General features: G+C 44.8%; 5 protein-coding genes, 2 long non-coding RNA genes and 1 pseudogene across 17 annotated transcripts; 3 read left to right on the top strand and 5 right to left on the bottom strand.

The window, feature by feature from the left end:
• Positions 1-29,440: 29,440 nt before the first annotated feature.
• Positions 29,441-53,563, bottom strand: Acad8 (acyl-CoA dehydrogenase family, member 8). Of its 4 annotated transcripts, NM_001398805.1 has the most exons (11): positions 53,413-53,563; positions 45,266-45,366; positions 44,321-44,490; positions 43,655-43,764; positions 43,216-43,292; positions 38,459-38,596; positions 33,720-33,855; positions 33,530-33,627; positions 32,387-32,539; positions 31,636-31,738; positions 29,441-30,310 (listed from the first exon to the last, which is right to left on the bottom strand). In NM_001398805.1, the coding sequence occupies exons 1-11, from the start codon at positions 53,507-53,509 to the stop codon at positions 30,258-30,260; spliced, it is 1,236 nt and encodes a 411-aa protein (NP_001385734.1). In that variant the 5' UTR covers positions 53,510-53,563; the 3' UTR covers positions 29,441-30,257. The 4 variants fall into 4 exon arrangements, with proteins under 4 accessions (NP_001385734.1, XP_038938216.1, XP_038938217.1 ...); XM_039082288.2 differs by lacking the exon at positions 44,321-44,490 and having other exon boundaries at positions 53,413-53,452; XM_039082289.2 differs by lacking the exons at positions 43,655-43,764; positions 44,321-44,490; positions 53,413-53,563 and having other exon boundaries at positions 45,266-45,345.
• A 71-nt stretch (positions 53,564-53,634) lies between these two features.
• Positions 53,635-62,614, top strand: Thyn1 (thymocyte nuclear protein 1). 4 transcript variants are annotated; one of them, XM_063265072.1, is made up of 8 exons: positions 53,697-53,801; positions 53,926-54,070; positions 58,685-58,866; positions 60,252-60,320; positions 60,664-60,756; positions 61,402-61,497; positions 62,084-62,234; positions 62,435-62,613. In XM_063265072.1, exons 2-8 carry the CDS (start codon positions 54,028-54,030, stop codon positions 62,479-62,481), a joined length of 681 nt encoding a protein of 226 aa, XP_063121142.1. In that variant the 5' UTR covers positions 53,697-53,801; positions 53,926-54,027; the 3' UTR covers positions 62,482-62,613. The 4 variants fall into 4 exon arrangements, with proteins under 4 accessions (XP_063121140.1, XP_063121141.1, XP_063121142.1 ...); NM_001007661.3 differs by having other exon boundaries at positions 53,732-53,771; positions 62,435-62,614; XM_063265070.1 differs by having other exon boundaries at positions 53,635-53,771; positions 62,084-62,613.
• Positions 62,615-63,045: 431 nt separating this feature from the next.
• On the bottom strand, positions 63,046-84,153 carry Vps26b (VPS26 retromer complex component B). The gene is made up of 6 exons (NM_001106809.1): positions 83,496-84,153; positions 74,138-74,294; positions 70,943-71,107; positions 67,770-67,945; positions 65,718-65,860; positions 63,046-65,322 (listed from the first exon to the last, which is right to left on the bottom strand). Exons 1-6 carry the CDS (start codon positions 83,716-83,718, stop codon positions 65,176-65,178), a joined length of 1,011 nt encoding a protein of 336 aa, NP_001100279.1. The 5' UTR covers positions 83,719-84,153; the 3' UTR covers positions 63,046-65,175.
• Positions 84,154-84,234: 81 nt separating this feature from the next.
• On the top strand, positions 84,235-153,541 carry Ncapd3 (non-SMC condensin II complex, subunit D3). 5 transcript variants are annotated; one of them, XM_006242736.4, is made up of 36 exons: positions 84,235-84,353; positions 84,793-84,908; positions 90,043-90,197; positions 94,307-94,469; positions 97,325-97,509; positions 97,871-98,044; positions 98,347-98,408; positions 98,719-98,806; positions 100,950-101,083; positions 103,164-103,236; positions 104,883-105,008; positions 105,142-105,394; positions 105,814-105,867; positions 106,095-106,166; positions 113,148-113,221; positions 113,682-113,816; positions 115,485-115,705; positions 121,464-121,655; positions 121,996-122,093; positions 122,203-122,318; positions 126,385-126,492; positions 127,388-127,502; positions 127,594-127,698; positions 129,632-129,870; positions 130,703-130,782; positions 140,367-140,504; positions 140,781-140,914; positions 141,128-141,324; positions 143,923-144,033; positions 145,366-145,548; positions 145,882-146,060; positions 146,261-146,394; positions 147,063-147,140; positions 152,653-152,727; positions 152,815-152,878; positions 152,954-153,541. In XM_006242736.4, the coding sequence occupies exons 2-36, from the start codon at positions 84,839-84,841 to the stop codon at positions 153,060-153,062; spliced, it is 4,494 nt and encodes a 1,497-aa protein (XP_006242798.1). In that variant the 5' UTR covers positions 84,235-84,353; positions 84,793-84,838; the 3' UTR covers positions 153,063-153,541. The 5 variants fall into 5 exon arrangements, with proteins under 5 accessions (XP_006242798.1, XP_006242797.1, NP_001029172.1 ...); XM_006242735.5 differs by having other exon boundaries at positions 84,290-84,462; positions 84,549-84,908; NM_001034000.1 differs by having other exon boundaries at positions 84,291-84,353; positions 84,726-84,908.
• LOC134480003 (uncharacterized) lies at positions 115,714-118,000 on the top strand. The gene is made up of 2 exons (XR_010054099.1): positions 115,714-116,180; positions 116,286-118,000. It is a non-coding gene; the product is annotated as an uncharacterized LOC134480003 (long non-coding RNA).
• A 2,085-nt stretch (positions 153,542-155,626) lies between the features above and the next one.
• Jam3 (junctional adhesion molecule 3) lies at positions 155,627-216,472 on the bottom strand. The gene is given in 9 exon segments (NM_001004269.1): positions 155,627-156,594; positions 156,885-156,939; positions 157,022-157,151; positions 158,281-158,380; positions 159,234-159,436; positions 159,861-160,013; positions 164,690-164,803; positions 165,506-165,571; positions 216,380-216,472. Coding segments are annotated over 9 exon segments (933 nt in total). The 5' UTR covers positions 216,456-216,472; the 3' UTR covers positions 155,627-156,558.
• Positions 216,473-259,456: 42,984 nt separating this feature from the next.
• LOC134480004 (uncharacterized) lies at positions 259,457-265,001 on the bottom strand. The gene is made up of 2 exons (XR_010054100.1): positions 264,851-265,001; positions 259,457-263,004 (listed from the first exon to the last, which is right to left on the bottom strand). It is a non-coding gene; the product is annotated as an uncharacterized LOC134480004 (long non-coding RNA).
• A 16,711-nt stretch (positions 265,002-281,712) lies between these two features.
• Positions 281,713-281,769, bottom strand: LOC120094447 (small nucleolar RNA SNORD113/SNORD114 family; annotated as a pseudogene).
• Between the last annotated feature and the right edge of the window lie 6,589 nt (positions 281,770-288,358).

Here is a 288,358-nt window from a genome sequence, read left to right on the forward strand (position 1 = left end):
AAATAGCTTCTCATCCCTCGAGTGCTGAAGCATGTAGATGCGTTGCTCCTAATGCCTACACCTGCCTCACGGTGCATCTTGTCTTTCTGTTTAATTAATAAACTCACTAAGTTTGCTTTTCTTTTCCTTATCCTGAAATTCTTTTCTACAGGGAGCATCAAGTTAAGGTGCTAACAACACTGAGTCGTAGTTCCTGCTGTCAACATCTCCAGCATAAAACTTTAATTTACACACACACACACACACACACACACACACACACACACATATTCACTACTTATTTATTTAGTGTGCATGTGTGTGAGAGAGAGCATGCATGGACGTCTAAGCATAGCTTCAAGAGTCAATGATCTTTTTCCACCCTATGGATCCCGGAGTTTAAACTCAGCTTGTCACTTTTGATGACAAGCATTCTTACCCACTGAGTCAGGGGAGAACGGGGATGGGGTTGGGGAGTGTAGAGACACAAAGACAGGCAGAGACAGAGACACTGGGTCTCAACGTGTGGCCCAGACTGATCCAGCGCTCACTTTGTACACAGAGTTCTTCCTCTGCCTCCAGTGTGCTGGGATTAAAGGCATGGGTCATCACTCCTATGATGCTGTCCAGTGTGCTGTCCAGTGTGTACTGTCTAGTGTGTGCTGTCCAGTGTGTGCTGTCCTGTGTGTGCTCCCCTGTGTGTGCTGTCCAGTGTGTGCTGTCCAGTGTGTGCTGTCCAGTGTGTGCTGTCCAGTGTGTGCTGGACACGTATGTACACACACACACACACACACACACACACACACACACACACACACAGGAGTCATGTGGAATAGTTTAGACAGATCGATACTCCATGAGTGTTCAAAGTACCTGTTCGGGATCAACCAAGGATTTAACCCAAAGCAAAGGTCAACAAATAGCACAGAGGTCTTAGGCTTTATCTTGATTTTAATCACCTGAGAACCCAAGGAGAGAATTAATTTTTAAAAAGAACATTACCCAAAGCCATTTCTAAATGCCTGTTATGAGATACAAATCACAGAACTTCTCATACCTATTACCTAGTGTTTCCCCAAGTGATAATTAACATCTTGCAAAACCAGAGGGGAATATTGCAGCCAGAAAACTTGACATTAACAAAACGAAGGTACAGAGCACACACTGTGACAAGCACTCCTCAGGGTGCAGTTTTATAATTAGACGGTGTCTCACCCCCTTCCCAAGATTGGGCAACCACTGATTTGTTTCCAGTCATATAATGCACTTTTGTCACTTGTAGAGCATTCTATGTGTATACCAAGGTAAGAAGAAAAAGAAGTTGTAACCCTGGTTTGAGATCATTGAAAATGCAGAGTACGGTGGTATACTCTTCTGATACCAGTACTTGAGAGGTAGAGGCAAAAGGATCGAAGTTCAAAGCCAGCCTTGGTGACTAGGATACCATCTCAAAACAAAAACAGAAACAAAACCAGAAGCAAACGAATAAATGAAAAGACCCAAGGTGAAATGAGGTGAAATGGACGTATCAACACTCTGAACGGATATGCCTGAACACTTTCTGGACGGGGCAAACTGCAATTTTGCTAGCTTCCTTGAACCATTTGTGAGGCCTCCCTGCTTTGCTTCAATCACTGACACCTTGTGATAACACTTACCCCTTTCTTAAGAAAAATAATTTAACTCAAATCGCTCATAAGTTCTGACCCACGAATTACACAACTGTCTTACCCTTTGTGATTGCAAGCTTTAAATATGTCCATCATCATAAAAGAAAAAAGAAAGCATGCTTGCAAGGTGGTTTTAAACTGTGTTTTTCCTAGATCCTAATCCTGGTTAATACAAATAGCCGTAATTCTTATTTGGACCTGGCTTGACTTTTATTCTCAGTGAGCACATAGAGCAATGCGCTATGACAAATTCCATTTGCTCTACTTTTTTATTATTTATTTTTCTGGTTTTAAAAACTTTTTACTGATTCTTTGTGAGTTTTACACAATGCACCCCAGTTCCACCCACCTCCCCACCCCCTCACATCTGCCCTCTACCCTTACAACCTCCCCCAAATAAAAGCAAACAAATAAGCAAACAAAACAAGACAAATCATAGAAAGCATCCTGTCGTGGAAGCTGTCGCATGTTACAGTGTGGGTCCCACAATATACCTCCCTGTCCACACAGCTTCACTTGCAAATGTTCATTGCAATGAGCCATTGGTCTGGTTTGAGGTCTCTGGCCTCTGTGACACCACCAATATTAGATCCTCACCAGGACTTCTCCTGGTTATCCTGCTGTTGCCCTGTGATGTGGAAATCCTACAGCTTTGGATGAGCAGGACCAGCCCTTTCACCTACACTTACAGTTCATAGATGATGTAGATGTTGGAGTGAGTCAACTCAGAGCCCTGGATCTGGGTCTAGGCGGTAGCTGAGCTGGTCAGCCCACCCCTCTCTTTTATCTGCACCAACAGGGCAAGCTCTCTACACTGTTCAGTCTAGGCCACCCAATGCCATCACAGGTAGAAAGCAGGGTCAGCTTCTGCTCTCATGCCCTTAGGGCTGGCTCATGGGCACCGACACCTCCAGAGCCCAGTTGAGGTGTAGGGCCCACTCTTCCAAGTGCTGCAGTCTATAAGGGGCTGGGCCAGCTCTCCCAACCTCACACCCTCAGAGCTGACTCACTTGTGCCTTTAGCTTTGGGCCATCTCTACTGTGTGGCCCAGGTCGGGTGCAGGACCTGTTTTCCTGACAGTGAGGGGCAGGACCAGCTCTCCTGACTACAGGTAGAAAGGGGCAAGTCGGGGTTATGGGGAGGGAGCGCATCATCCCCATGCCCACTCCACCTCACAGCAGACAAGTGGCAGGGCCAGCTCTCCTGCACTCACCCCCAGTGGACAAGCTCACCCCTGCCCCCTCCACCAGGGCCAGCTCTACCTACTATGCTGCCCAAACAAGATGCAGGGCCATCTCTTCCAGTAATACAGCCAGTGAGGGGCAAGGCCAGCTCTTCTGTTCTCACGCTTTTCATGACCCTGAGGCCAGCTCTCCCAACTTTCTCAGGTAGCAAGGTGGAAGCTCATCACCTCATGACAGAGGAGTGGTGGGGCCAGCTCCCTTGCTCTCACCCTTGGGTCTGGCTCACCTGTGCCCCTTTCACCAGGCCCAGCTCCACTATGCTGCCTGGGCAAGGTATAAATGCATAGCCAGTGAGGAACGGGGCTAGCCCCACACAGCCCCTGGACATCCACATGGTCTCTAGTGGTAATATGAAACACAGACAACAGCCCTCTCAGCAGCAACATGAGCAAGACTTGCCTATGGCCTCACAACAGTCTACTCCTCTCCTTTTTTATGTCTCCAGGTCCACCGCTCTTTACAAGACTCAAACTATTCTGCTTCTTTTCTCTTCCCTCTGTCTACTACCCGCTTGCACAAGGCTCTTGATACAGTCAGACCACTCGGCTGGTGGACCTCTGGGTGACCTCCTCTGTCCTCACCATGTGGCATAGAGGCCAGTGGGCCTCTGTGTGTCTACAGCCCACCATGCAATTGGTTAACTAGATCTCTGGTTGTCTCCTGGCATTACTTTTAACCTCCACGGCCATCAACACAGCCATGGGAGCCTGTGATGACCTCCTTGTTACTGACCTCGGTACGGCAGCCAGAAGTCCCACCCCAAGGCAAGTCAGATATTATTCTGTCTTAGGTGTTTGGGGGAAGTGCTAAGAGAGCCTTAGTAAACCCAATGGGTCACACCTGCTAGGTATGTGTTCTACCTTTGATTAAAATTCCAAGCCTTGTAAATTGTTTTACATTTAAATGTATGATCCATATTGTGTCCCGGCTCCTCTGCCTAAAGCCTACCCCAAACTATTATAGTCTTCTTCCTGTTTTCTTGTTAGGTAGCCCAGTGAGATGTTAGCAGGCTTACCGGTCACTAAGAATGGTTTCACCCATTCTGATAGTTAACTGTTTTCCAAAGGCAATAAGTAAAACTGGAGAAGCTGAATACTGGTACAAAATGTGGGATCTAAGCATATCTATGACCCTGGGTAGGGTCATGACTTTTTAAACTGTCCAAAATCATATATATCAAAATCAGTGGTGGGAATGACAAATAAGGTTTTCCCATGAAGCAAGGCATGTTGAGCCATGGCAGAGTGTGCCTCCTGCTAAGTAAGTGGCATCCTTGTTATAGACCAGGGAGAACTGGGGAGGGGAAGCACAAATCTGTTCATGGAAGCATTGTGGATGCCAATCTGAGTGTTCTAAACTTGGTTATTATAAAAAAGAGAACAGGAAAAAGGAAAGGATAATCCTGGCCTGGCAGATACTACTGTACCTTGTTGGTTGGGACCTAAAAGAGCTAGTAGAATCTGAAGGCTTCTTAATCTCTCTAAAGAAGATGATGTCTGCCAGTATGTTGCGAGAAAGCCCTTAAACAAAGAAGTAAGAAGCCCGGGACCAAAGCACCCAGCATTTACTGTCTTGTTACTCTGCGTGTCCTACACACAAATGCAGATGTGTTGCTCTGAAGAAACAATGCACTAAGAAGAACAAGGAGGCTGCAGATTATACTAAACTGTTGGTCAAGAGAATGAAGGAATCCAAAGAAAAGCTCCAGGAACAGATTGCCAAGAGATGAAAGCTGTCCTCGCTGACAGCTTCTACATCTAAGTCTGAGTCTATCTAGTCAAAAATAAGTCTCTAAGAGTAACAAATTATCATGTTTTGAAAATAAATAATTAAATAAATAAATAAACAAACAGGCTTTTGAACAATGTTTGGACATCTGTGGATAGTTACTAGAACTCATAATTGGGAATGAGGCCTACAGCCTTATTAAGAACTGAATGAAATGTGTGAAAGGTGGTAATGTGAGCTGAGTCCCACACATAGTGAGACCGTCTCAAAAGCAACACAAAACAAAACAACAGTAGAAATCAACAATGACCTTCCGAAAGTATTTATATACAGAATCTGAAATAAAACTTAATTTAATAATAGGTTTTGGGTTTTTATTGTTATGGGGTTCTTTTTGTTTGTTTTTTGTTTTTCTTTTTGTTTTTGTTTTTGTTTTTTTTTGAGACAAGTTTTCCCTGTGTAACCCTGGGAGTTCTGGAACTTGCTCAATAGAGCAGGCAGGCCTTGAACTCAAGTGCTGAGGTTAAAGGCATGTAGGCCAGCTAATTTTTTTTTTAAATAAAATGAAACAAGTTGTCAAAAGCATTTCTGTGATAGGTCAAACTGTACTTCCTCATTGGAACAAGAGTGAGAGAACAATTTGTACCCAGGTTTTCTCTCAGAAGTGAATTTGAGAATTGAAGGTGGGCATCAGGTCAAGAGAGACTAGAGTTCCCATGCTCTCCCACGCTCTGTAGTGCCCTAGGGGCACATGGCACAGAGAAAGCCACAACCTTTCTCTAGCATGTCTGAAAATCAGGCTTGCTGGTTTAACCTACAAATTTAATGTCTGGCCTGACATCTATAACCCTCACTCAGTGGAGCTAAGTCAGGTGTATATGTAGTTCAGAGATGCACCAAAAAAATGGTGGCACTGAGCTGGGTGTAGGGTCATGAGTTCCAGGATAAGTTTGGTTATATAATGAGGTATGTGACCAGCCTAGCATATCTAGCATATATGACAATGTCTTTTTAAAAAAGAGCTGGAAAGATGACTCATAGATTAAGAGCAATGGTTGTTCTTCCAGAGGCCCCAGGATCAATACCCAGGACCCATACGGCAGCTCACAACCATCTGTAACTTCAGTTCCAACACCACACTCCCCACCATGATGAGAATGACTAAACTTCTGAAACTGTACGTGAGCCCTAATTAAATGTTTTCCTTTGTAACAGTTGTTATAGTCACAGTATTTCTTCATAACAATAAGACCCTGACTAAAACAGCTGCCATGCTCCTCTGACTGGCTCCTTCCTTCAGGTTGGATCTGATCTTTGTCTTGAAGCAGAGCGGCTGGGCTGACTTGCATCAGATCTTCAAGAACAGAGGCTTATGAATATTCCCTCTTCTAAGATAGAAGGTCTTAAGACTCCTGCGATCTCATGAGGTCCCTCCCTCCTGGAAATTCTCACACCACCAAGTAGGAGGTTAAACAATTATGTGGCTTTGGTACCAGGATAATAGTGGCTTAATAAAAAGAATTTGAAGATATATCCACTCTTGAAATGAAGGCCTACTCCATGAATTGGAACCCCATACCTGATACTGCTAAAGTGACTAAGAAACAGAGACTAGCTAGGTCATGGACCTAAGGGAATATCCACTACGATCATTCTACTAAGTGAACATAAAAAGTGACTTCTGGTAGACCCAAAAGTCGGTGTTTCACTCAGTCCTCATCAAAGGAGCTTTTCCACAGCTGTACAGTGTGCAGAGAGTGAGAGACTTTGGAGTGATTATCCTTGAGAAGGAAACCCTCATCAAACCCCTCCCTTCATGGCTCAGGAATCTATGCAGAAGAGGAGGCACAAATATTTGAAGAGTCAGAGATGGTGGATAGCACTAAGAAAAAGCCTTTTCCTGATACAGCAGGGTTAAGACACGTCGTGTCAACTCAGAGGGTATATAAATCAAGCAAGATAAAAATTCAAGCACGGAGGAGGAAGAAGAGGAAAAGGAAGAAGAGGAAGAAGAGGAGGAGGAAAAGGAATAAGAGGAGAAAGTTGCACAAACTCCTACCCCTAATCAAGAAACCTTCAAGCTGCTAGGAGAGGGAAAAATAAGTTTTCTTCAATGGAGTTACACACTCCAGAGCAGGCGTCATTCTGGAGAGTAGGTGACCAACACAAAGCAGACTCCATGTTTTTGCTTGTTTGCCTAATCTTTAGTGATAAAAACTGGAAGGGATTTGTTCTTCAATGAAAGGAACCACATTTTAAGTTTCTTTGTGTTCTCAACCAGCTCCCTTCCCACATCAGAAGAGTGGAACACATTTCTTTCATATGCACAGTTCAACAAATGGTTATATATATATAACATAAAACATTGCTATACAACCCCACATTTCCACAGTCTAAGAGAAAAACAAGTGGTCTCCATGAAGGAATTCTTAAATCTAGTGACTAGCCCCTTCCCATCCTGAATCCAGCCCAGGGTCTCTTATCTAAAAATTCTCTTTTCAACCTCATCCTCACCACACCCATTTCTTTTCAGCCTCATCCTCACCACACCCATTTTTTCTTTCCCATCTCCGTGGCTTGTTATTTATTTTTGTTTTGTTCTGAGATAGAGCTTCTCGTAGCTAAGGATAACCTTACCTTGTGCTCCTGATCCTCCAGTCTCTAACTCCCAAGTCTTGAGATGATAGGTGTTTGAACCGCTCCAAGGTCTGCGCTTGCTGCTTTCATCAAAAAGGTTACCAAGATTCCAGAGAGTCTTACCTATTTGCTTTTAACAGCTTCTCTGACAAAGAGATGATATTTAGAGCAGTGTCCAGCAACTGGTACACCACAGGCTCTCTCATTTCATAGAGATGGAGCCCTCTTGAAGGAGGAGGAAAAAATAGCAAGCAGAACACACTTGGGACATGGAAAAGTACAGCTTTCAGGTCCCTGCACATAGCCACCAATGGCTCACTTTGGCAACAAAGGTGTCATTTAGAAAACTAAACTTTGAACCAATTCATCTTCCCTTAACCTGAAGCTATGCCTTACGTCTTAATAATACTGTTTAATAAGAAATATTAAAATTTAATATTTAATATAAAATTAAGAAGGTGGCCGAGACCCCCACCTTCGTCAAGAAACAGGAGGCCAAGTAGGTGGTGAATCCTTTGTTTGAGAAAAGACCCAAAAGAGATCTCATACGCTTCACCAAATGGCCCCGCTACATCAGGCTGCAGCGGCAAAGCGCCATCCTCTATAAGCATCTCAGTGTACCCCCTGCCATTAACCAGTTCCCACAGACCCTGGCCAGGCAAATAGCTCCTCAGCTGCTTAAGCTTGCCCACAAGTACAGGCCAGAGACAAAGCAAGAGAATAGGCAAAGGCTGCTGGCCCATGCTGAGAAGAAAGCTGCAGGCCAAGGGGACGTCCCAACTAAGGGACTGCCTGTCCTCCGAGCAGGGGTCAATGCAGTCACCACCTTGGTGATTGGTGGTGACTGCCGATGACGTAGACCCCATTGAGCTGATGGGTTTCCTACCTGCCCTATGTCGAAAGATGGGGGTGCCCTACTGCATCATCAAGGGAAAGGCCAGGTTGGGGTGCCTGGTCCACAGGAAGACATGCACCACTGATGCCTTCACACAGGTTAACTCAGAAGACAAGGGTGCTCTGGCTAAGTTGTTGGAAGCTATTAGGACCAATTATAATGACAGACGTGACGAGATCCACCGCAGCATACCATTGACACATACTCAGGGTTTCAATGGGCAACTGCTTTAAGTTCTGAAAAGTTTGATTATGTAATGACACACTTATTGGAAATAAGGGCAATTATGGGGATGCCTGCACCAATTAAAACTGACAAGGTTCTCCCTTATGTTATCTAACAAGATGAAGAAATTCTTTGTATATTGTAATATGAAGCACACGGTCTCACAGGACAGGCAGATATAGTAAGAGTCTTAAAAAAAAAAAAAGATGCTTACCCGCGGATCCCGGCCCGCAGCGACCCGCGGATCCCGGCCCACAGCAGCTCTCTGCTCCCAGACCCGGTGAGAGAGAGACCCAACCGCCTGGTCAGGTGGGCACTCCTGAGGCTGCAGAGCGGAAGAGACCACCAACACTGCTCACCCCTGCCCACATCCCTGGCCCAAGAGGAAACTGTATAAGGCCTCTGGGCTCCCGTGGGGGAGGGCCCAGGAGCGGCAGGACCCCTGCGCCTGAGACACCGCCGGAACCTGAAAGAAACAGACCGGATAAACAGTTCTCTGCACCCAAATCCCGTGGGAGGGAGAGCTAAACCTTCAGAGAGGCAGACAAGCCTGGGAAACCAGAAGAGACTGCTCCCTGCACACACATCTCGGACGCCAGAGGAAAAAGCCAAAGACCATCTGGAACCCTGGTGCACTGAAGCTCCCGGAAGGGGCGGCACAGGTCTTCCTGGTTGCTGCCGCTGCAGAGAGCCCCTGGGCAGCACCCCACGAGCGAACCTGAGCCTCGGGACCACAGGTAAGACCAAATTTTCTGCTGCAAGAAAGCTGCCTGGTGAACTCAAGACACAGGCCCACAGGAACAGCTGAAGACCTGTAGAGAGGAAAAACTACACGCCCGAAAGCAGAACACACTGTCCCCATAACTGACTGAAAGAGAGGAAAACAGGTCTACAGCACTCCTGACACACAGGCTTATAGGACAGTCTAGCCACTGTCAGAAATAGCAGAACAAAGTAACACTAGAGATAATCTGATGGAGAGAGGCAAGCGCAGGAACCCAAGCAACAGAAACCAAGACTACATGCCATCATCGGAGCCCAATTCTCCCACCAAAACAAACATGGAATATCCAAACACACCAGAAAAGCAAGATCTAGTTTCAAAATCATATTTGATCATGATGCTGGAGGACTTCAAGAAAGACATGAACACACTTAGGGAAACACAGGAAAACATTAATAAACAAGTAGAAGCCTACAGAGAGGAATCGCAAAAATCCCTGAAAGAATTCCAGGAAAACACAATCAAACAGTTGAAGGAATTAAAAATGGATATAGAAGCAATCAAGAAAGAACACATGGAAACGACCCTGGATATAGAAAACCAAAAGAAGAGACAAGCTTCACCAACAGAATACAAGAGATGGAAGAGAGAATCTCAGGAGCAGAAGTTTCCATAGAAATCATTGACTCAACTGTCAAAGATAATGTAAAGCGGAAAAAGTACTGGTCCAAAACATACAGGAAATCCAGGACTCAATGAGAAGATCAAACCTAAGGATAATAGGTATAGAAGAGAGTGAAGACTCCCAGCTCAAAGGACCAGTAAATATCTTCAACAAAATCATAGAAGAAAACTTCCCTAACCTAAAAAAAGAGATACCCATAGACATACAAGAAGCCTACAGAACTCCAAATAGATTGGACCAGAAAAGAAACACCTCCCGTCACATAATTGTCAAAACACCAAACGCACAAAATAAAGAAAGAATATTAAAAGCAGTAAGGGAAAAAGGTCAAGTAACATATAAAGGGAGACCTATCAGAATCACACCAGACTTCTCGCCAGAAACTATGAAGGCCAGAAGATCCTGGACTGATGTCATACAGACCCTAAGAGAACACAAATGCCAGCCCAGGTTACTGTATCCAGCAAAACTCTCAATTAACATTGATGGAGAAACCAAGATATTCCATGACAAAACCAAATTTACACAATATCTTTCTACAAATCCAGCACTACAAAGGATAATAAATGGTAAAGCCCAACATAAGGAGGCAAGCTATACCCTAGAAGAAGCAAGAAACTAATCGTCTTGGCAACAAAACAAAGAGAATGAAAGCACACAAACATAACCTCACTTCCAAATATGAATATAAAGGGAAACAATAATCACTATTCCTTAATATCTCTCAATATCAATGGCCTCAACTCCCCAATAAAAAGACATAGATTAACAAACTGGATACGCAACGAGGACCCTGCATTCTGCTGCCTACAGGAAACACACCTCAGAGACAAAGACAGACACTACCTCAGAGTGAAAGGCTGGAAAACAACTTTCCAAGCAAATGGTCAGAAGAAGCAAGCTGGAGTAGCCATTCTAATATCAAATAAAATCAATTTCCAACTAAAAGTCATCAAAAAAGATAAGGAAGGGGGCTGGAGAGATGGCTCAGCGGTTAAGAGCACCCGACTGCTCTTCCAGAGGTCATGAGTTCAATTCCCAGCAACCACATGGTGGCTCACAACCATCTGTAAAGAGATCTGATGCCCTCTTCTGGTGTATCTGAAGACAGCTACAGTGTACTTATATATAATAAATAAATAAATCTTAAAAAAAAAAGATAAGGAAGGACACTTCATATTCATCAAAGGAAAAATCCACCAAGATGAACTCTCAATCCTAAATATCTATGCCCCAAATACAAGGGCACCTACATACGTAAAAGAAACCTTACTAAAGCTCAAAACACACATTGCACCTCACACAATAATAGTGGGAGATTTCAACACCCCACTCTCATCAATGGACAGATCATGGAAACAGAAATTAAAGTGATGTCGACAGACTAAGAGAAGTCATGAGCCAAATGGACTTAACGGATATTTATAGAACATTCTATCCTAAAGCAAAAGGATATACCTTCTTCTCAGCTCCTCATGGTACTTTCTCCAAAATTGACCATATAATTGGTCAAAAACGGGCCTCAACAGGTACAGAAAGATAGAAATAATCCCATGCGTGCTATCGGACCACCACGGCCTAAAACTGGTCTTCAATAACAATAAGGGAAGAATGCCCACATATACGTGGAAATTGAACAATGCTCTACTCAACGATAACCTGGTCAAGGAAGAAATAAAGAAAGAAATTAAAAACTTTTTAGAATTTAATGAAAATGAAGATACAACATACTCAAACTTATGGGACACAATGAAAGCTGTGCTAAGAGGAAAACTCATAGCGCTGAGTGCCTGCAGAAAGAAACAGGAAAGAGCATATGTCAGCAGCTTGACAGCACACCTAAAAGCTCTAGAACAAAAAGAAGCAAATACACCCAGGAGGAGTAGAAGGCAGGAAATAATCAAACTCAGAGCTGAAATCAACCAAGTAGAAACAAAAAGGACCATAGAAAGAATCAACAGAACCAAAAGTTGGTTCTTTGAGAAAATCAACAAGATAGATAAACCCTTAGCCAGACTAACGAGAGGACACAGAGAGTGCGTCCAAATTAACAAAATCAGAAATGAAAAGGGAGACATAACTACAGATTCAGAGGAAATTCAAAAAATCATCAGATCTTACTATAAAAACCTATATTCAACAAAATTTGAAAATCTTCAGGAAATGGACAATTTCCTAGACAGATACCAGGTATTGAAGTTAAATCAGGAACAGATAAACCAGTTAAACAACCCCATAACTCCTAAGGAAATAGAAGCAGTCATTAAAGGTCTCCCAACCAAAAAGAGCCCAGGTCCAGACGGGTTTAGTGCAGAATTCTATCAAACCTTCATAGAAGACCTCATACCAATATTATCCAAACTATTCCACAAAATTGAAACAGATGGAGCCCTACCAAATTCCTTCTACGAAGCCACAATTACTCTTATACCTAAACCACACAAAGACACAACAAAGAAAGAGAACTTCAGACCAATTTCCCTTATGAATATCGACGCAAAAATACTCAATAAAATTCTGGCAAACCGAATTCAAGAGCACATCAAAACAATCATCCACCATGATCAAGTAGGCTTCATCCCAGGCATGCAGGGATGGTTTAATATACGGAAAACCATCAACGTGATCCATTATATAAACAAACTGAAAGAACAGAACCACATGATCATTTCATTAGATGCTGAGAAAGCATTTGACAAAATTCAACACCCCTTCATGATAAAAGTCCTGGAAAGAATAGGAATTCAAGGCCCATACCTAAACATGGTAAAAGCCATGTACAGCAAACCAGTTGCTAACATTAAACTAAATGGAGAGAAACTTGAAGCAATCCCACTAAAATCAGGGACTAGACAAGGCTGCCCACTCTCTCCCTACTTATTCAATATAGTTCTTGAAGTTCTAGCCAGAGCAATCAGACAACAAAAGGAGATCAAAGGGATACAGATCAGAAAAAGAAGAGGTCAAAATATCACTATTTGCAGATGACATGATAGTATATTTAAGTGATCCCAAAAGTTCCACCAGAGAACTACTAAAGCTGATAAACAACTTCAGCAAAGTGGCTGGGTATAAAATTAACTCAAATAAATCAGTTGCCTTCCTCTATACAAAAGAGAAACAAGCCGAGAAAGAAATTAGGGAAACGACACCCTTCATAATAGACCCAAATAATATAAAGTACCTCGGTGTGACTTTAACCAAGCAAGTAAAAGATCTGTACAATAAGAACTTCAAGACACTGAGGAAAGAAATTGAAGAAGACCTCAGAAGATGGAAAGATCTCCCATGCTCATGGATTGGCAGGATTAATATAGTAAAAATGGCCATTTTACCAAAAGCAATCTACAGATTCAATGCAATCCCCATCAAAATACCAATCCAATTCTTCAAAGAGTTAGACAGAACAATTTGCAAATTCATCTGGAATAACAAAAAACCCAGGATAGCTAAAGCTATCCTCAACAATAAAAGGACTTCAGGGGGAATCACTATCCCTGAACTCAAGCAGTATTACAGAGCAATAGTGATAAAAACTGCATGGTATTGGTACAGAGACAGACAGATAGACCAATGGAATAGAATTGAAGACCCAGAAATGAACCCACACACCTATGGTCACTTGAATTTTGACAAAGGAGCCAAAACCATCCAATGGAAAAAAGATAGCATTTTCAGCAAATGGTGCTGGTTCAACTGGAGGGCAACATGTAGAAGAATGCAGATCGATCCATGCTTATCACCCTGTACAAAGCTTAAGTCCAAGTGGATCAAGGACCTCCACATCAAACCAGACACACTCAAACTAATAGAAGAAAAACTAGGGAAGCATCTGGAACACATGGGCACTGGAAAAAATTTCCTGAACAAAACACCAATGGCTTATGCTCTAAGATCAAGAATCGACAAATGGGATCTCATAAAACTGCAAAGCTTCTGTAAGGCAAAGGACACTGTGGTTAGGACAAAACGGCAACCAACAGATTGGGAAAAGGTCTTTACCAATCCTACAACAGATAGAGGCCTTATATCCAAAATATACAAAGAACTCAAGAAGTTAGACCGCAGGGAAACAAATAACCCTATTAAAAAATGGGGTTCAGAGCTAAACAAAGAATTCACAGCTGAGGAATGCCAAATGGCTGAGAAACACCTAAAGAAATGTTCAACATCTTTAGTCATAAGGGAAATGCAAATCAAAACAACCCTGAGATTTCACCTCACACCAGTGTGATTGGCTAAGATCAAAAACTCAGGTGACAGCAGATGCTGGTGAGGATGTGGAGAAAGAGGAACACTCCTCCATTGTTGGTGGGATTGCAGACTGGTAAAACCATTCTGGAAATCAGTCTGGAGGTTCCTCAGAAAATTGGACATTGAACTGCCTAAGGATCCAGCTATACCTCTCTTGGGCATATACCCAAAAGATGCCTCAACATATAAAAGAGACATGTGCTCCACTATGTTCATCGCAGCCTTATTTATAATAGCCAGAAAATGGAAAGAACCCAGATGCCCTTCAACAGAGGAATGGATACAGAAAATGTGGTACATCTACACAATGGAATATTACTCAGCTATCAAAAACAACGAGTTTATGAAATTCGTAGGCAAGTGGTTGGAACTGGAAAATATCATCCTGAGTGAGCTAACCCAATCACAGAAAGACATACATGGTATGCACTCATTGATAAGTGGCTATTAGCCCAAATGCTTGAATTACCCTAGATCCCTAGAACAAACGAAACTCAAGACGGATGATCAAAATGTGAATGCTTCACTCCTTCTTTAAATGAGGAAAAAGAATACCCTTGGCAGGAAGGGAGAGGCAAAGATTAAAACAGAGACTTAAGGAACACCCATTCAGAGCCTGTCCCACATTTGGCCCATACATATACAGCCACCCAATTAGACAAGATGGATGAAGCAAAGAAGTGCAGACCGACAGGAGCCGGATGTAGATCGCTCCTGAGAGACACAGCCAGAATACAGCAAATACAGAGGCGAATGCCAGCAGCAAACCACTGAACTGAGAATAGGTCCCCTATTGAAGGAATCAGAGAAAGAACTGGAAGAGCTTGAAGGGGCTCGAGACCCCAAAAGTACAACAATGCCAAGCAACCAGAGCTTCCAGGAACTAAGCCACTACCTAAAGACTATACATGGACTGACCCTGGACTCTGACCCCATAGGTAGCAATGAATATCCTAGTAAGAGCACCAGTGGAAGGGGAAGCCCTGGGTCCTGCTAAGACTGAACCCCCAGTGAACTAGTCTATGGGGGGAGGGCGGCAATGGGGGGAGGGTTGGGAGGGGAACACCCATAAGGAAGGGGAGGGGGGAGGGGGATGTTTGCCCGGAAACCGGGAAAGGGAATAACACTCGAAATGTATATAAGAAATACTCAAGTTAATAAAAAAAAAAAAAGATGCTTATTAAACAAAAAAGGAAGAGTAAAAACCTCCAGGGACAGACTGAATAGTGCTTTGTTAACTCTGAATTTTCTTAATGTTGGTGAAAAAAAGAACCAGCAGCTGAGAGACACTGGGTTATCAAAACAACTGAGGAACTAGGCCAACCAATATATTATAAGGATGTGTTGACAGAATTGAAACCAGCAACAGTTTTAAGATGGGCACGTGGTCTTGATTATGTATCTACCGGGAATGAAAAAATATGGTTACCAACAAAACTTATAAAGATTAGATCACACCAGGGAAAAGCTCTAAACCACTGATCCTTGCCCAGTGTGTAAGGAAGTGGTTTTGACCACAGTTAAGAATACCTGACATGGGGACTGGGGATTTAGCTCAGTGGTAGAGCGCTTACCTAGGAAGCACAAGGCCCTGGGTTCGGTCCCCAGCTCCGAAAAAAAAAAAAAAAAAGAATACCTGTCATGGATACAAACAGAAGTATTTAGCAGGAAGTTTGATTACACATCTATTCATGAAAACATGAGTAGCAAATCCTCCCTAACCCTTTACCTCCCTAGAAGCAGATTCTGACAAGGCCACAGTCCCAGGCATGCATTCTCTCCTTGGAGCAGGTCTCAAATCTAATCAGAAATCAGCTGGCCACCCCCAAACAGTCATGTTGGTGCTGTGTGGATACAGGAACAGGTCCGTTTGTTCTGCTAATGAAAGAATTAAAAAGCAGGGGAAAAAGTGTTACTGGGAATCTTGAGGAATCCCTGATCGCGTGATACTAAGTAAATCAGGGTTTCCAGTCTCAATAACAAAGGAATTTAAGGCTGAACCCAAGGGCTGGAGCGATGGCTCTGCAGTTAAATGCACTGGCTGCTCTTGCAGAGGCCCTGAGTTTGTCTCCCAGCACCATCCATCTTAACTCTAGTTCCAGGGAATTTAACAGTCTTCCACAGGCATCCGGCACACGAGTGGTGCAGACCTGTATCCAGGCAAAACATCTGTGTGCAAGGAGTTAAAGAAAAAACAACAAAACAGACACAATGGAAGCTGAAGGATGAGAGAGATTCAACTGAAGCTTGGGAAAACCCCAGGACCTGTAAATCTCGAAGCTGCTCGGGTGGGGATGAAGAGAATAACCTGATATGGAGGCAAGGCACATGACTGCAGACAGCCGCGTGGGGGAGGGGAGCTTTTGAAAATAAAACGGAAATCTCAAGATTATGGACACACACACACACACACACACACACACACACACACACACACTTACCCCAAGGTTCTGTTCTATCCTCTACAAGTGTTTATTCCAACTTAAAAATCTAAAAATTCAAAACTACAAACCACATGCGAGAGAATATACTGTTTATGTGTCTTTGACCCTGGACCTAGATTATATAACTCAGCAGAGAATTTTGCAGTCCCACTTACAGATTTCATTATTCTTTAGTTCTGAATTCCAGTGGTGTGTGTGTGTGTGTGTGTGTGTGTGTGTGTGTGTGTGTGTGTGTCCCATTGTTACAATCTATTCCTCAGCTGATGGACAGCTAAACCGATTCAATAAAGACCCAAGAAACATGCATGTGCCAGTTTTCTCTGTCATAAATTATAGGGTCCTTCAGGTAAACGCCCAGGCGAAGTATAGCTGAGTTATTTTGTAATTGTATTTTTAGCTTTTTAAGAAATGTCTACACTGATTCTCACAGTGGTCACATAAATTTATCCTCCAACAGTAAGTAAAGGTTCGTCTTTCCCCACATCCTGGCCAGGATTTGCTGCCATTTGCTGTCTTTTTTAAAGAATAGTTTATTTTGTGTGTCGATGTATGTGGGGGCATGTGCATCATGGCATGTGTGTAAAGGTCAGAGGACAGTGAGTGACAGTTAGTTCTGTCTTCACTATGTGAATCCTATGGCTTCACAAGTGATTTTAATCACTGTGCCATCTTACTGGCCCCATTTTCTTTATGATAGCCATTGTGATGGAGACGGAACCTCAAAATATTTTACTTTGCATTTTCCTGATGGCCAATCCTATTGACCTCTTTTTGTATTCCTTATTTTGACAACTTTCTGATCCATAGTGCAAACTAACGCATACCTGTTTCATTTTATCCAAGTACAAATAACAACCACATCTGAACAAAGATTTCAGCCTTTGTTTTAGTCATTTGATACAGAAAAGCTTGTTCCAATGACAGATACCAGGTGGCTGTCATGTAAAAATAAAATAGAGAGGTGATTAAATCATTTCTGCTTTATCATATAGCAAAGATAACCCAGTTGGATTTCTCAATATATCTAACAGCAGTTTGTTCGAAATGATAATAGTTACTAAGTATTCAACAGCATACAGCGTTTTAACAATAATATTTTATTTAAAACATATTCTTATGAACTGACATATAAAATGCATGTCCTATGTTTTACTTATGTTTCTATTGCTCTGATAAAGACTGTTAACTGTCGCGTGCCTAATGTCCCGCCAGTAAGAACGACGCGCGGCAACAGGATTCTTCTGCGAGCAAGCCTTTACTGTGTTACAGCTCTTCTCAGTGTTACAGCTCTCTTAGTGTTACAGCTCTCTTGAACAGGGACTCCGAGCAGCAAAATCGCTCGGCTTATATAGACAACAGTATGCTAATTATCTCTCAGGGATTGGTGGGGCTTGGATCACCCCACTACTTGTCCTCCAGGGATTGGCGGAGAATGAATCACCTCATTAGCATATTAACGGTCAACTAACACCTGGTGCATAAACCGCACATGTGCAGTTCCGCTGTTCACCACTAGAGGGAGCCCTTGCAAGGGGACAAGCCTGCACATGCGCAGTAAGTCGTTTATATCCAGACAAGGCTGGATGTCGGCGCCATCTTTGTTTCGCCGCGCCGCTCTCTACAGTTAACAAAAGCAATTTGGGAAACAAAGGATCTACTCCATCGTAAACTTCTTGATAACAGTCCATCAACTAAGGAACATAAAGACAGGAACTCAATGCAGAAAACTAGAGGCAGGAACTGAGGCAGAAGCCATGGAAAATTGCTACTTACTGGCTTTCTTCTTGGGCTTACTTTGTTTGCTTTCTTACACATTCTAGACCACCTGCCCAGGGTGGTACAGTCCACAGTGGGCTAGGCCCTCCCACATCAATCATTAATCAAAATGCCCTACAAACTTGCCTCCGATGGAGGCATTTCTCTCAGTTGAGGTTCCTTTTCCCAAACAATTCTAGCTTATGTTAAATTGACATAAACAAAATAAACTAACAACAAAACAACAAACAGGATGTCTTAGTCAGAGTTTCTATTTCTGCACAAAATATTATGACCATGAAGCAAGTTGGGGAAGAAAGAGTTTATTCAGCTTACACTTTCACATTGCTGTTCATCACCAAAGGAAGTCAGGACAGGAACTCACACGGGGCAGGAACCTGAAGACAGGAGCTGTTGCAGAGGCCATGGAGGAATGCTACTTATTGGCTTGCTTCCCCTGGCTTGCTTAGATTGCTTTCTTTTAGAACCCAGAACTACTAGCCCAAGGATAGCACCATCTACAATGGGCCCTCCCACTCTTGCTCACTAATGCCTTAGAGCTGAACCTCATGGAGGCATTCCTCAAGGGAGAAGCCTTTCTCTGTGATATCTTCAGTTTGTATCAAGTTGACACACAAAACGAGCCAGTACAACTGACCCCTTGTCAACTTGACACACAAACACATCACTATTAAGCCTCAACTCTTACTTTCTTATTCATCCCCAAGATCTAAGTAACTTTAAAGTCCCAAATTCTTACATATTAAAATTTCAATCCCTTTAAAATATCCACTCTCTTTTGAAACTTAAAGTCTTTTTACAATTCAAAATCTCTTAACTGTGGGCTCCCCTAAAATACTTTCTTACTTCAAGAGGGAAAAAATATCAGGCCACAGTCACAATCAAAAGCAAAATCGAACTCTAACCGTCCAGTGTCTGGGATCCACTCACGATCTTCTGGGCTCCTCCAAGGGCTTGAGTCACTGCTCCAGCTGTGCTCTTTATAGCACACACCTTTTCTTCTAGGCTCCAGATGCCTGTACTCCACTGCTGCTGCTGCTGTTCTTGATGGTCATTTTATGGTACTGGCATCTCCAAAACACTGCTGTCTTCTGCTGCAACTGGACTGCACTTTCACAAATAGCCTGTCATAGGATCTTTTCATGGTGCAAAATCTCAACTTCTCTGCATGATTTCTTCAGCCCTGGGCCTTCAACTGCCACTGAGGCTACACCTTCACTAATGGCCTCTCCTGGCCTCTTACAGTGCCAGCATCAGCTGCTAGCCATGTTTCAAAACCAGTACCACCTAGGTGATTCTTATACATTACCAAGTCTGCTGCCAACACGAGGTACAACTGTAGCTGCCTCTGGAACACAGATTCACTGTGCTCTCAGAAAACACTTCCCAGAAGATTTCATCTCAGTGATGCTGGTCTCTTTTTAATCACCACTAATTTCTTAGCTCCAGCTGACCAGCATCAATTGTCCCAGTAATGCAAAGGTTTGTTTCGCTTTAGCAGTTCTGGTATCTTGTTAGTCACAGCTGATTCTTAACACCAGCTACCCAAAACCACAGAATCTTCACAATCAAAATCACAGTGGTCCTGATAAGAATTTTTAATCTTCCCTCTGAAATTTCACAACCCAGGCCTCCATAGTTTGCACTATTCTCAACATGATCTGCCAAGCTCCTAAAGAACATCCCACAGAGCTCTTAACACCCAACAGCTCTTCTAGCCCAAAGTTCCAAAGTCCTTCCATAGTCCTCCTCAAAACATGGTCAGGTTGTCACAGGAATACCCTACTATGCTGGTTCCAATCTGTCTTAGTTTGAACCCCACTCCCAGTACCAACTTCTGTTGTCAGGGTTCTCTAGAGTCACAGAACTTATGGAAAATCTCTCTATATTGAGGGAATTTATTGTGATGACTTATAGTCTATAGTCTATCTACCGCAACAATGGTCAGCCATGAATGGGAAGTCCAAGAATTAGTAGTTGCTCAGTCCCAGGAGACTAGTTGTTTCAGCTGGTCTTCTGAAGAAGTAGATTCCAACGGATGTGCTGGCAAGTAAATGCAAGTAGGTGAGGAAGAGAGAGGCTTCCTTTTTCCAATGTCCTTATGTAGGTCTCTAACAGAAGGTGTGGCCCAGATTAAAGGTTTATACCACCAAGCCTAGATCTGGGATTTGTATTGTCCTAGGCTGACCTTGAACTCAGAGATCTTGCCTTAGTCTTGCATTAGTGATCTTGCATTCACTACCTTGCCTGGGCCTATGCTTTTCATAGCCACTGTGCCTCAAAATCTGGATCACAGGTGAGCCCTTCAATTATGGATTTTAGTTCATTTCAGGTATAGTTAACCAGGAATAGCCATTACATAGAATATCACACAAATATATTCATTTTTTGGTTGTAGACATTTTAAAATTAAAATATAATTACATCATTTTCCCCCTTCCATTCCTCCCTCCACCTTCTCCCTTGTCACCCCCCATTCCCTTCCTTGCTCCCTCTTTCTTTGTTACACACATAAATATACACATGCACACACAGTTTGGGTGTTTTTTGTGGCAACAACTTTCTTTCCTCTTGAAGGCTGCCTCTTGACATGATTGGCTGCTTCTTCTGCTCCGTGGAAGCTTTTTAAGGTCATAGAGTTCTATTTGTCAATTGTTGGCTTTCCCAAGGGACTGTGACTAGACCCCTATTTAGAAAGCCTTTACCTATGCTTATGTCTTGTGTACTTCCTGGCTGGCTTGGAGCTTGACATGTAGACAAGGCTGGCTTCAAACTCAAAACAGACCACCTGCTTAGCCTCCCTAGGGTTGTGATTAAAAGTCTGCACCACTACCCTTAGCCTAAATACTTGATTTTGTTAAAGATCTTTTCCGCATCTATTGAGGTAAGTGTATGATTTCTAACTTTGAGTACACTTATGTATTGTATTACATTTATTAATTTATGTATGTTTAGCCTTCCCTGTATCCTCAGAATGAAGCCAACTTAATCACGGTAATGATCTTTCTTGTGTGTTTTTAAATTGATTTGCATGTGCTAAATTTTTGTTTTGTTTTGTTTTTCTGTACTCATTGGGATATTAGTCTATTTTTGGCTTTGTTCTTGTGTCTGTATGTGGTTTAGCTCCCTGTGTAATGCTGATTTCAGGATGGAAATGTCATTTCCTTTTCTACGTTACAGAAAAATTTGAGATGCTTTGATCTTTCTTTAAAGTTCTGATAGAATTATTCAGAGAATGCATCAGAACTGGGATTTTTTTAAATAGAAAGTTAATTTTATTACTGCTTTAATCCTGTTGCTTGTTAGAGTCTCGTTTAAATTATTTATCTCATCTTGGTTTAGTTTTGGCATGGATATCTAGAAATTTGTTTAGAGATTTTTTTTCCCAATTTTGTAGAATTGTTTTTTATGCTATGCCCTTATGGCCTGAGTGTCCTTGGTATCTGTTATAATGTTGTCTCCCTTCTTACCTCTAATCTTATTGAGTCTTCTATTTCTTTTGGTTAATTTGTATAAGGGTTGTCTGTTTTATTTATCTTCTCAACTAACCAACTTTTTTCATTAGTATGTTTCCTTTATTTGGGTGTATATTTATGTGTGAGGATACACATAGTGCACATATGCAGGTCAGAGGACAATCTGAAGGACTTGAGTCTTACCTTCCACACTTGTGTCCTGGGGGTTGAATTTAGGTTGTGGAGTCCGGAGGCCAGTGCCTTTACTCACTGAACCATTTCACCAACCCTCATTGACCCTTGTTGATTTTTATTCTTTTTCATTAATTTCTTCTTTGATCTTAATTATATCTTCCCATCTACTACACTTGGGTTTGATCTGCTCTTATTTTTCCCATAGCCTTAAGGTCCATACATCATTATTTATTTGAGATGTCTCATTTTGCAATGTTGGTACTTAGAATTACATACAAACTTAGCCTTTAAGACTGGATTGCCTTCATTATATCCTATGGGATTTTGTATGTTGTATTTGTTATTGAATCCTAGAAACTTTTACAGTTTTGTGGATTTCTTTAATGACCCAGTCATCATTCAATAGTGCACCCTTTAATTTCTGCAAGTTTGCTGGTTCCTTCACAGCTGATTTCTCGCTGGTCAGATAAAACACTAGTATTTCAACTTTCCTATATTTGTTGATACGTAGGATTTTTTTTCCTTGATATGACATATTTTAGAATAAATCTCACGGACTGCTTAGAAAAATGTGTATTATGTAGTGTTTGCAGAGTCTGCAAATGCATTTTAAATACTTAATCCATGATGCCATTTAATATCAACATCTCTTTTCATTTTTGGTCTGAGTGACTTATTAGCAAAACTGGGGTACTGACATCACCTACTACTGACTACTGTGGTGGTGGCAGTAGTAGTAGTGGTGGCAGTAGTAGCAGTAGTAGCAGTAGTAGGAGGAGTAGGAGTAGTAGTAGTAGCAGGAGGAGGAGGAGGAGGAGTAGCAGTAGTAGCAGTAGGAGTAGGAGTAGGAGTAGTAGCAGTAGGAGGAGGAGGAGGAGTAGCAGTAGTAGCAGTAGGAGGAGGAGGAGTAGCAGTAGTAGCAGTAGTAGTAGGAGTAGGAGTAGCAGTAGTAGCAGTAGGAGGAGGAGGAGGAGGAGTAGCAGTAGTAGCAGTAGGAGGAGGAGGAGTAGCAGTAGTAGCAGTAGGAGGAGGAGGAGTAGCAGTAGTAGCAGTAGGAGGAGGAGGAGTAGCAGGAGTAGCAGTAGTAGTAGGAGTAGGAGTAGTAGTAGTAGCAGTAGGAGGAGGAGGAGTAGCAGTAGTAGCAGTAGGAGGAGGAGGAGTAGCAGTAGTAACAGTAGGAGGAGGAGGAGTAGCAGTAGTAGCAGTAGTAGTAGTAGTAGGAGTAGTAGTAGTAGCAGTAGGAGGAGGAGGAGGAGTAGCAGTAGTAGCAGTAGGAGGAGGAGGAGTAGCAGTAGTAGCAGTAGGAGGAGGAGGAGTAGCAGTAGTAGCAGTAGGAGGAGGAGGAGTAGCAGTAGTAGCAGTAGTAGTAGGAGTAGGAGTAGTAGTAGCAGTAGGAGGAGGAGGAGGAGTAGCAGTAGTAGCAGTAGGAGGAGGAGGAGTAGCAGTAGTAGCAGTAGGAGGAGGAGGAGTAGCAGTAGTAGCAGTAGTAGTAGGAGTAGGAGTAGGAGTAGGAGTAGTAGCAGTAGGAGGAGGAGAAGTAGCAGTAGTAGCAGTAGGAGGAGGAGTAGCAGTAGTAGCAGTAGGAGGAGGAGTAGGAGTAGTAGTAGTAGCAGTAGGAGGAGGAGGAGCAGCAGTAGTAGCAGTAGGAGGAGGAGGAGTAGCAGTAGTAGCAGTAGGAGGAGGAGGAGTAGCAGTAGTAGCAGTAGGAGGAGGAGTAGCAGTAGTAGCAGTAGGAGGAGGAGGAGTAGCAGTAGTAGCAGTAGTAGTAGGAGTAGGAGTAGTAGCAGTAGGAGGAGGAGGAGTAGCAGTAGTAGCAGTAGGAGGAGGAGGAGTAGCAGTAGTAGCAGTAGGAGGAGGAGGAGTAGCAGTAGTAGCAGTAGGAGGAGGAGGAGGAGTAGCAGTAGTAGCAGTAGGAGGAGGAGGAGGAGTAGCAGTAGGAGGAGGAGGAGTAGCAGTAGTAGCAATAGGAGGAGGAGGAGTAGCAGTAGTAGCAGTAGGAGGAGGAGGAGTAGCAGTAGTAGCAGTAGTAGTCGTACTTGTTTTATGAAATTGGGAGCACCTGTGTGCAGTGACTGCACCCTTAGAATTCCAATGCCCCTTCATAAATTATTCCATCAATCATGATGAAGTAATCTTTATTTCTGCTGATTTAACTTGAAGCCTACTCTGTCAGATGTTAGAACAGTGGTGTGTGGCTGCTTGAATGTCCCATTTATTGAACATTTGAATGTGTGCTCGCAGTTGCTAGTGCTATTGGGGGCTTAGGCGGTGTGAGCTTGGTGGAGAAAGTGTATCACTGGAGGCAGGCTTTGAGAGTTTAGAGACTTACACCATCCCTAGTTCACTCTTTACACTAACTTCACACAGCTCAGGATGTGGGCCTTCAGCTACACTTCTCCCCTCTGCTCTGCCATCATCGGCTCTAAACCTCTGGAACTGTAAGCCTAAATAAACTTCTTTGTGGTATCAATTATCATGTTTTATCACAGAAACACAAAACTAATACATGGCAGCTGCTTGACTACTGGTTCCATTTATTTAAGTAGTATTGCACAGTTTTTCAACCTAAGGAAGTCTCTATCTTTGATAGTTAGGTGAGTTTTTCAAAGGAAGAAAAAAATAGAGATATTTTGTCATTTAATCTGTATGTCTCCTAGTTTGGAAACCAAATAAAAGACCAATAACATTCAAAATAGTACCAAAAGGTGTGACTTGTCTTTATTTTCTTACTGTCCTAACTTCTTCTTCTTCTCCTTCTTCTCCTTCTCCTCCCTCTCCCTCTCCTCCCTCTCCCTCTCCCTCTCCCTCTCCTTCCTTCTCCTTCTCCTTCTCCTTCTCCTTCTCCTTCTTCTTCTCCTTCTCCTTCTTCTTCTCCTTCTTCTCTTCCTTCTTCCTCCTTCTCCTTCTTGGATGTGTTTTTCCTTTTTAGTCCAAAGAGTTCCTTCCAGTATCCTCGGTGGAGCTGGTTTAGTGGCTATAAACTCTTCTTGCCTGCTCTTAACATAGTACATTTTTTCCCTTTCTCCCTCAAGGGTGGTAGTGTTCCTGGGAGTATTAGTTTAGGTTCATAGCTGCGGCCTTCAAAACCTTAGATGCATCATTCCAATTTGTTCCTGCCTTGCAAGTTTCTGTAGAGTAATCAGCTGTCATTTTGATGAGCGTGCCTTTACATAAAACTTAGTTTCTCTTTTGCAGGTTTCAATATACCTTTATTCAGTAAATCTAGTGTTTAAACTATAATATGGGTACAGCACACCCTCACTGGACCTGCCCAGCTCTCTGGATTCACCAATGACACACACACACACACGCACGCACACGTGCACTCACATGTTAATTTTACATATGCATTGACTACCTCAAAGGCTGGGCAGTTCTAATCCTCTGCATACATTGCCTTCTAGTACTCCTGCTCAACACCTTCTAAATCTGTTTTGTCTTTGCTGCTCTGTTACCTTCTGGGCAGCTTTCCCTTGCCACCTACATCTTGGATGAATTTTCTTCTGCAGCTCTCAATCTGATCTGTTTGCCTTCAAGACATGGCGATCTCTCTCCTTTCTTCTAGTTCCTAGCCCATGCAAATCTAAAGGTTCCGTCAGTCTACCTGCCCAGCCATTGGCTGTTGGCTCTTTATTGATCTATTGAAAACCAACTAGGGACAAGGACCTTCAGTGTTTAGACACACAGATTCCTGATTTGGGGTGCCAGATCAATTATAAACATTAGAATCAATCCCCAACAATGGTGAGAAGGGTTTTTATTGTGGGCCTGTTTATTTGGTGTTTTGTAAGCTGTTTGTGCCTGGTGGGGTTCTTTCTCTAGATTCGCAGAATTTTATTTTATAATTGTATTGAAAATATTGTCTACACCTTTGGTATGGAGGCCTAGTACTTCTATGCCCATATTTGTAGATTTGGCCTTTTCATGATATCCCAGAGATTTCACACTTAACAAACTTGTCTTAAACTCCTGGATTCTGTCCCCATATTCTAGTCCATTGAATGGGCTTTCCAACGAGCTATCCATTTCCTGAGATTTTCATCTCCAGTGTTTCCCCACTGTCATGAACTACCCATGTAAGTGGTTTCCTATCTTATAGAGTAAGTTTTTGACGCTCCCGTGTTGAATGCTTGGCTTGGGGCTTGTTCTTACCTCAGTTTACTTCTCTTGGCTACGCTGGGTGACATTCAGTCCTGGAGATAATTTTGAGTGGTGGGATCTGAAGTCATTCTGGCATGGCGGGGGTGGGGGGATGTCTCTGACCTCACTTTTTTTTTTCAAGAGAGAGGATTATGGATCCCTGACTGTCCCCACTACTGCTGCCTCCCAAGTACTGGGATTGAATGTGTATCACCACACCCGGCTGATTGCTGTAATTTTAAAGTAAATCATAAAAATTAAGACTTTCAACTTTAGACACTGATGAGATGGCTTAGTGGTTAGAAGTACTTGCTGCTCAGGTTGTTTCCAGCACCCACATGGTGGCTCCAGTTTCATGGGGTAGCCACCCTCTTCTGGCTTCCACAGGCACGAGGCAGGCATGTGGTACAGATCCACACAGGTAGGCAAAACACACATACACATAAAATGAAAATAAATCCTTTTAGAAAAGATCTTCAACTTTACTCTTTCACCTATGTATTTGAAATCAAACTGAATATTCCACAGTAAATTTTCAACGCTGAACATGTCTAGGCCCTTTGTATTTCTATACTTTTAGAATGAGTTTGTCATAGTCTATTTACAACAATCCCCTCCTCTACCACATACAAAATTTAATTTTGAACTGCAATGACTTTAGCGGAAATAAAAGGGCAAACTTTAACGTTAACATTGGTATTTTGTCTGTAATTTTTAAATTTTTGTAATAATATTAATAATGTTTAGCAGAGAGGCCCTGTAAAATTTTATATTTATACTTATATGTAAACCAGAGACTACTATATTTTAAATCTTTACTTCTCAATTCTTATTGTTAGTATTGGGAAATAATATACTGTGATTTATTAACCTATTTTGATGATGTGGAACCAAACACACCAGGCAAACACTGTACCACTGATCCATATCCTCAGCCCCTTTTTGCTTTTTAAGAAACCATTCAGTCACACTCCTTTCTAAGATTTTAATGAGGGTTATATTACTCGGCTCAGGATGCCATAACAAAATACCACAAGTCGAGTGGTGTCACCAACAAACTAAGCCAGAATATCACAAGCTTTGTGGTTTTTTGTTTGTTTTGTTTTTTGTTTTTGTCTGAGGGTTGTGAGGGACAATCCTGAGAGGACTGAGCCAGGCTGATTCCATGACAAGCTGTAAAATGCCAGCATAGGAGACTAGACTTAAGTTTCTGTTTTTCAGAACTAAGCAAACAGTTCCTGGGCGTAGGGGGATGGACACAGTTCACGGACAGCCAATCAGAATCTGCACTGCCATCTGCCCCGAGCCAAGAATAGTTAGTCAGCAACTTCTCAAAAGTCCCCTGGACCCCAGCAATAGTTTTGGAAGTCCCCAGAGCCCTGACCAATCTCAGAGCCACCCATAGCCTTAGAGATAGAGTCAACCAATCAGGATAAAGGTTACCTACCACTCCCTGGAATCCCCCTTATGGGCTTTAAATTGAGTCTGCAAGCTCAACTCCAGGTCACAGTTTTGATGAAAGGTAGACCCCTGCATACTGGATTTTTGCAGAATAAATGAACACTCTTTGCTTTTGCATACTGGGGTACCATTCTTCCAAAATTCGTGGATCCTTACAATTTGTTCCCTATTCTAGCTTCCTGTGACAGCTGACAATAACTGGTTGTTTGTCTTCAAATGGTGTCCTTGGTCCTAAGTCCTCACATGATTCTTAATAAGTAGTTACAGTTTTATAGGTTTACCATATGGTGCCATCACCTCATTTTAACTAATTATAACTGCCAAGTCAGATTTCGTGTGAAGACATCCAGAACTATCTTTTGGGGGACACAATTCAAACCATAGCATCACCTCAATTCCTTCAGTGATGCATTCTCCTACGCCTCTAACAAATGCTTTACCATATACCTGGCCTTATCAGAAGTTCCTCTCAAAGAATAGTGAATAGTGCTGTGCTGGTTTTGCTCTTATGATATACAACAACGATGGGGATTACTTAATAATAGTTCATTGATTGCTTGTGCCAGGTGACTGGGAACATGAAATCTTAGTAATATCTCAAGATGACAGTAAGAATTTTATTTCGATGCTAAAGGTAGAGAACCCTGGGGCCTTCTGCACGCCAGTTAAGTACTTTGCTACCGAGCTACTTTGTCAGCTCTGAAATAGGCTCGCTCATTCTGTATGTAGCCCAGGCTATCTTCGAAACTTGTGGCAATTATCCTGCTTTAGCCTTCTGAGTGCTGGGTTTACAGGACTAAACCATCAAACCTAGTCTGTATTTTTTAAATTTTATTTTTGCATTACTTTTAATCATGTGTATTTCGGGTATGTCTGTGTGAGGGTGTGAGTACTGGAAATCAAACTAGGGTGCTCGGGAAGAGCAGCAAGTGCTCTGAACTGCTGGGCCATCACCAGTCCTACAGTCTGTACCTCTCAGTAACCGTAACTTCAAAGGCACCACTATAGATGCTCTGAGAAGCTCAGGAGTTCCAGCAAAACAGCCTGGATCCTGGTTAATATTAAGAGCTCTAGGTTCCACAGAGGACAGACATCTTAAGCACTGTTCTACAATGTCTTTCCCTGCTCTTCCCTCTCTATTTCCAGGAGCTTGGAGTCTCTCACACTTTTGACAACTTTGAAAACCCACTGGTCTGTCTTTACACATTCATATTCATCCCAAGTATTCCAGAATATTCCTAAGACTGGATTAGTTTGGAATCAGTGAGATTCCTCAGTAGGTGGAAGTGCTTGCTGAACAAGCTTGATGACCTGTGTGATCCTCGGAACCCTGCATCGTGAGAGCAGAGAACTGATGCTCAAAAGTTTACCTGACTTTCACAGAAAGTGATGTGCACACATGGATGGACCTCACATACATGCTCCCACATACACATGGACAAAGAAATTGGTATTTTCTGTTTCATGCCAATACCATACCACAATGACCACAAATGTCAACACCTTCCAACACAGATCCTGTACCCCCTTCCCTTGACTTCTGTAAAGCAATTTCCCGTTAAGTATTAAGCATGTTCATAGAAGCTTCATCTGAATGTTTGCCTGCTCGGTAAGCCTTCCTTCCCATTCTTGCCAGGCTATTCTGTCTTGTCCAGACACTGTGACCCCACACTACTTCAAGGATCCGCTAATACCATTTTCAACATTGAACCCTACTTTGCTCCCATGCAGAAGACAATTCCAAAGACAGAGGATATGGAAGATGTCTGTCATAACTACAGACACAGACCCTTTTCTATAATCACTGACTTGTGGTTAACCAAATACCTCACAGATTTTTCTTTTCTAAACATCAAAAGACTGATTAAATAACCATCTGTAATAGGACTTTCCCCAAAGTCCTAATCATTGAATAATAGACATTCACATGTGACAAATAATACTTTGTTTATAAAATTATTAATAAAAGATTTCCTTTTAAAAAGACAAACTGCCTTAGGAGAAAATTCTAATTATTCCAAAATCCAATTAAATATTTAATCAAATACAAAATCTCAAATATAGTTTTAAGGTTTATAGTGGAAGGAGGCAGTAAAGACATAGATTTCGCTTACCAAGGGACTAATTAAATGCATTTACAAAAAGAAGGAGCCTCCAGAGGAAATAAATCCCATTAAAAATCCAAATATTCCAAAACAGTCTTAGCCCTTGACATTTATTTCATGGTTACAGGAGTTAAAGGTGCACCCTAATTCATCATGTAGCAGTAGATTCCCCAATATTTATTTCATCATGATCTGAGTTCAGGAGTACCGCCCTGAGATGACCCTAGTGCAGAACAGAAACCAGAAAGGGGAAGGTCTGTCCACTGCCCTTGCCTCCCCAGTCTTGACCTCTTTAATCAGGAAAAGCTTCATTGAGGCACCCAGACCCTAAGGATAAGAATCAACAAAACGCACAAACTGTGGATCCAAGCCACAGTCTTGATGCTTTGTCCTTCCAGAGTGAGGAAAGCAGTGTGCAGGTCTGCTTTTTGGCATGGCTCCTCGGAGCAGCCCTTCTAGCTCTGCTAAGAACACTGTTCCTGTCTCAGAGCCAGCACTGCAGCAGACAGCTCAGGTTTCTTTAGAAGAGCTCGGCCCTTCAGTCTGCTTCATGATTCATTTGCAACTGAAGAGCCAATATGAGCATTCAACACTGGTTACAGCTGCACTCGGAGCTCTAGGCTAGGCTCCAGTCAGGGAGCTAGTCCTGAAGCAGGCTCCGGGAGATCAGCATCCTCATCACTTCATTGCTACCTGCAAGAGCAACAATGACAGATTCAGTGGGAACAGAGCAGTCATGGATTTAAACAAAAATGGTTGTGTTAAGTGAAGATGTATAAGAAAATAGTATAACTCTAATTTTTAAACTTTAATTGTACATGTTAAAAGATAGGAAAACATCTGAAGAGTTTAACAAATAAAATATAAAAAAATATACATCCTGGATGAAAAAACACAATGAGTTTTACTTTTTAGATATTTTATATATTTTTCAATAATACACATTTCTTTTGATAATCAGAAAACTTAAGTATAAAATAAAACATTTCCCCTGAAGGAGGGAAATGATTGCTCATTTTATTTTTAATCATGGCCTTCAGTACATACAGAATACAAGTAAAGCCCTTGAAGAACCAATAATCACATGATCTCAAAGAAAGGCATGTCCAAACTTCCCTGTAAAACGGTATCATTTCCCACTCAAGAACTCTAGGAAGTCTGATTTCAGTATAAGGGACTGAGCCACATAAAGGTTAGTGTTTAAGTTTGGAAAGAAAGCAGATTATGATTCAGACATTGGGACAGTGGGCCTCAAATTTTTCCACACCAGCGACCACAGCCTTCACTTGGCCCAGTGGAGCAGAAACCGCCCATAACCTGTTTTAATGAGTCCTGCAGAAGATTATTGTACCCACTCAGCTGTGACATGACTCCTTTGAAGGTCTTCTGTGATCCCAATAAAATACCCTACACTGTTTCCCCAGAAAGCACACAGAGGCTCTGGCTCATGTGTCCCCAGACTGTGACAGCCCTGGCTGCTACATTAGCTACATCAGAAGTTACGTCTCTTCTAGATCATGAACTGATCACTGAGCGTAAGCCAAATTCTGTGCCTAACTAACAGCTCAGTCCCCTGACAGAATGTCTGCAGTTACAGAAGGAAGTCGCATGCTGACAAATTCCACTAAACAATATCCTAGCAACACTGACACAGGTAACATTTAGGTTAGGATCCGTGAGGACCACATCCTTTACGACAGTACAAAACTGTCCCCAATGTGCTTTTCTACAAGATTTCCCACATCAAGCTCGGTTTGAACTGTCTGAAATCTGCAAAAAGTGGAGTGGTCTGATGCCTCAATCATGAGGATAAGGCAGAGGCTTGGGGCTCCCAGCCTAGAGCACGTTCTAATGTAGCTACAGAGCACTGACAAAGCAGGGCTGAGGAGAGGAAGAATGGAGAGAAAGACCTGGCAGGATCCTGAGGGACAGGCAGCTCAGAAGGACTGACGTAGGCTTGGAAAAGCATAGATTTCCAACTGCTCCAAACCCAGGAGAGTAGCCCCTGCACATTTTACCTTCTAGGATTTGATGGACCCTGGAGTCCCGCATATACTGTTGAACAGCATAGTCCTTCAGGTAGCCGTAGCCCCCATGCATCTGCAAAGCCTGGTTGCAAATCTGTTGGGAGACAGGAGGACACAGATGTCTTTGATCCCAGGAGACTGTGTAGTTCTTAGCTTCCCCACGACACTCCAAACCTCAGCCTGGCAGCCTACTATAGATGAATGAGAGAAAGAACAGAGCCCAGAGAGGAGCTCCAGATTCTAGCGGTCAGACACAAAGGCAGCCAGCCCTCCTACTGGTCCAGTCAATTCCTGCCAGTCAGACAGTGCACAGACATTTGCTTTTCTCCTTTTATGCTGTCTTACAACCACGCTGACTGACTACAGGAAGTTCAGGTGCCACCTAGTGACAAAGAAGTCTCATGCAGAGACAGCTCTGTGTGTGAGGAAGTAAATATGGTGATTGGTGCTAAGTTTGGGTTAGTGTCACTGGGCTGTCTGAACCTTACAGAGATGTGCCTCATCTCCAACACTTCCGAAAGACAGAGCCATACTGATGCATTTGACAGCGTGGAGAAGGCTACGAGAGCAGCAGGAAGAGCTCCCATGCAGCCCTTTCACAAATTCATCTCATCCTTAATGCCCAAAGTGATTCCTTCAGTGCCTCAGGAGGATAGGGATCTCTAGATGAGTCATCTCTCTCAGGATCCCGTAGACAGCTGCTTCCTGTCTGTCTCAGGAAGGCAAAAGACCTATCACTTACAGTAAAGCATTCCTCTGTAACAAAGAGCTTGGCCATGGAACACAGGGCCACTGCATCTTCCCGCTCCTCCTGCAAAGCCACTGCTGCCGTGCGGATCATCAACCGGGAGGCAACCAGCTTGGTGGCCATGTCTGCCAACTGGAATTGCAGGTACTGCAGCCACAGGCAAGGATGGAACCGAAACAGAAACAAGGCTTTAGACAGGTCATCTGGGGGAATCCAGAACTACTGATAAGACATCTTGGGGCTGGAGAGATGGCTCAGGGGTTAAGAGCACTGGCTGTTCTTCCGGAGGTCCTGAGTTCAGTTCCCAGCAACCACATGGTGGCTCACAACCATCTGTAATAGGATCCGATGCCTTCTTCTGGCACACAGGTGTGCATGTAGATAGAACACTCAAATACATAAAATAAATTTAAAAAAATTTTTAAAAAAAGGTCTTGCTCTCTCCTCTTGCTCCTGTCCCCTCTCTGTCTCCCACGCCCCTCCCCTCTCTCTCCACATGCTCATGGCTGGTCTCTAGTCCTCTATCCCCCACCCCACCCCTGCCTTTCTCTGTCTCTACTACCCTCAACACCCCTACCCATGCCCTGAATAAACTCTATTCTACACTATTTTAAAAAAAAAAGAAAGACATCTTGAGTGGGCGAGCTGGTCAGCAGGCAGAGGCACTTATACACATAAAGATCAAACTGAGTTCCACCCCAGATGATCCATGGGCAGGAGAGGACCAACTCCTTGAAAGTTATCCTCTGACCTCTACATAGGCACTATGACATGCACTCGTGCATACACACACATACACATACTCTCTCTCTCTCTCTCTCTCTCTCTCTCTCTCTCTCACAAACACTCTCACTCACTCACAAAGACATCTCAAATTAGGTGCCTTTTCTAAGGACTTCAAAATTCTCTTGCCACTTCTAAAGAAGCCTGCTTTGCTTGCCTTGGTATTACTGCCTCCTGGGAAAAAAAAGGGGGGTGGGGCTGGTGCATGCAAAATATACATTCTGATGAAGATCGTGGCCAGTTCTTCATTGGATTTCATAGTCCTGCCATGCTCACCCCACCCCAACCAAGAATGTGGGCCCCAGGGAAGGCATGGACAGAACACAAATGAAATGCAGACCCTAGGTAACTTACCTGGCTTCTGGCTAGAGGTGCTCCGAACTGCTTCCTGACCTTGAGGTGCTCTTGGGTAAGGACAACAGAAGCATGTGCAGCTCCCAGAGAGCAGGATGCTGGAGGGCAAGAATCCAGACTTCAGCTGAGTCTGAATGACAGTTGCTAGCCTTGCCCTTGCCTTCCCTCCCCAACTCCTTTCTGGCCTCACCAACATTGATCCTTCCACCATTCAGTCCTTTCATGGCGATGAGAAAACCCTGCCCCTCAGTCCCAATCCTGTTGGCCACAGGGACAGCACAGTCTTCAAAGATCACTGCTCGGGTTGGCTGCGAGTTCCACCCCACCTGGCAAAAATCAGGGTCTTGGTGGCTGCCCTACGATTTCCCCAAGCAGGGTGGCCTTCCCTGTGGACAGAAGCTTGTAATAAATAGGTTCCAACTACCTGCCACTTAAACCCATAAGAACATAAAACAAAAGGAAAAAGTTCAGATGTACAGGTCTGTCAATACTTACAAAGATGCCTATTTCAGATAAGCAATGTCTTATTTATTTTTCAACAGGGTGTTAGTCTATAGGCCAGGCTGACTGCAGTATGCTCTTCCTGCCTCCCAAGTGCCAGGATTACAGCCCATGCCTGGCTAACACAGTGCAGCATATTACACAAGTCTATATTGTTTACTCTATCATTTCTTGTAGGCTCAGGACCAGATCCGTCCTTATTTTCAGTGTCCCTGAGTACAACTTCCATGAGAAATTGTTTGGAAAAGTTTACTTTTAAAGGCCCTGTGAACAATAACCACACCTTTCCTTTCATAAGATTTGTGTCCCTAAAAGGTGCTATTAGAGGGCTAATATATACAAAATACACAAAAAACTCAAAAAGTTAGACTCTAGAGAACCAAATAACCCCATTAAAAAATGGGGTACAGAACTAAACAAAACATTCTCAGCTAAGGAATATCAAATGGCTGAAAAGCACCTAAAGAAATGTTCAACATCCTTAGTCATCAGGGAAATGCAAATCAAAACAACCCTGAGATTCCACCTCACACCATTCAGAATGGCTAAGATAAAAAACTCAGGTGACAACAGATGCTGGCGAGGATGCGGAGAAAGAGACACACTCTTCCATTGTTGATGGGATGGCAGACTGGTACAACCACTATGGAAATCAGTCTGGAGGTTCCTCAGAAAACTGGACATAGTACTACCTGAGGACCTAGCTATATCTCTCTTGGGCATATACCCAAAAGATGCCCCAACATATAACAAAGACACATGCTCCACAATGTTCATAGCAGCCTTATTTATAATAGCCAGAACCTGGAAAGATCCCAGATGCCCTTCAACACAGGAATGGATTTAAAAAAAAATGTGGTACATCTACACAATGGAGTACTACTCAGCTATCAAAAACAATGACTTCATGAAATTCATAGGCAAATGGAATGAACTAGAAAATATCATCCTGAGTGAGGTAACCCAATCACAGAAAAACACACTTGGTATGCACTAATTGATAAGTGAATATTAGCCCAAAAGCTCAAATTACCCAAGATGCAATTCCCAGGTCACAGGAAGCTCAAGAAGGATGACCAAAATATGGATCTTCCCACTCTTTTTTGAAAGGGGAGGGGCTGGGGATTTAGCTCAGTGGTAGAGCACTTACCTAGGAAGCGCAAGGCCCTGGGTTCGGTCCCCAGCTCCGAAAAAAAAAAAGAACCAAAAAAAAAAAAAAAAAAAAAAAAAAAAAAAAAAAGAAAGGGGAAAAAATATCCATAGGAGGAAATATGGAAGCAAAGTTTAGAGCAGTGACTGAAGGAACGGCCATTCAGAGCCTGCCCCACATGTGGCCCATATATATACAGCCACCAAAACTAGATAAGTTTGATGAAGCTAAAAAGTGCATGCTGAAAGGGACCGGATATAGATTTCTCCTGAGAGACACATCCAGAGCATGTCCAATACAGAGGTCAACGCTAGCAGCAAACCACTGAACTGAGAACAGGACACCCTTTGAGGGAATCAGAGGAAGGATTGAAAGAGCTGAAGGGGCTTGCAACCCCATAAGAACAACAATGCCAACCAACCAGAGCTTCCAGGGACTAAACCACCACCCAAAGACTACACATGGACTGACTCGGCTCCCACTGCATATGTAGCAGAGGACAGACTTGTTGGGGCACCAGTGCAAGGGGAAGCCCTTGATCCTGCCAAGGTTGGACCCCCAGTGCAGGGGAATGTCGGGTGGGGGGTGGATAAGGGAGTTGGATGCAGGGAACACCCATATGGGGGAGGGGGTGGGACAGGAAACTGGGAAAGGGAATACCATTTGAAATGTAAGTAAAGAAATATATCTAATAAAAAGTTTTTTTTAAAAAGGTGCTATTATTAGCAAGATAAATGATACGCATTGTCCTGGAGAGCCCTAGTCTAACATTTAGTTGCAGGGAGACTCAGTACTGTGGTGTCAACTCATCAGAGCCCACTGTTTTTCCTAACTCAGCACTCTGTGATCTTCCAAAAGTGGTGTGAATCAGCCATGAATTGGTAATCACTACAAAGAGGAGTTTTTATTGTGCTTCTCCAAGAAAATTGAGTTACGAGAACATCATTGGATACGTCAGATTAAGCTCAGAGAAAAATTAGAACAGTTGAAATGAGCCTCTGCCATAGATCCTGGTTATAATGTTTTTTATCTTTGGACACATCACTTGACTTCTTTGTGCTTTTTTTCCCTTAGTTAGCTGGACTAGAAAGTTAGTGGAACCTGTTATCAAAGTCTCATTTGATGTTCCATATATAAATAGTTAAAACCCATCAGCTCCTCATTAAGGTACTCAGAAACTCAAAGGAACTTCACGTTCAACAAGGCAGTCCATGAAAACTGCAGCACATGTAATACGCGGGCTCCTTCCTACCTGGAAAACACTGCTTCTTACATCATTTCCTACTACAAACCTTCTAGCCAAGCATGGTAGTGCCTGCTTATAAGACTAGCACTGGAAACGCAGTGGCCGGAGTTCAAGGTGAGCATTCATTACAAAGTAAGTTTGAGGTCAGTCTGGGCTAAGGAGACCTAGTCTGAGAAAAACTGCAAACTTGCTCTTTCTATCAAGCATCTGAAACTTCCCAGGACTGCCCTGTAAGGTGGCTGCCTCTGCATTTCATTCAGTCAAACCAGATACAGACACTTGAAGCAAGAATCTATCTAAAATTCTGACCTTAAGAATGTCTAATCATGCTGGTGGTGGGGGTCTATGCCTTTAATCCTAGTACTAGGGAGGCAGAGGGCGGTGGAGCTCTGAGTTGTAGGTCAATCTGATCTCCAGAATGAGTTCCAGGGCAGCCAGAGCTACCCTGTCTAGAAAAATAAAAAAGTCCATTCATTAAAGAAACAAAGTACAAATTGTTGCTGCATCCTCACACTTGTGAAATCTTTATTGTAAAAAGCATGTATCTTCATGGTTCAGTGAGTAAGAAGGCCTGGCAGACAAACAAATGGGCCTCAGTTTACATCCCTAGTCCCAAATAGAAAGTCAGGTGTTATTGCACAGACATTTACAACTGCTGTGTGTGTGTGTGAGTGTGCATGTGTGTGTGTGTGTGTGCGTGTGTGTGTGTGTCCCAGGTAGGGCTAGTACTAGCAATCTTACTGCCCCTGATTTCAGAAGGCTGGATGTGCACACCACCGTGCCCAGCTGTAGAGATTTTATATAGATAGAGCTGTATGTGATTCTAAGTGCAAACAGGACTAGGAATGACTAAGCATTCTGCATCCTCCCAGAAGACAGCACACAGCTTTGAACCTGAGTCCTCTAGCAAATGCTTGTTGTGCTACAGAAGAGCAGAGGCACTAAGACCTATAACCTATTGGCAATGGTGAAGGGCCAGAAACTATCGTAAAGAACAATGTGGAAACCCTAGCAGATTTGGAGGAATTTAGGGGTCATTTAATACCTGACTTACCTCCAAAAGCCCTAATCTAAGGGTAACAACTGTACTCCTATTCTGATTACCTGTCCTAAAAAACCCTCCATGAGTCCTAAATTATCAGCAACTACCTTATCAGGTTCCCTATTCATGGCTTGCATGTAGGGTTTAATCCTAGAGCATCTTCCTTGGAAAGAGCACTGTGAAAACACTGTCCTTAGATAGTTCAGGCACCTACAGCCCTCCCTGTCAATGAGCTTTATTTTTGTTAGAGAAGTGGTGTCCTACATGCCTTTCATTCCTGAAACTTCTGACAAGCATCCGATCTTCACGTGTATCTCTTCTGGGGATAACAAAATATGGTAAAAGCTGGCTAAGAAATAGAGGACAAGGATTGGGGATATGGCTGTTGGTAAAATGCCTGCTTTGCATACACAAGGATCTGAGTTCAAGCTTCAGTACCCAGCTAGGTGTAGCTGACAAGGCGACAGGAGGATTCCTGAGATTTGCTGGTCAGTCAGACACTGAACAAGCAAGTTCCAGGTTCAATAGGAGATGCTGTCTGGTCAGGCATGACGTCAAAAGGAGGCAATCTCTGTGAGAGTGAGATTATCGTTGTCTACACAGTGAGAACAGCCAGGTCTGCAGAGTGAGGCCCTACCTTAAAACAGTAACAATAAATTAAAGGAGACCAAAAACAAAGGTGAACAACTGAGAAAGCTGCCCAGCATCAACTCCCCTCCTAAACACACAATAAACACATAGCACAGACACAGCAAGAGAAAAATAAATGCAGGACAAATAGACACAGACAAATAGGTGAATTTAAATAGGCAGCACCTTATGAACCAGCTGGCAAATCTGTCATTTCCCTAGGAGCCTGAGTCTTTAGCAATGACTTCTGCTTTGCTACATACCTGCTCATAAACCAATTCTGTGAAAAATGGCAGGAGCTGTTCTAACACATGGCGGAGACCCATAACTTGATCTCATTATAGCTGAAGAGATACTCACCTTCTTCTCCTTCTTGCCAAAGCTGAGGCCAGGGGTTCCTTTCTCAACAACTATGCAGGAGATACCTTTGGGGCCTGATCCACCAGTTCTGCACATGACCACATAGATGTCTGACTCACCTCCCCCACTGATGAAGGCCTAGGGGTGGAAAGAGGGTATGTAAGAGTCAGAACAAGCATGAGTTCTAAGCCTGACATATGGAGAAAACACTGGAACACTTCCACCAACAGAACAAAGGCATAATGCAAAGGGTGGGGTAAAGGGAACTTGCTCCAGCCATGCTTTACAGAATCAGGGCTTCAGTTGATAACAAGACCAAGGAGGGCACACCTCCCAGAAGACCAAGTAAGCTGTCTACCCAGACCTCTTCCACTCTATCTGTGCACCCTCCTGATGCTTTCTCCAATTTGCCATCCTCACTGCCACATCTCAGCCACCAACTCAGGTGGAGATTCCCTGCTGGATCTGAGGTCACACCAGCCCCCAGAACTCTGAATAGGCATCCTAAAGACTTCCTTCACTCTCTTGGTGCTCTCAGCCCAAACGCTATTCCCAATGTTCCCTCTAACTCCAGAGGAGACTCCCTCTTGATACAATAAGATGAGAGAAGAGAAGATAGGAGAATACTCAATGACTGCTAGGTCAAGACAGAAAAAGAAAAGAAATTAAAAGACGTCTTAGAATTCTATGAAAATGGATGCACAACATACCCAAACTTATGGGACACAATGAAAGCACTGCTAAGAGGAAAGTTTTTATCACTTTAGTAACTATGTAAACAACTTGGAGGAGCTAGACATGTGGCTTAGCGGTTAGGAGCACTGGCTGCTCTACCAGAGGAACTGAGTTCAATTCCCAGCACCCACATGGCAGCTCACAACCATATAGAATGGGATCTGATGCCATCTTCTGGGATACAGGTGTACACAGAGATAGAGTACTCATATACATAAAAATAAACAAATCTTAAAAAAAAAAATTGGAGGGCTGGAGAGATGGCTCAGAGTTTTAAGAGCACTGTCTGCTCTTCCAGAGGTCCTGAGTTCAATTCCCAGCACCCACATGGTGGCTTACAACCATCTATAATCAGGTCTGGTGCCCTCTTCTGGCCTGCAGGCATACATGCAGGCAGAAAGCTGTATGACGTATAAATAAATAAATGTTTAAAAAAAAAAAATACTAGCAACTTAACAACATACCTGAGAATTCTAAAACAAAAAGAAGCAAGTAAACCCAAGAGAAATAGAGGGCAGGAAATCAAACCAAGGGCTGAAATCAATACAATAAGAACAACATCAAAATAAACAGTTGGTTCTTTGAGAAAATCAATAAGACAGACAAACCCTTATTCAAACTAACTAAAAGAAGGACAGAGAAAATCCAGATTAACAAAATCAGAAATGAAAAGGGGGCGCAACAGACAGTAAGGAAAGTCAAATAATCATTAGGTAATACTTTAAAAACCTGTACTCTACAAAATTGAAAATTTTAAATAGATATCACTTACCAAAGTTAAACAAGATTAGATAAATAATTTAAACAGACTTACACTGCTTAGGAAATAGAAGCAGTCATTAAAAGTCTGCCAACCACAAAAAGCCTAGGGCCACAAGGTTTTTGTGTAGAATTTTACCAGACTTTCAAGAACTAACAGCAATACTCTTCAAATTATTCCACAAATAGAAAGAACACTGCCAAGTTCTTTTTATGAGGCTACAATCACCCTGATAGCCAAACCAAACAAAGAGTCAACAAAGAAAGAAAATTATAGACCAATTTCCCTTATAAACACTGACACAAAGTTACTCCAATAAAATACAAATGGAATCCAAGAATATATTAAAAAAAAAAAAAGATCATCCACTATGATCAAGTAGGCTTCATTCTAGATGCAGGGATGACTCAATATCAAAAATTAGTAAATGTAACCCACCATCAAAAGAAAGAAAAGCCCACTGATCATTTCATTACATGCTGCAAAAGGCCTATGGCAAGATCCAACAGCCCTTCATGATAAAGTCTTGGAAAGGTCAGAATACAATGAAGCCAACATCAAGTTAAATGGAAAGAAAGTCAAAGCAACTTCAGTTAAAATAAGGACTAACACAAGGCTGCCCACTCTCTGCATAGCTATTCAATATAGTACTTTAAGTCCTATATAAACTGATACAAATTAGAAAGGAATAAGTCAAAGTATTTATATTTGCAGATAATCTGATCAAAGGGACTCTGGCCAGCTCAACTGTGGCAAGCACAGATAGGGCAGGCCTTGACCTTCTCCCCTATTCCCTCTGCCTTGGTACAGATTACATTCTTAAAGGCTTAAAGGTAGCTACCAAGGTCTATTCCCTACTTCCTCTTGAGGCTGACTACAAAGACCCAGCCCAGGAATCAAAGCCCCTTGGTTCACCTAATAAAAATGAAAGACCTCATTTGTGGTAGTTTGAATAGGTATAGCCCCCACATCTTTGAATGCTTGGCCCATAGGGAGTAGCACTATTAGGAGGTGTGGCCTTACTGGAAGAGGTGTGGCCTAGGGTCACTGTGAAGGCAGACTTGGGTGTTGTCTATATAAGCTACACCCAGTATGACACACATTATCTCCCTGCTGCCTGCAGACATAGATGTAGAGCTCTCCGCTCCTCCTTCAGCACCTGGTCTGCCTTCTTCCCCTGTCCCTTTATAAACTGCCACTTTCTTATGTGCTGTGTCTCCTCTCTATCCAGAGGCAGTCCCCCGTCCTCTGGGACAAATGCTCCTCGTCACTCTCCCTTGTTCCCCTCCCCTTCTCCCTCATCCTCTATCTTATCTCTTGGTCTCTTATTCCCTGACCTCTATCCCTCTGGTACAAATAAATCTCCTTTGTGCTGAGAACTTGGTCCTGGAGTTCCTGGGCTTGTGTTTTTCCTAACACTGATAGTATACATAAGCAAGTCCAAAAATTCTACCAGAAAACCCGTATAGCTGATAAACCTTCAGCAAAGTGGTAGATAGAAGATTAACTCAGAACAAACGAAAAGTTCAGCAGCCCTCCTAGATACAAATACGAATGGATTGACGGAAAAAAAAAATAGAGAAAAAAAATGCCCTCACAATAGCCACAAACAATATAAAATATCATGGGGGTAACCTAACCAAGTAGGTGAAAAACTTATAAGACAAAAACTTCAAGTCTTTGAAGAAACTGAAGAAGATACCGGAAGATGGAAAGATCTCCTCTGCTCATGGATCAGTAGAATTAACCTAGTCACTGTCCTACCAAAAGCAATGTATAGACTAAAAGCAATCCCCATCAAGACTACAACGGATTCTTTATAGACTTTGGAAGAAGCATATTCAACCTCATCTAGAAAAACAAAAAACCTAGGATAGCTAAAATAAATCCTGAATAATAAAAGAACATCTGCAGGTATTACCATCCCTGATTGCAAGCTATACTACAGAGTTATAATAAAATGGATGAACCTAAAAAAAAAGAAACCACAGAAATCTGAGTTAGGTAACCCAAGCTCAGAAGACAAACATGGTATGTACTCATTTACAGTGGCTATTAACGGTTAAGTAAAAGATAATCAACCATACTTCAATCCACAGACCCAGAGAGGCTAAGGAAAAAGGGTCAAGCAGGAGGAGAGGATGCATGGATCTCCCCAGAAAGTGGAAATAGAATAGATTTTTGTGGGGGCAGGTTGAAATGGGAATCAGGGGGGTGGGACATGAAAACCTAGTGCAGGGGAAACTCCCGGGAATCTACAAGAGTGACCCTAGTGAGGACGCCTATTGATGGGGACTAAGGAGCCTGAGTGGTCTATCTTCTGTAACCAAGCAAGGCTTCCAAAGGTGGGACTGGAACACCAACCCAATGACAAATCTTTCAACCTACAAATCTGTCTCATCTGCCAAATATGCTGGGGTAATGGTGGCGCGGGACTTGTGGGAGCAAAAACAAAGTCAATGAAGAGATTCGTAAAGGTATTCTGCTATACCCATAGATCAGTGCCTAGTTCAATCATCATCAGAGGCTTCCTCTGGAGGCTGATGGGGAAGTACATGCAGAAACCCACAGGCATACACTAGGCAGATCTCAGTAAACCCCACTGAAGAGATGGAGGATGGACTATAGGAACCAAAGGTGTCGAGAACACCAGGAGAACATGGCATACAGAATCAAGTAAGCCAGGCTCATAGGGGCTCACATTGCCAGTCACAAAGTCTATATGATCTATGCTTCGTCCTCTGCCAATATGTCATAGTTATTTAGCTTGGGGGTTTTGTAGGATTCCTAACAGTAGGGGTGAGGGTGGCTCTGACTTTTCAACTGCTCTTGGGACCCTTTCCTCCTATTGAGTTCCCTCATCCAGCCTTGATATGAGGGCTTGTACCTACTCTTTGCATCTTGTTGTATATGCTGTTGATAACCTGGGAGGCCTGCTCGTTTCTGAAGGGAAAAAAGAAGGGGATTTAGGGGAGAGGGGAGAGAGGAGACAGCAGTGGTTTGGGTGAAAGGATGGGATAGTACTGGGAGGAGAGGAAGGAGAGGAGGAATGTGGTCCAGATACATGTATGAAAGAATAAAAAAATATATAAACAAGACAAAAGTCCATGCAATTATATAGAACCAGATCGTAAAAGGTAAGAGAGGCCCTTCCCAATGTAAACTTCTACAATGTAAACTTCACAAGTTAGACTCAAGGAACCGAGGGTGGTTAGGAGGCGTGAGAATAGCCTTCAGTTGCTCAGAGAACGCATACTCTTACCTTGGAGCCGTTGAGGATGTAATGATCTCCTTGTCGCTTAGCTGAGGTCAGGAGAGATGCAGCATCACTCCCACTTCCTGAGACACGGGTCAAAGGGGAGCAGATGGAAGGAGGTCAGTGATGTTAGTCACAGGAGCTCGGCACAGTCCCACATCCAAGCAGGTCTTCCTAAGAGTCCATCATGCATTGCTTTAAAAACCACATGACCAACAAATTCTTCATGCGGTCTAGTGCTTCTCTACCAAAGCAACCAACAGTGATCTGCAACGTGGAGGAACTCTAACCTGAAGGCTGTGGACCTAGGACTAGTACCCTCATTATTCCACAACCAAACTGCATTGTAAACCACACTATGTGCCAATAGATGCGGATGAACAGTGACCACACAGGTCCCACTTATCTCCTTGGTAGGTCTCACTTGCAGAGAGGACAAACGCACCTGGTTCAGTGAGGCAGTAGGAGGCAAACTTCTCCATGGTACAGAGTGGTGGGCAAAATTTGTGCCTCTGTTCCTCATTTCCAAAGCTATCAATCATCCAGGCACACATGCTGATAGGTATACCAAGAAGAAAAGCCATCGACAGAAATAAAGACAGACAAGAAAATTGGGGGTTTGGGAGTGGGGAGAGAAACAAAGGGCAACAAGGCAGAACAGAAGCAAAAGAGAGTGGGAAGGGGGAAGAAACAAATGAGATGACGCAACTTGAAAGGAAGGGTATGGTCTACAAACATTCCTGGAATACTTATATGGGAGGCCCAGGTGGTTCTCAGATCAAATACATCCTAAAACTCAGAGACAAATGTACTTCCTATTCCTTTCTCAAACTACTGGAGGTCTCAGCTGTAGACAGAGGAAAACTAAAGAAGTCTGCTGGTACCAAAACTGTAATTTGGAGGACGTCAGCAGAACCAACTCTTTAAGTACTACCAGTAGAAGGCAATAGAACCTAATCCAACAGGCAACAGCAGGCCTACTGTGTACCAATAACAGTCTAGTTTCCCACATACGATCAACCCACCGTGACTCATCTTTTTCTCAATGAAGTTTCCCTACCAGCCTATGTGAGCACAGCCCTTCACCAGGCTTTTAGGTGTGGATGCTCACTTGTGGATGCTTATATAGGCAGTGGTGCTGGTGCAGCCTGTGGCCAAGGCTTCAAAGATGACAGACGTATCAAGGCGAGACAGTCCAGACCCACCCACATCTGTTCGTACATAGATCCCCCCAAAGCCCAGCTGTGCAGCCTTCCGCATCACATCCACAGGGAACAGCTCCTACATAGAAGAGAGAGCAAGGCGGTCAGAGACCGGTTCTGAGGCAGTTTCCTTCCGCTAAAGGGACAATGTGCGGTTAGGATGTCTGTAGGAATTCTTGGCTTCAGATGCCCTTGTTATTTTATAATGGCATCAATTAACGAATGTTCTCCAAAAATATTTCTATAGAACTGCTTTATTTTTAGGTATGTCTAAATATTTGTTCAATTAAAAAAGAAAAGGGGTGTTCCCTTATATCCAGGATGACTTCCAAGAAAGTAGTCATCTACTGTCCTGCTCAGGGTTACTATTAGCATAATGAAACAGAATGACGAAGAGCAACTTGGAGGGGAAAGTTTCCATGTAACAGCTTACCATTAAAAACAGTGAAGGCAGGACCTCAAGAGGCCAGAAACCAGAGGCCATGGAGGAGTAATGCTTCCTGGCTTGCTCAGTTTGCTTTCTTATAGAACCCAGAACTTCCAGTCCTGAGGTGAGTCACCCACAATGGCTGCGCCCTCCCCCATAAACCATTAATTAAGAAAATGCCTACAGGCTTGACTACAGCCCCATCTTATGGAGGCACTTTCTCATTTGAGGCTCCCTCCTCTCCGATGACTCCAGCTTGTGTCAAGTGGACATAAAACTATCCAGCTCATCTACCACCAGTCTTCACACTTACAGGAAGAGTTGGTGGGTAGAGACCAGACACTGAGCAGTTAGGACTGTAAAGACAGGGAGATAAGTCATTGTATGCAGCATTTGATGGAACATCTAGCCACGAGAACACGCCTACCTTCTGATCCCACTCTGCCATGTTGGGAGCCATTTCCCGAGCAGCAAAGTCAAAGGCCACTTTCTGAAATCCTTTTTGTTCTTCATTTAGCCCCAAGGAAGCTGTGAATAGGAGCAGACATATTCAAATGAGAATATGAGAGAAAATGAGAGAAGAGTGTCACTAATAAGGAGCACCTCAAAGCTGAGAGTAGGCCTACTATAGCATTTCCTAGACATATCCTAGACAGCAACAAGAGAACAGTGTCACCTACTATGTGTTCCATTGTTTTTGATTTTGAGATAGGGTGTGATAATCTAGTCCAGGCTGGCCTTGGACTTGTGACCATCCTGCCTCTGCTACCCTAGTGCTAGGCTTGGATCATTACTAGTTCCCCAGGTGGAGAAGGGATTGTTCTAACATTTACCAGTAGTATTCTAAGATAAAACATAGCTATACCCAGACATCTCTTCCTTGGTTCCTTGGTAAGACAGAGTTATAGCTAAATAGGTAGAGACCTCAGGGAACACAATGAAACCAGGATGCACAAAGAGTTTGTTGGAACACCTGGTCATAAGAACACTCCTACCTTCTGATCCGACTCTGCCATATTGGGAGCCGTTTCTGGGAGGAACAGGATGGATAAAGATACCAACTCATCAAACACTATCACTATTTCTTTCAAAACATGTGGTTTCATTTAATCCCGTGTGTGTGTGTGTGTGTGTGTGTGTGTATGTGTGTGTGTGTGTGTGTGTGTGTGTGTGTGTGTGTGTGTATGCACACACATGGACACACCTGTGCCATATGCACATGGAGGTCAGAGGACAACATTGGAGAATGGGTTCTGGGGCTTAAACTCAGTTCATCAGGCTCAGTGCAGGTCTCATTACCTCCACTAAGTCATCTTGCTGGCCCACCAGTCTTTTCTTTTAATTTCAAGTAGGTCAACTGGCTTTTCAGAATTGTTTATCTCTTCCTACCCATAAATCCTTTTTTTCTTCTTTAAATGAAGGTCTGGAGATACAATCCAAAGCAAAGCATTACCTAGTTGAGGTTCCTGTTCAAGCTCAGCATCACAAACCAAAACCAAAACCAAAACCCACCCCCCCACACACAACCATAATAGTATGGGTAATTTATTAATTTATTTTATGCATGTGAGTACATTGTAGCTGCCTTCAGACACATCAGAAGAGGACATCAGATCCCATTACAGATGGTTTTTAGATGGTTGTGAGCCACTATGTGGTCACTGGGAATTGAACCCAGGATCTTTGGAAGAACAGTCAGTGCTCTCAACCACTGAGCCATCTCTACCCCCCTATCCTAGTTTTTCTGCAGAAATTCCTTGGAAAATTCCCATCCTCTCTAGGCATATTTAGCAGCAGCCACTGTTTCCACCAACACATTCACTTTATAACATCAATTAGGGAATCATAATTTGTTTACATTGGCTTACTTTTCAACCAAGGATACAATGGAATAATATGGTCATACTACTTGTGGATAACACTGACTTAAAAAAAACATGACAGAAAAAAACCTTTCATATGTTGAAACACAGTTAAGTCCCCAACAGAGAAGTTGAATTCTTAGAAAGTTTTCTGTCTTAATGACTATGATATGACTCAGTAACTGCTTTATTTCTTGGGCTGAGGTAAATAAAACTTAAGAAATGAACTGACAAAGTGATGATGTTGGGTAGGATACACAGATGGGAAATTTTTCTAGAAACTCCTAAAACGTACACAGACTCCACTGTAACAGAATCTCCTCAGAGGAAATGGTGGGATACGCTTCCTACCTACAGGACGTAAGTAACCTGGTCCCCTAGTGGTAAAACACAGAATTTAATTTTTACAAGCACTCTCAAAGTCTACAGTAAGGAAGGTAGGATTGGAAAACATTGTCAGCAAAGCCTAGAGTATTTTCCATGCTTTTTAAGATGAAGCAGATTTCAGAGACAAGGCAGACACTAAAAACAAGGAACTTAGACACAACTCCTGTGAAAAGTAATGATTTTTTTTTCCAGAGGACCGAACCCAAGCGCTCTACCACTGAGCTAAATCCCCAACCCCAGTAATGATCTTTTAAGACTGGAAAAGAAGACAGAATGAATTCCAGAAGCCAGAGCACTGAAGCGGAACTGGCGACTCCTGTAAGACTGAACAGGCCTACACTATTCACATTCCCTTCTCTTTAGTGTGAGAACCACTGCCTCAGGTGTGTACAAAGCAAAGGACAGAATGAGTGCATACTTCCTACATGTAAAGGCCAAGTAAGAAAGTGGGGTACGGTGATGATTGGGGGAGGGGAGGTATAAAGATACTCTGTAGTTACCTTCTAAGATATGGCCCTTTATAATGACTAAAACTTTGGTCATGATAATACTAACAAATACTGAGGAAAAACTACGATGAAGAGACGGGGCACATCTGAGGTGGTATGGACAAAGACTTAAAGGGAAAGTACAAGCCGTTCTTGACGATAATTTGCTCTGGTGCCTGCTACCTATGCATAGCTCTTCCCATAGCACATAAGTGATGGTGACAGTTTGTTCCTCTGAGGAACATCTGGGCATCACTCTTAGTTAAAAGGGGATCCCAGCATGGTGGTGCACACCTTCAATCCCATCATCCAAGAGGCCTTACTTTGAGTCTGAGACCAGTGAGGCCTACATACAATTCCAGAATATTCAGGGCTACATAGTAAGACCTTCAAAAGCATTTGTGCAGGTGGAGTGGGTGTGATGGGAGTGGGGAGGGTTGTGAAGAATTCTAGCAATCTTCCCTAAAAGACCTAGAACGGAAACCTGAAGGTATCACTCTTAGGAATATTGAGTAGGACAAAAAAATTCACAGTTTTCTTACTGGGCAAGGGTCAGACTATTTTTTATGCTTTTTTTTTTTTTTGTACAAGTGCTGATGCTACAAACAACAGTTTAATGCTCATCTGCAAAAGAATTGGGAGAATGCAGCTGAGTACTAATACCCTTTCTTACCATGGCTGAGGCCCTGGAATAAACTCATAACTGTAGAAAAAAAATAAAACAAAAAGCAAAAAAACAACCATGTAGGAAACTCACTATTTAGACAGCAAACAAAATGGAACCATGCCATACTTCAGTGGTAGATACTTGTCCAGCCACAGCGAACCCCTAAGTACCGTTGAACACCAGCACCATTGCACCCAACAAATATTTATCGAGCACCAACTGTGTGGCAGTGCTGGTGTTACTAAGAGGAACATGGTACACATGCAGACATGAACATGTGTGTACATCTTAAATGGTAATAATTCCAAGACCTCAAGGCATAAAGAAATGCTACAGAATTTTACTTCTAGCAAGAATTCAATACAGAGTCTTATATTTGGTTTTAGTTCTTGAGACAGAGTCTTACTTTGTAGTTCAAGCTGGCCCGCAATTTATTATGTGGTTCAGGTTGGCCTCAAACTTGAGGTAATCCTTTGCCTAAGATTCCCAAAGCTTGGGATTCTAAGTATGAGTCACTATGTCCATCTTTAATATGTATTAATAAATCTTTATTTTATTACAACAAAGTAACAGGCTACTTCCTAAGACAAGCAGTGCAGGTAATCAAAGACTTGGAAGTTTGAGAATTTCATTTTTAGAAGAGTAATTTTATGTAAGTTTATATACAGTCAATATATAGCAAATACAATGTAGCCATAAATTCTTCTTATATAACAATTACAGTTGATATTCAGAAAAGGAAATGATAGACAAAAGAGCAGCATTGCTTAGAGAAAAGAACTGGATAGCAAGTTAAAATAATAAACTGAAGCCAGCATAACGTCGTGTTTATAATCCCAGAACTAGAGAGGTTGCCGAGGATCATGAGTTCAAGGCCCATCTGAACTCCATGGCAAATTTCAGAATAGCCTGGGGTACATAGTGACACCCTGACTCTAAAATGCAAACAACAAAAGTAAATTATATTTTCAAAGCAAAAACACCCAGTTTTCAGAAAACCACAGAACCCTAAGGGCAGAGAACTCAAGCGCCCACAAAATGGCGAGCCTAACTCTGAGTAGACAAGCAGAGCAGGTAGCTATGGGCAGGCAGGTGTATCAACGCTCTGCGAAGCTGGCAAAGGAGAATTGCAAGTGGCAGGCCGGTCTGAGGCAAACACAATGGCTGAGGAGCAAATACACTAACAATAGCAACAAAGAACCCACAAAAAAACCACCACAAGATCAAGGGAGATTAGAAAAGTCTTTACTACTAGCAAAAGTCCCCCAAACCTTTAAATAACACCAGCATCTTCAAATGTAATAAAGTTAACCAGAGAAACAACGGTCCTGAGGATCTAGGGATTCATGGAGCACCCGACAGCAGCAGACCAAGCCCTTGAGCCCTGGTTCAGGAGTGGGGGTGCACACCTAATTCCAGCACTTGGGGACAGAGGCAGGAGGATCTGTGTGAGTTTGAGGCCAGCCTGGTCTACATACTAAGTTCCAGGACAGCTATGTAGAGAGAGCCTACCTAAATAAATAATGATAAAAATTAAAATATAAAATAATTATTTCAGTGACTCGATGACTTTTCTAAATTTAGTGTTATAGTCCACTATAAACTGGGTCTGCATTAGACATTGAACAAGATTTCCTCACCTGTAAAAGGATGAAATTATGTATACAACAATTATATGCACTGCTCATAATAAGGTATGTCTTAATTCTCTTAAATTATTAACTTTAAAATATGCAATGAACAGCCAGACATGTGCCTCATGCTTCAAGTTTAAATAAGTGTGACCAGAACTACAAAGTAAGTTACAGGCCAGCTTGAATGACCAAGTGAGACAATTAAAAAAACCCACAACAAAAAACTCAAAACAAACTGACAAAACAACTTATAGACGTAGGTGCTAATCATCAATCAGCTTTCTCTTTTGCAGTGCTGAGATTAAATCTACAACCTTGCATAGGCTCAAGTGACCCACCACTAAGTATTGAGGTTTGGTCTGTTCAGCGTATTGTTGAAACCTGCTTTTCTGCCATTATTTCCCTGGCATAACTCAGGCCATTTTGCTCCAGTCCTGCCAGCCATCCCATAATGCTAATAAAAAAAAAAAAAGGAAAAGAAAAGAAAGAAAAAGAGAAAGAAGGAAAAGAAAAGCCCCCCTGACCATAGATATAGAAAAATAGTTTGGGGGCTGGAGAGATGGCTCAGCAGGTAAGAGTACTGGCTGCTCCTCCAAGGGTCCTGAGTTCAATTCTCAGCAACTACATGGTGGCTCACAACCACTGTAATGGGATCTGATGCCCTCTTCTGGTGCATCTGAGGACAGTGACAGTGTATTCACATAAAATAAATAAATCTTGAGAGGAAGGAAGGAAGGAAGGAAGGAAGGAAGGAAGAAAGGAAGGAAGGAAGGAAGGAAGGAAGGAAGGAAGAGAAAGAAAGAAAGAAGGAAGGAAGGAAAATAGTTTGGCTCAGAGGCAGGTCAGGCTGAACACATATCCTTTTATGAGACTGTCTTAGTTAGGGTTTTATTGCTGTGAAGCCAAGGCAACTCATATAAGAGACAACATTTCATTCACTTCCGAGATTTAGTCCATTATCATCACCGTGGGAAGCTTGAGTGTCCAGGCAGACATGGGGTTGGAGACGAAGCTGAGAGTTCTCCATCTTGCTCTGAAGGCATCCAGGAAAACTGATTCTTCCACATGGGTAGAACTTGAGTGTAAGGAGCCTTCAATGCCCACACTTGTGACCCACTTCCTCCAATAAGGCTGCACCTCTATTAGTAGCATTTCCCATTGGCCAAGTGTATTCAAACCACCGGGGAGACTTATCTACTCTTCCTGGAAATTCCCTAGCAGTGATCTTCATTCAGAGCCAAGCTAGATTTCCCAACTATGGCCTTCATTTAGAGCCAAGCTAGATAAAGTTTAGTCTGTACTGTTATTTCTAAACTACTAGAAACCTTAGGAAAAGGCCAACCACCCTGCAGCCTACCCTGCATCTGCTTAGGAGTTCATTATGGTTTTGTCCCAACTGATCCTGGACGGCGCACAAGCGTGCAGCTTTCAGTTCTTGCCCTGATCGGTCTTCAGGTGTGTGTTCAGTAAACTATCCCTGTCTGGCTGGGTCTGTGTTTGTGGGGTGACTCCCGGACACCGACGTTGCAATGCTACATTCTATATCCCGAGGTCTAGTTGCCTCAAGAGAATTCTCTCACGTAGGCCAGCTCTTGTTGTGTAAACCTTGCTCCTTAATTTAAAACTATTGGTTATAAATATTCTATAGATGCCAGTCTATACCTGGGTAGAAGAGAGGTAGGCAGAGCTTCAGTTCCCAGGATTCCCAGGCTGGAGCTTGAGGCACAGATTGGGGGGGGGGCGGGGGGAGCCAAGAGAAAAAGGAAGAAGCCCCATGGGGTAGGTGGATTGTGAGCCTACGGAAGTGAGGGTCAGCCCATTGGAACAGGAGCAGCCCAGGCAAAACATGGCAAGTGATATCTTGTGGTTATTGACGGGAAACCAGACAAAATAGCACAGAGAGTTGATATGCACCCAGCTCTTTTAAGGCCCATTATAAATATAAAGGTTTTGTGTCATTTATTTGGCAACTACGTGATCTAAGGTGGGTTAGATCCATTAATATTTACTACACAACTAAGCACCCCATCCCACCCCACTAGTGTGGCGCACAAATCTACAAGTAGAGAAGCGTCTTTTATTAGAACAACTGAAGAATAATTGTTTTGTTGTTGAGACAGGATCTCACGTAGTCCAGGTTGGCCTCCATCTTTCTATGTAACTGAGGCTAGACTCTCCTCCACATGACAAGTGCTGGAATTGTAGGCATATGCCACCATGACAGGTCTGGCAGGCTGAGTCAGTGCTGGGGATGGAATCCAGGGCTTCATGAATGAAAATGCTAGGCAAACATGCAAACTGACTGAGCTAGGAGCCCAGTTCCAACATTCTTTAAAAACAGTGAAAGAGAGCTAGCTGAATACTGGTGGTATAGCCTTTAATCCCAGTGCTTGGGAGGCTGCAGCAGCGGGGATCTCTTGTGAGTTCAAGGCCAGCCAGGTCTACAGAGCTAGTTCCGGAACTGCCAAGGCCACACAAATAAGGGCATCTTAGTCACCCAAGTCAAAGCAACTATCTATTGTGAAAACACATTATATCGGTCATTTGTTATCCGGACAAACTCCTTCCTAACTTTAGTATCAAACCCTGCTACCTTGTTTACCCAGTTCTAGGTGCCTAAGTAGGGCAGTGACTCTTAAAACTGTCTCGGTTTTCTACAATTAAAAAAGTCTATGCCTCGGGGCTGGGGATTTAGCTCAGTGGTAGCGCAAGGCCCTGGGTTCGGTCCCCAGCTCCGAAAAAAAAGAACCAAAAAAAAAAAAAAAAGTCTATGCCTCAATGTACTTTCTAAACCTGTTCTCAATTATCAAAGTCATACTGCCATAAATCATGGATATGTACTTAAAATAAACTTTAAACTTATTTTTTTTGTTTCAGAATTACGTTTATTGTTTCAGAAGAAAAAGTGATTCTGGATTTTTGTTTGGTATTTTAAGTGATTGACAAATCTCAAGAACTGGCTTGGTTTGCATGTGTGGCAAACACTCCGGGTGACATTCAAGTTTTCTGCCAGGCTCCTTAAACAACCAGTTTGTAATCTCAGATAGGGTTTCTCAATTGGGATTATCTTTTTTTTCCTGAAACAGTTTCTATAGCACGACTGTTTTCTGGTTAGAAGCTGTGAAATCTATACTTGTGGGCAGAACATATGGTATGACCTGGAACTTTTCTTCTATCTCTACCAGCGCCCATATACTTGCTTCTCTCTACCTTGGGAATCTATTGCTATGATTTTAACCAGCCAAAGTCACAAAGCCGGGGCAGGGGGGCAGGACAACTGCACTGGACTAAGCGCTGGTCGCAGGGATCACACAGAGCTGGTCCCTAGGGCAGATCCTGGGTTTATAAAGTACATCGAGTTTGTGGAATAGGACTGGTGGGATAGAGTCTGAGGATGAAGTGAGTCTGTCAAGAGACCCGAGGGGGTTGGTTAAGTGTCAGACGAAGCCCAAAGCTACCAAGCAAGCGGCTGGAAACCCGGGCCTACAAAGATGCCCACCAAAGTCCCACTCTCCCCTCGCCTAGACCAGCCTTACGATCGATGCAGAAGGTGATGCTCCTGTGGTCGGTCTGAGCCAGGGACTGGAGCGCGGCGCGCAGACAGCCAAGGCGCCGGGAGCCGGTCCGCAACATCGCCACAGTAACTTCCAATCTCAGACCCCGGGCCTTTTAGCTCAGGCCAGAACTTGTGGTTCGCGACCCTCCCCGTGAGACTTTGGGAGTTGTAGTCCATCAAGCCCTTGAAGGGCGGGCTCCAGTAGAACTACTGACGTTCTAAAACTACAATTCCCAGAGATCTTAGAGGCGGCGCCTCTGAGATGCGTCTTCTTTTAAGCCCGCCCGGGCAAGCCACCTGCTTCAAGGCTCTCTGAAGAGTATCCAGGCAGTACCTCAGGTGTCTGGGTGATGTGTTGAGTGAATGGTGGTGGGTAAAGCCGAATTAGGGAGGGACTGAGGAGCGTCTAGGGGCAGACTATGCGAGATGGAAAGAGCTCAGATAACGGAGAGATGGATTAGGATTAATCATGACTTTTCTTCATAAATCCCAGGTCCTTTAGGCTTCCTTGCCTCCATCTTGCACCGTGCAGGTTTTGGAAGACAAGAGCTGCTTCTTACACGTCCGGTTAGCTTCAGCCTCCTACAGAGAGGCAATGCCGAGACCCCGGAAGAGGCAGGCTGGGGCCGCTGGTCCAGGTGAGCTGCACCGACGCTGCAAAAGGCAGCACGTAAAGAACGTTTTTGTAGGGCGTGCATTGTTTACTTTTTCCACTCCGTGGTTTGGAGACCTTGGGGTTTGCTGCTTATCGTCGTCTTTACTCTTTCTGCCAAAACTTCCACTTCAAGTCTCTTCCACTTGTTTGTCCATTCAAGAAGGAGCTATTAAGCATTGCATACACATATGGAATTGTGTGTGGTGGCCCATGCCTGTACTCTCGGTATGTGGGAAACTCAGGCAGGATCGCCTTAGGTTTAAGATCAACCTGGTACTACATGAATACTACATAATCAGGACCCTGTCTCCAAGGTGTGTGTTTGAAGATAGATATCCTTTACAACGGGAACACACACTCTCTCTCTCTCTCTCTCTCTCTCTCTCTCTCTCTCTCTCTCTCTCTCTCTCTCTCTCATCAGAGGATAACTTGAAGGAATCAATCCCCCTTTTCCACCCTGTGAATCTCAGGGATTGAACTCAGGTCTTTAGACTTTGTTTTAAAAAAAAACTGCCTTTACCACCTAAGCTGTCTCGCCAACCTTCATATCATTCTTTTGAGTGCAATAAACCAGACACAGAAATTCCTGCGTGGTTTCATGTGGAATGTAAAAATGTTGAAAGCTAGAAGTAAAAGGAAGGTCAGGATTCAAGATCTTCCTTGACTACATGTAGAGCTTGAGGCCAGCCTGGGCCACAGGAGACCCCACCTCTTACACAGTTCTTTTTTCCCCTAGGTCTTTATCTGATTGACCTGTCAATATGGAAATACTAAGTATCTGAGGATGACCTGAATTCCTAATCCTTCTGTCCCCACTCCCAAGTGCTTTGGTTATGGGTTTTTTAAATCACCAAAAACATTTTTACTTAACCTTAAATATTCCTGAACAATGTAACTTCAGAGGCTACCAAAACCCTCAACATAGTTGGTAGGACACGTACTGCAGCTATGCTTACAAGCCCAGTGTGCTCTAAGGCTTCTCTGGTCCATGTGTTTTGTCAGATTTTATGTGTATGTGCTGTGGCCCTTGTGCTGGTACTGAGAAGCTGGTTCTCTTAACATATATGCCTTAGGCGATGGAAGTCAGGTCTTTTTGGCTTGGAAGTCAGTGCCTTTAGTGTCTGGCGTCTTAACAACGCTTGAGCGCAATTTTATGCTAAACCCCTTTCCTGTTCTGTTCCTGTCCTTATCTGGCCTTGAATTTGTAGCAAGTCTCCTAGGAGCCCCAGGCTCTAAAATTCTGTGATTGTAGTCGTGAGCCAACACGCCCAGCTTAAAATCTTAAACTCTACTTTGGCTTCATTCTCTTTGAAATCTTTTTGTTTGGTTTAAGAATCCCAGGTTGTGAGTTAGGCAGCAACATGCTGTTTCTTGCAGCTGATGGCAGTGCATAGAACATTTTGGAAAAGCAGTGGCCTAGGCCAGCCTGGGTCAGAACAGGAAGCCTACAGCTCCATAACAAAAATGTGTGATGGTTCCTACCTATAATCCTAATGCCTGGGAAGCTAAGGCTGCGAACTGGAGGCCAGCCTGGGCTACAGAGTTCAGAGACCCTAACTCAAAAAAATAGATGCTTCTGGAAGTAAATTCCAATCGATTGAGAATTCATGAATACATGTGTGGAGACACCATATGGCAGTTGGTACCTATTAAATGTACACAATTTTTCATCTCCTGTGTCAGTTAAAATTTAATAGAGAAAGGCAGTTAACCGTCAGGTGAGGACAAGGAAGATGAGCTCTAGTTCCTTCTTGAGGGGAAAATGCAAACCTGTCTGAGGAAACTGAGTAAATGGTCCTTAGGACAGCTTTGTGACAGCGGGGAAGAGGAGGGACCACAGGGAAGGCCTTGAGAAGGAAGCAGAACTTGAGTCCCGTCTTAAAAGAATGGGAGGGCTTTTCACCAGCAAAATCCTGGAACTCAGAAAACATGTCTTTCCATTCACAAAAACAAATACAGATATTAAGCAGTGGAAGTCGGAAAGGGCCTCTTTTAGGAATGACAGGTTTCAACATATTATTGGGGTTATTTAACCACATATTCATGCTTGGGTTTTTGTTGTTTTTTAAAATGAAAATAGATGCTTCTCTTATACAGTGTGCCTCAACCAGTTTTCTTTTCCCTCCACTCTCACAGCTCCCTCATTGCCCTCACCAACCCCAGACCCATCCACTTTCCCTTCGTCTCCCTTCAGAAAAGAGCAGGCCTCCAAAAGATAACCAAACAAGACACAGTAAGAAAAGGGCAACAGCTCTCATACCAAGGCCAGACAAGCCAATGCGACAGGAGGAAAAGAGTCCAGGAACAGGCAAAAGAGTCAGGACACCCACTTCCACAGCTAGGAGTCCCACAAAAACAGTGGGCCATACAGAAAGGACCTGTATGCAGGCCCTGCACTTGCTGCTTCAGTCTCTGAGCCCATGTGAGCCCTGCTTGGTTGAATCAGAAGGTCATTGTTCCCCTGGTGTCCTTCATTCCAACTCCTAAAATCTTATCTCCCCTCTTCCTCGGAGTCCTCCTTGCTCTGAGGGGAGGGACCCAATGGAGATCTCCAAAATTTAGACTCTCCACATAATGTCTGGCTGTGGGTCTCTGTATCTACTCCCATTTGCTGTCTTGAGGAAGCCTCTCTGACGTTGACTGGACAAGGTACCAATCTACGAGTATCAGTATGCTTGTTCTCAAGACAGCTGGGAAACTGTGCTAAGATGTGCTAATCAGAGCGTCAGGCATCCATAATGGTATTTAGTGAAGACTGATGTAGTCGCAAACTAAAATTCGAGGTAGTAGAGTTAAGTGTAGGTTCGGACTGACTCAAGTGACAGTTGTGACTGGACTTATAGCTGTGTTCTACCTGACTAGATCGTAAGCAGCAGCACACTGTTCAGATGGACAGAACACTTTACGTCGTGTTGATTTGCCAAATTAGGACCTGGTGCGCTTGTCGCAACATAAAAACAAAACAAAAAAGGGGCAGGAATATAGTTCAGTGATAGATTGCCGGTCTAGCATAGGCAAAACCCTAGTTCAGTACATACCATTGGAGCACAAAAAACAAAAAAAAAAAAACAAAACAAAACCCCAAAAAACTAGTTTTATAAAAACTAGTTTTTTTTTAATTGTTATAAAATCACATCTACATGGTCCTGATTAAACTTCTTTCAAATTTCTCTTGATAATGATTATATCAGTTAATATTTTCTGAACATTTATGATGAGATATTTCCTAAGTCTTAGCAGTGAGACTGACATAATCATTGAAACAGTTTCAAGCAGTGCTTCATTTCTTCATTAGAAAGAATAGCCTAACCGAAGGCACAGAACTGAGATGTGACACACTTAATTACTACAAGTTCTCTTTGATCTTAACTCTGTGAGGATCACTTTGTCTCATTGAGTAATCTAGAAGTTATCCTATAAGAGTGTGTTCTTGGGGCTGGAGAGGAGGCTCAGCAGTTAAGAGCACTGGCTGCTCTTCCAGAGGTCCTGAGTTCAATTCCCAGCAACCACATGGTGGCTCATGACCATCTGTAATGGGATCTGATGCCTTCTGGTGTGTCTGAAGTCAATGACAGTGTACCCCCATAAATATAATAATTCTTTAAAAAGAAAAGTGTATTTTTTATTAAATTTTACAATTTCATAAATATACAGAATGCAAACAGACTTTTTTTTTTTTGTTAAAGTAAATCTTGTTTTTTGGTTTGTTGGTTAAGATTTGGCATAGGATTTCTGTGTAGCACAGGCTGTCCTAGAACTTACTCTGTAGACTAGGCTGGCCTCAAACTCAAAGAGCTGTGCCTGCCTCTGCTTCCTAATTGCTGGGATTAAAGGCATGCACCACTACCGCCCAGCAGCTTTTAAACAGTTTTAATGTTTACTTTTGTATGTATGGGTGTTTTACCTGCATGTATGTCTATGTACCATAGAGACCAGGGAATGTTGGATCCCTTGGGACTGGAGTTACAGACGCTTGTGAGCCATGTGGGTACTGGGAATTGAACCCAAGTTGTATGGAATCTTTAGCAGAGCTATCTATCTAGCCCTAAGAACATTCCTACCCCACCCTCCCCTATCTCTCTCCTATACCTAATCCTACACCTCTTGCCTACAAGCCTTACACTCACATCTCTTCATTTTGCTTTGTGACCTACTGAGTTTAACCGTCAATGAAGCCATGAGTTCAGAGCTATTAGAGGCTGGTGGGCCCAGCAGTGGCTATAAAACTCAAGACAGCGACTCCCCCTCTCCTGGAAAATATCAATAGCCAATCATTTTAGCAGTAGAGATAGTGCCCCATGAGCTCCTCCCCCATTCATAAATGACTGTTGATAGCACCAATCTTGTGTGGGGACCAGTACAGGTAGTTGCCATCAATGTGAGTTGATGGTTTCAGTGGTTGTGTTGTGCCAAGAGGATGCCATTTTTGAGTCTGATTTGCAGGTATTGTCCCGTCTTTATAGAGAAGGTGAAGTTAATTCTCTGAGTCTAAGCTTTGAGTCAGGCCTGTACAGCAAGTATGACAGGAGTAAGTTTTTTTTCTCACAATTGCCTCCCAGCATGGTGACGAGTATTTTCCTTTGCTTTCCTATTGCAGACAAGAAGCAGCTATCTGGAAAACGCACCAAAACTGAAAACTCAGAAAGTGCATCAGTTAAGCTAGAGAATTCCAGCCTTGAGAAGACTACAACCTTTAAAACCTGTGGCAAAAACTTAAGCAACTACTGGCTGATGAAGTCAGAGCCAGAAAGCCGGCTAGAGAAAGGTATAGACATGAAGGTGAGGCTAGACCTATATTCAGTCATGCTGTGGCGATGGGTAGGTCAGTTAAGGTACTTGCTGTATAGACCTGACGACTTAGAACCCACAGTGAAGGGAAAACCAGCCTCTGAAAGCTGTGCTCTGACCACACGTACCACACATCATACACAGATAACTGCTACTCAGAGAATTCACTACAGTGAATGTGTGCTTCTCTCTCACCTTTGAAGACTAAGGAAAAGGTTAAAAATGGAGAGCTGGCATTAGTGTCGTTAACTTAAGGTTAGATAACCCTTATCAGAAATTCTTGGGACCAGAAGTGTTCTAGATTCTAAATGTGAATATCTCTAAGTTCTACCCCTAATCTACATACTTTAATAAAATATAAGACTTTTTGAATATTAGAATATTCCAGAGTATTTTGGATTTCAGATGTTAAGAGTAGGGATGCCCTGGTCTTATTGCAGCTTGTTAAGCCTTGTTTGCTTGATGTCCCTGAGGAGCCTGCTCTTTTCTGGGGGGAGGCGGAGGTGGGGTGGATCTGAGGGAGTGGGGGAAACTACAGTTAGAATGTAATATATGAGAGAAAATTTAAAAAAAAAAAAAAAAGATTAGGCATACCCAACCTGTATGTGTCTAGATTTCCTACCTAAGCAAGGGTTGGCAGACTTTCTGCAGAGCCAAAGGTTATGGGTTTTTATAGTCTGTGTTTGCAGCTCTGTCCCTGTAACAAGAAAATGGCCACACAAAACACATTAAAAGGTAAAACTTTTATTTATAAAATCAGGCATTTGGTTCAGTTTTCCAATGTCAATCGTAGTTTTTGTTATTTTGCTGTTATGTGTTCTTAAGATGATTCAACTATGTAGCACAGGCTGGCCTCTTAACTTTTGAAGTAGCCTAGGTTGCCCCTTGAATTTAAGATCCCTCTCGCATCCCAGGTTTAGGAGGGCTGGATTTACAGGAGTGCACCCCTATACCTGGCACTGGTTGGTCAGTTTGTTTTCCTTACTACTTGCCGTGCTCCTAGATGTCTCCCTGATGAGTGTGGCCATGTATTCAGGTAATGAATATCAGCTGATTTTAGTACTAGCTTGAGGAAAATAGAAATATTAGAGACTTAGGATACCTTAATAAGAGAAAAACAGGGAACCAGCAGGCTTTTATTATCCTGATTATCCATTCAACTGATCATCTTAATTAGCAAAGATCACAGTGCAAAACCCAAGGCTACTTACACATTCAGCACCAGTGAGTCCCTGGAACTAATTAGAAGTAACCTGCCAAGCTCCTTTACGGCCTGCAGCACTTTTCAGGACTAAGGAGAAAGGTTTTGTTTCCATAGAAGCTTACCGATTGGCCAGTGACTTTAGTAACGAGTGGCTTGATTTCCTTTTGGCTAGTTCAGCATCGAGGATCTCCAAGCACAGCCCAAGCAGACAACTTGCTGGGATGGTGTTCGCAACTATCAGGTAAGGAAACAAGGGGCAGGAACCCTGATGCCAACGACGACAGGCTACATGCCTGCCTCCTCCACCAGTCTGCAGTAGCGGGGCCTTTTAGCCAATACTGCTTTTCCCTGAACTCTGTCTGCAAATGTTTTCAGAAATATCATAATCACTGTGACAGCATGCAATCTGCAAGTGGCTTGGTTCTGGCTAGTGTCCTGGAACAAGGCTTAGGACTCTGAACAAAGGAACAGACTTCATTATGAATCGGAGAGAAACTGCAAAACAGAAGTAAACATCTTACAAAAACAGACTTGCTTTCTTCCCAGCCTTTAAGTGGGTAACCCTTGTTTGTTCTTTGACACAGGCTTGGAACTTCCTCAGGGCCATGAAACTGGAGGATGAAGCCTTCTTCTACCATAGCAACTGCAAACAGCCAGGCATCGTGGGACTTATGAAGGTTAGATGCACACATTTGCCCCTGCACTCCTCCCTCAGGGGTTTGTTTGTGAGAGGCCTACAGCTTAAATAGGCAAGAACAACTCCACACTGCCAGTCACAGCCAGTGAGGAACGTGCCTGACCATCACCTGTGTGACAACAGTTAGAGCAGGAGGACCTTCATCTCAGGCCCTACTGATGCTTCTCACTCTCTGAGGGTCCCATCTAGCAGCTCCTCTTCATTAAGAGTTTTGTGATAAAAACTGTTTCCAACAGTAACTTAGCATAAAACTAGGATTTCTTTCCTAGCTTGCTTGCTTAGGCTATTTCCAGAGTGCCAGCTGTCCCTATGGCAAGGGACGGGGGTCAGAATGGGAAGGAGAGGTCAGAGTTAGGTGCATATCAAAACTTGAGCAGGGGCTGAAGAGATGGCTCAGTGGTTAAGAGCACAGGCTGTTGTTCCAGAGGTCCTGAGTGCAATTCCCAGCAACCACATGGTGGCTCACAACCATCTGTAATGAGATCTGATGCCCTCTTCTGGTGTGTCTGAAGACATGACAATGTGTTCATACATATAAAAATAAATAAATCTTTAATTTAAAAAAAAAAAAAAACTTGGGCAGGGAACTAAAATGACTGGAGATTTTGGATTTTTTTATTTCCAGATTGTAAAGGAGGCTTACCCAGATCATACACAGTTTGAGAAAAATGACCCCCATTACGATCCATCCAGCAAAGAGGACAACCCTAAATGGTCAATGGTAATAAGTGTTCTTGTTTCATAGGGCAGAATGGACAAAAGGAGGAAAGGGGTATGGGGTGCTATTAGGTCAAGAAGCACAGCTCAGCTCTCCCTTGGATGAAGTTTTGCTGAATTGGGATAGCAACAGAATATTGGCATCCCTAATACCAGGGACCTCCTACAAATAGCAAAAACCCTGGGTGGGCACAGAAGCAAGACCTTAGCCACTCAGAGGGCAAAGCTTGAAAACTGATTCCAGGATAGGAATTCAAGGACAGGCTAGGCAACATAGTGGACCCATCTCTTAAGGTTGGACAGAGTTGGGCTGGAGAGATGACTCAGCGGTTAAGAGCACTGACTGTTCTTCCAGAGGTCCTGAGTTCAAATCCCAGCAATTACATGGTGGCTCACAACCGTCTGTAATGGGATCTGGTGCCCTCTTCTGGTGTGTCTGAAGACAGCGACAGTGTGCTCATGATATATATAAAATAAATCAAAAAAAAAAAAGATTGGCGAGAGGCTGGCTGAGCACGTTTCTGTTCCCTTCACGATTGGCGAGAGGCTGGCTGAGCACATTTCTGTTCCCTTCACATGCTGTCGAGTAGGTGGATGTACAGTTTGTTCGGATGATGAAGCGCTTCATCTCCCTGGATGAGCTGAAAACCTATCACCAAGCCCACAAAGCAACTGGTGGTCCCTTAAAAAGCATGACTCTCTTCACCCGCCAGAGACTTTCAGTTCAGCCTCTGACTCAAGGTAAGGAAGGTCCTAAACATGGAGCAGTGGTGTCCTCACTTGAACCACATGCTGCGCATACTGTCGCTGTTAGTACTCAGTACCAGATATCCCAGTTTTCTAATGGACATCAGCACTGCAGAACCGCCCTCAGCCTCTCGGTGCGGGAGATGGTAAGCACCTCAGTCTCACCCCCACACCCCTCCCCACTTTTTTTGTAGAAGAATTTGATTTTATTTTGAGCCTGGAGGAAGCAGAACCAAGTTAATCAGAAGGCTCTACTAATGGATGGAGTGACCGCACCGAGATTTTCTGAGACAGCAGGAGAAAGCTTGCTGTTTCAACTGGGGATCATATGCATGGGTGGTTTAATTTTCCCAATAAAGATTTAATGACAAGGCTGGAAGTGTTTTCTTCTAAATCTGTCTTGGTTGTGGAGGGTTCCTCCACCGAGGGTATCTTCTATCCAGCCTGGTTCCTTTCGTCAGCTGGAAGATGCAGGCACCTCTACCCTCACCTGCCCCACCTCTGCAGTTATGCAGTAAACAGCAAAATGGAGGACCAAGTCCCTCGCTCTTTGAACACTCAGTGAGAGCCTCCATCTTGATTTTTCTATGCTACTTTTGGTCTTTGTCCTACCACAGTGGAAGAACACAAGGGGGTTTCAGGCAAGTTGCCAGACAGGCCTGAACTGGGCTGTGTTTGCCTAAAATGGGTGGTTAATACAGTGTTCATTACTGTTTACTGTCCACTAAAAAAGAAGGCAGTGTTGAAGCCATGCTGCACACCGTGCCAGATGAGACAGCGTTCAGAAGGAAAGAGCACAGAATCTGGTGGAGCATGGGCACAATGCCTCCAAAGCCATAGGGCTTCCTTTAATTAGAGACATCATTAAAACAAATGTTCTTTGAAAATACAGCCATTGAAAAGACAACACATTAAGAAACATGGAAACACTGCAGCTTCTTAATTACAGGTTGCACTGCTTGGTTTAGTACCTATGCACCCCAGGTTTGGGAACCCTAAAGGATGGGGATGGGAGCCTCCCCATACTTTCACAGTTGGCAGAGAAAAGAGAATGGGGGCAGAGGCAGAGAAAACAAGACTTGGCTTGTGCACAGCTCCTGAGAGAAACAGCATATTCTACCTTCTAGTTTTCCCAGAAGAAAGGCTTACGATATTAGCAAAGTTGGAAAATGGCTTTGTGTGGTCAGCTGGGAGGCAGAGAAGTTGACAAATGCTTTTTAATAAGATATTAAAGGAGGCACAGCAGAGTCTAGTGTCAAACCCTGAAAAGGGCAAAAGCACAGAACCCACCTCCTTCATATGCTAGGGCCCAGCCTTGATAGCCAAGGACAGCTGGATGGGTGAACCTGTTCCCATGGGGATTGTATGTCACGCCTAAACTTGGGGGTCAGGCATGGAGAAAACTACTTTCCTTAGCTCGCTAACCTCAGTCATTCCAAGAGTCTTTCATCTGAACTTTTAAACATCAGCCCCGCCCTGTCAAAGCCAGAGATTGCAAGAATCCCCATTTTCTACATGAACTGAAGATGACACAGGAACAAATCCTTTACTTTCCAAATTACAAAGAACACAGAGCAGTGAATACTGTACTTGTTGAACATCAGGTCCACTTGATCTTTCTCAGACAGGGGAGGGCGGCCAACAGGAGATGGTAATTCTAGTCATTTCCAGACAAGGTAGAAAAAGACATTTCATCCCTTTTCTACTTACAGGCCAAGCACAGAGCAGGAGGAAGAACTGCTTCTTCTCTAGTATACCAGCATTCACCAGAGTTTTCCTATTTTGTTTTTAAGTTCAAAACAAAACAAAACAAAACAGTGGTCCTAAACTTTAGTCAGTGAAGTGGTGAAGATAGACTAATTTGGCAAGCAGAATTACTCTGAAGTCATGGTAGCATAGTTGTGCAGAGGCCCGTCCTCCCTTAACAGTGGGATGAAAGGGTATGGGTGGGAGTAAGAACAAAACTTCTACAAGCCTGAAACCAAGCCCAGTTCCAGAAACCAAGCAGAAGACAAGGAGTAACGACGGACTGCTTTAGGGAGGCAGATGGATCCCAGCGTCTTGTAGGGATCTAGGCTAAAGGAAATAGATCCTCTGCTTAGGGCTTGTTGGATAACTTAAATTAATTCCCTAGAACCCAGATGATGGGTTGCCAAGTGGAGTCATGTGGTGAAGGCAAACGGTTGCCTTCTCTGATGTTTCCCCTACAGGAGACCTAGCTCAGCTCCTAGCCATCCATGTATGACACCGTATCAGGGTTTCTCGTGCCCCTGTTTCTCACAAGTGAGAGAATAGTCAGACCCAGACCCTTCCTTAAGCTTCTGTTCCTGTATATTTTCTGACAAGCTAGAGAAGATGGAGAAGGGTCTGGTCCCAGTAGTGAGAGGCCAGAGGTGACTGTAGAAACTTCAGAGCACCACGTCCCGGACATCCAGAGAGGTAGCTTCCTGACCTTGAGTCTTCCTCCAACTTAGATGAGACAGGCCCAACCATTTTTGCCACTACCTCAGAACAGTCAAGGGGAGTATAAGACATGATTACCCAGAGCCTTGATGGCAGGTAAATGCCAGGGACATACTCAGCTTCTGTATCAGGAAGCCTAGAGATCCTGGAGTCAAGGATGTGTGCTCTCAACTCTGCTTTAAGGCTTGAGATAGCCTTGACACACAGCTCATTCCCAAGGAAGAGACTAGCTTCCAGAATGTTTCCTCTCCTTATCCCTACCTAGGCTGCAGAATCCCAGGAAGACTGCTGCCCAACCCAAGCCCCTTAGGTTCTTCAGAGAAAAGAATTTAAGTAAAAAACATGATTTGTTTCCAAGGTTGCAAGTAACAGCCAGTTGAACCTCACACCATCCTCCCCCTCCCCCAGTGGCTGGTATTTGGTAGATGGGGGTTCTGTGGTGGAAGCCCAGCAACTTCTTGGCCCCATGGGCCTACTGCCTGCTGTTGTTGTCAGACAGCTGGCCAGGGGTCCGCACCTCACCCAGGGAGGTTGTGCCCTCGAAGCGCTGTGAGGCAATGGCTGCCTGGTGGGACATGCTCTTCCGTACGATGTCACCCTTCCGCCACAACACCACTTCCTACAGAGTTGGAAGAAGGGGCAATATGGTACTTGAGAGAGGCTTGGGGATGCTTTTCCCAGGGGTTCCCACCCTGGTCCCAGGGAATCTCCAGGAATAAGTTCCTTTGCTCATATCTCACCAAAGCAATAGCTGCTAATGCCCACGTCCCTGGTGTAAGCCACAGAAGTGGGAGCTAGGCCTGAGAAAGCAAATCCTAGGTATCAATTGGGAATTTGCACTCCTGCTGTAGGAGTTCAGGCAGTTCCATGTTTCCTCTTCATAAAATAACAAGGATAAGGCTTGGTTATTTTCTTTTAACATTCTGCTTTAAGTATCAAGATGGCCCTCTGTGAGAACAGTGGCCTTTCTGTGTTGTGCCCAAGGGTACCCAGGGTCCTGGAGGAGACACCCACCTGCTGCTTGAAGTAGCGCCGTTCCTCCTCATCTATCAGCACCAAGTTGAGGTAATAGCGCACAGAGAACTTCTTATTTATGTCCCGCATGGTAGGCGTGAGCTCATACCCTGCCAGGAAGAGTCTGATGGGGATGGACTCACCTGTAAGGGTGAGGCAACAATGAGGGCAAGGGACAGAGGCACTGCAGCAGAACACCCATGCTAGCCGCAGCAGCTCAGCTCCAGCTAAGGGAGGCAAGGAACACAAAGCAAAGGGTGCCTCCTGCCCTTCGAGATGTTACCCCTTGTTTCCTGAAGTAAGTATGATTATCCAGCTCCATTCAGTGTGCGGTTTCTGAGCATACCCTCCCAGTGCTGAAAGCAGTGAGAAACACTGAATAGCACAGAGAAACCATAGGTACCATTTGCTATGTGCCAGGTATCTTGTTGGGTAGTTCTGCCTGGCTTTGAACTCACAGCAATTCCCTCTGCCTCAGCCTTCCGAGTACGGAATTAGAGTTGTGATCCAGTAAGTCTGTTAAGTTACTGGGTTTTTCTTTAAAAAAAATTTTTTTTTTGTTTAAACTTATTTTTATTGATGTGTATGCTTGCATCTGTATGTGGGTGCATACAATGTATGCTCAGGCATCTGTGGCAGCCAGGAAAGCTGGGAGTTATTCTGATAGAGCTGCTGCTGTGAGTGCTAGGACCTAAACTCAGGTCTCTACAAAAGTGCTCCTAACCACTGAGCTATCTCCCCAACACTTATCTCTCCCTCGAAGCTAGTCAATTTATGCCCCGGAATACATCTCCACTCTAGTAGTGATCTGCGGTACCGCGGCCTAGGAAACAGAAAACTCATCCTGGACTCTCTTCTCCAGTAGACAGTTTACTTCTGAATGCATCTGTAGCTTTCGCTTGGAAGACCAGAGAACCCAGTGACATATTTTATAGGTCCGATCACAGTCTAATAAGAGGAACAAAATGAGGGCAGCAGGTCTACTGAGAAAGGCCAACCTTTAGCTAAGTATAAACGAACCTTTAATTATCTGCTCTCCCGTGCCATTTCTCTGTGCCCTGCTTCGTTTGCACAGCAGAAAGGACTCTACCTGCACAACTGGTCAGAATGGAACATGAGAGTTAAGACAGCTGGGTTCCAACACGCTCAAGGGTCTGATCGGGTAAACACCTAAGAGTGAGTCTGCTGTCTCCAGTCTGCCCAATGTGGCATCTTCCTCCCACATGGAGCACCCATTAGGAATGGGCTACCATGCGCTTCAAAGGAAACGAAACCACCTTCATCCTCAGTTGCTACAGAGCTAGTAACAAATGTCAATGGTTGCTATTTGCTCGTTCCCAGGAATCATCCAGATTCCCAAACTATACAAAGAGCTTTCAAGCCGACTCGTCCTAGAGACCCTGGCTCCTGGTGTTGTCTGAAGCACCTGTAGCATGGGCCAGCAATCTAGTAGTGCACTCATGGCAGAGAAATGAGTTCCTGGAGTGAATCCCTTTACTGCAGCGAGAACCAAGCAATGAAAAGGGCTAGGGCGCATGGACCTCTTGCCCTCAGCCACAACACATGTCCAAAGGCCAAGAGGAAAGAGTAATTAAATACTCAAATATATCTTAAATCAGTTTTCAATTTTTGTTTTGATATGTAGGGTCTCATGCAGCCTAAGTAGGCCTTAAACTCTCTAGCCAAGGATGAGGCTAAACCGATCCTCCTGCCTCCACTTACCAAGGGGGAGAGATAGCAGGAATGTGCATGTGCCAACTGAGAGGAAACCCTAAGTGTATACGAAAGGTCAGTGTGGGGATGCTGGAGCTGCAGATGGGGTGGAAGCTGACGCTCCGTGGACTCAGCCTTTCTCTCCCCTTCCCACGTGAGTGCTAGGAACTGCCATGAGTTCTATACCAGCCACACGGTAAGGCCTTGTCTCAAAAAATAAATAAAAAAGATAGATAAAAGAAAGAGGTTTTACTCCAAAATCTGAGCCCTTCCCCAATGCTGATACTGAGCACATGGCCTGGAAGCATAGTAGCAGTGGTCCCGGGCCAGAAGGCTCACCTCGGACCGGCGCCCCGTCCATGATCTCATACTTGGCTATTGTGTCGTTCTCGTGGTACACGTTGGGACCCGTGCCTGTTGTCTCCCGTTTGATGATGTCTATCTCCATGTGCTTGATCTTGATTCTCACCAGCAGGAAGTAGATCTTCCCTACAATGACATCTTTCAAGTGGTACCTGAGGAAGAGAAGGTACAGGAAGGAGGACGGTGGTAGGTGCTAGCCCCTTTGTGTTTCCGCGTGGAGTACGCTGTCTAGGACGCCTCTGTTGGTGACAGGGGTAATGGAAGTGAGTACTCAACCTCACTTCCGGAACAACTTCTGCATATGACCTTAATGGAATCTGTGTGACTTTCCTCTTCCAAACCCTGCTCAAAGGAGATGCATTAGCATCTCCTCAATCAGTACAATCTCAACAATCAGTATTTGTTTATTTTCTCTGTCTCCACAGGATACACCTTTACGGTTTGGTTTTGCTCTTCCAGGACGGGGCTTCTCTGTTCAGCAGGGTTCTCTTGGCTGGCCTAGTTCTCATTTTGTACACCAGGCTGGCCTCCAACCTGTCTCTGCCTCCTGAGTGCTGGGATTAAAGGTGTGCACCACCTCACCCAACTGTACCACCAGTATTCTGTAATGTACGTGTTTTTCTAAGGCATTAGGCCAGTCTGACAAGCACAGGAATCGAGTCTCTTCCTTCCACTTTACTTTCCACACAATGCGTTTAGGGAGCTAGGCCCTAACAGTTCCTAGTAAATAGTTCTGTTCGCTCTAGGCTAGACGGCCCAGGCGAGGGCAGAGCAAAACAAGTGACTCTCCCTCTGCACGGTTGCCTGCTCTCTGGGCTCTGCTAGCATGGTTTATGCTTCTTAGCTAATAGGAATTTAGCCTCTAACTCTTTCTAGTCCCTTCCTCTGTGGGCTAGCCAATGGCGCTGACAGTTTGTGTATAAATAGCCCTGTATCCCAAAAGACAGTGTACTCTTCAAGCCCGAAGCTAGACTGAGTATGAGATCCCCGGCAGGGACTTCAGAACTGGGCCTCCTTCTTGGTAAGTGGGGGGAAAAGTAATTGGAAGACTTGGTTATTCAACTGAATGATTCAGGGTTCAAATAGGCAATTCCTGGTTTTCAGGTTTCTGCTACACACTGTTGCATGCTGCAGACTTTGAGTAGGTGACCCCACACATGCGGACACAGCAGGGGGCCACCAGCAACATTTCTTGGGGATATTCATAGGCCATGTGTGGATGCTAAGGTTTTCTATACTCATAAATGAAGCAATCATTTACTATAATGGAACTTTACACAGGAGCACACCCGTATGAGAAACATGTTTCATGTTTCCTATGGTACAGCCTGTTATACAAGGAAAGGAGTATCTATCCCTGCCTGCAAGTAACTGACTCTAAAACACCTTTTTCCCCCTGCTGACTAGAGGCTGCTTCAGGCTCTTACAGACAGCACTGCTGCCAGGTGCTGCCTTCAGCAGAGGGTGGGGGGTTAACATATGACCAAGCTGAGTAAGAAGATTGCAGGGGATGGGGGTGCTCCTTCCCAGCACTTATCCCCTATCCAACAGGTGGGCTAGGCCAAGCGGGACTGGCTCTAGGTCACAATAGTTATTTCATGGGGGCCTCACTCCAAGCCAGGGAACAAAGAAACATGTCACTTTGTTTCACAATGTTCTTGGAGTCAAGTTATGCTCCTGGTTTAAAATCTGTCCCAGTCAGCAGGGATGGAAATAGAGAAGAGCCTGAGGAAAATAAGGTCCTGCGACAGACCCAAAGTGGGATCCAGCTCAAGGGGAGGCCCCAAGACCTGACACCATTACTGAGGCTATGGAGCACTCAGAAAAAGGGACCTATCATGACTGCTCTCCAAAACACCCAACAAGCAGCTGAAAGAGTCAGATGCAGATGTGTGCACCCAAGCAATGATCAGAAGGTGCTGATCCCTCTGGTGGGATTAGGGGAAAATTGGAGAAAACTGAGGAGGAAGGCAACCCTGTAGGAGGACCAGCAGTCTCAATTAGCCTGGACCCCTAGATCTCTCAGACACTGGATCACTAACCAGGCAGCATACACCAGCTGAGATGAGGCCCCCAACACATACACAGCAGAGGACTCCCGGGTCTGGGTTCAGTCAGAGAAGATGCACCCAACCCTCAAAAGACTGGAGGCCCCAGGAAGTCTAGAGGTCTGGTGTGGTGGAGGGGGACAGGGCATCCTGTGGAGACAGGGAGGCAGGGAGGAGGTATGGGATGGGGAACAGTCAGAGGGTGGACCAGGAAGGGAATAAAATCTGGAGTGTAAAAATAAATAAATTAAATAAAAACTGTCCTAGTCAGACATGGCAGCACATGCCTGTAATCCCAGCACTTCTGAGGTAGGAACAGGACCACAAGTTTGAGGCCAGCCTAGTCTGTGTAGTTAAGTCTTTCTCTTGTTCCTAAACCCTTAGTAGGTGACCTGGCTCTCCTTAATGCCTAGCCTGTGGTTGGCAGCCCACCTGGGGACGGCCACTATGTAAGGAAGGAAGGTAATGGAAGACTGAGAGGGTGATGCTTCCAGTTTTGGATTGAACTTCAGATACTTTCAGGAACAGATTATATTTAAAAGGAAGACGTAAGACTGCCAGAAAATTCTGCACTTTACAAACAATTATATATTTTGACGTTCTAATAATAAACACGAAGTAAAACACAGCTTCCCAACTTGCCAGGTAAACGTTATTTTAAGACCTTTACAGAAGTGCATCAGGTATTATGTGCTGTAACTCGTTTTGGTTCAGGAAGGAAGCAGGCCACTGCCGGCGCATGGTTTCCTCGCTTTGATTTCCAAGGCAGGGAGGGAAAAAAATGATAGTGGCATTGTGTTCTACGGTTGTTCCCAGCCATAGAAGGAAGCAGCTTTACCTAGCATCCAAAACAAACAACCTAAAGGCTACCTCAGCTTGACTTTGAAAGGCATCCTAATGCTTACCGATGCGACTGGAAATGATTTAATATACTGACCTACGAAGTTTCTATTCCCTGGCCCATCTAACTGGCCTAACGTCTAGTGCGCTCTTTCTGTGGTCTTCCCCAGCAGCACGGTACCATGAAGCCGTCAGCGGACTCAGGATCTCTCTTACCGTCCGTAAACAGCTACCACACAAGCCTGGGGTTCGGAGACTTACTTGGATTTGTTGTACTCAAATTCGATGTGCAGGCAGTCCTCGATTCCAACTTCCATCTTGATGGATGAGTTCAGCTCGGGGTACGTGCTAAGCGTGTGAACTACAATGTCCATCTCTTTGACAACGTCGTTGAGGCGGCGGCTGATGGTGGCTCGAAGGAAATAGCTGTAAGAGATGGAGACACCCGACGTGAATACTTCCAGCCTCCAGATGCTACAGAGACCAGACTCCAAAGTTGCCCACCTGAGAGAACCCTACAGTAAGTAACGCTTAACCCTTTGGGCCTACACAGCCCTTTGAGAATTTATGGGCCCCTGTCTTAGAAAAAAATATATATATATATATGCACAGACTTCTGCAATCCCAGGTGAGGCTGGTCAAAGCCTTCCTTCCAAATCCTTTTGGGAGCTCATGGCTATGAATTAAGGACTTTGTCTTAGTAAAAGTGGTTTCTTTACTTTCTACTCCAACGGCATGGTTTTTATGACCCCTACCACTGTGAACCATCTATGTGGAGGGTTTGTTTACTATCTAACTCCTGGCTGTTTGGGCACAGAGATCTGGTCCATACTCTCACAAGCTAGTGAGACACATCAGCCACATGCAGGCTGCCAGCTCTGTGAGGCACTGACTGCTTCCAGGCAGTCCCTTTTATTTACCTCAGGAACTTCTGTCAGAACCACACAAGCAAGGTGTTTGTCCCTAACCCTCAGCTCTTACCTGTGGAAGACTGCACTTCACTAAAGGTTCAAGGCAAGGTTTCTAATTCTGTTCTGCTGTATGATGTTTTTATTTAGGGCCTAAGTACACCTTTGCCCCTCAGAGACTTTCTCTAATAGAAGGTCCCCTGCCACTCCAAAAAAAACAAAACAAACAAACAAACAAAAAAACAACAACAAAAACCCCACTGTTTTGCTTGGACCCAATTGACAGGCGGAGGGGAAAGGACTGAGAACTCCTGACATCTAGTATGCCATTGACTGAACGTAGTTTTGATGCTGTGGGGTCTTTGTTTTGTTTTTATGAGACGGGGTTTCACTATACAGCCCTGGGTGGCCTGTAAGACCAGGCTGGCCTCAAACATAGCAACACCCATCTGCCTCTATTTCCCAAATGCATAGACCACCATGTCTGATTGGATGTAGCTTTTTTTTTTGAGATAGGGTCTCACTGTTAGTCCTGCCTGGCCTGGAAGTCAGAGATCGCCCGTCTCTGTTTCAAGGCATGGGCCACCATGACTGCTCTAGTCGCAAGATAGGGTCTCACTGTTAGCCCTGCCTGGCCTGGAAGTCAGAGATCGCCCGTCTCTGTTTCAAGGCATGGGCCACCATGACTGCTCTAGTCGCAGGTGTCAGTTTATCTGTTCCACACTCAATGTCCAATTATTTTCGATCTACTACTGAAGTGAACTGCTGGATCACACAGTGATTCTGTTTAATTATGTGTGTGTGTGTTGTGGGGACCGTGCTGGTGCCCTACACATCAATTCGTCAAGTCTGCCTATGCCTCTCTACACTGAGCTACACTTGGAGCCCTCTGCTTGCCACCCCATGATTTCCCTTTCTAACTACAGTACCTTTCTATATAACACTAAACACTAAGGCAAACAACTGAGGTGTAAAGAGTGGGAGTAACCAAGCAAGGTGGCTTGCCCTTCTCCCCAGTTCCCTCTGCCTTGCTAAAAACCCTTAGATTGTATTCCTAAAGCTAGCCACCAAGGCCTCTTCCCTTATTTGGCCACTTCCTCCTCCTGAGGCTGACCACCAAGGTTCACATATCAAAGTGTCAAAATCCAGCAATCAAAAGCCCCCTTCAGCTGCCCTATTAACATGCCCAACATCTCATCCTAACACAGGTTTCCTCGTGGACCTTTATAAGCTGACATCTGCCTGTGGGCCACTTCTGTGTCTTCTCTATCCAGAGGCAGTCTTTTGTCCCCTGGGACAAATAACCCTGTCCCTCTCCCTTGTTCCTCTCCCTCCTCCTGTCTCCTACCTTTGTCTCATTTCCTGGCCTTTGACCCTGAGGCAAGTAAATCTCCTTTGTGCTAAAAACTTGTTCTTAGGGGTCACTGATCACTCCAGTGGCAGACACCTGTAATCCAGCCCTCGTTTGAGGTCAGCCTCGGGTACATAACAAGACCTTGTGTTTAGATTTAAAAACAAAAAATCAAAAAACAATTCCCATAGCCAAGCTAAGTGAGTGCTAGATAATCCTCAGTGGCACTTTCCCCAGAGTGATAGGATGGATGAGTCACTGTCTTTAGTGGGAATCTGGTGTACATATTTCAAAAAGAGTCTATAATAGTTCTGATGGATGGAGGGAAACTAGAAGAAAGAAAGGGAAAGGCTGGTCTCGCTGCAATCCTCACCATCCTAGATCCAGGCCCATAGGTGGTGGAAACAAGTTCATTGTGAGATCAAGACTTGGAGTCAGGTGATCAGACAGAGTATGCTGTAGCCCGGTGACGGCACATCATCTATGAGCCTGGAGCTGCTGTGGATTTTTATTTTCTATTACGAGAGGTCCAGGCATCAGTCTCTCTCAGTTTCTTGAACACATTAGCTTTTTGGTTTGAGAGCCCTAGAACGGGTCCCGATGACGCATTGCTAGGTAAGTGCACACTAAGCTATGTGTCCAGTTTTTAAAGACTCTATTATGCTCTGTGACATTTTTCAAGACTTCTGTTATACATGAAAACACTGTTTTCTTATCTCTTCCAAAAGGTGGAGAATACAGATCTAGAGTTAGAATCCTAAACTAGTATCTATTTTCAAAAGTTAACACTTTAAGTTAGAGTCCAAAATGACACTGATGTTCTGTGGGCGATCTGGATGGGAAGGAGTCGAGACCCCTGGAAGGCAAGTGGGGGTGTCTGTCTGCGGCCACCTCACATGTGAAAGCCAATTGCTGAATTTTCAAAAATTTTAAGAAATGGTTGTCAAAAATATCTATTATTCAAAGTACATAAACTTATAAATTCTCGAGGTTACCGTGTGATGGTAACAGTAAGGGTGACAGTGTCTGCATTTGGGTTGGAGAACGACCGAGGGACGTCCAGTCAGCAGGCTTCCCTGCAAGGCAGCCCAAGGTAACATGAACTAGCACACTGCAGCTGCCGTGCTTCCTTAGCTGCCACAGAGACCCCTGTGAGACAGGACCAGGGCCACAGCAGACACAAGCAGAGACACTTACCGCAGCTTCACATTCTGTCCTGTGTAGGATTCATACGGCTTTTCCACATGGGTGAACTCGAAGTCGAAGGCCTGCGATTGGGTGATCTCTCCTGGCCGAGCCAGGTCCTTCACCAGAGACACAAACTCATGGTGGTTCCCACGGTCATAGTAGAGTTCTGGAGGAACAACAAAAGCTTTTACATACATGAACCTGGAGAGGGCCCTGCAGGTGGGAGACACCGTTCTCTCCTGAAGGCCTCAACCAGACTTGTGGCCTTGTTTTAGGGTTGCCTCTTTTTCCCCTGACGCCAGCCCCTCCAATGGCTTTCCATACACATGCCTTCCCAAAGACACCTTCCTTTTTCTGTTTGAGACAAGGTTTTACTATGTTACTTGGGTTGGCCACTCACTCTTGGGCATAAGAATTCTCCTGCCCCAGTCTCAACTGGAATAACAGGCGTGCACCATCATGTCCAGTCGACACTTCTGCTTCACATATGGAGAATCCATGATACAGAGAAAGCCAGTACAATGGAGAGAAAATTCACTGGTTAAGAGCACTGTTGCTCTTACAAGGGCCTGGCTTCATTTCTCAGCACCCACCGGGTAGCACACAGCCATCTGTATCTGGACTTCCGGGGGTTCAGCATCCTGGTCTAGCCTCTCTAGGTACCAGGCATACATGTGGTGCACATACATACATGTAGTCAAAATACTCATACATATTAAATAAAGAAACCTTAAAAATAAATAAATAAAAGCCAGTGTGATGATCCAAGCCATTATTCCTGTTAGCAATCCACTGACTATGCACCAATACAGGTAAGAAAATTCTGAGATGGTTAGAACTCAGTGATTTTAGCATATATCAAAAGAATCAACATAAGCAACAGGGCACCTTGCTAACATTCCTGACTTTTGCAGGATATGAATGGCTACTTCATTATATCATCCTTACAATATAATCCTGCAAGAAGGGTAGATCAGGCCTTCTAATCCCACACTCCAGTTTGTCCCAGAATTCACTATGTAGCACAGGTTAGCCTCAAACTCACAGCAATCCTCTGTCTTCTTATTCTCTCAAATTCTAGGACTATGACATGAGCCCATGCCCAGCTGGTATTTTTTCATGATAAGCTCATGTTATCACCAGACCTATATTATTTTATCTTTTTATATTCTACAAGTTAAGAATTATTATATATAATAAAATATTGTATGTATATATACATTATAACAGTACATATTCAATACATCTGTGTGTATATATATATGTGTGTGTATGTATGAATATATAACAATATATACAAGAATTAAGTTGTTAAGTTGATATATACATGGTCTTTTTTTCTACTTTGGACTGAAGGCCCTTTAAAGATGAAGCCCAAAGCACTGAATTCTGCCTGTGATGACACAAAGCCCATGACGGCTCAAGTCTCATCCCTCAAATATCCTTGAGTTCCAGCACTGTGCTAGGCTATACCCCATAGGAGGGAGGTGAACTAGGACAATGGAGCAGCTGCTTGAAAAGCAAGCCCGCTGTCTCTCAGGCCTGGTCCTCATTCTCAGCATCTCTGGGGATCATCATTTCTCTCTTTCTCAGGGGTGACTGGGCTGCTCAGAGCTCTGTACTTGCTCTGGGTCCAGCTCCAACAGTATAAGATCTGAAGCTTTCATTGGGATCAAAACCTTCCTGGGTTCAAGAAACCAGATATTCTGCCTTTCTAGGGCCACCGCAGTCTTCAACCCTGTCCTGCTGGGCAGACCACCTCCTGACAAAGAGAAATAATCTCGGCTGTTAATCTTAACAGACTACAAAATCCCCACACTCCACTCGCCTCCTGACACGCTCATCCCGCAGGAGCTTTTCTATCGTTTAGGGGCGTTTGGAAGAAGAGTGGGCTGTTGTAAGATTTACTCAACGTGAGCTGAGGGTATGGTTTAGTGGCTGAGTTCCTGTCAGTCATGCACGAGGTGGCCCTGTGCTTGACACCAACATTAGCGGGAGAGGAGGGGGATGAGAAAGAGACAGAGACAGACACAGACAGGAAGAGAGACATACCAAAACTAAACAAAAGAGTAAACAAAACTCAAAAAGCATTTATCCGATTCATGAATATGGTAATAGTATAGATAATTCCACTCTAGTGATGCTATTTCCATACAAATTTACAGTGTACCCTGTGGTTAATATCCATGGCTCATTTCCTAACTAGTTACATCAATGGCTTTTTTTTTTTTTTTGGTTTGGTTTGGTGTGCTTTTTGATCCAGTATCTCTCTGTAGCAACAGCTGTCCTGGAACTTGCTATATAGACCAGGCTGGCCTTGAACTCACAGAGATCCACCTGCCTCTGCCTTGAGTGCTAGGTATTAAATCGTGTGCTAACATGCCCGGCCATCAGTCTTTTATTGCAAATACTCTACTTCCCTTTCTGAAGATGAAGTGCTATCAGCACTGGGTGGCATGGTAGGCAGCAAGTGATAATCCACAAATCCACTGACGGGCGATAACAGGTCCACATTATGCAGGAGAAGGTGAATAACCCAGTAACTAACTATGCCCCTAGTAAAGTTAGAACATGCAGAGAAGGACAGGACAGGACTGATCGGGCCATCTTTGGTGACAGGAAATCTTCCACTCGGTCTTGCTACCCAGCATGGTAGATGGTGCTGGCTCATGTGAGAACTGAACCCCTAACTTGAGATCCCTGTACCTCAGGTCCAGTGAATTCATATAAAAAGCACATTTCCCCAGTGTCCACAAACTTCCAGTAGAAAACTGCAGCATCAAGAGGAAAAATGGGAAGAGAAGGAAAAACACACAAAAGCAACCACCGTACAACCCAAAGGCAACGTGAGAAATGAAAACTCAGGGATGGTTCAGACTGTGCTCAGACTGTGGTATCTGAGGATACTAGCAATGGTGCAGAAGTCCAAGCCTGGCCCAGCCAGAGACTTGGGTAGAACGCCTTTCCTGTACAGCATCACATTCTCTCCAATGCTTTTCTTCCTATCACACGTGAGTATCATTGCCTACAAGAAATCCCACGAGAGAACACTGTGGTCTGAGGAGAGCAAGAATGGCCGTTTGTTGTTTTATTTTGTGGAGATGGGTCTTGCTCCATAGACAGCCCAGACTGGCTTTAAATTGAAGTCATTCTCCTGGTCCATGCTCACTGTTGCTAGGAATACATGTGTATGCCATCACATCCAGCTTGGAATGGCCTTTTTGATTTGCAATCTTAGAGGCAGCTTGGGAATGTGTCTGCAAACACTGTGGCCAAAGGGGCAGAAATAGTAGCTTGACACTGGTATTTGCCAGAAAGGTTGGTTTCATCTTAAATAAAAGAAGGCAGAAAATCCAAGTGTTCTAGCAAGAGACTTAGGCCCTAAATTTAGAGAATATTAAAAAGCCCCTCTCCCATCCCAAAGCATCAGCTAGAGTCACCAAACACCACAGGCCCTCAGGAGAGAGGGAGAAATTCTACGCCTCACTACATACTCTCCCTCTCCCGGTCCCCCTCAAGTAACTTCTGTCATTAGTTCCCTTCTTCACTCTAAAAGAGGAAGTACTTTTTGCGTTCAGGATGTTTTCCTGGTAATACCTGCCACCAACGGTCAAGAACGGAGGTTGCCACTGTAGAAGGAAGTTGAGCCATTGGCTTTACATCCTGGGACCTGCTGCTGGGCCACTGCCACATAGTCTAGATTTCGTGTGAGGCTTGGGAGAGATATAAAAGCAGCAAGAGTCTCGTTTTCATCTGACTTTCTGAGCCACAGAGTATATGATCAAGAGTCCTGCCTGCTACAGCTCCATCCAGCTCCTGCCCCTGGCAGACCCAAAGGAGCAATGCAACCTCTGGGTTGTGCATGCGCAGTTCTGCTCTGTGCAAATCTAAGCCCTGCTGACAACTTAGTAAGTCTGCCGGAATCAATCCAGTTAACCTCTGCGTGCTTTTGCGTTTGGTATTTCAAGAGTGAATGAGCTAAAATAAGAGTGTCTGGAGTTTTGTTTTGTTCTCTAAAGGACAGGCTTATTGGTATTGATGAGCTCATTATACACTTTTAAAAAATTATCTATTTGGCTCTCGGGTATAAGGATATTTGTGTCTGCCCATCTCTGCAAGTTTGACCTTCTAATTATATTTGGTTCATCTAACCCCATTAGCCTTCACGATTCCCAAGTCTGGCTTACACCTTTTACCAGTGTTTCCCAAAGGATTTCAGCAGGAAAGTGATTTCTTCCATAACTGCGCAGTAGCGCCCTCACTGCTCCTTGTAAACTACTCATCTTTCCAATCCACCAGTCTAACCTGGAAGGCTTCCCTTACCAGACATTCACTGGCATTTTTCCAATAGAGACTATGCTATGAGAAGAAGGGTACTAGATACAGAGAGGACAGCCAAGCAGCCAAAAAACAGGATCACTAAAACCTGGATCTACATTAAGAGCTAGAAACTGATTACTCACTTGAAACAATAGTCAAACTGCAAGGTCAGAGCAGTTGCTGCAGGACCCGGTGAGCCACAGGTCTGGCAACCTCTCTTTTCTTTCATTAAAGTAATTCCAGGGGCTATTAATGATGTTCAGAGTTCAGAAATACTTGCCTGGCATAGCTTTGGCTTCTTTTTTTTAATTTTTTTACTTTTATTTTTTAAAGATTCACCTATTTATTATATATGAGTACAATGTAGCTGTGTTCAGATACACCAGAAGAAGGCATCGGATCCCATTTAAAGATGGTCGTGAGCCACCATGTGGTTGCTGGGAACCGAACTCAGGACCCCTGGAAGAGCAGTCAGTGCTCTCAACTGCTGAGCCATCTCTCCAGCCCTATAGCTGTGGCTTCTTAAGTTTTTTCCTGAATTCAAAAGACGATGGAAAAGAAAAAGAAAAAAAAAAAAAAAAAAGAAAATCCAGAAAATAACTTCTGTAAAATTTTAGAACTGAACCAAGATTATCCAGGTGAAAAATGATCAATCAGCACTTTCTCTGTGCTAGCCACTGAGACTAGAGATTAATAACCCCTGGACTAGTGGAGTGGAGCTAGCCACCAAGACTAGAGATTAATAACCACTGGACTTGTAATGGAGTGGAGCTAGCCACCGAGACTAGAGATTAATAACCACTGGACTAGTAATGGAGTGGAGCTAGCCACTGAGACCATAGATTAATAACCACTAGACTAGTAGAGCGGAGCTAGCCACTGAGACTAGAGAGAGGTTAACCACTGGACTAGTGATGGATTGGAGGTAGTTTCTGGCCTTTGGGTAAGAAGGTAAAACAAGTGAAAAAAAAAAAAAACCAAACAAACACAAAAATGATGTCACAACCTGCTTGAAGAAAGGTAACCTTGGAACTTAGAAGAACAGAGGAAGACGCGATTAGCAGATGTTTGAAGAAAGAGTACGAATTGGGCAGGTCAATTTCTTCTTCAGAAAAGGAAAAAGTTAAAATACAAGTAGAAAGACACCAAACCTTCAGAAGGAACAGAGGTCTGTTTGGCAGTACTGGGGTTTGAAACCAATGCTTTATGCAAAAGAGGGTTTCTATTATTTATTTACTTCATTAAAAAAAAAGATTTATAGCTGGGTGGTGGTGGTGCGTACCTTTATTCCAAGCAGAGGAAGATAGATCTCCTGTGTGTTTGAGGCCAGCCTGATCTACAGAGTGAGTTCCAGGATAACCCAGTCTTGAAAAACCAAAACAATACAAAGCAAAAAAGATTTATTTATTTATGTATTTAGGTGTTTGTCTACATGTATGACTCTGAGGCAGAAGAGAGTGTTGGATTTCATGGGACAAAAGTCATAGACTGTTGTAAGCTGCCATGCGGGTGCTGGGACCTGAACTCCAGATCCCTGGAAGAGCAGCCGGTACTCTCAACTGGTGAGCCAGTTCTCCAGTCCCTATTTAGTTTATGTCTAAAGATAAGGTCTCACTATGTAGCCCAGGCTGGCCTGGAACTCACGATCCTCCTGCTTCAGTCTTCCAAGAGGTGGGCTGACAGGTGTGCACCACCATGCCTGACTAGAAGAAATGGGAAGAAGCTGATTGGTCAAGAAGTTAAAGAGAGACAAAGGCAGGCTGGGAAAGCTCCAGAAAGGGAAGAAATTATTCCCTCTATGGAGCTGGTAAAAAGCAAATAAACAAAACAGCTTTTAAGGTATTGACAACATGAGAATCGCCTCTTAGGAAGTTCATCCTTGCAGAGAATTACGAGCAGGGTATGGAAGAGACTGTCAGAGCAGGTTACTGAGTTAGACAAGGGGCAACAGCTCTAACTCCTCCAAGACCCAAACAAACAAATGCACAAACACACAAGCTGTTATACCAGGAAGGACAGCACTCCGTGATGGCAAGTAACTCTCTTGGCTGTAGCTACAGTTACGCACGAAACCTGGCCTTCTAACATGACAGAAGTCCCGCCCACTTGATACATAGTCAAAGAATGCAACCAAGGAGAAAACCACAGAACCACAACTTCGACAAAGTTGCCCACTGGCCTCGCTCCGGTGCCCCGAAGTCGCTTCGTAATAACTGTCTTAGATGGATGACACGGTATGTCATGCCCGATTCTTTGGGGAAGTCACAAAGATACTAAAGAAATATGAAGCTCAAGGAAAGTACTTTGTGCTGAATAAGCTGGTATATCCTTAATAGCAATCAATTTTAGGAATGGAAAGAGAGGTAGGAGAGGTGAGAAGAGAGACTATATACCACACATACCGAGAAAAGCCTTTCCTATGTTTTGAGACAGCGCCTTGCTGTGTAGCCAGACTGACCCTGAACTCCAGATCTTCCTGGCTTAACCTTTGGAGTCCTGGCATTACAAGAATATGCCATCGTGTCTGCTTAGAAAGGTCTTTCTGATATCCTCCCCTTGAGACCAAGAAACCCCAAGCCTGAAAAATAAATATACTGTTTCCAATTCTGGCTTGATCTATTATTATTCTGTCGCATAACCACAGATAATGAGCGTGAATGAACCTGAACTGTATACTTTCAGCACCACGCCCACCGCTAGCTGTGTGAAAGCTCATATGGCAGAAGTAAATGCTTTAAGGCAAACAGCTGGAAATGTCCTCCGTAAAAGTGCACATGGGCAGAGCAGATGAAGCCTACGGGGGAAGCCTGAATCAGTGGCTGTAATTCAGTTTGTGAAGTGGAAGTGTCTCACTGCACTGATTCTTACCTCTAAGAAGGAACCCTCTATCTGAGACATGAGACAGCCCCCCCAGTAGCTCATCATAATAACCAGGTGACTTTAACACACCTGATTTACAGCTGACAGAGCTGAGGCCCCAGCAGGTCAGAGTGCCAAGGTCCCCGGGGGAAAATTATCCCAAGAAGCAATAAAAGGTTTCAAGAAAATTCAGTAAGGTTACAAACTTGGCACGAAGGAGTGAGGCAAGAGACCAGGTGGGGCAATTACAGCAAACAGCCTCTTTGGCTACCTTGTATTTAAACAGAAAGGGACCTGGACACCATGCTGTCCTCCTAAGAATGGCTCATTTCATACTGTCTGAATGAAGCAGGGAACTTTCTGAGTTATTCATAATCAGGCAGTTGATGGTATAGACAAAGACTAAAACATACCTGTTTTTACCAGTATTACAGAGCAAAAGAACTGATGTAAGAACTTTAAAACTCCTACTTAAAATACCAATTCACAGTAGGCCAGAACTATTTCATATACTATTTTATCATAAAATGCTTTGGATTTATAATGTGACCTGTGATTCTTTACTAGGAGGGACTTTATCCTCCGTGGGGACACCCGGCAATACCTCAAGGCATTGCTGTGTGAAAAGAAGGGGATGCCCTGGTTTCTAGCTCAGGAAAGACTGAAGATACCACTAACGGCCTGCCACAGCAGTGATCAGGCTCCAAATACCAACCCGTCCAGGCCAGAAGCCAGAGAGGAACAGTGTGCAGTTCACCCTTCACTCTCTTTTCTGGTACAGCAGCAGTATTTTCACGTCCTAGCTTTAAAAAAAAACCAAACAGCTCCTTTATGATCACCCAGTCTGCAGCTAGATTTCATATTTTTAAATACCAAAAGGGAAGATGCTTAAGGCCAAACAGTGGGCTGCAGAAAGCTAGCTACCAGGACTCCTTTTCCAAGGGTTCCTCCCACCTTCTGTAAAAGCGAGCAAACAGATGATAGGCTCGACTCTCAGCATATGAATTTAGCGAGCTTTCCCAAGGAAGTTGCAAAAATCAGTATCCGTATGTGCAGTATGGGGTACAGGGTAGGGATTTCCTGACTGGTGTTCATCATCCCGGGGGCCATAATCTACTGGTGACCTCATGATACAAATATTTTATTTTAGAAGTACCCAGGCACTTTGATGACACAAAAGACTCAAAATACTTAAAATTGGTGACAACCCAGTCATGATGGGGGCAGCTCCCCAAATCTTTGTGGGGCTTTGTTTTATTTTGAAACAGGGTCTCACTATGTAATTCCAACTGGCCTAGAACTCACTGTGTGAACCAGGCTGGCCCTCAACTCAGAGATCGACCTGTCTCTGCCTCCCAAATGCTGCAATTTAAGGCATGTACCACCAAACTCACCCGGCTCCCCCAAATATTTTGTTTTACTACCTTCCTTTGTCTAGGTCTATTAAAATTAACAATATTTAAAGATGGCTGTTGAGCACTGCAAATTTTCAATCATTTAACTGTATAGTCTTTGCAGCATCACTTCTTTGACTTTAAGGAGAAAAGCAGACAACTGAATACTAGCATTGTTATAAAGAAGTTTGAGGAATAGAGGCAATCAGAAAGAGGCAGGTTAGAGGTATTCGAAACATGCGCATGGAATGTGGTACAGAAGGGAGGCGAGATAAACGGAATTTATGAACCCTGTCTACCACACTGTATTTTAAAGGGGGGTGCGGTGGGGATGATGGATAGGTGGGTGGGGTCGCCACTTAACTTTGTATTGGATCTGACAGCTGTAGCTGTCAGACCCACCTGCAGAATATTGTCTAAGCGCCTCACTTATGAAATCCTGGGTATAGGAGCAAAGCTGGGAGCACACTGCAAAGACAATGGGGAGACCCAGGCACCAGGTGAGCATCCAACCATACAGCAGAGGGCTCCCTACCTAAATCTAGGCTGTCCCCACCTCCCCAGCAGCACGCTGTCACTTTTGGCACGGAAGAAGGTAATGAGTGCATGGGGGAGTCGCCCACGGGCGGGATTCGTGGGTGAATCTCAGGCTTTAGACTGCAGTTGAAAAGAACCTGTCGCAGGCCTCGCAGAAGCTGGGCACTGAAAAATCTCTGCTCCCAGCTTGTCCCACACTCGATTCCAGGGGTGGACTGACGTCCCGGGCTTGGGAAGATCTCAGGGAATAGACTCACCGATTTGCCCAATGAACTCGATCTTGATGCCCTGGTGCTCTAGTCGCTTGTTGGGGTTCTTCAGAGATAGGCTCACCTTCCCCGAGACGGTTTCCCCGTCGTAGAAGAGGAAATATTTCTCCTTCTTCCCGTCCTCAGTCTTGTGCTCTGCTCGCTTCCTACTCTCCGCATCATTCAGCAAGATTTCCACCTCCACGCTCTGCCCGAAGCCGAAGAAGCTCATCTCCCCGCCTGGCCGCGCCGGTGTCGGCACAGACTGCTCCCTCCCTCCAAGGCTCGGGCTGCCTTCAGGGAAGGCAGGCCGGAGGGCCGGCTGCGGGAACGCGCTGGACGCCGCACCGCAGCCCCGCTCCTCTGAGCTGGGCGGTGGGCGATCGCCGACGGCCTGCGCCCCTGGGGAGAGGCAGGGCGGAGGAAGGCGGTCGGCTGCGGGTTGCGGTGCACAGAGCAGCGGTGCACCGAGAGGCCAGGCACAGTACCTCCCCAGATCCTGGCGGTGCAGCGACTAGGGCCCCGGGAGGAGAGGCGCCAAGCACGCGCGTCTCGTCGCCCACCGGGTGGGGTCCAGCGCCCAGCCGCACTCACTGAACTGCCTAGACTCCCGCGGCGCAACGCACCGAAGTGCTACGGCAGCGCCAGGCGGGGGAGGGGGCAAGAGAACTCCGGCCCGGATGCGAAGAAGATGCCACGCGCACGCGCACGTCTTCTCCCTCTCCACCCCCAGGCCGTCAAAGGGTGCGTTCATGCGCGCATGAGCAGTGCCAAAGGGCGCCTTGTCTCTCTTAGTTAACATGGCGGTCCTGGCCTCTTTCCACCAGAACTCGGGCCCAGATGTTCCGTAAAGTCTTAGCACTACAGGTGCGTCTTTGTAATATTTTGGTTGCATTCCTCTTACTTCTTTGCCCGATAAACGCCAGGCTACTCTTCACATTCGAATACGAACAACGTTTCCGTGCTGTCTGACGGGGTGAGGTACCTTTCACATGCACGCTCAGTGTCACTCGGTAGGGGCAAAGGTGACTGCTTATTACAGGAAGTATGCTGTCTCCACAGGCCCTTAGGTTCCCTGTCGTGTAAGAAAAGCAAGCCGGTAAGGAAAACACTAGTGACGTCCTGACCACAACATTAACCGGAATGCTAAGGCAAAAGCTTCCCCAGCCTTGTTTAGCTTCCAGCCTTCGCCCCGCCCATTTGTGCGCACGCAGTCGACGACCCAGACCATTGGTTTAGGTTGCAAACTCGGCTCAGCGCGGTGATTGGTCGATTGCAAATCCCGAACGTTGTGACTGGTTCGCAGAAACGTCTCTGTGCGCGCGCGGGAACGACTGCGAGCCGGTACGTCTATGGTCGGAATGGCGCTGAAGGATCTAGGAAGAGACCTGCAGCCTTGGTGTCCGCTGGATCTCAGCCTTGGTGAGGAAACGCAGCTGCGAGTTCTGGGTTCGGGGCTTGGGGTGCTTTGCTCCGCCTAAGGTATCTAAGCCTGCGGCCCGGTGCGGTTAGGGGTGGGGGAAGGGGGAGCCCTGGTTTCTGCAGTGGCCCTGAGCCCCAGGATTGTGACAGTCCCACCCGGGTGGTGGCCAGCCAGAGGTACGGTGGGATCTGAGTCCAGACGAGTAATTGGTAAAAACAGAGCTAAACTGTTCTAGCATGCAAGAAGCTGAAGGATTGCCATGAGATCAAGACCATCCTGGGCTACACAAATGAGTTCAAGCCAGTATGGGAGTGTCTCTAATAACAACAACGACAACCTAAAAATCTTAATAGTTGGCTCTTCTATGCTAGTGCACCTGTTTTCACCCTTGTTCTGCCAAGCCTTCCTGGACTTACTAAGTCTATTCCTGTCCCCAGGTAGTTTTAAACAATCTCTCTGTTAAGATTGATTTTTTTTTTATTAAAATTTGTGATCATAAAGTCAACTAGATGGTTCTCTTAAAGACTTCATTAGATGTCCAAATGGAATTGAGATTCCCAAAGCCAGCTAGTTGCACCAGTTAAATCACGAACTTGGGAGTTTTCCCTTGGAAGCCCACTGCTCCCTCTTGTCCCTACATCCAGGCTCCAGGCCCAAGTCGTCATAGTCAATGAAGGCAATTACAGGATAACCCCTGACTGCTTTCTCATGCGATCACTGTCTCCTATACGGCCTGCATTGCCTCTTTTAAAGGTACAGGTTTGCATGTGTCAGCTCTTTGGGCTTTTCCCACTTGTTTTCTAAATAGATGACCAGATCATTGGCCTACCATATAAGAGGAGATGTGGGAGTCCTTTCTCCAAGCATGACATGACCTCTGCCATCTTGACATCAGAACAGTTGTGATTGTCCTCAGGAGACTGCTATAGAGGTAGACCCTAGAAGATGTTCCAGATACTCCCCTTTGTCCTTCCCAGCTTATTATAACCCTGACCCAGCTGCCTGTGGTCCAGGGGAAGGGGGTGTGCCAGGGTATGCAAGAGGTGAGGTAGTAGTGTGGTGTTATAGCATTCGCTTGTGCGGCTGTAGGGCTTTTAAGTAATGCAGCTGCCTGACCGTCATCTGTGCTTTTGTAGGTAGATCCAGTGAACAGACTCATTAGCTGTTTGCTCATGGTAATGCTGGGCTTAGAGGGACTCTTTCCTGTGCCTGTTAGTGCTCTTTCAGTCTGGTGATATGTGCTTAAGGCCAAGCTGAAAGTGAGGCATACTTGGAAGAATCCTAGAGTGGCTGTCTTCCTGTCAGTCCTTCCTTGTTGTGGGTTGTCCTGATGTTGCATGAATTCTACAGCTAATTCTGCTTCCTCAAGAGGGGTTGTCCCCAACAAGCAGTCAATACTCAGGTGATCTCGTGTGAACCTCCTCTCCATTTTAACTGGTCAATAAAGGCTAGAGCCTGTGTTTGGGCAGTGGAGGGAAAAGGTGGGATGGGAAGTCAGAGAGTGGGAATAGGTGGAGAGAAGAGACCATGAGGGAAGGAGAGAGAACAGAAGAGGAGGAAGAAGAGGAAAGCTAAGGTGGAGCAGAACCATGTGGCTAAGAGAAACCACAAGTAACAAGGGTCTCATCGCTGGGGAATAAGTTAGTATAGTGCTAGTTCTGCCCAATCTAGGTTTATCGCTTATAAATATAGTAACTGGATTATGTGGGTTTTTTTAATTGGGCTTATTGGGGTTGGAAATTACTGCAACGGTTCCCCATGTTGTGGCAACCCCAGACCATAAAATTATTTTGTTGCTACTTCATAACTGAAATTTTTCTCCTCTTGTGAATCAGGGTGTACATATCTGGCATACGGGATATTTCTATTTGGGCAACCCCTGGAAAGGGGTCATTTAGCCCCCACAAGGGTCGTGACCCACAAGTTGAAAGTCCCTGCTCTGTGCTATATGCAATGCCTTTTTGATGGAGTTCACCATGCAGACAGATCATAGAAATGGGGACCCTCTGAGGATGGATCGTGAACTAGAGAATATATCACAGTCTTACAAAACAGCACACAGCAGACCGATAAGATGGCTAGGGCAGCAGCTTTGTGGTCCTTGCAATTGAGCTATCCAGAAAGAACTGCATACAAGAGGGACTTCAGTGGGAAAAGGCCCTGTGCTACTGCCTGCACGTTAGCTTATCTGTCAGGAAATCTGAGGAAAGGGTGATGGAATGGAGACGCTGGCTTGCTGCTTCAAATGACAGTGGAGCATAAGGGAAAGAGTAGAAATAAAATCTGCGTTAGAGAGCCCTTCCTGGGATCAGAACCGCAGAACCTGAGAGAAGGATCACAGAGGAGGGAGGGAGACAGGATAAAAGACATTCCTCTGGTTTACTTTTTAGTACAGAAGGGGGGATGTGTGACCCATAATTCAGCATGAAAATAGGAGCCTTCATAATGGCCTAGCAAAAGAAACAGATAATTAAATTCTAAACTGCTGCAGTTGGGAAAGACTTAAGGATAAGAAATTAAAGAGCCTCTCGTGGCCTGGCCTGCGAGGCTCTGGACATGGAGTGGATGGGATCGGCCTAAGTACCCTGAAGCATAGAAACGTAAGTGAAACTGCTCCTCCCTGCTCCAGACAGGGATTTTTTTCAGACACAGAAGAGACTGTGATCTTAATTTAATGACTTAGCCTAGCATGTACACTGCATACCAGATATGAGAGATGCTGGAACTCCCAGGAGTTCCAAACTCCAGGATGAAATGGGGATGGGGATTGGCAGATGATCTCAGTACAGGTAATTGTGCCTCCTTGAGCATACACTATGTAAATCTTCCCCTTGCAGTAACTATGCAGGAAGAGAGGAGTTTGCCCAACTTGGGGCCCTGTCAGTAGCCATGTGTGACAGATGGAGGGATGCTACCCTTGAGGCTGTCAGGCCGGGAAGCAATTGAGAGTAGGGTTGTACTCTCCCTGGGCCCAGGACTGGCCTTCATGCAACAGAACTTTCTCTGTTCTCTTCTGTCTGCTTTTCTACATGTGTTACCTTTGGCATTAGAGATGCTTCAGTTAGGTGGTGATGGTCGTGGCGTTTGAGCTACCATTGAACACGTTGTTTAATCTGGATAGGCCTTGGTTTCCTCCTCTGTCAACTGTTTATAATATCTAACAGGATTTTTGTACAGTTGAACTGCATGCCTGGTCTATAGTAATTGATGAACAGACCCTAACACTGACTCTGACTCTCTCAGCCCAGACTCTATGTTGTGACTGTTCTGTTTCCAAACCCCTTTGCCCTTGTGCTCTGGTACCCCATGCACTCCTGTGGTCCGTCCAGTTGAGAGGTCATCCTCCCTCACTGCCAGTTATATTCCCTATTTACTCTTCAGCGTTGTGCACACATATCTACTACTGTGTTGACTTCGTATTATTAAAAAAAGAATATATATATATATTTGTTTATTCAATGAGGATTTTATAGCTAGAAGAGTTTTTATACACGTTACCTTTCACAAAAAATTATATAATAAATAGATTAGCTATGTGTTAGTGGTCAAGTTAGCAATATCAATGTGCTTTATGGTGCAAACTCAGTAGGCTTTCTTGTGTTAGAGAGTCTTTACAGTGTTATGGGATGTTGTTCATTGTGTGGTTCATCTTACAATCCAGGGCTTAAAGGAGCTTCGTCAACTATTTCCTTAAAATGTTTATTGAAGGGTAATCAGCAGGTGTTATTACATCTTAGAGATGAGGTACTAAAGGCTCAGGAACAGTAGAGGCGACATGACTTAACTCGTAGTGATAATCTTACGAAGATTCTGAAATCAGGGCCAAAGACCGCCTTCCAAATCTCACCTGACGGGTTGAGCTCAGAGCTGGGAAGCCGGGTGAAGAGTGCTGCTGAAAGGCTGTGCCGCTGTCTCTTCAAGTCACATTCTCTTATTAGTGCTGTGCGCTTGGAAGACGCCTAGCATTTCTGTGTGAGCCTGCCTTGTCTCTTTCGGTGTAAACGTTCTGGGGAAGTGAAATATCTATTTTGACATGAGATTATCGTCTAAGGGCCCAGTGAAATGCCGTATGTTTTGTTTGGGTTTGTTATCTTGTTTATGAGGTTTTCACACAGAAGTGGCCAAAGCTCTCAGTGATGCAGGTATCTTTTCTGAGTGGGACTTAACAAGAAAACTTGATCCCTACATCTGTTCAAGAGCTATTCCACCTAATAGCTAATGGGTTTTATTTGTTTGTTTGTTTGTTTGTTTGTTTGTTTGTTTTGATGTTTTTTTATTTATTTTCATTTTACCTGAATGAATGTTTTGTATGCCTATGCATGCCTAGTGGTTTCAGAGGCCAGAAGCGGGTGTCGGAGCCCTTGAAACTAGAGTTACAGATGGTTGTGGGTGCTAGGACTAGACCTAGGTCCTCTGCAAGAGCAGCCAGTACTCTTAACCACCGAGCCATCTCTCCAGCCCTCTCCCTTACATTTTTAGATGATCAACCTAATGGATGCGCTGTCTATTATGGTTTTACAAAGAGATTGTCTTCATATTTTTCTTTTCAACATTTGAGACGGGCTTGCCGAGCAGCTCTGTTTGGTCTAGAATTCACTGTTTAGCTCTCGGTAAGCTTTAAATTTGTGGTAATCCCCCTGCATCAGACTTCCAAGTGCTGAGATTACTCCCGACCACCATGCTTGCATGAAGAAAGGTTTCCTTAATCTTTATGGCTTCCTTTTTATTACATGACACCTATATGACTCTAGTTAAATGTGAAGTGTTAGGGTTTAAATCTCAGCTCATGCCTGGACAGAACACACCAAGCCAGCATGGTGGAGAGGTTTAATGAGAGAAGGAGAGGAGAGGAAAGGCTGGCCATCAGCACGTGGAGAAAAGGGGAGTGAGGTGGGGAGAGAAGGGACAGGGACAAAGGGGGCACCAGAAGAGGAAGAGCAAGAGAGAGGAGTAAGAGAGAGAGGAGCAGGGCAAGCAGCCCCTTACATAGTCAGGCACAGCTGGCTGTTGCTAGGCAACTGTGGGGCGGAGCTTAGACAGAATACCAACATGAACGGTGACTGACATCTGAAGGCGATTGGTGTGTTTACTTTTAGGAGAGTATTTATTAATTTTGCTTCATTTTCTCTTAAGAATGGGTGAACACAGTGTGGGACCTGGACTTCACGGAGACCGAACCTTTGGATCCCAGCGTGGTAGCAGAGATCCTAGAGACTGGAAGAGATGCGTTCACAAAGCTCTATGGGAGCCTCTTCCCCTTTGCAACCGACGAAAGTGGCTCTTTAGAGGTAAAAAGACAAATTATTGCATGTTACAGAGGATGAGAGTCATTGTGATATAACTTAAAAAGAGTTTTCTCAGGTAAGAGTAATGAGAAAACTCGCTTCGATCATTGGACAGTCCTAGTAGCTTTGCCTTTTGTTTTCAGGTTGTGACCACTTTTTACAATAGCAGTTTAAAGAGAAGCAAAAGAGAGGAGAGCCAGACAAACCAAGGGAAACGGCTCTGGAAAGTGAAATAACAGTTCAGGCATGCCTTAGCTTTAAGAAAGCTTGTATTAGACTGAAAAACAGTTAGGCGCTTTACACGGGGCTTAAAACTGTGTTCTACCTGGCATGCTACGGGTATTAGAGATGCCGGAGGACGACTTAGTCTTGGTTCCCAAATGCCTTCCATCTTTTCCTTTGAGTACTAACCACGAGGTCCCAGGATAGCTTGGAATTCCTTCAGAGACCTTGCTTGTCTTTGTTATTTCACATGGATTCTGAGACCCCCAAACGAAGCATGAGATCGGCACGGTCTGTGAGCCATGTCCTATGCCCACTGAGGCATCTCCCTGGCTCATATGAGCTTATTAACATTGAGATCATGAGCTTCTTTTTAGAAAGAAGCAAGTCAGCTAGACATGCTGATGCCTGCCGTTAGTCCCAGCGCTCAGGAGGCAGAGGCAGGCAAATCTCTGTGACTTCGAGGTTAGCCTGGTCTAACAGAGTGAGTTCCAGGACATCCAGAGCAACATAATGAGACCCTGTCTCAAACAAAACAAGGCAAACAAAAACCCAGATAGATAGGAAGCAATCACAGTAGCACACACCTATAGTCCCAGTACTTGGAGGATGAGACGGGATTGTTGCTACAAATTTATGGCCACCCTGGACTATAAAGAAGATCCTCTATAAATTAAAAAAAAAAAAAAGAATCAAAGGGGCCAGCAAGAGGGCCAAGGTGCTTGCTATCGTGCCTAACAAACTGAGTTTGATTCTCAGGACCCACGTGATAGAGAACCAACTCCTGCTGTTGTCCTTTGACCTCCACAAATATGCTGTGATAAGTTCATAAGTGTTGAGAGACACATAACACAGACACACACAATAAACAAATAATTATTTGACAAAGTTTTTTTTTTTTTATTTATTTATTTATGTGTATGAGTACACTGTCGATGTCTCAGACACCCCAGAAGAGGGCATCAGATCCCATTACAGATGGTTGTGAGCCACCATGTGGTTGCTGGGAATTGAACTCAGGACCTGTGGAAGAGCAGTCGGTGCTCTTAACTGCTGAGCCATCTCTCCAGCCCTTGACAAAGTTTTAAAAGGGAGACGAAGCAAAACCCAAAAGGGTAAGAAACAGAACAAGAAAGTCTTAATTCAGGCTAGATGTGACAGTACACACCTCTAGTCTCAGTGCTTGGGAGGCAGAGGCAGGGGGATCACTGAGGTGCAGTTCCAGGCAGGCCAAACAGGACTACTCAAGAATAAGTCATCGAATTAAACATTCTTTTAGAGTAATACTGTCGAAGCTGGGGGTAAGGTTGAGACACAGTGGGAATATGCAAGGAATGTTGAAAATTATGACTGTGTTATGATTGGCATTCAGAGTTTTTAAACCATGGGAGACATAGGGCAGTAAGTTAGAGTGAAAACAGACTCCAGGTGATGTTAAATGTTGTCCTCGTTAGGCCTCTATTGCTGGGGTAGAGCATGACCAAAAGCAATTTGTAGGGGAAGGGTTCATGTCATCTCACCTTTGGAGATAACAGTCTGTCACTGAGGAAGGGCAGGGCAGGAACTTGGAGCAGAAGCCACGGAGGAGTGCCGCTTTCTGACTTGCTCTGTGGGTTGGGAATCCTGTCCTCTAGCACTGGGACTAGCACCCTAGGAGTGACACAACCCACAGAGAGCTGGGCCCACCAGCATCTATCATCAACCAAGAAAAAGCCCCAGAGGCTTGCCTACAGGCCAGTCTGGAGGGGACTTTTTCTCAGTCAAGGTTCCCTTAAGCAACTCTAGCTTGTGTCAAAGTAACATAACACTGGTTAGCATAAGTGGGCTTTGCTTGTAGAGTTTGGTACGTTTACGAAGACATGGTTCTGTATGCCATTCTGTTTTAAGTAGCGTGCATACATTAACTCACAGTGTGAATAGACCCGGTTTAGAAGAAATGTTCTTCCCCATAGGCAGACTACAGTGGGACAACTGCACCAGGAGATCCCTTGGGAGGCTGCTGGTATAGCATGCAATGAGTGCTAGTGGTACAGTCTGCAGTTTTAGTTGTGGAAACTGGAGAGGAAGGCCAAAACCAAGAAATTTTAGATTGAATTAATAGAGTTTTTAAGAACTAAGATGTTTTGGCCACGTAGCTCAGACATGGCATAAATTGCCACATTAGGTATAAGTAGAGAAAGATAAAGACTAGGATCTTAGCTCGGGGGCACAGTACTTGCCCAGCAAGCCTGAGGCCTTAGGTTCAGTCCCCAGTACTGCCAGCAGAACCTTAGAATAACAACAAAACTAGGGGGGTTGGGGATTTAGCTCAGTGGTAGAGCGTTTGCCTAGCAAGCGCAAGGCCCTGGGTTCGGTCCCCAGCTCCAAAAAAAAAAAAAAAAAACTAGGAGGAAGATATTAACACGGTGAGATTATATCTGAAGATCCCTGAAGGGTATGATTGAAGTTAGAAATGCAGGTCAGAAGGGTAAGAGCGAAATGTTGTGGATCAAGGCGTGAGTAGGCACTGAGACAAGAGTGTTACTAGCTAGGGCTAGAAGAGGGTCCAGTAAGAATGGAGGGAGTACCTGCCCTGCAGACTGGGCAGCAGCCATGGGATCGCATCTGCTGAGGTGACAAGCAGGGGAGTTTCGGTAAGTAGGTAGTACAGTTAGAGGAGGGGCCCGCTGCATTCGGAGTGAGTATGGCCATCAAGGAAAGGAGAATATAAAAAATTCTCCGGCAGGGTCCTGCTGTACATCCCAGGCTAACCTCAAACTCTTGTTCTTTTTGCTTCAGCCTCCCAATGACTAAGACTGTAGTCATGTGTCATAACACCCTGTTTTGTCAGGACTGTCACCAGTCTGTAGTGTGTGCTGTGCAGTGTGGCTACTAAGCAGCCTTGCCCATCCTTAATCCTGCCTTTTTCACTGTCTAGTTCTGGCTGTCCTAGAACTCACTGTGTAGGCCAGGCTGGCTTCCAGCCACCTGCCTCTGCCTCCCCAGTGCTGGAATTAAAGACGTCTACCACATGCCCTTCTTTTGCCCTCATCCTAATTTATTTTTTAAAGGAAGGAGGAAACATCACTCCATCTGATTTCCTGAATTTTGTTAACCTTTGTTACTTCTAAAGATACTCAAGGCCTATTGTGGTGGTGGTGCCTGTTGTACACTTGGGAAACCAAGGCTTGTCTGTGGGGTATTTTCACAGTTGCTAATTTATGTAGGTAGTATGGGTGGTACTGTCATTGGGTAGGGTAGCCCCTATGATATATAAGAAAGCTAGCTGAGCAGAGGGCAGAGAGCTAGCCAGTAAACAGCATTCCTTCAAGATTCCTACTTCAGTTTCTACTCATATCCCAGCCCTGATTTCCCTCAGTGACCCAGAAGTATAATCCAAATAAACTCATCCTCCCCAAGGTTGATTTCGGTCATGATGTTTATACAGCAGCAGACAGCAAACTAGAGTACTTCTCTCATCTTTTTGGGCTAAATAGCAGGGATGGCTACGAACCATGGCTGGTCCACTAGTGATGTCCTTCTGGCAGGCAACCCTACCTCCTAAAGCTTCCACAACTTCGTAGCACTAGCAGCTGTGGAAGAAATGCTCAACACACAAACCTGTGGCGGCAGCTCAGATTCGGGCAGGAACAACTTAGCTTTCTGATTCTGTCTCCTTGGAGATGGCAGACATTTATAATTAGGCGCTAAACTGTGTGTTATGTGTTTGCATGTGCACATGGATGTGTGTGTGAGGATCTAGCACAAGGCTTGTGCCTGCTAAGCAGGTACTGGGCTGTATTTACACTCTTATATTACTCTTTTGTGATGCCAAATCGTCGTAGACATCAGCATGCTTTCTTTTCCGGTTTATCTGATCACTGGCCCTTGTGATTTGCACTCTCCCCCAGAGCGTCTGGTCCTTCTTCACTGAGAACAGCATTTCCAGCAACACTCTGGTGGCGTTGTTCTGTCACTTTGTCCAGGAAGCCCATAAAAAAAGTGCCAGTGTGCAATATCGAGAATATGGCCTTCGTGCTGCGGGGCTCTATTTCCTGCTGCTAGAAATACCAGGTACGTATACATTTGGCCCTCTGTTGTTGGGTTCCTCATCCGTATGCAACCAACTGAATGGAAAGAATACTTGGAAACGTTCCATTGTTGCTAATGTGTATGCTCCTAAGCCTGTGCCACTGGATGTATACTGAACGTGTACAGACTTTTCTCTCAGTCCCTAAGCCATACAGCAGAGAGATTATTACGTAGCCTTTACATTGTATTGGATGTCCAGCGGGATTTGAAGTACACAAGAAGATGTATAGTTTGTATGCAAATAGCCATCTTCAAAGAGAAACAAAAGTCAGTAATTATCCAAAGTTTCATTTGAGGGACTTGACTTTGAGGTAGCCTCAGATTTGGGGGTGTGATTCCTGTTTCAGATGTCCTTATTGCTATTTTACCCTCCGTCTTAGGCTCCCCTGTAACAGCCTCCTCCTCTATCCCACTTCCCCCATCAGATCACTTGTGTCCTGCAGTTTCCCTTTCAGCAGCTTTCCCACTCTCCTACCCTGACAACGGTCTTTTTATTTTCTGGTTTCCACAGGTACTCAGGCTCTGTACTCACATCTGAGAGAACCTGCCACATTTGTTTTAGGAGCTTCAGGTTACCTCGTTCATTGTGATCTTCTCTAGTTTACCTGCAAATTTCATGTTTCTTATTGTTCTTTACAGCTGAGTAGGCGTCCTCAGTGGAGCTGTATCGAGTTTTCATTATCCATCAGCTGAAGGACGTTTGGGTTGCTTCCATTCCCTCGTGACTGACTAGAGCGGCCGTGAGCACGGCTGAGCAGATAACTGGGATAGGAGTCCTCTGGGCATGTGCAGGGAGTGAGTGGAATAGCTAGCTAGGGCATACGATAAACATGCTTCTCACCGACTCCAGGGTGGCTCTGCCAGTTTGCAGTTCCACGGAAAGTGAATGAGGATTCCCGTTTGCCTGCATACCCTCTAGCATTGTTGTTTTGTTTTTGTTTCTTTGTTTCTGTCTGCAGCCCTGGCGACTGACTCCACCACCCGGCTTTGTTTTTGTTTTCCGTTATTGGTTATCTTTCCAACTAGGGTAAGATAAGATCTCAGAGTTGTTTTTGCTGTACATATCTCACATTGCTAGGGACCATGAACATTTTTCTAAAATATTTCTTAGCTGTTTTTTTTTTTTTGGGGGGGGGGTGTCTCTTTTTAGGTCCCTGGCCCATCTTTGAGTTGTTTGTTTGCTTTTGATTCTTTGTGCTTTGAAGTCTTTTATAATAGATATTCATCCTCTGCCACATATATAGCTGGCAGAGATCCCCCCATTCTTTGTACTTTCCTTTTACCACGTTGATTGCTTCTTCAGCTGCACAGACATTTTTTAGATTTTTGAAGTCCTACTTTCAGTCATTGACCTTATTTCTTGGGCAAATGGAGTTCTGTTTAAAGTCCCTTCCTACATCTGTAGCATGCGGGCATTGCCCAGTGTCTTGGGGTTAGGTCTTTGACCCATTTGGAGTTAGTTTTTGTGCAGGGTGATAAATATGTGTCAAAGTTCATCCTTCTACATGTGAATATACAATATTCCCAGCAGACTTTGTTGAAAATGCATTCTTTCTTCCAGCTTACGTTTTTGGCATCTTTTTCAAATATTAAATGGCTGAAGCTATGTGTGCCCATGTTCGGGTCCTCAGTTCTGTTCTCTTGATTACATGTCTGATTTTGTGCCAATACTATATTCTTTTTATTACTGTGATTCTTGCTTTTAGGGTATGTTTCCCCTGTACTCAGTGCCTTGACTGTTTCAAAGATCCCTGTCCTCTGCAGAGCTCAAATGTGTCCATTCTGTGTGAAATTATTTTCCTTCTAATGTTCTAGAGAGAGTTGTTCCTGCACCGTGAGGGACTTACAGTGACAGTCTGCCTGCACAGAATCCTGTCGCTTTTGCCTTACAAGGCTGTCTCTTCAGAAATCCACTCATAGCTCCCAGCTGACCTGCCTTTCTGACTAGATCCTCTGCTTTGCACAGCTATCATCTACCTGCCTTTACCATTTCTCTCTGACATCCAGAAATTACCTACAGGCACAAAATTAGGGCAGTTTCAAGTTTCATCTGTATTCCGGTCCCACCCCCCTTTTTTCTTTGTGTTTTATATTGGTTGTATTAGTCATCTTTGTCAGATTTTACAGTTGTGTTCAGTGGGAGACAAGGGTAAACCGAGTTTATCTGCCAGGACCAGGTCTCAGAATGGTGTTATTTATTCCTGCTCCATTGGCAGCGTCACTCTGTTCCAGGGCTGAGGTTGGAAATGGTGCATCTTTACTGAAGCCCTTTACTACTGCTTTACTGCTCCCTTGCAGTCAGGTGGAGAGGCCATCTCTTCTTAAACTTTCCGTCTGTTCTTAATGCCTGTTTTTGGTATGTGTGTAGTCAGTGTGCATGTGTGTTTGTGATGAATGTGTGCACATGGGTAGAAAGCCTGAGGTTAACCTCAGATAGATTCTGATCTCTCCCCACTCTTGAGGCAGGTTGTCTCTGACCCCCGAGCTCACAGTCGTTCATTAATTTGAGTCAGTTCACCTAGCAGCTTGTCCGTGTCTGCCTGAGTACTGGAAATACAGGCAGGCTACTATGCCTGCCCAACTTTCCTGTAGGGTCTGGGGATCTGAACTCTGGTCCTCACACTTGCACAGTAAAGATTTTACACACCAAGCCATCTCCCTAGACTAATACACATATTTAAGAGAATTAAACCTGACCTGCTTAAGCTGATGGAGGTGTGTGCCATAATCCCAGCGCTCCAAAGAATAAGAGAGGAAGTTTATGAGCTCAAGTTAGGAAGACCCTGCCTTAACAAAACAGCAGACTAACCGGCATACTGTCTGTTCCTTGTGGCTAGGCAGCGTAGTCAATCAAGTATTCCACCCAGTGATGTTCGACAAGTGTATTCAGATCCTGAAGAAGAGCTGGCCTCAAGAATCCAACTTGACTCAGAAGAGAAAAAAGGAACACTCCAAGAGTTCTAAGGCTAATTACAGGAGGAGCAGAAAAAGAGGAAAACCACCTAGGAAAGAGGATTATCAGGTAAGAAGTGGGTAGGATAAGGAGACATTTCCAAACTGGGCCTGGAGGTGCGTACCCTTCCCTAATCCCAGCACTCGGGAGGCAGGCAGGAAGGTGTCTGAATTTCATCAGCTTGGTTTTAAGACAGCCAAGGCTACAAAGTGTCAAAAAAAGAAAAGAAAAAGCCACAAATACAGACGTAAACAGGACTGTAGTAGCCAAGCAGACGAGACCACTCTGGCCTTCGAGACCTAGAACAACATAGGGACCTGGGCAGAGTCCGATCCTCTGAGGAGCAAAGCTGGACTAGCATTTACTCCATGTGGGCAAGTGGAAACCATGAGACAGCATCACAGTCACTGGCGCATTTTCCATGATTCAGGTGGATGAACTTTCAAGAGAGGAAGAGGAGGAGGAGGAAGAGGAGATTTATTTTTCTGTCCGGGACCTTTCTCAAATACGAGATGCCATATTTAATCTTCTAAAGAATTTTTTAAGGCTTCTGCCCAAGTTTTCTCTTAAAGAAAAGCCGCAGTCTATTCAAACATGTATAGAGGTAAGTGAAAATTGCCAAGACTGGGGGGTAACTACAGAGGACAAAGGTCTAGATCAGTGGTTCTCAACCTGTGGATCATGACGCCTTCGGCAAAACTTTATCTCCAAAAATATTTTCATCATAATGTATAGCAGTAGCAAGCTTATAGTTATGAAGTAGCAGTGAAGATAATTTTATGGTTGGGGTTTACAACGAGAAGAGCTCATTAACGGGTCATAGCAGGGAGGTGGAGAACTGCTGTAATTGCTAGTATTTACTCAGTGGACAAAACTCTGACGACTTTCTTGGTATTTATCTTCCAGGTGTTTGTTGCATTAACTAGTTTTGAACCAATTCCTCATAAATTTCTTATTTCACAAGCCAGGTGAGCCCTTCATCTTACAACATGGTGATCTAATGATGCTTTTCAGAACCGAAATGCTATTTTATTCTGATTAGTACGAAAGCAGGATTTATTCATTTAAATTTGGCTTATAGAAAATGCTGGCATGACGCCCATGTACTCTAGCTGCTTCAAAAGTTGAGTAAGTAGTTTAAGGTCAGCACACAGGGATGCTGTATCTAAGAAAGAAGTGGGGTGTGGAGTGGAGACAGAGAGAGAGGCGCTTACAGGCTGTGCAATATTCTTAGTAAAATCAAATCCATTAACCAGGGTTTTTTTCCCTTTTCTTTAGGAACCTCAGTGAAGTAAAACACATTTCAGAGCTGGCCTACTATGGATTGTACTTGCTGTGCTCCCCAGTTCATGGAGAAGGAAATAAGGTAGGGGAGATGCATATTCTAATACCCTAATTAAATTGAAAGTGGACAGAGTAAATAATGCAAAGATATTTGATATCATTTGTCTTTGGTTAGCCGACGTCACGTGTGGTGAGAGAAGTGAGCACCTGTACTACTTTCGGAGAGAAAGCACATCCACATTATCTTTTATTCCAGGGGATTATTATAATTGTTCCGTTTTCTAACTCTTGTTCACTTCATTCTTGGGAATCTGCATTGTGGCTAGTTGAGCTAGTAACTTGTCCTTTAGGATTACAGGCAGGCTGCATACCTGCCCGGCTCATATGTAGGTTTACAAATTAAGTTGTACTATAGTTATGTCTGTATAGGAAGGCTGATAGAGGACTGTATTGGCCACATCTTTAGACACCCACTTGGGGAGTTGTGTTGGCACGTCACTCTGTGCTAAGGGGCAGCTGGCCGTGATAGCATTTTGACTTCTATGTCATTTCAGAACTTAGTGCTCTTCCTATAATAAAATGTCACTATTTTTGCTTGCTATCTAGTCTTCATGACCCAGTACTTACCCAATATATTTGGCGGCTCCAACAAATTATTTCTAAGTTTCTGAGAGGAAACAAATAATTGGTATTACTCCCCTGAGAGAAACAGACTAAACACTTTTTATGTAGAAACTGACCAATTGTTCTAAACAGAGCAGTCAGGACTGGTGTGCTAGTACATGACTTTAGACCCAGCACTCATTAAACAAAGGCCGGGTTTGAGGCCAGCCTAGCCTGCTCTACATAGCAGATTCCAAGCCAGCAGGAACTGCACAGTGGGTCCCTGTCTCAGAGTAACACAAACAAAAAGAAATGAACAGTCAGAATTTTTAAGTTTCTTTGGTAATTTCTATGTCCTTGAGAATATGTTAGTATCTGTATTACTCCTGTTGATAAGTCTACAGAATTTCTTAGGCTGCCATTCGTGGTTAGTGTTGATAGCCTGGATCTTGCCTTCTGAGTTACCTTAGGTTACTGTCTCAGTAAACATTATAGTTGGAGTAAGGGAACCTCACTAAACTTTAATATCATAAAAGCAGGATATTCCAGGGAAACCATGGTCAATCAAGTTCCTATGGCTGCTGGTGAGTGTGACATAGTTACTATGCCACAGCACTGTGTAGTTAAAAGCATGTTGGGGCACTGCACATCTGTTCTTAAATTACCATTGCGCTTCCTACTAGCACTGTGTCCTGTCATAAGTTACTTGATCTTGGAAACATTACCCGTCTAGACAAGGAGAACAGAAAGTTTCATCCTATAATTGCCACCAAATTAAACCAAATGCTAAATGCAGTTCCCCTTGTTTTAATGAATAAACAAACAAACAAACAGGATCTTGTTATATCATCATGTCTGGCCTGGGATTCTCTACATAGACCAGGCTGGCCTTGAACTCACAGAGGTCCACCTACCTCTGCTTCTCAAGTGCTGGGATTAAAAGCCTGTACCACCAGGCTCAGCAGCATGCAATAGTTTATAATTTATTATATCTGTCATTCCTGTGTCTTAGATGTGAATATGATGGAGTTCACAGGTGTGTTTCCATGTCCTTCTAAGCATTTTAAAAGGTACAGTCAATGGGAAAGATCACCCTTGCAGGTATACTGTGTCTAAGGACTCTTACTTGTGAGGATATTTTGCTTCATGTTAGACAGCCTTGGGTTTAAGAGAACCTTAATTATGGGACTTTGGATAACTTACCTTTGACATTTATTTGGTTGCCTGCACTATGGAAATTATGTTTCTTTTCTCACTTGCCTCAAAGAATTGTTCAGATTCTTCAGCCTAGTTACACATATGGAAGTGTTTAATGCCTACCACATAGTTTGCAGTATTTACCGGAATCTTTATTTGTCAGAGAAATACATTATGTGGGATAATATATTGGATGTTTCATAAAATGCAACTGTATTCCTTTTAAAATATGGTAATATTAGTATTTACTATTAGTGAATTGTAGTTTGCCACATACCCTATATTCTGTGTGATGATAGGAAGACATTAGGGAGACAAGATAGTAAGTATCCTTGAAGTTACCTGTTGTAACATACCAGTGTAAATAACCCACTGCGTAAGGAATAGCATGTACTTACTGAGTACCTGGTCACTGTCTCTTCTAGGTTATCGGTTCTATTTTTCATCAAATGCTCAATGTGATACTGATGTTAGAGGTAGGAGAAGGGTCCCGCTGTGCTCCTCTTGCCATAACCTCACACGTCATCAATTGTAGAAACCAAGCAGTCCAGTTTGTCAGGTAAGGTACATACATCTTGAATTTTTCTTGTTGATCATTCTCCCTTGAAAGTGTGGGCCCTGCGCTAACCAGAGCCTGACTCTCCTGGCGTTGGAATGTCAGACCCAGTGGTGGTTTTGCGGGTCAAACTTAAGTTCTTTGTCACCTATCTGTTTCCTCTGCCTGAGTCACATTTGACGTTTTCCATGCTGGGGCATTGTTAAGGACACAGTGAATCTGTAGCTCTTGAACCAGTCAGGGTCCTGCCTGATTCCTTCAGTTGTGTAGTCAGCCGAGAGGACAGCTGCCCACTTCCTGTCAGTGTCCACTCAGGCGTCCCTTCTCCAGATCAGGAGGCCTACCGCCTCCTCGACTTTTCTCTCCACTCAGGTTCCTGCACAGTCTTTGTTCTCACTTTTCTCTTCCATCCTCTACAAGAAGAAGGACTTGAAGGGTAAAAAGAAGGAAGTGGCTTATTTCTTATAATGACTGATAGACTTTGGGTCACGATGCTTAGCTCCACCTGAAAGTCCCGTTAGCTTTACTGGGACATTAGCTGTGTACATTAGCTGGTACATTAGCTGTGTCTTCTATTTCCATTGTTCCGCCACTGATGACTTGGCATTCAGTGTAAAGCGAATGTGTGAGTGTTAGTGCCTGCAGGCTTCTTTCCTGGGTGTAGATGGAGATGCTGGAGATGCTGGCACTGACTGACAATATCTTTTCAGAGCAAGTGTCTCTCAGTAGGGTTGCTTTGGTTTAAGACAGTCTCTCACTGTTACCAAGGTTGGACTAGAACTCACTATGTAGACCATGCTGGCCTGGACCTTCTGAGAATCCTCTGGCCTGAGGGCTAGGTTTGCAGGTGTGAGTCACCAGTGCCTGGCTAGGGTTCTGCCTTCCTCCTCCCCCTCCTCTTCCTCATCCCCATCCTCCTCCTCATCATCCTCATCCTTTTTCTCCTCATCCTCCTCTTCCTCTTACTCCTCTTCTTCTTGAGTGTGCGTGTATGCTTAGCAAACATAAGAAGGGCAAAGTATAGTTTGGGGAAATCAATTCTCCCTTTCCCCAACATGGGTCCTAACGATTGAGTTCAGGTCACCAAGCTTAATTGGCAGGTGGCTTTACCCACTGAGCCATCCCACTGACTAGCTTCATAGATAAAAACTTTTAAAACATTAAATATCTAGGAATATAGATATTTAGTGTTAAGTAGAAATTTTTTTTTTCCATACAACTTCATGGCACATGCCTTTAATCTCAGTACTAGGGAGGCAGAGGCAGAGGCAGAGGCAGGCTGATCTCTATGAGTTCAAGGCCAGCCTGGTCTATACTGTGAGTTCCTGGACAGCCTGGGCTACATAGCCCTTGTTTTAGATAAAAAAAAAATAATAATAATAATTAGAGTTTGTTGTATTGCCAATTGAATGCTTATATAATGGTACAAATCAAATAGTAAATTTTTCTAATAGGAAAATGCATCAATCTAGTAGCACCATTGAACTGACACAAGGTGGCACTATGTCCTACTGATGTATTTATCCTAAAGTGATACATTTTTCATCTTACTATGAAATTTATTGTAGTTAAAAGATTGAATTTTTGTCCTTCCCTAATGACTGAGCTTCTCAGTGATTATTCTGGAACTGCATAGGATGCATGTTCTTCTAACCTGTTGCCGTGTATCTTTAATTCTTTATTTTACTGAAACAACTCAAAAGAGGCAGTTTGTTTTTACAATATTTGGTTATTATTATTGCTTGTGCCTGTATGGATACGTGCGTGTGTGCGTGCGTGCATGTGTGTTGGCATATGCTCACGCCTGCACCACAAGCACAGATGGAGGTCAGAAAACAATTTTGTGGAGTCAGTTCTATCTTAAAACTTTTTATGTGTTTAAATGGGTTCTGGGAATCAAACCGTTTGCAAGACTTGCGAGCCAAATGCCTTGACTTGCTGAGCCACCATGTTGACACCAATGAGTAGGTTGTTTTGAATGTTTGAGATTTCTAAAATATACAAGTATTGTGTTTTAGGAAGTTCCTGCTGAGTAGTCCTCACAGATACATTGTAACTGGATTTGTGTTTCTCTTTGAAATAGCTCACTTGTGGATGAACTACAAGAAAGTGTGTTCCCCATCCTTGGTACTTTACTGCAGCACATCTGTGCCAAGGTACTGTGTGCTTAATGTGTTTGTTCTTCAGAACCAGTTTGTATCATCGTGAAAGGTAGCTTTAAAAATAGACGCTCTCTTAAATCAGGAATGGTGTTGGTTGTTGGTTGGTTGGTTGGTTGGTTGGTTATTGGTTGGTTGGTTGGTTGTTGGTTGGTTGGTTGTTGGTTGGTTATTGGTTGGTTGGTTATTGGTTGGTTGGTTGTTGGTTGGTTATTGGTTGGTTGGTTGGTTATTGGTTGGTTGGTTGGTGGTTGGTTGGTTGGTTGGTGGTTGGTTGGTTAGTGGTTGGTGGTTGGTTGGTTGGTGGTTGGTTGGTTGGTTGTTGGTTGGTTGGTTAGTTGGTTGTTGGTTGGTTGGATGTTGGTTGGTTGGTTGTTGGTTGGTTGGTTGTTGGTTGGTTATTGGTTGGTTGTTGGTTGGTTATTGGTTGGTTGGTGGTTGGTTGGTTGGTTGGTGGTTGGTTGGTTAGTGGTTGGTGGTTGGTTGGTTAGTGGTTGGTTGGTTGGTTGTTGGTTGGTTGGTTGGTTAGTTGGTTGTTGGTTGGTTGGTTGTTGGTTGTTGGTTGGTTGGTTGGTTGGTTGGTTAGTTGGTTGGTTGGATGTTGGTGATTGGTTGGTTGTTGGTTGGTTGGATGTTGGTTGGTTGGTTATTGGTTGGTTGGTTGGATGTTGGTTGGTTGGTTAGTTGGTTGGTTGTTGGTTGGTTGGTTGGTTAGTTGGTTGGTTGGATGTTGGTGATTGGTTGGTTGTTGGTTGGTTGGTTGGTTTGGTGGGTGTTTTCAGGCAGGGTCTTGCAGTATAACTGAAGGTAGGCTTGAGTCCTGATTTGCTTGCTCTTGGCCTTCTGAGTGCAGAGATGAAAGGCAGGCACCACCATACCCAACTTATAACAAAGTGTTCTTTCAAAATATAAGCTGTTGGTTTTGAAAAGTGGTAGACAACATGCACAGGAGCATGGAGAAGAGTGGTGAGTGAATGAGCACCTTCCCATCATTCATCAGTTTTGTTTACTTCCTGTATCCTGAATGCACATGCGCACATGCAGAAGCAAATTCCATCATATTCTTTCCTTCATAGTACTTCACTATGTTTCTGTATAAAGAATAAGAACTTTAAAAAGAATATACTGTATTTACCACCTAAAAGACAGAGAACTATCAATTATCTAATTGTGTTCTTAAAGGTTTTCTGTGTGTGAGTTTTGCTGATATGTATACATGTGCACATGTGTGTATCTGGTACCCATGGAGACCAGAAGAGGCTACTGGATCTCCTGAACCTGGGGTTACAGACAGTTATGAGTTAAAATATAGTTGCTGAGGTCCTTTGCAAGGTCAGTAAACACTCTTAAATGCTGAGCTCTCAGTAGCTTCCTCTGTCAAGTCTTTATTGATAATTCATACAGCTGTGGGCCTGTTTAAGCACATGACTCTTACTTTGAGCCCTGTCTGCTGTAGAGGTGTGTAGTCTGCACTTGTATGTTTTTCTGCAGAAAGGCTTATAGTTTAGGTTTTAGTGGGATAAGAAACATGAAGTTGGTCATTTATCCAGTGTTTAAAGCTAATCACACCTGCTAACTTTCGGCTACATCATCAGCTTCAGTCATTCTGCAAGCAGATGGCCAGCTTCTTTTGTTTGTTCCAGGTGGTGGATAAAGCAGAATATCGGACCTACGCAGCACAGTCCCTGGTCCAGCTGCTTAGCAAACTTCCCTCCAAGGAATATGCTACATTCATTGCCTGGCTTTACAAATATTCACGAAGTTCCAAGGTAGGAGACATGTCCGAATAAAAGCTTGGGTCCTGGCTTTGAACGTCTGATGACAGCCAGGTCTGAATGCGGAAGAGATTGGTGCTTTGATTCTTACTCCTAGTGATGGATCCCTCTGATTCTGCCTTACCAGATCCCACACCGGGTCTTCACTCTTGATGTTGCTTTAGCTCTGTTAGAGCTGCCCGAAAGACTGCTGGATGACACTGTGCTACTGGAGCATCAGAAGTTTCTAAAGCATAAATTCTTTGTGCAAGAAATTATATTTGATCGTTGCTTAGATAAGGCACCTACTGTCCGCAGCAAGGCGCTGTCCAGCTTTGCACAGTGTTTGGAGTTGTCTACTAGCAACACATCTGAGAACACACTGGAAATCTTCATTAACAGTGAGTGCAAGAGGCTAGAGACATAACTCCCTGTTTGCTCGCCTAGTATGTATGAGGCTGTGGGTCACTACCCACTAGGAGTGGCCAGTGGAAAAAAAAAAGAGAAACTGCAAATGGATTGTGTGTGTGTGTGTGTGTGTGTGTGTGTGTGTGTGTGTGTGTGTGTGCGCGCGCGCGCGCGTGCGTGCACGCTGTGCACATGCTAGTTGATTTTAACCCTCACGCAGCTACGCATGTATTCTACAACTTGAATATGTTCACTTCAAATCCCTCTCTAACGTGGGGAAACCTGATCCATTGGAAACTCCGTTTCTGAAAGAAAAGAAAGTTGTCAGCAGTTTGGAATGTGTCTGCTTTGACTGGCTCCTGTGTATGGGATTTATGGTACATCTCTCTCTTATATGTCTGCTTGCTTTCAGGTACTGTGACAGGAATACACAGTCACTTTGGCACCTCACTGAGACCCTCGACAGGTAATCATCAGTATTTTTCAAAGACCGAATTGGCTCTGGGAAAAAAAAAAAACCGTGCTGATGTTAGAACGACTCCACCTCCCCTGCACACCTGTCCTGATGTTGCTCTTTTCTTCCTTGGAGAAGCTAGGCCTTGTTTTGTCCGCTTGATCACCTGAGTAATATGCAGTGCTCGTGCCATTGAATGTATAATGGACTTTGACCTTCGTCTTTTTTTTTTTTAATAGTGTTAACCAGCCAAAGTTGCCGCTCAGTACAAAGCAGCACCCATGACAGTGATGAACAGACTCCGCCTGGAGGTACCCACTCTTGTCTTTCCCTCTCCCTCGTGCTGCCTCTTCCCAAATATGGCCTGTCCCACTTTCATAGCATAGCTATTTTATGTTCATATAAATTTCTTATAGTTTAGATTTCCCATGTGTGGGAACACTTATGATAGTGATTACCAAGTCTGGGGGATTGTGCCTGACATGATCTCTCGCAGGCGGCATCATTTTGTTCTGTGTGGTTGACTCGGACTCTGCCTGTGTGTGTGCACCACAGTCTCTCTATCCATCGTAGATGCTGAGGTCTGTGTGTGACGCTGGTGTTGCGAACGATGCTACAGTAGGTGTGTGGGTACAGGTCTGCTGTGTACTGAGCTGGATCTCCTTCAGTCAAAACTCACCTTCCTGTGACGCAGCTGAGTCATATGACAATCCCGGTTTTATTTTATTAAGAACTGCTTGTTGTTATGTATATATTTAAAACAGAGTCTTACTGTGTATTCTTGGCTGGTCTCAAACATTCGCCTGTCTTTGTCTCCTGGTGCTACCGTGCCCAGCCAGAAAAGTCATTTCTGTTGGCAGTATACCAGCATTGCGTTTCCCACTGTGTCCCTGCGAGCACTGGCTGTTTCGTTTATATTTTTGAGACAGAGTCTCTCATGGCCAGGGATGCCATCATACTCCTGAATCCTCCATGTCCTGAGTGCTGGGAGTCACGGGTACACCACCATACCCAGCTTATGTGAAGTTGTGGGATGTTGACGTCACTTCTATTTACTGTCAGGGCCTTTCGGTCCTTTATGTCAGAAGTGATTGTTTTTATGAAATTGAATACAATGGTATGTCTTTGCTCATAATTGCATCTTTTTGATATGTTCTTTTTTTTATCAGTGTGTTCATCTCTTCTGACTAGTTATGACCTGAAGTCTGTTCTGTCTGATAACAGAATTGGTACTTCTGCTGGCTTCCAGGTTCTGTTTGCTTGGATTGTCACTTTCCACCCTTGGCTTTAGTCTTTCTATGTGTTTGCCGGACAGGACAGCTTCTTGCAGACATCAAACCCTTGTTGGTTTTAAATCAGCCAGCCTATGGGGTTTTTGGGTTGGTTTTGGTTTTGGTTTTTGAAGACAGGGTTTCTCTCTGTAGCTCTGGTTGTCTGGAACATGCTCTGTGGACCAGGCTTTCAGAGCTCAGAGATCAGCCTGCCTCTGCCAGCCAAGTGCTAGAATTAAAGGGATGTGCCGCGCTGCCCTGCTCTGCCCTGCTCTGCCCTGCTCCGCCCTGCGCTGCCTGTGTGTTCTAATTAAAGAATTAAGACCATCTCCATTCAAGGTTACTATTGGAAGCAGATTAGTAGTTCTTATCTTTTGTTAGTCTCATAATGCTTCTTTCCTAATCTTGTTTGCTTAGTCCTCGTCTCTACCGTGTTTGACCCCATGCTCTCGAAGCTGTTTTTCTTCTGTGGTTTGCCAGGGTTTTGTCTGGTTTTGTTCTTTCTTTGGTGGGTTTACCTTCATAAGAGTTGATGCTTCTCGTGGATCTCATATTCTCTCTTTGTTCTGTACTCTTCAGTTTTTACCTAGTCTTCTTGGCTTGGGTGCAAATGCTTTCTTTTTCATATCTGTGTCCTGTTCTTCCCAAGATTAGGGAAAGTTCTTATTAAATTCAGCAGGGTTTGGGGGGTTTTTGTTGCTGTTGTTTGGTTTTTTTGTTTTGTTTTGTTTTTTGCCTTTAAACCATCTCTCCATGCTACCTTCTATATTAATGTTATTTTGTCGTTTTAATTCTGCCTTATACTTTATTCATGCTCTGCTCATATTTGTTTTCCCTGTATTGCTGTTGGGATGATTTGATTCATCCACCTTGGCTTCGATCCTTGCAATACTTTTGCTTAGGTGGTAAGGAGTTCTACTACCTTTCCCTTTCACTTACTGAATTTTTTTATTGCCAAGAATCGGGTTGTTGTTTTTGTTGTTGTTGTTGTTGTTGTTGTTGTTTAACTTATTTATAAACTGCATTTTTAATCTGTCCAGTTATTTTTTTATTTTTTCTGAATTTCTTTTTAAAAATCATTCTTTGGAATTCTTTATCTGACCTCTCACCTACCTCGTTATCTTGGAGTCAGTTTCTACAGAACTGTGAACTTTTGGAGCTGTCGTGCTGCTTTGGCTTTTGGTTGGTTTCTTGGTTTACTTTTTTGAGATAGGGTTTCTTCGTGTGTCTCTGACTGTCCTAGACCTCATTCTGTTGACCAGGCTGGCCTTGAACTCATAGAGATCAGCCTGCCTCTGCCTCCTGGGCTCTGGGATTAAAGGTGTGCGCCACCACGGCTTTTGTTTTTCATATCACCTGTACTTCTCTGTTGAGATTTATGCATCTGGAGGATGGACATGCCTTCCACTTTTGTTGAGAGCCTCTTTAGAGAGCACCCTAGTGCTGGCTAGTTTTATGACAACCTGACCCAAGACAGTGCTGTTTAGGAAAGGGGATCCTCAAGTGAGAAGTGCACCCACCAGATTGGCCTTTGGGTAAGGTCATGGGACACTTTGTTGATTGATTTTTGGAGTGGGAGAGCCCTACTCACTGTGGTCTCTGCCACTCCTGATCTGATGGTCCTGGGCAAGCCATGAGAAGCAAGCTAGTCAGCAGCATTCCTCTGTGGCCTCAGCTTCAATTCCTGCCTTCAGGTTCCTTCCTTGAGTTTCTGCTCTGACTTCTCCCAGGGAGGAAGTGTGACCTGAGACTTATAAACTGAAGCAAAGCCTCTTAGCCCCAAGTTGCTTGTCAAGGTGTTCTCTCACAACAATAGAGGCTATAACCAGTACAACCCTTCTCATTATTTTGACCCCAGGATATCATATTTTGGTGAAGTGGCAAATGTATTTCCAGTTGGGATCAGTAGGATAGTCTGCTACTTCTTTCTCTGCTGGGCATTGGTATTCCGATAGAGCCTGGTCAGTTATGCCACAGCTTGAGGACTCTGCTTTCTTAGGAATGGAGTCTCGCAGATGAGGCAGATGTGCCAACTCCACTGGGCACTTCCTCTCTAACTACTCTTAGTCTTGTCAGTAGTGTATGGGCATGAGAGCATGCTATGCGGCATCCCCTTATGAGTGTGATGGATAGTACTCTTGTTTCCCTCTGCTGTTGCTGTAGGGGCAGACCAATGTCAGTCCTTCCCTCCCTCCACCCATGTCCACTTGTATCCTAAGCTCGAGCTTTTCTCTCCCATCTCCTTCAGGTTATCACTGATGTCCAAACACGGGCCACTTGGGTATGGAGCTAGGTGTTTTCTTGCTCCGGCTGGGAAAGGAGCTCAGTAACAGGAAATTTTATGCAATGTAGTCAAAGTGTTTAGCCAGACGATAGTAACAGCAATAGGTACTAGTGAATTAATTCACAAATAAAGTAGAAACCAAATACTACCTTCCATGCCCATGATGCTAACAACAGGCATGGTAGAATAGGAGTATTCTGAAACAAAGGGTTTGGTTTTGGTTTTTTATATTGGTTGGTGGGTGGGTGGGTGTGTGTGTGTGTGTGTGTGTGTGTGTGTGTGTGTGTGTGTAGTATCTGACTGAACGCCATGAATGAGAGACCATGCTTCAACTAAGCAGAAGACTTCAGAAAACGTGATCCTGGAAAGCTGCTAACCCCAGCTAACACCAACTCATCTGTAACAGTTTATTGCCCACCTCACATGTGGACTTTAAATGGGGCACACAAGCCCGGCGGAGCTCAGTTCCAGCCTGTCCCTCGGATGAATTAAGCAAATCTTTCCAGAATAATCTTTTTCCCCCCTCAACCTTCCTGAGTTGTTAATTGGCTCAAACTCTTACAAACAAGCAACAGTTTGATAAGAAAATCAGGTTTACTGGCTTGTGTGGTGCAGATCAAGGGAGAGACACCTCAATGTAGCCCACAAAGGGGCTTAGACTTTCATGGTGTCTTCAACAGAAAACTGTAAATATGTTGAAAAATGATGGTATGGACAAGCAGCTTTAGGCTTCCAAAAATTAGAAGGTAATGTGTAGGTGTCTAATAGACTGAGATTTTGTTCAGAGACCCGACCCCTTCATTGTTCTTCATTTGGCTAGTAAGGACTTTTCTTTTGGGCAGAGAATTTGTTTCAGGCCTTTGGGAAGAAAGTGGAGATACAAAGCTTTTCCCTGTCTGCACTGTTTAATTGTTTTCCATTCAAAAATAATTTTTTGTCAGAGAACAATATTTTAAGAGTGACATATTCTGGATTTCATCAGTAGGCTTTAGACATCAGGAAGTAGGAATTTTCTGTATTTGCTACTTTTTCAAAACTTTTTGGCCTGCTGGAATCCTTTGTGTTACATAGGAATTTTGGAGCCACCTTTTCAAACTTATGCCCCCCCCCCCAAAAAAAAGACTGTGATGTTCTGTATGTGGTCTCTCTTAGATTCAAATGCATAGGTTTGAATGAGTAATCAATCACCAGTGAGTGACACTATTTGAGAAGGACTAGAAGGTGTGTCCTTGTTGGAAGAAGTGTGTCACTGGGGCTGGGGCTCTGGGGTTTCAGAAGCACATGCCAGGCTTACTCTCTCTGGCTAAGCGTCAGGATGAGCAGCTCTCAGCTGCCGCTCTCATGCCTGCCTGAAGGTCCTTGTGCTTCCTGCCAGGATGATAATAAGCTACACCCACGCAATCCCCAGTCGTCTCCACACTGTAGCAGAGCGACTAAGACATTGACGAAACTCACAGCTTTTGTTTTTGTTTGTTTTGTGGAATTCTTGGGATTTTCTGTAGAGGTTAAGTCTCCCACAAATAGAGACTATTCATTTATTTTTCTTACCTAGTAGTTGCTACAGCCAGACCCTCTAGTACAGTGTTGACTAGATGGAGTCTTGAGTTGTACATTTGTTTTTAAATAGGTAGGGTTTTTAGTATATGTATTAGGTAAGGTTCTTTGGAGTCACAGAATTTATGGAATATAGTCTCTCAATCTCTCTCTAAGATTGAGATGTACATACATACACAAACATACACATATACATACAAACAAACACACATATGTAAAACCGAATTCATCGGAGTGACTTCTAGGCTGCAGCCCATCTAACCTAACAATGGAAAGTCCAAGAAGCTAGTAGTTGCTCAGTCCCACTGTGTCTCTGCTGGTCCTCTATATGCTGGAATCCTGAACAACTAGGCTGCAATGCCAGTGAAGGAGTAGATGTGCTAGCAAGGAAAGAGCAAACAGGCAAAGAACAGAAGCTTCCTTCTTCCATTGTCCTTATATAGGCTTCTAGCAGAAGGTGTGCCTCCATTTCTGGGTTGTAGTTCATCCCACATGTAGTCAGGTTGACAACCAGCAATAGTCATCACAGTATTCTTCACCAAGCAGAATCTCAGCTGTTAGCGTCTCAGGACAGCCTTTATCATTGGGAGGAAGTTGCCTTCTGGTCCAGATTTGCTGAATGTTTTTTCCCCCCTGAATGTTTTACTTCTCAACATTGCAAACCGTTTTCTTCATTTAAAAGGATGACTGTGTGGTTTTCCTTTCTTCTGATGCTGTGGTATTTCATTCATTGGTTTTTCACATTAGAATCAACCTTTAATTCCTGAGATAAGTAGCAGACATGGTATAATCTTTTTTAATCTTGCTGAGTTCAACTTACTGGTGTTTTGCTGAGATCGTTGCTGTTTGTACTTCTAAGGGTTCATTTTGTTGAGGTGTCTGGTTTTGCTGTCATGGTGATATTAGCCCAATATTATTAGGAAAGTATATTCTTCTTTTCTACCTTTTGTTTGAGGTGACAAAGGATTGTCACTTGTGTGTCATCGTTTGGTAGAATTCCTAGTAAACCCTATAGTCTTTGGCTTTTGTACATATGGTGTAAAGTTCTTTTACAACCATTGAGTTTCTTTATATTTATAGGCATCTTGGTCGCCATTTTCTTCCTTTTGTTAAATCACCTTTGATTACCAGTCTTCTGAGCACTTGCTCATTTCACTAAAAATTCATTGGCAAAAAAAATTGCTTCTATATCCCTCTGTGCTCTGTAAACTGATAGTAATCTCATACCGGTGCATGTTTAAAATTGTTTAAACAATTTTAATACTTTTTTTTTTTTTGGAGAGTCTAGTTAAAGCTTGTTACCTTTGTTAATTTTTTTGGCTATTTTCAAAATACTACCTGGACTTCACTGAATTTTCTCCATTTTTATCTAAACCATTTCTATCTTTGGTTTGAAAACATCTGAGGGGTTTGCTAAGCCTTTCAAGGATCTTTGATTCAAAAACCATGTTCATATTATTATCAAGGTATCATCTACTTCCCTTACCTTGATCTTCTCACAGGTAAATTGACATTTCCCAGAGGTCCCGTACTGTGTAGCCATTATTCCAGATGACTGGTGAGCAGCTGTCCACCAAGCCAAGCATCAGAGTACAAAAATGTGCACCAGCACTGCCTGCTGTTGTCTTCTAGAAAACAGAGCTGTTTTTAAAACACGTTATTGATAGTATACTCTTATTTATCTGATTTTTAAAGTGTTGTTGTTGTGTGTCTGTGTAATGGAGGGAGTAGATAGGCCTGCCGTGGTGCACGTGTGGAGGTGAGCAGACAACTTTGGAGCCCTACCTACCCCTTTCTTTACATGGGTTTTAGGAACTCAAAGCAAGATTTCAGCCTACGTACACACAAAGTCATCTGCCCAGCTACACTTATTTAATGAGTTACTAAATGTTCTTACAATTCTCACTTTAAGTTTAATTTACGTTAAGACATACTCTATAGAGACCATCTCTTTTGGGTGTTTAGTAATCCCAGAGGCTTCTCAAGGAGAAAATTGATCAGATCTTTAAAAGGCCTCTGGGTCATGATAAGTTTTACCTATTTTCACGACTTTTCCATCCTCTCCTTTCTTCGGGCTTAGAGACACTAGGGAGTCTCTTGGCCAGCCCTGTGTCCTCAGTGCTGGGACATGTTGGGTTGTGCCTGGTCTCTCAGGACAGTGACTCTTCGGTGTTGGTCCACAGAGAGACGCTTCATGACAATGCTGAGAAAAAGAACCAAAGATGAGAAGATCAACGTTAGGAAGTCTGCACTCCAGGTGGGAGCATGAAAACTCGGAAATGCCACCCTCACTTAGCCTGCTTCTCGTACTTGGCCTTGGTGCTGCCATTTAAAAGCTATAGAACTAAAAGAACTCGCTGGTTTTTAAGCTTTCAAATTTACTTGGCTTTTCAAGACACACAGCTTTTGTGGGGTGTAGCGGTACGTGCCCATAATGCTCGCCCTCAGGAGGCCAGCCTAATCCACAGAGTGAGTTCTGACTCACCCAGGGCAACCGTAGACAAAACAAACCACCTTTTATACGTGTTCGTCTGAAGTAGGAGACCACGGATGAATTTCAGTAGGTTCGTGAAGTTGGTTGTAGTGTTCAGTTTTCCCTCGAGTCTGTCAAAAGGTGATACTGTGGGGGAGTAGCACCGTGACCTGGAAGTGTGTCTTGTCTGTGGCCACTCCTGTGTTTACGCCCTGTGCACACTACTCCGCTTTGTACCTTGCAGGTGTTAATGAGTATTTTGAAACACTGTGACATCTTGAGCATGGAGGAGGACCTGTTGATCCTGCAGGACCACTGTCGAGACCCTGCCATATCTGTGCGGAAGCAAGCCCTACAGTCTCTTACAGAACTTGTCATGGTGAGGAGCATCACACTGTGTGTGTATAGAATGCTCAGTGTTTTACAGCAAAAGCAGTTCTGAGTTGGCTTTAATGGTGAACCTTGTTAGTTGTAACATTCATAAGGCTGAGGCAGGGGGATTACTGTGATGTTGAGGCCACCTTGGTCTATGGTATACCCCATCCCCCAAAAAAAAAAAATTGTGGATTTTTTCTGCTAAGCATGTACCTTGTATGCACAAAGTGCTTGAGTTCAGTCCCCAACACCAAAATGGGACAGGAGTAACTGTACACAAGAATTACGTGTTGCTAAATGTTAAGTAAACCATTTAGAAATTCACCTGTGCCCACCATAGGACTAAACACCATCAGCGGGGTATAAAAAGAGGTGGCCGATGACTACCATTTTAAATTCAATTAGGAACCAATGCTGAACAATGCCGTGCCACTTCTTGATTTTTATCTTAAATCTCAGCTAGAAAAAACTTTTTCGAATTGATTTTAATTTTTATTTAATGTCTGTATCTGTGAGTATGTGAATGCATGCTCAGGTACACACAGGGATCAGAGATGTCGAGCCAGCCGATAGGAGTACTGGAAGCCGACCATTTAGAAGAACAGCAAGTGCTCTAACCTCTGAGCCGTCTCCGTTAGTTAGTTTTTGTTGCTGTGACAACACACCATAACCAAATGCAACTTAAGGGAGAGAGTGTTCATTTCTGTTCACAGTCCCAGAGGGTAAGAGTCCACTGTCAGCATGTGTTATGATGATCTGGAAGCCAAGAGTCACATATTAACACGCAGAGAACAGATTGGAAGCAGGACAAGACTTCAGCAAGGCTGTACCTGCACCCTGTAGCCTTTCCATACAGTGCCAACAACTAGGCTCAGAGTGTTCAAATGCCTAAGGGGCATTGCTCACCCTAACCATCACACTATCTTCTGAGCCCCCAAAACAAACTTTAAAGTCAACTCGATTTGACAAGGCCTACATTAATTTTTGTCACTTAAGATATGTAACTATTACCAGAAGAGTTTATTTAAAGGATGACTGTTTTTATCAGAGAAGGCATTAAAGAATGCATAACTTTGAGACTTACTTTTATTATTTAAGTGTGTGTGCAGTACATGCATGTGAGCATGCGCACGTTCATGGAGTGTCCGTGGAGACCAGAGACCTCAGAGCCTCTGGATCTGGAGGTAACAGAGTTGGGAGGTGCCTGACATGGGTACTGAGAGCCCAACTTAGTGGTCTAAGATCGTACCCGCACCTGCAGTTACCTGCTGAGCCATCTCCAGCCCTAGCAACGCATATTTTTGCTTTTTGAAGTAAATATCATTTGTTATTGGGTTTGAATAACCAAAGTAATACTGATCACTAATAATAAAATAATGGCTTTAATTTATAAGTTTAATATATATTGATTCATCCTAAGCTGGAGGTTACCGTTTGGTTTTCAATGTCTTTGAATGTTGTTTTGGTTTTCGTTTTGTTTTTATGCTTTATTTGCAATTAAGCTCAATTATTTGTTTGCTTAGGCGAAGTGCCAGATATTGTGCCCGGGGCTCCCTACCCCCCGTAGGTGTGATTATATTTAGCACGTCTTTTTTAATGCTGACTGAAACTTTATTGGCTTGAGTCTAGATCTGCATTAATGTCAGGTCTCCTGGTATGTTTTTAACCTTAGGCCAAGCCTACTTGTGTCCCAGTGCAGAAGGCCTGGCTGATGGGTGTCATCCCTGTGGTGATGGACTATGAGAGCACAGTGCAAGAGAAGGCCTTGGAGTGCCTGGACCAGCTCCTGCTGCAGAACATTAAGCACCATAGGAAGTTTCACAGCGAGGACAGGAGTCAGGTGCTCGCCTGGGCCCTACTTGCTCTCCTCACCGTAGAAAGCCAAGATCTGAGGTACTCTAGTAACTCTGTCCCTCAAATGTCTTATAGAAGGCCAGCTGCCGCCTTTGTTGTGTTGTGTTTTGTGTCTATGAAGGTTTCATCAATACCTGTGGAGGCCACAAGGTGGCATCAGATCCCCTGGAATTGGAGTCATGTATGTTTTCTGAGCCGTCATATGGGTAGGGTAACCAGATGTGGGCCCTCTGTGAGAGCAGCCAGTGATGCTACCCACTGAGTCACCTCTCTGCTCCCCATATGATGTTTTAATAATAATTTTTTCTATTGTTATCTAAAGATCAGTTGACCAGATTGTTAGTATATTTGAAGACCCTGTGTGCTCACCGTTGTCTTGATACTCTTCACGTCTTAGCACTGTCCTGATGGGTCTCCTTCCAGCTCCTTTGCAGTTTTAGGCTGGCACTGTGGACCTGAACATGGTGTGCGTGGCATTGGGGCATCTATGCCCCCACTACCTGCTATTACGAAGGTTACATCTTCATTTGATCTTTGTTTGATTTGGATTTGGTTTTTTGGTTTTTGGGTTTTTTTGTTGTTGTTGTTGTTGTTTTTCAAGGCAGGTTTCTCTGTGTAGCCCTAGGTGTCCTGGATTTTCCCCTGTAGACCAGGCTGTCTTCAAACTCAAGAGCTCCATCTGCCTCTCTGCGCCTCTGCCTCTCTATGCCTCTGCCCCTGCCCCTGCCTCTGCCTCTGCCCCTGCCCCTGCCCCTGCCCCTGCCCCTGGCCCCTGCCCCTCCCCCTGCCCCTGGCCCCTGCCCCTCCCCCTGGCCCTGCCCCTGCCCCTCCCCCTGCCCCTGCCCCTGCCCCTGCCCCTGCCCCTGCCCCTGGCCCTGCCCCTGCCCCTGGCCCTGCCCCTGGCCCTGCCCCTGCCCCTGGCCCTGCCCCTGCCCCTGCCTCCCAAGTGCTGGGACTAAAGGCATGCACCACCACTTCCAACCTGCATTTTCGTTCATGTTATTGGACTAGCAGGTTAAGTGGCTCTCTGCTTGTGTCTGTTGGAGCAAGTTGTGTTCTGTGTAGTGGACGTTGTGCCGAGGAGCTAGGGTCTGTGGCATCTCACCTGCAGATCCGCGGAGCGCTTTGCATGTGGACTCCAGTGGCTGCTTTTTCTTCTCCTTCCACCTTCTGGTCATAAAGAGACAGACTTTGACGTGGTTATAGAAGGATTGTACAACAGCAGGTCATCACTTGTTGTACGCTCTGCCCTGTGGCTTTCAAAAATAACTTGTTTCTGAACCTGAGTTTCCTCATTTTCACGAGCAGCTTATGGGTTACTTGATATTTTCAACCCTTTGGCATTAACACTTTACCACTAAAAATGTGGTTATCTAGTCAGCATTTTCTCAGTCCCATCTACACTCCGGCTGATGTTCCTTTAAGGGAGGGATATTCCACAGCAGTATCTGCTTTCTCACTGTTACTGTCTTAGCTTCTTTCTCTGTTGCTGTAATAAAATTCCCTGACAAGAGTCTTAAGGAGGAAATGGTTTACCTTGGCTTACTGATGCACATTATATGAGGGGGCCACAGTAAAAAGCAGAGAGCAACGAATGCCAGCTCAGAGCTCTGTCTCCACTGAATGCCTTTCAGGATCTCACCCACGAAATGTTCCTGTCTTCCCCATATCAAGTAAGGCGGTCTGGATAATCTCTCACAGATGCTCTCAGATGCTGACCATAAACTAATCCCTCATAGGGAAGCCTGGAGTCTTGCCTCATAGGTGATGCTAGACTGTCAAGTTGATGTGTAACTGTCACCTAGTCTTAGGTCCCCAGGAATGCCCACTTTTCTTACATTTAGTTATTTAACTTCCTAAACATTGGACTCATTGGTATTCCATGCTTTCTTATTATAATGCATGTCTCCATACATTACCTTCTAAGTATCCTGTGATGTGCCTTCTCTAATGCTTGGTAGGACATGAGGGCCCCTAAATGCCTACTCTTCAAGGACAAATGCTTATGTGTACAGAATATTTACAGCTTCATTTCAGTCCGGTTTCTTAATGTTTTCAAACACACAGCCATCTGATTTCAGAATGAATAAAAATAACTGCCAGAGAGGAGGGTGCTGTTGCTCTGGCACAGCCTGCAGCCTGCCCCACCAGCCACCCACCCTAGACTCACTGAATCGGTTGTCACAGCCTTCTCTCAAAAGTGTGTGTTGAGGGGTTGGGGATTTAGCTCAGTGGTAGAGCGCTTGCCTAGCAAGCTCAAGGCCCTGGGTTCGGTCCCCAGCTCCAAAAAAAAAAAAAAAAAAAAAAAAAAAAAAGTGTGTGTTGCCACAGAAGGATAGAATATAACACTGTATTGTCAACCTGACACAAGCTTGACACATTCAAAAGGAGGAACCTCAGTTGAGAGAATGCCTCCATAAGTTCCAGCTATAGGGCGTTTTTCTTAATTAGTCATTGGGGGAGGGCCCACCCCATGGTTGGTAGTGCCATGACTGGGCTGGGGGTTCTGGGTGCTGTAAGAAAGCAGGCTGAGCAAGCCATGAGGAGCAAGCAGCACCCCTCCATGGCCTCTGCACCGGCTCCTGCCTCCATGTTCCTGCCCTGTTTGAGTTTCTGTCCTGGCTTCCTGCAATGATGGACTGCAGTGTGGAAGTTGTGGAAGTGTAAATCAAGTAAACCCTCATCCCCAACTCACGTCTAGTCATGCCCTTTCACTGCAGCATCAGAAACCCTAGTAAGACAACTGCTCTCATAAAAAGAGACACAGTCCTTAGCATTTTTTTTTTCAGAAATGTTAACTGAAACCAGTGAGTATAGTCCTCATGTTGTTAGGTTTAGTATGACAGCACATCACCGTCTGCATGTCTTCAGGAGTAGAAATTTACTTCTCGGGGTTCTGGGGGCTGGCAATCGCAGGCTAAGGTTCTATGCTTTCTCTGGCCTCTTCTTAGCCGGCAGACAGCCTTGTCTTGCTGTAGCCTAGAGTCTTTTCTCTGTACCGTATGTTCCTAGAATCTGTAGAGTCTAAGCCCCTCTTGTAAGGACATCTGTCACATTTTCTCAAGCAGTGGCCTCCTTTTGACTCTGTTGGTGACTTTTGTAGGCACTATCTCCAAATGCAGTCACATTCAGAGATGACAATGTTGTGTCCTTTAACATAGAAAATTTAAGAGGGCGCAGGTCAGCCCATCACACGTTTACTAAAGGGAAAATGTTGCATCTTCTTGTCCACTGGGCCCGAGCAGTTGCATCATAATGGCATGGCGAATATGTGCTAGAATGCTCAGCGGCAGGGCTGTGGCTGGACGCTTCCCTCATAAGGTTTATTCGGTACAAACTGGCAAATACAAGAAGGTCACGAGGTGGGGCCCTGTAAGATGGTGTTAAGCAGCCGGGGCTGTGTTCTTCTGAATTACTTAGTGTTTGTAGAAAGAGAGCTTCCAGGAGTGGGCTGTCGTTCCATCTCTGAGTTTGTGCCATGAGCTCCTTGAGTGCCTGCTTCCTGCAGAGGATGCAGCATGGAGCAGAGAATGGCCTCGGCAGATACTGAGCCTGAACCTCAGATTGCCCAGCTTCTAGGATTGGGAATAGTGGATTCTGTTCTTTATCAGTTACACAGATGTGTACGAGCAACTCAGAAGCCAGACGAAGATGATACCACAAAAACCACAGGAAGGACAGGCTGGAGAACTGGAGCCCACAACAAAGGATGGTCATCTGCCTTCTTTAATACTTCTCCCTCAGAAAATAGGGGATGTGAGGAGCAGGTCACAAGTCAAAGTGGAGATGAGCAACAACCAGATAGTCAGTCTGATGTTCTACTTCTCTAACAGTCAGAGGAGTTAGAAATAAAACAGGCTTCAAATTGTTAAAATGTGAAACTATAGTCTGTATGGTCTGCACACCCACGCTGACACATACATACATACATACATACATACATACATACATACCCCCCCCAACAAAGCTCGATTAGCAACAGTGGGGCTAATGGAGTAAAGAGCCCTATAAGCAATGATATTCAAGATTTATGTTGATATTGTTTATCAGCAGAGAGCAAGTGCTTTAAAGGATAGCTGGCCTTTAAAATGACCTTTTATTTAAGATGGTTTTTAATTCTGTATGCATCTGCATATCTTCTGGGGGTACTTGCACTTGAGTGAAGGTGCCTATCGAGGCCAGAAGACCTCAGATCCCCCTCAAGCTGAAGAAGCAGTTACCTGTGAGCCAATCAGCCTGAGCGCTGGGAACCAAACTCTGATCCTCTGTGAGAGCCATATGGTTTATTCGCCGTTGGGCCATCTCTGCAGCTCCCTGAAATGACTTGACAGCAAATAAGGAGCAAAAGGACGACCCTGGGTGCGTGAGATGGTGTCCACTGCACTACCCAGATTAAACGGCAGCATTATAATACAACATGCAAAGAAGCTTCTGCTGAGAGGGGAGTAGCAAGGGGCAAGTTGCTGATGAACTTAAATAGGGAGAGAAGACTGGGATTTACGTTTTATGAAATAGAGAAAATGGATTTGTGCTTGGAGACTAAGACCCGTGTAAGTGATTTAAGTCCCAGGTAATGGGGGCAGAATAAGATGGGGCAGCGGAAGAGGAGGAAGGAGGCCTCAGCGCTGCTTAACAAGTGTTGGGAGTGTAGAGAGGAAGAGAAGCTCAGTTAGCACTTGAAGGGCACATTTTCAGTGCCCTGCTCCAATGCTGGAAAGTTGTCAGACTTGACACCGTTCTCTACTTAGGTCGCTCTTGGTCTATTGGGAACGTCACAAAGTCAAGTGAGTCCTGGTAGGTAGCCTACTACAAGAGCACAAAGGGAGGGTACAATTGCCTTTGGTTACTATTCCTTCTGTGCCGACTTCCCTCCTTCCATCCTTTCATCCTGCCTCTTCGCAAGGACCGAGCCCTGGGCCTTACACATGCCGTCTCTCTAGCCCCGCAGCTGTGCTGCTGTGTTCTTTCAAATATATGACGTGCCATTCGCTTGTGAGTCTTATCGTCTCATCCCATGCTATGGCAAAAAATAAGAGATGATTTAGAAAGAGCAGTGAAGGGCCCCAGTAGTGCGTACGCCAGTTGTAGTGTGCTTGCCCTGCAAGCATGGAGACCTGCAGTTGGATCCCCAGGACCTGTTCCCTTGTGTAAGGATGGGCATGGTGGTGCGTGAGCTGATGGCAGCACTGCACAGACAGTCGAGCTGCTGCCCAGTTTGTGTCGGTGAACCGTGACTTCCAGGTTTAGTAAGAGACCCGGGCTCACTAAATAAGGTGGACAGTGGTTGGGAAGATGCTCAACATCAACCTCGAGAGTTTGCATGTACACACATGACACACGGGAGCAGTACATGAAGACTTGTACATTGGAAGCATTTTCAGTTTTAATTGTGTGTTACTAAGGTATGCCCAGCCATAGCTCATTTGCTATGCCTTATTTAAATGCTATAATGTCCCTTCTCTCTGGCCTCTCATTAAATATTTATTATCTTCTATTTTGTTCCTGTCAACATGGACGTACCCATTATAATAAGCTATATGTGTGGAAATTTTGAAAGGGGTTGTTGTAAAGGGTGTTATGTGTGGGGGTGGGGAATAGAGACAACTTATTCTGAAGGGGCCATTAAGAAGGCCTCTGGTTTGGTATCCGGTATCAAAGAGCCAGACTTGCTGCATGGATGTTCTGTGTACCAGAGAAGTCCTGGAGATGCAGAAGGTGGTACCCTTTCAGTGAGGGCTGGTCGGAACACTTCTGTATATCTCTGATTACAGTTCTCCTTTCCCTTCTCTCTTTCCAGCCGCTATTTAAATAAGGCTTTTCATATCTGGTCCAAGAAAGATAAATTCTCATCCACTTTTATAAACAGTGTGATATCCCACACTGACACAGAACGTTCTGCGCCAGCCTGGATGCTGCTCTCCAAGATCACTTGCTCGTCACCCAAGCTGGACTATACCAAAATAATGGAGTCGTGGGAGAAACTCAGCAGGTTTGCATGCTTACAGAGTATCCGCTGGCAGACTCTGGCCTACTTCATAGCTGTCGCTTTAGATTCTGGCTTAAGAATGAGCTTGAAAAACAGGAATCCCATTTAAGCAGGACCTTTGTCAACGGTCATTAAGCGTCTTGATGTTCTCAGACCTCATGGTTAAGCCATGTTAAAACTACTGACTTCTAATACTAGCCAGCCAGAGGAGATGGGTTCTGTCGTAGTTTGTTTGTATTTGGGGTTTGGGGTTTTCGTTGTTGTTTGCTTGTGCTGTGTGTTGTCTGCTGCTGTTTAGGCAGTGTGCTGGTTGATTTAGTGTTCTCCTCCTCCCCTTCTCTAGAGAACAATCTCCCAACTCAAACACCTTAGGCTACATGCTGTGTGTCATTGGGCATATTGCAAAGCATCTTCCAAAGAGCACACAGGACAAGATAACTGGTGAGTCTAACAGACTATCTTGAAGAGGCCTTGCCCTTTTCTGCAGCTGTTTTTATAGCTCTGCATGGTTTTCTAAGCAGTTCCATTTCAAGTTTTTTACTTTTCTTAGGTGTGATCAAGGCCAAGCTGAATGGATTTCAGTGGTCTCTAGAGCTGATCAGTTTGTCCGTTGACACATTACAAGGGCTTTGCAGAGCATCTGCAAAGACACTGCGGGAAGAGCAGGTATGGCCACACACCCTTCGTGTGTTTCCAACTTCTTCTCAAGTGTGTACTCCATTTGACATCTGAGAGGTGTTCTCTTTGACTAGAGGGCCTGGATGTAGTGTCTGGCAGCTCCTCCTAAAGCTCAGTGCCTGCGTGTCTAGCAACTGACGTTGCTTAGAGCTGACTGCTGACAGCACGGCTCCCTTACACACCACCCTCACTTTGGCTCCCGGTACAAGTGTCTTTGAGTAATGTGGACCTCCTGATTGGTGTTTATCTTTCTGGTAACAAATCAGCAAGGTTGTCTTTTAGTAAATGATAGCCTAGACATTCCAAGAGCAAAATTGTAGTAATTTTCATACAAGCCCAAATGCATGCGTTGTGTGAGACAGTTACTTTGACCCCTACAGAAAATATCTCCTGTCAGTATTTTATGGTAAGTTTTCTGTAGTAATGTGACTGTGACAGCACACATGTGAAGGTCAGAGGACAGCTTATAGGAGTCAGTTCTGTCCTTCCACCAGGTGAATATGGGGTTCAACTAGGATTCTCAGGCTAGGCAGCAAGAACCTTTACCTCCTGAGCCATTGCGACAGCCATATCCCTTTGTAAGTTATTTTTATTCTATATGCACTGGTATTTTGCCTACATGTCTGTATGGGCATGTTGGATCCCCCAGAACAGAAGCAGTTGACAGTTACAAGCCACCACATGGTTCCTGGGAATTGAACCTAGGTCCTCTGGAAGAGTAGCCAGTGCCCCAGTGCCCCGAACTGTTGAGCCATCCCTCCAGCCCTCATATCCGTATTTCTTAAAAAAAATTATTTTATCACTGCTTTCTGCTTTTATCATGAGATCCACTCTTTTGTTTTTAATTTTTAATTTTCCTGTTTCTGTGTGTATGTGAGCGAATGTCATGTGTGTGAGGGTGACCATGGAGGCCATTAGATTGATTGGAGTAGAATAAAAAATGCAATACAGCTGATACTGTGTTGCTTGGTGGCAGTTGTGAGGGGCAGTAGCACAGTGCACTATTGATGGGGTTAGAAGGAAGGTCTCCAGTCCCTGTGTGCCTTGCTCACCATCAGCGCTTGCTAGGAAAAGGCATCTCTGCCCCAGGCTCTGCCTGCAAATGCCCACAGTCGTCAGGCCGTTTGGTTATGTTGTTATTGCAGACTGGGAGAAGTCAAAACATCTTCAGGTTTAGAAACGGGGGCCTAAAGTTTGAAAACTTGATCGTGGTAAGAAAACAAGCACTCTTTTTTTTTCCCTGCTAACATCTCCCTTGTCAGGCATTAGTAGAATAAGGCCTGGAGATTTTTCTGGCATCCTAGGGAACTTAAGTCCATATAAACACACTCCTCTTTTTCCTTTGTAACTAAGCATTCTATATTTTACTAAAATGAAAAATGATTCAGTGTAGATGATCAATATACTGCTCAACAGTAGTATATACTTAGGCCTTGGTCATTTTGCGCATCTGTAAGGTTGTTAAGGTCAATAAACTCTTGAGGAGAGCTTGCAGTGTATTAATGGGGAAAGGAAGTATCTAGAGCTCCTTGTTCTATGTGAACTTAAGGTGCCATTTTCTCTGCTGTCTCTTCGGAAGCAGGTTAACAGATGGACTTTATGTAGAAGACAATTAGATGAGGGGATTGTGAAGCAAATGATGTAACTGAGGGCCCGGTGGAGGGTCTAGCACAGAAGAAGGTACCTGAGACAGCCTGCCTGTGTGAATGCATGTATATGAAGGCTTTCACAGCAAACAGTTGAGTTTATTTGGTATACAGAGATGTCTCATATATACAAGTGCTTGGATATTGTACGAGAGCAGATTTGGCCACCTGGAGAAAACTTCCTGAAGTGTAAGTGCAGTTTAAGAAACTCTATTAGTTATTAATGCTACCCAGTCAGCTCCGCCCCCAATAACCAAAGTACAGTCCTATAGATTGTTTAAACAGCCCTTGCACAGTTACTGGGAGTTACCCCTAAATCTATTTTTCTAATCACTAGACTGTCTACTCCCCAGCTGCGTTGCCAAAGAACTTGCTGTTTAAATCTGGCCCAGGTTACTTCTTCTCCCACAGTCTGTGCTGAGCAGTGGGGCATTTCACTCGGGCATGTTCCTGGTCCATCACATCAAATGGAGACCTCCTGTTCTCTCCATCTTCTTTCTCCTTCACTCTCTTTTCTCTTTCTTCTCCTGTCTCCTTCCTCCTCATGGTCCCTACCTGGGACCCTAGACCCCTAGCCCAGTAACTGAAACTCCGCCTTTTCTTCTCTTCCCAGTAACCGGCAGTAGCCACCTACTATTACTATTAACCAATAGTTTTAGGTTGAGGACCACGGTTTACATAGCATCACTTGCTGTTCGTGAGGATCTGCTTGGGGCGAGGGGGCAACCAGATCTTAGGGGCCAGGATTTACCATTTGAATACACAGCAGCACCAGACCAACCTCCAGCGCTTAAGTGTGCCTAAAACGAAGGGCCCTGCCTTGCCTGGCTCCTGTCTTGGTCTTCAGATGCTCACAGGATGCTGGTGCACAGCCTGATCCGAGCTGTTGTGCAGTGAGGGTCCCTGAATTGTTTAGCCTTGACAGCATTCCCAGGTTCTGCAGCTCTTAGTCATTACTTCAGATCATCCAGGTTTTTGTCTTAAGCTTTGAAACTGTCAACCTTCATCTCTTCCCTCAGGATTAAGGCCTTCTGATTTCAGGAGCTCTCTTGGCCAACAAGTGATGGTTAGGTTGGGTAATCTATTAAAAATCATAGGTGTATTATTTTTGAGTAATAAACACATACAGGGCCGTGGTAGGGCATACCTTTATTCCCAGCACTAGGGAAACAGGCAGAACTCATACCTCTGAGTTCAAGGCCAGCCTGGTCTGCAAACCAAGTTCCAGGACAGCCAGAGCACAGAGAAATCCTGTCTTGAAAAAAAAACAAAACAAAGAGTGATAAACATAGTGATTTTGGAAAATGCTAGGCTAAGCCAGATTATAGTTTCCTGTGGAAGTGGTTTCCTACTGTTTGGCAAGTTCTGATGTGGCAGTGCATTGCTCCAGTGCCACACGCACTGGATGACTCCTAAGGTCGTCTTTGAAAGCACCTGGCATACATGTCAGATGATGTCATTGCAGTACCGTTACCTCTGAAGTAGAAGGACACATCTCAGTATTCATTTCTGTGGGGGAAGCACTTGGCCTTCTAGAGAAAACGACGTATGACAATTCTGAGTTTTAAGAATGCTCTTGGGCACAGAAGTGCCGTTATATGTTGTGAATGTCAAGAACCCTCTGGAACTTTCTGTAATCATTAAGAGACACTACCTAATATATTACAGAAGAATAACAACTGCCGTGTGTGTGTCTGTGTGTCTGTCCTTCTCCATCTGACTGTCTCCAGAAGAGGATGGCTGGGTGTCTTCTACATTTTTGGACAGGGTCTCTCCCCTGAACTTGGGGTTTAACCTCAGCTACACTGGATGCTAGCAAGCTTGAATGATCCTCTTGTCTGCCCTTTGTGGAAGAGGCATTCCTGGGAATGTGTGGCTAAGACAGTGTCTAGCTAGGTAGCCACACTGTCTTGAAGGTCTCAATTTGCCTAAATCAAGCCAGAACAGAGAATCTTTTCACTTCCACCTACTAAGTGCTGGGATCGCCATACCTAACTCAAATCAGTTCTTATTGTACAGCTTTAAAAGTAACGTGTTAGTTATAAAGCTTATTCTCTACCTGTGTATGCTACCATTGTCATTTTTCCTCTACTGTTGGAGGAACACTGCCATTAAAGGTGATTTATAAACCTGAGAACTAGATTTTCCTGTCTGCCTTTGCTCTTCTCGAGCAAATATAAAAAGAAACTGCTATGCACGTGCTCCTTCGACATTTGGCTTCGCTAGGCCAGGTTGGCCAGGTTGCTATAAGTGTTGCTGTGGTGTGGTACAGGGCTGGAAAAGGTGGAAGTCCTTGGTGTGCCAGCTGGGGTCTTCCATGCTTTCCAAGAGCCTGGAGGTTCTGAGAGCTAGACTTGGTGAGTCGTCTGACTATATGAGACCCTTCAGAGCTGACCTGTGACTTGCAGGAACTGCTGAAGCGGGTGTGTGGGGATGTCCTCTCCACCTGTGAGCAACACCTCTCTAACATCCTTCTGAAGGAAGACGGGACAGGGAACATGGATGAAGACCTGGTGGTAAGCAGCTACTTTTTCATAATCTTTTTATAGCAGGAATTTTTATGTAATGTAAGTTTTAGATACTGTTGACAGGAAAGGGGTTTTTAATACCTTATTTTTTAGATTTTTTAAAAATTTTTTATGTGTTTGCTTGATTATATTGGGGCAAGGGTACATGCGTGTGAATGTAGATACCTATAGAAACCAGAAGAGGACATCAGGTGCTATGGAGCTGATGTCTCAGGCCTTTGTAAACTGATGTGGATGCTACTCGTCTGTAATTGTCATCTCCAAGGCTTACTACCTTTGTCTGCTAACCTAGGCCTAGTCCTGGAAGCTTCTAGGCTCCGTACAATGTAATCTAGAATGTTTTCAGCCTCTGAGACTTGCTGCTGAAGAAGCTAACCCTTTCTTGTTCTTTCTGAACTCTGACTCAAAAAGAGTTTTACCTTCTAACTTTTCCTTCAGTGTTTGGAATTAAAGATATGTACAAAGGTCCTGTCTGTACTCCAGCCAGAGGAATTAAAGGTGTGTGCTAAGGACTGAGCCACACCACAGCTAGAAACAGGTTTTCCTAGTAAACAACATAATCTCGGGGTTCACAGCGTGATCAACTATCCTACAACAGTTCCCTATAAGAGCAGCAAGTGCTTTTAATCATTGAACCATCCCTCCAGCTCCTGTTTGTCCCCTTTGACTTTTAAAACAGTTGTTACATGTCTTACACTACGTAATAGAGCTGAGCTTTTGTAATGTGCAAAATAAAAGGGGAGTTTTTATTACTAGCAAAAACAGTAATTTGTAATAGTAATTGTAATTTGTGAAACAAAATAATGTTCTTTTGGCATGTTACTCCAACTGGTATTTATTTTCTTTTTGCCTGTTTTTATTCCAAAATCCACTCTCTTTGCAGGTGAAATGCATTTTTACCCTAGGAGATATAGCCCAGTTATGTCCAGCCCTAGTAGAGAAGCGAGTCTTCCTTCTAATCCAGTCTATTCTGGCTTCTTCTGCTCATGCGGATCACTGTAAGCCCTTGAAGTCATAGTTCCCACCGTTCTGTCCTGAGGCTCAGTTAACTGTCCCAATGATACATGGTTTCCTCTTCCTCCCCTGCAGTGCCATCATCTCAAGGGACCACAGACCTCGCCAGTCAGCTGCCTTTCCAGGCCAGGAGCTCTGCCCTGCCGTCTGTGATTAGAGCACATGCCATCATCACTCTGGGTAAGGGTGCCCCGAGGGGAAGTGCGGCTGCAGGCTGTGTGACTTGTGTGCTCTGAGTACTGTGTCATGTGCTGCTGCAGCCAGGCCTGCTCCATGTGCTGCTGCAGTCAGGCCTGCTCCATGTGCTGCTGCAGCCAGGCCTCCATGTGCTGCTGCAGCCAGGCCTGCTCCATGTGCTGCTGCAGCCAGGCCTGCTCCATGTGCTGCTGCAGCCAGGCCTGCTCTAGCTTTTATGACTTTAAGAGTTAACTCTGGTATGAGGGCCCACCTCTGCGGATCTAACTGCCCGCTCACAGTGAGAGCCGTGAGGCTGCCACTCATGTGGTGATTACTTCTCTTGTTGCTGTGATGAAATACCTGAGAGGCAACTTTAAGGAAGAGGAGTTCATTTTAGTGCACATTTCAGAGGATGCTCCAGTCCAGTTTACAGAATGAAAGCAAGGTAGCAGTAGATGGGAAATGAGCCAGGCTGGGATAGGATCCTCAAAATCCCTCCACCACAGACCATGTCTCCTGCCTCTAACCTGACCTCACAAACTGTCATCAGCTAGGAACCAAATATTCAGTCACACGAGACTAAATGGGACATATTTTACATATATAAATAAACTTATAATACACAGGAAGATGTAGTGTTATAAGTATTAATACAGTTATCCCTATTCCTGTATTTTTTTAATCTTCACAGCATAGCTCAGTAAGTCTATCAAGAAGTGTATTTCAGTGGTTAGAGAGATGGCTCAGGAGTTAAGAGCACTAGCTACTTTTCCAGAGGACCCAGGTTCAATTCACAGTACCCACATGGACTCTCACAACTGCTAGTAAGTTCAGTTCTAGGAGATCTGATGCCCTCTTCTGGTCTCTGCAGGCACCAGCCACACAAGTGACATACGCAGACAAAATACACATGCACATAAAATAAAATAAAGAATAATTCAGAGAGCCATGTCTACTGACTGGTGCATGCCTATAATCCCAGGGTCAAAGATGCAGAGACTGACAGCTCTCTGCATCCCTGAGGCTCACTGGCCTACCAGCCTTGCCTACTTGGAGAACTTCAGGCCAGTGAGAAGCCCGTGTCAAAGGGAAGATGGAGAAGGCTTAAGTGCACTTGAGGTTGTCTTGTGGCCTCCACTGATACCTGTGTATACACATGAGTTCGCACACACACACAAAACAAAGACCTGTAGCCTAGACATGACAACAGAGTTTTAGGAATGGAAAGTTTGAAGCTCGGTTTATAAGAAGGAGAATGTTTATTTAATATTTTCCAGAGCTGAAAGATGAGCTGTGAGCACATTTCTTCATCAGCTCAAATAGTTCATCATGAAAACGCTGACCTCGGCTGTAATTTGAATATTCCACTTTGAAGTGGCTGTATATTTGATAACAGGTGTAGTTTTGATTGGCAGCCTTTGTTGTTGCTGTGGTTTAGTTTGGGAGGTTTTTTTATTGTTTCGTTTGGTTGGTTTGGTTTTGGTTTTGTGATATTGGTTATTTTAAAAATACCTAAACATTCTGAGTAAGAGTGAAACCTTCCCCAAGCCACAAAGCAAATACACTAGTGAGTATAATTCAGTCTTCCTCTAGCAGAATAAGGAATAAAATAAGTGAGGCGGCATTCACTCCTGCGTATCTAGCTTGCATTTTTAATGCAGTAAGGGTTTTAAAGTATGTATTTAATCAAAGGTAAAATGTGTTAGGTTTTACTGATCGTTTTGTGGGTAAGTAATAGCTATAAAATTCAGAGATTGACTTAAGGTGGAAGATGATGTCACTGTTGCAAAGGTATGTGCCAGAGCTTATTCTAATGCTGTTTTGACCTTCCTGAAATTTGTCTGTCATTTGTCGATGTTTGTGATTTGGGGCATAATTTTGCTTTATGTAAAATGCATAGGGTGTAATCTAGATATCTTCCTCTCTTCTGTGATAGGTAAACTCTGCTTACAGCATGAAGACCTTGCAAAGAAAAGCATCCCAGCCCTTGTGCGAGAACTTGAAGTCTGTGAGGATGTGGCTGTCCGCAACAATGTCATCATTGTGATGTGTGATCTTTGTATCCGGTACACTGTCATGGTGGACAATTATATTCCCAATATTTCCATTTGCCTGAAGGATTCAGACCCGTTCATCCGAAAGCAGACACTGATCTTGCTTACCAACCTCTTACAGGTATGTACAGGAGTCAGAATTCTCCTTTTCTGCTCTACCATTGCTGGGTTAAGGGACTATTCAGTTAACAATGGGAAATGTGCTTGCTGTGTTAGAGAATTCAAAGACGATTGTCCTCGTTTCTGGTTTAACGTTCAGTGCTCACTGGCGTATTTGCACAGCAGTCTAGGGCAGCAGTGCAGTTCTGCATCAGCAGTTCTGCAGAGGGAAGTGCTCGGAGACAGGTGACTGCAGTCCTGGCCCCACTGCTCTTGACCACATCCGAGTGCTTAAGTCCTAATGGCTCCTGCCTCACGGTGTAGATCATATTTGGAACGCACTGTCTTCCAGCATTGCTGCAAGGGTCCAGTGAGCTATCAGTCTGTTTTCAGTCTGTGAAATGTCTTGAACTACAGAGCTATATAGAGCATTTGGTAGCTCTGTGTACGTTCAGAACTTGTGTATAGGCTATAACAAGAAAGAAGGATTTGATTATTTAAAAAGAAGGTATTCACTAGCTTATATATCTATCCTACAGATTCATAAGGTCATCTCATTGTGCATTACATACCTTACGAAGGCACCAGTTGATCTGCCATTAAAGCCATGTTCTTTGTGTAATTTTTTTTGTAATGTAGATTTGATAAGTTTTCCCCCAAATATTCCTCTATGTGCTTTCAAGGCTGTTAGGAAGCAGATACCATCTAGCCAGACTCGGGTCTCGATGGACCAGTAGCCAGCAGGTGTGGGGTGCTACATAAAGGAAAGCCAACAAATGTCTGCGTAACTTGGTGTGTATAGAGTTTGCATAGTGAAGCTCATCCTGAAGTGTGCTGTTTTTCTCCTTGTACAGGAGGAATATGTGAAGTGGAAGGGCTCTCTGTTCTTCCGATTTGTCAGCACTCTGGTAGACTCACACCCAGACATTGCCAGGTAATCTTGCCTCCGGGTGTCAGACAGCACAACAATTTCCCTAATATCTGGTATGCACTGTCTTTCCTTTCAGAGTAGTCTACAGTTTGTTTGGGATTTGGTAAGCTTCTAATAACTACCAGAAAATCTTAAAATACTAACTGCTGGAGCAGATCTTACAGATGCATGTTTTGGGAGCAAACCAAGCAGGCTGGTAACTACATAAGCTCAGCTTTAGCTCTACTGTGCGCCGACACTGGGCCCTCACTAAGGGGTGACGAGCACTCTGTGTCCTGTCAGTCAAACTGCAAGCATGGAAGGCATTAAGTAGTGACTCTCCTAATGATTGCTCGATCAAAAAAAGGTTAGTTTTGACAAAGAGATTCAACTTTCTTTTCAGTTCAGAAATGATCAGGGAGAGAGTCTAGGAACCAAGAGTGGATGCATAGTGAGAAATGCACCGTGCACATTGCAAAGGCTCCTTGGAAAAGGGTGTTTCTTGAGAATTGGAAGGGAGAAGTGTTACTTTGCCATTTTGTAATTCTTATCCATGTATTTTCCTTTTGAAGACTTATTTTCAAGGGGTTTGGAGATGCTCTGATAGCCTTTGCTACTCCAGATTATACTGGATGAATAATTATTTTTAAAGCAAATCTTCAGTTGAAAAACAGGATGCTCAGTGCTGCAACAGAAGCCTCCACAGCAGGCGAAAGGTCTTCACAGAGTTCATTAACTATAAATAGCTTGTGATAATGGCTTCCTCTGGTTCTAAATTTGGCCACTGATAATTTAGTCTGCTTTCTGTAGAAGAATTTCTGTTAAGTTCTTTTGGTGTAATTTTGAAAGGAGGAACATTTCACATAACAAAGTAGCAGAGAATTAACCTTCTAATTAATACTGTCTAGGGCCAGAAGCAGAAAAGCTGGGTCCACTAGCTTCTTCTTGGTGTAGTCGGGGAAGGATGAGATGTGCCAGTTCTGAGTGACTTCAGTGTGCTCTCATAGGCCCCTTGTGGCCAGCAGTCTTCATGGTCTGTAGTCCAGGCCTGGCAGAAGTGCTCAGAATGCCTTCCAGTGATGACCCGAGGATGCGGTGCTGTCTGTCTAACCTGTATTTCCACCTTTTCTCTTAGTTTTATCAGCTCCCATATAAGCATGTTTAAAAGATAAGTTTTAACACAATTTAAACATTTTATAGTCTACATACATGTTGAAATATCACATGGTTCCCCATAAATATGTACAACATATATGTCTTGAAAACCATACAAAATATATTTAAAGACGAGCATTAATCAGTGTGCATAATGTTTACATAGAAGGTGTGAATCCAGATTCTCAGGGCATGGGTCAGAAGGAAATTCGGTCAGATAGAGTCTGACAGTAGTCTACAGTTTGTTTGGGATTTGGTAAGCTTCTAATAACTACCAGAAAATCTTAAAATACTAACTGCTGGAGCAGATCTTACAGATGCATGTTTTGAGAGCAAACCAAGCAGGCTGGTAACTACATAAGCTCAGCTTTAGCTCTACTGCGCGCCGACACTGGGCCCTCACTAAAGGGTCAGTCAGATAGAGATGCTGTATTCTGGTGAAACAATTAGCACTTTTAGGACCTTGGTATTCTCACTGAAGGTTTTATTATATGTCATCTCTTTCTTCTGTGTGTTTGTGTTGGGTTTATGTGCCACAGCACACATGTGGAGGACAGAGGACTCTCAGAGGTTACTTGTCTCCTTTCACTGTGTGGCTCATCAGCTTTGCTGGCAGGCCCTTTAACCATCTCACCGGCCCCAAAATCTTTGCGATTTATTCAGATTTATCTCTACAATCTGGGTTTAAACCATGACTTAAAAGTGGACAGGAGTTTCTTCTCTCAGAAAAGCTTATATCTATATATGCTAGACCCATGGTCAGGCCTGTTTGCTTATATAATGGATTAGTTTCTCCATGTGTTTCTGCCAAGTCAGAATTTACCAAGAGTAGTTAGTCTGTTGAATATATTTTTGGTCCAGTTGGATTTCCTACAGATTCTAGTATGAGGAAACTGAGGAAGGAAAATGAGGGATGGACTCTGAAGCCCAGGGCCTCATACATGTTCTGTAAGTGTTCTGCCACTGGCAGACATCCCAGCATATCTTTAACAGGGCCATAAAAAAACAAATTTTAAAGCTAAAAAATAGTATGATAATATCTTCTCTGTGCAGTAGAAAGTGGTCTTTGTGTACTCACAGAATGGTAGCAAGTAAGAAGCACACTGTTCAATAGGCAGTTGCTGCAAAAGTCCAAACAAAATATAACTGAGAAAGGAAAGGAAAGGAAGGAAAACCAAGGGTGTCTTGGCTTGGGACACAATAAACTCCACTCCAAGAGAGTTCAGTGAAGCTGCAGAACCAATGGAATGGGAGGGGCTGTCCAAACAGCCGAAGGGTAGGCAGGGTGTGTACAGGGAAGCGCTTAGATTCAGTGCAGTGACATAGTCTATGGCATGTTCACAGAGAGGTGGCATGAAATACAGACGTGGGGCTCTGTGGGTGAAGAAGTTGGGAAAATGGCAGGTGTGCAAAACAGTTGGGTGCCTAATAATGAGCATTGAAGGTCCTGAGTCATGGTTTGGGAAAATATCAAACTAACACAGTACTGGTAAACAGGAGAGGCTCTGGTGCTGTACCCAGTTGCCACCTCCCCATCCATGCCTTGCCTCCACCTTTCTTGAGCCTAAATTTAAGTTTCTTTTAATTTTTCAGCAAACAAAAAAGTTAGAACCTTTTCTCCAGAGTATCAGGACTGAAACGTGCTGTCTTGGTAAAGCCTGGGGTAGACGGAGCATCTAGATTAGACACGATGCACTGACTGATTGCAGCTTCTCCTAATGGAAGGAAGGCGTCGTGGCAGCTTTCATGCCTACATGCCTGCATGTGCACCGTTATGTGCAGGCTTCTGTGAACATGCAGACTGTATGTGACAGTTAAACACATGTACCTAGTGGTAACTCACCCTCGGTTATCTCTGCCGTTCTGAATTCCCACCCTAAACCCCCAGAAGACCAGTGTTTGTCCCGAGATCAGTTAAAGCAACCTCTCTTCTTACTGATGAATTAACAGATTGAAAATTTTGAGTTCAGATCTGACGGGAAAGTTCAGGTTGACACAAGAACACTGCTGCAGTAGATTGACCATAAAAGACCACAGAGGGCAAATTCTTATTCTTCATTTCCTTGGGAGATTTGTTCTCCATTTAATGGTTTTCACCATTCTGGTCACATGTGGTTTACCAGAACTCCCTCTCACGTTGTGATCTTTGCCTTTCAAATGCAGATTTCTAGATGAAACAGTCTGTAAAGAATAACATGGAGCCAAGCATGATAACTCAAGCTTGTAATCCCAGCACTCAGGAAGTGGAAACAGAATCAGGAGTTCAGCTGTTGACCGAGGTCAAGGTGAACGTGGGCTACTTGAGACCCTGCCTCAAAAAAGGAGAGTGCATTAAAAACTCAGGGATGACAGATGTTTAAAGCAGACCTTAAGTGAAAATTTCCCAGGAACTTTCTTTTGTTATACAAAGCTGTGTTTGATTTCGTATGTGAAGGTCATCCTAAACAGAACCAGGGTCCCTCTAATTCTTTCCTACAGCTCCTTTCATCCTTCTGGCCAGTTTCCATTCTTTCATGATACTTAGCAACCTGCAGAAACACTCTACCAGGGGCCTGATAGCCGCCACACTTACCTAGGACACGGAGTGGGTGCCAACGACCAAAGAAAAGCACATCTACCCAACAGAGACTAAACCAAATATCCATGCAACAAACAGTTCAGTCGTTCTTACTCTAGATGCCTCCAGAGCAAAGTCACAAGCCTGAGCGGCCACGACCGTTGGCCTCCTCCAGAAGCCAGCAATCCTGTTTGCAGTAAGCCCTGAGAAAAGCAATTTAGCTGCAACAGACGACAAGGACTTCAAAATAGTAATTTTACATATGTTCTAGGACCTTAAAGAGGATACAGATAAATGCCTTAATGAAGACCATGAAAACATATACAGTTGATGAAATAGTGAAAACAATTCAAGACCTGAAAATAGAATTTAATAAAGAAATAAAGTCACTAAAGAAAACCCAAAGTGAAATAAAACTGGAAATGGAAACCTCAAGACGCCAAACAAAAACCTCGGAGGTAAGCCTCACCTCGGAGGTAAGCCTCACCTCAGAGGTAAGCCTCACCAACAGCTTAAAAGATGGAAGAAAGGATTTCAGGTCTTGAAAACAAGATGAAGAAATGGATAGCTCAGTCAACGAAAATGTACTTGGGAGGCGGGGGGAGAAATCCAGGACAACCTCTCCAGGATGTGTAAAAGACCAAATCTATGAGTAACTGAGGACAGCAAAGAAGCGCAGGCCAAAGCCACAGAATATTTTTATCAGAATCAGAGAAGAAAATTTCCCCCAACCTAAAGAAGGCAGTGCCTATCAGGGTACAAGAAACATACAGAACACCAAGTATACACTGGACCAGAAGAGAAATTCCCCACAACACGTAATAAAACACAGAATATATAGAACAGAGAAATGGCATTGACATTAAACACTTCAAGGGAAAAAGCCAAGTTGTATATAAAGACAGGCCTATTAGAATAACGCCTGCCTTTTCAACAGAAACTCTGAAATCCAGAGGTCCTAGGTCTATGTTCTACAAACTGAGAAACCACAGATGCCAGCCCAGACTACCAAACCCAGAGAAACTATTCGTCACAATCAACAGAGAAAGAAAAAACACTCCACAATAAAAACAAACTTAAGCAATTTCTGTCCACCAGTCCAGTATACAGAAGACACAAAAAGGAAAACTTCTACCTGAAGAGAAGTTAACTACACCCAAGAGGACACAATAAATAAATAGATAATCCCAGACCAGTAAATCAAAGGGAGTGGGGGTGGGGCAGTTCTCACCACCACAACAAATAGCCAGAAACATTGCTCATTAGTAACTCTGTTAATGGACTTAGTTTCCCAAATAAGAAGACACACACTAACAGATTGGATTAGAAGAAAAGATCCTCCTTTCTGCTGCATCCAAGAAGCATGCCTCACATCAAGGACAGACACCATCTCAGGCTAAAAGGGTCGAAAAGGGTTTTTCAAGAAAATGGACCCAAGAAGCAAACAAACATAGTTATTTTAACATCTGTCAAAATAAACTTCAAACTGAAACTGATTAAAAGCGGTAGGAAAGGACACTACATAGGTCATTAAAGGAAAAATCCAGCATAGGATATTGCAGGTCTAAATATTTATACACAAAAGTAAGAGCACCCAAGTTCATAAAAGAAACACTACTACAACTAAAATCACATGTTGACCTTAACACAGTGTAATGGATGACTTTAATACCCAACACTCTCTGATAAACAGACCATTCAGATAAAAACTAAACAGAGATGCCCATCATAAATTAAAAGGACCTGGCAGATATTTTCAGAACATTTCACTGAAATCCTAGATAATATACTTCTTCAGCCTCTCACTAAACTTTCTCCAAAGTTGACCACATATTAGGACCTAGAGCAAGTCTCAACAGATACTAGAAAAGTAGGATAACCCCCACATCCTATCTGACCACCATGGATTAAAACTTGATATCAACAACAGAAGTAGCAGAAAATGTACAAACTCAAGGAAACTGAAAAATTACTGCTGACTGAAAACTGAACCAAGAAGTAAAGGAATTACAAACTCTTAGAATTGAATGAAAATGAGAACACAATATACCAAAGCCTATAGGACAGCCAAATTAACCAAAAGACAGAGTCATTAATAAAGTTAGAGATTAGAGAGGAAATATCACAGTAGACACTGAGAAAATTCATAGAATCGTAAAATGTATTTTAACAATCTGTTCCACCACACTTGAAAACATTTTTAAAAATGGACAGACAGACAGATATAGCCTAAATCAAGATTAAAAAGTAAACAGGTCCACAATCCCTAGGGAATAGCAGTAATTTTAAAACATCCCAACACAGTTCTCAGCGCCTGCATACGTGGTGGCTCACAGCCATCTGTAATGGGATCTGATTGCCTCCTCTGGTGTATGTGAAGACAGAGCACTCATATACATTAGATGGATACGTATATGCATGCACGCATGTATAGATAGATAGAAGGTGTGGCCCTGTATAGCCGAAAAGCTTCTTTATGGCAAAGGATACCATCATTCAAGCAAAGTAACAGCCTAAAGAACAGGAGGGGGTGGGAGGGTCTTTACACTTTATATATCTGATAGAGCCTTAGTGTCTACAATATACAAATCATGTCAATTTTAAAACGGGCAACAGAACTAATCAGAGAGTTCTCAAAAGATAAAGCACAAATGACCAAGAAACACTTAAATGTTCTTAACCATCAGAGAAATGCAAATTAAAACTACTTTGTGTGGGGAGAGGGGAACACTTACTCATTGCTGATAGGAGTGCAGACTGACTTAGCCTCTATGAAAACCAGTGTGGTGCTGCCTTGAGAATTGTTATACCTCAGGATCCACCTTCATTAGACATACAGCCAAAGAACTCAGTCTGACCACGGCGATCTTACTCGCTAGCTCCCATTGCTGCTCTAGTTCTAATAGCCAGAGTTTAGAAACACCCTAGCTGTCCATCAACTGATGAGTCAGTCATGAAACTGCAGTACATTTACACAAAGGAATATTACTCAGCTGTTGAAAATTACGAATTTGGCAGGTAAGTGGGTGAAACTAGGAACAGTCGTCCTGAGTGAGACGACCCAGACCAGAGTGTGTGTGTGTGTGTGTGTGTGTGTGTGTGTATCATGTTACTTCTTAAGCATGGCTAGTAGCTTTTAAGCTTTCCACGTCTGTGCTACCAGCTGAATAAGCACAGACGTTAGCTAACTAGTAAAGGATGGCAGGGGAGCAGGGACAAGGCCATCTCCCAGGAAAGGGGCAAAACAGAATGTAGTATTATGGAGAGATAACAGGGCAATTAGAATAACAGGATTGGGGGAGGGGTATGAAAGAACAGGATAAAGGAAGGAATATGGGGAGGGACAACTAACACTAAAGGCCCTCTGAAAAGCCGTGTGGAAACCTACTTCTATAGAAGTTTCCTAAAACATACGTGTATATGAAAGGAATTTAAATGGAGTCACCATATTATGGCAGAAACAATACCAAAAACTGAAATCCTCAGTTCCAGGAATAGGTTACAACTTGTGGAGTCCTTGGCTAAAGGCCTCCCATGGGCTTCCTCAACCATCATAGAGTATTGCCAGTTCTGTCAGTTGTTCTTACAGTCCTGATGCTAAGACCCTATTGCTGAGAACTGGACAAGCGTGGGAAAGTCCAGCTGGTACCCGGCTAGACTCTTCACTCCTGCTGACTCATGAAGTCATGGTACTGAAGGTACTCTGATTGCTGCTGCCATTGTCACTCAGCTACAGGCCCTGCAGTCTACAGTGACCTGCCCACAGGGTACCATGACTCAGATACAGTGGCACAAATGTTGCCGGGGTACTCAACTACTTGTCTAAAACTAGACTTAAGACCCATACACAAGATAGAACCCATACCTGACATTGGTAAAGTGACCAAGAACCTGAGACCAGTTAGGTTAATGGGCCCAGGGGATATCCTAATCCTGTTGTTCTGCTAAGGGAAAATAAGAATCAGATGACTCTTTATGACATAGTACTCTACCCATAGATGAGTGCCTCGCTCAGCCCTCCCCAGAGAAGCTTCTTGTAGAAGATGATAATTAACATAGAGTAGAGACTTTGGACTTCTCAGTCCTAAATGGACTCCAACCCTAAGGCTCGGGAAGCTACATGGAAGGAAGGGAGAAAGCTTGCAGGAGCCAGAGGTCATGGATGACTTCAAGGAAAGAGTGTCCTCCAGATGAACTCTCAGAGACTATGGCAACACGCACAAGACTCTAGCATTAAGAAGGGGAGTGGGCACAGTCCCAGCCCTAACCAAGAAGCTTTGCCATCAACACTGCCAGGAGAGGGAGCGTCAGTGGGTATCTCAGCTGGACCCAGGGCAGGCCCATGCTCTTGGGGTAGTTGACCAATAAATACAAAACCACTCCACATGCCTTTTGTTTTTGTTTTCTTGCTTTTTTAGGGGGTCAAATGAAAGAAATTGAAGTTTGGTTGGTAGGGAAGTGGGGAGGAGGATCTGGGGGGAGTGGGAGAGGGAAATAAATAATATGATCAAAATACATATCATATGAAAAATTATTTTGTACTTGGCACCATTTTTAGAAAACATTAAAAAAAAAAAAAAGGTTATCCTGATACCTTATTTCCTAGGCAGTACCTGATTTTCCCCTACAGAACTTTTAAAACTAAGCTTTTTTGCATCATGGTATGTAAGCTCCCTGTTCTGAACTTTAATTGATAATGTGTAATACAAACCAGTTAGATTCTCAGTCTGAGGAAAAACAACTTGGAAAAGTCAGTTTCCAGCAATGCTAATGCCTTCTAAAGCCAAGTACAGGACTTGAACAATCAGCCTTGACTCTGCTACCCAGGACCAGCTGGCTGGTGCTCCTGGGTAGGTGGGAATCATGGCTGAGCTATACAGTGAAACTAAAGCTCTGTTCCTGACAGACTGAATCACAGCAAGCCCTGCCTCTCCTGGGTCCCCTTAGCAAGTCTTGGTGTTCATTCATTGCTATTGTGGTAACACAGAAATGATCATGTAAGCAGCAGCTGACAGTCGGGCTTCGGAAGCCATTAGAAGTTTGTCCTTCATTTTTGTGTAGTCCCACATGGTATTTGTCAAGCGTGTGGCATTGTATACAGCTAGAATACTTCCAGCTTTGGAGCCTCAGGTGCAAGGAACGTGCCCAGGACTTGTTGGTGATTTCAAAACTTGGGGACAGTCATTGATTCTCTGGAGAGTGGTTGCTTCCTGGCCCAATAGTAAAGCCCCTCTTAGCAGTATTCTTAGGAAAGGTTCGAGTATTAAATAGTAAAGCTCCTCTCAGCAGTATTCTTAGGAAAGGTTCGAGTATTAAATAGTAAAGCTCCTCTCAGCAGTATTCTTAGGAAAGGTTCGGGTATTAAAGTGGGTTTCGCTCAACATTGTGGGCAACAAGTTAAGTTGGAGTGAGAAGACGCATGCTCGTTTTCAGGTAACCATTATCTTAGCACTAGCCATGAGGACCCAGGCCTCTGCCTGAAAGAGTTTTGGAGAAGTTGGTTGGGTATTTCTATCAGAAGAATATATAGCTGGATAGTATTTGAATTTGAAATAAAATCTGATAGAACAGAATAGAGAAGTGGTCCAGCAGGTAAGACTGTACTTGCAGAGGACACAGTTCTGTTCCTTGGCTCCAGAGATTCCAAAACCCTTTTCTGGCCTCCTGAGGCTACACATCTGTAACATGTGGACATACCCATACACACTCACATGCATACACTTAAAGTAACAGTAAGCAAAAAACTGATGAAGAAGGCATTTTTACAGCCCCTAGCTTTGATCTGAAACACTGAGCGTGGACAGACAAAGCATGCAACATCTGTATTTCGCGTTCTGTGCTTTTCTGTGTGGTAGACTGACGGTGACAGTGAGTCTCCTGCCTCTCTCCTTTGCAGCCTTGGGGAGTTCTGCCTGGCTCACTTGTTGCTGAAGAGGAACCCTACCATGTTTTTCCAGCACTTCATTGAGTGCATATTCCACTTCAACAGCTATGAGAAGCATGGGCAGTATAACAAGTTTTCCCAGTCGGAGAGGTGAGTGAGTGAGTGCCTGGGTGAGGTCTCAATGTCTCAGGAAGAGCTTCAGTAAGGCTCCGGAGTGCTGCCGTGTCCTGTGCACAGGTTAGACACTGGCATCGTATGATGTCTGCTTCAGTGCTCATTAGTTTTCTTGGCAGGATGACAAAAGATAATGCCTGTAATGACACCGGAGCCTCTCAGCGTCCTTGTCATACAACTTTGAGGCTGCTGTATTTGAATCTTGGTCACCTATATCCACACAAGCAGTAATACTGTCCTGTTCTGCCCCAGGGGGAAGCCACTGTTTTTGCTAAAGGGAAAGACAAACAAGGAGAAGCGAATGAGAATCTACAAGTTTCTTCTTGAGCACTTCACAGATGAGCAGCGATTCAATGTCACTTCCAAGATCTGTCTTAACATTTTGGGTATGTCTGGTGTCTTTGAGATGGATGTGTTCTTAAAATACTGTGTCGATGATAGCACAGTAGGGCCATACAAAAGACATGTCTGTTTCGTCTGTCTTGGCGTCAGTTGTGTCTCTTAGAACCCTGTAACAGGGCTGTCACATCCCTAGTTCTGTGAATTCTTTCCCCCTCTGGGCCAAGGGTCTCTCAGAGGCTGGTCCTGTGTTCCCTCAGCGTGCTTCACGGATGGCGTCCTGCCCGTGGACATGGAAGCCAGCGAGCTGCTCTCCGATACCTTTGACATCCTCAGCTCTAAGGAGATCAAACTATTGGCAATGAGAGCGCAGGCATCCAAGGAGCTCCTGGAGGAAGATGACGTGGCTCTGGCGAATGTGGTCATGCAGGAGGCCCAGATGAAGATTATCTCGCAGGTGTGTGCCCTCTGCTGCTCCTCAGTGTGGTTTGGGCACCGAGTCCTGGAGCCACTCTTGCCACCGCTCTACTCAGCTGGTTGTGGTTCTTAAGTCTCTGCCTCTACCCACAGCTCCTCCCATGAGTGTGTCTGCTTGCCTGCCTGGGTGTGCCATGGTGTCTCAAATTTACTGTCAGAACTGAATTAATCATTTCTCCTTGCTTGGTTTCTTCTCCCAGTTTGTTGCAGAGAGTGGAACAATTATATACCAAAGGTATATGCACCCAAAAGTTCTCTTTAGATAGTTTGTGATACAACCAAAGGCAGAAGAGGAGTCTGGCATGCAAAGAGTATGTTTGAGTTGACCAAAGATGTCAAATTAGAAATTCAGTGAATCGAACAACCGAGGCGCCACAGCCCTCTGCAGGCTCCACGGCCTTGTTCCTCATTTGGTTTGTATTTCCCACCTGATCCCTGCAGTCTTCTGATCCTAAGGAAATGGATTTTGATCACACGCAATCCAACAAGATCCAGATCTTGTCTGTTTTGCTTGCATGCCAGTCTCTTGCCTTTCTGGTGATTGTTTCTCTAAGCCTGTGGCATTTCCTGTCAGCACCCTTTCTGTCTCTGTTTTTTCTCTTGCCAGAGAAGTCTCTTCAACACAATTATTCTCTGTTATATACTGAAAATGGCTGCTGAGGCAGCAAGAGACTTCCAGGGGTGGATTGTACTTTGTGAAGGCTCATGGAATTTTTCTATTAAAGGTGGTAACAGTTGGGGCTGGAAAAAAGGCTCCGCAGTTTCGAGCGCTTGCTGTGCAGCTCCCTCAATAGCTTCTCACATGGGAACTCACAGTGGCTTTAACTCGGGTTCCAGGGACTCTGCTGTACTTCTCATTTCTGCAGGCTCCCGTTTGCATGTGGTGCACACATAGTCTCTTAGGCACACATACTTACAGGAAGTAATTGTTTACTTTTGTAAAGAAAGGTAAGTGTCAGATGTTACATAACTCGATGAGCTACCTTGGCAGTGCTCTGTTACCTTCTGGATTAAATCCAGGTTCTGAGGAGTAGAAAACTGCCTGCCCTCACCTCATTTCATCCCTTTCTCCGCAGATGTGTACTGTTCCATACCTTTTGACACTGCTTCTTCTGTCAAAGTCATTTTTTCAAACTTCTGAATTCTGGGACCCTTCAATACAGTTCCTCATGTCGTGATGACCCCAACCATAAAATTACTTCGTTGCTACTTCACAGCTATAATTTGCTGTCGTTCTGACGTGATGTAAACATCTGAGGTGCAGGCTGTCTGAATGTGAACCCTGCTGGGTTAAGAACCATCGCTCTGAGTGCTCACGGCACACAAACGGCCTTGGTCCATCTAATCCCCACCCATCTAAAGCAACGTCACAGATTCCCCCGCTGCACATCCTTGCCTACTCCTGTCTCTCCCGGGTATCGTTCCTCTCCATCAGTTCCCCAGCCCCTGTCACTTGTCATTTCCCACCATTTACCACAACACACACTGGTTTGGAAACAGTGTAAGGACAGAAACTCTTGATGTCTTTTCTGTATCTCCAGAGGTTAGCATGTGTCTAGGACACAGACTGTGCTTAACAATACATTCGGATACATTTAGGCCACATTTAGTGACAGTGACTACACTTACTGTATTTTCAGGCACATGTTTATTAGCTTGTGTATTCATTTGTTACCCTGTTTTAGGGTCTCTGACCTAAAGCTTCAGAAATGAGTGACATACAATCAAGAAACCCTGTTAGCTTTAAATGAAAAGAAAGAGTACATTTCAGTTTCAGAAAGATAATCTTACATATGTGGGGTAATATAATGAATTATTTTTAATTCTTAGATTTGTTGCACAGTATCTTGGGTACTGATTATTTAAATCACATACCATTGGTTTGTTTGCCTGTTTTTTTTAAAAGGTCTTACCATTTGGCTCAGGTTGTCCTCAAACTCTTGATCTTCCTTCCTCTGCCTCCTGAGTCAGCACAGGATTATAAGGCTTGGTCATCATACCCCGGTACATTATACTTTCAAAAAAACTATACAGAGTTACATAGACATAGTAAAGGCAGACACATGTGTCCATTCATGTATGCATTCAGGAGCACTGGCATACACACACACACACACACACACACACACACACACACACACACACACACGTGCACGCTTACCCAACTACAGATCATTGTCTTTCTACATGCAAGATTATAATGTATCTCTCTGGTGGTCACATGATCAGATTATCTTTCAAAAGCAAGGATACATAGTGGATCAGAGCCCAGGGTCCATCAGGGTTGTGTAGAGATTGAAGCTTTTTGTCAAGTTCTTCAGTGTATTTCTTACTCCTTCTTCTAGTTTAGAACATAGAATTGGTGTTAATATGCATTCTGCTGTGCAGGCCTGTATGTGCTGTGGTGCTTACAGTCTGATAACAAGCCAGGCAAGCTCTTCACTCCCAGTATTCTAGTCAACTGGCAGATGGGCTTCTGTAGCTGCTCGATTTGGTATACTTAAAGAAGTAGATGAAGGAAAAATTAATGTTCAGATGTGTGTGCATTTAATGCATGCTTTTGTGTGTGTTCCTGCAGGTTCAAAAGAGGAATTTCATAGAGAATATTATTCCAATCATCATCTCCCTGAAGACTGTGCTGGAGAAAAATAAGATCCCTGCTTTAAGGGAACTCATGAACTACCTCAGGGTAAATGAGGAACTTGCCCTGTGGGGTTTTCCTCCCAAGCCCCACTGCCCCAGATTCATTGCTTAGTCTAGACAGTGAACGACAAGAACTCGGTGCTAAGAAACCTCGTTTATAGAAATGTACCGAGCAGGCTGCCAAGGGCATTGAGGGACTGAAGTGTGGCCAGAAGTACCACTGAGGTGCTCCGTGTTTCTCAGGCCACTGAGTTTTTAAAGCATATGTTCGTGTTTTGAACCTTCCTTGGGATTATGTTCCAGTCTAAAGATTTTCTCAACTAAAGCTGAGGACAAGACATTGTAAGGATGAGGTGGAAATTGGTCATCATATTTAAAGTTGGCTGTTTGACTTGCAGGCAGGAAGTCCCGGCCCCGTGGCGGTGTCATGCATGCAGGGATAAGGTGTTTTTTTGAGACAGCTCCTGTTGCTGGGTCGTCTGTAAAGCAGAGGACCATGCGAGCTGCAAAGCTGGGACGTGTTTGCTTATAACACAGCTCTGAGCAAAGCCTCGGGCGTCTGACAGAAAGCATTCAGGAAAAAATGGCATATTTTCTCCTTTAATTTAGTAGCTTTTTCTTTGTTCACATTTGGTTTTCTTCAAAAAAAACAAACTTGCCGCTAGCAAGATAGCTCAGCAGATGACGGTGCTCGCCAGAACCCGCACACCACCAGTCAGTTTTCCTCTGACCTAAAAGGGTTTTTTGAAAAATTGGAAAAGCTCCTTAAAGGGCTATAGCGAAATTATCCTAAATATAATTTTTCAGATAGTTTTGCATCCTAAGGAAGATCATATAGGAGAGCTGAGCTCACTTTACAGAGAACATGAGAATTTGGGGGTTTTGTTTTGTTTGTGACATACTCTTCCCCCCCCACCCCACCCCACGCCCCGGGCACCCATGGATAACGTTGCTTTGGACACGAGTCACTTCCAGGCTATACAACCTCTGTGACCTCTACAGGGTCCTCTCCCATGAAGCATGGCAGTCAGACAGGCACCTTCTGGTGGGACCACAGCCGTAAGCAGAAACTAAGTGTCGTGCTCACCTGCCTGTGTGCTCAGTGTCCCAGGAAAATGTCCTGGGACTGAGTGACCTGCAGCAGATCTCCGAGTTTGGGGCTGGGCTGGTCTGTGGAGTAATTCCAGGACAGCCAGAACTACACAGAGAAACTCTCATGACGGGGAGGAAAGGGGCTGCCGTGCGGCTTGGGCGGTCTGCAACTCCTGCCCTCCAGGCTCACCAGCTCTCATTTTGGAGTTGGAGTTGTGCACCATACCAGTAAGGCCTCGCTTTTTATGGAAAAAGGCACTAAAGGATGCTTCTGGGTCTGTTTCAGGAAGTAATGCAGGATTACCGCGATGAGATCAAAGACTTCTTTGCAGTGGACAGACAGCTGGCGTCTGAGCTTGAGTATGACATGAAGAAGTACACTGAACAACTGGCCCAGGAGCAAGCTCTGACGGAGCATGCTAATGCCACCAACGTGCCTGCAGACGGGGACAGGGTCCCCTCCCAGCAGGTGGGGATGGACACACCAGTAGCCCAGTCAACTTTGCCTGGAGAATTGTGGGAATCCTCGGAAAGCAGGAGTTTGTGCCGTGAGCTCCGTAGCCACCTCCTGCACCTCTCCGAGTCTTATGTGTTGTTTCTCCCTGAAGAGCTTATTGTCTGCCAGAGCGTTTCTGAGTATAGCTCACATTCTAGCTTGGGGATTCCAAGTAGATGTGCTGTATTAAAAACTGAGAGACCAGCCTGCCTGGCATCTGTGTGGCTGTCCCTGTGCATTGGCTGTAGAGTGGACTGCCTGTGCACTTCTAGCAAACAGTGATACTCTTGTGCACTCTCCTGATAGGTTGCTCCAGACTTACAAGCTGTACCTGGCGCTGCTGCCGCCGCTGGTGCTGGCCAGGCCGATGCTAACATGCCTCTGCCTCTGGCCCAGAGCCAGCCTTCAGCACCTGGGTCCAGCTTCACACCAACTTTGCCTCCTATATGCGAAAAGGGACCTCTGAAGATAATGTCCAGTACCAGGTAGGGAGCCCACTGAGCCAGCAGCAGCCCCAGTCGTGGCATTCTCACGGCATCTCCACATTCCCACCAGGCCAGAACTGCCTCATCACTAACCCCTCACACCACGAGCCTCCCTGGGGGCTGGAAGAGAAGACGTGGGTGGGAAACGATGCCCCCTGCTGGTCTGACTCGGAGTCAGCTCTGCCATCTTGTCTCTGTAGGCCCATGTCTCTGAGTACCATCGCAATCCTGAATTCAGTCAAGAAAGCTGTTGCGTCTAAGAGCAGGACACGCAGTTTAGGAGCCCTGTCTTTCAACATGGAGAACGGAAGCCCAGAAAATCCCTCCAGCCGTGGTAAGCCTTAGGGTTGACATCAGGTGTATTGAGCATGCACAATTCAAAAGTGAGTCTATGCCTCATTCCAAATGTTTTCTGTTGTCCTGAATTAATTGGAGGTGAGAAAATGGACTTTCCTCTGCTGAGGGGTTTGGGGAATGGTGTGAAGTCAGCGCTCTCCCCACATCACGCCTGTGAGGCATGCAGTGAAAATGCCTCCTAGAGATTTTCAGAACTCTTGTCCCAGTGGCTTTATAGTGTCCCACCTTAAACTGGAAGTCCGGGACTTCTGTTACTGCCCTATTCGTGAAAGCATTGATACTTTCCTATTTTGTATGTAAGTGACACAGTAAAACAGCCTCGTAGGTATAGCCTTGTATGGGAAATTATTTCCAGTGGCAAAGGCCAAAGAAAAAAAGTAATTGAAACACACACGCACACGTGCCTGTACACACACGCGCACACGCATGCACATGTAAAACTTTATATTGCCGAGCTACCAGAACCATAGGTTTGGCCTGAGTTTCCGCCCTGCCGTAGGTCCTGTGCTTGCGGACAGTGCCTGGAGCTTTAACGTTATTCACAATGCTGTCTTCACTTCCCACATGCTCTGTGGGGGTTGCTGTCTGTTCTGTGTGATGCTGCTTTGGGCTTTTGTACTGATAGACGCTTCTGTTTCGTCCTAGCGTCTTCCTTGAGCTTGGAGCAGGAGTCTGAGAGAGCCGTCAAGCGTGTGACTAAAAGGGCGATCAGCACCCCAGAGAGTAAGTAACTAATGGAGTAGGTTAGTGTTCCCAGTCCTTCCCTCCTGTTGGCTGCACAGAAACACTGGTGGCGAACCTTCCTCCTGGTAAACAGGCCTTCCCCTTGGCTGCCGACGCTCACCGGGCTCCTGTCCAAACTGTATGTGTCTCACAGTGACCGTCAGTACTGCATAGAAAATGTATTGAATAGGAAGCACTCACCCCAGTCTTGTGCATGCATTAACTCAGTCCACGTGTGACCACTGTGAACCGAGGGGCAGATGGATCAGATCGTAACCCAACAGTGACACTGTGGAGGTGACCCTCTGCTGCTCTAGGTGTACTGGGAGGTGCTGGTCTGTTTTGCCCTAGCTTGTGGTCAGGTTTGGGCCCTGCATTTATCTTGTGTGTTCTAGGGTTCTGCCCTGGTGACACACCAAGACTACAGGCTCACTGATAAAGATCACTCTCCAGCTATGCTGAGTCTGTGTCTCCTCCTTACTGGGCAGCTGTTCCTAATGTTCTAAGTTAGAACAGTTAGCTTCTTCTCCCTAACCTAATAAAGGCTCTTATTTTGAGGGAATTATTGTTCAGGTAGAGGACCCTTATGTTTGGCACCAGAAGTGTTTGCAGTTTCACATATCTTTAGATTTTTTGAATATTTGCATATATTTAATGAGATATCTTTGTCATGGGACCCAATATTAAACAGAAAATTCATTTATGTCTCATACGAATGTAGTGATATTACTAAAAAAAAATCCCAGCACGGGGTTTTACCCGCCTTACACCATTTATGTTCCCAGATGAAAGACACACACACACACACACACAGCCTTTATATTTTCAAATATGCCTTAGGCAGTGTCTTAGTCGGGGTTTCTATTCCTACAGAAGCACCATGACCAAGAAGCAAGTTGGGGAGGAAAGGGTTTATTCAGCTTACACTTCCACGTTTCTGTTCATCACCAAAGGAAGTCAGGACTGGAACTCAAGCAGAACAGGAGGCAGGAGCTGATGCAGAGGCCATGGAGGGATGTTTCTTACTGGTTTGCTTCCCCTGGCCTGCTCAGCTTGCTCTCTTATAGAACCCAGGACTACAGCCCAGGGATGGCACCACCCACAATGGGCTGGGTCCTCCCCCCTTGATCACAAGTTGAGAAAATGCCTTACAGCTGGGTCTCGTGGAGGCATTTCCTCAACTGAGGCTCCTTTCTCTGTGACAGCTCCAGCTTGTGTCGGGTTGACACACAAAACCAGCCAGTGCAGACAGCAGAGTAACTGGGAGCTGCCTCCCCTCCGTGCTCGTAGAACCTGCCCTCCGAGCAGTAACCGTGAACACTCACTTAGTATGTTTCATCCTTCCATCTGGGCTGCTCTTAGCTCCAATTTGCCAGCCCACAGGGTCACATCTTCTTTACTTCTACCCCACGGTGGCGCTCTCTCTCTCTCCCTCTCTCTCTCTCTCTCGCTCTCTCTCTCGCTCTCTCTCTCTCGCTCTCCCCCTCCCTCCCTCCCTCTCTCGCTCTCTCTTGCTCTCCCTCTCCCTCTCTCTCTCTCCTCTCTCTCCTCTCTCCCCTCTCTCTCTCTCTCTCTCTCTCGCTCTCCCTCCCTCTCTCTCTCTCTCTCTCTCTCTCTCTCTCTCTCTCTCTCTCTCCCCCCTCCCTCCTGCAAGTTCTTCCATGCTTGCTTCTTCCTGCTCCTTCCTCTGTGTCCACCAAAACTCAGCCCCACCTATTTCTCTCCTGCCCAGCTATTGGCTGTTGGCATCTTTACTCACCAATCGAATTAACTGGTTACTCTGTCTTTCCTGTGGATGCTCTCCTCTGTGGAACACCAGTCTTGGGGTCCTAAATTAGCATTACAGTACAAGCAGCATTAGGTCAACACACTACATACGTACCCCCAAATGAAGAGCCTGGAGTGATTTTACACAAAATATACAGTGTGCCTGTGTTTTGACTGTCACCATTGTGTGAGGTCAGGTGTGACTTGATATCAAATTATTGCACTGAAAATAATTCAAATTTTAGGTCATTTCCGGTTTCCAATTTCTACAGTTGGCACTGTTCAGCTTGCACCATTGAGACCACTGCTGCCTGGCTTGCATACTGTGGAGTTGAGCATCTACCTAGAGAATATGCCTTCCATCCCTGCCCCAGCCATGCATGCCAGGGCCCTGTGCCAAGCCACTCTTCCTTGCCTGAGGCCCTCCCCTTCTGATTCTTCACCCAGAATGCCCCTCTCCTTACTTCCTCATGCGGAAAGGCCCCAGGCCTCTTGGCATTGCACCCCACACTCCAGGCTTTGTTATTTCTGCCCTCAATGTTTTTTGCAAGCTGTTTCAACCCCTGTCTTCATAAGCCTAGCCACAGAGCACCAGGATACATGTCCCAGAGATCTGTTCAAATACACCAGATTGCAGCCTCTGGGCTCCTTGAGCTTCTCGGTCAGTTTGGTTCCGGTGATTGTGAGATGAGAACAGAGCTTCCATTCTGCAGCCGGGATGAGGCACGTGTGCCTGAAGCCCACATACTTTCCCACCATATCACATGGATTCTGGCTACTTGCCATGGGGTTAGCTTGTGGTGCTTTGGTCTTAGGGGATTTGAGAGGCCACACCTAATTGCCATGCAGGAAGGACCCCCTCCCCCTTTAAGGCAGACACAAATGAACAGAATTCCCACCCTACATTTCCTTAGATAACTGGATTGTGGCCGTTTTGACAGTACGACAGTAACTTTGGTTTATTGGGTACCAGCAGGTATGACGTTACATATGTAAAATTGTCGTCCTCTTTCAGAGCGGCTTTTATGATGAGTGTTCTGCTCAGGGTAACCAAGTGCTTCTATTTTGGCAGTGAGGTACCATATGCTGTAGAAGCAGCACACATGTGCCTCAGCGTTCGTCTCCCATGAGTCTCTGGTCTCAGTCTGTGGTTGGTTTCCTGGCAGCATGTGTTGCTTAGCAGTAAAATCTGGCATGCCGAACTAATGCCGCTTTGATTTGCATGTAAGGACCCAGCTTTGATGGAAAATCAAACTCGGGTGTCACTGGGTCGTGACACTACTTGTCCTTTCTCTGGCTGTTGCTGCAGTTTCTGCCCATCTGTATTTTGAACCAGGAAGGAATGCTTAGGGAAGGGCTCATTCTCGCCTCCTGAGACAATGTTGAGAGCCTGGGGCGCTGCGTCAGCACGACCACAGCTACCCACTGCTTGATAGGAGCCGCCCCTTCTGATACCTGCCGTCCTCTCAGTTTTCATTCCCGTGTCCGATGGCTGAGCACGGCCCTTCCCTGTGTACACTGGCAGTGTGTGCTTTGAGAACTCGTTTGGCTAAGGTGCCCACTTACCCGTAGATTTTGTCTGTCAGTGTTTACTTCCTTATGTGCTGTGGATACTAGCGTTAGCAGAGGAACAACTGACACAGATTTCAGCCTGTCCTGTCTCTTCACTTCGGTTTGTTTTGCTTCGCTGGGTAGAACTTCGTGGTTTCGTTCACTCCCATCCCTCGGGTCTAGCTATTCCTTGGGTTTCTGGAATCCCGTTTAGAAAGGCATTGCCGCCCCGGGGTCCCCTCTAGCAGCTTCAGAGTCTTACATGGAGGTCTTGGCTCTGCTTCCAGAGGATTTCATTCCACTGTTCTACAGGCAGGGCCCGTTGTCTTGAGCTGCCTCCTTGTTGAAGACGGTGCTTTCTTTCCTTCATTTTAAAGGACCTTTGTCGAAAACCAGGAGTCTTGAGCTGTCCAGGCTGATGTCGGGTCCTCCGCGTAGTTGAGCTGCAGCCCTGCCACCAGGCTGGGTCTGTGGGGCAATTTGAAGTCAGGCACAGCTGCCACTGCAGTGTCCTGCTCTCCTCCCCGCCCCTTTGGCAGTTTGGGAGTCTTTTCTTCTTTCACATGAATCTTAGAATCTCTGTTTCTGCAGATCTCAATGGAATTTTGGTAGAGTCACAGGATCTTTATTTTGGTGATCCATCCATTTTCATAATGTGAATTCTGGTGATCCAGAAACATGGGAAGTCCTGTCATTTTGGCCGTGAGTCTAACCTTTAAGAGCTGCAGCCATCTCTCCATCCCACAAAGAAAGTCTTTGTCATCTGACATACTTTTTCCTTCAGTAATTTATAGCAGTCATTGCGTAAGTGCCCCCCAGCCTCCTATTAGACGTTCCTAGGTTTTGTTTTTGACTAATGTGAATGAAATTATCTTCCGATTGCTCATCCTGCCTCTGATTCTAAGCAGAGTCTGCTCAAGCTGCGAGAACCACCTAAGGTGCTTGAGAGGCTGTGTGAGAGTCAGTGCGAATGAGGGGAAGATTCCTACACCAGTGTCATTACACACTCCAGGGGCCAAAACAAGCAGCCACCCACTGCTTGATGGTAGAAGCAAAAGACGGGATCGTCTGCCACTGTGTTACCAGAGCCTGGGCAGCTGCTGTGGTACAGCTCTGCAGTGGATGTTAGCATCTTTCCATCCATGATGGGCCAACCTCATTCATGTGCCCATAGGGATGCAACATTAGGACCAGGGCTGTAGCTGTCGGATTCTGGGATGAGGCAGGTAGAGGTGGTACAGCAGTTCAGTGAGCATACAGGTACGACAGGCTAGGACTGCTGAATAAGGTCAGCCATAGGCCTGGTGGACACAAGCGGATTATACCATGTTTGTGAAATCTCTTGAGTTTATAGAGATGGGTTGGGCTCTATCTAAGAGAGATTTTAGGATCTCCTTGATGGACAGAGCCTCATCAAGGTACCTAACCAAGACATTAACTTTACCTGTTCTTTAAATCAGCATGACTCCGGTGACATAAGAGAGTATAGCTAATAAATTATCTCCTTGGCATTTATTTTTTTTATCAGATATGTGCTAAAATACTTTGCATCTTATAAAAACTGACTGTGAATGACTTGAATTTCTGCGGTGAAAGACCCAGAACACAATCCCAATGTACTTTGGTGTATTTGGCTGGGGAGGCCTTAAAGGTCAGGACATACCACGAAAGGTCAAGAGTGAGGGCAGAGAGGGCTGAGATACGTATGGTGAGCAAGGATAGAGACAGACCAGGAAGAAGTGAAGCTTGAGGGGCACCAGGGACAGGGTGGCGACTAATTCCAGGTAGATCTGTAGCCTTAGGTTCCGGCCAGTTAAAGCCTTAGAGAACCACATATCAGTCCTTCCGGTGGATAGGGATAAGGAAGAGACGCAGTGGGGCGGAAGTGCGGAGATCCAGTAGTGGTGCTGCACTTAGGTGAGAAGTACTAGGAAATGCAGGTCACCTCCACACAGGCCGTCACCGAAGGGTGAGGAGAGCTGCTAAAGTCTGAAAACAGCTGTGGTGCAAACTTTGAAGAGCCCTGGTGGGAAGAGAGTCAGCGTTTCAGTGTAAAGTCCTGAGGCAAGCGAAGCTTTCGATGAATGGCCATGTTTGTGAGTGAAGACGAGAGAGAGCCGACGGCAGACTCACGTAGGTCCCTGCATTTGATGTCTGTGCTTCAGCTTTATTACCCATGTTTTCCCTTCCCCAGAGTCCATCAGCAATGTCACATTTGGAGCAGGGGTCAGTTACATAGGGACACCAGCAACTTCGTTTTTTACCAAAGGTAAGTTCTAGGTTCTCTTCTGTCTGTACAACCATTGCCTCTGAAATTCTGCGAAAACTAAATTGCTTTGTGTTTGACTCTTTTCAGAGAAACCTGAAGAAGCCCAGGAAGAAGGAAATGACATTTTATGTTTGTCATTGCTTGATAAAAGGTAAGTTTCGGGGAGTAGGGCTTTGGTTGAGCCTTTGTCCTATTGAGCTGCTGGCCACATGCTCTCCTCCTCCAGGCCTCCGCAGTCTCCACAGTGGAATGTGAAGTCTCCAGCCAGGAGCCAAGACAACCCCCGGTCCGGCAGAAGGTCCCTTCGCAAGGCCCCGCTGAAGACAGCCAACTGAGACCTGCGGGGATATCTGCCTTCCCCGTGTGTGTGCAAGGAGGAAAGATGGTGTGGCCTGCACCCACACAGGAGAGACCCGCTGCGCCCTGCCAACTCCTGTCTAGGACACCAATGCAACTTTGTGCAGCTTGTATCTCTCCTTGTGTGCATCATCGTTGTTGAGATTTGTAAATAGAGACATGATGTATTTAGACTTTCTCACAATAACATTAAGCTATTTAATACTGTGATGTTCTATTTGAGTATCAAACCTTCTGTGGTAAGTTACACTCTGGTCTTTAAGGAACACGATTTTAGAAACCAGCTTTCTTCTGTGTAACATAAGTGTCTATAGTTTGTGTGAATTCAATATAATAGATATGTCCCCTTAGCTAATGGCAAAATTTTGAATATTTTTCTATTATTTATAATTGCAAATTTGTATTAAAAGAGATGTACAGTCTTTCTAAAACAAATAAAGGTCAAATATAAATGTAACCTAGCGCTTAGTATAATTTCTCTGGCTTTGGAGCAAGGCTTTATTGATGGTCTTCTTAACATTGCATCATGTATTTAAGGTCAAATCTTTCCCATTAGGGTTTAGTTCATCTGCCCACCTGCCCCTGTTCCCATGTGGAAACTTTGTTGTGTTCTCTTGGGTTCCAACAGCCATTAGTACGTTTGTTAGGTAAAGCCCGCTTATGATGGAACGGATTCCTGACCCTCAGACAGAGTGGTGTGCTGATGTGAGGCGGCTAAGGACTGCTGCACTGGCCATGGGGTGACACGGGTCTCCTGTGCAGTGCTGTCTCAGGAAGCTGGAGAGATGGGATTGGATGCTCTGCCTTTTTGGAGACGAGCATCTAGTGTGTACTCAGCAGGTTGAACTGGACTCAACCGGTCCTTTTCTTGTCTCAGCCTTCTGAGTAGCAGGGACAACAGGCATGTCCTACCATACCCTCCTCCTACCCCAGGCTAACCCAGGACCATCATGCCTAGGTAAACCCTCTACCACGGGTCCCTGTGCTCTGTCATAAAGAAGCTCAGACAGCTGTTGGCAGAGCTGCTCGTGAGTGAACAACCTTAGCCACACGGGTGCTGATTTCCTTAGCATGGAGGAGTACTGAGTAACCACATGCCAAGAATCAGGGCAGACCTAATAGAAAGAAAATGGTTTCCTTTTGTTTTTTACGTTTTTATAAACGAGTGAGAGGTTTTATTTTGTTTGTTTTTTACAAATAACCAAATTGCAAGCGTATTAGTACAAGTCTGTGACACCTATGAACAACTTCAACATCAGTGGCCAACACCAGCAGCCTCCTTCCAGTCTCTTCAGTCACACCGTGCAGGTTAAGTGAGCATGTCAGTCCATGTCTGTACAGTCACGGGCCCTGCTTTCCAAGCTCCTGTGTTGCTCTGTCAGACTTAGTTCCCGTGGCACTATGAAAGGAGGCTTTAGGGGGCAGAGGAGTAAGGTGGGGCAACATGGCTACCCTATTGCTGCAACAGCCACTGGAAGGCCAGTGTCGTCTCCCTCCACAACACTCCACCCTGCTAGAGTGTCAGCTGCCCTGTTTGCCAAGAGGAAGATAGAGGAGGGACAATGTTATCTAAGATGCAAAAGCAGGAGGGACCAGGCACCCCTGAGCAGGCACCAGAAACACTGCCCAGCTGTTCTGCTAACAGCGTATAGCCTTCGACATAAGAGAAAAAGTGTGCCTCAAGTAGTCAATGAGAAAAAGAAGTTGAAAAAAAAGTTGAAATATAAAAAAATTAAGATGGCAAAGTGTCTAACTATTCCATAAAAACCACACTGTAGGTGCAAGGTAGGATCAGGGACTCCGTTAGATACTCCCGGCTTCTAGGCGCTTTATATCATGCGCCTAGCATGGTGGTGAAGTATGTGAGACCGAGAGCATCTGTTCATGAAGGGCAAAGGCTTTGAACGGCGTTTCTAATGTCCCACTAAAGGGAGCAGTGTCTCGGACAGATAGAAACTGATTTTTTTGGTCAGACACTCCGCTCACCGGCAGGCTTTGTGCCCAGCCACACTTTGTGATACTCTTCAGAGTTATGCTGGACACAACAGCTTGTCATGCAGGAGACAGCCTGCAGTGCTGAGACTTTCGTCACAACAAAGAATCTTTCAAAATATTACTGTAGTTGCCATGTTCAGTTTCAAAATTGACTTTGGTCTCAGATACATTTATCAACTAAACAAATATTTAAAATGATTCTCACAAGCAAGTGGCTTTGTCTTAAAAGCTACCCAAAACAGACTGGATATCTGTCACAGGCACTCAAAGACTAGGAACTCAGCTTCCTGCCTAAGACCAGCCCAAAATACCACCAGTGAGTGACCATTATGATCGGGTGCAGAGCTGAGGTCAGGGCTGTGTAGGGTTAGACAGACATTCCATCCCACACAAGTTAGTAACCGAGCGCAGTTTAGCAGGACCATCCAACTAGGACTGCACAGGGCCTCTCTGGGAATAGGAAATGGTAAGATTTCAGGATGAGGCCATTCAAAACTAGCCTAGGACTTCCCACGGTTTCTTGATTTAAAAAAGATACAAACATAACTAAATTGGAATTCTTTAATGGTTTCCTAAGCAACAGTGGTCAGACAGAGTAAGTTTTCTTATGAAAAAAATGCTAAAACTTCTTTTGAACAAAGGAATATTCAACCTTAAGAAAAACCTTAAAAGACTTTATTACTGGTACTTTCCAATTGAACACTAGCAGCCCAAGCCTTCTACCTTAAGTTGAACTCTTAAAAAAATAAGTTTTAAAACACTCTATGCTAATATATTTACAGTTTATATAGAAATTTTCAATAATCAAAATACATCTTTAGCAAAAATTTAGAATGTTAAATTTTTATAAAATAAGCAAGACCAATAGAAAAGGAGAATTCAGTACCATTTCAGACTTAGCTTAAGACAGAGGTTCTCCTAACTCCTGGCAACTCTTTGGAAGGAGAGTTCCTTAGGCAAGAACCCTCTTCCCAGCAAGCAGTTTCACCTTTCTGATTTGGGTTTTTATAAAATGCTGATCCAAGCAGATTCTCCAGGATAGAAATGATAATACTGGCCAATCAACAGAGGCACCATGGTGGGTCAGGGTCCAGGGAGCAAGGCACTGCCTGAAAACCTTCCTGGGCACTGTCACGGGCGTCAGGCACACTGCTGCTGCAGCCCAGCGCCTCAGCCTCTCTCGGCCAGTGTTGTCCTGGCAGCTAAACAGCCCCAACTGCCCTTTGCCGGAGAGCTGACCAGAAGGGCCTTGGAGACCACCCTAATGCCCATAAGATCAGGCTAGCAACAGTCTGTCTACGTCCGTCCTCAGGAGGATTTCTTTTATTCTTGCGGCTTGTTAAAGAGGAAGGAAGGAATCAACTTTGGCCAAAACAAAATGCTTCTGCGCATCCAGCTCTGTCGGGTGCTCTGGGTCCCCGCAGCCCGTGACCAGCTTCCCACACAGGTGCTTGTATGTGCTCTCCCAGCCAACAGGTCTCAGATAACAAAGGATGACTTGTGTCTGAAGTCACCCTGCAAAGGCAACAAAGAATCAATTCAGGGGCTTTGTTGGGTGGTATTTGACATACACTGGTCAAATCAAATGTAAGCTAATCTTGTCCCCTAAAAATGAAACCAGGAGCAAAACTAGGAACGAAATCCTCATTCTTCAGCAGTAACCTCAGTTAGCACTAAGGAGTTTCCATGGGGCAAAGAGCTCAGGGAGTACACTAACTTCCAGGACCCTGAGAGCCACTGGGCTTCCAAGCAGAAGGTGGTTTTCCAAGCAGGACACACGGGACCAGCAGGGTTTCTGCTCTTACCTCTTCACTTGTCCGGATGTAGTTAACGCCTTCATGCTTCCCTGGGCTTTTATAACTGTGAACACAAGAGGACAGACAGCTCAGTAGTGCACCTACACTATTAATACAAGTCTGAACCGCAGACAAGGCAGGTGTACCTTTCTCCATCCTGTTTACTGCTGATGAAGCAGCCTCGTCTGTACGCACAGCAGATGCCCATTGTGATCACAGCAAGAACAATAAGGACAACCAGGACTCCCCCAATAATCCCAGCAATGTTCAAATCATCTGCAGAAACAGTTGATAGGCAGAGGTGGTGTGGTTCATCAAAAGACCCTGACCTCAGCTCTCCTTCCCAACACCTACCCCGACCCATTTAACCCTCTGTCCACTCATGCCTACTCTAGCGAGAACAGGAAACCAACCCATTAACCTCTCTCTGGATAAGATGATACTGTTTACCATAACCCCTGATACCATAAAACACACTGGGCTGTGGATGGTTCAAATGCAGTTATACTCAAAGCCACTGAGAGACAATTACCAATGCATAAAAGGCTTTAGAATCTTGTAAGTAATATTCATGGAGAAATGGCTATATTTATATAGAATCGAGCCAGGGGCCCTAAGGAAAGTAACCTTCCTAAATTCATACAGTCTATCTTTGCTAGAGATTACTTGAAGAAAAGAAAGCTTCAAATCTTAGCCATAAAAACCATTACATGCAAACTTAACCTTCCACCTCAGTGGCTGCCTGGCCCTGGCCCTCGAATAAGCCCCTGCAGGCTTCTAGGCAGAGGCTCTAGTGGTTTTCTCCCTCTGCAAATAAAGGTGCTTGAAGAATGCAGGAAACCTTCCTACAGCAGTGAATTACCCTAAAGTAATTCCCCAAATTGGACGGATGAGATCCATTACAATTTTACATGGACAGACACTTGTAGCAAGTTTGGGTGATCCCTGAACTGTGTATGCAACAGGATCTGGGGTCGGTCACAACTAAGAATGGAGGAAGGTCCCCAGTGGCTCAGCTTGTCCTATCCACTTCCTCCCAACTCCTCCCCGTGAGCCCAACACATACTAATGACATCATGGAACAGGAGAAAAGCATGAGGCTTTTGAGTTTCCTGCAAAAATAGCTACTCTAACTGGCTAGATTCCCAGAGGCCCATCAGGGCTCCCTACATAACTGTTTTTGACACTTCTATCATCTACCAAAAAGATGTATTACACCTGGCACAAGTTCCAATGACGATTGTTACCAACACCCAAGCCCCCAGGATGTTGGTTTGAGGATCTTCTCCTTGAGATCTCATGCTCTTTTACACCCCGGTCAGGCTCCCAGTGTCAGCTGCAAAGCTAGCATTCAACTTGGATCTTCTACGCACTCCCCAGTCTTCAGTGTAATCAAGTGACTCACAGACTTCCATGTCCTGCCCCTCACACCGGGCTGCGCCTGCGTCATTGGAAGCAATGCAGTAATATTGCCCAGAGTCTTCCTTGTGCACAGCACTGAAAACCTGTTTTAGAAAGGACAAGTATTACTCCACTCGACAGGACAGGCTGAGTGACAGACACAGAGGTTGGCACCCGAGGCCCAGAGCGATTCACGCCATCACTATGTGGAGTGTATTTCACAAACCAGGCCACCTCCCTCCCTGCTGCAGTGCCTGAAGTCAGCATGTCCTTCGGTACATGGCCACGCCATGCTGTTTCTTTCTCTTTTCTCTTTTCTCCATGTGAACTCCTCCTCCCAGGAGGTTATTCTTTTTTCTTTTCTTTTTTTTTTTTTTTTTGTTTTTGTTTTTGACAGAATTTCTCTGTATAGACTTGGATGTCCTGGAACTCACTCTGTAGACCAGAATGGCCTCAAACACACAGAAATCCTCCTGCCTCCTGAGTGCTGGGATTTAAGGTATGTGCTGCCAGTCACCATCAGGCACCAGGAAGTTATTCTGAAGCAAATTCAAGACATGTTTAGTCTCTACATGATGAGAACTATGATCACAATTCTGTTGATAAAGACTTAATAGCAAGCATGTGCCCAGTAAGCACGTGTCCTTCACATGATGTATATGTTCTTAAGCACATGTCCTTCACAAGATGTATGTGCTCTGTTGATTACTTAAACTAGGACTCTAATGATGTGAACCCACTTGTTTTTCTGCCCCTGGGACTCATCCAGATGTCCAAGTTTCTGTTTTGCTTTACCACTTAGCATTTGTTTATAGGGAAGCAAAGCTACCTTTCGTGTAGTGTTCCTCATGTTCTAGGTTGTGCCTCTGCCTTGAAAAGGAGCCTCCCTGGCTCTCCTTACAGGCATCCTAGGCCCCAACAAACACACCCGCTTCCTCGCCTTGGAGGAGCTCTTACCAGAGTGCCTGTCTCCGAGTTCACGTGGAAGGAGGAATTCTGGAACCTGGGATTGGCTCTGGAATCCGTAGGCAGTGGCACATCATTGCGGTACCAGCTGTAGTACGGCCGAGGATAGCCCTCGCTCTCTTGGCATTGCAGTGTTGCTGCCTTGCCAACAGGCACAGCCTTTGGAACTCTGCACACAGGGGCCACTGGCTTCACTGCAGGCAAAATACAGGTTGGTGTTTAACATCTCAGCATAAGCCTGTCATACCGAAGCCTAGTGTAGTAACCAGCTCCAGAGACCACAGCTCAGCCACTGACTGCCTGCTGCCGGCACCCTGCTCCCTCTGAGTTCATTCCAGCCCGTGTGTCCGTCTCACACTCAGTCTCCAGTTCTTCAGCCTTCAGCTGGCTGCAAAGGCAGGTCCCTAAGGCCAGCGAGGAACACAGCAGGAACGGTACGTGTTCCCATCTCCCACCCCAACTCTGGACAGTGTCACTGGCTCCCCTCCCAAACTGCAGATAGCCATGGGAACACGGCTCTGGAGGAATGAATCAAAATAGGAACTAACCTCTTATTCTAGAGCTAAGGACTGACTCCTACGGGCTGGAGTGGAAATGCTCGATGTTAGTGAGGCCTACCTTGCACAATTAACTCAATGGTAAGCTCATCAACTTCTTTTCGGTCATTTAGAGCAACAACCTCACAGCGATAGATGGCTGAGTCTGACCGTGTCACGTTCCAGATCCTCAGGGAAGTTTTTCCAAACACATCTGTGCGACCGGCCAGGTCTCCTGTAAAAGAGAAGACACAAGATCCGAGGTACTAGAAGACAGTGTGGGGCTGGACTTGATGGCAGAGCAAAAAGACTGCCCAGTGCTACCTGTCCCAGTGTGAAAGACGTGCCCTTCATGAGGACCAGGCCACTGCCTGCCCCCTGTGCACCTGCGCATCAGCGACAGCTCTGGCGCTCACGACAGAGCCCGGAGCCGGGCTGCTCTTCCTCATCCCCAGAGGAGGCGATTAGTTAAAGCAAAAGTTAAAAGAAAATTAAAGAAAAACAAATAGACATTAAAAAACAAAGTCCACAGAGGATGCTGTGGCTATCCACATGGAAAAGAAGAAAGCTGACCCCTGGCTGCCTCCCTAGTCAACACCCACTGAGAGTTGAACAAGAACTGGGCATTTATTCGCAACCCCATAAGCTTACAGGAATTGAGCTTGAGGTTAGCCTAGGCAACAGAGTAAACTCGAGGCCAGCCTGGGCAGTATTAGCAAAGTAGTCTCAAAAAGTAAAAACTAAAAGTCAAGGAAAAAATGCCTAAATTTTTTAGATTTATTTGCTTTTTATGGATGAATGTTTGCCTGCATGTGTGTCTGTATAGCAGATATATGACTGGTGTGTGTGGAATCAAACTCGGGTCCTCTGCAAGAGCAGCCAGTGCTCTAACCACTGAGCCATCTCTCCAGACGACATAATCTTCATGACCTTGGCTTCAGTAACAGTTTCTTAGATACAACAACAAAAACACAAGCACAAAAATTTGGGGTTATGCTAGATTCCATCAAGTTAACAGCAGCTGTGCTTTAAAGGACATAAGAAGACAATCTACACAGTAGGAGAAATTCTCCAAGCCATGTCAGAAAAAGGACTACCTCTGCAATATAGCAATCTACAATTCAATGGAAATAGGTGCATTTTTTAGATGAACCTAACAGTCGAACAGATATTTCTCCCAAGAAACTGCAGCTTCCCACTTTGCACATGAAGAGATGAATCTCCACTCGGACATCGTTATATCCTCTAAGACTATTAAGGTCAAAGGTCAGGTGATCACAAGTGTGGGTGTGACTCTGGGGTAAGCACTGAAGTGTGAGTGGCTGGGCAAGTGGCTCGCTCAGTGGTTAAGGACAGTTACTACTTTTGCAGAGGCTCCAGGTTTGGTCCCCAGCAATTGCATGGTGGCTCACAACCCCAGAGGAGCCAATGCTCTCTTCTGACCTCCACATACCCACCATGCAGATGTATGCAGGCAAAATACACACATAAAAAAAAAAAATGGCCATGCAACTTTGGAATACCCGTCTGACAGTTTCCTCAAAAGCTTGCCGTGCAGCTACTATGTGGGCCAGTAGCTGTGAACTTGGTCTTCACACAGAGATGAGTACAGAGTACTGATGACAGCCAGTGTAAAACAGCCCATCTGTACCACATCACCTGATGCATGCTCAAAGCAACATGGTGCTTACCCAGAGAACAGTGATCCCACCACAGAAGGGAACAAGGTGCTGATCTGTCTCCTGAAAGTTCTGTGCTAAGCAAAAGAAGCTTTACAAGATGTCTCCAGAAAATGCAAAGCCTGCCAGGTGTGTAGATAAGGGCTGCTAAGAGGTAAGGGAAGGACCCTGACTCCTCATAGCATGGACTTCTTCTCTGGCTATAGAAAAGTTCTGAGATTGACAGAGTGTGGTTCCATACCTATGTGAGTCTAAAATCTGAATTTTACACTTCAAGGGAGACAGGAGTAACAGGTATAACAGGAGTAACAGGTATAACAGGAGTAATAGGAAGGAGTAGCAGGTGTAACAGGAGTACCAGATGTAATAGGAGTAACAGGTGTAACAAGAGTTAACAGGAGTAGTAGGTGTAACAAGAGTAACAGGTGTAACAGAAGTAACAGTTGTAACAAGAGTAACAGATGTAACAGGAGTAATAGGTGTAACAGGAGTAACAGGTGTAACAGAAGTAACAGTTGTAACAAGAGTAGCAGGTGTAACAAGAGTAACAGGTGTAACAGGTATAAAAGGTGTAATAGGAGTAACAGGTGTAACAAGAGTAACAGATGTAACAAGAGTAACAGGAGTAATAGGAGTAACAGGTGTAACAGGTGTAATAGGAGTAACAGGTGTAACAAGAGTAACAGGAGTAGCAGGTGTAACAAGAGTAACAGGTATAAAAGGAGTAACAGGTCTAACAAGAGTAACAGGAGTAGCAGGTGTAATAGGAGTAACAGGTGTAACAAGAGTAACAGATGTAACAAGAGTAACAGGAGTAATAGGAGTAACAGGTGTAATAGGAGTAACAGGTGTAACAAGAGTAACAGATGTAACAAGAGTAACAGGAGTAATAGGAGTAACAGGTGTAACAGGTGTAATAGGAGTAACAGGTGTAACAAGAGTAACAGGAGTAGCAGGTGTAACAAGAGTAACAGGTATAAAAGGAGTAACAGGTCTAACAAGAGTAACAGGAGTAGCAGGTGTAATAGGAGTAACAGGTATAACAAGAGTAACAGGTGTAACAAGAATAACAGGTGTAACAAGAGTAACTGGAGTAGCAGGTGCAACAAGAATAACAGGAGTAACAGAAGTAACAGGAGTAACAGGAGTGACAGCAGTCCTGACTCCACCCTTCTGCTTCTTTGTGGTACATGTCCTTCATGACAATCATTCCTATGGCTCTGATGTCCACAAAGAGAAAGTTGCTATTATTTGTGATACAAGAGATAACTCAGGGCCTCATGCATACCAGATCCACAGATCCATCACTCTGCCCACTCCACCCCACCCTAGCCCGAGGAAAATAAGAGTTTTCTTAAAGATTTATTTTTAGTATTTGTTATTACATGTACTGCGTGTGGGTACGTGCAGGTATGAGCACGGTACCTACAGACTACGGAGGAGCTGGAGTTACAGCTGGGAGTAGGAACTGAGCTCAGTCCTCTACAACAGCACACACTCTTAACAACTGCATCATCCCGCTAGCCTCACCCCCAAAAATCATTGGGTTTTTATAGTTTTAATAAGTGGGTCTTTTTTTAAAGACTCATTTATATTCTTAGTGTAGGAGTGTTTTGTCTATACACCACATGCATGCATTCATGGCCTGTGAGAGCCAGGAGATGTCAGATCCCCTGGAGTTGTCAGTTCTAGAGGGTGCTGCTACCGAGCTACACATATAGCCCTTGGAAGTTGTTGGGTTTGACCTTTTTTCCACCTCAGTCATAGAAACTGAATTCAGGGTTTGTCAATGCTAAGGAAGCACTGTACCTCCGAGCTACAGCTGTAGCCTGCAAACTATTTTTAAGAGCATACAACTCCTGACGCCCTGGAGAAGGCAGATCACAATGCCCACAATTTGCCTAAAACTGGCTGTGCCTGCACTGGACCTCCTATTTAACGCTCCCTCACTGCCACTTGGAAAGTAACAGCTGCCTCTCATGGCCCCAGCACTGCATCCCTCAGCACAGTCAATCCCAGCAATTCTCCCTTGCATTTCCAATGCTGCTACCTCAGCTCAGCCATTGTGAACAACCCCACCCACCGGGCTCTGCACAGGAAATCTCATCTGGTCTTGCTCGGAGCTGTGCTCACCTCCAGTCTGTCACTGCTCTTAGCACCTCTGATGGGTACCGTCTGCTGTCCAGACAACTGTATCTGACACCCCATGTACCTCAAAATTTTCCTCATCTCTCTCTCAGCCAGGCCTTGGCTACAGATCTTCTCAGCAGCTGAGCGCTCGCTGGTTCGTGTGTGTCCATATGTAGCATTCATTCCTGCCCTACGTCTCTCACCATGCAGCACTTGCTATCTTGTAGACTGCCTGAGCACTCTGCAGCCTACTGTCCTGATGCCTGGCTCTCAGTCGTCTCCTCCTGCTCCTCCTCCTCCTCCTCTTCCTCTTCCTCCTCTTCCTCCTCCTCCTCTACCTCCTCCTCTACCTCCTCCTCCTCTTCCTCCTCCTCTTCCTCCTCCTCTTCCTCCTCCTCTTCCTCCTCCTCCTCTTCTTCCTCCTCTTCTTCCTCCTCTTCCTCCTCCTCTTCCTCCTCCTCTTCTTCCTCCTCCTCTTCCTCCTCCTCTTCTTCCTCCTCTTCCTCTTCTTCCTCTTCCTCCTCCTCCTCCTCTTCCTCCTCCTCCTCCTCTTCCTCCTCCTCTTCCTCTTCTTCCTCCTCTTCCTCTTCTTCCTCCTCTTCCTCTTCTTCCTCCTCTTCCTCTTCTTCCTCCTCTTCCTCTTCTTCCTCCTCTTCCTCCTCCTCTTCCTCCTCTTCCTTGCCATCCGATGGTAGCTTACATTAGTACTGCCCCCAGATAATGTCCTGCCGCAGGACAGTGTAAGGAGGTCCCAGACCTAACCCTGGACACAGTGGAGCTCAATCCTGTGTCCCTAAGCTGCTGTGATGATCCCTTTTGGCGCTCACTCACAGTATGTCTGTCGTGGGCCGTAACAACATGGCTAAGGAAATGGTTTGCTGTGATTTCTCAGGTGATCTGTGCAAGGATCCGTCCTTACTAAGAAGCTGGGATTTGTTGAAGCTGCATTGGACGGGGACAGGGGGGTTCATATCAATGCTAAAACTAAAATATTCTCCAACGATAAACTCAGAAACTCAGAAGAGGAGCAGGCTAATAATGTGGGAAAATGTTATTGTAAATAAGTTCCGCGACCTGTGAACAAAAGAAGAGTAGCGCATACCTTGAATCTTGTTGTCAAAATACACATATGTGGTTTGGCCATCTTGAATTTTCTTCCATTCAATCCTAGGGTCATTTGTCTGTGAGTCCGTAATGATACAAGACAATTCCACACCTGGAGAGCAATGGGAGAAAGATTATAAAGTCCAGACATTCCAAGATGAGCTTCTGCCAGAAGAACAATACAAACATTAGTAAGGGTTTCACCACAGAGAGCATACCTTCCCTCAGACACCGCATCTATCATGTGAGATTTCTCTGTTGTGTAGGTACAAGGGCAGGCAGGAAACAGATGGCAGCCAGTGTGAACTGCAGAGCACGCTGCTAGTCTACCCATACACAACAGCCGTCCTGAACATTCCTGCCGATTACACACAGGGGAGTAGGGGCTGGACGGACGGCTCAGTGGTTAAGAGCACTTACTGCTCTTGCAGAGAGCAGTTCAACTTCCAGCACACAACTATCTATAACTCCATCTCCTAGAGATCCCTCTTCTGGCCTCTGCAGCATCCTTCTGACATGTACGTAGACAGACACACAGTCACAAACACATATTTGTAGATGATAATAGATTGGGTGTGGTGGTGCACACTTTAATCCCAGCACCTGGAAGGTGAGACAGACAGATCTCTGTGAGTTACAAGCCAGTCTGGTCTCTACAGTAGATTCCATGCTGGCCAGGGTTACACAGTGAGATCATGTCTCAAACAGCAAATATATAAATACATCTATACACTGGAACAGGTGCTGGGTTGGCTGCAGAGCTACCAATGTCCACTAGAGGGCCCCATGCCGCTCCATGTTTCCTTGCACTTACTTTCAAATTCATGAACCACTGGGTTGCGGTTGCTGGATTTGAGGTTCACTGCCTCTATCACGCAGCCTGAAGGGAAAAACACAGGTAAAATCAGACATCCCCATGACAGCTGAAACACTGAGTGGCGGCCACAACTTTTCCTTCCATGCAAACATGGATGTGCATTACAAAACCCAGGGGTGTGCAAACACATCCTCAACAGTGTCTGACAGACAAGCAGTAGTTGATGCTTCCCTTTGTTTATCATAAGCTAAGAGAATTTCAGGGAAAGCTTGGAAAGTGGAAAGAACCTCCCGTTATTACTACCCATGATGACAAAGGACAGCACCAAGACCCAGCAAGCTGGAACAGATGGCTTCTCTGTGAATCCTAATGAGCCGTGGGTGGCCTCTCTGCTACGTTTGTGACAGGGTCTCTCACCAGGCTGGACTCCTGGATTAGGATAGGACATCTAGTGTGACCCTCAAGGCTCTCTGCGTCTCCAGCACTGGATGACTGACGTATACCACCACAGCTGCTTTCTCTAGAGACCTAACTAAGGTCTCAATGGTTCCAAGGCAGAGCGCCCTGAGATTATCCCTCCAGCCTGTATTCATGTTTAAATGGCACTTAGTGTCTTAGGTTGGGTTTCTATTGCTGATAATGCACCATGACTACAAGCAACTTGGGAGGAAAGAGATGATTTCATCTTACAACTCTTCACACTCCACCACTGAGGGAAATCAAGGCAGGAACCTGCAGGCAGAACCTAAAGCAGAAGTCATGGAGGAATGATGTTTACTGGCCTGTTCCTCATGGCTTCCGCAACCTGCTTCCCAAATGCCTTAGGACCACCTGGGCAGGGTTGCACCACCCACGTGGGCTAGGTCCTCCCACATTAATCATTAATCAAGAAAAGGCCCCCACAGATTTGCCCCTGTGATCTGGCCAAGAGCTCCCTGTGAGTTGTTGGTCATAAAGGCCTCAAAGGCACACTGAGGACAGGCCACTGCCTCTGCTCTTGGTTGTCCACTAACTGATGTAACTGCAAATCGATAAAGACACTATTGGCTTTAGATGCAGGACATAGAGAAGTCAACAGGAAGCTGGCTTACACTGTTGCCAGAAGGTGCTGTATAGGCTGCTAAAGAGAAAAGACATCAATGGCCTTACCCAGTGCTGGACACTGCACACTACAATATTGACCTGCTGGCAACCTATGGCCACTGGTACAACAGTGGCATGACTGTTAGGGGGTAACCCTGATCCACAGGAAGTAGTACTAGGAACTTGGTCAAAGCTTATGCCTTGGGGATCCTACAGCCATTGCAACCGTGGACAAAGAAGCCTCTTGTTGAGGTGCAGAGCTGTTAATGCACAGACTCATAAAACTGGTCAAGCGCAGAGTATGCCAAGTAATATAGAGTGCTCAGCTGGGCAAGCACCATCCCTGTCAAGCTCCCCCCATCCAACGCTCAGGAAACTGCAAAACAGGTCAAAGGAACATAAAAAACGGGATGGAGAGGAGAGATGTGAAAATGCTCGCTTCTGGATATGCCATAGCTGTTATATACATCGACTCATGGCATCTGTGGTTACTATTGTGCCAGTAACCAGCACGCGATCAAGCCAGTCGAAAAATTCCAATGTGGATGAGGGAGGGCCCAAGCCTCTGCTTCTTTTAGAGAAGTACTGGCAATTAAAGCCTTCTGAGAGAAAAGGAGCCAAACTTTCTTTGGGGATGCAGATGCTAATAGGTTGCTCAAGCTGCGATGATGTCCACACGTTCACCCATGTGCATATGGAGAGCACTAATGTGGCTCAGTTATTAATAACAAGGACAACAACAAAAAGAGGGAGGACAGAGGGAGGAGGAAGCTGCAAGGGAGGGAAAGAGTGTAGGAGGCAATGGGGTGCGGGGAAGAGGTGGAGATGTAATCAAAACATTGTATAAATGTGTGAGTTTTAAAAAAAATAAAATACTATTTAAAATAATTTAAAAAAGAAGTGAGGGACCAGTAGTGGTAGTGCAGGCCTGTGACTCGGCACTAAGGAGGCTGAGGTTGGAAGAGCAAGAGTTTGAGGCCAGAGTGTGATACATAGTAAATTCAGGGCCAATTAGGGCTACAGAGTGAGACCTTGTTTCAAAAAATAGGAGGAGTTAGGGAGCGATGATAAACATCTGGAAATCCCTTATCTGTGATCTAGCTATTTATTTTCCAAATGATAAAAGGGTCCCAAGGACATCCTACAATGCACCAACAACAGGTTATTTGTAGCACAATGAGAGCAGGCAGGAGAAAAGTTGACATCCGTAAGTCTGAGCAAAGCAAATGAAGCTGAGAAGGTCAGAGTATCTCAGGTCATTTCCGAGTGTTCATATCCTCTGGTTACAAAGCTGGCTCCAAGAATTACCAGCACCCCACCCTTCTGGACGTTCTACCCATAAGGCAAGTCTGTGCTTTCCCGGGGAAAACAACAGTAGTCAGGTACTGTTGTACCTGTCACAACAACAGTCACATGAAATCCACCAGCTAAAGACTGTATGATGTCACAGGTGCGGAGCCCGTCAGTAGTGTGCAGAGCAGACAGACAGGAGTGAGACCTAAACTTACAGACAGCAGGACTCTGACAGGCACCAACTACAGTGGTTTGCTTCTTGTATATCAGCTGATTGCTCTGCTAAAGGAAATTATCATCCTGCCTGCAAAGTGATGCTTATTGTAGAAAAAGACCCAGCAAACCCGTACTTCGATAAGCAAAAGAGCAGGGCAAGGATGCACACAGGCTGCTGGGATTCTAACGAGCGCACCTCTGAGCAGCACTCAGCCCCCCAGTGCCCTTGAGTGTAAAGACTCCTGCATCCACTTCCCAGGCAGGGGGCAGACAACAAGCACAGTCAAGAATTAAACCAGGAGTGTGGACTTATCATTCCTACTTCATGATTTTATTTTATTAATTTTCTTACAGGAAACATGCTAAAATCTACCCAGAACTAAAAGAGACAGCAACAAATTCACATAGTAGAGATTTTATACTAAAAGGAAAACATAAATTAGACCCCGAAGTCTAAACTGATAGCCCATTGTTTTACCAAAATCCCTGTGCAGAGAAGTTTGCAAGGGAAGTGGCTTAAGAAAGGTCCTGGTGCGATGTGCAGTTGGCACTGCCATCTCCAACCCACCACCCTCTTCCTCCAGCTCACAGCATGGATCTGGACTAAGGGAGAAGGCAGGGAACAGGCAAGATGAAGATGATAAAGCTCAGGAGGAAACACTGGCGTCTTGACGTTCAGCGCCTTCCTCATGGCCAGCACCCAGAGCGCTGTGTTCTCTGTTTCCCCTTCCCTTTCCTTATCGGGAACAATTGAGGCACCTGTGGATAAGAACTGCAGTTTCCTCCTTCAGTGTTGAGAGACCTAGAGACTTAGAAGCCAGACTCAGAAAGACACGTTTTCTCTCTTATGTACATGCACTCTCGAGTGTGCGCGCACACACACACACACACACACACACACACACACACACACACACACAGGAAAGGGGACTGTGGGAGGAAGAATCTAAAGTGAAGGGAAAAGAGGGAATGAGATAAAGGGAAAATGAAATAGTGTGTTTTTTCTCATATATATGAGAGACAGAGGATGTCAGGAGGAGGACATTGTTGGGAGTGGACAGGGATGGGTGGGAGAGGCAGAAGGAGGGGCAAGCATGAGCAAAGTATAATGGCGTGCCCAGATGAGAACGCCACAGTGAAGCCACTATGCTAACTAAAGCAGGTGAAGGCAAGGACCACTGTCCAAGCCCCTCACCCCTTGGAATGAGCACATCTTTGGGTCTTGCCAAACATGCCTAGAGGTTTTCACACGCAGTGCTAGGAAGCCTTGAGCAGCCACTTGTTTGGTGGGGCCAGGCCTCCATCTGTAGTTGTAGTCAGAAACAGCCTGGAGACACCCATGCTTCCTTCTACTGCCCCAAAGTGACTGGCTATAAAATGCTTCGAGAGCCTCAAGCAAGACCAGCCAATAACATAAAATACTGCGACAAACCCAGACTTAGACTGTGAGAGGTGCTGAACTGTGGAATGGCCTGAGCTCCGGCCTGCACACTTGTTAGCTCTGCAGTCAGCTCACTGTGGCTCAATGTTCTAAGGGCTGTCGCACGCTCAGGAGAACTCAGTTCCAAGGGTGACTCCCAGCCCACATGAGCACCGCTCAGCCTCTCAGAGCAAACTATGCATCATCCTTCATTTTCTTTCCTCCCTTTAGAACCAAAGCCATGCAAACAGGAGACTGGGTCTACTGACTGGTGAATAAGCAGTTGCCACAATGGGAGAAGGCTCTCTCTCGTTAGCAGTGGCTTTATTTATCTTCAGGGCCGGCCAGGAGAGGAGAGCAACGATAAGCTTAGCTTTTCATGGAAAATTACATTAACTGCAATTCATACCAATTACTATAAGCCAGGAGGAAATTTTTCTTTTAAAATTATTTCAGTCTACAATATGTTGTTGCTAAAACCCAGTTTGTGTGTGACTGGCTCTCAGAGGATTTATATTTAGCTTTCTGGCACTCTGTTCACTTTGTCTCCTGCTCAAAAGAAAACTTTCCCCATCCAGGACTCAAGCCATGAATATCACGTCAGCACACAGCACTGTGGGACTGCACTGGCCCACTGGGGCTCAAGTCTAAATATAAAGCAGCAACACAGGCTTTTCCATGGACATTAACTGCATGTTTACCGTTCAAAGAAGAACACTTGCTTATACTTGTTCAGTGAAAGCCACCTTACAGAAAAGTATTTCAGTATAAGGCATCATTTCAACAATGGCACAGCACATTAGCCAACTTTCCAGGAATTTAAGGACAAGAATTGAGGGAGGTCAAACACAGAATGCTATTGTCCAGAACCATCCACCTACACATACAGCAGAATCTAAATCATCCAAAACAGGTTCTGACCAGAGCACAGCTGGAGGAAGTCCTGCTTAAACCTACCCACTGTGGTCAAGGCCAAAGTAAATGTCGATATAATCTAACCAGTCCTTAAAATGAAGTGAGAGAGAGAGAGAGAGAGAGAGAGAGAGAGAGAGAGAGAGAGATCGCTTTAATCCCAGCATTCAGGAGAAAGGCAGGTAGATCTCTGAGTTTAAGACCAACCTGGTAAACAGAGCAAGTTCCAGAATACCCAGGGCTAAAGGCTACAAAGAGAAACCTTATCTTGAAAAACGAAAAGAAAGAAAGAAAGAAAGAAAGAAAGAAAGAAAGAAAGAAAGAAAGAGAGAGAGAGAGAAAGAAAGAAAAAAACAACCCACACACACAAAAAAAGGATCAGTTAAACAAGATGAGATTAAAAATAAATCTGGCTCGAATGGCTAATTTTATGTGTCAATGTGGAGGGTGCTTTTGCATACCATTACTATTTAAACTGTGGAACTCTGGGTTCTCTGGTATCATTAGATCTTATCCTAAAATTGGCTGCAGATCTAAATAGATCTAAATAGATCACCCTCCCCATGGAAGAGAAAGTTCTTCAGCAAAATGTCTTTGGGTCTGGTGACATCACTGTCTCTCCAAGGTCACCAGGCTGTAGGGACACACTATACATTCCTAGCATGTCAGCTTTCATAACCTCAACACAATTCCTTACCATACCTCTTCTCTGGAGATCTGTTTCCCTGGAGAATTCTGACCTGCTAACGTTCTGCCCATGGTACTTCTTAAAAGAACAATGGGAGTCACTGTACACGTGCCTCAGATTCCTCTGAGGGAGTCTCAGAGCATAGAGCCAGGGCAGTGCTCGCCATATCCCATGTTAGGTCACACGAGATGCTGTTTCTCTTTGATTCTACTGTCTCCTAACTCAAGCCAAAGATTTATTTTTTAAAAATACTTTTATTTTTAACCATGCGTATATATTGGGGTGGAAGTTGCACAGGATGCCTTCTGCATCCAAAGACAGCACCAGATCCCCCACAGCCAGGGTGAGCAAGTGGCTTTGAGCCACCTGCTATGGGGCTGCCTGTCAAACTCAGGCCCTCTGCAGGAGCAGGACTTGACTGCTGAGCCATCCCTCCAGCTCCACCAAAGATTTCTCAAGCACAGACACGATTAATATCGACTAGTAAAACTCTGTCTAATCCCGGAGACAGGCATAAGTAAAGAAATGGCTATCCTGGAAGAAGACACACACACACAGACACACAGACACACAGACACACACACACACACACACACACACACACACACACACACGCCCATTCCTCTCCTTTCTCTAAGATGTTGCTTTGTATACTTGAAAGAGAAGGTCTGGAATTTGTAGCGGGAGGAGTTCAATGTGCACAGAATCTATGAGGAAAGACCAAGAGAGAAAAAGGGACACCCACATTACACATGTTTTTCAGTACCAAACCGCAGGGCAATGTAGTGTAGCCTCTGCCCTCCATCAGCACCAAACACTCTTCCAGGAAGAATGCAGGAAGAACAAAATAGCAAGTAGGCCTGAAGACAGGTATGGGAGGCAGACCGACAGAAGGGGAAGGAAACAGGAAGGGAAAGAATCACCCAGAATAACAGCCCACCTTTTTTTGTAATTGATCCTTGATCCCCTTCCTTTTTAATCGTTCAAAAAGTTTGTAGAACAAAAAACAAGCTGGATAGCATCCCTGCTTGGCTCACTATGAGTTTTGCTTTGGCTAAAACAAGTATAGAACTGTAACATAGTTAGAAGAGAGAGTGTGGTCAGCATGTTCATACGAGCCCAGCGTCATCACAGTTCCTGGCAGCAGACAAATCAGACAAGGGTATACTACGCTTGACTCGAAAGCTTAGACAGACATCTTTTTCCATGAGACTCGTCTTGGAGGTACTGAGACATGACAATGATGATGACTAAGTACACGAGTGTGTCAAGACACATTCTTATTCTGTAAAACATCTCATCTGCAAATACATCATCCCTAACATTTGACCTGACTAGAAGACTTGGCCTGATGCAACTCTGTGTGAGCTGGTCCTGTAAACACTATTTGCATCTCATTACAAATTCTGGAATCAGAATTCCAAGACCAGAATATGTGCTCTTATGTGCTCCAAAAATATATTCAATTCAATTCAAATGAAATATATTCAATTCGATTCAAATATATACCAAGTTATATTTGCATTCCAACTGTATGAACTCCTCAATAATCTTCCATCTTGCTTATATTCTCCAAAGGCCCTCTCTGCCTGTGCAGTCTGAGGAAGTACACGGAAACAGCCTTACTGCTGCTGTCCAGGGAGGTGAAGGAGGACGGTCCTACTGTAAATGGGAATGGGAGAGCTACTTCATGGCTCCCAGACCTACCATAGATCACTGTAAAGAAGGACTGAGATTTCTTTTTTCTATTGTCATAGCAACAAGAAATTTATTCAAACTACGTAAGTTTCAGCTTTAACATGTTAAAAGACAAGTTAAAAAACAAACATGGTCTAAAAGTATCCAGTGTAACTGGATTGAAGGATGAGGAAAATTAAGAATGGGTTCATGAGGGGAAAGAGTAAGTTCAATTCTCATGTGTACAGTTTAACTTCAGCTCAGTCCCACCAAAACAGGACAAGAAAATACACTACTAAGAATTTGGTTATTACAGGAAAATCTTTTCTAACTCATGACTACTGAGTTATATACGTAGAAAAAAAAGCAATTTAGTTTTATTTTTCTTTCCTCAATGAATAAGAGAAATATTCACACGAGCTAGGTGTGCTAGTTGGGTATCTGTAACCCCAACACATAGAATGCTGACTGAAAGCAGACCATCTGAGGTAGTTCTGAACGCACAGCAAGTGCGAGGCCGATCCAGGCCGCACTGAGACCTTGTTCACAAAAGGGAAGGAAAAAACATTCTAATTTAAATTATAACATGAAAGAAATGCAGGTATATTCGATGTATTAATTAAACAAATAAATGTAGTCAATAAATATAACTAACAATTCAAAATAAATATTGGAGTTTTATGTTTAGTTTAAGGAAACAAGCTAATAAGAGTAAACTTTATACTTTAATGTCATATATATAATCATGACTAAATATCTAAAGTTCATGGAATAAATAAATTCACAAATACAAGAAAAAGGCAAGAATGAAAAAATATTTTTAAAGAGGTAGAAAAGAAATTGCAGCATGTGGCACAGCCAGGAGGCTGGGTCACTGGACTGAAGGGATTCACAAGTATTAATGGTGACAGGCTATGTACACAGTGGCCTTGGGCTTCTTGTCCTCTGGTTAACTCCCACTAGCTTGTTTTAAATGGCTTTGCCATGGGTAAGAACATGAGAGGTGCTATTTCAGAGGGAAACATTTCAGACTTCTGCTGAAGGCCACTGACCCTTCCAGCCCAGAAGGGAAACAAAGCAAGGGTTGCCAAATGAGGTCCTTCCTGTTAATTTCAGGTGTCAAAATTCCATGAATTTAGTCCTGCCTAATCTACATACTCTTTATATCCAAAGTCACTGTGAAAAAATGACCGTGACATTTATTCTGTTGGTTTGGCTTAAACATATATACTATGAAATAAGTTACTTTAATTAAAAAAAAAAATCAAAAGATGCCGGGAAGGATGACACAATGGAATTTCTGGAGTATAATGCTGCCACAGTGAACACATGACTAAGCGTTTATAGGATGCTGCAACAGTGAACACATGACTAAGCGTTTATAGGATGCTGCAACAGTGAACACATGACTAAGCATTTATAGGATGCTGCAACAGGGAACACGTGACTAAGCAGTTATAGGATGCTGCCACAGTGAACACATGACTAAGCGTTTATAGGATGCTGCCACAGTGAACACGTGACTAAGCAGTTATAGGATGCTGCTACAGTGAACACGTGACTAAGCAGTTATAGGATGCTGCAACAGTGAACACGTGACTAAGCAGTTATAAGATGCTCTAACAGTGAACACGTGACTAAGCGTTTACAGGATGCTGCAACAGGAAACACGTGACTAAGCAGTTATAGGATGCTGCCACAGGGAACACGTGACTATGCATTTTATAGAATGCTGCAACAGTGAACACATAACTAAGTGTTTGTCAAGAGGTTAGAATTAAAGATCATAACTAGTGGGCTTTATTGTATAAAAATTTAACAAAAGAATCAGCTGGGATGTTCAGGAAGCTGGAAGACAAAATGTGACAAAGGAAACAGTTACAAATACCATAACCTCATTCAGTGGGATCCCTCAGGTAAAAACAAAACAAAACCTACGGACAAGTGCATCTGAGAAGACACTGCACTCTAGTTTTCCCCCAACAGCAATGTGGGTTAGCAACTCAGAGGGGAGAAAAACTTTACACATATAACAATAAAAAACAAACCACGGTGCAGATAGAGAACCAAGTTTCTTACAGAGAAGAAATGAGTACTCAGGAACAGTCAAAGCTTTTGTGCTAAATTAGAAGAGATACAATCAAAAACACTGTATTTTAATGTACACAAACGACATAGACAGACACGTGGGCATGCAGAGCAGCAGAAATGCATGTATCACCTAGCCCTGCTCCACAGAGGGACTCCAGGGACAAGCACCGTGGCATTCTGAATAGCATTCTCCAGTAACGGGACTTAGGATGGATACACAGGAGAAATGAATGATTCTAGCGCCAGAAAATGTAAGATGAGCCTTGTAGTACCAGAAGGTAAGAAACTGCACAAAAACAAACATCAAGCACTACAGGATGCTGCCACAGTGAGCACGTAACTAAACATTCGTCCAAGGTTAGAAGTAAAGGTCATAGAGTGTTACAGAATGGGCTGCAGGAATGGCTCAGCAGGTAAGAGCATATACTCTTCTTGCAGAGGACCTGGGTTCAATTCCTAGCAACTACACAGTGACTCACAATCCTCTGTAATTCCAGTTCTGGTTATCTGATGCCATCAGCTAGACTCCATGGACTCCTACACACATAGTACATACAAAATTCTGCAAGCACACACACATAAACATTAAATAAGTGGGTTTTTTTTTAAGTTTATAAAAAGCTGGATGGAGCTGGAGAGATGGCTCAGTGGTTAAGAGCACTGACTACTCTTCCAGAGGTCCTGAGTTCAATTCCCAGCACCCACATGGTGGCTTACAGCCATCTGTAATGAAATCCTATGCCTTTTTCTGGTGTGTCTGAAGAAAGTGACATACATAAAATAATAAATAAATCTTAAAAAAAAACAAAAAGCTGGGAGGTAGTGAACACATGCCTTTAATCTCAGCACCGGGGAGGCAAACGCTGGTGGATCTCTGAGATCAAGGCTAGCCTGGTCTACAGGACCAGGACAGCTAGAGTTACACAGAGGAACCCTGTCTTGAAAAACTAAAATAAAATAAAATAAATTTAAAATTAAAAAATAATTTAAAAACAAACTCAAAGGACAAGAAGCCATGTTGGTGATAAACAATGTTATCTAATAGTGGTAGGTCACCCTTCAAGAGAGCATAAAGCTCCAAGAATCATGCACCTGATTTAATGCAAAACTTGCAAAAAAAAGAGTCTTGGTGCAAATTTCAACAGTTCTTTTCATCAACAAAACAAGTAAAAGGAGAATCAGTAAAGGAAAAAATTATCAACTAACTTAACCTAGCTGATATTTCTAAAATATTTCAATCATGTTAAAACAGAATACAAGTTCTTCTCAAATTCACACTAACCAAGATAAACCATGTTCTAACCATCAGTCACTGTAAATTTTAATAATGAAGTCATACAAAAGTCTGCTGTCAGACCAAATGAATCTTACTGCTCTACCTATAACCACCTTCTTCTATCCTCTGTGGGTACCAATATGAATATGCACTTACTCTCACAAAGACAGACACAAACACACACAAATAAATCTTTTTAAAAAGCATTCTGAACTAAATGAAAAATATGACATTCTCTTTTTATGCTAGGCCACTAAAACAGTCATTTGAAATCCATAACACCTAAAAGGCTTACATTTAAAAAACTAAAATGTCTCACTCACATCAGTGACCTTAGATAATATTTTGAGAAATCATAAAAATAATAAACTATGACCAACATAAGCAAAATAAAAGAAATAATAAAGATCAAAGCAAAAAAAACTACATGATAGAAACAAAACAAAACAAATAAAACGAAAATCTGGTTCTTTAAAAAGATTAATATTAATAAACCTTTACCACATTGGACCAAAACAACAAAGAAAAGATAGAGATTAACACTGTCAAGAAAAGGTGACATTGTAATGATATAGCATTCAAAAGAATGAAAAGTATTATGAACAATTTCATGCTTACAAATTTAGACAATTACAATGAAATAAACAGAAATACTGCAAAGTCTCACTCAAGATTAAGTGACCAGAATAGCCTCACACTGACTTAAAACAAAAATTTTTGTAATTAAAAGCCTCCCCTTAAAGAAACCGCAGTTTCAGCAGGCTTCACTAGTGAACTTCACCAAAAATTCAATGAAAAAATTCAAACTCTTGGGCTGGAGAGATGCTCAGTGGTTAAGAGCACTGACTGCTCTTCCAGAGGTTCTGAGTTCAAATCCCAGCCACCACGAGGTGGCTCACAACCATCTGTAATGAGATCTGATGCCCTCTTCTGGTGTGTCTGAGGACAGCTGCAGTGTACTCAAATGTAATAAATAAGTCAATCTTTTTAAAATTGCAAACTCTTTCTAATCCCCAAAACATTAAAAAGAATAATAATAAAATAATAAAGAAGTATTTCCCACCTTATACCTTCTATGAGGGCAGCATGACTGGTATCGAAAACAAAGATTTTGGGGTTGGGGATTTAGCTCAGTGGTAGAGCGCTTGTCTAGCAAACTCAAAGCCCTGGGTTTGGTCCCCAGCTCCAAAAATAAAAAAAATAAAAAATAAAAAATAAAAAACAATTATTTTATAAAAAAAACCTACAGTCAATATTCTTCATGAACACAAGTATAAAAATTCCAAAATCTGCCATCATCAGGAGAACAAATGGTTAGGCAGAACTGTGAGGTTGGATTAGCATCGGCTGATCGGCTGACACAACTCATCAGGAGCAGAAAGCAAAAACACACAGCAAGAAGACATTTTCAATGTCTTCAACGAACAAAGTGTATTGCCAAACCTAGCATAAATGTTGAATGCTTTTTCCTAAGAGCAGATGCGGTAGTTTGGAAACCTTAACTAAGACAAGAACAAGAAAAGACATCTACTCTCACGACTTCCCTCAACGCTGTAACGGAAGCTCTAGCCAGGGAACCCAAGCATGAACACTTCAACAACAAAAACCCATCAAGTATGCAGCTTTAATCCAGGGGGCAGGAGAATGTCTGTGGGTTCCAGGCCAGCCAGGGATACACAGAAGACTGTCTCCAAAAACAGTGAGAAAGGCAAAGGCAGAGCTCTGTTTATTTACACAGACGTGGTCGTCCATGTTAGGAGAGAGTGAAGTACAATCCAGAGGCTGAGGCAGTGGGATTGTCTGACTGTTGTGGCTTTAGAACATACACTTTTGTTGGAATACAGCCACACTCTTCATTTGCTTATTATCTATGGCTGCTTACACTCTTAGAACCACAGAGATGAGTAAGTGTAAGACATTTTAAGATGCTCAACATCATTAGTGAGCTGCAAATTAAAAGTGCAGTAAGACAGCAATATGCACTGGTAAAAACAGCCAAAAGTAAAAAGACTGACCACAATTGTTGACACAGACATCAAACTTTTGATCTCCCTGGGCTGCCATGGGGAATACAAAGCTTGAAGAACTGTCTTGAAAACTGAAACATGCCTACTTCCCTAGCCATAATGCCTTAGATACAAACGAGAATGAATGATATTCAAGGCAACTATATAGGTGCGTGTCAATTGCATATATTACGAAGAACTTAACATTGTACAAATACTGGTCAATACAAGGAGAAAACAATTGGTGCCGTTTCACGAAATGCTGCTTTGCATCAAGAAGGATGAACTCATGCAGCACACAGATGAGGCTCAGGGCAACTGTCCTGGGTGAGAGAAGCCTGGTCTGAGAGTCCATCAGGTTTTATCCAGCTATACAGCACTGCAGGAAACCAGCTGGAGGGAGGGCTCAGTCTTTAAGAGTACATGGTGTTCTTGCTGAACCCTCAGGGCAGCTCACAAGCACCTGTACCTCCAGCCCCAGAAGATCCAGCAGCATCTTCTGCCCTCTGCAGGCACTGTACTTGTATGTAACACACACACACACACACACACACAGAGAGAGAGAGAGAGAGAGAGAGAGAGAGAGAGAGAGAGAGAGAGAATTAAAATTTTTTGAGCAAATAAAATCCTTTTTAAAACTGCAGGGGGTTGGGGATTTGGCTCAGTGGCAGAGCGCTTGCCTAGGAAGCGCAAGGCCCTGGGTTCGGTCCCCAGCTCCGGAAAAAAAAGAACCAAAAAAAAAAAAAAAACTGCAGGAAATCCAAACTAGTAAGTATACCTACAAGTATGTGTGTAGTACCCAAGAAGAGTGGGGTGCAGTAAAGAAGGGGTGACAAAGGGAAAGAGCACAAGGGAAGACTAGGAGTCTTGTGGGTGGTGCATGTGTCCATAAGGAAACACTGCACGTGGTGACAGCCAGACTGATGGGTATGTCCACTACAAGTACCTGGAGATCTTGGCTGTAGTCACTACTTTTGATATAGTAGTGGTTGTAAGGCCTTTCATATATGCTAAATTTATAAAATTAGATATTACATATTTAAAATATACAGTTTATCATATGGCAACTTATACCTCAACTGTTTTTTTTAAACTCCAAACCTAAAAGATAGTACTGATCATGGACCGATTAAAACAGTAACTGGAGAACAGAGGTGAACTAATGCCGTCATGTTCTCCTAGGAAAGGCTGTGGGAAGAGAAATGAGTTTGCTCCTTTACACCCTTCTTGTATTCTGCATATCAGCATCCTGTCCAACAATACCAATTCTTAACTCAACTACAGAAGACACCCATGAAAGGTTTCATTTTTCTGCTGTCTCTGTAGCATCCTAAGAACAAAATAGATGAGAAAACATTAAAAAGGGAGGCCAGGCTAAGATATAACTACATACCAGCATTAACCTAGCTGCAAATACAGGAGGCCTGAGTTTGATCTACCTCACAAAAGAATGAGGTAGAGGGGAGGGCAGGGGAGGGAAGAGGAGGGCAGAGGAGGGGAGGGGAGAAATCCACCTCATGTTAACACTCTCATCACAGGAAAACAACTTAAAATGAGCTGTGTGAATAAGCATGGTAACAAACGCCTGTAATCCCATACTGTAGAGGCTAAGGCAGGAAAGATACAAATTGGAAGCCAACCTAGGCTGCACAATGAGATCCGGGCCAGCCAGGGCAACATCGTAGCAAAACAACAAAACCCAAAACGAATTATCACCAACTCCTACCTTCCCTTTCCGCCCCCAAAATGCTGTCTATTCAGCATCAGAAATGGAAATGTGTTTCAAATCAGACAATGTAAACTACTACATTTATGTGCATACATCGATTTTATATATATCTCATACAGAATTCCCTCAAGTGCTTGTTCTGTGCCAAGCCACCACTTTCCTAAACAACCTTCATATTCCTCCCAACTATCCTAGAAGGTGCCTACTGTGACCCCTCGAACTACAGACATGGAAACTCACACAGTAGGATAATGTAGTCATTACTACATTATCAGTTGAAGGGAGAATCCAACAGTATCTCCAGAGCACATGAGGGTAGAGTGCATACTCCACACAAAATTTAAACAGTTTGTCTTCACATGGTATAAGATGATGACAGACATCTTCAACATGAGACAGGAAGGATGGAGACTAGAAACCCTCTCTCCCGGGAGGATAGAAGCAACAGACTGGTACTAAAAAACTGAATATGCTGTCTTCTGTGTAGTGGGAAGGAGCTAGAGTAGCCAGAGCTCCTGAATAAGTCACTTACAAGGTCATTAACGAAGCACTCCAGCCAAGGGCACTTGGGAGAGAACCTCCGGCCACCCCTTAGCCATCGGAACTCGTACAAATTAGCATGAAACGGGCTCATAACTGGTTGTGTGGCTCTTGAGAAGGAAACCTTTCACTGACAGTGTCTGACACTGGTTCAGCTGACACTGGTTCAGGAACTGAGCTGATAAGAGGCCCACCATTTACCATGCTACTTGGGGTATTACTGTTTCTCATTTATGAGATACTGAAATTAGTGCCTATCTTATAAAGTAATTGACATAAGTAAGGATTGTACATAAAGGACTTACAAAAATTCCTAGTATGTAGCAAGTACTCACTCGGTGAAAACTAAATAATGAAAAATTAGCAGAGTAATATGATCAGATTTCTTCTTAAGCTAGTGAGAGGTACTGCTGTAGTGGACGGAAAACCCTACCAAAAGAACACTGTATCCCGATAGAAGCAGCAGGAAGCTCCCTTATTTTTGCTATACTTAGAATTCTTCCTGTTCCAGAGAAAAAGGAATGCCTTGTCTAAACCCAAACACTCTAAATGGAGACAAACCGAAATTCCTACAGTCTTGAGTCACATGCCAATGTTCTCCACATTAGGGTATAGAGTTATTTCATCACTTTCTGGGGAGATGTTAAACAAACCAACAAGAAATGAGCAAGCAGCTGTTGGAGATGCTCAGTGATTAAGAGCACGTGTTGCTCTTGTAGAGGACGAGAGTTTGATTCCCAGCACCCACATGAGGCAGCTCACATCTGCCCATAACCTCTTCGGAGGTCACTACTCTCATATGTGTACACACACACACACACACACACACACACACACACACACACACACACACACAATGAAAATTTTTAAAAAGCTCAATAAAACACCTGAGTACTTATACACACTATGAAAGAAGGGACAAAGAAACAATCCTATGTAAGTCTAGACTGGAGAACCAAGGTCTGCTAAGATTATTCATGGCTGATACAAAGGCAGTGTCTTAGTTTGGGTTTTATTGTTGTGAAGAGAAACCATGACCATGGCAATTGTTATAAAGGCAATGTTTATTGGGGGCTGGCTTACAGTTTTAGAAGTTTAGTCCATTATCATCATGGCAGGAAGCATGGCGGTGTGCAGGCAGGCATGGGTCCGGAAGAGCCTAGAGTTCTACATTTTGACCCGAAGGCTACCCAGAGGAGGAGCTCTTTCCCCCAGTGGGCAGGAGCCTGAATCCCAGGAGACCCCAAAGGCTGCCTACACAGTGACATACTTCTCTAACAAGGCCATACCTATTCCAACAAGGCCACGCCACCTAACAGTGCCACTTGCTATGGGCCAAGCATGTTCAAACCACCACAGGCAACTACATGCATCTCGAGGAAGTCACCAGAGTAACTTGTGGCTGTTTCACAACTGGAGTTCACCAGAAGCATGGACAACCCACAAAGAGCTACACCCTTAAAGAATCCACACACACTCACATGCTACACTAGAGTCCACTGTACCTCGTCTAACCTTCGGGAAGGAGACACACTGAGGACCCTGTGAGCTCTACAGTCAGCGTCCCCCACTACAAAGGACTAACAGCCACTCCAGAACAGCTGTTAAGTCCAGAACAAGTTATCTAATATATATAAGCAGGAGAATCCTGACTAGACACTATACCTCAGGTTCTCAACCTTCCTAATGCAGTGACTATAATACACTTCTTCCTGTTGTGGTAATCCCCCATCATAAAATTATTCTTGGTGTTACTTCACAACTGTAATTTTGCTACCGTTGTGATTCGTAATATAAATCTGTGATATGTAGGATGGTCTTAGGTGACCCCTGTGAAAGGGGTCAGGACCCACAGGTTGAGAATCCCTGCTGTAGCTGAATCCTGACCTTACAGTTATAGAATCAAGAGCCTACTTAATGATGCTCCATGGGATGCTCAGTGGTTCCCAGGACACACATGGTACTTACTATGGAACTGGAGTGGAAAACCCACACTTTAATTTGCATCTGAATGTCAAAACCATTCTGTAAATAATGCCACATTAACTCAGCATTACACCAAGCAATACTTGAGAAGCCCCTCACTAAGACATCACTGTTAGCTGCTCCTGATTGTTCTACTTTGAAGAAGAATGGAGAAGCACCATGTTTACACTGCAACCTGTCAGGGGCATCATCTTCCTTAATTATAAGCATCACCAAGCACAGCAGCATGCTGACCGCTCACACTGAGCACAGTTTATTGTAAAGAGGCATAGAACATCTCTGTGAGTCTAGAAAATTAATTTTAAGCTCAGTTCATTCACTGTTTTGCTCAAAAGATACTTATTTAAAAGCCAAGTGTTTCAAAAGAGAGTGGTGTGATGCCACATTGTTTGAGCTCTGACTCCAGTGCTTATGGCCATTTTGACTTGGATCTAGCCTTATGCCTAAGAGGCAAATGATTATAATGCTTCCTGTCCTGAGAGTGAATATTAAATAAGATAGCATATACAAAGTGTAGTACCCGATACACTGAGCACACCTGGCTTCCACTAGCCACTACTGTCATTTTACATGTGCTGAGGTATCAGTGATGTTCAAATTCCAGACTGACCTCAAGGAACCTATTATCAACAGGGAAACAGAATTCCATGTGTAAATAAAAGACTGGGTACTCGCAAGTACTCTTAAGGAGAAAAGAAGCTAAACCAGGAGTAGGTAGGCAGCACAAGTCTATATTCCCAGCAGGTGAAGGCGTGGAGGCAGGATTAGAAGGACTAAGAGGTCAAGCACAAGGTCATCATCCAGAGCTACAAAGAGAGTTAGAGGTCACTCTCATATACGTCACATACACACAAGCACACACAAACACACACATATATGGGGGGATGAAGGTCAGGAAAGGGCAAGAGGGAGGGCATGGGGGAGGGGAGAGATAATATGAATATGAATGTCTAATTATGAACTTTTAAATCTGTTATCACTCATTTAATTTTTAGTTCTCCATAGGGTTCTCCTTACCATCTGGGCCAACAATTAAAGCAGGTCTGAAAAGCCTTATAATTTTCCTATATCACACCTCCTCCTCACCAAGAAAGGCTCTGTGGGTGGAAAGCAGAAAGCAAACACTTTCCAGAAGATACCGCCTTACAGAAGAGTCAAAAAAAAAAAAAAACTTGTTTGGATTGGAATAAAAATATAGGATCCTTTTTTTTTTAATGCAGATAATAACTTTTTTAAGGGAGAGGGAGAGGTATTAACTTCAAGTACCTTTCTTATAAGAAATGTATCCAGAGATCTAAAAGGAAATCCTAAAATTCATGCACACACACACACACACACACACACACACACACACACACACACATCACAGGTAGCCAAAGCCATCCTCAGCAGAATGAACATTATCACAACACCTGACCTCAGAGAGTACTACGGACCACAGAAACAGAGGTAGCATGGCACCACACAAAGACACAGATGAAGGCCAATGGAACATGATACAGGCCTATAACTAAATCTGCAGAACTTCAGCTTCCTAATAACAAAACTGTCAAAAACATACACTTGGAAGGCTGGAACAGCTAAGAGGACCAGCTGATCTTCTAGAGGACCTGGATTCAATTCCTAGAACAGACATGGCTCACAACCATCTGGAGCTTCAGTTCCAGGGAATCTGGAGCCCTCTTCTAGCCTCTGCTGGCAGGAGGCACACTGTTAGCCATCAGGCATGTCCACCAGCCTGCCCTCAGGGTCTAGCAGCTGCTTAGTCATCACCTGCCACCTACAGGTATGACAGGTGCTACACAGAAGAGCCCCACTCCCAGGTCTCCCTCTTTCCTGTCTCTGTCTGTCTGTGTCTCTGTGTCTCTGTCTCTGTCTCTGTCTCTCTCTCTCTCTTCTCTCTCTTCCTCCCTCCCTCCTTCATTCTGACTTGTTCTTTCTATGTCTGCTTGTCTATCTCCCACTCCAAGACCACATTTCACTGTCCCCACTTCTCCAATACACCTCTTACACTGCATCTGTCACATGGAATACTTTCTTAGCTGCAGATCTTGGCGGGTCCACCAAAGGTACCCAGCCCTTCAGCAAATCTGTCCTATTACACACAGTGTACAGTCATAGATGCAGGTAAAATACATGTAAAAAAAACAAATTTAAAAGCAAATTAATTATACACTAGCGAAAGACAACCTATTCAACAAATAGTGTCGGCGAAATTGGATACCCACTTCAGAAGAATGAAATTTGATGTGTTCTCTCACCTGCATGAAAATGAATTCAAAATTGATGAAAGACTTTAATTCAAAAACTAAGCCCTCGTAACTACTATAGGAAAATGTTATCAAATTTGAGGTCAAAGTGGCCAATTTACCCCAAGTGGCAAAATTCAGCCACTGTCCTCAAGAAGTCAATTTTAAAAGCCCAATTAGTAATAAAATGCAGCAAAGAGAGGTTTATTCGATGTGGCTCCATGGAGGAAGGACAAAGCAGTCCAGCAGTCTGCTTCCAGTTCGTTTTTACACACGGAGCAGGATGTGCACATCCAAGCAGTCCCAGCAAAGCTGTGGTCCTAGCCCACCACAGACCCATCTCGTCTGTCCTCCGGCCTCACGCTCTGTAACTGTCTAAATTGTAGATCCCCACCCTGGGGCTGGTGCTTTTACATCTCCCTGAGTGAGATTCCTGAAGACATTCCCACTTCCTGGGGTCCACTATTCAGTGTCTATTTAGAACATGGTCGCTTCTGGAAGGCTAGTTACAATCTCAGTTGAAGACACAGGCATGTCCAAGTACGTTCTGAAAATCCCCGTGGCACAGGCAATAACCAGAGAACTAACAAATGAAACTACAGGACCTGAAAAGGCTTCTGCACAGCAAAGGACCCTATCAAAGAGGAAGCAGATCCCTACAGAATGAGCTCTAATCAACACTGGATGTTAATATCTAAACCATATGAAGAACTGCAAGCCCTAAACACACACACACACACACTGACAATCAATACACAGGCTAATAATCTCGACAAGAGTTCTCAAGAGAAAAACAACAAATTGGTCAATGGAAATGGAGGCTGGAGAAATGGCTAAGCAGCTAAGAGCACTCGCTTCTCTTTTAGAGGACCTAGGTTTGTTTTCCAGAGCCAAAATCACAGCTCAAAAGGAGACCAAAGCAAAAGCAACAGACCTCACAAATTATGGAGGCCATTATGTCAAGCTCCCATACTTTACAAAACCTGTTTCTATTTAAGAATGTCTGTTTTGGGCCGGAGAGATGGCTCAGAGGTTAAGAACACTGATTGCTCTTCCAGAGGTCCTGAGTTCAAATCCCAGCAACCACATGGTGGCTCACAACCATCTGTAATGGGATCTGACACCCCCTTCTGGTGTGTCTGAAGACAGCTATAGTATACTTGTATATGTAAAGTAAATAAATATTAAAAAAATGTTTCTTAAATCTGATGTAATCTGCAAACCACGTGACCCTACTTACAGGATGTACATCCTTGTCTTTCTCTTTCACTGTATTTTTCTAACAATCTCTCACAGTCAATTCTCTCACTCCTGTAAGCGTACTTACAGCTGTTAATCCATTACCTCTGTCCATAAAAGAGACCTCAAAAGGCCAGAGCAGCCACTCTCTAAAATCCCTACTTAGGGTGAGACAGGCAGCTGCCCAGTGTCAGGTGCACCTCTAAAACAAGTTTGCTTCAATCAGGTGGCTGTGGAACTGGCTTTTCTCCTCTCAGTTATTGTGCCTAACAAAAAACATCCCTCACTCCAGTTTCAGGGGATCTAACGCCCTCGTTTGGCATCTACTGTCACTGCACACATGTGATACACATACATGCACATAGGCAAAACATTCAACACATAACAGACAGTTTCTAAAAGAAATACATATTCGAACTTCTTTGAGATTCCATTTCACCCCAATCAGAATGATCATCACCAGGAAAACAAACAGCAGTGAGTGTGGATGAGGATGTGGGGAGGGGCCATCCATGGAAAGAGTAAAAGCTGGAGCAGCCACTATGTGCTATGTATGTGACTGAACAACTACAACGAGAACTACCACATGACCCAGCTACACTGCTGTGCAAAGATACCTGGAGCAAATGGGCTGCCACTCAAGTCCAGGCCAATATCCATGCAGCCCTTCCTTTGGCTCAATCTGACTGGGGTTTTAATATAGCTGAAGGTAGGGAGAAGCTCCAGTCTACAGCCAGATTCTGATGGGGGGCCTCCGAGAGGAGTCAGATGACCCACAAACTTGTCTAAGGTGAGCCAGGTGATGCAAGGAAAGAATGAGAGCCCAAGGGAACATCTAGAGAGACTTTTTGAAGCCTATAGGACCTACACTGTTTTGACCCAGAAGCCAGAGAGCACCAGTCAGCTGTGAACATGGCTTCTGTTAACCAAGCTGCCCCTGACAACCATTGGGAGCTTCAGCCACTGAGTGGCTTTGCAGCCTGCCTCTGGCACCAAAAGCCAGCCTCTAATTGCCTTTGAATGGCAAGACTTGGAGAGAGGCTTCAAGAGACAACTAACTTGGATACACTTGCCTCAAGGATTCAAGAACTCACCCTCCACCTTTGAGGAGGCACTGCATGAGGACTTGGGTGAGTACTGGCTGGCCCACCTCCAAATAACTGTGCTCCAGTAGGTATTGCCAGGGGGTCCCCAACTTGGAGACATGCCAGGAGGCCACATGAGACCTGCTGCAGGAGCTGTGTCAACTTGGCTACTGAGTGTCTGCTAAGAAGGCCCAGCTTGAGGTCACCTGTGTAGGATACATATTCGGGGGAGGGGGCAGTGGCTGACGCTTGCTGGCAGACGCTTGGGAAGTTAACCATCTTTAGCATTCCAGTTCCATCAACCCAAAGCCAAGTACAGGAATTTCTGGGATCTGCAGGTTTTGTAGACTTAGGGTTCCAGGGTCCACTGAGGCTACCAGGGGTCAAGAAGAGAAAATAGAATGGACCTAAGATGGACATGGCTTTTAAGACTCAAGGAAGAGCCCTGTTGGAGGTCGTGGTCTTCCTGGACAGTCACAAACCTTTCCACCTGTATGTAGATGAGAGAAAGGGGAGAGCAAAGGGGGTGCTCACCCAAACTTTGGGTCCTTGGAAAAGACCTGTGGCTTATTTATCTAAGAGGCTGGACCTGGTGGCCCAAGGATGGTCAGCCTGCCTCTGGATCATAGCTGCCACTGTCCTGCTAGTCATAAATGCTGACATAATAACCACGGGGCAGGAACTTGTTATCGCCACACCCCATGCTATTAAGGGGACCCTCAAAGATCCATCCAGCCAGTGGCTGTCCAACACCAGACTTGCACTTCCAGGCTCCACTTCTGAATCCCCCTCACATAAGATATAGCCCATCATCTGCCCTAAACCCAGCCACCCTGCCACCTGACCCATCCTCAGACGGCCAGCATGACTGCTCTACAGCTCTGGGCCACATCCAGAACATCATGCCGGACTCGACCTACCCTGGACAGATGCGGAACGTATCTACTTCACAGATGGGAGCAGCTTCGTCCAGAGTGGAATCGGGTCTGCAGGGGCAGCAGTAATGGACGTGGACTCTGTTATGTGAGCAACTGCTTTGCCGCTGGGAACTTCAGCCCAGAAAGCCGAACTAAAGGCTCTAACCCAGGCTTTAAAACCAGCAAAAGGAGCCATAGCTAACGTTCACACCGACAGCAGATGGGATTACTGAGTGCTGAAGGAAAAACCATCAAGAATAAGGAAGGGATGTGTACTTTATGGAGGCATCATGGCTTCCTCTCAAAGTGGCCACAATTCATTGCCCCCAGGCATCAGAAAGGAACACCAGAAATAGCCCGAGGGAACAGGCTAGCTAATAAAGCTGAAAGGGAGGCATCCCAGGCTTCCACCGCCAACATCCTGGTAGTTGTGCCATCGCTGGGCTCCCAGCCATCCCTGAGTATACTGCTGAAGACAAATGGCATCAGGGGAAATGCCCAGGAGTTTACAGAAGAGATGATGGCTGCTGACCTCGGAAGGCTGCACCACCCTACCCGAGGAGTTTGCTAAGCCACTCATCCCTCACTGGAAAGGACTCCGCACTGTGATCCTGACCATGCTTATGGCTGTTAGGCTGACAGGATCAGGACCTGCATACACCACTCCCGCATTAAGTCTGCTAGGAGAGAAACATCCGGTAGTTGAGGTCCCAGCAGAGGAGACTTCCAGGGGAACAGGCACAAGATGGAAGGTCACCCCACACCCTGTTGATCCCCTGAAACTGTGACTCCAGCGCTCCTGATCCTGCTTGGTCACCCCACACCCTGCTGATCCCCTGAAACTGTGACTCCAGCGCTCCTGATCCTGCTTGAGTGCTGCTTCCGCTTAGCTGCACCAGCCACCAGCCCCCCTTACTATCTGGGTACCTGCAGGGGGCGATGCAACAACCTGGTCATCAAGTTCACAGTGGCTGGCAGGAAGGCTGATGGGACAGCAGGTTCTTAACTCCTGTCTCCCCAGACTTAACACAGAAGTGGTGGTTACCAGACAGGGACTCTGCATTGGAAGTAAGGTACCCTCAGCCTCTTCCCACCTCTGCAGCTGCACTGTAACCCCCATGGTTGCAGGATACATGCAGAGAATGCTTGGTGGGCTTGTACCTCAGGGCTTACCCCATGCATTTATGGAAATGTGACTGGGAACTTTTGTGTTCTAGTACAGCTTGTACCCAGAGTGACTTATTACTCTGGGGAGGATGTCTACAACCAGCTAGCACCTTCAAACAACCAGATTAAAAGGGCGTCCATTTCTGCTGTGTTTCTAGGTTCTCTCCTTGGCACAGGGCTGGCCAGAGCTGCTAGTGTAGGGGCCCCAGCCTTACAAGACCTACGGATGGCGACAGATAGGTACACATGAGACGGAAAAGTCCATCACGGCCCTGCAGGATTCCCTGTCCTCCCTGGCAGAAATGGTCTCACAGAAGAGTCTCCAGCAGGGAGGACTCTGTGCAGCATTAGGTGAACATGGAATGTTGTTTCTATGTCAGTCCGCTGAAACTGCAACCTCAGCGCTCCTGATCCTGCTTGCTTGCTGCTTACGCTTTGCTGTACCAGCCACTAGCCCACCCCCCTCAAAAATGACTTCACCACTATTGTACTAGCTGGTTTTGTGTGTCAACTTGACACAAGCTGGAGTTATCACAGAGAAAGAAGCCTCCCTTGAGGAAATGCCTCCATGAGACCCAGCTGTAAGGCATTTTTTCAACTAGCGATCAGGGGGGAGGACCCAGCCCATTGTGGGTGGTGCCATCCCTGGGCTGTAGTCCTGGGTTCTATAAGAAAGCAAGCTGAGCAAGCCAGGGGAAGCAAGCCAGTAAGTAACATCCCTCCATGGCCTCTGCGTCAGCTCCTGCTTCCTGACCTCCTTGAGTTCCAGTCCTGACTTCCTTTGGTGATGAACAGCAATGTGGAAGTGTGAGCTGAATAAACCCTTTCCTCCCCACCTTGCTTCTTGGTCATGATGTTTGTGCAGGAAAAGAAACCCTAAGACAACTATGACCCCCTTTGGGGATACACAGACACTGGGTGTCCATTCCTGCATAAGAAAGGACACCCAGCCTCCAAGGAGCGAGACTTACAGACCTTGTTTTGAGCCCCTTTACTTTCTGGGTACCCCCAGACACAACAACCTGTCATCAAGCTCACATGGGCTGACAAGAAGGCCAATTGGACTGCCGTTAAGACATGGGACTAAGACTTGACATTTCTGGCTATGATCCAGGACTCCCATTTACTGTCCAACCGCTCCAACATAGCTGCTTGAGATCCATGGTATCCTTAGGCCTCAACAAGGTATTAGCAAGGCCCAATCGAATACCCCCCAACCTTTGCATCAGCCCCCCATTGCTTCCTCATCAGGACCCACCACCCTTTCCCCCAGTAAGGTCCCAGTTCATAGAACTAACTGCTTCTACTTTCCAGGTTATTAATTCCTCCTGCCCAGACTTAACACACAACTGTTGGTTACCAGACAGGAACTCTACATTGGAAATAAGGTACCCCCAGCCTATTCCCACCTTTGCAACTACACTGTAGAGGATATATGCTGCTCCAAGAGAATGCTTGGTGGGCTTGTACCTCGGGGCTTACCCCATGCATTTATGCCCTGGTTATAAATACAACTGAGGGTTTTTGTGTTCTAGTACAGCTTATACCCAGAATGACTTATTACTCTGGGGAGGATGTCTTCAACCAGCTAGCACTTCCAAATGGGTAAAAAGGGTAGCCATTTCCATGTGTTCTCTCCTTGGCATTGGGCTGGCCGGAACTGCTAGTGTAGGGGCCTCAGCCCTAATACTCCAAGATAAATATTACAAAGCCCTTTGAATGGTGATGGATGCAGATATACATGAGATGGAAAAGTCCATCACAGCCCTGCAGGATTCCCTATCCTACCTGGCAGAATAGACCTACAAAACAGAAGAGGCCTAGACTTGCTGTTCCTTCAGCAGGGGAGGACTCTGTGCAGCATTAGTTATGGAATGTTGTTTCTATGTTGACCACTTAGAGGTGGTCAAAGACTCCATGGCCTTAGTCAAAAAGAGTCTACAAGACAGAATAGAAAGAGAACAATTTCAGGGTTGGTATGAGTCTGTCTTCAACTGGTCTCCTTAGCTGACCATCCTTGTCTCTACCCTGACCTCTTATCCTACTGATGTTAGCTTTGACGTATGGTCTCTGCATACTCAATGTTTTGGTTGAGTTTGTTAAGGAACAGATTTCCACCATGCAGTTGATGATTTCCAAACAATACCATCACACAGAAGTATCTCAAGGATTTGAGATGGCCAATTACTGAAGTGGAGAATAAGACAGGCTGACTCCATGACAGGCTTCAAACTGGCAGTTCAGGGGACTAGGCCTAAATTTCTGTTTCCAAGAACTGGGCAAAGGGGTTGGGATTTAGCTCAGTGGTAGAGCACTTGCCTAGCAAGCGCAAGGCCCTGGGTTCGGTCCCCAGCTCTGAAAAAAAAATTAAAAAAAAAAAAAAAAAAAAAAAAGAACTGGGCAAGTCCAAGCAAATCCAGACCCCAGAAGCTGCCCCTTGACCTGGCAAGGAAAATGGGTCAGCAGCAGTTTCCAGACTTCCCCTGGCAACAGTTTCCAGCCCCCCACACCCTAGTAATGGTTCTAGAAAGTCCCTAGAGATTGAGCCAACAAATTAAGATAGAGGTCACTTCCTGCCCCCAATTCCCCTAATGTGCTTTAGATCAGACCTGTGAGCTCACTTTGGGCCCTCCATCTTGGAAGATAGTAGACCCCAGCATGCTGGACTTCTGCAGAATAAAACGCCCTTTGTTTTTGTATACTATTTGAGTCCAGATCATGGACCCTTGCAAAAACAGAGAGGGGGTGAGTTGTCTGTAGTTTTTGTATAAAGGTGGGGCATGTCCTAATTGTGCTGTTTCCTATGGGCCTATAGGGCCATTTTCTTTCAATCCACCCCACCACCACCACACATACACAGTCACACAGGAATAATCAAAGGGAAAAAAAGGGCCATGCATTTGAGAGGGAGTCGGGGAAGGGGAAAGAGGGGAAACAATGCAATTGTATTTTAATTAAAAAATAGAGAAGGGCTGGAGAGAAGGCTCGGTGGTTAGGAGCACTGACTGTTCTTCCAGAGGTCCTGAGTTCAATTCTCAGCAACCACATGGTGGCTCACAACCATCTGTAATGGATCTGATGCCCTCTTCTGGTGTGTCTGAAGACAGCGACAATGTTGTATATAATAAATCTTTTTTAAAAAACAGAGAGATGAGGAGTATAATAAAATGCATGTGGCAGAAGATGGAATGAAAACTGCTTTGGGGGATGGGGGGTGGATACAAGGACTGAACTGGGGTGATGAGTCACAGAGAAGGACAAACTGAAATGAAGTATGGATAAAAATATTCCACAGAACCTGTTGGTGTATATGTTATTTAGAAATAGATAAATAAAATTCATGCCTGAACAATTTATCTAATAGCTTTAACGACACTCTTTAATACACGTGATAATGCACTCCTGAGGCTGGAGCTAAGAGCACGGGCTGCTCTGGCAGAGGGGCCAAGTTTGGTTCCCAGCACATATATGACAGCTCACAAATGTCTCTAACTCCAGTTCCAAGAGATCCAATGCCTTCTTCTGGCCTCTATGAACTCCTACATGCATATAGCACATAGAAACTCGCATAAGCACACACACATACAGATAATGTTTAAATAATATATTTCTGTCAACCATGGTAACACATGCCTCTAATCCCACAGCACTAAAGAGGCTGAGATAGTTTCAAGCTGGTCTACATAATGGGTTCTAGGCCAGCCAGGGCTACAAAGTGGTCATTACTTGTTCAAAAACAAAACAAAACAAGAACCACAAAGAAGGCTAGTCAAATAGTTCAGTGAATAACATGCTTTGCTATGCAAGGATGAGGACCTGTGTTCAAACCCCAGCATGTAAACAACCCAGGCATTTTGGTTGATGTTTATAAGTTAGCTCTGGAGAGGAAGACACAAGAAGATCATCAGGTCTCCCTGACCTGTCAGATTAGGTGAACTGAAGATGTTCCTCTAGAGATCACCAGTAAGAAATGGTCTCAAAAAGCAATTTGGAAAGCCAGACATAGTGGCACATGCCTTTAAATATAGCCCTCCAAAGGCTGAGATGAGAAGTCTCTCATGAGTCTGAAGCCACCTGGTCTATACAGTGAATTCAAGCCAGCAAAGACTGTCTCAAAAAGCCAAAAAGCCAAATGAAAGGCTCCCACAGAACAACATCTGAGGTTGACTTCTGGCCACCACACACATGAATGTGCATCGTCACACACATGTGCACCCATACGTGTACACAAAGACAACAAGAAGACACTTCTATCTTTATAACCATTGACTTACCATCTAACAGGCTGGAGAGATGGCTCCAGGTTAAGAGCTGCTTTCCAGAGGTTCTGAGTTCAATTTCCAGCACCCACATGGTGGCTCACAACCATCTATAATCTGGTGCCCTCTTCTGCTGTGCAGGCATGTATACATACAGAACACTGTATACTAAAGAAATCATATAGAGAGAGATGTAGATATATAGATATAGATATGATACCATATGTATCTGTAACAAACCTGAGAGAAATCAAGGTATTCTAAAGAAACAATTGTCTGACTATTGATGACCCCAAAGAAATGGAAAGTCCCCTCAGGAATCTCATGTAGGGAGAAAAGAAAGGTGCCAGCCAGAGTGGGGATTCATCTCCCAAAAAACAGATTTCACACAATTCTAACAACCTGTCAGATCACTTTACGGAATAAGACTCAAGTTCAGATAATGATGGTCAAGTGGTAGGCGGGACCATACCTGCTTAGATGTACATATCCCTCACCCACTACTTTTTTGAAAAAAAATTTATTATATATAAGTACTATAGCTGTCTTCAGACACACCAGAAGAGGGCATCAGATCTCATTACAGATGGTTGTGAGCCACCATGTGGTTGCTGGGATTTGACAGGACCTCTGGAAGAGCAGTCAGTGCTCTTAACCACTGAGCCATCTCCCCAGCCCCCTTCATCCACTACTTAAACCTTGAACTCACTTGAGGACCTAAAGACAGCTATGGGAAGTCTGCTGGGTCTTTTGTCCCTGTGGTGGTTTGAGTGAGGGTGGCACCTACAGGCTCATACATCTGAATGCTTGGTCCCTAGTTGGGGAAACTGTTTTAGGGAGGACTAGGAGGTGTGGCCTTGGAGGTGTTATCATTTGGGGGTGAGCTTCAGGGTTTCAAAAGCACATGGCAGACCCAGTCTTGCTTTGCTCTTTCTGCCGCTTGCTTATGGGTCAGACGTGAGCTCTCAGCTACTGCTCCAGCGCCATGTCTGCCTGCCTGCTGCCAAGCTTACTGCCATGATGCTCCAGGACTCACCTCTGCAACTGTAAGCAAGCACCCAATTAAACGCTTTCTGTTATAAGTTGCCTTGGTCATGATATCTCGTCACAGCAAAAGAAGGGTTACTAAGACGGTCCCTCTTCCCAATGTGGCCACATTGAATAAATGGTCTTGTATTCTCCACTTTATAGTTTGGCTTTTCAACTTAGTGAACTGAGGTTGGGTGGCCAGACCTGACGTGGGCACAGGTTGTGATCCCCAGTTCAACAGCAACATCATCTTTCCATATCATGGGGTTAACATTCATCAAAGAAAAACCCCTATCTTACAGACACTAATGCAAATCAGTAGCACACTGACTTATAAATATATTTAGGGTAACACTGAAAAATCTCCACTAGGCAAAGAAAAGTAAAAGGGTGGAAGTCTGGAAATTAACAGATACAAGTAAGTGGTAGAACTTTGATTTACAAATAAAGTATTGTTAACCGAGGCTGATAAATGCTATCAGCTCCAATGCTACCAGCAGGGAAGCTCAGGACACATCGAAAGAAGGACCTAGGTAGAGTCCTACATGTGTAACTCAAGGGCCCTTCTGATCAGAGAGGAGTGGGAGGAAGAAAGGGAGCTTAAGATTGCCGTGTCCTACTATTCAGGCACCTGTGTCCGAGCCTGTCATTCTGCCACAGCAGCCATGTGCTTTGGGCTCATCTCATTCCTGTACCACATAACCAACACATTTTTAAATAGAGACTTTAAATAGGGATTCTGACAACTAGTCTACCTCTAATGGTGGACTACCTATGTGTACTAGTGGTAAAGAGATTCTAAGAACAGAGTATTTATTGAGTGCCCCTGATGAGTACCAGCAGGAGAAAGCCCCGAAATCACAAGGATAAGAAGCTTTGTATAATGTTGAATAAGACCCAGGAAAGACTGAGAGAAAATGCCGCTGTTAGTTCAACCCACATGTCAGTGCATGAGGCAATGCCCTGGGTACATGGCAGCAAAGGGTTTCCACCTCAGCAATATCGTTGAGCGCAAATCCAACATAAAGGCAAGGCCACTTGCCTAACCTGAAGCATGCATGTGCAGACTTGGGCTGGCACATCAGAGACCACAGTTCTTACTGTGCAAGCAGGAAAAAAAATCAAATTTCTTGACAAATTAAAAAAATTTTAATTTCTTTCCCAAAACATTGAAGCTAATTTACCAAATCCCAAAAATCTCCCATGAACTCTCTTCTAAGGTTCACTGGTTTTAGCCAGTATCTTCTAAGAGCCAACTTTTGTTTCATTAAGAGACAGTTTTCCAAATATATCTCCATTAACTTGGTTGTTCTTAGTTATTGTTTTTTTGTTTTTGTTTTTGTAGATTTCTATATAGAGGCAATATGTATACTGAGGCTGCAATAAAAAATAGGGCCAGCATTGCAAGGGTGGAGGCAGGAGGATCTCTGTGAGTTCCACCCAGCCTGGTCTACATTGTGAGTTCCAAGACAGCCAAAACTACCTAGAGAGATTCTGCCAGGCAGGCAGGAGACAGGCAGGCAGGCAGGTAGGCAGGAAGGCAGGAAGGCAGGAAGGCAGGAAGGCAGGAAGGCAGGAAGGCAGGCAGGCAGGCAAGCAGGCAGGCAGGCAGGAAGGCAGGAAGGCAGGAAGGCAGGAAGGCAGGCAGGCAGCAGGCAGGCAGGCAGGAAGGCAGGAAGGCAGGAAGGCAGGCAGGGAGGCAGGCAGGCAGGCAGGCAGGCAGGAAGGCAGGAAGGCAGGAAGGCAGGAGGCAGACAGGCAGGAAGGCAGGAAGGCAGGAAGGCAGGCAGGCAGGCAGGAAGGCAGGAAGGCAGGCAGAGATAAGGAAGGGAGAGAGGGCAAAGCAGGACTACCTCTTCTAGAAGGCAGAGCGTGTGCCATTCATTCCTGGGTGCAGCAGGCTTGCACTAAATACTGACTAGTCCAAGGGGCTGGATCTGATCCAGATTTTTAAGAAAACTAAATAGGAAAGGAAATGTTTCCTGTGTGTTACATAAAGTCTATGTTTTTACAGACTGAAATAATTAGAAAAAAATGAATGTAGTTCTCACAATTCTATCAGCACTACATTTTTAAGAACTCAAGGGCAAGCCTGAGAGATGGCTCAGCAGGTAAAAGCACTTGCTTTGCAAGTCTGACAACATGAGTTTGAAACCCCAGAACCAAGCATGAAAACAAGGGTACAATACAATGTTAGTATTTCTTTGGGGCAATAAAAGGCAGAAACAAGAGAATCTCACGGAAACTGATGGGCCAGGTAGCCTACAGTGCAGAGTGCAAGAGAGACTTACCTTAAACAAGGCTTAAGGCAAACTCATTCTCTCATTCCCTCTTCTCCCTCCCCCCTCTTTCTCTCAAACCCTTAAGGGTCCTTAACAATGAGAAAAACTTAGAATTGATCTTAAAGTGCAGAAAGCATACACTTGGGCATGGCAGCGCAATAGGGAGGCTTCTCTATGGTGGATCTCTATGAATTCCAGGCCAGCCTGGTCTACATAGCAAGTTCAGTACATCCAGAGCTATGTAATAACAGAGACCTTGTCTCAAAAAACAACAAACAACAAAAGAATAGATTTACAAACTCAAAGACAGAGCCAGGGGTGGTGATGCAAAATTGTTACCTCAGCCCTCAGGAGGCTGAGACAGGAGCACCACAACTTTGCAGTCAGCCTGCACTGCACAGTGAGGTCCTGTCTTGCTGCAGAGGGAACACAGACACAACCCTGAAGAAGAGACCTTAAATGTATTCCCCATAATTGATGAATTTATCAAAGAAAGACCAACCTGCAATAAGCGTTATCCAACAGCAATAGTGCTAACGTTAGCAAACAGCTCTGACTTGCTTTCAGCTCTTCACTGTTGAGATTTCCCATACTTCATTTTTACTCTCTATTGGTAAACTAAAACAAGAGCTATCTCCTCAGCCAGAAATGAGCCTGTTCCTTCAAGCTGCAACAGCCATTAGATTTAAGAAAGGCTTCTGCAAAAGGAATTAAATTGTGTCATCGTGCTCCAAAGAGGTTCACCAAATGATTTCACAGGTCTCAAGAATGATGAGGGAGGCACTAACCCCGAGGTTACCAACACCCACATGGTGGCTCCTAACCACATCTAACTCCAGTGCCAGAGAATCCAGTGCCCTCTCCTGACCTCCACAGGTACCTGGAATGCACACAGTGTGCATACATGCATGCATGCAGGAAATACACTCACACATAAAATAAATGCATCTAACAAAAAGGAAATTATGCCAGGGGCTGGAGAAATGGCTCAGCAGTTAAAACCACTGGCTGCATATCCAAAGGATCCTTAAGTCCCAGCACCCACAAAGCGGCTCACAACCATGTTAATTCCAGTTCCAGGGGACTCAATGCCCTCTCTGACCTCCAGAGGGCACCAGGCATACAAGAGGTACACATGCATGCATGCAGCCAAAAACACTTAATGATATAAAATAATCTTAAAAAAAATCTTTTTAATGAAGTGTCATGTGCCGTGTTCCCGACTGCATCACACAGTTTGGTGAGCAGCTGGGATCACACAATTAGAAAAGGTCTTGAAATGCAGAGCCCCTACCACAGATATCAACAACTATGACCACGATCTGCCAGCAATTCCTCCTAGAAACTGGACCAAGTGCAGACTTGTGGGGAGGAGGATGGCTGAAGAAAATGGAGGCTGTCACAATTTCCATTCCTATCGTAAGGTGCTGTCCTTGTTCTGAGGTCTCAGAGAGGCATGCGTTCAAGGGCAAAGGGGTTTCTGCAGTATATCCTACAACAGCAGTGACTGGAACCATTTTCTGCAACTCCCAAGACACCCACACACTCTTAAGGTAATCAATAAACCATTCTGGAAAATGCCAACATCCATGAGCATCCAACAAATGTTTAATAATATTAAGTCAAATTAAATATGCTAACATTTGGTGAGTTAGTTACTTGCCTAATTAGTAAACCTAGCACTGTCTACCAAAAGAAGAGAGATCAAAATGTTTATTAGTAACCAACTGCACACTCCAATAAACTGAAGCTGTCAGTCTGAAGGACAGGGCAACTGGAAACATCAGAGACTGGGAACATCAGAGAACTACTCTCTGCTTAAAGGAAAGCAGACTGAGATATAATACTGAAATGGATTCTGGACAACAGGAACAAGGAGACTTCAATACAAAAACCCGCAGATGCTCAAAGCCCATTTATTTATTTATTTATTTATTTATTTATTTATTTATTTATTTATTTATTTATGGTGTATATGCATAGGTGTTTTGCCTGCATGTCTTCAGACCAAGGAACAAGGAGACTTCAATACAAAAACCTGCAGATGCTCAAAGCCCATTTATTTATTTATTTATTTATTTATTTATTTATTTATTTATGGTGTATATGCATAGGTGTTTTGCCTGCATGTCTTCAGACCAAGAGCATAATTGGTGCCTACAGAGACCAGGAGAGGGCGCTGGATAGCCTGAGATAGCTGTGAGTCTCCATGTAGGTACTGTAAATCAAACCCGGGTCCCCTGGGAGAGCAGCCAGTACTCTGAACCACTGAGTCATCTCTCCAACCTCCTCAAATGCCTTATAAAATGGCACAGTGCCCATACATTAGTGCAGCTCTCAGACCACATCAGTGAAGCCTCTGTGCACTGGATGATGGCTAATACAGAAAATCACAAGTAGAGTGCAAACAATAAATGTCGGCCACAGATGGGACACCTATATGGCATCTCCTCCTCCCGCCAAGACCCAGGGTCAACAGCAGAAGAGGGGTGGAAAGACTGTAAGGGCCAGCAGTCTAGAGGACTGGGGCAAAATCAGTGTCTTTGGACACAGCAGAACCATTGAACTTATGAACTCGCAGCAGCAAATATGGTTCCATGTACAAGTTAAAGCCTGCAACATCCCAGCAATTATAGGAAGAGACTCATGAGCCCCCAATCCCTACCTAAGGAGCTACTGACAGCGGATGGCTTCTGGGTGTAGACAGCTGATGGCTTCTGGGTGGAGACAGCGGATGGCTTCTGGGTGTAGATAGCTGATGGCTTCTGGGTGGAGACAGCGGATGGCTTCTGGGTGTAGACAGCTGATGGCTTCTGGATGTAGACAGCGGATGGCTTCTGGGTGGAGACAGTCAGTCTGTTTTAAGGATGTGACCCCCTAGGAGGCTGACCATGGGACTCAAAGCTCTTTCATGTTGTAAATTCATTTTTAGAATCACATTATATAAGAACTCAATTATAAATCCAGAAGTCTCAGTACATTGAAGAAGAAAAGCATCTTCAAAGCAACGCATTGGAGGTCTTTAGCACAGCAAGTAGCCCAGACAACCCGCAAAGATAAATGGCTTTGTTACACAACGACCAGAGGAAGGGCCTACTCATGAGTGCACCTCGGCCCAGAGACTCCACAGCTAAGAGCTTGAAAGAACTCTGGAATCCCAGTGTTCAGATACTGTGACCCGACCTCAAACAAGTGTTTGCTTAATAGTTCTGGATGTCCCAGTCTGACATTTAGTTTCTTTCTGAGAACTAACTGTACTCAACTTTTTGTTTGGTTGATACAGAGTCTCATGAAGGACGGTCTGACCTCTAACTCGGTGTAGCCATGGATAGCCTTGAACTCTACCTAACTCTTCCTCTCCTACCTCCCAGTGCTGTGATTACAGCGGGGCAGCACTACGAGCACTCTCACTTCTCTGGGACCCCCCTTGATGACTTCTCTTGCTTATTTCCAAGTGAATCCAGAATGTCTATGCCTTGAAGCTTCAGGACATGAAGACAAAATGGCACAAAACAGCGAATGTGCTAGAGAATTACTCTGTGCCTTGATTAAAGCACCAAGTGGAATGCACAGGAAGTACAAGTGGAAAGGACACAGAGCTCAGCATAAGCAGTTACCTTTATTTGGGCAATGGGTATTGGATTTCAGAGATGTATTCCTGCTCGCCTGCATGGACTGGAATCAGGCTATCGATATTTTACAATCACATCAAACACGGTTACCCTATGGCTCATAGCAGCACAGAGTGCTCCAAACCTCCAACGTCACTGTTTGCATTGCTCGAACATTCTGCAGCATTTAAGGGCTGGGAAAACCGGGTTCCAGTAGGATGAATGGTACAGTTTCAGAGGTGGTGATGCACAGCAGATAAACACTGCTCATTTGTCAAGTTCATTCACAAAACTGGATCTCCAGACCCAGTTCTAAATCTTGTTTCTCAGTTCTGTAGGCCTCGACTGCCTCCTGATGACCAGCGCTGGTGTGAGCTGACTGACTTACAGTGGTGCTCAGGGGGAATACTGACACCCACACCTGGAAATACCTGGAGTCCCAGTCAGGTATCCCGGCATGTAGTGGGCTTCTCAACACTGTGCAGCACGTGAGTGCACCACCCATGAAAAATGAAAGGTCCTGCCTTACCGCATCTCTCCACTTCAGAAGTCAGCACCCTATGTCTATGTGAATAGGTGGGTAAGAATTTGTCTGGGGGTAGAAACCGACAGGAAAGGGTGAAAGAACAGGTTGGATCAACAGTGGGAACCAGGGGCAGGGCCCAGACCTCCCAATCATCAGAGCAGTTACTAAGTAACAAGATTTTATCCAATCCCTTCATCTGCAGAAGCCCAGTGCAGGCAACTGTATAGACAAAGGAAATGTAGTCTTACCTATCCAGGTCTAGAACAAGACAAATTCCAAGATTTGCTGCCCAGTGTATGCCTCTAACTTAAATGCAATTCCCACTTGCAGATTCTTAAAGACTCAGCTTAAGATCTGAAATGAATATGAATACAGTCCAGGAAAGCTCGGGAGCCAGAACTTAATCCCACAATGCTCTGGCTGTGGTTTAACGTGCTTGCATGTGGCTTGTATCTTTGAGTGGTGAACTTTGCCCGTTTGGGAGTTTTCTTTTCTCTCATTCTTGCCCCCCCCCAAAATGGCCTTTACCCCAACTATAACACAATAACCTCAACACACCACAGAACATGGAGGCCAGCCTAGCAATGTGCCCTTTGAGCCACAGATTCCTCTATCATTTGTTTAAGACAATCTTGCTGAGCCATCCTGTAACTCATAATCCTCCTGCCTCAAGGCTCCTGAGAGCTGGAATTATACATCTGTACCACACAAACAGCTCCAGCCACACATTTGGTCTTAGGGTGAACTCTGAGGTACAGTGGCAGTTCCTTTACTTCAAAAGATGCTGGAATTTCCACTAAACTTCTTACTGTCAGTGTTTCCTGGTTTAGGCAGGAAAAATGTCTCCCAGGCGACGAGGTCGTCTTTTCTATAAATAATCAGGGAACCACTTTCTGAGACTAAGAATGTCAGAATATCTGAAAAAAATGTTCTTTCTTCTTTACTCACAAATTTTAAAATTTGATTAGTGTTTTGCAGAAAAATTCAGGAGATAAACCAACTGCATTTTTAATATAATATTTTTGCAACATAGGAATTAACTTTTCTGTTTATTTTGCAACCTCCTACATGGGTTGGGGGTGGCAGCACACACCTTTAATCCCAGCATCTGGGAGGCAGAGGCAGGAAGATCTCTCTGAATTTGAAGCCAGTCTGGTCTACAGAGTGAGTTCCAGGGCTACATAGAGAAACCCTGTCTTCAGGGAAAAAAAATGCAACCTCAGGTCTCCTTACCTGAGGAAAGTGTCTGTGGCTATTCTAACACCACCTATATAACCAGAAGTACAAAAGGGGAAGAGGGAAAGTGGAAGAAAAGAAATCTTAATTGTAGCTAAAACACCTTTGCAAAACCAAGGGCACATTACTAGATGGGATCCGGGGCCTTGGAAGGGCATCCTCCATAGGTGAGGGCCCAAACCAACTAGGAAACTTCACTTTGTCTCTAGATAACTAAGAACCAAATAAATCACAGCTTAACATACGTAGCTGCAGTAAAAGGGGTTGGTAACAGTAAATCCAGACCACTTAGCACTGAAAAGCAAACCTAAAAAAAGCACTTGTGGTCATGCCAGGAACTCTGCTGAGTATTTTCCACATGAACTATGAATTTATTATTTGTTAATTTATTTCCTTTGGTTGTTTTTTTTTAAACAGGACCTTGCAATGTAGCACAGACTGGTGTATACTCATTGTATAGCCCAGCTTTGGTGTGAGCGACAATAAACTGAATGATTTCATCTTAACTATGACACTAGTAAGTTATCTTTATTACTATTAGTACTTTATATAGTCAGGTTTTTGTAAAATAACCCTACGGTATAGTACTGCTGGTTTCTAGATAAGGAAACCAGCCCAGACTGGACACAGCAGGAATGAGAGTCAGAACCAGATTTAGCTTATGCTGGCTCAATAAAGAGAATGTGGAAGAGAAGGAGGTTGCCTCAGATTAAAGTTCTACCAAGAGGCTGCACAAAGAATCCACAAAGCTGGATGTCGTGGAGAGAGCAGCACACAGGTCAGCTGCAGCAATGGAACTGTGGGACACCAACACAGCAGTGACTCAGACAGTGAGACTCTGACTCCACTGGCCCGAAAGCACACCAGCAATCTCAGGGTCCTCCAGCAGGAAATCAACGGTTACAGTTCTATTATCAACCTACCCTTATTACACAGCCATATGCACGAAGCAAAGGGGGAAAGGAGCAGTGCTCTACCTCCCAGCTCCTCTTTGGAAGGCAGGACACAGACATGAAAAGGGGGGTACCACATGTCATCCAGAAAGCTAAACCTAGTCATTTTTCCTTGAAAGTAAGGGGATTTGCATGGGACACCCAGGCTTTACAACACAGCAGGTCACATGATTCTTCCATTATAAATAAAACAGAAAAGGGGTTAAGTCATAAGGCTAAAAACCGGTGTCTTAACCACTCACTTTGGTCACAGGACATTGAGAAAGCAATCAAACCTACCAGGAATCTCTCTCCTGGCTAGCTTCCTTCACAAGGCACTATGCAAACAACTGAAGAGAAAATATATCACTGGTCTTTCTTCCCTAGCGCTAGGCCTTGCACACTACAACCTACCAGGCAAGACATACGGCAATGTGTGCACAGTGGCATAACCATGAAGGAGTAACTAATCATATTCTGACTGGATGTGAGGCCTGCTCCCCAGAAGGGAATTGCATGCCTTGGTACATGATCCTGGGCTAATTCCCATGGCTGGAAAGGAAGGTCATAGAAGGTCAGAGGGTAGAAGTCTAATGGGTTAATTTGTTCAAATGTAATACTGTCAAATTGTATTTAATATATATGGTTACATCCGGGCTGGGGCTGTTCTTTCTGCACTGGGCAGCAGTCACTGGAGAGATGCATATCAACATACTAAGAATAAGAAACTGAGGGCTCCGTTCTCAACAGACACCTTTATCACACACCATTTAACCATTGCCACCGCTGTCCCCAACACCAAGTCTCAGCAACATCAGGGGAAAGGAAGTAGGAAGAATGCATGGGTTGGAGGAGGGGACTATGAAATGAATGACGTGTCACGCTCATCAGCTCAGAGTCAGTTGTTCCCTGTGAAAGACCTGCACAGCTTCAGTGCAGCCAAAATCCCAGTGGAATGATGTACTCCTCAGGTCCTGTCCCTTACCAAGGAGTCAACATCAGATGAGCTGCTGGCAGAGGGGAACCATTCTTTTCTAAATATGCTCCAACGCATGGCCCCCACACACATATGGGTAGCACCAACAAGACTTGGTGGCCTATCAAAAAACAAAACAGAAAAGAAAAAAAGACAAGCACACACACAAATTTTGAGGGCTTTATTACAGGGGCTGGAGGAGAAGTTGGGGGATTGGAATGCTTGGGTCTCACTGTATAAGTGTATGGAACTCTGCTCAATATTATTGTTTTTAAATAGTATCTTCAAACTCGAGCTAATTTTCTTCCTCGAAGTCTCTTAAAAGGCTTTCAAAAATGTGTGCTATAAAAGGTGCTGTTCACAGGTAAGAATAGAAGCAACCAAGCTTTAGTAAATCTTATTTACTTCACACGTAGCAAATGTACTTGACAAGAGGAGCAGAGAGAGTAAATTCTGTGAGCTCAGAACAAAACACCAAACACACATCTCAACAGTCACCTAGCCTGAACTCGCCCTGAAGAGGCTTCCTGTAGCTTTCAAACAGCCTAAGAGCTTCAACCCCAGTGGGCTCCATGCCCCCCCCACACACACACACAGCAATGCTGTGTCCTCCCAACAGTAGTGCCTAGGGGATGATAAATGGACCTCAGAGGCCGATGATGGACAGGAAATTCCAGCAACAAACTCATCCCTGTATCTTGTTGTTCTTTGTTGTGTGGCTTGCCTCTGCTATCTCCAGGAAACACTGGGAAACCTAGAAATTAGCCTCTCTCTCTCAGGTAACATGCACCCTTTTCCCATTGAATGTTTTAAAGATTTACTTTTTATTTATATGCCAGTCTGTGTGCCAAGTGCAGGTGCTCAATCCCAGGGGTCAGGGGAAGGTGTTAGATACCCTGGAGCTGAGGTTACAGTCCTTATGTGCTGGCTATGAAGGTCCCGGAAACCATGTAAGTCCCAAGGACTACACGAAATTTACCAGGCAGCGGGCCCCTTTACTTGCTGCTACTCTCACTTTTTCCACTGAAATTAATAGATATAAACATAAAAATATCTTTGGAAAAGGTTTAATTTTCATCTTTTACTATGATGTTTCCAAAATACAAGTTTGTGTCCCTTTGGGTCTAAAACATTGCCTTCGAATAAAAGATATGGAAACAGTTGTTCTCATTGAGTGATGGCTCTGGAGACCCACAGCTAAGGTTCCAAACCCATCCTGCAAAGTCAGACAACTGAGCCTGAGATGGGGCTCAAAGGCTAAGATCCCTTGTTGTCCTGGCAGAGGACCAAGGTTCCATTCTCAGCACCCAGCTGGCAGCTCACGACCACCTCTAACTCCAGTTCCAGAGGCTCTGACGCTCTTTTCTGGCCTCAGTATGTACCACACACACAGTGTGTACCAAACATACACATAGACACCAACTTTAAGTAAATGAGTAAATACAGCCAAAGAGCTTGTAGCCAAACCAAATTCAGCAGCAGAGATAATCCCGTTTGATGATAGGAGTTAATGATGATTAAGTACTGGGGCTTAGTATGCACACCTGCAGGACTGTCATTCCTCTAAGACATGATGGACCAAACGTTCTGAAACAGTGAGCCAAGCAAACCCTTCCTCCCTTTAACACTGTAAACACTGTCACAGTGACAGCCACTACATACTAAAGAATCCGGTCTAACTAATAATGCAACTCAACCAATTACCTATGTCTCTTTGGTTCTGGGTAAATAAAAGCAGGAACCCATGAAATATTAACTCTAGTAAGAGATTTGGGGGAAAGTAGGAGGGAGGGTAATAGACAAACACTGTGGCTCTAAGCACCAGTTTTTCCAACCTCTCATAGTAGGCTTCAAGTAAAGCTTACCTGGTTCCAGCCCATAGCTAAATGAAGGTCAGAAGAATTTCCTGTTTAAGTTTTTAAAGCTCTCAAATACAATTATAAAGAATGAATAAATATATTAGCTCAGCTAATCACTTAACAACTTTGCCAGATGCCTGGAAAAATCACTTCTTTGGATCTAACATTCAAATCTAAAAACCCTTATCTAACAACAAAGGAAAACAACCATGCCTATTTGGTGGGAGTGTAAGAGAAGAGGTGTGGTTTTAATTATTTGTATTAAAACCAGTATTGGTTCCCTGAGATCCAAATATGAATCACATAAACATCTGGAAAGTTCAACACCCACAATGCAGTGCTCTTCCCATCACCTGGGAAACATGTGGATATGAACAGGGTACAGTGGGTAGCATTTGTCCTCTTAAGCTAACGCTCATCCTGAACAAGGAAGAATCTCCTATTTCAGCTGGAAGCTCCAGGTCACCTTTGTCCCTGGCCTCAGGATGTCTCTCTTACAGCTGTCACTGCAGTGACTTCCACTTGGGGGACTGTAACTCTCCCATCTATGTGGCTATGTCCTGAAGGACAGATAAAGGTCAGAGATTACAATTTCATGACTAGGCATATGACTAAAGCTACAGAGTCCCAACCCTAGAGCAATGTCAACTGCACTCTTTCCCCAGGGACAGCACACCATTCTGGAAGTGTGTACACTATAGCAAATTATATTTGAATGACAACAGCATTCCTTTCATGACAAACACTGAAAGAAACATAGAGCTCTTCTGTTAATCAAAAGAGGAAAGAAGCAAAGTAGAGCTTTCTAGAAATACAATCCACCCCAACAGCAAGATCTTCACAGGCGAGGCACTGTCTGCACCTCTGGACTCAACAGGCAGCGGGGAGATATTAAGAGGACAAACAGAAATAGCTTGGACTAAACCAGAAAGTAGGGAGGGGGACACTGAGAGCACATGCTCATATTTTGAAAATTCAGGGTTCTCTGTGTCCTTGAGTCAAAGGGAATAAAAGGAAACAGAGTCTAACATTTTCAAACTATTCCTCGATCCTGCAAAGGACAATAGTCATCCTAGAAGTGGCAGCTGGTAGCTGGCACTGAGTGGAAGCCTGCTCTCAAAACAAGCATCCTTGAGTTAGGCTAGTTGTCACTGATGAATCGTGTTCTTTATAATCAAAGAAGCAAAACCATACGTGTAAACAAGAAACACTTGATTTAGATGCCTAAGACTATTTTATTTGGAATGTCGAATATGGAAACTAAGATAGCTATGCATAAATGCTAAAATCCGTTCATTGTATATTGAGCGAGCAGGAGTTCAACTGATTGAAGTGATGATTTTGGAATTTTGGTTTCATTAAAACACAAAAACATTATTTAAAAATTCGTTTTCATTTTAATCCCAGGCGTAGAATATGGTGCTGCTCCAAACTATCCACTACAGCTGACTATGATTTGCCTCGTGCTCTAGCAGCATGATATTTTGCCAGCAGCAGATAGTTTGAGGTTTTGCCACATTTGGAATTCCAGGGACTTTTCAGAGGATATAGAATGCTAGGGCCCTGAGATGGTGGTGGATTTTTACTTGGTTGTTGTTGGTCCCAGTTTGTTCAATAGTTGTGTGCAAAGAAAAAAGAGAAAGAAAATTAAATATTCTGACAACAAGGAAGATCAAGCTTGCCCCAAGGAACTTGAAGCCCTTAATCAGCAGGAAGTACTCTAATAATGTACCCCATTTCCTCTCTATCCATTTTTCTCATATCTAGTGTTAGGGGGTTGAAAAGGTAGAACAAGGGTACAGAAAGGTAGAAGAAAAAAGAACCCACAAAGTAGCCAAAGGACCAGCTATAACCTGTAGTCCAAATGGGCTCACACTCAAGTCCCTCCTGGGTGAGTTCCTGAACACCAGGGCTTATAATAGACACATGGCCTCCAGTTTTTCAAAGTCTGAAAACTTAAGCAAAAAGTTCCAAAAAGAACCAAGTAAAACCTCAGAAATGAACATAATAATCAGTAGGGGAAAGTCCTCTGGGCATTGGTTCAATAACAGATAAGGCTGGAAGCAGAAATAGCTGGTTGCAGAATTCAGAATAGCTTACACGGGCAAGAACATAGCAGTATGAGAGGAAAAAATAACAGTCTTGAAGGACACAGTGACTGAATGCATTTAGTCAGAGCCCCAAATTGAAAGGATAAGAATATAAAAGATGACTATTTGAACAAATACTTAGGAACACACAGAAAGCCTAGCGAGCGCAAGGCCCTGGGTTCGGTCCCCAGCTCCGAAAAAAAGAAAAAAAAAAGGAACACACAGAAAGAAAAACCCACAGCTATATAAACTATGAGATGTAAGTAGCACACTAAAATTCACCTTGGTGACACACTGCAGTAACATTTTAAAATGCCCTCCTAGAAAAGAAGGGGAAAGGAGAAAGACGACCTTTAATGTAGCTAAGGAAAAGATTAGCAATATTGAGGCGGCAATGGGTACAACTCTGAACTTCTCAACCAGAGGGCACTGAGCACACAGTTTCTCTCTCGCCCTCTCTCTCTAAGTTCTAAGACAACAGGACTGACAACCTAAAACAATGTGTCCAGGAGATATGCACTTGAAGAACAACATTAACTTAGATACAGTTTTGCAGACACAGGCCCCTCCCCCATCCGCAGGTTTAGTTACCTGAGGTCAGCTGTATCCGGGAATAGAAAATAAAAATCCCAAAAGCTGCAGTTCCTAAGTTAGAAACTGTACACCACTCTGCTGAGATAAACACTTATGCAGTACTACTTGTCCTACCTAGGATGTCCTACCCTGTACCCATCATGTCTACACCATATACATGACGGCTCACTGTTCACTGAAGGAGGCACCTGGATAGTGGGCCAGCCATCACTACAGACTAGATCCATGGAACCCTCACTTTACTCAGCGGCCCCAACACTGGCAATTCAGATATGGCACAGAGAAGCCACACACTGCTACTCTTCAGTGAAAAGCTGAAAATTCTTGACCTGATAAGCAGAGAGAAAGAAGCCATCTTCTAACTATGAAAGTGTGAAGGAAAAAGACTAATTGTATTTCATTGTCCAAAAACTGTGTAAATCTCAGTCACAGTACATGACATGGTAAGTCTTAATTAAGATTAAGAGGGAAAAGGCATGACGTTTGCATGTTGTGTACAGGAAACATCACACGACACAATACACAGGGTTCTGTTCTATCCAGGTTTAGGAATCTACTGGGTATCTTGGAACAGACTGTCCATAGTTAAAAAGGAGGGTCTAGAATATAAACAAAACCCAGTCTAGACCAGGATACCCATTCTACAGAACATGACTAAGACTATTTTAATACTTTCTAGGTGATGTTTCCACTGCAGTCTTGACTTCTTTTGTTCATTCATATTTCTACTTCCAATTGACAAACTTCCACACTTCCAATGGTGATGGGTCCAATGTGGTCCAGCCGTTGAGAGCTCAGGGGTGCAATGCTATGTCCCACACCTTCTTCAGCTCTTTCCCGCTATATTTCTGCCTTTTCTTTGCACTGGCCCCTGAGCTTTGGAGAGAGCACGATAGATGTCCCACTGAGGGTACGGCTCTTGGGTTTATTGTGACCAGGCCTCAGATTCCACATCTACAAATTCACTGCCTGCAAATAAAACTGAGCTGAGACCAAGTAAGCCAGCTAGCTCGAGGTCGTGTCCTCCTAAAGCTCATGCTGAAGCCTCAATCCCTAACAAGATGGTATTAGGTGCAGGCTTTAAAAAGTAACTGGGCTTAGGTCATGAGGGTAGGACCTCAGCATGGGATAGTGGCTGCTATAAGAGACAGCAAGCTCTCTCTCCTTCTCCAGCCTGTGCACAACTGTAGTCATCCACCAACCAGGAAGAAGGCCTCACTAGGAACTAGATCTGCTAGCAACCTTGATCCCAGACATCTGAGACTTCAAACAGTGAGACACAAATGTCTATGGCTTGAGGCACTCAGCTCAGGATACTATGCTATCGTGGTCTGCACTCTCTATATTGTCCTATACAATCCATAGAATGCCGAGCACACAGCGTTCAACAGCTGTTATCATAACCCAGAGTTTCAGCAAACACTGTACACACTCCTACACACATGTCTGCCTACACTGTTTCCCCCACTTTCTTCTCTTCTCACACCTCTACTCACCTAAACCTGCAGTTATGGATGGGGTCAGTAGGAGTCAAGTGTCGCGCTACATACTGCAACCCCTGTGTACCAGCAGCTGAGGCGGAAGGAAGGATTGCTCAGTGAGGTCATGCAAGCATGAGGACCTGAGAGGACTCCTCAGAACCCATGTAAAGGCCAGGCGACACAACACAAACTGCAATCCCAGAGCTGGACAGGTAGTGACAGGAAGCCCTGGGGCTTGCCAACCACTCTGCCAAGTGGACTCTGACCAGTTCCCGGTTCAGTGAGAGACTATGTCTCAGAAAATGAGATAGAAAACCATTATAGAAGTTACTTGACATCAACCTCTGGCATTATGGGAGGTGTACACGCACACGCACACACGTGCGTATACACACACACCACAGAGAGACAGAGACAGACAGAGAGACAGAGACAGAGAGTTAGTTCCAGGCAAGCCTGAGCTACACAAGCCCAGACTGTTATTTTGTCAGCAAAGGAAAGAATAAAACAAACAAACACAGTAGAAGTGCTTTAATGAAAACCATGGCCAAAGCAAGAGGAGCAGCTGCCTGAGGGTCTGCTCGATCCTCCATAAGCTTCCAGACAGCTGCGAAGCTGCACCTCATGCTGAAGACAGGACAAGACACTGGGCAGGAACAAATGACGGCCACATGGACGGATAACTTTCTGCTTCCCATGAAAGCAACCCGCCCTCCTTACCTCATCACCTTAGAGAATCATCCCCTCCCCCCACCCCCTGCCCCATCCACTCCCCCCCTCCCCTACCCACCCCCGAGCGCTCAGAGGCTGGCACAGGGCAGTGCTCAAAGTGCAGCAGCAGCAAGCCAGGCAATCACTCCGGTTCTTTTGTTTGGTCCTAATGATGGGGGGCAGGGGAGGTACTCCAAGAGCCTTCCCGTCCCCCTTAACCATTTGTTGAAGCCACAGCTGTTCTCCCACCGAACGCCAACGGCAATTAATCTCTGAAATGCCTCAAAAAGAATACATGAGCAAACAACTGAACTCTAAGGACAGTCCTCCTTCATCCAATGCAGCTGCTGTGAAGAAACTAGGTAAAGACGGAGGCTGCTTGTAGTTAAACAAATCACGTTTTCCTTTACTAATGGCAAGTCTAAATCCCAGTACTATAGCCATGAGAGAGAAATCAAAACAAAGCGCGACTTTCGAAAAATTATGTATTGTTTTAAAAAAAACTCATTAAAGACTTCAAAAATAAAGCAAATGAATCAGGAAGGAAAAACACAAGAGCCAAGAACAAGCAGCCCTGCGCTCTGCTGCTTAGACACAACCCATCAATGTTCCCCACATTTTCCCCTGGTGTTTTACATAACTGGAATCACAAATTGTGGTAGTGGCAGCCCTTGTCCTTTAAAGTGCCTCATAAACATCTCTCCACGTTTTTCTTCGTAACTTTGCAGCTACACAGAGTAGATGACAGAAAAAGACCATTTCCTTCCACAACAACTACTACAGTAAAAACTGAGACTACCCTGACGCTCCTGAAGCCACCGAACTAAAATAAGATACACTAAAAATGCCTAGACACAGAGAGTGGTTAAAAATGTTAACTGGCTTTCAAGTGACAAAGACAGGCAGGCAAGGCTTGCCAGAGCCATCTCTGTCCTGGGTCAGTTTCTTTTTTAACATCACTGCTAATTGTACTCACACCACTGGCCAAAACCCAGTGTGAATGGTCATACACACAAGGGCTGGGCTCCTCACTCACTGTGTGCCCCACTGTGGTGAATAGTGCCTGACTTAAGTGCTGGCTGGAAAGAAATGAACTACAGACTATGAAATATGATTGTTCAGACAGGGAAGGTTACTGTGAGTCGAAGTCCAGACATGACAGACGATATGACTGTTAGAATCTGATTGTAACAGTAACTGTAGAAACAGAGTAAATCAATTGCAGAGTACCCAGTTCTGGTCCCAGCACCTACACAAGTGTTTACTCCAAGCCACCTGCTAATTTCAGTTCTGAGGACCTGACCTCTTCTGGGCATGTGCATACATACGGTACATATAGAGATAAACAGGTACACGTTCATACAAATAAAGTTATGGGGACTGGAGAGCTGGTTCAGTGGTTAAGAGACTGAAGAGTTGGTTCGGTGGTTAAGAGACTGGAGAGTTGGTTCGGTAGTTAAGAGCATTGGTTTTTCTTCCAAAAGCCCTGAATTTGACTCCCAGTTCTCACCTGGCAGCTCATAAGCATCTGTAACTTCCGTCTCAGAAAATCTGAGGCCTTCTTCTGGCCTCCTTGGGCACACATGGTGCACAGACAAAGATGTAGGCAAAACTCTAGTACATACATGTATGTGATGGTTTGAGTAGCAATGGCCCCTATGGCTCAAACATTTGAATGCTTGGTTCCCAGTTGGTCAAGCTGCTTGGGAAGGATGGGGAAGTGTGGCCTGGGTGGAGGAGGTGTGGTTTTTGAGGTTTCAAAAGCCCACGTCATTCCCAAGTAGCTCCTTCCTTCTTCTCTTCTTTCCTTCCCTCCTCCTTACGGATTAAGATACAAGCTCTCAGCTACTGCTCCAGTGCCATGCACACCTGCCTGCTGCCACGCTGCCCACCATGATGGTCATGGACTCTCACCCTCCAGAATGGTGAGCCCCAAATTGAGTGCCTTCTTTTATAGGTTGCCTTGGTCCTGGTGTTTGGTCATGGCAACCGAAAAGTAACTAAGGCAACACAAAATAAAACATTTATTTGAAAAAGAAACTTTTGAAAGAAAAGGCAAAAAGACCTAAACAAAGAATCTTCCTTACAGATTGAGGAGCAAAGCAGCACTGCAAATCCTGCTGCACACAGTGATGGTGCAGGGGTGAAAGACAATGCAGGGCACACAATCAATACCACAGAGAAGCAAGAAAACCAAAACACCACAAGCGGAAAGAACTCTGCTTCCTGGGACATCAGGAACAGGCAGATGTCTGTGCATCACCACAAGCGGCAAAGAGGCAGCGAGTTAATGCTCTAGGCTCCCATTCAGTGGATGGTGTCCTTGCTAATCTGAGTGTAAAAGAATGTGCTTACCCAACTTAGTTTCCAGTTCTCTTCATATGCCAGTGAATATATATGTATACAGTGCTAGAACTCAGAGGCATGTGCAAAGATTTAAAATGTGCACTCAGCCCAAATGCCATCACACGCACAGACCTGACTAGAAACACCTTGGGAGAAAAACTAGAATCCGCCTCCCATCGCTAGGCTGTCCTCAGCCAGCTGCACACTCTAACTTCACTCACTCACACACATATTTTCTTTTCTTTTACCACACTTGTGCTCTGAAAGAATTCAAAGGATTTACAAAGAAGGAATTTGTTAATACCGCATCTCTAACAGCTGCTAGTGCTTGGGTGCACTATGGCTGTGGCGTCTTCTATCACAATGTACAATCAGAAAGCATGCTTGTGCATCTGCCGCTTTTCAGAAAGTGGACATAGGGCTATTCCTTGGGGGCTGCCCTGAGAGCGCCTTCCACAGAGCATAGGAGATGGAGCACTGTGAATACTGCAATTACTTAATGACTAAGATCTCTAGCAGACACCCATTCGGTCTCCTCAGCCTGCATTGTGACCACAGACAAGTCATTTGAAGATGAGAAGCAGATCCAAGTTTTGGGATCAGCTGTCCTTTCTTTCTCTTAAAAGTACAGGTACGACCCTGCCAATGACTGTGACAATCAAGTAATCAAAAGGAATTAAAATGCCGTAAAAGGGTAGAGGCTATCTGTTCAGGGCCCTGAGTTCAATCAAGCAATCAATCGATCCATGTAGGCCACTCTAAACCATGGTTCAGGAGTCCAAGTAAACGGAAGAATTGGAATAGTTGGTCCGGAATTCCTGTACGTTTCATCTCGCAAACTGTCTTCAAGAGTACAAACTGTTGTTCCAGTTCTAAATAAAGTCTTCTCTCTGGCACACCAAAAATTCTGGAAAGTTACTGACTTGCTACATAAGCACTCAAAAGGGGGAGGAGGCATATCATCTGTAAGGCTGAATCATGCCAGTCACCGATCTCACAAAGGAATATTATACATATACAAACAGTCCGTCTTTGAACGCGTGATAATTTCCCTAAACTGATCCATAATAAGAATTGCCACTGTCGAATACAATAAACAAGCGGCCAAAGACCGAACTGGCACAGACTAGAGACTTCTAAGTTTACCTCTGCATGCTTGTTTCTTCATACACAGAACAAGAGAACCAGTAACACAGTCTTATCAAAATGAAATAATTCACACTAAGTTGTCCTAATACAGCCCAGCAAAAAGCAATTACATGGAATGTTTACTATGTTTGAAATTACCTTTTTTTTTCTTTTTAATTTTTGAAATATGGTCTCTGTCTAGGCTGGCCTTGAAGAACTGGCAGTGGTCCTCCTGCCTCTCTCTGCCCCTCAAATCCTGGGATTACAGGCATGTGCCACCACATCCAACTTGGAACTTGTAAATTTTTTGTGGTCTCGCTCTGCCCCCAGGGTAACCTAGAACTCACTGTATATCCCAGAATAAAAAAGCTCACAGTGATCCTCCTGCCTCGGCCTTCACGGCATTGGGATTGCAAGCACTCGTCACAGCAGGCAGGAGCTGGCAATTTTAAACGGAAACGGTAATGATACCAAGTGAAAAGCATAATCCTAAAAATTAAAAAGGCACAGCTGTCCCCTATGAAGATGACATGTTTTTAAAGGTTTTACTTTTACTTATGTGTGAAGGGACCATATACATGTATGAATGTGAGTGCCTACAGAGCTCAGAAAAGCTTGTCAGATCCTCTGAGGCTGGACCCCCTTGCTGTTTGAGTCACCAACTTGGGTGCTATGAACAGAACTTGGGTCCTCTGCCGGCCTACCCCTCTGTAACCACTGAGCTCTCTCTCCAGTCCCAAGAGTACCTACAGCGTTCAGGTATACGTAAGCTAAAAGCTATATAATAGGAAACTCTTTCCTTTCCCTCAATACCAAGAAACCCACCAAATTAGCCCCACCTGAGGGGTAACATCCGCAATGAGCCCTTAGCAGTTTCTGCTTTTTACTAACAAATCACCAAGCAGGAATGTATCCCTGAAGTCAACTGCAAACTGTTTCTCCAATAAAAGCTGCAGATTTTCATGTTAGCAAATCTCTTCAACAATAGGGAGTTGTTCTGGTCTGTGAATAGGACGTGTCAGGACATGTCAGTGTGACGGACACTGTGGGAGCAGGACATTCCTGACACTCCTCTCTCCTGGCTAGCCTCTGCTCAGCTCTATCTCCCAACTGCATTTGGTTTTAAATTTTCTAAATCAAGCAAAATATATGGTCACAAATACGGGCTAAGGGTCATCCTTACTACAGAAGCCTGTTTCCAATATTTCAGCACCAGAACCCCTGTTTTCCACCACCACTCTGCGCACCCCACTAGAATAAGCATCAAACACAAAACCGCTTTGTTTTCTTGCCTGACCACCCCGCCTCCCAACAGGGCTTTGGTGTATTAATTTGTATATCTTGGAGAGCATCGTGGGCGGCAACAAATCCAAGGAACAAGCCAAGGGTTGAGGAGTGGTCCGGGTTGGGTTACCTTCTGAGTAAGGAGTGGAGTCTTATGCAACCTTAAGTTTGGCACTACTTGTGTGGCCCCTCAGTTTTGAAATTAAAAAAAAAAATTTTTAAGAAGACTATTAGCCTCTGAAAATTGGGTTCACAAACCAAGTTTGTGAACCCACTTCACTGAGCTGTTTTAAGAACTGAGATAATAGCTTCAAAGTGCCCTGTGGTATTTATGGAAAGTTAACTGCAAAGTAAACTTTACAGTGCTTTTGCCCCACAGACCAGGGAAATAGTGTCTCCCAGGAATTCCACTAGAAAGAAATGAGCAGAACTTTCAAGTTTAGCAGGGTGTTGGGATCAAAATGACCCTGGTGCTACTTGGGAGTCAGGGTCTCCACCACGCTGCAACAAAGGTGCTTATCCCTATGCAGCCCCCATCTCCGCACAAGGATGGCGGGCCTTGCCCAGTTCAGCTTCTTTGTTGACCCCAGCAGCTCCCGGGAGGACAGGCCTCTGGAGCTTCCCTAGCTGCTCGTCGTCCACGACTTCTGGGTACCACAATACTGATGGGGTGTTTTCTCCAGCAAGTTTTAGAGCCCGTGAGGCAGCTGCCACGGTCCTTCTAGAGGGCCGTGTCCCTGTCCGGGACCAGTCGCATCCACGCGGGTCAGCCTGAGACCGGACCCGACAGCCCGCTGAGCCGCGCCCGCCACGCTCCGGCAGAGGCCACCCCTCAGCTCCTCGGCCGGACCTGGAGTCCTGGGCGCAGAAACCGCTATTCCACCGCGGCCCGGGTCGCTCTGTCCCCATCGTCACAGACCACACTTCCCAGCCGCACTGAAGCGTCAACTCACCCCTGAAGAGCAGCAGCAGGAAGAAGTCGGGTAGCCGCGCGCACAGGCGAAGTCGCAGCCGCCGGCTCAGCGCCATGTCGAGGGGAATGTGAGGGGCTCAGGCTTGGAGCGTAGAACTGGCCTCGTGCGCATGCGCTCACACTGCTTAGACCCTGCGACCCGCCTCCAGTTTCCATAGCGACCACGCGGCCCGGCCTAGCCGGCACCATAGTGACCGAGAAAGCTCCAGTCTGGTTGCTATGGATGCAACGATGCTCAGCGCTTCCAGGTGCTACCTCTGTCAATGAACTTAGCCGGAGGAGAATTAAAAAGCGTGTCTGGGAAGGAAGCGGGGTAGATTTATGAAACTGTAGATTATCGCTACAGATCTAAGAAGGATTACTCCATTAAAATTTAGGCATGATGGGGCTGGAGAGATGGCTCAGCAGAGAAGAGCACCTGTTGCTCTTCAACGGCCCGGATTCCATTCCCAGCACCCATATTGTGGTTCACACCATCTTTAACTCCAGTTCCAAGCAATCTGACACCCTCTTCTGACCTCTGACGGCACTAAACGTGTCTGTGGTGTGCATACATACATGCAGGCAAAACACTCATGCACATGAAATAAAATAAACCATTTTTTATTAGAGAAATTATTTTACAAATAAAGATATGGCCATATAGTTTTTTTTTAAAACAGTAGTATTTTCACACCTGTAGGGCCCCTGATACCATATGTAATGAAAGGAGAAAATGCTGAAATCTGAATAAACATTAGCAAGATATACCCACTAAATAAATATAATAACATGCTATATAAGTATGATTCATTTCTCTGGTAGACCTGAAGCCTAATGGTGTCCCCAATAGTGTGTCCTACACAGTACAAGTGTAATTCTTGTCACTTGAGGGTTTTTTACCCGTTTTTTTAATTTTTTTCTGAAAATGTATTATATAAGTACACTGTAGCTGTCCTCAGACACACCAGAAGAGGACATCAGATCTCATTACAGATGGTTGTGAGCCACCATGTGGTTGCTGGGAATTGAACTCAGGACCTCTGGAAAAGCAGTCAGTGCTCTTAACCGCTGAGCCATCTCCCCAGTCTCCCATTTTTTTGTTGTTTTTTGTTTTGTTTTGTTTTGTTTTTGACAGAGTATTATTTATGTAGCCCTGGCCACCCTGGAACTTGAAGGCTAAATAGACCAGGCTAGTTTCAAATTCTCATAAGTCCAACTGCCTCTGCCTCGAAGTGCTAGTATTAGAAGTAAGCGCCACCATGTCTGGATTTTTTTTTATAATTTTAATTATATGTATGTGTGTATATCTGCATGTGAGTGTGTGAAAATAATTGTAGGTGCCCAGAGAGGCCAGAGGAACAGAGTTAACAAATAGTATGCCTGGTGTGGGTGGTGAGAACTGAAATTGGGTCCTCTGGAAGAGCAGCAAGTGTTCTTAACTGCTGAGCCATCTCTCTCTCCAGCTTTTTTTTTTCCATTTTAAAAATGGTTCATTATTTTATCATCATCATCACCATCACCATCATCATCATCATTTGTATGTAAGAGTAGGAGTGAGTGGCAGGAGATATATGCCACAATGTGCATGTGGAGGTCAGAGAACAATTTTGTGAGGTTGACTTTCTTCCACCTCTACGTGGGTTCCAGGGATCAAGTTCAGGTTTCCAGGCTTTAGGAGCAAGGGTTGGCACCCACTGAGCCATTTTACTAGCCTTGCTCTGAATTCTGAATAGTAGGAAGTGGGGAGGGGAGGGAAGGAAAATGCAGTAAGATTTTATAAGCAGATGACAAGGAGGATAAAAATGAACCGGAGGTGGGCTGTGGTGGCACATGCCCTTAATCCCAGCACTCAGGAGGTGGAGGCTGGTGGATCTCTGTGAGTTTGAGGCCAGCCTGGTCTATAAAATGAGATCTAGCCCAGCCAGGCCTACATAAATAAACTCTGTCTCAAAACAACAACCAAGAACTGGACATTAGACCTAAGGACATTAGACAATCTGGACTGACATTTAATACAATGGAAAACTCTTTTTTTTTTAAGATTTATTTATTTTGTGTATATGAGTACACTGTCACTGCCTTCAGACACACCAGAAGAGGGCATCAGATCTCACTGCAGATGGTTGTGAGCCACCATGTGGTTGCTGGGATTTGAACTCAGGACCTCTGGAAGAGCAGCTAGTGCTGTTAACCGCTGAGCCATCTCTCCAGCCCTGGAAAACTCTTGAGAAAGGTTTGCACCATGTTTAATATTAGAAAAGGCATCCCTAAAATTCCAGAAACAACACAATTAAAACTGAGCCTCTGAGAAAGTGTGCCAGAGTTCCCAACAACTGATACTACTATTCAATGGGTAACAAAATAACATTTCAAGAGATTTGAAAGGGAAAAGTCCCTGCCAAGTGTGTTTCAATTTTCATTTCCACATGACTGACCCTCAGTCTACATTTTATAAATGTTCAAACCTTTATAAATGTGAATCGATTATTCCACCACAAACCCAGAAGAAGGAAAAAAAAAACTAATCCCAAACATCAGGATAAAAATTTAAAATAACCTATTGTAATGCTACTTGTCTTTTCATTCCTTCTGTTTCTGGTCATCATGCATGTACGTCATAGGCAAATGTGTGTAAATGGTATTTCTCATGCTGGCCTCTCTTTCTGCACTAAGCACAAAACAAAGTGCAGTTTCCTGGGAGTTTCTTTAAACCTAATTGTTGGGGGAGGGGTGTTAATCTGTTTGTTTTTGTTTGTTTGTTTGTTTGTTTGTTTGTTGTTTTGTTTCTTCTGCTCTCTTTTCCTATGTTCATGTGCTCAGTCATATTTACCTAACTGAAGAGAACCATTCTGATTCCTTGGGGACCCTGAGATGGCGTCTGACTGTAGACAGAGCACCGTTATTTAGAAGCCAATGCTTCCTTTCTCCTGCTAAATTCCTGTGTTTGCATTATGAAAATGGTTCTCTCTGTTCAATGCCCTTCTGTTTTGGAGCTCCTTTTGAAATACGGGCAGGAGATTACAAGAAAAGACTTCATGAATATTCTATAAAGGGCAGAGGTTCCTGGGAGAGAGGGTGGCAGGTGCTTCACTGTAAAGTACTGACTTCCCTCCACAACAGAGGTCCCATGTCATTAGCAATGGCCAAAGCATGTTCTTGGAATGGAAATGCAGGTGGAGATGCTGCTGCAAGGCAGGGTAACACATTTGTCTGTGATGTGTCTGTTCTTCCTGGAGAAACTGAACTCTGCTCAGCCTGAGTAAGTTCAATGAGCAGAAGGTTCTGGAAACATTTGGTAAGTAGAGCCGGAGTCTGTGCCTTTAACCACAGCACACGTTATCTGAATGCATTCGTTCTAGCGTGAAACATGTTAGAAAGAGATACTTTCTTTTTGGGTTTTTTTTTTTGAGACATGGTTTCGCTGTGCAGCCCTGGATGTCCTGAAACTCACTCTGTAGACCAGGCTGGCTCCAAACTCAAGAGATTTGCCTGCCTCTGCCTCCTGACTGGTGATGTAAGAATAAACATTTTTTAGTTAACTCCACTACAAGCACTCAGAGACCTACTCGTACCCAGCCTGGGAACATGGCTTCCTGTTCCAAGAAATAGGCTAACCACAAGACCATCTGGCCCGGATTACGGCTGGTTCCATAATTCTGAGAAAGACAAGAGCAGGAAAATGGTTTGCTTTATAGAGTGTGCCAATTTAAATGAATCAATGAAATTGTTACCTGCCTACTGCTCCCCGCCTGAGTAATTTTCTCTATAAAATGAGCCCCGAAATTGAGTTCGGGGTTGACTCCTCTGTCTCCTGCGTGAGATACATGTCGTCCCCAGAGCTCTGGCTTCCCAAATAAACACTTGCCTGATTGCATCAAGATCGGCTGCCATGAGTTCTTGGGTTCGCGTCATCCCGGTACTGGAGTAAGTAAGATTCTCCCACTTGGGAAGGACCTTTCAGTGAGATTAAAGGACTGAGCCACCACTGCCAAGCTGAGAGATGCACTTCTTAAAAGAGCTAAAGAAATTAAATCAGCATACGCTGAACTCAAGAGTTTTACAATATTGATTAATATGAACATAAAAAGCAAATCAGGGGAGCTGGAGAGATGGCTCAGTGGTTAGGAGCACTGACTGTTCTTCCAAAGGTCCTGAGTTCAATCCCCGGCAACCACATGGTGGCTTACAACCATCTGTAATGGTATCTGATGCCCTCTTCTGATGTGTCTGGGAACAGTGACAATGTACTCACATATGTAAAATAAATAAAGCCTAAAAAAAAAAAGCAAACCAAGAGGCAAGAGGCAAGGTTCCCTACTTGATTTGCCAGTGAGCACAGCAAATGTGTCTGTGTATTTATGCTTATCTAAGATTTGGATTCCTTACCTAGAAAACAGGGACTCATCCCAGTGAACTGATGGCCGGAGATTAAACAGCTGAATCACAGATGGAGCTCAATGCAGGTTTACTGCCCAAATTTCTTCTCTTTCTCACTCTCATGCTTCTGATAAGCATGATACAAATGGGTCAAAATGGCTTCAATATTCTACCCGGACTTTGATAAATAAAACACTCCCAGCCTTCAGAGACGTCAGAGGGAATGATAAACAAAGGAGAGCTTTAGTGGATGTTTGCTTTTTCTTATATTCTTTCTGCAGTAATTGTAGGAAAACACTCAAGACCCCAAACTTACTATGCAGACCAGGCTGACCCCAAATTCACAAAGATCTGCCTGCCTCTGCCTAGCAAGTGCTGAAACTTGCCATGTGAATTCCGCATCACCAGCTGATATTATTATTATTATTTAAAAAATTACACAATCATAATTTTGTTTCTTTCTTTATGTCATTAAACCCTGAAGTAATCACCTGAATCCAGCTTCTCCATCATGAGAGAAAGGAGGGAATCCTTCTCTTTTTGGGAGACTTGACACCCCCCCCCCCAAAAAAAATTTCTCTGCATAGCTTTTTTGGGAGCTTGGTCATACGCTTGTTAATCTGTTTTTCCTTTCTTTCAACTCTTTTCTTTGCAATATTTCTGACTACACTCACAACATTTTACAGAAACTATTATCCTCTTGTCTTTGTCTCTGAAGTAGTTTAGTTTTACTTAAGTAAGACTCACCCTTCTCCCACTGACCTGATGAAATAGTTGCAGGTACATCCTCCTCTTCCTCCTCTTCTTCTTCCTCCTCCTCCTCCTCCTCCTCCTCTTCTTCTTCTTCCTCCTCCCCTTCCTCCTCCTCCTCTTCCTCCTCCAATAAAATGTGCTGTCGTTCACTTGATTTCCATATTCCTCTCTGTGATTCAGTTGGAAAAAGGTCACACTTTTATCTCAGCACTCAGGAGGCAGAGGCCAAGGATCTCTGTGAGTTCCAGGCCAGCCTGGTTTGCAAAGCGAGTTCCAGGACAGCCAGGACCTGCACAGAGAAACCCTGACTCGCAAAACCAAAATAAATAAAATTAATGAATTAAACAAACTCATCTCTTAGAATCCCAAGTGTAGGTGCTTCTGTGTGTGCCTTCATATACTCATATGTCCCAGGGGGAGGGAGTTATGCTAGTTCAGGGGTTGAAGTATCTGGGGCGCTTTACTCCCCAATACCCGTTAAAACACAGTACCACTGGCACTGCTGAGGAACCTCAAGGACACCCTGAACTACCTGGGAACAATATCAGGAGCAAGTCTCGTCTCTGAAGAGCAGGCTAGACCACCTCCTGTTGCAGTGCGCCTAACCTGTGGCCCTTTATGCTATAGCTGTGTGCCTCCAGCAGACTGCAATTGCTTTGTTTACAGATTGGAGATATTTTTATCCCAGCCCTCCAATTAGGGGTAATTTTCATTTCACACAAATTGCACCACAGAGTGTTTGCTTCCTTCAGGCACCAGGGAGAAACCAGAAGCCTGTGCCCTCACTCCCCGTCTGCTGTGGGGATCGTGTGACCTCAGTAGAGACCCTGCTAGGTCCAATTTGGTGTTTCAGGCCTCTGCAATGAGCAGAGAGTCTTAGCCTATACTGCTCAGGCCTTTCCAGAGATGGGTAGGGAGATTCCCCTGTAGCTGCCCCTGCACAGATTCTAGATACCATGCTCCAGAATTGGGAGCAGTGGGGATTTAATTCTATTTCCTGGGTCACCTACCTACATGGGGATGACACAGCCGTGTTACGCCCCACGGTGGGAATTGACCCCAGTCATCATAAGGCTGTTTAATAGGTACATCCGGTTCTGATCAAGGCCCAAAGAGAAACCGGTCTTGAAATTTTAGCAGCTTATATAGGTCTCAGGCTCTCACCCTCCACATACACGGTCATCTTTAAATCTCTTTCAGGTCCCTACCCCAAGTTACACTTTGAGCAATTAGACACAGACAGGAGACTGTACGTCTGACTGTTTGGACAAGTAAGAGACGTACTCAGTAAAGATATTGTCACAATTATTTTTGAAGTAAACCAGTGTTATCCTTTTCCAGCACTTATTACACAGGGTCACTGTGCCTACCTCACAGAATTATGTGTCTCCTTATAGTTGAGTGGGTGGGACTTAATGGTAGCTGTGATCCTGGAGCTCCCCATAAATGTGTGCTCTTCAATATGGGACTGGGCACCAATGGCCAGTTGTAAGCCAGAGTTGTCTCTTTTTGTTATGGGGAAGAAGGTCTAACTGGTGGCAATCTTGTTTTGTTTTGTTTTGTTTTGTTTCAAGGCAAGATTTCTCTGTGTACCTCTGGTTTTACTGGAGCTCTGTAGAAAAGGTTGGCCTCAAACTCACAGAGATCTGCCTGCCTGTGTCCGGGGCGCTGGTATGAAAGAACCTCACCACGGCCCTGCTAATTGGCGACAATCTTAGCAAACAAATCTTGGTAGACATGTTTGTTCAGCAAGCTAAACTTCAGTTATGCTAAGGTACAAGATTTCCTCCTGGCGAGCCTGTCAGGTTGTTCATTACCTTTGACACTGGAGGCACAGCTCTTCTCCAGGTAAGTTCTACTTTGTGTAGCTTGGTATTTTCTTAGCAAGTTAAACCCATTATATCATCAATCTTCTACCCCAGTTTCTCCTGCACAGGGATAGGAGGTAGCTTAAAACCTTGTAATAATAATAATCACAGCAGCAACAACAACAAAATCCTTGACCCTCTTGTCACTGCCTAGTTAAGAATGAATCAGTAGAGGGCTGGGGATTTAGCTCAGTGGTAGAGCGCTTACCTAGGAAGCGCAAGGCCTTGGGTTCGGTCCCCAGCTCCGAAAAAAAGAACCAAAAAAAAAAAAAAAAAAAAAAAAAAGAATGAATCAGTAGTTTGGAGAAAGGGCTCGACCATTCAAAGCTGGGCTCACAACCAAGAAGACAAAAAATGAAGGAGGAAAAGCAGCTCAAAGACCCTCGAGTGGCCACAAAACTAAAGGACAGACAGATGACAGTAGAAATGACTAGTTGTGCCTCTACAAAAGGCAAACTCGTGACAAATATACATATGGCCAGCTATCTCCTATTTCAAACACCCATCCTGAGTTTTGGTCCCCACAGACTAACCTTTAACCAACTGCAGTATTAAAGTAGCATTAATAGAATGCACTTTTATTTCTTCAATGGTTAGCCTAAGGAAATGGAACACAGTTTGGGGGCCAGGGCAGGTGGGTACAGTCAGAACTGACAATATTCAGCAGAGTCTTCCTTAGCGATGCCATTGAACCCTGCACAGGATAAAGAGCTTGACTCACCCATCTCTAAGAGCTCCTCTGTTTCACAACCTTTGATAGTCTGGCGCTATATTTGAACCCATTCCTTCTTTCCAGGCAACGTTTTGTCTTCCAGGCAGGCCCTGATCCCTAGAGTGCAGGAAGGAAATAGGCAGTTTTGCTAAGCTTTGAGACACAGAGTCAACATATGTCCCCCGGATAGGGTCGCAGTGCAGCTGGAACTGACCTAATGCAACTTCACCCTGGTTTGTCTGTCTTGTTGTACTGGTCTACAGGCAGCTCTTTCCATATGTAGACATCAAAATTGAGGCCAAGATAATAATAGATACTTGATACCTTTAACTAATTAATAATCAATACCTCTAGAATGAAGGAAACACTCCTGTGTCCTGTAGAATTAACAACTGGCTAAGGTGTTTGGCTTGAAATTTCTCTTCCTCTTCTTCCTCCTCTTCCTCTTCCTCCTCTTCTTCCTCCTTCTCTTCCTCCTCTTCATTCTTTTTGAGACAGGGTCACTTTGCATAGCCTTGGCTGGTCTGAAACCTGCTATGCAAAACAGACCAGCCTGAAACTCACAGAGATCTGCCTCTGCCTCCCTCGTGTTTGGAACGCCCGGCTTAACATCCTGAAAGGCCTGATTTGTTCCTTATGCCCTTTAGGTTCCTTAGTTATGACTGAAGAAGTCACAGCTAGAAAATCAGTTGTTATATTTGTGAGCATCACAACTTCAGTCTCTTGCATTATCTTTTCCTCTCCTCTTTAGAACCTGCTTACACTGAGGACCTAACGCTTCTCAAAACTCCTCCGGCTGTCAGAAAAACAGTGCCTGTGTGAGACGTCTGTCTGAATTTCCCTGCCTGTTCTCATGCTCACTTCCGAGCTCCATCATGTCCTGTGGATCTACTCCAGATATAATGTCCTTACAACCACGAGGATTCCCTAGTTTCATAGTGCCCTGAAATGCCACTTAAATGTTTTTTTTCTTTCCAAATATAACATATGCACCTATCATTTATTCTGTCCTGTATTAGATTGTACTACATATTTCCTTCGTGGTCTGCATAGACTTCAAATCTGTTTTGGGCTTTTCTTTTGTGTTAGCCTATGGGTTTGAGACCATAATCCCTTTGAAGAAGAGCTTTAGCTTCACCCATAGCCAAAATATACTGCCTTCTTTGATATGTGGTCTCAAGTACTTCGTGACTTCATTTATGACCACTAATATTTTTTTTACGATTTAATTTTATTTTATGTGTACGGGTCTTGCCTGTATGTATGTCTGTGCCTTGCATTGATTGGTAAAGTTCCCATGGAGGTCAGGAGATGGCATTGGATCTCTGGGAATTGGGGTTACAGAAAACCGCGAGCCACCACGTGGGTACTGGAAAGTGAACCTGGGTTGCCTTCAAGAACAGCAAATGCCTTTTACTGCCGAGCCCTCTCCCAAGCCACTATGGCCATGGCTTTATATTTCATTATTCATTCATTGTTTAGAAGTCTGCTTTCTTGCAGTCCTTTTGTCCTCTCCCATTGCCCCATGCTGCGGGGAATTAAGTCTAGGGCCTTCAGCAGGCTAATAATTTCACCATGTAGTTCCATCCCCAGTCCTGCTGAAGGCCCATCCACTGTTCTGGTCGGAAAATGCGATATAATTAAAATTAACGCTTTTGTACTTGTTGAGAGTGACTTTATGTTTTACTAATGTTCAACTTTCAATGAGCCTTTTGTAATTAGAAAATGAAGTGTATTCTTGAGTTGGGTATGGATAAATAAATATCCATTCACTTAAATTTATGTATTATGCTCCCCCAAACTCCAATATCTTCCGTGGAGTTATTTGCTCTCTTTCTGGAAAAGTACAGTTCTATCAAATTCCTTTTATTTTTAACTATGTGGTATACATGGCATACGCCAGAGAATTGAGCCATTATAGTGGTACCTGACAGTGTGAGGCCTCCACTCTTACAGCCTCCTTCTTCCACCTCCTTCTAGAGTAACACCCCCAGCCTTGCCCCTACCCCAAGTTGTTTTTTTCCACCTTCAAGTTCCCTAGAATCTGAGCTGCTCTCCCAAATAGCTATGTTAAAGTATTCTCTTCCAAACACAAAGTCCTCTCAATGAACAAAATCATGACAAATGGAATGTGCCCTGTGGTGTGCGCCCACGGTAGACTTACGGTTCCCGTATTGTCGCTTCCAACAAGAGCCAAAGGCTCACTGTAAGCACTCCTTCTGGTACCACACGCCACATCTACAGCATGTTACTCCTCAAGTCCTTTTGAGCCCTAAATAAAGTGAACTCACACGGAAGCCATAAATAACATGTATAGCATAATCTTCTATGAGGAGTTTGAAGAGTAAAGGAACATCTTTCCAGGGGCAGTGACACAAGCCTTTAACCTCGGCACACTAAGGACAAGAAACAGGGAGAGTTCTATAAATTTGAGGCCAGCCTGGTCTCTCTAACATCAAAAGTCCCAGGCCAGGAAGAGCTGGATAGGGATACCCTATCTCAGAAATGATGAATCAGAGATATCTTCATGCTGAGAATGCTGAAGAACATTTTTTTTCCATAAAGATAAAAAAATACCTAGAGGTTTGCCCTTGAAAGTTTCAGACTTCATTGACAATAGACTGATAGGCTGTAGTGGTTTCATTGGCCACAGTTTGCCACATCCTCTGATTTTCCTTGATAGCTACCCAAGGTAAACATACGTTTAAAAAATTTGAATCCTTACTTGTATTAATTCTCAGATCATATTACATATTAACACATATTGTATAGGTTATGGGATGGCTACAAAGACAAGTTTGAAAACTTAGAATCCTTACTTACATTAAGTCTCAGATCATATATAATAAGTGTATCATAACAATGTATATAGTATAGGCTATAGAATGGCTATGAAGAGCTGAAGAGACATAAAAAAAAGAATTTTTGAGAAGAATAACTGGAAATGAGCAGAAACCCCATAGGGATACAAAGAAGGTAATTTGCATGAGACAAGTTTGTTGGCTCAAGGCTTTGCTACAGGATTAAGCCACAGGGTCAAGTGCTGGCAAAGCACAAGACTAAGGAGTCTATAGAAGGTCTATAGAAGGCAAAGTTCAAGTAGACAAAGAGGAAGAGAATGAGCTGCAGCTCAGACAAACAGGTGAATGGACGGATGGACGGTCATTTAAGCCAACAGTGGGGACAGAGCCAAGCTGAAGCAGCTGGGACAGTAGAGAGTTCTCTGCTTATTAATGCATTGATGCATACATGAGGTGATGATATGACAGGTCACTGTAGGCTGTTGCCAACGGTGTTGGATGTCATTATCTTTATAGGGTACAGGTGAAGGTGTTGTGACTCAGTCTGATGTGTTTGAAAAGTGTGTGGGCCTGGTTTTTATGCACCCATGAGTTATGTAACAGTTTCCTCCAAGACTCACACATTCTATCCTGCAGGGAAGCTACCTGAAGGGGAAGGCAAACAACTCAAAATCGCTTCAGGAAGTCCCTGAAACTGACCAGATACAAGCCCCACCCTCCGCCACCACTCCTCAAGCCAAACAAAAAACAAACAACAACAAAAACAACAAACCCTGAGAGTCCTTCTCAGACAGAACAAAGCTGAGCCACAAAGAAGACTCTCATACAAGCCAAGATGCAAAGAAGACTCGACCAGAGCAGCAACCTAGAAGCAGAAACTAACTGAGCTCCCTGGAAGGGGTTTAGACCAGCTGAGGGACCTGGAAAAGATACTCCCAACCTGTTTGTTGGGCTGCCTCCAAGCTGTGGAGTGTGCTTCAGGTTCCCAGCTTTGTGAGCTGTCACCTGTGCTAAGGTGAGTTTAAGTGACCCAGCAGCTGTCCATTTCTATTCCTGTAAGTAACCCCTCACCATATTCCTGTAAGTGATTCCAGTAAAACTCTCTGGTTCACCAAGTTGGGGTCTTTGCTCTGTCAAGTACTTCCTATCTGGGGTAAATAGATGTATGTGCTGCCTCTTCCCATGGAAGGTTTTTAATCCTATCACACGATGTCCCCATGCAGTCCCAGACTGCCTTGAGAACTTTATAGGCTGAAACCCTTTTTTACTGTTAGGATTAAGATGTCAGCCAGTCTCTGCATGGGTGGCACTGGACAGATGTTGGCTACATGTCCACCCAGGTGCAGAGTCATCGTGTCTCTGTGTTGTACTCAAAACAGAGTCGAATGCTGTTTGTCCAATAGAGGTTTTTGGTGGCAGGGCACAATCTGAACATCACTGTTTCACACATTGTAGAGAGGGACAGCCTGTTCCTAAGGTCCTTCCTGTTGTTTAACAGACATTGTGTCGTGCATGTGCTCAGTTTTGAGGTAGGAACTAAGGAGCTAAGATAAAAGTTTCCTGCCTAGAAGAGCTTGTGTTCCGGTAGGAAGGAGGGAGACAAGAGACAAGGCCAAGAAGAGACCTTCAGAGTGACCCAACATTGATATCTACTACTCTGCCGAGTGACATAGAGTAATCCTGTATAACAGAAGAAAGTTAATTATACACAGAGCTGGAAAGAGGGACATACATTTCCAAGTGAGAGAAAGTAAAAGGAATTTGAAGACAAAATATATGTGAAAGCTAAGAGACATAATAAAGGAAGGGCGGGGGTGGGGTGGGGATGGGGGACAGAAGAAAGAGAAGGCAGAAAGGTGAACGGGAATCCGGGAATCCGAACCAAACCGAAAAGCAGGCCTCAACTTCTGGGTGAAGAGGCAACCCAGAGGGACAGCTTCTAGCAGCAGTTTTGCAATTCTAAGTTTGTTCCCTAGAGGAGGATGTGTGGGGAGGAAAAGCATCCATTTCTGCCCCTAAGCTCAAAGGAAAAGCTATTTCCTATGACAAATCCCAGCCTCTAGGACTTTGTCAAATGCCTGTGTGAGGCGTGAACTTGCCTGACCTCTACAACCTACATGGGCGGAGAACTCAAAAGCAAATGGAAAAAAAATCTGTTCAAATCTTGAGATGAATAAAATGATCCAAAAGGAGCCATAAACCAGGGAGGCTTCAGTGAAAGGATTAGGTAGGGGAACAAAAGAAACCAGGACGTGGAAGGAACACATTAGGCATAGGAGGATGAAGGGGTGGGATAAGAAGACAGGGATAAGAAGACAGACAGAATAAGAACTGTACGACTGCATGTGAACAAATGCAGATAAAGACAGACAGTGAAGAGAAGGCTCAGAATACCCAGAATTCACAGAAAATCGTGGGTCATTGGCTTAAAGAAGCCATCCCTAATAGGATTCTCAAGCTGTGATAGTCAATGTTAGATCTCAACCTGCCTGCATTAAGAACCACCAGGTAGGGCTGGAGAGATGGCTCAGCGGTTAAGAGCACCCGACTGCTCTTCCAGAGGTCATGAGTTCAATTCCCAGCAACCACATGGTGGCTCACAACCATCTGTAAAGAGATCCGATGCCCTCTTCTGGTGTATCTGAAGACAGCTACAGTGTACTTATATATAATAAATAAATAAATCTTTAAAAAAAAAAAAAAAAAAAAGAACCACCAGGTAACCTGGGGAACCTCCTTATGTTCTGTCAAGTGCCCCAGAGATTACTGTGTGAATCTTAATGGAGTAGGTGGGAGAGATCCAAAGTTTTTAGGGTCTAAGCCTCCCTCATCTCTGGCAGTCCCAACAAGGGCAGGTAGGATTGAGCATATTGAGTGAAGAAACAATCATGTTAAACAGAGAAACTTTTAATGAGGCTATACTGGGAGGAGGAAGAAAAAAATAGAGATTTATTACCCCCATAAGACGGTTTTAAGGCTTCTTACGTGAGGTTTAGGTTTGAATAGAACACATGAGATATGCTTAAGCAAATAGTCCTGGTCAGGATGTTGTCCTGCTTGTCCTTGACCTGTCATTGTCTTGGTTCTGGTCTGTCCTGTAGATTGTAGAACTCTGTGTAAGCTCCTCCTCAAGTTCGTCTCTGGCTGATGCCAGGCCTCCAGCCTTTCTCTTACCCCAGCATGAGACTCTTGGGAGATTTTTCTTTAGCATCCTTTGTTTCAACGGCCCGATAAACACAGGAAGGAGATTAAGGTTTTCCGTGTGGAATATCTTCTCTCCTGCCAGGAGGGTTACAGACCTGCCTTCCCTGTGAGTCACCCTCTTCCCATTGACCTTGTCAAAGACAGATATGGACATGAATTGGTCTCTTCTCCAAAAGCTAGGATCGGCCTTCTGTCTGCTGTCTCTGACAAGAATTCCAGACTTGCCGGTCTTGGATTCTAGGACCTAAAGCAAAACTTTCCACATCAACCTTTGGGTTCTCAGCTCCTCAGATTCAGACTTAGAGCTATACCTCTGGCTTCCAGTGCTTTCAGGCCGTTGAGCTTGGACATAGCCATGATCCCAGCATCTCAGTCCCCAGTGTTGCAGGTAGCCTGTGGTAGAGACTTCTCAGCCACTGTAATCACGTGAAGCAATTATCCTAGCAGATTACTTTCATAGATCTATAAGTATATCCTGTTAGCCTCCCTGGAGAATCCAGACTAGTACATCAGGATAAAGACATCTCTCATTTTGTTTATCATATCTGACCATGTGGGCCATTTGTTCCGAAACATGGCACAGCAAAATGAATAGAAAAAAAAAAAAACTAAGAGAAACATTTCTGTTACATTGAAAAGCCCCAGGATGCTGCGGTCAACCAATTTGGATCAAAGAGTGTGATGGCAATGGTTAATCTTCATTGTCTACTTAAATGGATCTAGAATTGCCACGGAAATGTACCTCTAGGTACATCTGTGAGTGTTCTGAGAGAAATTTAACTGAAGAGGGACGGTTCACCCAGAGTGTAAACAGCACTATTCCATGGACTAGTGGAATTGGACTAAATAAAGGGGTGATGGTGGTGCACACCTTTAATCCCAGCACTTGGGAGGCAGAGACAGGTGGATCTCTGAGCTGGAGGTCAGCCTGGACTACAAAGCAAGTTCCAGGACAGGCAGGGCTACACAGAGGAACCCTGCCTTGAGCAACAACGACGACAACAACAACAAGTTAAATCTCACAGTACAAACATTGAAAGGCAGTCCTTAAAAAGACGGAAATTGGATATACAAGGCCTACAGCAAGAGGGTAGGTATCTTTCATGGGGCCTGGAATGTTAGGTGGTCATATGTCATTGACTGTGTAGGAGATGAAAAATGAGGGCTTTGTTATAGGGGACACTATAGATCACAGCTAATCCCACAAAGAAGAACAAAGACCTGGGTTTAATCTCAAGACCGCGGGTAAAAATCCAGGTGTAGAGGTGTGTGCCTGTAGTCTCAGTATATGCCTGTAGTCTCAGCGTGTGCATGAAGTGTCAGTGGTAGGAAGGTAGGGACAGATGAACTCTTTAGCCAGTCTGATGAGCTAATGATAGACCCTTAACAAACTACCTCTAACTACAAAAAACAAAACAACAAAAACAAGCTGGATTTCACTTAAGGCCCGGCACCTCAGGTTAACTTTAGGCCTCAACTTCATATGTACATGATCAGACACACACACACACACACACACACACACACACACACACACACTGACACACACACACACTGACACACACACATACACTGACACACACACACTGACACACACACACTGACACACACACACTGACACACACACATACACTGACACACACACTGACACACACACTGACACACACACACTGACACACACACATACACTGACACACACACTGACACACACACACTGACACACACACACTGACACACACACACTGACACACACACACTGACACACACACACTGACACACACACACTGACACACACACACATACACTGACACACACACACTGACACACACACACTGACACACACACACTGACACATACACACACACTGACACACACACACTGACACACACACATACACTGACACACACACACTGATACACACACAGACACACACACACTGACACACACACACAGACACACACACACTGACACACACACATACACTGACACACACATACACTGACACACACACACACTAACACACACACACTGACACACACACACTGACACACACACACTGACACACACACACACTGACACACACACTGACACACACACATACACTGACACACACACACTGATACACACACACAGACACACACACACTGACACACACACACAGACACACACACACTGACACACACACACTCTGACACACACACATACACTGACACACACATACACACTGATACACACACACACTGACACACACACACTGACACACATACACACACTGACACACACACACACACACACACACGCACACACGCACACACATGAAATCCACCTGTACCCAATCATTCTGTGTTCCAATGTACTTTTGGTACCACCTCTGTATGCTTCGCATTCTTTATGCTTGTGTGTGTTTAGCATACAATTATCTTCCTGTTGAACTGTGAATTCCTATGGGAAGGTGCAAAAGCACTTGTAGGTCAAGGGCCTCTCAGAACAGTGTTTTCTGTCTATTGAGAGACACTCTGACTGCATTAGTAAATTCCTTGTCGCTATAGTAAAGTACCTGAGGCAATCGGCTTATACAGAGAAAAGGTTTACTTTGGCTCACAGTTGTGGAAATTCCCGCTCAAGATCCCATGGCCTTGATGCTTTGGGGCTTTGGAGAGGGCAGAACATAATGAAAGAAAAACATGGCGGAGCAGACTGCTCATATCATGGCTAGGAAGAGAGAGGGGAGGGCTGAGGTCGCTCAGTCCCCTTTGTAGGCTATCCCCAATGACTTGACCCCCCAAAGGCTTCATTACTTCCCAGTAGTGTTATGCTGGGGACCAGGCCTTTAGCACACGGGCATTTGTGTAACATGTTACATCCAAACCATAGTGGTGGCAGTGGGCCCCTCTGTCTCAATGGCCTGCACCTGTAGCTCTTTTTTTTTTTTTTCTTTTTTTCGGAGCTGGGGACCGAACCCAGGGCCTTCCGCTTGCTAGGCAAGCGCTCTACCACTGAGCTAAATCCCCAGCCCCGCACCTGTAGCTCTTAAAGCCATTTTTCCACAATGCTCAAGAAACCCAGACCGCCTGTCAGCTGACTTCCTTCCATTCAGGCTGAACTCTGAGAGGCCATGTTCAGTCCTGAACTCTCTCAAGGATAGGCTGTGGATCTTACCATTGGTGACTCTGTCTTCCCTCCCTTAACAATTTCCTGCCCACCCCCTCCCCCACGGGAGTGCTTTGTCTTATTTTAACACCAAGGTGAAGATCAGCAAATGTCAGTCCCTGCCCCGTTCCCTTCTTCCCTCCTAATTCATGACCTGAGTTGACCATCGTTCTTAAAGACTAGGCCAGGAGCAGACACTCAAAGTCTACTCTCAGGCTCTTAGACCCTTTCACTCCTCTTGGGTTTGTTTTTCCAGTTTATTTTTATGGCTGTTGTTTGTTTGTTTTGTTGTTGTTGTTGTTGTTGTTATTGTTGTTTTTTGAGACAGGGTTTCTCTGTGTGGCTTGGGCAGTTCTGGAACTTGCTCTATAGACCAGGCTGGACTTGAACTCATAGAGATCTGCCTTCCTCTGCCTCACAAGTGCTGGGGTTAAAGGCATGTACCACCACCACCTGGCCTTTTGGTGCTCTCTCTCTCTCTCTCTCTCTCACTGTCTCTCTCTCTCTCTCTCTCTCTCCCCCTTTCCCCTCACCCCCTCTCTCTAACAGGTTTTCTCTGTGTAGACCTGGTCATCCCGGAACTCACTCTGTAGATCTATCTCTGTCCCATATGTGGTTGCTGCAATTAAAGCCATTAATTAAATTAATTAATTAATTAAACCTCTGCCCAGCACGTTTCCCCCCCCCCCCCAACACACACGTTTTTAATGGGAAAGGCATCTTTTTCTCCAGAACACAGAGAACACAGATTTTTCTGTGACTATTTAAATTAAACAACTGACACAAATGTATTTTGCAGGGAAGCGCCCCCGCACTTGTGGAGGATTAGAAGTCCTTTAGGGATTAGAGAAAGCTCTCCAGCCACTTCCCCCTCCGTCCTGGGGGAGCCCCTCTTGCAGCAGGTATGGGTGGCCAGAGTCTGCCATAGCAATGCCAGGCTCTGAGAAGCCTCTGGGCTGGATGAGAGGCTGCCTGATTCCTCTGCACTGTCTGGGAAGTATTAATAACTGAGGCAGGGAGGATTAGCCATATGCTGCTTAATTCCTGTTAATCAGGATTTCGGGGGAGCTTGTGCTTGTAAGTAACAGATGAGCTGGGCAGCCTCCCCGCAGGCCTGGCCTGGCTTACAGGCACTCTGCTGAGCCTGGTGCACAATAGGGCTGGCTCAGCCCCCCCCCCCCCCCCCAGGCTGCCTGCCTCACTGTTGCCCCACCACTCTGCTCTCTGCTCAGGTAGTATTTCCTCTCCTGCCTTTATCCCATCTTACAGGCCCCTCCCTCAGGTGCCTCCCATTCAGTCTTTTACTCTGGCTGGCATCAAGCTTTTGGTTAACCCTGTGTCTACCTCTCTGTGCTTTTCCCCTTCCTCCCTGTTTTTCACTTGCTTGTTTTTTTTTAAAGAATTATTTATTTTATGCATATGAGTACAGTGCAGTTGTCTTTATACACACACACACACACACACACACACACACACACACACACATATATATATATATATATATATATATATATATATATATATATATATCTCAGATGGCGTTGGATTCCATTACAGATGGTTGTGAACCACCATGTGTTTGCTGGGAATTGAACTCGGGACCTCTAGAAGAGCAGTCAGTGCTCTTGACTGTTGATCTATCTCTTCAGACCTGGGTTGGTTGGTTTTTGAGACAGTGTTTTGCAATGTGGTCTAGCCTGATCTAGAATTCATTTTGTAGCCTGAGATGGCCTAGAACTCACAGCAACCCCCACCCCCACCCCTGTGCTGAGATCACAGGTATAGTTCCATGACTGCCTTGCATTATTTTTTACATTCATGTCCTCAAACACTGAGACTCCTCCAGCATAATCATTGCTGTCTTTCATGAGCAAAAACAATGACCCCCCCCAGTTGCTCCATGAAGCAGCCCCTCCCAAACCCAGTTTCTCAAGGTATCTTCCTCACACTCCTGGCTTCACAGAAAAATTCCAAATCAAAGCCTTCCTCTTAGAAATTCTTTTGGCTCTCTAGTTAGCTAGGACAGGATACAGGTCAACCCTTTAGAATTTTTTTTCTCCATTTCTCTGCCCTTCACCTTCCGTTGCTGAGCTCAGATCAGTATGCATAAGAGGAAAACAAGTGTCCTGCTCCAAGGTCAAACGGTACTCTGCCCTAAAGCTGCAGGCATGGGATTGTTACTCTAGACTCTGCATTTGCAGTGTCTAGCCTGTGTGTGTGTGCATGCCCACATGAGTGTGTGTGCGTGTTTGTGTGTGCATACTCAAGTGTACAGGCATCTGCTTTCTGTCCAAGACAAATGTTCACCTATTTCTGTGGGATCTGTTTGTGAGGAGGCCGAAGAGAGTACAAGTGAGTGTCCGTAGAATGTGGGCTGCTGCAAGACAGGAGAGGATGGGTGTGTCTGCATCTGTGCATGTGTATGTTTCTGACTTGCAGTTCGGAGAAAGTAGCTGAGAAATGTCTAGAAAAGGACATGTGTAGGACACATGAATCGAAGTGAGAGGAGTCTTTTATTTGCGTGGTACTTGCGTAGGATGGAGTTTGGATGGAAACCAGAAGGGAAGCTCTTGTGCTTCCTAGAAGCCTGTAAACCCTCAGTCAGGAGAGCCCTTAAATTGCCAGTTCGGACCAGTGATGGTAAGTTAGACCTGTAATCTCAACAACTGGGAGACTGAGGCAGGAGTGTTGTGAATTTGAGGCCAGCATGGGGGACACAGTGAGTTCCAGACTGTGCATGCTTACGTTTGCGTGTGTGTGTGTGTGTGTGTGTGTGTGTGTGTGTGTGTGTGTGCGTGCGCGCATGCGCGTGCGCGTGCATGTGCGTTCATGTATGAACAGCTACTATTCAGAATGTAACTTCTCTCAGGAACAGGCCTGGTGTCCAAGAAACTCAATAAATGACAAAGCTAAAACATCTTTGACCCTGCTTATTAGTTTCTCCAATCTTAAGGTCCCAGGGGCAGCAATCCTATGGCTAGCAGGGCTTTTCAGCTTTTGGCATGTGGGAGTTGCTCCCTCTTCCTGGTGAGGGACCAGGGACACTCAGGGACACATACCCCAAGAAACCAGGAAGAGGGAGCAGCCCCCATATGCCACAAAAAAAGAGGGAAAGCAAAGAGGAAAGCTTGCTTCTGCAAGTCTTTCCCTGTGTTCCAGAACCCAAGCTCGGAGCTCCCACCTTGGACCCCAGACTCTAGCGTTCCTAACAGCCTGTTAGCTGGCCAGTACCACTCACCGTTGCTGCTGGTGGGAATGGAAATCCCCCTTCTGCTCTGTCCTCCAGTTATTCCAGCCTCATTGCTCCACCTTGTGGTCCATTCTAACTATTACAATTCATTTTTCCAGTCCGGTCCCCTTGTCAACCAGTCTCCTTTAATGCCAAATGTTCCCTGAAAATGCTTTGTCATTTTGGCATTCTATATAAAGGGTCCTAGCGTTATAAGAGCCCGGAGTTGTAAACAGAGATTCCACATGGACATGAGCCCAGAGCTGAGCCATTATGAAAATCAACAATGCCGAAAGCTGTGGGTTAATACGTTTCTGTGGAGAAGAAAGCTATATTCCAGACCTTTCAAAGTGGATCAAGGAAGACAAAGGAGAAACTCTTAAGTTAGTTTTTTAGGGTGAGTTTTCTACCCTCTAAGAGGATTTATGCAGAAGAGAATGGAGCAGTCTCGACTGCCCTGGAATCAACTGGCATTGCATCTAGTGACCCTGTAGGGATGTGGCGATGCCCAAAGGGCTGCCCCCTGCAGAGAGGGGATTGTGAGCATCCCAAGAGAAGGAACCTGCATTCCTTACCCAAAGAGGGCTGAAGGTGAATTAAACTGATCTGCTTTAACTCTCTTAATTCTATGACTTTGAGACTTCATGCTTTCGTTTAAGAGCTGCCCCAAACTGGCTGGGATAAAGGCTGCAGCAGGGGAAGTGGCTGCAAAGCTAGTCTGGACTGCATTAGCAAGAACCCCTAAAGTAAGTAATCTATAAGCCTTGACCACCATTCCATCATACCGGCTATTACTTTTCTCTTGTGTGTTAGTCAAAACTAGTGCCTGTGCCTCATGGGTTCTAACTTTGCTAGCATCATTCTTTTGGCTAGGATGCCTTCCCCATCAACCTAAATGTGATTTTTCCCAGTGAGATTTTCTGAATGCCTTCTACCACCCCAAATTGGGATCATGCACTGTTAGTGCCTCTAGGACATGTGTCTTCCCACTACAGTACCAATTATTTTTCCTGAAGCTGACTCTTGACTAGCTCCTCTCCAAGATGAAGGCTCCTTGACGAAACAGACTATGTCTTAGAACTCTGACTTGGACTGAAGATAGAGGGTTTGGTAGCTATTCATGAATCAACAGATATGTAAATGAATAGCTGGACAGATGTGTAGAGATAGGAAAGGAGAGAATAGCTAAAGGCAGGAGCTTTTTCAGCTGCTTTGTGGTGGTTTGAATATGCTTGGCCCACGCCAAGTGGAACTAGTAAGTGTAGCCTTGTTGGAAAGGATGTGGCCTTGGAGGAAGTACGTCACTATAGAGTAGCTTTGAAAAGGGAACTTGGAAAGTCCCAAACAGGGCAACTGTAAGACGAAACTCAAGAGCCGACTCTCAGGAGGTGTCCACCGCCTGGAGTCTGTTGAAGAATATAATGAACTGATGGTACGAAATGGGGACCCCCGGATCAGGATGCTGGAGGTCTCCCGAGATGGCCGGAAGCACTCTCTTCCGCAGCTGCTGGACTCTACTGGGACATCTCAGGAATACCACATCGTGAAGAAGTCTACCCGCTCCCTGAGCACCACCCACGTGGAATCACCGTGGAGGCTCATCCGACCTTCTGTCATTTCCATCATCGGGCTATACAAAGAGAAAGGCAAGGGCCTTGGCTTTAGCATTGCTGGAGGGCGAGACTGCATTCGAGGCCAGATGGGAATTTTTGTCAAGACCATTTTCCCAAACGGATCAGCCGCAGAGGACGGCAGGCTCAAAGAAGGAGATGAAATCCTAGATGTAAATGGAATACCAATCAAGGGCTTGACGTTTCAAGAGGCTATTCACACCTTCAAGCAAATCCGAAGTGGGCTGTTTGTCCTCACCGTGCGCACCAAGCTCCTCAGCCCCAGTCTCACGCCCTGCTCCACTCCCACGCACATGAGCAGATCGAGCTCCCCAAGCTTCAACACCAACAGTGGGGGAACCCCAGCAGGAGGAGGCCAAGAGGAAGGTGGCTCTTCATCCCTGGGTCGGAAGGCTCCCGGGCCCAAAGACAGGATTGTCATGGAAGTCACACTCAACAAAGAGCCAAGAGTTGGACTGGGCATTGGTGCCTGCTGCTTGGCCTTGGAAAACAGCCCTCCAGGTATATACATTCACAGCCTTGCCCCTGGATCCGTGGCCAAGATGGAGAGCAACCTGAGCCGGGGAGACCAAATCCTGGAAGTGAATTCTGTGAACGTGCGTCATGCGGCTTTAAGCAAAGTGCATGCCATCTTAAGTAAATGTCCCCCAGGGCCTGTTCGCCTGGTCATCGGCCGACACCCTAATCCAAAGGTAAGGTATTTCACCCTGCTTTGAATATGGGACAGTGGTTTGGCTGCTTGTTTGGCCAATGACAGCATTCCTACAGGAACCCCTCTACTTCGGTGAGAGAGGTCATTTGGCCAGAACTGGGTATCAGCCTGTGACTGAAGCATGTGGGAAATGAATCTTGGATCTGGACTTCTTCATCTTCACGATCTAAAAACTTTATTGGAAAATGTTGTTAGGGTTATTTGGTGAATTTAAAATCTGATCTCATGGAAAGTAGAACTCTAATAACCGCCGTGGCTGGTTGGCCGCTGGTGAGATACTGAATACCTACATCAAGAAAACCTGATCGTGCCACTCTAGATAGTCTCTGCAGCTTGTTGCACTCTGAGATAAGAACTCTTAGGGGTGGTGCACCTAGGAGAGGGTTCAGTGAATAAAATGACTGCCATGGAAGCGTAAGAATCAGAGTTCGGATCTCCAGAACTGCACAACTAGTTGTGGTAGTTCACATCTGTAATCCCAGAAAGCCTGTGGGGAGATAGGAGGCAGAGCCATGACACTCTCTGGAAGCTTGTGGACCAGCTAACTGTGTGTGGAACAGGTAATAGGCAACCCTGCCTGCCTCAAGGTAGAAGATGAGAAGAGACACCCCAAGTTGTCCTCTGACTTACACACTTGCACACATACACAGTACACACATATACACGCTAAAAAGAAAAAAAAAAGTCTCTTTTGAGCCAGTCTTTTGTTTGCCCATGTGATAGCAACTCTATCTTCTTTAAATTTAATGCTAATTTAAAATTTAAAGCGAATTGTGAGAATTTTAAACTTTATTCAGGTAAGAAATAAAAAGATGGGAGCTGGAGAGATGGCTCAGCAGTTAAGAGCACTGACTGCATTACAGAGCAATAGTGATAAAAACTGCATGGTATTGGTGCAGAGACAGACAGATAGACCAATGGAACAGAATTGAAGACCCAGAAATGAACCCACACACCTATGGGCACTTGATTTTTGACAAAGGAGCCAAAACCATCCAATGGAAAAAAGATAGCATTTTCAGCAAATGGTGCTGGTTCAACTGGAGGGCAACATGTAGAAGAATGCAGATCGATCCATGCTTATCACCCTGTACAAAGCTTAAGTCCAGGTGGATCGGGGACCTCCACATCAAACCGGACACACTCGGACTAATAGAAGAAAAACTGGGGAAGCATCTGGAACACATGGGCACTGGAGAGAATTTCCTGAACAAAACACCAATGGCTTGCGCTCTGGGATCGAGAGTCGACAAGTGGGATCTCGTGAAACTGCGGAGCTTCTGTGGGGCAGGGGACACTGTGGTTAGGACGGGACGGCGACCAACAGATTGGGAGAAGATCTTTACCAATCCTACAACTGATGGAGGGCTTATATCCAAAGTATACAAGGAACTCAAGAAGTTAGACCGCAGGGAGACAAATAACCCTATTAAAAAATGGGGTTCAGAGCTAAGCAAAGAATTCACGGCTGAGGAATGCCGAATGGCTGAGAAGCACCTAAAGAAATGTTCAACATCTTTAGTCGTAAGGGAAATGCAAATCAAAACAACCCTGAGATTCTACCTCACACCAGTGAGAATAGCTAAGATCGAAAACTCAGGTGACAGCAAATGCTGGCGAGGATGTGGAGAAAGAGGAACACTCCTCCATTGTTGGTGGGATTGCAGACTGGTACAGCCATTCTGGAGGTCAGTCTGCGGGTTCCTCAGAGGATTGGACATTGAACTACCTGAGGATCCAGCTGTACCTCTCTTGGGCATATACCCACAAGATGCCCCAACATATAAAAAAGACACATGCTCCACTATGTTCATCGCAGCCTTATTTATAATGGCCAGAAGCTGGAGGGAACCCAGATGCCCTTCAACAGAGGAATGGATACAGAAAATGTGGTACATCTACACAATGGAATATTACTCAGCTATCAAAAACAATGACTTTATGAAATTCGTAGGCAAATGGTCGGGACTGGAAAGTATCATCCTGAGTGAGGTAACCCAGTCACAGAAAAACACACATGGTGTGCACTCATTGATGGGTGGCTATTGGCCCAAATGCTTGAATTACCCTAGATGCCTAGAACACATGAAACTCAGGATGGATGGTCAGGATGTGAATGCTTCACTCCTTCTTTAAAGGGGGAACAAGAATACCCTTGGCAGGGAATAGAGAGGCAAAGATTAAAACAGACACAGGGGGAGCACCCATTCTGAGCCTGCCCCACACCCACATGTGGCCCATGCATATACAGCCATCCAATTAGACAGGATGGATGAGGCAGGGAGGTGCAGGCCGACAGGAGCCGGATGTAGATCTCTCCCGAGAGACACAGCCAGAATACAGCAAACACAGAGGCGTATGCCAGCAGCAGACCACTGAATTGAGAATAGGACCCCCGTTGAAGGAATCAGAGAAAGAACTGGAAGAGCTTGAAAGGGCTCGAGACCCCATATGTACAACAATGCCAAGCAACCAGAGCTTCCAGGGACTAAGCCACTACCTAAAGACTATACATGGACTGACCCTGGACTCTGACCTCATGGGTAGCAATGAATATCCTAGTGGGAGCACCAGTGGAAGGGGGGGCCCTGGGTCCTGCTAGGACTGAACCCCCAGTGAACTAGATTGTTGGGGGGAGGGTGGTGGTGGGGGGAGGGTGGGGAGGGGAACGCCCATGAGGAGGGGGAGGGGGAAAGGGAATGGCACTCAAAATGTATATGGGAAATGCTCAAGTTAATAAAAAAAAAAAAAAAGAGCACTGACTGCTCTTCTAGAAGTCCTGAGTTCAAATCCCAGCAACCACATGGTGCCTCACAACCACCTGTAATGGGATCTGATTACTTTGTCTGGTGTGTGTGAAGACAGCTACAGTGTACTTATATATAATAAATAAAATAAATCTTTAAAAAAAAATAGAGTAGCTTTGAGGTCCTATATTCAAGCTATACCTAGTGTGGAAGAGATCCTCCTCTTGGCTGCCTGCAGAAGACAGTATCCTTCTGGATGCCTTCAGATCAAGATGTAGAACTCTTAGCTTGTCCTGTACCATGTCTGCCTGCATGCTGCCATGCCTCCTGCTATGATGATAATGGACTGAACCTCTGAAACTGTAAGCCAGATCCAATTAAATGTTTTTCTTTGTAAGAGTTGCGTTGGTTATAGTGTTTCCTCATGGCAATGGAAACCCTAACTAAGACAAGCTCTAAAAATGTTTTTGTGGTTACAGAGCTGTTTGTTTTTATCTTGTTTGAGTCTGGGTCTCACTTTTAGCCATATCCAACTTATTTAGAGCTCACTGTGCAGCCTAAGCTTAAGTCATATTCTTAGAGATCCTCCTGCCTCAGCCTTCCAAATGTTAGGAAGGCCACTCCTCCTATTTTATGCATTTCTTTGAAACTATCCAGAAAACAATGTCCGTAGGGTCAAGTGGTGATTTTCCTTTGACTGACGTCATGGATGTGCCTTGCTTCTGTGGGAGGTTTGCTCCTTGCCTGTTCTCTGGGCTAAGCCTGGCCCAGAATTTGGCAAGATCTCGGGGCGTTTGTTTTTGTCACCCAGCCCTGGTAGGAGGGTGGGTGGGTGGGAGGGGAACTGTTTTGGGAAAGAGTGTTGGGGAGTGTTTATGTGCATGATGAGTCAGGGCCCCTGAGAGCTGGGAGCCTTCCTCCCTACTTGCCTCTCTGTGGGGGTAGTTCTCACCAGTTGACGGGCAGAGGGTGGAGGATCACCAACTGTCTTGGAAAGTTTGGGAAGTTTTCTTAGTCACAACTCATACCAAGTCAGCTGGAGCTTTATGTAACCAGGACTTAACTGTGCAGATGAACAGAGGTGTGATGGTGTCAGAATGGCTCCCAGACATTGTATAACAGCCCCTTCTAACAGCCACTGTTGCCTAGTCCTTAGACTATAGTATTTGGGAGTGGTAGGGCTAAAGACAACAGATGTTTTATTATGACTAGAAAACAGCTTATATTATCTTAGTGAACCCTACTGGAGTAGCTTCAAATCAACATCAAAGGGGGTAGTGAAGGCCAAGCCAGTTCCCCCAGAGCAGTGGGTTTGCATAGAGCCAATCTGCCTATGCACTTCTCCCTGCCACAGATCCCTGCAGTGCTGTTGGTGAATGCAGGTTATCTCTGTCCTCTTGTCTTCTAACTCTCTGGTTAGAGACACATCATTGGGTTTTCTGTCTCTGATACGGAGCCTATCTTCCTATCACAATCTAAATCTTCAGGGAAAGCTCCACACGTAGGGCCTGCTACACATGTTCATGTAGGTAGAAATGGACAGAGATGCTCAAACAGAGAAAGAAGTATGGGAGAGGAGATGGGGCCACCTTGTCCAGATGGATGCTGATGACTTAGTGAAGCTGAGAGGGCCTTCTCTTAGTTGGCTGGAAGAAACAACAGAGGCCAGAAATCAATGGAGAGTTCCAGGACTTCCTATAGAACCTCTTCAAGGTAGCCAAGCATCTTAGAAGAGCCTAAGTTTGTCTTTGTGTGCCACAAACAGTAATGAAGAGGTTCCTTATTGTGCTTCAAGTCCAAGCAATTAAGATCATATTTGGGATGGGGTGCGGAAGATAAAATAGAGCATTGATTTGTCAGTGACAAGTATAGTCATTGACTTGATGTACCCGGCTCTTTTTTTTTTTGTTTGTTTGTTTTGTTTTGTTTTCTTTTTGTTTCTGTAACAAGGAGGAATGGATGGATTTGAGAATCTGAGCTGGAAAATGCAGTTAGATTTCCTGGCAGGGAGCTTAGCCACCTAAGCCCAGTGGCCTAGAAAGAAGAAAGTCCTCCTGGACAGAGCTGGAGTTAGGATGTGTGTCCATGAATAGACACCAAACAGGAACAGGAGCATAGCAATGGCTAGCGCAGAGGAGGAGATCCAGGTTTCTGGATCTTCTAGTCTAGTATTCAGTCCAGTCCTTTTCTCAGTCCCAGGAAGATCTACAGGATAAGATAGAAGAGAAGCCATAAGTGAGGACCCTCCACCCCCTGATGCACTTGAGCTTGAATGGAACCATCCAGAAACAAGGCTGGCCAAGAAAAACAGTGATGGAGGATGTGGGTGAGGCTGGGGCATTACCAGGCAGGTTTTATTTTCATCTGTGGGATTCTGAGCCATGCTGGCACATCTTGCAAACCTGCTGGGAAATGGGGACACGGATAGTGGGGGGAGTGAGCAGAGCGAGAAAAGACACAATGTCTTCCACAGCTTATGGTCCTGCTGTTCGACATACAACAGAAAGAAAGGACAGAAGTTCCTCAGCACACCACCAGGTGCCAGGCAGGGACAGCACTGAGCTGGCCACAGGCTGCAGCCCGAGGTAAAGAAGCTTTGTCTGCAGGGAGGTCTTTATTCAGGGCCCTGCTTTCTTCGGGGCTTTGTGAAGATCACCATAGGCTCTGTTTCTTTCTGCCCTCACGGGCTGAGCTCTAAGACTCTAGAGAGTCGCTTCTTCCCACACCCTCCTGCCTTATCCTACAGTGCTGGGGCATCTCCTATTGCTTCTTTACTTAGGGTGTGGGAAAAGTCTCAGTCATGAGGCACTACCCAAAGTCCTCAGCGCTCACCTGTGATCTATGTCCACCATGATCTAGTCTTGGCTTGGATCTGATCCTGGAATTGCTTGTCTAAGGCAGAGGCTTCCTTTCTCAGACTATAGGTGTCTCCCTCTGCTCCCCTCCCACCACTTCAGAATCCACAGATTGGGCCATGATGTCAGGTCCGCATTACAGAACTGGAAGTGCCTAGGAGTGCAGGAGAACATAGAACAGAGAGGTTGTACGTTCAGCTGTCAGAACCATACTGTGGGACTGAAGAACACTGCCCCCCCCACTGGTTACTAGTCCTCTGACACAAGACAAAGAGGCTCCAAGGGTATGGGTATGTCCCTGAATGGTGGTTTCTCCTTTTTTTCAGGGAAGGATGGTAGAGGACTTGGCTTTGGGAGGAGTCATGAGTCTTGGAGGACATGTTAGGTGGAACATCATCTTCGTTTTGTGGCGTACCACATGGCAAGTGCTCTATAAAGGTGAACTCTGGTTTCCATCCATACTCAGATTTTCACAGCTAATAGTAACCACACCAGGCCTAGATCAGCTGTGCTGGCCTCCTCTGTTCTGTACCAGGAACGGCCCATGTTCAGCTCCATTTTTATGCACATAAATATCCTCCTACCTTCGGCACAGCCTCACGCACTCCCCCACCTCACAGCCTCACTGAAGTGCTGCCTCTTTTCCTCGATAATTCCAACCCACACAGATCTCTGCCTCATTGTACCTCCAGACAGTGCCTGGAAGTTGCATTAGGTGGTAGAATTACAGAATTTGAGAAGTGGAAGAGTCCTTAGAAATAACCCTAGTCAGTTGTTCTTAATCAACAGTGGTTAATAAACAGCAAGGATATCGTCAGGACATCCTACGGGGTGCACAATAGGCATTACCAGTCATCCCAGCACTCCCGATAAAGCTGCATCCTTCTTAACTCAATGTTCTAAGCAGACAGTACCAATCAACCAGGAATGGCACTGCTATCTACCATCTAGACTGTAGAGAAGTTAGAGAAGTTATCGATGATTGAGTTGGAGGTAGCTGGAGATTTTTGAGGTGCGGGGAATTGTACTGAGCCCAAGGCACTGAAATAGTGGTCTGATTTCTATCCTGTGATTCTTACTATCCCTGAAGCCTCTTTGTCTTTCGTCTTTAATTGTCTTATGACTGTTCTCTACCTGTTAAGTATGCTTTCGCAATTCAAGTTGTAATAGTTGTGAAGTTAGGAACCGGTGTCTCATATTGCTCTGGTATCTTCCTCAGCACAAAGCACACAGCAGGGTAGTTACTAGTTCACCTGTTGTTATACTCATCACTTGAGACTTCCCCAAGTCCTTCTCCTCTTGTTGTTATTATTATTATTATTATTAATTTTATTAATTTATTTAATGTATATGAGTACACTGTCTTCAGACCCATTAGAAGGGGGCATCAGATCCTATTACAAATGGTTGTGAGCCACTATGTGGTTGCTGGGAATTGAACTCGTGACCTCTGGAAGAACAGTCAGTGCTTGTAACCGCTGAGCCATCTCTCCTGCCCTCCCCAAGTCCTTCTAACCTTAGCTCACAAGGGCAGTTAACACTGGAAAGGGCTCAGTTTCTCTGCTGATCAATTCCACCGTGGACTCCCTGAATTCCCTCTCTCTATCTCCACTCTATGATCCCTTGAGAGATGTGACACATCCTGGCCATCAGGAGCCCAGAGACGTCAGTTTGATTTGTGTGCTGTCTCTGTGGGATCTTTGGGTGACCATGCCTCCTGCAGAGTTTCATTGTTATCATTCATTCAATTGGGAGTTGTATGGGAAAACCTATGATAAGAGTGTGATTGGGTGCCCACCTCTTCTGGGAAGCTGTGGACATGGCAATGGGTTTCTTGAAGGATCTTTCTTGTTAAAACAGATTTTTAACAGAAAAGGAGTGTCCTTGTCTTTCCATGTGGGGTAAAAGGAGAGACAGCTTATTTAAAATGCCTTGAGACAAGAGTCACAAAACTAGAGACAAGTCAGTGGACTGGAGTCCAGATGTGTCCACTGAGAACTTATCCTCCTGACTTCTGTCTGCATCTCCTAACACCACACTTGTAGACAGTTCTTCTCCCTTACTGGAGAAGATCTCCCTGGACCTGGTAAATCCATTAATCATCCATAGCCCAGGCAAAACCTCTGCCTTGATTCTGATAAAGGTCCCTAGGCCCTATAAAAAGAGGTAATTCTTCTTCCTGAATGCATGTACACACAGCCCAGGCCACACATTAGGTCATGGCTACTCAAGCGGCATGGGAGCAAGGAATATGGAATCTGGCTTACTTTCCTTTATAACAACTACTCTAAGTTCCCCACTCAAACAACTCTCTCAATGGCTGCTGCTTCTGCTTCTTCTTTCTTCTTCCTCCTCCTCCTCCTCCCTTCCCACTTTCCTTCCTCCTCCTCCTCTTCCTTCTCCTCCTTCTCTTCTTATTCTGTGTATGTGTGTGATGTGCATGTGTGTACACATGTTTGAGGGTACACGGGAATGTCTGTACATGCACAAATGGATGGAGGACGGAAGTTGATATGGAGACTCTTTCTTAATCAGTCTCCACTTTATTTACAGAGGCCAGGTCTTGCTGAACCCAGACATTATCAACTGGGCTAACCAAGCTGGCCAGCTTAGCCCAGGGATTCCCCGTCTCTGCCTTTAGAGCACCAGAATTACAGGTGGGCTGCTATCCCTACTCAGACCTTAGTGGATTATAGAGATCTGAACTCTAGTCCTCATACTCAGGTGGCAAACAAGTTATATACTGAGCCATCTTCCCTGGCCTGAGTTTTGAGTGGAATGAAATGCTTGGATGGATGGATAGATGGATGGATGGATGGATGGATGGATGGATGGATGGATGGATGGATGGCTTCTTCAAATAGCTGTTGTCTAGCACCCAGTAGCTATTAGGAGTCTCTGGCAGATAATGAGACACCAAGGCCCTTCCTCTACCATAGTAGAGCCTTCCACCAGAGGATGCAGTTCAAGAAGCAGCACACTTCCAGTGTTAGTCCCTTGGCTGGGACTTGCAAGCTGTGCATAAACTCTTCTCTCAGTGATTGCTTTGGTGCCCAGAGTAAGCAGCCTCCTGACCCAATTTCTCATTCAATCTTCTCAGAATGTATGTATGCAGGTGTATGTCCTCGGTGGCCGGTATAACACATGCGGGCCTCCAGGGAGAAGTGGTGTGAGTCCTCTTCAGCAGCTGTGGTGTCCTGAATGTGTTTGTCATATGCTGGCAACATTTCTGACCTGTGGCACAAGGATACTTATACTGTCACATCAACACATGGTCAAGCCATGCAGGTGTTCCAGAACCCTGAAGAATGTAATCAACTTACAACCCGCTCCCAGATCCTAACCCTGTCGTTTGGGGTCGTGCTGGCCATCAGAACTTGCTTTCCCTTCTCCTTCTTCCAGGCCAAGGAGAATGACACAGACAGGGCGTGAGCAGCAGCAGCTCCCTGTCTAGACAGCTGGATGACTTCTGGTTTGGTAGAAGTGTGTAAGTCACAGGAAAGTTCCTCACAGCTGCTGTCATTTCTTCTGTTCCTGCCTGCCATCACAGAAAAACTTAGCTGACAAACTGGCACAAGTTCTGGGCAAAGGAGAAGCTGGTGGGCAGAGAAGGGAGCGAGTAGATATTAGGGCAGTGATCTTGCCTAAAATTGGGGCCTAAGATTGTGCTCGTAGCTGTGTTTATGAGTATGGGGCATGTTTGTGGGTACTTGGGTAGGTAGGTAAGCAGCGAGTAGGGCATACCCATGAACACATAGGAGCAGTGGGATACATGGGACAAGGGTATGTAATAACTCTCAAGAGAGAGAATAGCTTAGTTTTAGCTGTTTCTGTATGTTCCCACTCTGGCCTCATCATGCTTACTTGTGTGCTTGGTATGACATACACATGCAGAATCAGTTGTGTGTCTCATGTCTGTATCACTACATTCCTGCTATTGAGTACCCATGTCTGGACCCAAAGTTTAAATTAGCATGTTTATACAGCATTCATGGCTCCCAAATATGAGGAAAATGAGGGGCTGAAGGGGCAAGAGATATGAAAATAGCTGAATGTAAGTGCTGCAGACCAGAAAGCGCTCTGTACCCGTGACTCACTCACCAGTTTTCCAGACTGAATCCTTGCACACGTGCAAACAGACACACATGCAAACACAAACACCATCTAGCTGCCAAGTCATGCTTCCTTCACACTGCCTGCTGGAGTGGTATCCTCGATCTCCCATACCCAATTATACTCTGTCCTCCTGAAGAAAAACTGTGCTCTCAAAGGAGAGCCTGTGGCTCTCTGCAGAATGCTGTCCTTTGAGCTCAGAAGGCAAAAAGCTCTGGTCAGTTTCCTGCAAGCACAGGTTTACGTCCCCTCCACAACCTTCTCTAGTTTCTTATACTTCTTTCCGCTCTTCCCTTGCAAGATGGCTCAGCAGGAAGCTGCCCCACTAAGGTCATGCTATCTTCTCCAGGAGGTTGGGGTGCCAGGAGACATCAGCTAGCTCTCTATACAGCAGCCCCAGAGCTGGCTCCTGAGCTCAGGGAGAGGAGACAGCTCTGGACGCCATGCAAGATTTATGACTGTGTTTTGTTAATTGCATTAGAGACTCTGTGGGAGAATGGCATGTGCTTTGGCCTTAAACAAAGCAGGCCCAGCAGAGGCTAGAGGATGCAAGCCTACAGCACTATGTATGAGCAGTCTGTGAGGCCCTGTAACCCTGGGGGCTGGTACCCTTTTCTCCCCCTGCTTGCTGAAACAGGGCTCTGCCTCAGCTCCTGTGTGCTTTTTTTTTTTTCCATTTCAGCTCTGCAGGACCAGCCTTTCCTTCCAAGCCCCAGCTGACATTGGTTGAGAAGAAGAACAGGGTGGCAGGTCTCTTTGAGAATGTCATTTTTTGCCCCGTTCTCTCTCCTTCTTGACTCTTCTTCCCCTCCCCCTTCATCTTTCTTCCCTTCCCTTCCTCCTTTACCCTGCCCTTATCATAGCCAAATCCAAATCTGCTTTGGACAACTTAGGCTCCAAAGGCTTCGCTACACTTGCTACCTTATCCCTGGATCTCATGGTTTCTTGACAGCCTGGGTCCTCTACAGTGCTGGAGTTGGCTGGTCATCATGACCCTGCTCCTTGGCAGAAGGCAGACATGCAAAATCAAAAAGAGGACACTGGAAAGAATTTACCTCACAACTGAGAGTGGTTAGGACATGCATGTGTCCAACACTACAGTCTCAGCCATTAAGCGAGCCTTCATTTTTCTCCAGGCTACCCGTAGCATAGTGACTCTGGGACCTTGTTTCTCTCTCTCTGTTCTTTTGTGTCTCTCTGAGCTGTGGTTGGTGATGTGGCTCTGCTCCAGGCTTATTAATCCAGGCCCCAGTTCTGGCTATGTGAGTTTGGTAGGTCAATGTCTCAGTCTTGGGGCCTTCCTTTCTTCACCTGTCAGAGGGACTAATGATAACAGTGCCTGTGACTCAGGCTCCTTGTCACACTTTTAAACAGCAGCCGGTGTGCTATGTGTACATCAGGGCTGGATGTCAGGGCCTGCCCAATACCACCTGCAGTTGTCCTTTGCTTTCTGATCTCTGAATGTGCCCATGAGGAACTCCATTGCTTACCCAATAAAGTTCTTGAAAAGCCCAGCTAAGATACGGCTGTGAGAAAGTGCAGTCTTTGCCCTAGTCTTACCGGGTTTTGCCTGTTGGGGAAGGTGTGTATCTCTGGCCCCACCTTCTGTCCCTCCTGCCTGAGTCTTCTCTAGAGCCCTGGTCCAGTCAGAGCTAGCTATGGAAGAGGAGGTTATTTTTAGCTCCAGACAGAAGCAGCAGCTGTCCACTGCCTCTCTGAGCTCATCTGGACACTAGAGGTTCCAACTACTGTGGGGGAGGTCTAGGAAGGGGAAGAGGGCTGGCCAGTCAGGTCTTGAGAACCCACATGGCTCTCTTCTGTCCCAGAAGGGGGCACTTTCTGTCCCAGTATAAGCCTCTCTCTGGTTTGCCTCCTAACCCCACATATTAAGCCCCAATGGTTTAGCAGCTGAGCTGCAGAGTATGCGAGTGGGGCGGGCAGGGAGGGGCAAGCAGAATTTATCCAGAGGGCTAACAGCCTGCCCGGAGGTCTAATGTGGTCCTAGTCAGATTTAGAGCTCTTTTGCCAATGCGCAGACTCCAAGATGCTGAAATTTGCAGTCCTGTTCTGTTTGTGGGGCACTGGGTTCCAACACAAGCTGAATACATCCTAGGGGTCCTTCCTCTGTCTCTGCGGCAATAGCATGAATGCTGAACTTGGTTATGGGTGCACTGCCTTGAGTTTTTTCATAATGGTAAATAAGTCTTTGACAGTAGATGAAAGATCCTCAGACACAATATTCAATTACAAAATAATTGTTGCAAATTTTTGTCATAAGTCCCCACATGACAGGTCTAGTGACTCTTGTACTCAAGCAGTGGCCAAGAGAAGGGAAACACTATGCAGATTAATCAATCCATCAATTTTCTATTTGCACACATTATGGTCAGGTATTGGTCCAGGCTTAAGCTCCCTTGATAGACAAGCCAACAGACAAGAACCCTGTTCTTGAAGAACTTACATTCTAGAGGGAATGAATGCGAGAAAGTAATATTCCCATAAATCAAGAAAACAACAGTTCAACCCTTTTAGGTCCCTGAATGTTGCTAGATGCCTGGTGATGGATTGCTAAGATCAGGTTTCTCTGGAGCCTAGCTTCCTGATGCAGCAAGACAACAGTTCTCAGCCTTCTTCAGGTGGAGCATTGCTTTATAAGTCAGTTAAAACCGCGAACCCCTCTTCCAAGACACATCAGGAGCCCACACACTCCAAGACCTGCCGACACTGGGAGGGGCTTTGAGTTCCCTTTCGACAGAGTGGGAGGCCCAGCTCGGCCCTGCGCTGGTGCATAATATATACTGCAGTTACCAGCAAGAGCTGTGCAGCTGAATTTTAATCACAGCCATCTCCCAATGCAGATCAGGGGAATCTGGCTACTGTTGAACCGTTGGAAATGTTTCTAAATGCTACCAAATGGCAGACAAGAACTACAAAACTCCCACACAGTTATACTCATTTGACCCCAAGTGACCTCTGGGACAGTGGCCAATTCTCTTCCCTTCATCAGAGGTCTTGGCATTCTTACATTCTTTTTGGGAAGGGGTGCTGGGGTCTCTTCCAGCTCTTCTTGTACCCTTAGGCTCTGCCCTGTGACCGTATAGGTTTGTCCTCTTGGAATGCGAAGGGAAGAAATTGAACCCAGTCACAGATGATCCTGTCCTTCCGCACAGGAAGAAAACCCCCTGCCCCTGTCCTGGAAAGGAGAAGTCCCAGATGCCCTCAGTGACCACACCGTCTGTTCCTTGTGCATTACCACCCTCTCTTTGTGCATGACTCCTCTTCCTTCGGCTGCAGCCCAGGCAGAGACTGCAGAGGCTGCTACTGGACTCAGGGAGTGAGCCGCCGATGCTGTGATTAAAGCCGCCGATGCTTGGTTTTGGCACAGGTTATCGACTTATACATTTCACTCCACAGGGAAAGGCTTGGCCCAGCTCAAACAGCAGACGATGGAGGACAGGTGTGGCTTTCCTGTGGTGACAGTGGACAGCCTTCCCTGGCAGCTGGCCAGGTATGTAGGAATGCAGCGGTAACGACTTGCACCGAGACTCGTGACCCTGTGTGGTGCGAGCCACAGGGCTCTGATGAGACCTGAGCTACCCTCTCCCTCACTGAGGCACCACCTGAGAAGCAGAGAAAGGTATTTGCTCCATAGTAACCAGATGCTTTTGCAGGGCTTTCACCTCTACGGACAGGGACATTTTCTCTCATCATCCTAGAATACCAGACTTGGGGCCCAGCCATGGCTTCAATACATAAGTGAGGGCATAGGGGTTGTAAGTCTAAGTCCAGCATGGGGTTTTCTGGCACCAAGAGGTTCAAGGCAGACAGTTCAGGTGCCAAACAAGACCTGCTAAGGCTCCATGTCTCGCAGAGACTTTCCTTTTTCCTGAGCATCCTCCCTGCTCCCGGGTTAGAATTTAAATGTTATTAGCCACAGTCATCTGCCTAGGGCCAAGGCTTCTCCTGTGATCTGCAGAACTGGGAGAGGAGGGGAGTGAAGTAAAGGAGGGGCTGCAAAGGAACAGGAGCTCCCCCAGATCTCCTGGGTCTGCGTACTCTTACAGGTGTGTCCATAGGTTAAAAAAAAAACATATGAAGGGCCGGAGAGATGGCTCAGTGGTTAAGAGCTCTGACTGCTCTTCCAGAGGTCCTGAGTTCAATTCCCAGCAACCACATGGTGGCTCACAACCATCTGTAATGGGATCCGATGCCCTCTTCTGGTGTGTCTGAAGACAGCTACAGTGTACTTATAATAAATAAATCTTAAAAAAAAAACAAACATATGAAGAATTCTCTGAGAACTTCACTGTAAGGAGGGGAGCCCGGGTGAATCTCAGGGGAGCCCTAGGAAATAAACCGTATGCCTACTGCTCACAAGCCTGTGTTCATATACATATACATACTCTTGAACCTGTCTATATAAACTTTCCCTTATGGTAGGTAACCCTGACAGATACGCACGGGCCCTGCTCACATCTCCACACAACCATGTCCTTCCCTTCCCTTTCTATCTTACACACACTAGCTGATGATACATGTCGTATAAAGTACAGTTTTACCGGACTCATGTGTAACACCTTCGGGAACATCCCTATAAACACACATAATAGATGTGTGCATGTAACACACGTCCACACCCCAGTCGGCAGAAGCGACACCTTTAGACCTTTAGACAGTCTGAGAGAGCTCAGCGGACCACGCCCCTTTCAGACCACGCCCACTAGGAAGGCCACACCCCTCGATCTCTCTAAGCCTTGCTGCTTGTTCTTTCAAGGCCCACTTGTCAGGTGTTAGCCCACTTTATCACACAATTGTCCCACTTTCTCTTCTCATTCCTTCTTCAAGAATCGGTCTGTGGGTGGAAGCGTCTGTTCCCAGTCATCTTGTCATGTCTTCATTTCGAGCTAAGAATATGAAGCAGAGAAATGATTATATATTAGGTGTCCAGGCACCTGGGCTCTCAGCTGATTCATAATAAGCTATTTTGCTCACTTATTTTTGTGTAATTTCACGAACCTTGGGAAGATTTTCATATCTGCTTAAATCTTGCCTCAGTTTCCCTACTCATAAGAATAGATCAAATTACTCTTTTACTCAGGTCAAATTATTTTGTTCTTCATAATGGCAGTATTATGGAATCTGCTGTAAAAGAAAGCAGCCTTGAGTAACACATACATACATACATACATACATACATACATACATACACTAGTAGGACAATTTGTTTTGTCTATAAAGTTGAAGAACATTTTCCTAGTAGGCTAGAGGTCTGGGGTCCAGGGCTCAATGAATCAAAGTAGAAAATTCATTCCCAGATTTTTTTTTCCTTCTGCTAGGAGCTACCTCACCCTCGCTATTGTCGCTCTTCTACATACTATGGTTTCAGATCCAGTATTTAGTGCTGTATGGCTTCAGACCCAGTATTTAGTGCAGGCTAAGTAAGAATGCCCTGGTGTTGGTCTGAGAATCGGCACTGGGCATGTAGGTGCATCTCCTAGTCTAGTCTTTGCTCTAGACTGCCTCAGTCTTACGCCTGGGAAAGTTCCTTGGGCACTGGGACTATGCCAAGCAGCTGAGTGCCTGTGAACAAGAGACCCTGCAGTGTGGTGTTTCCCGGGACAGGCTGGGATGAGCATCCGTGCTACCCTGGGCAAGTATAGTGTTGCTAAAGGCAATCCCCTAGCATCTGGCTCAGTCAGGCTTAGGAAGACATAGTTTTGCCCACCCTAAAAGCTCCAAGCAGAGGGGCTAGTTTGGGTTAGGGAAGAAGGCAGGGAAGCAGAAAGCTGGAGCCAACGCTAGCTTTGGAAAGAAGCCAGCGGCTGGCGCAGGGCTGGCTTATGTTTGGGCCGACCTTGTAAGAGGTTAAGGCACCACTCTTAAGAGTGCTGATTGGCTTTAGGACTTAGATCAGGCTTAGATTCAGCTCAGAACCTTTATTCCTTTAGCTCAGCACTGTCAGATCCACGGTGCTGTTTGTCTCCTTCAGTCACTACTCCCTTGGGACAGTACTTAAAGAAATTCCAGTACCTGGGATACCCGGTACTTGGCAGCACACTGGAGCACATGCAGTGGGAGGAGAGTAAGGGTGGCCTCTCCAGAAACCTCAGGGCTTCCCCAAATGAATATAGGTACAGTGAAGAGACTCAGGTAAAGAAAGCCCTTTTCTGTAGAGGTCCGGCTTTCTGCAAGGGTGACTCTAGGTGCCCCCCCCCCTCCCAGGAGCGCTGCGGCAGCATCCGGTTTCTGGAAAGGCTAGCCAGGAAACCTGGCCAAGAGGGTGGGGGCTAGCGAGAAGCTGACTGGGTTGGAGGTGGAGCCTGTAAACTCCGCAAGGCTGCAGCCTGGCTCCACCCCTCTCCTGCCTGGAGCTCAAAAAGATGACATCACCCAGACTGAGGGCTCTCGCCTAGAAGGGCTTCATCAGCATCAGCGGGAAGCTGGCACCTGCGGGGCTGAAGGACTTCCTGAGTAGGCACACCACAATTCTCTGTTTTTCTCGTGGACCATCTCAGACTTCATGGGTCTCTGCTTTGGGGTCTTGGAGATGGCACCCGGCTATCCAAGCCTGGGGCAGTTTCCTCCGCCCAGATTGATCCATGGCAACAGGCCTAAGCGCTCCTCCCCACCGTGCCAAGTGCTGCTTTCTCTTGCCAGCAAGCTGCAGTTCCATTTTTCTGAGAGTCCATGGAGAGGGATTAGATCACGAATTTTGACCAGGCAACATTTAGCCGTAGCAAAAGCTGGTGTCCCTCTCCCCGCGGGCCCATGTCCCCTCCCCCACCCAAACCCTACTGGGTGCTTGTGTTGCCTGATTGCAGAGCATATGCTTGGCTGGTTGCTTGGTGTCTGCTGTTTATCCGTCTCTTCCTACTTAACTTCTGTTTCTTCTTGGCCCATCTGGCTCCCTGGTACCTGTCTTTCACTCATACTGTGGCTGCACTGGATACTGCATCCTAAGCCCTTTCTGTCCCTCTGCCACCTTCCCTCCCAGAGCCTGGAGACTTTCATCCACTTTGGGGTCATGTGTGAGAACCTCTGACCTTAGGTTTAGGACCACAGAGAGACTGACACAAACACAACAGGGAAGGCTGGCGTGTGTGTTACTGCGGTATTAGGTCAAAGATCTCTGGGAGGGGATGGGGTGTGTCGGGGAGGAAGCACCATGAGAGAGAGTTTGGACTGGAAAGAGAGCTAGATCTTGCAGCATCCCTCCCTCCCTAGCTATTCTGAGCTTCCTTCCTGCTCTCGGGGGTGGGGGATGGGAGGTGGGGGGTGGGGGTTAGGGGGTTGTCATCCACACTAAAGCCCATGGATGTTGCTCTCCACCCATTAGAGAGGGTTTGTATATAGCAGCGTCTGTGCAGAATGAAGCCAGGGCCCAAACTTTTTTTTTTTGTTTGATCTAGGTTCCATTCAACTTCTCTTTGCTCAGAAGAGGTTGTGGCAGTCTCTGGGCTTCATGGCAGGGCATCCCTGGGAGAGGGTACTTCTGGGAAGAGAGCTTAATAGCCCCGACTCCCCTCCTCTTCAGCAGTTCTGCAGGATGATCTCCCTGAAGACTTCTTGGCACCAGCTCTTAGCTGTGGGCTCACAGAGTCAGTTCTCCCTTCCGAAATCCTCTCGCCAGAGTATACACCCTTGTGGTAGCTCACACTCACCCCTCCAACACAGCCCACTTCCTTCCTGCTGTGTCACGGGGTTGCTGCTCATGACTTTTCTGGGATTCAAGATGAAGATGGAGGGGGTGGGCGGGGCCTAAGAGAGGATGCCGGAGGAGAAATGGAGCCCCAATAGGAGCAAGGCTGTCTCACATGCGTCTGCCTCTCTGGACCCACGGTGCACCTCCAGGCTAAGGCTGGCTGCCCAGGAGGCTGCACTGGGCCTAGAGTCAACAAGGATGCACATGCTCCGGGACCACCAGCTGCTGCTCCCATGGAAACATCTGTTTCTCTCGGAAATCCACAGGGCTTGGCTGCCAGGCCTCACTGCGTGCCCACTCTGTGGCTCTGTTCTCTGTCTCTCTCGTTCCATCTGCCTGCTCTATCGGCTGCCTGGCTCAGCTCCTCTTACCCTCCTTACTGCTCTACCAGAATGCTTTCCCTCCATCCTTCTCCATGTCTCTGTCCCGCCACATCTATGCTCCAAATACTAGATTTTGGGTTGTGGTTTGGCCTTTATCTATCACTTGTTTCTTTCCAGGCCCCCCCCCCCCATCCATATCCATCCATATTCTCACCCTCCCTCTCTTTCTCTGTTTCCCCCTCATGCATATTCAGTGCTTCTTTGAAAGATCACTTCAATTATTCTACATGTGAGAAGCCTAGATCTGCTTCATCGATCAAACGTCTTGGTCTCTAACTCTAGGAGCCTGTGTTAGACCACAGTCTAGACTGACTAAATGTTTGGAAGCCTACCTATGTTCTCCGAGAGCCACCAAAGCCCAGACGTTTCTGCAGAACTCCCTCTTACCTTGGATAGAGCAGCCTATCCATTGTGTTGGGTGATATGTAGTGAGGACCACAGACAAGCCTAACCACCTGGGGCAGGCGACGTAACACAGATCACCTGCCTTTAAAGGAACCCGAGGAGCTCAGGCCTGTGAAGGAATCCAGGAGTTTGGTGTTTTGACCATCCATTTGTGTGTGCTCCACCATCCCTGACAGCACTTGCGGAGGTTCATAAAATAAGAAAAGGTGGCAAGTCCCTGGCCAGTGTTCCCAGCACTGGAGGAGCTGATCTAGAATCAGAACCTTGGTTTCTGGATTCTCTGACTGTGAGAAGCAATTGAATAGAGTTTAGAAAGACTCAGAAGGTGGCAGCTCAAGGTTGAGGGGGGGTAATAAACCAAACAACGAGCCACAGCCCCCAGGAAAAAGAGGCAACAATGGGAAAAGGTAGAAAGAGGAAGGGAGAGAGGAGCAAGAGAGAAGGAGCAGGGGGAGTTATGAACCACATGCCCCTCATCTCCTGCTTGTGTATACCAGCTATGACCATGTCTGTAGCTGGGCTGGGGCCATTAAGCCTTCTCATGCACTATCTGCTGTCATTCCTCCAGTCCCAGAGTGTTTCAGTTCTTCTTAGCATCTCTGACCCTTCTTCTTGTCTATGTTTCCTCTTCTGAGCCTCAGTCTTGTCCTGTGTTTGCTGCATGCATTTGATGTCCAGCATTATCCTCCCATCCCTGTACTTTCTTGCTCCCAGTTTGCTTCCCCCTCAGCCAAATTCCCCAGCACTGCTTTCTCCAGAGGAGCCAGGGTTGGTCCAAGGTGGTTGGAAGATAGCCAGGAGTAAATGGCATGGCTTGTATCGGAGTTGTTTCCTGCTTTCCTTCATCTTCCAAGAGCTCAAAGCCTCGAGCATGCCTACATTCCTCTCCTTCAGAAACACAATCAACTGTAGGCTCACATTGATGACAGGATTGCCTTCCGGTGACAGAGACTCACTTGTTTCCTTTCTGGGATCCCATGACAGCATTGAGCTGATGGGTCTCCTCCTGGAAGACCCCTAACACTTCCCCCATGCATGCCAACTTCCCCTAACTGAAGGCCACTAGCTGGTCACTTCTGTGAGGCTTTCTGTTATCCACCTTGGCTTTTCTTCCAACACCTGAACTGTTGAGTCTTCACGTGAACTTCTTAAGCCAAAGTCCTAACTTTGTGAATTTTCATTTTTCCTTTCTGTCCGAAAAAAAAAATCGGATTCAATCAAAGTTTTCTTTTAGAAAGATTATTTTAAGTCAGTCAGTGGTGGTACGTATCTTTAATTCCACTACCTGAGAGGCAGAGATGGGTAGATCTCTGAGTTCTGGCCAGACTGGTCTACAGAGTGAGTTCCAGGATTACAGAGTGAAACCCTGTCTCTTAAAACAAACAAACCCAACAACAAAAAGAGATTAATTAAAAACTCTCTCTCTCTCTCTCTCTCTCTCTCTCTCTCTCTGTGTGTGTGTGTGTGTGTGTGTGTGTGCTTGTGTGTGTCTGTGTGTGTATGTACATGTGAGTGTGGATGCCTATGGAGGTCAAAGGCATCATTGGTTCTCCTGCAGCTTCAGTCGCAAGCTGTTGTGAGTCACTTAAAAATTCATTGCTATTGAACTCTCCAAAGGGCCCCAACATCTGGGTCACTTTGCCTCTCTGCCTAGACTTGGGGCAGACAACAGAGAATCTTGGAGCCTCTGTTTATTTTACGAAAAATGTTATTTTTATTAATGATTTGAGAATGCATTTGGGGGGGGGGGTGGAGATGCTCAGAGGTTAAGATCACTGGCTGCTCTTCTGGAGGTCCTGAGTTCAATTCCCAGCTCACAACCATCTATAATGGGATCTGATGCCCTCTTCTGGGTGTCTGAAGACAGTGACCGTGCACTCATATACATAAAAATAAATAAATATATTTTTCAAAAAGATTACCTCAGACGTACTCTCACCTCCCAACCACTCAACTTCTTTCTTGCTCTATCTATCTATGTATCGATCTATGTATCTATGTATGTATGTATGTATGTATGTATGTATGTATGTATCTATGTATGTATGTATGTATGTATGTATGTATGTATCTATCTATCTATCTATCTATCTATCTATCTATCTATCTATCTAAAACTCATTGAATCCAGTTTATGCTGAATGCATACTCTTGGATGTGCACTTGTCCTGGAGCATGGGAGATATGCCAGGGGTCTCGCCCTTAAAGAAAACAGGTTCTCCCTTTCTCCACAGCTGTTCATTGTCAACAACTCTTCAGTAAGGGGTGCCTTTGTGCCTATGTCATCCCCCACCCTGGGATTTTATCTGGCTTGAGTTTATGCAGGTCTTGATTATGCTGTCACAGTTTCTGTGCAGTGCATATGTGCAACTGCTCGGCCATGTCTGGAAATCACTGCCCCTTGGAGTTATCCATGATAATTTTATCCAATAATTTTACATGATAATTATCCACAATTGTCTCTCTGTGCCTTAAAGGAAGGGATATGATATATATGTCCCATTTAGGGCTGAGCACTCCAGTTTCTTTCTTTTCCTTTTTTAATTGATTTGGGAATCTCACATTTTGTACCCTGATATTGCTCACCTTCCAATCTTCCTGTGTCTGCCCCCCTCTCCTCTCTTCCCCTCCCTAAAAGGAAAAGGCAAGTTCATTTTGTGTTGTCCATATACTCAGTGGAGCATGAGTCAAATTCCCAGCATCCAGCCCCCCCTGACCCAGGGAGGATGAGTCCTTCTTCACCTGTATCCATGCCAGAAGCCATCAACAGAGGAGAGCCATGCCCATGGCCACACCCATGCCCCCATGAGCAAGGCACTCCACATTTTCTTATTCTCTGCATGTTGGTAAATTGTGGGTCTCTGCAGTTAATTGCCATCTACTGGACCAAGAAGCTTCTCTGATGAGGGTTGAGAGATGCATTAATCGATGAGTAATGATAAGTCATCAAGAGTCATTTTTATGGGCTGGAGAGATGACTTGGTGGTTAAGAGCACTGGCTGCTCTTCCAGAGGTCCTGAGTTCAATTCCCAGCAACCACATGGTGGCTCACAACCATCTGTAATGGGATCTGATTCACTCTTTTGGTGTGTCTGAAGACAGCGACTGTGTACTCATATATATAAAATAAATAAATAAATAAATCATTTTTTAAACTGGAGTCATTTTTATAACATGTCCATGTATCAGAATAATAGCCCTAGGTTCTTATTGTTATGAATATTGTTTCTTTAAATTGAAATATAGCTTAGAACTTACTTTTGGAGGTTTACTTTATCTGTATGAGTGCTTTGTCTGTGTATATGCATGTTTGTCTGTGTATATGCATGTATGAATATATGTTGGTTTACTACATACCTGTGGAGGTCATAGGATGTGTTAGACCCCTGGAATTTGAGTTACAGAAGGTTGTGAATGGCCATGTGGGTACTGGAAACTCAACCACTGTAAGAATAGCAAGTGTCCTTAACCACGGAGTCAACTCTCTGGCCCTCATTTCAGTTCTTTAGGGACAAGGTCTCAAATGTAGCCAGGGCTGGGTTTGATTTTGCTGTGTATCTAGAACTTTCTTTGTATTTCTGATCCTCCTGTGGCCAGCTCTCTAGTCCTGTGATTGCTGCATGGGCCCTACTTAGCTATGCTGTAAATTGTATAAGAGACAGGTGAGAGCATGGGTTGAAATCACCCGGATGCTTAGCGAGCCCAAGGGAGTGGCTGTTGTGACTGTTTAGACCCACAATTTAGCGATGGATATACTGGGAGAAACGGAACTTCCCTTTAGTTTCATACTGAAGACTGTGCAGGGGAAAAGGGGGGAAAGCAGGGCTTGGAACCAAAAGACCCATCTGTGAAGTCACTGTTCAGCACAGCTGGGCCCCCTGGGAGGTCTCGGGCCATTCACGAAATCTCTGTGAGCCCTTCGTTCTTAGCTGTCAAGAAAGAGCATAATAATCCCACCTCACAGCTTTGCTGAGAAGATTAGATGAGAAACTGTAAGTGTAAGGCCGCTCACGTTGTGAAGAGCTCTGGAGAAGTTATTATGGATGGAGCAGATATGAGTGTTCAGGCGTCAGGACCAAAAGAGGCAGAGAGCCGAACTCGCTCTCTAGGAGGCTTAATGAGGGATTCGGAGAAGAGTTAAGGAACAGGAGACACTGCAAAGTCCCTGGGCCTTGGGAGTAGAGGAAGGCAGGCTTCCAGTTCTGTAACTCCATCCGCTAAGAGAACCATTGTCCGTGTCACAGCCTTCAGCCTTTGTATTGGGCTACAGAGGTTTGATTGGCTATCAGGGTATGAAGGTGAGGCACCAGCTGGGCAGGGCATGGATGGGTGTCTGCAGGAAGGACCCAGAGTCTTAGAGCAGGTTAGCTTGTTCCATGGATAAGGCGGAAGACAGATACCCCAAACAAGATAGCACTGTAAAATTAACATCCAATGTGGGTAAAAGAAATGTTAAAACATTAAAGGCATTAGAAGACTCCATCCATTCTTGCCGTATGAGGGCAGCAGGCTGCCTTTAACGCTCCATCTATGTTACATCCTCGTGGGATTTTTAAGTTCCTTTTGGACAAGGCCCTTGTCATTTTGGATTACATTTCTGCACGGTGCCTTGCAGACAGATCCACTTAATACATATTACTTGACTGAGTGATCGGGGGAGAGCAGGAACAGAGAGAAAGGGAAAGAAGAGGTGAGCTGTTTTTACTTCCATTGTGAAGGAGATCAGAGCATCTCTGCTTTGGTACTGATCGGGGTACAATTTAAATTTGACTCTCAGTCTGAAAAGAGAAGTCCCAACGCTAACAGAACCATGGCCTTGCACTCTTTCCATCTTGACAGTGTCTGGAGGGGATAGGAACATCAGACTGAGGAGTGGAAGGCATAGTTGGCTGAAGGCAAGAAGGTTTGGAACAGAATGGAGGCATGGCAGAGTTTGGGTCTGCATCTTAAAATGTTAGAATAAGTTAGTTGGTTCAATTTACTACAAAGATGAAACTGAGTCCCAAGGTCACACTGTTTGTCAGTGACAGATCTAGGACAAGAATGAAGATCTTGATTCTAACCCAAAGCCCTTCCAATGACTACAAGTTACATCTTAAGATTGATCCTAAAGAGAGACCTGGGCCCCTGAATCAGGCTGAGTTTGCAAGTCTACTTCCTGCCCGGAGACAAAAGGCTATCCTGGGTTGAGTAAGTCTGCCCCAGAAAACAAAAATGTCATACTTAAGGTTTCCCTCATTTTCTTTTATCTGTGGTCCAGACAGTGGCTGCAAGTGTGAACATGTTTCCTGTGTTGATTAGTTTATGTCAACTTGACACAGGCTAGAGTCACTTAAAAGGAGGGAACCTCAATTGAGAAAATGCCCCCATAAGATCAGACTTTGTCTCAGTTAGAGTTTCATTGCTGTGAAGGGACAATGTGTCCAAGGCAACTCTTGTAGAAGAAAACATTTATCTGGGGCCGGCTCACAGTTTCAGATGTTCAGTCCATTATCATCATGGTGGGAACATGGCAGCCTGCAGGCAGACATAGTGCTGGAGGAGCTGAGAGTTCTACATCTTGATTCACAAGGCAGCCAGGAGTCTCTGGATCACACTGGCCAGACTTGAGCGTATATATGAGGCCTCAAAGCCTCCTCCAAGAAGGCCACACTTCCTAACAGTGCCACTTCCCATGGACCAAGCATGCTCAAACTGTCACATGCCTAGAGGGTGTTTTCTTTCTTTTTAAAGTCTTTATTTTATTTTATGTATGAGAGTACACTGTTGCTCTCTTCAGACACACCAGAAGAGGGCATCAGATCTCAAATAGATGGGTGTGACCCACCATGTGGTTGCTGGGAATTGAACTCACGACTTCTGGAAGAGCAGTCTTAACCACTGAGCCATCTCTCCAGTCCAAGGGAGCTTTCTTATTCAGTGATTAATGAGGGAGGGTCCAGCTATTTGGTGGTGCCATGATGGGCTGGTGGTCCTGGGTTCTGTAAGAAAGCAGGCCAAGCAAGCCGTGGAGAGTAATCAAGTAAGCGGCACTCCTCCATAGCCTCTTCATCGGTTCCTGTCTCTAGGTCCCTGCCCCGTTTGAGTTCCTGTCCTGTATTTCTTTGATGATAAACTGTGATGTGAAAACATAAGCTAAATAAATAAACCCTTTCCTCCCAGGTTGTTTTAGTCAATACGGGGTATTCCATGACAGCAATAATAACTCTGACTAAGACATTGAAGTACATAGATCAGAGAAGAAAGCTCATGGCCACAGCTTGCTTCCAGAACAAGCTGGAGAAAGAGGCCCTATAATCATTCCCCATGATGACCACCTCCTTCAGCACTCAAGACTGTGAAGAATTCCCCACCCCATTTCCTTCTGTGCATATGGGAAGAGAGGGAGAGAGGCTGAGAGTCCTATTCTGGCTTCTGGCTCTGTCTCCTGCTCTCCTGTTTGGACCGAGCCAGAAGGGTAAGAAGAATGGGAAAAGAGAAATAAAAATAGCCAGAGGATGAAAGCCGCCATCTGTTGTGTGGGTGAGGGGACCCAGAGGAAGAAGGTGTACTGCTTAGAGTCCAAGCTCCGACGCTGAGACGGGGGATTTCTGACTTCTAACAGGCCACATGGAGCAGCCAAGGTCGGGGAGGGCGGAGGATGGAGCAGAAAGGGTGCAGCCTCTGGAGCCGGTGAGGTTTGGGTATAAATCCTTTGTGGTTGCACATTCAAACTACCTAACATCCTGCTGTAAAGGATGTTAATGCTATCAACCTTGTGGCATTATTAAACAAACATGTCAGGATTCCCTGAACTCCTAAAGACCAGCTCTGTTCTTTCCCATGATCCCAGCCAGGTTCAGCTTTCTGCATGCCTTCACTGGGATAGCTGATCCAGCAGGCAACTTCCTGGAACTTTCCCTCTGAAGAGTTCAGTGTGTTATACCCAGAGACTTCTCCCTAGTGGGAGTCTCCTGAAGTCACTCTCGGGCCACTAGAACACAGGAGCCACCTATGAGGACCTGAAAGAACTTCCCGACTAGAAGATGTTGGACTACTGTTTCTCAGAGCTGTGTTTCAGCACTGAGTCCCTGCACCTAAGGCCTCTTCTCTGATGCTTGTTTCATTCAGGAGACAAAAAAGATCACATTCATTTGGCCTCAGGAGCCCCTGATGTCTGTTGGAACATCAGTGAGGGGAGGATTTGTGGACAGATGCAAACTTAGATGGGAGCTTTACTTCCTTGTGACTGTAGGACCCTTGGCAAATGGTCCAGCTCTCCAGGTCTCAGTTTCTTCTCTATAAAAAGGGAACTCTACTTCACTTAAAGGTGTACTTTGGGACTGGGTTGTTATTAAGCAGTAGAACACATGCTTAGTATGTGCAAAGTCCTGGGTTTAATCCACATGTACTCAGGGACTGACAGCACACACACACACACACACACACACACACACACACACACACACACACACACACACACACATTCACACAGACACCTCTCCCTGCCCCAGCTTTGGAGATTAAATGGAGATAGGCACAATGTTTAATCACTTCTCAATAATGCTAACGAAGGCAGTGCTTTTGAAAGAAATCAATGCAAAACCACACAGATAGACCAGTGAAGTCTTGGTTTTAGGGCTCCATTAAGGTCTTAACCTGCTTCAGGAGCCTCTAAGTTCATCTTTCCCTTAGTATAACATGGATTTTAGCCAGTGATCCACTCACCTAGCTCCACCTCTCACCCTGACAACCCCTCTCCTACATCTGAGCAAAAATCCCTAGCCACTGTGTTTTCTTAATAGCTATGGTAGAAGTAATTAGATGTCACCTTGGCTGCATGCTTACCTGGAGACAGGGTTGAGAACAAGAAGGTCATTTCAAGATGGCTCTTGGGTAAGGAGATGGAGTTTCCAGGCTGTGGTTTCTGGTGGAAAAATGGGCATCTCTATGTTTGGGGCTGTTTCCCCAGCAGTTGGAATCTTATGCTGGGGAGCTGGTTCAAGTCCCACCCCTGGCCTTTCAGCTCTCTGGGGGAATCTGCTCAGTGCCAACCCTTTGCCCTTAGTGCCCCATTACCAATTCACAACAGACCCTTTCACACCTCAATTAGCCACTTAGGGAAAAGAAAGCACAAGTGCAGGCTGGGGAACCTGTCCAGCCTGAGATGAATAGCTTCCGAAGCCTGCTGTTGCCATGGCAGCCAGCTGGGAACACCGTTTCCAGGGCCTAAGGCTCTCAGACATGCATGGTGGTGGTGGGGGTGCTATGCTGCCCTGCTGGGCTGCCCACTCTTTTCTCCCACCCTGGCCTCCTGGCTGTCTTAGCAACAGCTATCTCCATTGCCATCGCAACCAGTGCTGCAGCTTCTGCACTGGCCAGGGGCAGTATCTAGAGAAGCAAGGTGGGGGCATGGTGTGTGTGTGTGTGTGTGTGTGTGTGTGTGTGTGTGTGTGTGTGATGTGCTGTGCTTAGTACAAAGCTGGAGAGAAAAGGGAAAGGGAAAGAGATTTGGCAGTCTTAGCCACACTAAAATTTTAAGGGTGCTTCCTGATTATATGAAGAAGAGGCTCATCAGCTTGGGCTCAGAGGGACCCTTTGTAAGCTGATTATTACCCTGAATTTCTAAGAGCATTCTTGTATATCTGGCTATGTGTGGATTAATCAAAAAATGATCTGTAATTTTTTTTTCCAGATTCTCGCACATGACAAAGGTCCCCAGTAGGTAAGAACCTTAATTGCAAAGATGTGCTTTACAGAATGATCTTGGGGACTGACTGGCAGCAGGCTTGGGGGGCTAATGCTTAGGAAAGAAACTCGAATATGAAGGATAGAGCATGTGACACACTACCCTGGAGGCTATTCCCATCCACAGGGTCCCCACCATCCAGTGCTTTCCCTGATGGGTACCTCTGGGAGGGGAGAATGGAGTATCTTCCTCTCAGCAGCCCCTGTCAATGTTCTATTGTTTGTACCCTTGCCAGGGGACAACTGGATGCCAGGTAATGTGCACCTGGCAGTATGACTTGAGCTCTCTGTCTTCCAAGCACTGTCCATACAGTCCAAAGTCCAGGGGTGGTGGCAACAAGTTTCCTCCGAGGGTAATTTTATGGTAATCACTATTGTGTTTACAAAAATGAAACAAAAGCCATTGGGGGAAGTGTTTTATGAACAATGCCATACTACAGAAATCTACTCACTATCTGGCCACTGGGATCCCTGTTCCTGCTATACCCTCAGCTGGTGGCTGAAGGCAGAGATCCCAGTGTGGTGCCCCTGAGGCAGACAGATGGCATGGCGCCTTTGAGTACCCATGTGTCTGGGCTAGAAGCCAAAACGAGGATGCTTAGGAATTCCACAGAGGCAGCTGGACCCCAGACTTCATTGCCAGCAGTGGAAGGGAGGCAGGTGTAAGTGGAAGGCCAGAGGACAGGGCAGGAGGATGGGAAAAGCCTTGGGACCCCTTCCAAGAGGTATCATAGACCACAGTGAGGGGCGGGACAGCCTTTTCTAGGAGGCTGAGTAATGAATGAACCCAGAACAAGCTTTATTAGTCACCGCTGAGGAGAAGCATAACAGGTATTATCCAATCAGCTAATGGAGGGCTTCACGGTCTTCTAGAGGCTGTAAGGAGGGAATTTTGTTCCCTTCTCTTTTTGCCCCCAGAAGACTCATGGTGCTGAGAGCAGATGGTGAGGGGGAAGAGGATGGGTCCTTATTCTTGAGTCACTTTGCTGCCAGGGTACATTTTCTGGGACTCTGGGAAGCAAGCACAGCATAGTCAACTGCCTGTTGGTAGGAGGTGAGGGTCAGATTAGGGAGGCAATACTGCAGATGACTGGGGGCCTAGTCAGAAGTCATAATTGGAAATGATTAAGTGATGGAGGAGAGTCCTGGGGGCTATAGCTGATGCAGGACTGAAACTGGCTCTCAGCTCTGCTCTCCCACGTGCCTCACCTCCTTCTGAAGAGGAAGGCTGCCTGAAGGAGGAGGTGAGTAATCCAGAGGCTGTTAAAGAAGCCATGTTTCTTATGCTGGGAAGCTTTTGAGGTTCAGAATGAAAGAAAGACCTGCTCCGGTTGGAGATGTAGCTCAACGGTAGAACACTTGTCAAGGATGCCCAAGGCCCTGGGTTTGATCCCCAGCATTGAACAAAACCCCCAAACCCATAAGAAACAAAGAAAAAATATCCCACACAGGACACTTTTTCTAGTAGTGATTTTCTAATAATAACGTGAAAGGTTTCCCTTGAGATGTACGGTCAGGAGATGGGACGAGGATGGGTCATGGACATGTGTAGCAGTGATGTATCCCAAAGGAGTGGAGATGCTAGTTAAGGGTACCCAGTTTTGCAGTTTGGTCTTGCTGTCTATGTAAGCTAAGTATGGGCTCCCAAGACCTGGAGTCTGCACATAGGCCCAAATGACTCTGCCCCCAAATTATTTCTGGTAAATAAAAGTGCCAATAGCCAACAGTTGAGCATAAGAGACATAGGTGGGGTTTAGGTTTCCTGGACTAGGGAATGGAGAAGAACCATGAGGAGAAGATGGAGGAGAAAGGAGAAGCTTCCACGGATTAGGTGAGTTCAAGAGAACATGGCCCCGAGGGCTGGCCTATTAGAGTTAAGAGCAGCCCAGATGAAACATAGTAAGTAATAACTCAGGATTGTCGATAGGAAAGTAGATTCCAATAGCAAAGAGGATAGATAACTGCCCAGCTCTAGTGCTAGTTAGGCTTATTGTAAATATGAAGGTTCTGTGCATCTTTTATCTGGGAACTAAATGGTCAAAGGCGGGGTAGAAGCCAGACTGGGATTAAATAATCTCTATGACACCCAGGTTTCAGGAACAGATGCAAAATCACCAGCCCTGTCTCCATTAGTCTGTAAAATGAGCATGAAATGCCTTCTTTATAGGGGATTGTTGGGAGGGTCTCTGTGCTGTCGTTAATGTAGCCATCAGCAGAGTTGGAGGAGACCTGGGGTGGGGTGGGGGTGGGGGCTTTAGATGCTTCCATCCCAGAAGAGGCCATGCTGAGCATGTGCCTTCCAAGAAACAGCTTGATTTTCTTCAGTTAATCTCTTCTCTGTTCTGTGTAGAAGGGAGAAAATCAGACCAGTGAAATAGACCAGGCTGGGATAATGTGTGCTTGTCACAATGGAACAGTAAATCAGACAATAGGCAGATTAACTCTAAATGGATGAGTGAATGAATGAATGATAAATAAATAGTTGGCAACAGAGTTTACAGTCTTTGCCTCTACCTTGGGTTGGTACTAAAACTGCCTATCATTTGAAAAAAGCCCAGTTGGTTTTTGAGGAGACCCAAATGGGACTACTTTGTGTTTGGGGCACAGTCATAGAAAGGAGAACTCAGGAGGATGTGGGTTTCAGGAGCATGATGCGGAATACTGAAGATGCTTTTCTCTGACCACTTCTCTGTGGTCCCCGTGACAGCGCTGGGGCTGGATCTTACATCTAATGTGACGTCTCATACCCTAAGGGAAGCTCTCACTGTTTCCAACTTCTTCTTCTTCTTCTTCTTCTTCTTCTTCTTCTTCTTCTTCTTCTTCTTCTTCTTCTTCTTCTTCTTCTTCTTCTTCTTCTTCTTCTTCTTCTTCTTTTTTGGAGCTGAGGACTGAACCCAGGGCCTTGTGCTTGCTAGGCAAGCGCTCTACCACTGAGTTAAATCCCCAACCCCCAACTTCTTTAAGATATAAACCTGACCACTAAGAAGAAGGAAGATTAGCTCTAGTATAATTGCAAGAGTGCTACCTATTATAATGGTTGTGATGTCATTCTTCAGGAGCACACGGTGACAATTCAATATTCCTAGGGCACAGCTGCAGATGCCCAGAACTCCCATACAGATTCACCACTGAGGGTGACACTGCCCAAGGAGTCGGAGTGCATCCCGAGCTGTTCCTTCTCCAGGCCCTGCTCTTTACTGTCTCGGTCATGACATCGTGACCGCCAGATTGGTCTAGGTTCTGTGGACTTGCTGTGAACTGGACCCTTATTCTTCAGGTCCAAAATGTTCACGCAGAGCCTCCTTTCCATTTTCTACTCTGTGTTATGAAATTGGGGAAACCCAAGATAGTTTCTGATAGGGGCCTATCCTGGGGAATATCGAGTGCAGGCTTATCAGAATCCTTTCCTGCAATTACATCTGGAGCATACCAGCCACAAGAACTTTGACAGTTGGGTAGACAACCATCAGAGTGAGAAGCCAATGAACCATAACTTTTACTGCAGAGATCATTGGAAACAAGGCCTTGGTTCTTACCTCTGCTTAGAGGCATGCTTTTCCCTGGCGGGAGAGGACTGATGACTCTTTCAGCATCATTTTCAGCTCTGAGCAATCGAGTGCTTCTTCTTCCTAAGGTTGTCTCCTCACATACTCTTTGGTTCTGGTTAGCTGCAGAGCAGTAAACATCTCTATCATGGGATGCTTCCTCTTCACTTAACATTCGGGGGTTGCAGCCCCTTGCTGATCATTGCACGGACAACAGCAATCAGCCTATAAACTGAACTGCTAATGTAAGAAACATGTTATAGAACTGAGTTAGTCTCTGCCGGGGAGAAAGCTAGCTTTTCAAGGGAGGGACTGATTGGCTGTCTCTGCTGCTAGGGAAAGGAAATAGAGAAGGGTTTCTAAATGGAGGAAACCTCCCAACTCCCTATATATGCAGGAGTATGAAGGAAAGGGGAAAAGGAGTTAAAGTAGGCTGAGGGATCCATCATCGGCATGTGCTGGAGCCTGATGCTGTCTTTCATGCTAAAGACATTTCATAGTACATCCTCTGTTGGTGATTGTGGGTGGTCCTTGAATTCACATGCTTTGTATTTCTGCCACCACCCAATTGTTGCTAAGTCTTGTATATCTAAGGCAGATAATGTGCAGTGTTCGCCCCTGGGCATTGGAACCCAGGACAGCAAATTCAGATAAAGATAATGGTTGGGTAAAGGGTGTAAGAGGTAGGTAACTACAGAAGATTTCCAATAGACATTCAGAGCTCTGAAAAAGTGAACTGAGACCTCATGAGGTGAAATGGCCTTTCAAAGATACGCTTGCAGGTAGAAGATTGGGGATAAAACTTTTGGCCATCCAAATCTTACTTCTCCTATTGATGACAGTGTCTCCCCAAAGAGGAAGCTGTGTGGAAGACATGGTGGTAAAGTTTTGGTAAATGAACAAAAACCTTCCATAACAACCAGTGTTTAAAATCTTGTGTTTGGGTCTACCAGTTATGAACATTCTAAGGTTAGCCATGAGCTAACAATATGGCTGAACCTCAAGGTTGTTGTGGCCATGGAGTGTTAAACTTAGAGACCAGCCATTACAGAAGAGAGAAGACTCAGTCGGGAAAGGTGTTTAGCTTGAAGCCTGATGGTCTGAATTTAAGAAAGAAAGAACTAATTTTCATGAGTTATCATCTGACTTCCCCATATGTGTCATGGCATGCTCGCTAACACACACACACACACACACACACACACACACACACACACACACACACTAAATAAAATACAATTAAAAAGGTTATTTTAAAGCTCTAAATGAAGTAAAAATGTCAAGCCAGTCATTTCCTGTTCATTTCCCTGATTCTTCCTGCAGTCAGCCTGGCTTGTCATTTTCCTGGGGACTTAGTGGTTCCTTGTGTTTGGACTTATCGTCATGACTCCTACTGTTGATCTTGAGCATGCTTCACCCTCCCTCCCATCACTGCCTCCACTGAGAACGCCTCCACTCCACCTGGTACTGCCGTCTGGGCACTGCACAGCTGGTCTTGTCCCATCAGAGGTGTTGCTCTGCCCCCATGCTGAAGGATAGTACCAAGAAGGCTCAGTGATTCTGGAAACCTTGCTGTTACCCAGAAGTGGGGCTGACTTCCCTAGCAGACCAGGCACTGTCTAGCAGTGTATATCCACTCAAGGAAGTTCACTGCCTATGTATTTTGTGCAAGGCACTATGACACTATATGCTGGACGTACCTTGTCACCTAGAGCAGAGTCTATGCCCCCCCCACCCCAGAAACACCCTGTTTGAATGAGGAAACAGACAGACAAACAAACAAGTTTCCTGCAGTGCGATAGACCTACATATGATCACAATACACAGGAGTTTTAAGAACCAAATGGAAGGACCCCTCCATTTTTCAGAGGAGGTGACGGCATTAGAAAGGGAACAGCAATGAAGACAGTGAATAGAGCTGGAGGAAGGGCTCAGAAGAAGGCCACTTGTGCCTGGCAAATGATAGGTAACGAGACAGGCAAGTACCTACAGGTCAGACCAGATTCTGGGAAGATCCATTCCTCCTGCGGGCGTAGAGTGAACGTCAAAGGAACTGAGACAAGTATCTCCTTGATTGGGTCAGGACTCCCTCTGCCTATGAGCAAGAGGGCATTCAGGCTACAAAGTCCCCCAAAACAAAGCAAAAGAACGTAGAGTTGGAGGGGGGGGCAATGGGAGCTTTCTGTTATAATGTCTTATTCCAGCGCTATTCTACACATTAGGGAATGACCTACTTCATATTCTTGGATTGGAATGACTGAGTTTAAGAAGTAAATAGCAAGTACAAATTAAAGAATAATTAGCAAGAAATAGGTGATAGATAGACAGATATATAGATAGATCTGATATATCATCTATCTCTTGCTATATATTCTTTAATATTTTTCTTTATATATTAAATAACTATTAAATAATAAATACTCTTTAATATATAATATATATGTACACACACATATATTTATATGTAGAGATAGAAAGCTATCAAGAGCACCAACCATCATCAAGTTGGGCACTCAAAATATCTAGCAGAAATGGACTAGGGAAGCCCTGGTGTGTCAGTCAGCTGGAGTTCCCAACAGAAAAAGTCGAAGGCAGAGCAGAGTGTCCTCTTTGGGTGAGGCTTCAGAGTGAAAGAACAAACAGGCAGCAGGAAGTTAACATCATCAAATCGGAGGTGTCCCAGTTTCCTTTCTGTCACTGTGGTGAAAAACCCTGACAAACGGTAACTCGGACAGATAGGGGTCTATTTTAGCTCACAATTCCAGGCTATAGTTCAACGTAGTGAAGAAGTCAGGAAGGAACATGTAGCAAGCAGTCACATCCACAGTCAAGAGCAAAGGATGAATCCGAGCACGTGGCCTTCTGCACAGCTCCCTTGACTTCTCTACGGCTCAGGACCCAGCCTAGGAAATGCGGGGTGGACCTTCCTATTTCAATAACCTAACTAAGAAAATCCCTCACGGTCATGCTCACAGCCCAACCCCATCTAGACAATCACGGAGCCCCTCTTCCCAAGTGATTCTGGATCGTGTCAAGTTGACAGTTAAAACAATCACAAGAGGTTTATGAATTTCCTGCAACAACTGACAAAGGAAGCCCAGTAAGCAATCAAGCTGGAGTTCCCAAGGGAAAGAGTCTCAGGCTAGGCAGAGTACAGTGTGTGTGTCTCCCCACCTCCCCCGGTGAAGCTGTCAGGTAAAGGAACAAATAGCTACAGATAGAGATGACACTGTCAAATTATGTGCTTACAACATCCAGGAGAAGTCAACCGGAGAAGTTGAGACAGTCGGCTTGAGTTCCCAGAGAAGATGAGGCAGTCAGCTGACGTCCCCAGTTGAGCTTGGTCTCTATGGATGAGTGCCCCATGGTTGAACTTCTGGGGAAATTCTGGCTTTTCTTTCCCACTGTAGGCACTTTTATATCATGGGATAAACAAGAGTAACATCTGTTGAAAATGGTTTACCTTCTAGCTATTTTTAACGAGAGGATATTTTTCCTCTTGGGCTGTTTTGCCATTCTCTTCCCTCCCTGCTGCAGAGTTGGGTAGAAGACCATCCCCATACAAAGGGGCTTGTAGGAGAGTTTAAGATAAGCATACTTGGCTCTGAAATGGGAATTTGGGAGTCATTTTGCCTCCAGATCCAGCCTCTCAGTGAACTCGGACTATTACACTAGAACATATCTGTGTGATACACATTACAAGTTCCTACAGCTCTATCATTATACCAAGTGATTTATTCCCCAAACACAAAGCCAGCAGCAAGAGAAACTTTCCCAGCGTTGGGGTTTCTGCCTTTCTGGTCCCTGAACCTGTTTCTGGAAGGATAAGGGAAGTCCAGTTTCATCTTTAGTCACCCCAGACAGCTTGGCTTTCATCGGCAGAACTTGCTACAGCTTTTCAGTTTACTTGGTTTACAGTTTATATTGTACACAGGTAAGTCCCTACTGTGTGCTTTAGTTTTCTCATCTTTCAAACTGTAAGAAATGTGCTTGAGGGCTGGAGAGATGGCTTAGAGGTTAAAAGCACTGACTGCTCTGTTCCAGAGGTCCTGAGTTCAAATCTCAGCAACCATATGGTGGCTCCCAACCACTCATAATGAGATCTTGTGCCTTCTTCTGACCCACAGGCATACATGCAGGCAGAACCCTGTATACATAATAAATAAATAAATCTTTCAAAATAAGTGCTTGAGTTTCCTTTTTACAAATCTTGGGAAGGGCAAAGACTCAGATTCTTGCTAGGTGCTTAGTGAGACCAAAATGGCGTCCTCATTCCTGTTTGCTGGCACTCCCATTTGAACACAGCCTGTGCAAAGCCTTTTCGTCCATAGGGCAGTCATAAGGCCATTGTGAAGAGCTCCTATGAACTCCACTCCCAGAACTAACTGTTGGACTGACAGAATGGCTTGCTTAGGTGATCCCGGAGATTGTGTGTGTGTGTGTGTGTGTGTGTGTGTGTGTGTGTGTGTGTGTAGGTGAATGCGTGTGTGCACAGGGTGTGTGCACAACAGGAGTGTGGAGGTCAGAGCATGACCTCTGGTGTCAGTCTTTAAGTGCCTTCCACCCCTTCCTTGAGACCCGCTTTCCCACTGGCTCTAACTTCAGCATGTTGGTCAGGCCAGCTATGAATTTCCAGGAACCTGCCAGTCTCCACCTCCCAGCTTGGCACTGTTAGTATTGTAGGCACACGCCACTGAGCCTGGATTTTAAATTTTCTTAATTAAATCAATTCCTTGGCAACTTAACCCACGTATATATTGTGTTCAGATTACTCTCTTCCGCAGCCCTCTCATCTCCCGGTCCTTCCTGTCATTTGCCTTTCTTCCCGGGAGTCCCTCTCCTGGATTCATGACTTTGGGTTTGGTTTCTGTGACCCACTTAGTCTAACTAGGGCCTCTGTGACCGAAGGGACTCTCCTTTGGAGCCTGGTACAGTCACCAGTAGGTGCACAACTCAAGACAATGACTTCACTTCCTTTACAGTTTATCAGTAATCTGTAGTTCATCTGTGAGTAGGGTCCACGGAGTCCCTCCTCGACCAGCTCATTCTGGTGTAGACTCAATACAGGCATCAGCAGCTGGTGTGATTTCCGATTACTCCCTGTCCAGAAGATGGTATTTCACAGCCCTTCATCCTGTCTCCTTGTATTCTTTCTGCCCTCTCTTGCAGTGTTCCCTAAACCTCAAGAGGGGCAGTGTAAATGTCCTGTTTAGGGCTGAACATTTAACCTTTGTCATTCTCAGCAGCCCCTGCAGCCATGAATTTCCCTGTCCACCGGAGAGACTTCTCTGCATAAGGCCAGGAGCAGAATTTATCGTTGAGAACTCACATAAATATTTAGAAGGCAGCTTGATACTCTGTCAGCTCAGCTAAACAATAGTATTAGGTTAGAGCTCACAGACTTCCTCCAGACTAAAACCTCTAAGCCTTTTGTGAGTTTTGGGGATCTGCACTAGGGGTTCCATCTTCGACAGGCAAGTGCTTTTTACGCCAGCCTCTGAACCCCAACATTTGGAATTTTCCTCCCTCCCAGTAATCCATTTTGCCTGGCTTCTTCTCACTGTAATGGAAATACATTTAGTCAGAGGAGCTCCGAGTCAGTGGGGGATGGGACGGAACAGCACACGTTACCATGGCATCTGGAGTGGTCACGTCCTCCTTGGGAGCCAGAAGGGCCTTTTGTTCAATTCCATCGTTTTCGAATTGGCATATACTGCCTATATTTTAGTCACTAAGAAATGTAGTTTTTATTTATCCCGTAAGTCTTCCAGGAGAGGAGTAGATTGACCTATAGTCCATTTCCAATAAATAATTGGGTTTTCAATTGTTGATAATCGTAATCCCAACTTCTAACCCTAACCCTGACCTTAACTCTAATCCTAACCCTAACCTGTAATCCCAAGATTCAGAAGGCAGAGATAGGATTGCTGTAAATTGGAGGGTAGCCTACTCTCCATAGCTAATTCCAGATCAGCCAGTGCCTCCTAGTGAGACCTTGTCTCAAAGGATGGAAACAAAACACCACAGCTGGGCGGCAGCGCTATCCTCCTTTAATCTTAGCACTTAGGAAAGCGATGCAGGAGGATCTTTGGGTTCAAGGCTAACCTGGGCTACTGAGCCAGAGTCAGGACAGTTAGAGCTGTTACACAGAGAAACCTTGTCTTGAAAAACAAAAACCAAGGGCTGGAGAGGTGGCTCAGAGGTTAAGAGCACTGAGTGTCCTTCCAGAGGTCCCGAGTTCAAATCCCAGCAACCACATGGTGGCTCACAACCATCTGTAATGGGATCCGATGCCCTCTTCTGGTGTGTCTGAAGACAGTGACAGTGTGCATAATGAATAAATAAATCTTGAAAAAGAGAAAAGAAAAACAAAAATCAAAAGACCAAAGAAATGATGAGTCATCAAATCCCAGTCTCAGCCATCAGGCTTCCTAGATGTGCAAGACCTAAGTTAAAAGGTTTTATCTGCCAAGCTCAATTCTCCCTTAAAAGGAAGCATTGTGTCTGTGACTAGGTTCTCCTTCTAAGGATGAGGACACTGAAGCCTGAAAGGATAACACCCACACAGTGGTGGCAGGGCTAGGATTCAGGTAGTCTGGTTCTCTGTCAACCAAGTCGTTGGTTTCTTGCTGTACAGCAGAAGTGATTTCCCAAGAGTTTATAAACTGGGTCATAGATCAGCACACTGAGAAGGAAGATTGTTCACCGTGACACAGCAAGTAAGAGGCAGAGCCAGGAACCCCAGGATCCTGACAGTCAGGCTGGCACCGTCACTCACGCCAGGCAGACCATCCCAATTTCAAAAAACAGAGGCTTTTTTTGGTGTATGTGCCAAAGGCATTGAAAGAATACGCACACACATCTGCAGACTCCATGCAGCTACGGTGACTGCGGTGGCCTAGGCTCTGTAGCATGGGCACACCTGTTCCCTACGCCTACATCGATTTCTTTCTATCCAGGAAGGAAAAATGTTCACAGACATGCAGTTCAGGTGCCATGGATTCCTCTCTCTCTCTCTCTCTCTCTCTCTCTCTCTCTCTCTCTCCCTCCCTCCCCCCTCCCTCCCTCTGTGTGTGTGTGTGTGTGTGTGTGTGTGTGTGTGTGTGTGTGTGTGTGTGAGAGAGAGAGAGAGAGAGAGAGAGAGAGAGAGAGAGAGAGAGATCTAAGAGTCAGGGAGTAATGAAATTAAAGGTCTTTCTTTATTTCTATCAAAGGGAGCTCCCTGCAAGGTAGTTAAACTATGATGAGATTTAGGAGGGCTTTCTACCCATGCAGAAGTCACCCCAGGATTTCAATGCAATGACATTCAACATAGCTCCTTTCCCACCAACTGTCTGCTACGACACTGTAGAGGTAAACAGCCGAGCTTCTGGAATAACAGTTAAGGGAGAGAGAAATCAGGTAGCATCAACAAAGGAACAGATTTTTCTTTCCTTCCTCCACTTTTACCTCTCCTCCCCCTTTTCTCCTGCCCCTCCTCCCTTTCTTCTTAGAAGGTAGGATCTTGTTACATAGCTCTAACTGGCCCCATCCATCCTCCTGTCTCCATTTCCTTAGTGATGGGATTACAGACATACACCTCAAAACTCATCTTAAAAAATTATTTTCTTAGCTGGGCAGTGGTGGTGCCTACCTTTAATCCCAGCACTCAGGAGGCAGAGCAAGGTGAATCTTTATGACTTTGAGGCCAGTCTGGTCTTCAAAGAGTCCAGGACAGCCAGGGCTACACAGAAAAACCCAATCACGAACTGCACCCCCCCAAAAAGATCTTTTTGAATGTATACGTGTGTGTGGTATGCATGCGTGTGCATATGTATGCCTGTGCACATGTGGATGCCTGAGGTTGATCTTTGAAGTTTACTTTTACTGCTTTATATCTTAGTCCTTGAGGCAGGGTCTCTCAGCTGAACCCAGAATCTGCCAATGTCTAGCTAGGCAGCTTGCTTCGGGAATCTCCTGTCTCTGCCTTCTAAGTACTGGGTTTACAGGTAGATTGCCACACCCACCTAGCATTTACATGGCGTCTGGAGATCTAAATTCTGGTCTTCACACTAGTGGCGTTCTGGATAGTCTTATGTCAACTTGACACAGGCTAAAGACATCTGAGAGGTGGGAACCTCAATTGGGAAAATGCCTCCATAAGATAGATTAGTAGGCATTGCCTTAATTAGTGATTGATTGGAAGGGCCCAACCCCTTCTGGGTAGTGCCATCCCTCAGCTAGTGGTCCTGGGTTCTGTAAGAAAGCAGGCTGAGCAAGCCACGGGGAGCAAGTACCCCTCCGTAGTCTCTACATCAGGTCCTGCCTGCAGCTTCCTGACATTTGAGTTCCTGCCCTGACTTTATTGATGATGAACTGTGATGGAAATGTAAGTCAAATAAACCCTTTCCTCCCCAACTTGCCTTTTGGTCACACTGTTTCAGTACAGCAATAGAAACCCGGACTAACACAAGTGTAAGTACTGTATCTACTGAGTCATTTCCAAACCTCTCCCAAAAGGTGCTTTTAAACAAATAAGAAAAGGAATGAGATAGCAACTATTAAAAGTGACAGGAGCAAGATGCACCTGCCAGGTGGCAGAAGTGTCCTGTGTGGCGAACAGGCCTATGATGACAGCCGTGCAGACACAGGGCACTGACAACAATACCCTGTGTTACACGGAGTCTGACATTTGTCAGGACGTCTAGGAAATACACATTCACTTGATCATGCTGTGACCTGACCAGATGAGTCAGAAGTTAAAGTCATTTTACGTGGAAGAAAGTGGCCAGTTTACACGGGGAAGTCAGGGAAACGTGCATCTGGTGTCAGCCTTAGAGCTTTGGACCACTCTGGTTGGTGCTCAAGCCAATGCTGACAGGCCTGATAGGCGGATGATGCAAGAAACCAGTGAGCTTTCTAGACCCTGGAGGGCCATGCTGAACAGGTAGTTGGCACAGGAAGACCTTGCCATGCTTCCAGCCGAGTGAGCACCATTCCGTATAGCAAAATTAACATCTGTCACGGGAAGGAGTGGGTGATATGCCTTCCCAGTCATCTGTCCTGGACCGAAGTGGGGCCACTGAAGAGCCGAGAGTGAGATTTGTAAGAGTCAGTGTCTCCCAGGACACTTTGGCTTATCCGATACATAATGAGAGCAAAGACAGTCACGTGCTCCTATGGCATAGGCACTCTCTTGGCAGGCAAATATTTAAATCTTCTCCTCTCAGCACCAAGCCCACAGGCTGTGGTACAAGCAGTGGCACCTCCTTGGTGAAAGGCTTGCTTCTTTCCCCAACTTTTCTTGTCTTCTCTAAGCTTCACCCTCTCTACGCATCCCTCTGTGTGGAAAACTCTTCGTATTAGTTTGGATCATAATCTCTGCGGCGCTCAGGAATCCAAGGAGCCCCTATGAGCAACTGACAAGGGCCTCTCCAGATGCTTGAAGTGTAGGAAGCACTAATGCAATGTAAAAGTTACTTTTAGGGGGCTGGGGATTTAGCTCAGTGGTAGAGTGCTTACCTAGGAAGCACAAGGCCCTGGGTTCGGTCCCCAGCTCCGAAAAAAAGAACCAAAAAAAAAAAGTTACTTTTATTTGCCTGGTGTAATTATCGTCTCCACAGGCTTACTGCCTTTGTCTGCTAACCCAGGCCTAGTCCTCTGTCTGTTACTTCTGAGACTTACTGCTGAACAAGGTCATGCTTTCTAGTTCTTTCTGAACTCTGTTTGGTTGAACTCAGCCATGCTAGCTCAAACTGCTCTCCTAGCTGACTGATTCAATCTGGCTTTGCTCTCGACCTCTAACTGAATTGTTCTCCTTGGACTTTAACACTAGCCTTATGTTCTAATCTTCTGGCTTGTTCTGTCATTGCCTGTGTCTATCTTGTTCTCTTTGTTCAATCTGTCTCTGTCTAACTGTAAAACCGCTTCTCTCTTTCCCGCCTCTGCTCCCTTTTATGTTGGCCTTCTTTCCTCTCTTCTTGTAAGAGTTTGCCACATCCTGTTCTGTCAAATCTTTCTCTGATTCATCACTTTCTTTGTCACGCAATTAGACATCATTTTCAAATATGGGTGCTTCCTTCTACAAACTGACTTTACCTTCATTGCTTGGGATTGAAGGTACTGAGGGTGTGTCTGTGTTCCAGGCAGAGGGATTAAAGGTGTGTGCTAAGACTGAGCCTCACCACAACTGGAAACAGGTTTTACCAACAAACAACACAATCTCAGGGTTTACAGTCTGATTAAATATCCCGCAACAATAAGCTCAGGGGCTTGTGATTCCAAATCTAGTTCTTTGCCTTGATGGGATTTGCTTGTGTTAGAGCCAGGCAGGTCTTAAAAACTTTCACTCCACCTCCTTGTTCAGTAGGAAGGGAAGCTGAAGGCTCAGAGCCCTTGAGTAACTAGCCACGGACAGTCACTCTCTCTCTCTCCTCCATGATGTCCCCATGGTTCTACATCCCTTTTGAATAGCCCCACCTCTACTTTTAAATGGGGTTACTCTCCAGGTCTCTCTCTCCTTTCTTAACATGTCACAGGGAAAATGCCTTCAACCTATCACAGAGAATGTGACTGAATTGTCTCTTGAGGCATCAGAAAGGACATCCTCCCTCACCCCCAACAGCATGGGCAGTCTTTGCTTTCTGCCTTATTTCTTAAGCTTTTTAAGTGATGAGAGGAAGTTGGTTTCCACTCATATCTGTTTCCCCAGCAGGCAAGGTAGACTCCTCTCCTGTGGCCTCCCCTCCCTTTCTCTGGTCTAGCCTTTTCTGGCTGAAGTGAAAAAAAAAAAATCACAACCCTTAAGCTTGTAAGTCAGATGAGCCTGGAAGTCAAAGAAAAGGCCAGCGGACTGTAGAACTGGCTCGTGGCTTAATGACCCCCAAAGTAATATCTTTAACAGCTTTCTCTTCATTTCATGCCAAAGTTCAGTTTGATTTATTAGACTAGAGCCAGTCTTGGCTCCAGACATTCAAACATATCAAAGGGTGAAGAGGACACACACACACACACACACACACACACACACACACACACACAGAGAGAGAGAGAGAGAGAGAGAGAGAGAGAGAGAGAGAGAGAGAGAGAGAGAGAACAAGATGAGGACCTTCCTATGTGGGCTCTGGAGGATGAAGGTACAGTGGGTGGGTTTCAGGGAATTCCCCATATTTTCATCATGGATCCTCAATATGTGGGCCCAAACATTTTGGAAAGCACCCAGAAAACTGCCAGGCTAAAAATACTTATGAGACAGCCTTGATCAAGGAGAAAGCAGAGATGAGTGTGAGGTCCTCACGGGATGTGTGAGACTCAGCACAGCAGCCAGACTGGGTGCGTAACTTAGGCTCCCGTGCCAGGCAACAGAGCCATCCATAGTCATGTGGGTATGGCTAGGGACAAGTGTGCCAGCCTAGTGCAGTAGTGTAGGAGGGGTATCTAATGAGCACCCGTCACCTGTCATGTGGCCTAGGACACAACCACCGTTTGGAAAATTGAATGTTGCTGGGTGGCTTTTCTCATGCTGTTTCAGTGAAAGTTCACACCTTCAAAATGAACTCGTGGAGTGCTATTTACTGCATTATTCAATGTTAAATTAGCCATTAAGAATGAACACTTCTAGCTGGGTCTGGCGATGCATGGCTATAAATTCTAGTATTCTAGAGGCCGAAGCAGGAAGATTGCAAGTTTGAGGCCACTTCAGGCTATCTATTAAGATCCTGCCTCAGAAAAACAAGTGGAAATAAACATGCAAGGAAAATACAAATAATAAAAACTTGCCTCCAAAGAGCAAGTACCCCTTTAAATATTCTAATTTATTTATATGTACTTTTTTCACTTTCTAAAGGTGAAAGATACACATTATGTATGTTTGTGGCATGCTGGCATGTTTTGACACGTCTACATTGCAGAATACCTACATTGAGCTAATTCACAAACATTGCCTCCTGTTTATTATCTGGGACTAGGAACACAAACTCCCCTCTCTCTTAGCAATTACCAAGTGCAAATGCATTGTTAGTAATTACAGTCACCGTGTTAGACAATAGAACCTCAGACCCCTTCCTTCCAGCTGAACTTGTACAACCATTGCCCAGCCTCTCCCCAGCTGCCCTCTGTGAGTTGTGACAACCTTGTGTTTTCTCCCTTTGCCCTTCATTACATTGTAACTGAGCCTTATTGGCTTCCTATTCTCTGTCTACTCCAACTCCAGAGCCCTTTTGCTAATTCGGTTTTTTCTGTATTTATTATTATTTTTAATTATATGTATGCGTGTGGCTATGTGCCCATGTGTGCATGTGTGTATGTGTCCCTGGAGGTCAGAGATGTTGTATAACCGGGAGCTGGAGTTATAGGAGATCCAGAACCATTCTAAGTGTTGCCTGGTGGTCCTCTGCAAGAGTGGCCCATATTCTTTTTTTTTTTTTTTTTTTTTATGATGTGGACCTCAGACTCACAATGTTGTGGTCATCATGCATGTCTCAGACGAATGACCCATATTCTTAACCACTGAGTCATCTCCCTGGCCCCACCTTGCATTAATCCTTAATTCCATGTTCCTGACACATAATTATGGAAGTTTTCTTTCCTGATTCTCTTTCAGGTCTCTGGAGGCATTTCCAATAATGACCAGGCTTCTGTCGAGATGTTTTTAAATTTTATACGCCCCTCTGAACTGAGGGACACAGGGGGAAGGAGTGTAGAGGAGAGAGGATAGTTTTCTTCTTCTTGAGCCTCAGTTCATGTTCTCTGTGTGGGAGAAACACAGGTAGAATCACCTGTCGGTTCATTTTTAAAACCTGTGCCTGCTGAGCATACTGTTGCATCTCTCTCCCTTACATGCCGTAGAATGTGTGGCACTGTACATGTGTGCAATGTGTAATGATCAAGCCAAGCTAGTTAGCATGTCCATCCTGTAAAATATTTACATTCCTTTGTGTCAGGAGCATTCAAAATCCATTCTTCTTGTTATTTTGAAATCCATGTTACTGTTAACTGCGCTCGCCCTAGTGTGCTATACAGCTCTTGGGTTTGTCCTAATGGGAATATCGTAGTCAATCACCAAGCCTTTTTCCCCTCCCTCTTTACATGACATTTTTAGCTCCTCATTTGAGCGAGAATATACAGGATTTGATTTTCTGGCCCTGGCTTGTTTCAATTTGTTCGTGTTTTTACATAAAAATTGTAGTTTGAGGAAGAGACCTGTTTTTGAGGAATCAAGTCAAAGACAGCATGATATAAGCAACCGCCCACAGGATGTTGCGGATGATGTTCCAAAGAGTAAATGTGACATTATGCATTTATATTGTGCACAGATCAAGGTAAGTCTGCTTGTCACCCTGATATAATTTGGTTAATCTGTTCCTGGCTGTTCCCTCGGGAATCTTCTCTTCCCTGGTACCTTAAATTATTTCCACAGTCCGCTCCTTTTAGAGAACCAAAGTCAGATCCCAGTGACCTTCCGACTGCAGTCCTGCGGCCAGCTGTGATTTGTGAGAGATGATTAAGTCAGAGGCCATCAGGTGACTCAGGAAAACTGAACGCTATTGATGGACTTTCGGGCAGTTTGTCAACAAATTTAAATACCCGTTTTCCTTTTGCTTAGGTTTGATCTACGGCGTAAGTTTCATTTTGAGTGCCCCATGGAAATACCACCTAGGTTGTCTTATGGAAGCAAATGAACACAGGAGTGTGTTGAGGGCCATGTAGGCTTTGCTTCTGTGGTGCTTTGTGGCAGAGAAAGACAAGTGTGTCGGTGGGTGGAATCCAGGGTATTGAAGCAGCTCCATTTGCCTTGGGTCCATGTACATCTGTGTGCAGTACCCATGGAGGACAGAAGAGACTATCAGATTCCCTGGAACTAGAGTTACAGATGGCTGTGAGCCATCACATGGATATTGGGAACTGAATCCAGGTCTTCTGGAAGAACAGTTGACAGCTGGTTCTCTTAAACCACCGAGCCATCTCTCCAGCCCCAGAGTCCCGTTTTTGATTGAAGAACTTGTCCATTGGCCTCATTTATAGTGGATGGTGCCCACTGCCTTCCAAAGGGTCAATAGCATCTATCCCAGACAAAATTCAAGAAGACACAAGGCCCCTACATGCCCCAGATGGAGGAAAGATGGTGATCAGGGCTTGTTCCTCAATCTCCCCCGAGAATGGGGCAACCAGCATGACAGCCCCATTTAAACTTTATCTCAAGACCTTAGTAATGTCCTGTGCCTCTGAGAGAAGAAGGTCTCTTTAGGCCTCCTTTCCTCTTTCTGGGGATTACCAGTCAGATATCTTGCAGTTGTCCATCCTGCTGCTTTCTACAAATCCAGAAGAGTTGGTGTCTCAGTTGGTCTGACTTCTTGCTCTGGCCAATGCTCAAGCCAGCCCCAGTAACAGCACATACCTCACACAGATCAGCAACTGAGCCCATGCTCTACCTACTCCATGAACTGCCTTCCTGCTCCACCCATGTCAGTTATTCCAGATTTCCCCACAGAGCCTGCACCAGAACTGACCCTGTGCCCTCTATCCTCCATCTGGGCCATGTAGGATGCTGCATCTTCTTGAATTTTGCCTGGGATCAGTGCTGTTGACCCTTTTGGAATCAGTGGGAATCATCTACTAGATAATAAAGGCAGGCAACAGTTTTATCTTCTGCAGAGTAGGTGTTTAATAAGGATCTGTTTCATGGATGAATAAATGACAGCGTGAATATGGCAGAGAATAGAAAAAGCAGTGACCAAGAGATCTTTGACACAAAACAGACACAGGAAAGGAGGCTTCTATGGTTTAGATGTGGTTTGTCCCCTTCAAAGCCCATGTTGAAAAGCCACTTTCGGTGTAAAAGTTCTGAGAGTTGGTGGCTATTTATGAGGCTTTTGTGTCCTTAAGAAGGATTAGTGGCTTTCTTTCTGTAGGGAATTCATTAGTTGCAGAGGATGAAGGGGGGGGGGGCTGTCTTTGTCTGTTTTATACCTTGCCCTACTAATGTTCTCTACCATATTGTGAGATAGTATGAGACCCTCAGCAGATGTTGCTGCTCAGTCTTGGACTTCCAGCCTCCAAAACTGTTAATAAACAAATGTCTATTCTTTATAAACCACCCAGTCTCAGATATACCATGACAGCAATAGAAAAGTGGAGAATAGAATAGTAGAAAAGGATGGGGGCATAGTTCAGTAGTAGAGTCTCATGGCACGCATGAGACCCTGGGTCCCATCTCTAGCACTTCAGAGTGGGGAAAAAAGAGATAAATGAAAACAGCAGTAAACAGATGAGGAAGTACATAACTGACTCCTGAGACAGATGAGAAGCATGCTCTGTCCCTGTGGCACTGGGTAGGCTGTCAAGCATTGTTAAAACAGTTAAATTTCTGGTGGACACAGTGGCTCTTGTTTGTGATCTTAGAGATGCTCAAGTGAATTTAAGGCCAGCCTCAACTGTAAAGCGAGTTCCATATCAGTTGGGACTACAGTCAGACCTTGCCTCCCCACCCCTAAGCCCCCAAACAACTGTTTTCATGGTTAGTGTCAATGCTCTTCTTACTGTAGGTGCCCCTTCTGATGGTCACTCCTGATGTTTGCTGAAGGACAGTGGTTCTCAACTGTGGGTTGTGACCCCTTTGGGGATTAAATGACCCTTTCACAAAGGTCACCTAAGATCATCAGAAAACACATTATAATTCTTAATAGTAGCAACATTATAGTTCTGAAGTAGCAATGAAAATAATTTTATGGTTGGGGGTCACAACAACATGAGGAACTGTATTAAAGAGTTGTAGCATTAGGAAGGTTGAGATCCACTGCTGTAATAACTTGGGTTGGGGAAATTTGACTCCCTGGTTGGCAGTTGTTGGACTCTGTTTCCTCTGCTGGTTCCTTTGAGCAAAGAGACAGTGGGATAAACAGCCAGCCAGACCTCCGTTAGGACAATACATCCATTTTGAACATGCCATAGAAACCTTGAAAAAGCTACCCAGGACAGAAGCTGATTGCTTTGGCTCCTGAAGGCAAAAGTCAGAGATTTTGCTATCGTAAGCCTCAATGAAGTCTAGGTGACATGCAACCATTTTTCCCTAGACAAATGAGATGGGACTTCCTTTTGTGACTGCTGTGATTGGTGTAAACGAAAGCCCTTTATTTGCATGCGAGCTTTGCTATGTTCGGTGCAAATGCCTCTTGTCAGGCTATATACACAAGCTTTTTGGCTTACTTGGTGAAAATGCCCATTGGGAAACACTTTCTTGTGCTGCTTTTCCTGACCTTATATTAATAGACCTAGTAAAAGGCTTCTCTCTGGTGTTTGTGGCCCACCTTTAGTGGAGTGGGCTCCACAGGTGGCAAGACAAAGAAGCAGCGGAGACATAAGGGGAAACTGAGTGGCAGTGGCAATAATAGCTGAGTAGTCAGCAGGCTGAGCTGTAGAAGTGTCAAGACAGCTGGCTGCTTGACAGCTGAAGAAGGGGTAGCTCTGACAGCTGAAAAAAGGTGGTACCTCTGACGACTGAAGAAAAGGATACCTCAACAGCAGTGATGGGGGGGGGGGACAAAAGAGGTGGTGGAAACAGAAAGGAGGCTCAGTAGGCTCTGTTTGCTGGAAAGTTTGAGAAAGCTGTAAAGCCTTAAAGGCCTCAGACTTCAGAGCTTGGGATTAGAACGTTCACCACTGTGGACTGCTGAGGAATCCTAAACCTCAGGGAAGCTATGCGATGGGCTCTGCCAAGGGCTAGGGAATCAGGACTCCCTAGGCACACACAAGAACTATAACAACTACAACAACACTGCTGTTGCTTGCTTGCTGCTTTTGCTCACTGCTGATAGCTAGGCTGAGGGATACAAAAGCTGCCCAAACCAAGCACTTGGAGAGATTCTCCCTGTATACCCATAATTTCTATCTAGGGACCTCTAGCCAACGGACCTTAGCCAACTGATTAGTAACACTGCCACTAGAGATTATGTCTTGTGCCCTAGCTGGGTTTCTGTTGCTGTGATAAAAACTGACTGAAAACAACTTGGGGAAGAAAAAAAATATCGATTTCAGTTTATAGGTTACTGCTGCCATTGGGGGACACTGGGGAAGGAGCTCAACACAGGAACCCGGAGACAGGAACTGAGGCAGAGAATCTGAAAGAGCAGTTGCTTATTGGCTCGCAAGTCTTAGAACCTGGAAGAAACAATTTTCCAAAACCATCTTCTTTGGCTAAGAAGAAAGACATCTGTTTTTTATCTTCCTCAGCTGTAAGCGAAGGGTGTTGGGGGGTACCTGGAAGAGAATGGGGGACAAGAGACGCAAAGAAGGACACCAAGACAAGAGTCTGATCAAGGTGACAATTTTATTTTTCCCCAAGGCTGAATTTATACCATAACATGGGTAACAGAGGGAGGAGGGAAGTAAGAAACATTTATGCAAGCCAAGGACACAGTATTTGTGTGGTCAGGGAATCGGCTGATGTTGACAGGATGTCAGAAAAGTCACAGGTGTGTCATATCTATTAGTCAGCAGGATGTTGGTTTTTCAGAAAGGTTACAGGTCATCACATTGGGTATCTTGACGCATCATATTATTATTCATTTTGACCACCAGATTTGTATTAGTCTTCTGCAGCTGGCTGGGGATTTTCCATGAACCCAGTCATATTTAAGGCTAACCATAATAATAACATCAATAATGGAGGGCTTCAAGGGCATCGCTCCCAACACTCAGCTACTTTTCTTATATAGCCTAGGATTGCCTGTTTAGGACATGGCTGACAATAAGCTAGATCCTTCTACATCAATTAGCACTTAAAAAATGCATGACCACATGCCAATTTGACCTAGGTAATTTCTTGATTGAGATTTCCTCTTCCCAGGTGACTCTGGGTGTGTCTGCTGGACAGCTGAACCTAACCATGACACTGAGCTTCCCAATATTTTACTTTCTGGGATTTTCCATGAATATCAGAATATTTTTGTACATGTGAGTGCAGTCACATGAAATCTTAGCATGGATACTGTGCAAAAGTGGTCAGTGTGAGAAAAGAAGCTACCAGTCCCTAGACAGAACCTGGCAGGACTGGAGGCAACCAGAGCCATCGCCTACTGCAAAGACAACAGGTGGGAATGAAACTTTGTGACCTAACCTGTGTGCTATGGTTGTCTAGGATGTTATGGGCTCCAGAGTGTCCTGGGAACTGAGGAGGGGGATATCAAGGGAGGAGTAAGACAGGGGTAGAATTTACATTCATCTCCTCATGATTGACTAAGTGTTTTATATGTCTTTCTTCTTGGTCAAAGAGGATGGGTTTGGAACTGTTTCTTTCAGGTCTTAAGACCTGTGGCTTTGACTCCTGTCTCTGAGACCCAGGTTTGTTTGTTTGTTTTTTTTTCTGAAAACTAAACATAAATAAAAATATCAAGTACTTAGGACATGCAGGGTACTTGCTAACAATGGCTTTCATCCATACATTCCCAGCCCCATGGTCAAAGAGTTTTATTCATTCTTCTTCTATAGCTGAGGAAACTACACTTCCATTGACAGGCAGCTTATCCCATTCGACTCAGGCAAGAGGCAGATTCAGGAGTTGACTCAGGCGTATCTGAGCTGCAATTCCAGTTCTTTCTCTAATATAAGTGCCTAGTGCCAAATTGCCTAGAAGGCTCCAGACCTATAGGTCCCAGGAAAGGATGCAGAGGTCTACAGATGTAAGGAACAACACAATCAGAGCCCAAGACCATAGAACTGGATATAATTTTGGATGTTAAAAAAAAATGCCAGAAGCTACCATTGACTGAGCTCAATCACTGCAAATAACACCTTCGTCAGGGCCCAGTGAGGGTGGTATTATAGTTCTCTTAAGTTTACAAGATGCAGAGGTGTTGAGCAGCTCCAAAACCATCTTCAGCCGCTGAGGCAGAGGCAGAGGCAGAGGCAGAATTTGAACTGAGATACAGTTCTTACATTATGCAAATCTGCCTTCAAGGTTAGAGGAAAATCTTCCAGATTTTAGTGTTTTTTTTTTTTTGTTTTTTTTTTTTTTTGGTTCTTTTTTTCGGAGCTGGGGACCGAACCCAGGGCCTTGTGCTTCCTAGGCAAGCACTCTGCCACTGAGCCA

Source organism: Rattus norvegicus, chromosome 8, assembly GCF_036323735.1.
Source record: "Rattus norvegicus strain BN/NHsdMcwi chromosome 8, GRCr8, whole genome shotgun sequence".
Lineage (NCBI taxonomy): Eukaryota > Metazoa > Chordata > Mammalia > Rodentia > Muridae > Rattus > Rattus norvegicus.

What these genes read in the sequence shown, in the direction of transcription:
- Acad8 (NM_001398805.1), bottom strand. Translation starts at nt 53,509, where the DNA reads ATGTTGCGGACCGGCTCCCGGCGCCTTGGCTGTCTGCGCGCCGCGCTC. An exon ending in CACCTCTAGCCAGAAGCCAG is followed by an intron (nt 32,540 to 33,529) that starts GTAAGTTACCTA and finishes CTGTGGCTGCAG; the next exon opens with TACCTGCAATTCCAGTTGGC. An exon ending in GGTCCATCAAATCCTAGAAG is followed by an intron (nt 30,311 to 31,635) that starts GTAAAATGTGCA and finishes TTGCTCTTGCAG; the next exon opens with GTAGCAATGAAGTGATGAGG.
- Ncapd3 (XM_006242736.4), top strand. Translation starts at nt 84,839, where the DNA reads ATGGTCGGAATGGCGCTGAAGGATCTAGGAAGAGACCTGCAGCCTTGG. An exon ending in TTTCTTATTTCACAAGCCAG is followed by an intron (nt 98,409 to 98,718) that starts GTGAGCCCTTCA and finishes CCTTTTCTTTAG; the next exon opens with GAACCTCAGTGAAGTAAAAC. An exon ending in ACAGGGTCCCCTCCCAGCAG is followed by an intron (nt 145,549 to 145,881) that starts GTGGGGATGGAC and finishes CTCTCCTGATAG; the next exon opens with GTTGCTCCAGACTTACAAGC.
- Thyn1 (XM_063265070.1), top strand. Translation starts at nt 54,028, where the DNA reads ATGCCGAGACCCCGGAAGAGGCAGGCTGGGGCCGCTGGTCCAG. An exon ending in AGAAAGGTATAGACATGAAG is followed by an intron (nt 58,867 to 60,251) that starts GTGAGGCTAGAC and finishes CCTTTTGGCTAG; the next exon opens with TTCAGCATCGAGGATCTCCA. An exon ending in ACAACCCTAAATGGTCAATG is followed by an intron (nt 61,498 to 62,083) that starts GTAATAAGTGTT and finishes GCTGTCGAGTAG; the next exon opens with GTGGATGTACAGTTTGTTCG.
- Vps26b (NM_001106809.1), bottom strand. Translation starts at nt 83,718, where the DNA reads ATGAGCTTCTTCGGCTTCGGGCAGAGCGTGGAGGTGGAAATCTTGCTG. An exon ending in CGAGTTCATTGGGCAAATCG is followed by an intron (nt 74,295 to 83,495) that starts GTGAGTCTATTC and finishes TTGTTCCTCCAG; the next exon opens with AACTCTACTATGACCGTGGG. An exon ending in GGCGCTACTTCAAGCAGCAG is followed by an intron (nt 65,323 to 65,717) that starts GTGGGTGTCTCC and finishes CCAACTCTGTAG; the next exon opens with GAAGTGGTGTTGTGGCGGAA.